General features: G+C 31.7%; 32 protein-coding genes, 1 long non-coding RNA gene, 4 other non-coding genes and 1 pseudogene across 61 annotated transcripts; 20 read left to right on the forward strand and 18 right to left on the reverse strand.

Moving 5' to 3' along the window:
* Positions 1-3,335: 3,335 nt before the first annotated feature.
* LOC116402892 lies at positions 3,336-4,429 on the forward strand (annotated as a pseudogene).
* Positions 4,430-7,974: 3,545 nt separating this feature from the next.
* LOC101203108 (ABC transporter G family member 26) lies at positions 7,975-12,159 on the forward strand. Its single transcript, XM_004149542.3, has 9 exons — positions 7,975-8,204; positions 9,035-9,330; positions 9,414-9,569; positions 9,657-9,840; positions 9,906-10,184; positions 10,269-10,550; positions 10,627-10,911; positions 11,016-11,123; positions 11,716-12,159. Exons 1-9 carry the CDS (start codon positions 7,995-7,997, stop codon positions 11,983-11,985), a joined length of 2,070 nt encoding a protein of 689 aa, XP_004149590.1. The 5' UTR covers positions 7,975-7,994; the 3' UTR covers positions 11,986-12,159.
* Positions 11,981-16,892, reverse strand: LOC101218170 (protein CWC15 homolog). Its single transcript, XM_004149519.3, has 8 exons — positions 16,712-16,892; positions 16,373-16,542; positions 13,320-13,423; positions 13,152-13,193; positions 12,979-13,066; positions 12,701-12,794; positions 12,403-12,506; positions 11,981-12,296 (listed from the first exon to the last, which is right to left on the reverse strand). Exons 2-8 carry the CDS (start codon positions 16,501-16,503, stop codon positions 12,173-12,175), a joined length of 687 nt encoding a protein of 228 aa, XP_004149567.1. The 5' UTR covers positions 16,504-16,542; positions 16,712-16,892; the 3' UTR covers positions 11,981-12,172.
* Positions 16,893-18,329: 1,437 nt separating this feature from the next.
* On the reverse strand, positions 18,330-18,431 carry LOC116402970. The gene has a single exon (XR_004215702.1). It is a non-coding gene; the product is annotated as a small nucleolar RNA snoR99 (small nucleolar RNA).
* An 89-nt stretch (positions 18,432-18,520) lies between these two features.
* On the reverse strand, positions 18,521-25,559 carry LOC101218407 (uncharacterized WD repeat-containing protein C2A9.03). The gene is made up of 10 exons (XM_004149520.3): positions 25,410-25,559; positions 24,502-24,666; positions 24,141-24,308; positions 23,953-24,039; positions 22,608-22,742; positions 22,408-22,518; positions 20,005-20,096; positions 19,814-19,919; positions 19,293-19,379; positions 18,521-19,211 (listed from the first exon to the last, which is right to left on the reverse strand). The coding sequence occupies exons 2-10, from the start codon at positions 24,637-24,639 to the stop codon at positions 18,798-18,800; spliced, it is 1,338 nt and encodes a 445-aa protein (XP_004149568.1). The 5' UTR covers positions 24,640-24,666; positions 25,410-25,559; the 3' UTR covers positions 18,521-18,797.
* Positions 25,560-33,595: 8,036 nt separating this feature from the next.
* Positions 33,596-34,414, reverse strand: LOC101218641 (photosystem I reaction center subunit V, chloroplastic). Its single transcript, XM_004149521.3, has one exon. It carries the CDS (start codon positions 34,326-34,328, stop codon positions 33,852-33,854), a length of 477 nt encoding a protein of 158 aa, XP_004149569.1. The 5' UTR covers positions 34,329-34,414; the 3' UTR covers positions 33,596-33,851.
* Positions 34,415-38,429: 4,015 nt separating this feature from the next.
* On the forward strand, positions 38,430-47,333 carry LOC101218880 (actin-related protein 8). 3 transcript variants are annotated; one of them, XM_031883174.1, is made up of 12 exons: positions 38,430-38,911; positions 39,051-39,136; positions 39,587-39,657; positions 39,790-39,857; positions 40,099-40,160; positions 40,911-41,008; positions 42,056-42,137; positions 43,142-43,284; positions 43,657-43,805; positions 44,861-44,994; positions 45,532-45,646; positions 46,835-47,333. In XM_031883174.1, exons 1-12 carry the CDS (start codon positions 38,601-38,603, stop codon positions 46,836-46,838), a joined length of 1,323 nt encoding a protein of 440 aa, XP_031739034.1. In that variant the 5' UTR covers positions 38,430-38,600; the 3' UTR covers positions 46,839-47,333. The 3 variants fall into 3 exon arrangements, with proteins under 3 accessions (XP_031739034.1, XP_004149570.1, XP_031739035.1); XM_004149522.3 differs by having other exon boundaries at positions 38,431-38,911; positions 45,528-45,646; XM_031883175.1 differs by having other exon boundaries at positions 38,642-38,784; positions 45,528-45,646.
* A 2,438-nt stretch (positions 47,334-49,771) lies between these two features.
* Positions 49,772-52,097, forward strand: LOC101219117 (probable calcium-binding protein CML21). Its single transcript, XM_004149523.3, has 5 exons — positions 49,772-50,129; positions 50,609-50,827; positions 51,004-51,206; positions 51,292-51,466; positions 51,563-52,097. The coding sequence occupies exons 2-5, from the start codon at positions 50,632-50,634 to the stop codon at positions 51,676-51,678; spliced, it is 690 nt and encodes a 229-aa protein (XP_004149571.1). The 5' UTR covers positions 49,772-50,129; positions 50,609-50,631; the 3' UTR covers positions 51,679-52,097.
* Positions 52,098-55,417: 3,320 nt separating this feature from the next.
* On the forward strand, positions 55,418-58,782 carry LOC101219355 (THO complex subunit 3). The gene is made up of 11 exons (XM_004149524.3): positions 55,418-55,591; positions 55,689-55,784; positions 56,302-56,431; positions 56,515-56,606; positions 56,752-56,820; positions 57,274-57,331; positions 57,431-57,530; positions 57,724-57,810; positions 57,952-58,030; positions 58,160-58,292; positions 58,379-58,782. Exons 1-11 carry the CDS (start codon positions 55,526-55,528, stop codon positions 58,411-58,413), a joined length of 945 nt encoding a protein of 314 aa, XP_004149572.1. The 5' UTR covers positions 55,418-55,525; the 3' UTR covers positions 58,414-58,782.
* A 495-nt stretch (positions 58,783-59,277) lies between these two features.
* On the reverse strand, positions 59,278-60,658 carry LOC101219596 (hypothetical protein). Of its 2 annotated transcripts, none has more exons than XM_011652190.2 (2): positions 59,904-60,658; positions 59,278-59,601 (listed from the first exon to the last, which is right to left on the reverse strand). In XM_011652190.2, the coding sequence occupies exon 1, from the start codon at positions 60,569-60,571 to the stop codon at positions 59,918-59,920; it is 654 nt and encodes a 217-aa protein (XP_011650492.1). In that variant the 5' UTR covers positions 60,572-60,658; the 3' UTR covers positions 59,278-59,601; positions 59,904-59,917. The 2 variants fall into 2 exon arrangements, with proteins under 2 accessions (XP_011650492.1, XP_004149573.1); XM_004149525.3 differs by having other exon boundaries at positions 59,278-59,598; positions 59,904-60,655.
* An 8,593-nt stretch (positions 60,659-69,251) lies between these two features.
* On the forward strand, positions 69,252-72,310 carry LOC101203347 (zinc finger CCCH domain-containing protein 18). Its single transcript, XM_011652191.2, has 8 exons — positions 69,252-69,393; positions 69,840-70,710; positions 70,801-70,968; positions 71,048-71,230; positions 71,315-71,400; positions 71,480-71,656; positions 71,866-72,013; positions 72,101-72,310. Exons 1-8 carry the CDS (start codon positions 69,387-69,389, stop codon positions 72,132-72,134), a joined length of 1,674 nt encoding a protein of 557 aa, XP_011650493.1. The 5' UTR covers positions 69,252-69,386; the 3' UTR covers positions 72,135-72,310.
* Positions 72,311-73,188: 878 nt separating this feature from the next.
* Positions 73,189-76,484, forward strand: LOC101220311. Of its 2 annotated transcripts, XR_004215501.1 has the most exons (5): positions 73,189-73,675; positions 73,786-73,835; positions 73,923-74,004; positions 74,625-74,823; positions 76,151-76,484. XR_004215501.1 is itself a non-coding variant. In XM_004149528.3 (4 exons), exons 1-4 carry the CDS (start codon positions 73,477-73,479, stop codon positions 74,669-74,671), a joined length of 378 nt encoding a protein of 125 aa, XP_004149576.1. In that variant the 5' UTR covers positions 73,189-73,476; the 3' UTR covers positions 74,672-75,243. The 2 variants fall into 2 exon arrangements, 1 of the variants encoding a protein (XP_004149576.1); XM_004149528.3 differs by lacking the exon at positions 76,151-76,484 and having other exon boundaries at positions 74,625-75,243.
* A 5,754-nt stretch (positions 76,485-82,238) lies between these two features.
* LOC101220072 (scarecrow-like transcription factor PAT1) lies at positions 82,239-85,427 on the forward strand. Of its 2 annotated transcripts, none has more exons than XM_011652192.2 (2): positions 82,239-82,395; positions 83,443-85,427. In XM_011652192.2, the coding sequence occupies exon 2, from the start codon at positions 83,609-83,611 to the stop codon at positions 85,244-85,246; it is 1,638 nt and encodes a 545-aa protein (XP_011650494.1). In that variant the 5' UTR covers positions 82,239-82,395; positions 83,443-83,608; the 3' UTR covers positions 85,247-85,427. The 2 variants fall into 2 exon arrangements, with proteins under 2 accessions (XP_011650494.1, XP_004149575.1); XM_004149527.3 differs by having other exon boundaries at positions 82,240-82,463.
* Positions 85,428-85,434: 7 nt separating this feature from the next.
* On the reverse strand, positions 85,435-92,909 carry WRKY17 (probable WRKY transcription factor 20-like). 2 transcript variants are annotated; one of them, XM_031881602.1, is made up of 6 exons: positions 92,375-92,909; positions 90,658-90,825; positions 87,196-87,745; positions 86,917-87,082; positions 86,652-86,810; positions 85,435-86,237 (listed from the first exon to the last, which is right to left on the reverse strand). In XM_031881602.1, the coding sequence occupies exons 1-6, from the start codon at positions 92,546-92,548 to the stop codon at positions 85,853-85,855; spliced, it is 1,602 nt and encodes a 533-aa protein (XP_031737462.1). In that variant the 5' UTR covers positions 92,549-92,909; the 3' UTR covers positions 85,435-85,852. The 2 variants fall into 2 exon arrangements, with proteins under 2 accessions (XP_031737462.1, NP_001275533.1); NM_001288604.1 differs by having other exon boundaries at positions 85,853-86,237; positions 92,396-92,548.
* A 14,986-nt stretch (positions 92,910-107,895) lies between these two features.
* Positions 107,896-110,608, forward strand: LOC101221172 (probable serine/threonine-protein kinase WNK11). Its single transcript, XM_004149532.3, has 3 exons — positions 107,896-108,049; positions 108,671-109,174; positions 109,902-110,608. The coding sequence occupies exons 1-3, from the start codon at positions 108,047-108,049 to the stop codon at positions 110,295-110,297; spliced, it is 903 nt and encodes a 300-aa protein (XP_004149580.1). The 5' UTR covers positions 107,896-108,046; the 3' UTR covers positions 110,298-110,608.
* A 4,312-nt stretch (positions 110,609-114,920) lies between these two features.
* On the forward strand, positions 114,921-118,107 carry LOC101220541 (heterogeneous nuclear ribonucleoprotein 1). Its single transcript, XM_004149529.3, has 3 exons — positions 114,921-115,894; positions 116,117-117,323; positions 117,577-118,107. Exons 1-3 carry the CDS (start codon positions 115,673-115,675, stop codon positions 117,588-117,590), a joined length of 1,443 nt encoding a protein of 480 aa, XP_004149577.1. The 5' UTR covers positions 114,921-115,672; the 3' UTR covers positions 117,591-118,107.
* A 2,416-nt stretch (positions 118,108-120,523) lies between these two features.
* On the reverse strand, positions 120,524-122,754 carry LOC101220782. Of its 2 annotated transcripts, none has more exons than XM_004149531.3 (2): positions 122,218-122,754; positions 120,524-121,953 (listed from the first exon to the last, which is right to left on the reverse strand). In XM_004149531.3, exon 2 carries the CDS (start codon positions 121,934-121,936, stop codon positions 120,749-120,751), a length of 1,188 nt encoding a protein of 395 aa, XP_004149579.1. In that variant the 5' UTR covers positions 121,937-121,953; positions 122,218-122,754; the 3' UTR covers positions 120,524-120,748. The 2 variants fall into 2 exon arrangements, with proteins under 2 accessions (XP_004149579.1, XP_004149578.1); XM_004149530.3 differs by having other exon boundaries at positions 122,313-122,753.
* Positions 122,755-126,204: 3,450 nt separating this feature from the next.
* Positions 126,205-128,961, forward strand: LOC101221408 (NAC domain-containing protein 96). Of its 2 annotated transcripts, none has more exons than XM_011652194.2 (5): positions 126,205-126,460; positions 126,563-126,828; positions 126,906-126,995; positions 127,079-127,501; positions 128,368-128,961. In XM_011652194.2, the coding sequence occupies exons 1-5, from the start codon at positions 126,220-126,222 to the stop codon at positions 128,761-128,763; spliced, it is 1,416 nt and encodes a 471-aa protein (XP_011650496.1). In that variant the 5' UTR covers positions 126,205-126,219; the 3' UTR covers positions 128,764-128,961. The 2 variants fall into 2 exon arrangements, with proteins under 2 accessions (XP_011650496.1, XP_004149581.2); XM_004149533.3 differs by having other exon boundaries at positions 127,079-127,495.
* A 2,073-nt stretch (positions 128,962-131,034) lies between these two features.
* Positions 131,035-137,304, forward strand: LOC101203593 (kinesin-like protein KIN-12F). Its single transcript, XM_004149544.3, has 15 exons — positions 131,035-131,408; positions 131,489-131,551; positions 131,655-131,789; positions 131,934-132,017; positions 132,142-132,267; positions 132,363-132,422; positions 132,524-132,577; positions 132,693-132,785; positions 132,886-132,981; positions 133,157-133,305; positions 133,458-133,604; positions 133,844-133,973; positions 134,063-135,073; positions 135,435-136,187; positions 136,775-137,304. Exons 1-15 carry the CDS (start codon positions 131,145-131,147, stop codon positions 137,027-137,029), a joined length of 3,420 nt encoding a protein of 1,139 aa, XP_004149592.1. The 5' UTR covers positions 131,035-131,144; the 3' UTR covers positions 137,030-137,304.
* A 558-nt stretch (positions 137,305-137,862) lies between these two features.
* On the forward strand, positions 137,863-142,563 carry LOC101203837 (chloroplastic import inner membrane translocase subunit TIM22-2). Its single transcript, XM_011652195.2, has 5 exons — positions 137,863-138,214; positions 141,202-141,266; positions 141,414-141,486; positions 141,566-141,619; positions 142,129-142,563. The coding sequence occupies exons 1-5, from the start codon at positions 138,031-138,033 to the stop codon at positions 142,368-142,370; spliced, it is 618 nt and encodes a 205-aa protein (XP_011650497.1). The 5' UTR covers positions 137,863-138,030; the 3' UTR covers positions 142,371-142,563.
* An 862-nt stretch (positions 142,564-143,425) lies between these two features.
* LOC101204082 (pirin-like protein) lies at positions 143,426-145,127 on the reverse strand. The gene is made up of 5 exons (XM_004149546.3): positions 144,844-145,127; positions 144,702-144,751; positions 144,532-144,599; positions 144,204-144,370; positions 143,426-144,113 (listed from the first exon to the last, which is right to left on the reverse strand). Exons 1-5 carry the CDS (start codon positions 144,966-144,968, stop codon positions 143,621-143,623), a joined length of 903 nt encoding a protein of 300 aa, XP_004149594.2. The 5' UTR covers positions 144,969-145,127; the 3' UTR covers positions 143,426-143,620.
* Positions 145,128-148,673: 3,546 nt separating this feature from the next.
* Positions 148,674-150,470, reverse strand: LOC101204320 (exopolygalacturonase). The gene is made up of 4 exons (XM_031882907.1): positions 150,426-150,470; positions 149,811-150,101; positions 149,036-149,554; positions 148,674-148,901 (listed from the first exon to the last, which is right to left on the reverse strand). Exons 1-4 carry the CDS (start codon positions 150,468-150,470, stop codon positions 148,674-148,676), a joined length of 1,083 nt encoding a protein of 360 aa, XP_031738767.1.
* A 3,626-nt stretch (positions 150,471-154,096) lies between these two features.
* LOC101204566 (exopolygalacturonase) lies at positions 154,097-155,963 on the reverse strand. Its single transcript, XM_004149548.1, has 4 exons — positions 155,949-155,963; positions 155,235-155,525; positions 154,433-154,951; positions 154,097-154,321 (listed from the first exon to the last, which is right to left on the reverse strand). Exons 1-4 carry the CDS (start codon positions 155,961-155,963, stop codon positions 154,097-154,099), a joined length of 1,050 nt encoding a protein of 349 aa, XP_004149596.1.
* Positions 155,964-158,542: 2,579 nt separating this feature from the next.
* TRNAS-GCU lies at positions 158,543-158,624 on the reverse strand. The gene has a single exon. It is a non-coding gene; the product is annotated as a tRNA-Ser (tRNA).
* Positions 158,625-160,392: 1,768 nt separating this feature from the next.
* On the reverse strand, positions 160,393-160,474 carry TRNAS-GCU. The gene has a single exon. It is a non-coding gene; the product is annotated as a tRNA-Ser (tRNA).
* A 3,882-nt stretch (positions 160,475-164,356) lies between these two features.
* On the reverse strand, positions 164,357-164,439 carry TRNAL-UAA. The gene has a single exon. It is a non-coding gene; the product is annotated as a tRNA-Leu (tRNA).
* A 2,257-nt stretch (positions 164,440-166,696) lies between these two features.
* On the forward strand, positions 166,697-172,591 carry LOC101221648 (fimbrin-1). Of its 2 annotated transcripts, none has more exons than XM_011652197.2 (15): positions 166,697-166,777; positions 167,406-167,525; positions 167,636-167,806; positions 168,012-168,250; positions 168,348-168,519; positions 168,608-168,646; positions 168,751-168,819; positions 168,906-169,022; positions 169,321-169,532; positions 169,939-170,094; positions 170,376-170,575; positions 171,158-171,315; positions 171,408-171,504; positions 171,623-171,714; positions 171,827-172,591. In XM_011652197.2, exons 2-15 carry the CDS (start codon positions 167,439-167,441, stop codon positions 172,079-172,081), a joined length of 2,064 nt encoding a protein of 687 aa, XP_011650499.1. In that variant the 5' UTR covers positions 166,697-166,777; positions 167,406-167,438; the 3' UTR covers positions 172,082-172,591. The 2 variants fall into 2 exon arrangements, with proteins under 2 accessions (XP_011650499.1, XP_004149582.1); XM_004149534.3 differs by having other exon boundaries at positions 166,777-167,103.
* A 2,246-nt stretch (positions 172,592-174,837) lies between these two features.
* Positions 174,838-178,297, reverse strand: LOC101221876 (serine/arginine-rich splicing factor RS40). Of its 3 annotated transcripts, none has more exons than XM_004149535.3 (6): positions 177,894-178,297; positions 177,595-177,705; positions 176,479-176,591; positions 176,072-176,349; positions 175,249-175,857; positions 174,838-175,158 (listed from the first exon to the last, which is right to left on the reverse strand). In XM_004149535.3, the coding sequence occupies exons 2-6, from the start codon at positions 177,698-177,700 to the stop codon at positions 175,134-175,136; spliced, it is 1,131 nt and encodes a 376-aa protein (XP_004149583.1). In that variant the 5' UTR covers positions 177,701-177,705; positions 177,894-178,297; the 3' UTR covers positions 174,838-175,133. The 3 variants fall into 3 exon arrangements, with proteins under 3 accessions (XP_004149583.1, XP_011650501.1, XP_011650500.1); XM_011652199.2 differs by lacking the exon at positions 177,894-178,297 and adding an exon at positions 176,790-177,126; XM_011652198.2 differs by lacking the exon at positions 177,894-178,297 and adding an exon at positions 176,790-177,143.
* Positions 178,298-181,200: 2,903 nt separating this feature from the next.
* Positions 181,201-186,298, reverse strand: LOC101222113 (serine/arginine-rich splicing factor RS40). Of its 3 annotated transcripts, none has more exons than XM_011652201.2 (6): positions 185,847-186,298; positions 183,850-183,960; positions 182,693-182,805; positions 182,319-182,578; positions 181,622-182,218; positions 181,201-181,517 (listed from the first exon to the last, which is right to left on the reverse strand). In XM_011652201.2, exons 2-6 carry the CDS (start codon positions 183,953-183,955, stop codon positions 181,493-181,495), a joined length of 1,101 nt encoding a protein of 366 aa, XP_011650503.1. In that variant the 5' UTR covers positions 183,956-183,960; positions 185,847-186,298; the 3' UTR covers positions 181,201-181,492. The 3 variants fall into 3 exon arrangements, with proteins under 3 accessions (XP_011650503.1, XP_011650502.1, XP_011650504.1); XM_011652200.2 differs by having other exon boundaries at positions 181,201-181,520; positions 185,847-186,297; XM_011652202.2 differs by lacking the exons at positions 183,850-183,960; positions 185,847-186,298 and adding an exon at positions 183,034-183,817 and having other exon boundaries at positions 181,201-181,520.
* Positions 186,299-190,964: 4,666 nt separating this feature from the next.
* Positions 190,965-198,154, forward strand: LOC101222429 (DNA topoisomerase 1 alpha). Of its 2 annotated transcripts, none has more exons than XM_011652204.2 (16): positions 190,965-191,220; positions 191,784-192,939; positions 193,108-193,302; positions 193,964-194,044; positions 194,786-194,845; positions 194,983-195,077; positions 195,231-195,387; positions 195,476-195,601; positions 195,705-195,785; positions 195,888-195,978; positions 196,071-196,204; positions 196,872-196,940; positions 197,020-197,109; positions 197,217-197,320; positions 197,405-197,573; positions 197,710-198,154. In XM_011652204.2, exons 2-16 carry the CDS (start codon positions 191,791-191,793, stop codon positions 197,776-197,778), a joined length of 2,670 nt encoding a protein of 889 aa, XP_011650506.1. In that variant the 5' UTR covers positions 190,965-191,220; positions 191,784-191,790; the 3' UTR covers positions 197,779-198,154. The 2 variants fall into 2 exon arrangements, with proteins under 2 accessions (XP_011650506.1, XP_004149585.1); XM_004149537.3 differs by having other exon boundaries at positions 190,987-191,220; positions 191,711-192,939.
* Positions 198,155-198,957: 803 nt separating this feature from the next.
* On the forward strand, positions 198,958-202,302 carry LOC101223140 (syntaxin-52). 3 transcript variants are annotated; one of them, XM_004149540.3, is made up of 6 exons: positions 198,958-199,147; positions 199,837-200,058; positions 200,865-201,070; positions 201,151-201,251; positions 201,349-201,393; positions 202,076-202,302. In XM_004149540.3, the coding sequence occupies exons 2-6, from the start codon at positions 199,841-199,843 to the stop codon at positions 202,205-202,207; spliced, it is 702 nt and encodes a 233-aa protein (XP_004149588.1). In that variant the 5' UTR covers positions 198,958-199,147; positions 199,837-199,840; the 3' UTR covers positions 202,208-202,302. The 3 variants fall into 3 exon arrangements, with proteins under 3 accessions (XP_004149588.1, XP_031737716.1, XP_031737717.1); XM_031881856.1 differs by lacking the exon at positions 198,958-199,147 and adding an exon at positions 199,155-199,356 and having other exon boundaries at positions 202,076-202,280; XM_031881857.1 differs by lacking the exon at positions 198,958-199,147 and adding an exon at positions 199,159-199,308 and having other exon boundaries at positions 202,076-202,280.
* An 851-nt stretch (positions 202,303-203,153) lies between these two features.
* Positions 203,154-208,102, forward strand: LOC101204807 (transcription initiation factor TFIID subunit 6). 2 transcript variants are annotated; one of them, XM_011652205.2, is made up of 13 exons: positions 203,154-203,297; positions 203,439-203,656; positions 203,944-204,030; positions 204,681-204,782; positions 204,866-204,974; positions 205,128-205,222; positions 205,293-205,430; positions 205,525-205,620; positions 205,811-205,935; positions 206,520-206,652; positions 206,847-206,960; positions 207,079-207,208; positions 207,507-208,102. In XM_011652205.2, exons 2-13 carry the CDS (start codon positions 203,531-203,533, stop codon positions 207,857-207,859), a joined length of 1,608 nt encoding a protein of 535 aa, XP_011650507.1. In that variant the 5' UTR covers positions 203,154-203,297; positions 203,439-203,530; the 3' UTR covers positions 207,860-208,102. The 2 variants fall into 2 exon arrangements, with proteins under 2 accessions (XP_011650507.1, XP_031737496.1); XM_031881636.1 differs by having other exon boundaries at positions 203,186-203,297; positions 203,514-203,656.
* Positions 208,103-208,605: 503 nt separating this feature from the next.
* On the reverse strand, positions 208,606-212,935 carry LOC101222908 (cell division protein FtsZ homolog 1, chloroplastic). The gene is made up of 6 exons (XM_004149539.3): positions 212,541-212,935; positions 212,187-212,286; positions 211,797-212,026; positions 211,191-211,358; positions 209,310-209,543; positions 208,606-209,162 (listed from the first exon to the last, which is right to left on the reverse strand). The coding sequence occupies exons 1-6, from the start codon at positions 212,796-212,798 to the stop codon at positions 208,887-208,889; spliced, it is 1,266 nt and encodes a 421-aa protein (XP_004149587.1). The 5' UTR covers positions 212,799-212,935; the 3' UTR covers positions 208,606-208,886.
* A 1,889-nt stretch (positions 212,936-214,824) lies between these two features.
* Positions 214,825-228,812, reverse strand: LOC101222668 (DNA mismatch repair protein MSH5). 4 transcript variants are annotated; one of them, XM_004149538.3, is made up of 35 exons: positions 228,759-228,794; positions 227,776-227,807; positions 227,238-227,332; positions 226,926-227,006; positions 226,780-226,852; positions 226,532-226,595; positions 225,822-225,976; positions 225,622-225,723; positions 225,529-225,556; positions 225,426-225,457; positions 225,275-225,332; positions 225,057-225,143; positions 224,865-224,921; positions 224,274-224,375; positions 224,144-224,188; positions 223,822-223,899; positions 223,500-223,550; positions 223,329-223,410; positions 222,890-222,963; positions 222,717-222,816; positions 222,371-222,467; positions 222,148-222,237; positions 221,996-222,060; positions 221,841-221,899; positions 221,011-221,087; positions 220,835-220,921; positions 220,538-220,599; positions 220,356-220,417; positions 218,402-218,455; positions 218,234-218,319; positions 217,738-217,769; positions 217,538-217,561; positions 217,206-217,321; positions 217,018-217,112; positions 214,825-215,433 (listed from the first exon to the last, which is right to left on the reverse strand). In XM_004149538.3, exons 1-34 carry the CDS (start codon positions 228,792-228,794, stop codon positions 217,032-217,034), a joined length of 2,424 nt encoding a protein of 807 aa, XP_004149586.1. In that variant the 3' UTR covers positions 214,825-215,433; positions 217,018-217,031. The 4 variants fall into 4 exon arrangements, 3 of the variants coding, with proteins under 3 accessions (XP_004149586.1, XP_031737823.1, XP_031737822.1); XM_031881963.1 differs by having other exon boundaries at positions 214,825-215,439; XM_031881962.1 differs by lacking the exon at positions 214,825-215,433 and having other exon boundaries at positions 216,896-217,112; positions 228,759-228,812.
* A 4,721-nt stretch (positions 228,813-233,533) lies between these two features.
* LOC101202869 (rab3 GTPase-activating protein catalytic subunit) lies at positions 233,534-239,536 on the forward strand. 5 transcript variants are annotated; one of them, XM_011652208.2, is made up of 14 exons: positions 233,534-233,770; positions 233,897-233,958; positions 234,438-234,638; positions 235,036-235,133; positions 235,351-235,561; positions 235,663-235,851; positions 236,088-236,429; positions 236,508-236,572; positions 236,656-236,704; positions 236,806-236,953; positions 237,285-237,369; positions 237,464-237,533; positions 238,335-238,475; positions 238,924-239,536. In XM_011652208.2, exons 1-14 carry the CDS (start codon positions 233,671-233,673, stop codon positions 239,233-239,235), a joined length of 2,073 nt encoding a protein of 690 aa, XP_011650510.1. In that variant the 5' UTR covers positions 233,534-233,670; the 3' UTR covers positions 239,236-239,536. The 5 variants fall into 5 exon arrangements, with proteins under 5 accessions (XP_011650510.1, XP_011650509.1, XP_031738769.1 ...); XM_011652207.2 differs by having other exon boundaries at positions 233,535-233,770; positions 233,882-233,958; XM_031882909.1 differs by having other exon boundaries at positions 233,536-233,770; positions 233,882-233,958; positions 235,351-235,544; positions 235,663-235,691.
* Positions 239,537-239,848: 312 nt separating this feature from the next.
* Positions 239,849-240,942, forward strand: LOC116402841. Its single transcript, XR_004215503.1, has 2 exons — positions 239,849-240,403; positions 240,470-240,942. It is a non-coding gene; the product is annotated as an uncharacterized LOC116402841 (long non-coding RNA).
* A 456-nt stretch (positions 240,943-241,398) lies between these two features.
* Positions 241,399-243,270, forward strand: LOC105435068 (glycine-rich protein 5). The gene has a single exon (XM_031882135.1). It carries the CDS (start codon positions 241,904-241,906, stop codon positions 242,315-242,317), a length of 414 nt encoding a protein of 137 aa, XP_031737995.1. The 5' UTR covers positions 241,399-241,903; the 3' UTR covers positions 242,318-243,270.
* A 13,510-nt stretch (positions 243,271-256,780) lies between these two features.
* LOC105434789 (glycine-rich cell wall structural protein-like) lies at positions 256,781-257,569 on the reverse strand. Its single transcript, XM_011652209.2, has one exon. It carries the CDS (start codon positions 257,488-257,490, stop codon positions 257,014-257,016), a length of 477 nt encoding a protein of 158 aa, XP_011650511.1. The 5' UTR covers positions 257,491-257,569; the 3' UTR covers positions 256,781-257,013.
* Positions 257,570-274,389: the final 16,820 nt, after the last annotated feature.

Consider the following 274,389-nt stretch of genomic DNA (forward strand, 5'->3'; position numbering starts at 1 on the left):
ATTGAAGAGATGAGATAGCTTTTAAATGTGTTGAAATAACTTTACATTTTTTTGGGTCTATAATACATAAATATATGAATTTTGAATACAAACAATGTCAATTATGTTATCTAGGAAAATTGTTGTGTTCACGATATCTTGTTGTTTGTATTGTTATGATTCATGGGAGAAAATTATTATTGAGGGTTGGAAAAAATATAATACTGAATCTTTTTCTTTTTTAAAAGTATGTAGATACCTTTTTACTATTTAGTAATTAATTAAGTGTCTTGCTTTTAGTTTATTTAATTAAAAATATAAAATTTAAATAGTATAATATATTGCTATCAAATTCTTCTCATGCATTTTTTTTCTCTTATTCTTTAGAATTTAGGAAGATTTTTTTTAATGTACAAAGTATCAATTCTCAAATTTATATTTTTTTTATAAAGAAATTGATTAGGATATAAATGGTTGTGATTTTAAAATTAAGTTGTTCGGAAATTGTTTCTATGGTTTTGAAGTAAATTAAAGTTTAAAAAAACTAGTTCTATTTCGTTTAATTTGAGTAGTTAGCATTTTTGATGTCATAAAAAAATTTATAAATTAAAATACAATTGATAAATTGGATTACAATAATTAACTTTCTTTTTCTACAACAATAATTGTGTGTTGATGAAAAGGGTCTAAGGAAATTTGTTGAACAATCAGAAATTTTTCTATGTATAGACATCAACCTAGGAATTGGAATTGGAATTGAAGAGACTAAAAAATGGTGGGTATGGATTTTTGTTTCTTTTATAAAACAACTCTCTTTATTTCTCTCTTATTTTTTATTTTATATACAAAGAATAATCTTTAGAATAAATACCTATCGATATATTAATATTTGAATGGAAAAAAAAGTTATCACTATAATTAAAAGTGGTTAATGGTTGTATTCATCTTCACTTTTAAGTTTCAAGATCTTAGTGTGTTGTATCATGTGAAATACAATACTGAAAAAATGAAACAAATTGTTGATATGCAAAAGGTTTAAAGTGAATCACCATATCTATAATTAGTTGTTTGACCCGAGTAATTATTACTTTGTTTTTAGTTTATTTAATTAAAAATATATACAAAATAACTCATTCTTCTCTCTTTGGCACCTATGATTTCTTTTGATTTTCTCTTTTCCTTCTCCTTTTTCTTTGAAACCAATCTTCTCTTCTATATATATATATTACCATTGGTGGTTTCTTTGATTTGTAACTCTAGATTATGGTAGTTTTTTTTATGGACCAAAAAGGACTCTAAGGAAATTTGTTAGAATTAAGATTGAATACATATTATTTCTCATCATATATATATATACACACATATATTCTCTCATTATTCTTCTTCTCTTTTATGATGTATACATGATTCTTTTGAGTTTCTCTTTTTCCTCCTTCATTCTTTAAAACCAATATTCTGTTATCAATATATAAAATTTCACATCCAGCTATATGGATTCCAATAATTCCTATCTTCTTTGTTGAACATATATCTACAATTATAGTTATTTTTATTAACAAAAAGAGTTCCATGGAAATGTGTTGAATTAGTTTCTATCTATGGGGATTGGGATTGGAATTGGGATTGGGATTGTAGTTGAGATTGAAGAGATGAGATGGTCCCTTTAGACATGTGTAATTAATGGTTTTATTTTTAATTTATTGAATTAATATTCTAACATTCAAATACTCAAACATCTTGCTATCTCATCCTCTCATGCAGTGTTTCTCTTTTCCTCTTTTATTCTCTATTTTCTCTTCCATTATGTTTTTCTTTTCTCTCGTTCTTTATAATTTATGATGATTTTTCTAAGGTATAAAACACAATTTAACTTCTTTTTTTCTTTTATATATTTTTATAAATTAATTAATTAGGAGATAAAGTGGTTGTGATTTGAAAATTAAGTTGTTAAAGAATTGTGTTTATGTTTTCAATTTAGAAGTTAGGATATTGATTTTATAAAGATATATACATATTTATTAAAATACAATAGACAAATTGGATTACAATAGTTAACTCCATTTCTCCTATTGTATGTATGAATTGAAAGAGAGACTTAAAAGGGTGGGTGGATTTTTTTGTTGAAAACAAATCTCTTTATTTCTCTCTTATTAAATGAATGAAGAAAATATGATTGGAGAAAAGTAAAATGTTTACACATGTAGATCATGTAGAATGCAATACTAAAAAGAGGAAACAAGTGGTTGATATGCAAAAGGTGTTTCTGTCAATTAATTAAAGTGAATCAGAGCTCACTGCATCTCTATAATTAGCTCACTGCATCTCTATAATTAGTTTTTGACATGTGTAATTAACTGTTTGTTTTTAGCTTGTTTAATTAGAAATATATACAAAAGTCAAAATAAGTTTCTCTTATATATATATATAATTTCATGGAAATATAAAATTGCAATTGAAAAGGTTGGATTAGATTTGCTATCTTCTTTGTAAAACATCGTCTACCACTGCTGCTTTCTTTGCTTTGTAACTCTTACTTCTCCTAGTTTTTTTTATTGATCAAAAACAGCTCTGTGGAAATTTGTTAGAATTAATTAGATTGAAAACATTTTCTTTGATCATACATATCCACATATGTTCTCTCACATTCTTCTTCTCTTTTATGTTCATTTACATCAGATTTCTTTTCACTTTCTCTTTTCCCTCCTTCATTCTTTAAAACCAATCTTTTCTAATCGACAATTTTAGGATTACAATTCCTATCTTCTTCTTTGTTGAATATCTTTACTTGGTTGGTTTCTTTCCCATGTAACTATCTAAATTGTAGGTTTTTTTTTGTTGACAAAAAGAGTTCCATGGAAATTAAATTTGTTGAATTAATTTCTATTTATAGACATTTTAGTTGAGATTGAAAAGATGAGATAGCTATAATTTTACTTTTCTTTTTTCTTTATGAAACAAATCATCTCTTAATTTTGAAAACAATCTAAAAAAATTGTTTCATTTACAATATCTTATTATGACTCATGAGAGAAGATTTTATGAAAGGACGTTGAAGAAAAGTAAAATGTTTACACATGTAAACCATGTAAAATATGGAATCTTTTTCTTTTTTAAAAGTGTGTGAAGATAGTGAACACTTAATTAAATATCTTAATTTAAAATTTAAAATTCAAATAGTCTAATATATTGATAAATTCTTCTCATCCATTTTTTTCTCTTTTCCTTTTTTCTCTCTCTAATTCTTTATAATTTAGGATGATTCTTTTAATGTACAGAGTATCAATTCTCAAATTTTTCTTTAATATTTTTTTATAAAGAAATTAATTAGGATATAAATTGGTTGTGATTTGAAAATTAAGTTGTTAAGAAATTGTGTTTGTGATTGTAAATTAAAGTTTAAACAAACTAGTTCTATTTCCTTTAATTTGAATAGTTAGCATTTTGATTTCATAATATATATAGACTGTGTGTTGATGAAAAGGGGCAATGAAATATGTTGAACAATCAGAAATTTTTGTATGTAGACATCAAGGAAGGAAATGAATATGGATATTTTTATGTATATGTTCTCTTGATGAATCTGAATTTGCAGTATTTGTGTCGTTATTCAGAACTGAACATGATGCTGACCCCAAACAACCCAAACTCCATCAACAACAATCCAAACACCAATCACCATCTCTCGGACGGAGGAACCTCCATTGGCAACTCCTCAGCTACCAGCCCCCTCTCGGTCGCCGCCACTGCCAACAATAATGAGCAAAACCAACAATGCTTGGTGCGAGAACAAGACCAATACATGCCGATGGCTAATGTGATACGAATCATGAAGCGGATTTTACCCTCCCATGCAAAAATATCTGACGACACCAAAGAGACCATCTAAGAATGTGTGTCGGAGTACATTAGCTTCATCACTAGCGAGGCGAACGAACGATGCCAACGGGAGCAACGCAAGACGGTGACTGCAGAGGATGTCCTTTGGGCTATGGGGAAGTTAGGTTTTGACAACTACATAGAACCGCTCACTGTTTTCCTTAACCGGTATCGTGAGTCAGAGAGTATTCGTACTGAACCAATGTTGAGGCGCAATGTGGATTATGGGCCACAAGTGGGGATGATATCACCGTACGGGCAGGCGTTTCAGATAGGACACGTTCCTGCAGGGATGTTCGATGCAATGGGTGGATACTATGGTGGAGGAGGGAGCTGTGGGCCGAGCACAGGGAACAACAGCCAGCTTTGATATGAGTTTGAAGTAGGGATGTACTAATTTGGAATGAAATGCTGCATATAATGAATAAATATGGTGAAAAGGTTCGAAAGTGGTCTGTGTAGTTGCATGTAAGATAGTCTTTGTCAATTTCCTTCACTCACTTTTTAATTTTTTGTAATTTCAAGGAACTCTCTTGTATGATGAGAACATGTAAATTTTATCTAGGAAAATGGAATGTCGTAACTTTCTTTTTCTTTCATTATTATATTATTATATATGTCTCTCTAATTAACTCAACCAACTTAGATAAACGATTAAGAATATGTATAACATGTATACAATTAATAAAAACAATTGTGAGAAAGCTACTTTTATTATTGTAATTTCTCTTTTCTTTTTTTTTTCTTTTTGTATAAAACCAATATTCACTTTATACAAAATTAATCATAGATATAAATTTTTTCTCTCAAATTTGGAACAGAGAGTAAATCAAACCAGAAAATAAATTGAAGCGAAAGACTGATATGATTTTGAAAACAAAAATTTATGTATTAATAGAGAAAGTGTGGTTGGCGAAAGACTGATATGATTTTGAAAACAAAAATTTATGTATTAATAGAGAAAGTGTGGTTGATATGCAAAAGAAGATTACTCTACACAAAAATGGAGTAGCTATGGAAGTACTATTTCTTTTCATTTTAGTAGTTAATATATTTCTCTTTCCTGTATAAAACGATCTTATTTATGATGATTTTATAAAGATATATAAGTTAAATTTCAATAGAAAAATTGGATTACAAATATTAGTATCTTGTTTTGTAATTCTTATTGTTTGTGTTGATGAAAAGGGCAAAGGAAATTTGTTGAATAATGAATAGAAATTATGTGTAGACATCAAGGGTGGCAATTGATCAAAATAGAAATTAAAAGATATGGGTATTGATTTTTTTTTCTTTTATAAAACAAATCTCTTTCTTTCTTCCCATTTCTCTCTTATTTTCTATCTTACACAAAACAAATAGACTTTAGAATAAATACATTATATATATAAATTTTGAATAGATCGAAAATAAAGTTTACTTATCTAATTAAAAGTGATGGTTGATCTTATTTTTTGTGTTGTCATGAGAAATGATAAGAGAATGGAAAGGAAGAAAAGTAGAACGTTTACACATGTTAGATCATATAAAATGCATATACTTAAAAAGAATTGTTGATATACAAAAGATGATCGAAAAATAAAATACATGTGGCCTCAACCATCTAGATATAACTATATAATTAGGAGATGACATGCATAATTAAGTATTTATTTTTAGTTTATTTGTAATTCTTATATATCCTCTCATTATTCTTCTCTCTTTTATGATCATATACATGATTTCCTTTGAGTTTCTTTTTTCCTCCTTCGTTCTTTAAAACCAATATTCTCTTAGGTAGGATATATAATTTCAAATCGAGATTACAATTCCTATTTTCTTTTATTTTGTAACGATCTAACTTATATTTTTTTTCTTTTTACAAAAAAAATTCTATGAAAATTTGTTGAAGTAATTTATATCTGTTGTAGTTGAGATTGAAGAGAGGAGATCCTTTAAAAGAAGGTATAATAATTTAATTTTCTTTTTCGTTTATGGAACAAATCTTCTCTATGAATAATACATAAAGATATGAATTTTGAATATAAATAATGTCATACAATGTCAATTATGTTATCTAGGGAAATTGTTGTGTCCACTGTATATTGTTGTTTGTGTTGTTATGACTCGTGAGAGAAGATTTCATGAATGGACATTATTGAGAATTGAAGAAAAAAGAAAGTGTTTACACATGTAAACCATGTAAAATACTGAGTCGTTTTCTATTTCGTACCATTTTGGTAGTTAGGATATTGATTTTATAAAGAGATATATATATATTAAATTACAATAATTAACTCTCTTTTTACTTTTGTAATTCTTATAATTTGTGTGTCGATGAAAAGGGCCGTGCAAATTTGTTTAACGATTGAGAAAATATTCAATGTATAGACATCAAGGTATAGAAATTGAAAGAGAGACTTAAATGGGTCGTTATGGATTTTTTTTGTCTTTCATAAAAAAATCTCTTATTTCTCTCTTATTTTTTATTTTATGAATAAAGAATAATATTTGAATAAATACCTTTCAATATTAACATTTAAATGGAAAGAAAATTACAATTATAATTAAGAGTGATAAGTGGTTATATTCAAAATCTTACCGTGTGTCTGTCACTTAAAAGTGAATTATTTGACATTTAGTCCAGAGTTTATTTAATTAAAAGTATATTCAAAATTCAAATAACATTACTTTTGATTTTCTCTTTTCCTTCCATGCATTCTTTAATTAAAACCAATCTTCTCTTATTTAGATAAATAGATAAATATACATTTTAAAACCATGGGTAGTTTTTATGCTTTGTAACTCTAAAATCTAATTAGAATTAAGATAGAAAATATTTCTATGTACGAACATTTATTGAAGTTAAGATTGAAGAGATTGAGATCCCTCAAAAGTTGTGGGTATTTCATTTTCTTTTATCTTTGGTAAAACAAATCTCTTTTTTCTCTCAATTATTGCTATTTATTTTCTTTTTCTTTTTCTTTTTATTTTTTGTAGAATAATTTTTTCTATACTTGGAATGAATACATAAAAATGTAAAATTTGAATACAAAACATGTCAATTATATTGATCTTTGGAGAGATTGTTATATATATATTCTCTATGCTTGAAAAGAGAACCTCAATTAATAGTGTGTTTGAGATACGTACAATCCGATCATCTCTTATGAGCAATTTTATGGAGATATTGAAAAACACATCTTCAGAATTTAATGCCTCAATGCCAATTAGCTGCTCAATGTGAAAATTTGTTTATAATGAGTTCCAATAGTGCTTTGATTGGGTGTACAAATTCAATATGGATGATGAAAGGTTTGGTCCAAATAGTTCTAAAGGTTATCCCAATACTTCGCCACCAAATTTAGGAGAGGGTTTTTGTTATTAATTATTGTATTCAACTTGGCCATACAAAGACATGGTTGTAGGAAATTGTTGCTTAACTCTGGTTAATCTTGAAAAGTCTCTTATAATTTCAGGTAGCAACTATAAGTTTCTTCTTTCTTCAGACTCAAAATGAGTCATTGATTATGTTACTTCATACCATATGACAATTGACGAGCAATACTAGTCTATTACCTAACATTTCTCCATCCATTTTTTTACCTTCATGTCACTATAGTCAATGATACCACTACTCCTATATTAGGATCCATAATACATTCAAAACAAAAAGCATGAGAACTCAAAAGAAGAAATTGTAAGAAGAAATAGCACAATATTAAAAAAACCAAATGATTACCAACCGAATCCCTAAAAACCAGAGACATAATTACCACAATTTTCAAAACCCAAAAAACGGAACATTCAATTGTTCATCATTTTGAAACATCTTCTTCAAGTTTTCATTTTCATTTTTTTTTTTTTTTTTTGAGTCATATCCTTGACATGTACTCTTTGAAAATGAACCTCATAAAGGTAGCAATTTAAGTGTGAAATTAAAACAAAACACTTTTAAAATAATTTGAAGACTAATAAGCATGGAAAGCCTGTGGTTCACCAAGCAACATCCTGTCCCAATTTGATATATGTTAGGAGAGTTTTGGGTTTGATACAGTTGAAAATTTTCTTCCCATTAATCATTTTGTTTCCAACTTATAATTTGAGATCACATTTATTCCAAAAAGCAAACTTAAATCACTCTCTCTCTAAATTACAATATGGAAATTAGGAGAGAGGATGAAGTTGAAGACATTTCATTATCTGCTTCAACAATGCCAAATACAGGCACCAATGCCTTAGGCCATAACATTATTGATTTCATTTCTCAACCTTCTTCTTCTATCAGAAATAACCACTCTGATCTTAACATTCAAATTCAGACATGTGATTCCAATATTAGAACTTCCCCACTTCCAATCTTTCTCAAGGTAAATCTTTCGTCACCATTATCTTAACGATCGAGTGAATAATGTCACCGTTACGATATTATATATGTAGTCTTCAAGTGTTTGTCTTTGTAGAACTGAGGTTTTTCTTGTTCTTGAGTTCAAATATAACAATGACAGAAATGAAGAATTTTCAATCTCAAAAAAGGGAAGGTTGTTATAATTACTATTGAATTAAACTTACTTTGTCAATACTAATAGTCTAAACAGACAAAATCTATGTTAAATCAATTTAGGTAAGAAAACAAATTATTGCAAAAGTAACTATGTAGATCAATTTTTTAAAAAATAATTGTAGTCTATAAATGAAAATGGGATGGAACGAAACAGATATGAAAGTTTTAAATTTTTTGTTTTTTTCTTTTCATTTTAGTGTTGGAATATCTTGAATATGCTATTTGACGTTTTTAGTAACTAAGTATAGGAGTCTTGTTGTGATCTAAATTATTTATGGTTTTGACTAGAAGGTTTAAAAAATGCAATACATAAAATCTTTAACCTTAGAAACGTCTATAATTTATAATATGAATTATTCTCTTTAATAATAAACTTCTCTCCACCTCTACTAGTGGACATAGCTAACACATTGTTGGTGAATCATATAAATCTCTACATTCATCCCTATTGTTCACCTTACAAGAGGTGATTTCATAACGCTAAAATTCATTATCTTTTTCATTGAATATATGTATATCATGTCATCTCATTTTAGCAACATTTCTTAACTCATTTGGTTGGTGGGAATGAATCTACAATTCCTTAAAAGGAACAATATTCCATTCATTGAAAGAATCATCCATTTTCACTTGTAGTTTGAGGATATTGAATACAAAGTGAGGAATAAGCAAGGATCTAGCAAGAACAACCCATTGAAGGCAGTTATATCAAAGGTTAGCTCACAAATCAAAATGGACCAACAAGAAAGCTACAAGAAGATATTAAAGGGCATAACAGGAAGGGTTGGGCCAGGGGAAATACTTGCTTTAATGGGTGCTTCAGGCAGTGGCAAAACAACACTATTGAAAGTGATAGGAGGAAGAGTACTTGAAAATGTCAAAGGAAATATTACTTACAATGACATTTCATATACTCCTGCTCTTAAAAGAAGGTTGCTTTCTCCTTTTTTCGAAACCAAACAAATGTCTTTCTCAACTATTTCACCTCTTAACCACTCTTTTGTAATGGTAACAGAATTGGTTTTGTGACTCAAGATGACGTGTTGTTCCCGCAATTGACAGTTGAAGAGACCTTACTTGTCTCAGCGTTTCTTCGGCTACCAAGCAATATGAACCGACAGCAAAAGCATGAGAGAGTTGATGTGATAGTGAAGGAGCTAGGACTTGAAAGGTGTGTGTGTGTGTTAAGGTAGCAAGTGATGATCTTTACCTTCAATTTTGCCTACATTAAATGACAATCTCTCTTTTTGAACTACAGATGTCGGAACACGAGGATCGGTGGTGGTTTTGGTAAAGGAATATCAGGAGGAGAAAGGAAAAGAACAAGTATAGGCTATGAAGTTCTTATTGATCCTTCACTTCTATTACTAGACGAACCAACTTCAGGTCTTGACTCGAACTCGGCGAATAGGCTTCTTATTGTTCTCAAAGGACTGGCCAAGGTACAATTAGGAATTGTCGAAGTACAACATATTTATATCTTGAGATTAAACTCGATCGTTCGCAGGCAGGACGGACAATAATCACAACCATACACCAGCCATCAAGCAGAATGTTTCACATGTTTGACAAACTTTTGCTGATAGCAGATGGCTATCCAATATACTATGGGAAAACTAAAGAATCAATGGAATACTTCTCATCTTTGAGATTTACCCCACAAATTTCCATGAACCCTGCAGAGTTCTTGCTTGATCTAGCAACAGGACAAGTCAGTGACATAAGTCTTCCCGAAGATCTACCCACATCCCGAGGCTCTCTCGACACAGACAAATCAATTATCAAGGTGGGGAATCTCTTGGCTACTATCATATTACTTTCAAAGCCTTCTTTTTTTTTCTGATCCATTTTTCTGAATGTGTGATTACAGTATCTCCAACTCAAGTACAAAACTCAATTGGAGGTTCAAGAAAGAACCAAGAATCAAGCTGAAAAGGCACCAGAACATCTACAGATAGCTGTACAAGTTGAGAAAGATTGGACAATAAGCTGGTGGGAGCAATTTAAAATTGTTTCAAAGAGAACATTCAAAGAAAGGAGTAAGGATTATTTTGACAAGCTAAGGCTACTTCAAGCAGTTGGGGTTGCATTGTTGTTAGGGCTTCTTTGGTGGAAATCCAAGATTGACACCGAACCTCAACTAAGAGACCAGGTATCTGTTTCAGTTTTTCTATATCAGTTAACTACCATTGAATCCAAAAGTTTAAACAAACAACTGTTGTTTGCAGATTGGTTTATTGTTCTACATTTGCATATTTTGGACATCATCATCACTCTTTGGAGCAGTATACGTGTTCCCATTTGAAAAGCTCTATTTGGTTAAAGAACAAAAGGCAGATATGTACCGACTAAGCGTGTACTATGTGAGCAGCACGTTGTGCGACATGGTTGCACATGTGCTCTATCCAACATTGTTCATGCTAATTCTGTACTTCATGGTTGATTTCAAGAGAACAGTTCCATGTTTCTTGCTAACATTGTTTGCAATATTATTGGTAGCAGTGACAAGCCAGGTGTTTGGATTCAAACTAATCAAAGACTGCCTTTCTTTTTATGAATGATTTGTGAAGAAAAAGGAGATCAAATTTGTTTAAATTTTTAAATTTTGTGTGATTAGGGGGCAGGAGAATTGTTTGGAGCTGCTGTTTTGAGTATTAAAAGAGCTGGGATGGTTGCCTCTTTGATACTTATGTTATTTCTTTTAACAGGAGGCTACTATGTACAGGTAATTAGTTCCATCTATTTTTATACCTACATTTTTTTAATTTTCTTTTCTAAATCTTAGGAACAACAAATTTAATAGAGAAAAAAGTGTTCATCTAGAAGTAATATCCTCTTTTTGCTAGAATCATTCTTTGTCTACATCCTATTTCAGTATAGAATTTTGATGATGATTTTGCGTTTCTAAAAAGCACTATATTAAAAAGGATAAACTGCAAAAGTTGCCCGATTCCCTCAAACATATATTATGGTAAAAACTATAACAAATGTATTACTTAAGAGTTCAATTTTTACTACTATTGTATGGTTGGTAGTTCAATTTTATGGCTCAACTTTTGTAAGTTTTAGGAATCTAACTTACAATTGAAAAATTAATGGCATAATGACAACTTCTTGAAGCTTTTTTTTTGCAATTTACTCTTTAAAAAACTTATTAAAGCATAGCAAAAAAATATCGACTCACGTAGATCGAACATGACATGTCAGAAATTTAAAAACCTATTAAGAACCTAATTATGGTTTAAAGGAAAAAAAAAAAAAAGGCCCCCACTGAATGATTTATATGAACCTTTTCTATTTTCTTCTTCCTATGGCAGCATATACCCAAGTTCATGCGGTGGATGAAATATATATCATTCATGTATTATGGGTTCAGACTACTTCTAAAAGTGCAATATTCAGGAGATCAGTTATATGAATGTCAAACAAAACAAGGCTGCAGAACTCTGCAGTCTTCTTCTTCCTTTGACACCGTCGACCTCAACAGCAGCTTACAAGAGGTCTGGATTCTCCTAGCCATGGTCCTTGCCTACAGAATATGTGCCTACTTCTGCTTGCACAAAAGAATCAGCCAATCTAATATTTGAACACAAAAACATCGTTACCATGTAAAATATGAGCTAAGACAGGTTCTTATGAAACCGTTTTAATATTCATTCGTCCAATCCCTTGTACTTCATCCAATTCAGAAGACAAACTAAAACATTCAAGTGATATTTAGTCTGTTCAATGCATTATCATACATATGTGTTCATCTTTGATAACCAAACCATGTTACTTCATGTACTTCTGCAAGAATTTTCTGTGGAAGTCATTCCTAATTGTATCATTTATAAAGCGCTTAGGAGTCTTTGATTCGCCACGAGCCTGATTCTTGAACACAACATCATCATCCCATCTGACCCAAAAGTTCAAAATAAGTTGAATCATCAGATAGAAGTTCACATATTATATACACGAAACAAACTAGTTATAGAAAATGGGAATAAATCAGGCTAACTAACCTTCTTTTGACGCTAAAAGAGGAGGGCTGCTCGTTAAGCAGTGGATTTCCTCGGAGTAATTCTGCTTCCTTGACTTTAAGCTCTTCCTCCCGCTCTTGTCTTTCCTATACATCATAACACACATATTTAAGCAACTGATGAAGTAAAATTCAAAATCAGAAAGATTCAAGGACTCATCATTCGAGTGATCCTAGTCACTCACTAATCACTCAACACATGGTGCATAATCTTGGAGAATAAAAAGGGTACTGCAAGCACAATTTCAGATCATAGCTATCTGGATCGACTAAAGGCTCACCTTCCGAAGCTTTTCCTCTGCTCTTTCTTTCTTTATTTGTTCCAGCTCAGCCAAAAGAGCTTCAGTATCATCCTCATCGTCGTCGTCATCATCACTACCAAAAAACATTATGTACTTCAATACTAAACCCCACAACAAAGTAGATTAACAGGTCTTTGACCAAGGATTTGAATTGTAAAAAGCCAGAGAAACTAAGACTTTCTCTAATAAGTATAAAGAGAAAAGGATAGAAAACAAGTATGATTAAAATTCACAAAACAGAAAGTCAGCTAAGAAACCTCTCATCATCACTTTTGACATCCACATCAGAATCGTCAGCATCTAAACTTCGTGGTATAATACGATCTTCAATATCTCTCTTTCCACCTAAAAGCATAAATAATAACTGGTTACAAACAATTTATGGACGTGTCAGTGAATGTAATAAGCAAAAAGGAGATGATATGTTCACCTTCTAACAGAAGTTGGCTTCCTTTTCTATGATCTCTATCATCTGCAAATTATGCAAGTGAAACATGATATACTCATTGCAAAAACATCATAAAACACAGCATGGAGAAGGCAATTTTGAACAAAACCATAACTGACATGAAAGCCAACAAAGAATGGATGTCTTTACCATATGACTTGTTTTTTGATGAAAAATGCCTCCTCTCACGATCTTCTAACTCATCCCTGAGATTCCTCCTCTGCAATTCGTCATGGGTATCTTGTCCTTCCTTTCTACATACATGATTAATGACAAGTGTTTAGAGATCTGAATCTTGGAAGAATATATCGAAGGAAACATAAAAGAAAGAAAATAGCCATTTGCCAACAACAAATAGAGTAGTGGATGCTCGTTTTGAGAGAAGAACAGGGCTGATATAGCACATCTGTGATTCTAGGTTAAAGTACTCAGTAACTATAATTGTAGAAACTTGTTGATGGCACTCTCTTCTCGTATGTAGAGACTCAGCTATTCATGATGTTTCTGGAGGGTTGACTGAATTCTTAAATAAAAATTATGGGTCCCCCAATTATAAACTAAGAAACCAGGGGCACTTTAGTTAGGATAGCGTGACACGTTGGCCAATGGAAACATACCGAATACAGTTAGTGCAATAAATGTGTTAAGATACCATATTTACAAAGTTAAGTAGGTCCAGCATTTCAATAGAAATGATATTAGGATAAGAAATAGGGATATTGTAGGTGCTAAGGACATGTTAGTAATTAGCTAGAGCTTTCTATGAAATTTGGTTATAAAATAGATAGAAGGGGAATGAAGAAGGGAAGAAACAGTTTAGTTTGGGTAGCGTGGCACGTGTCCATGTGTTGGTGACACATATCGAACACTAGTTAGTGCAATTAATGTGTTGGACACCATATTACAAAGAGAAAGTAGGTCTGACATTTTTATAAAAACAATATTAGGTTAAGAAACAGGGATATTAATAGGTAGTAAAGGTATGTTAGTGATTTGCTAGAGTTTTTTCTATGAAATTTGGTTATAAATGGATAGAAGAGGAATGAGGAAGGGAAGCTATACGTTGGTTAGTGATTCAGGGCTTGGGAGAGATATCAAGAAAGGGAGAGTCCAAGTACCTTAAACACTTTAATTTGTATTTCTAATTTTGTTTATATTTCAATATATTTGGGTTCTATAGTTAGACTTAGACATGCATCCAACACTAGTTAAGTATACTAAATAGACACAAGTTTAACAAAAGTAATAAATTTTGAGACAGCAAAATGATTTTTAAGCATATTGATCACTTTGAGTGCTTCACCAACTTGTTGAATATAGAATAGGGTGATTGGTTACAATTTCTAGATGACATTCAAGGTTTCATTTTTTCATTGGAAAAAAAGTTTCTTATCAATTATTAGTAGGTGGAGAATACAAGACGTGGCCATTGGCCAACTACAGCTTTTTTTTCCTTGGCCAACTTTCATTGAAATATTGTTCTTTTATAAAAAAACCAAGCTTCCATTAAGAATGATAAAAAGGACAACGACATACAAAAAACCAAGTCCAAAAAACAAACCCTATGCCCAATTACAGAAGAGGTACAATCGAAAAGAATAAGGCCAAGCTAATAATTACAAAAAGTCCTGTGAACGCTCCCATAAAGAGAAATAAAACCTCAACTCCTAAAGCTCCTCCCGCAACTTCCTTACCCCATAAAAAATTCTAGAGAAATTAAGCCAAATGTTGCACAAATGGCAAAAAAGAAATATCGTTGAAGAACTCTTCCTTTTTCATGGAAAAGATGATTCAAGAGCACCTCCTCAAATATTGAACAACATCCACTATTACACACCAATGCGGCTCCAAAGGTCTTAAAGAGACAATTTCACAGAGAACTAATAAAATCACTGACACATCTATTTTTCTCTTTATTGGTGTAACCGGCTACACCCTCCAAAAGATCACAAATTAAATTTCTTAGTTGCAAATTGGAAACATCTTTTGTATTCCTACTCCCTTTGAAAGGCCCTTTTAGTATTCCTTTCGGATACTTCATTCAAAGTTGTAGGAACAGTCCAATTCTTTTGAAGTCTGATCGATATAGAAAGAAAGCACAGCCCATGACTTTTCATGAGTTGGCCTCCCTAGGGCCTAGCCTCCACCTAAAGGTGTGTGGTGAATGAAACATTTTTCTCTTTGTTGGTGTAAAAAGCTACACACTCTAAAAGATCACAACTTAAATTTCTTAGTTGCAAAATGGAAACATCTTTTGTATTCCTACTCTCTATGAAAGGTCCTTTTTGCATTCCATTTGGATATTTCATTCATCGATAAATATATTTTTTATCCAAAAAAAAAAGTGGTAGGAACAGTTCAATTCTTTTAGAGCCAGATCAATACAAAAAGAAAATGCAGAGCATGACTTTTCATGAGCTAACCTTCCTAACCCACAAGATGTGTGACTAGGAAAATTAATTAGATATTAAATGATCATTATTCTTGTGAATAAAAAAAAACGATGATGAACTGCAGTGAATGCCCAATTAATTAAAATCATTCTAAGTTCCACACACCCTAAATACACACAGTAATCAAAGGTAAGGAGCTAAGGACTTGGTATGTTCAAGACATTGTCCAAAGTTTTGAGTTCAAGCAAGAAGTGGAAGGGTTAATGTATTAAAAACTTTGTTTTTCTGAGTGAGCAAAGTTTCTCGAGAATTAGTGGGTATGGACCATTTACATAATGTAAGAAGTTGAGCCGTTTATACCAGATTATCAAAACCAAGTTCACCTAAGCTAAGATCAAGGAGAGCTGAATGAAGATTTTGTCCAACAGATCGCATCCACATTGAAAACCAACTCAGTTATTAGAAAGAAGATTCCAGCCTACCCGTAATCCAGTTCAGTTTTTAGAATTCCAGTTAAGAACTCCACACCCACTAGAAAACCCAACGCACATCACAGACAACCCCCCACCACCACCACAATGAATTCCTGTGTGGACGTGCGATTATTATCCCTCAGAAGTCACAAAGCACAGAGGATTATAAACAACTAAGAAACAGAAAATTATAAACAAGTAAGAAACAGAGAACTCGGTATAAAGAACTCAACCAAAGAAGAAGTCAATGAAAAAACATGACCATCAAGCTATAATAAATACCCCCTCTGCCCCCATCTTCCCAATACAGGTAACAACATCTCTTAAATACACGCACCTGGGTTTCAAGGTCGTATGAGAAGCGATATCTCTGGACGAATATTTCTGCGATGGGCCGAAAATTCGAGTACCACCTTGTTCATTTCCACCTTTAGCCGGTGCCCATGTGGGTCGAGCTGCAGTAGTCATCTCTAAATTGTTTCCTCGTCGCCTCGACCCTTCAAAATGCTAAGAAAACGGAAGAAAGTACTTGAGATTCAACATATTCGTAAGATAAAGAAAGGAAGTAGAGGAAACCCTAGGTCGATAAACTTGATTGGAATCGAATTGAGCGAAGAGAAAACGAATCTCGATGCTTGAATTACAGAAAATAGAAGAGGAATGGTAAGAGAATTACCTCAGAAGTTTAATTTCAAAGTGATTGATGATCTGTGTGCGGATTTGGAAGGCCGAACGAAGAGAAAAATGGTGGGTGGGTGAGGAAGATTGTTCTATGACTATCTTACAAAACGGGTCACTCTCTCCAAAAAATTCCAAATGCCCGATGGCGGTTCCTCGGCGGCGAACCGGCGGTCTATTTACAGAATTTTCGATTATTGTTTATTAAAAAAATTCAAAATTAAAGAAAATTTATTCAAAACGGTAAAACAAACTAAATTATTTAAAATATATACATAGCAAAGTTTTCAATTTTACTCCTAATAGATATCGATAGACAATTGCCCCAAATTAGAAGGTAGAAAGAGTTTAACTAATTGAACCTTAGCTCAACTAGTAGATGAGTCTACTATTAATCACCATGTCTCTCTTTGAATCCTCCCACTCTCGAAGTTGTGCTAGAAAAAGAACTTAACTAACTAGTATTTTATACTTGCTCATAACCCTCCCATTTGTTGAAAATATTTCACCCTCTTTGTACTAAAAAGAAAAAAGTTCAAAAGGTTTTCTCTTTTTTAAAAAATATATTTTTTGTTTCTCGAATTTGAGTTAAGTTTTTATTTGACTTCTTATCTTTAAAATGCTATATACTACGTCTTTAAATTTTGAATTCAATTTGATTCTTAGATTTTAAATCGTTAAATTAATTCAAATCTCAAAGATAAAATTGTAGCATTTTGAAACTTATGAACTAAATTGAAACTAATCTCAAAACTTAATAAAAAATACTATGAACCAATGTATCTAATTATTGTTATTAGCTTAAAAACTACTCTAGAAGTTACATTTATTGCAATATTACTTTGAACATTTTGTAAATGTATAGAACCCTTAAGAAGTAAAAATATATTGTACACTTAAATGAGAATTAGGATGAGAATGTGACCTAAAACAATGCATTGTTGTTGGAATTTGTGATGAAAGAGTAACCTAAATTGGCGTTTGAATTGTTATTTTTGTTCCAAATCATTGTCACATCATTTCAGATCATAGTTTGTAATAATTTTTTAGACCTTTGATAATTTTGAAAAAAAAAAATTTGCAACTATGAAACAAATGAGGTATTTTTTTAAAAGAAATGCCAAATGTCTTGTAATTTATTGTTTAAAAGGAAAGCTACCTTTGAACTCGTCCCATCAATTTTCACCTTATTTTTATCAAATTAGACCCTATCATCTATTCAAGTTTTGACAGAAAAGGAGTATTAAAATCCCTATAACTCACTGATTTCAATAATATCAAAGTTTCTACAAATTTAAAGTTCAATCGTGCATAAACTAGGAATTGAAGAATTTTGCCAAGTTTTGAATGTCATTTTCTTTGAAATCTTATCAATTTTGCGTTACAAAGAAAATGACATTCAAAATCACAAAAACATAAATGGCCCAAAATGTTGGTTTCAGTATAAATTTACATCTACGCCTATAACGATGGTTAGTGCCAAACTTTTCTTGAGTCAACACACTATTCCATAAAATTACCGACTGAACAGTAATCTCCAAGAAATGAAACTTTTTTTGTTTGTACCATTGACAAAGAAACAAGTTAGTCCACACCAAGGTAAATTTAGCTCAAAAAGATCTTCCATTCAACAATGATCGGCAACACATGAAAGACGAAGCTGACAAAGTGAAAAGGATGGATATCTATGTGTGAAACTTTGTTCATCCTTGAAGCACTATTGACATGTCATTTGATTCGAACCCACGTTGATGCAGTCATTGTACCAAAAGAAGATGAAAAAGAGAGAAAAATGTGAACAAAGTGATTTGCAAAGAGGTGACACCCTGGCCATCTATTCATCATCATCTCCCACAAAGCCTTTCTTTACACGCCCTTCAGCATTTACTCAAATTGTCTCTTCAAACCAAAGTGTCATCAAATCATAATAATACACAAGACTATTGTTTCCACAACACACTAAATATACACTTACAAATTACAAGAACATATCCACTACATGTTGCTATGTTAATAATTAAAACAATGTTCATTTTCACCACCCATCTTATTCCCAAGTTTGTTTCTTTTTTATACTTCCAAACTTAATACAACGAATCTAGGTAACTGTAATTTCTGCGTCTGTGGTACTCAAGAAGGCTACCATATGTTCGATCCCATACTCCAATGAAAAGTGATTCTGTGTCTGGACTAAATGATACACCGGAGATTTCTCCGAAAAAGTCAATTTCTTGCTCTTTCTCATACCCACTTTTAACGTCAAACACATGCACAAAGTCTGCAGGTTCTGCCATTGCCATGTACCGACCATCAGAGGAATAGCGGATGGACCGAATGGCTCCAAGGTTGCCTTTCAGAGCAGCAACTGACTTTGATAAATTTCTTACATCCCAAATCCTACAAGTTTTGTCCTGGTTCCCAGTGGCAAAGGTAATGCCATCGGAATGCCATGCTGATGCAAATGAAAAATCCAAGTGTCCACTTAGAGATGCAACTGTCTGCAAGGAGCATGTACTTTAATAAGTCAGAAGATGATTTACCAAAACAACGATCCTGTAGACGATATTACGGAGTACTACCTTTCCAGTTTGTGAGTCCACCAATAAGCCTTCAGGATTGTCACCAACAATCACAAGAAGTTTACCATCTGGATTCAAAGCGGCATGCTGAAATATTTATTCAACAAAGCACCAATATGACCCATTAGATCTGGATATGAGCCTCAAGTGTGTGATAATATACAAGTTAAAATGAACATTTCAACACCCCAAGGTCTGGAACATGACCTTGAACATGCTTCCTATGTAAAATTTGAATATCTACACACTTAACGTACACGAATAATGTAAATAGCCATCAAGATGGGCCATGCAAGCATTGACAACCAAAAGTTGCAACACATTGTCTTTCTACTCACTAAACTTTTCGTAACTTTCAATACCAACGAAAATAACAAAAGTTATTGAAATAATTGAGAATAAAATATCACGTGGAAAAGTAAAAATAGGTAAGCATTGATCAACTAATTGAAAACAGGAGAACACAAGGGTGTTCCGTTTAGTTGTTTATAAAACGGAGAAGTAGAATTCAGAGGACTTACATTAACCGGCCAAGGAAAACAAAAGTGCTTAGAAAGCTGAAATTTCTCCATATCAAAATCTCGGACTCCAGAATCATTATTCGAAGCAGTGAAATGAATTGCACCACTGAAAATTTTGGAATACGTTCAATAATGTTTGTAGAAGGAAAAACGTATGAAACCAGCTTATCCAAGAGAGCATGAAAATATACCTAGCGCTAGTGTATATCTCAACAGCATTAGTTATAGCATTATCATCATAAGTTGTTCTGAAACAAAAACTAACGCCTGGGCGGTCTAGATGCTGCAATAAAGCAAGATAGAAACAAACATTAACCATAATAATAATAATTATAATCACAAAACTCAACGAAAAACTTTTCATCAACTGAGAGTTCTTTCTTTATAGTTATATTAGGAAGACATATGAAGGTTGGAAGCCCTCCTCTCTATCAAGGTGATGAAGAAAACAGTTCAGTTTTAACCATGATAAAGTGTATCCCCTTATAGATTTACTATAGTATTCTTTCAAAATAATTGTGAGATTGTTAGCAAAAATATCATTTTTTATGAGAAACAAAATTCCTTGATGATGAAATTTACAAAATAAGGGCAAGAGCCCAAACGAAAAACAGTTACAAAAGATGTCTCCAATTGGTCAAAAGGGTGGAGTGACTATAATAGCTATAAAGAAAAACTCTCAGAAGATATTCCCTATCCTTAAAGCTATATTCATTCCAAGTGGTCTATAAGAAAGCCTGGAAAGGGTGCATCCAAATAATTGAAAACAGATGTCCATTGAGGGTTAATATAAGGAGGCTGTTAATCCCATTAGAAAGGGTGGTGGACCAGCTAAAGGAAAAAGTTTACTCCTTCCAAAATCTGTCTGCAAAATGGGTAGTGATGAACATATGGCTCTTTTGCTCCAAAAGGAAAAAAAAATGATGTATGTGAATCCCAAAACCAGCTTACAGGCCAGAACTAACCTCATGGGACAATTTTAGTTTTTCTTTGCGATAAAATCTGTCAGTATAACTTCTTGAAGGGGGTGCAAAGCTGAAGTAATTGAAGTTTATTTAGTGGCTGAACTTGAGAACATTTTAGTTGTCCAAACTCATATTCAAGCTCAAAATTAATAAAGGGTTCAACGAATGGCACCAATGGCATCTTATCTAAGTCGGTTACATGAGTGTCTGTTGAGTATGAAGCTGTCGCTCAGGGCATACTCATGGCCATGAGCAATTATTTGTCATTTGGGAACCCATTGTTCAGAATACTGGAGAAAAAACATCACTTATTAAGGATGGGAGGTCACCGATTATTCAGCTAGAGTAATGTGAGATCCCTATCAAATACCTTTTTAAGCTCCTCTTTTCAATTATATGCAGATTGAATCATGGGTGACTTTTGATTGAAGGGAATCATCAAGCAGAATCCAAGGATTTGCATTTGATTAAATGGGATTCAAGACCAGTTGTGTATTGAACCCTTTGCTCAAAATGGTTATGGCATGGCATTCCTCTTTAGAGTAAAATTTTGTGGCATAGGATCACCATGGAAAAGTTGAGGGCTTGACTCAAGGTGGGTCTAGTGCTGGGGCTACAAACACAAGCAGTACCCTTCTAACACTACCTCCTCTAGTAATCATTCCTTCTCTCAATCTGCCAACCAGTGTCTCAATATGTTAAGTTTTCAATTGGGCTGGCTTGGTTGCTTATTATTGATAATATTTCTGGGAGAATGGATCGTAAGTCAAAGGTTTCCCTCCCTCTATCAATTTTTTCTTCACCTTTATTTCCAATCTTCATCGAATTTTTCTCCTACAAACCATTGTTCTCCCCCTTCAAGGATTTTGTTTCTCACTATTTTAGTTTGATCACTTGCTTGAGGTCTCCTCTTCAAACTCTTCATTATTGGCACTTTTTTTTCACCCTTTAGGTATAGAATGCCTATGATAGAACAAATGGACTGAAACTAACTACACAAAACCAAGATCAAAATGAATCAGAAACTTGGGTAAGCTATGAGTCAGTCAGATGCAGCTTTCAAATGTCACAAGATATCTTCTTCTTTTAATCTTTCTAATTTTATTAATTGTATAAGAAACCAAACTTTCTAATGTGTTTCAAGAATTTTTTTTTTTTCCTTTTCAGCAAGTAAGAAAAACCAAGTGAAAATTTCCTTTTTCTCTTTCCCTCTTGTGTAATTCTCCCCCTCAAAAGCCTTCTTGCTCCGTTAGCTCCTGTCTTAGTGGCAAGTGCAGGGAAACATTATTGATTGCATCCAGAGGACTTCCATTTCCTCCTCTATGATAAAGGGCTTGCAATATGTGCTTTGTGTAAATGTGCTGTGGTGCCTTCATTCATTTTAATTGACAAGGTGCTAAAACCATTTTATGATATACTTGGATAGAAAGGATCAACAAGATTCTTCAGGTTTTTGACAACTTTGTATGCCCAACCTTTCTCATCAACGTAGATGGGGGATGTTACTCATCAATCCCCTTCACAAGGCTAGGAAGATGCCCATATCCCACCCACCTTTTTGAACCTTTTGATATTGATAGCAATGAAAAAAATTGTCCTTGTCAAAAATAAAATAAATGAACAACTTACCTTGCAAATAAGCTCTCCCTGAAATCCCCCAGCAACAAGTAGCTTATCTTTCACTGCAAGTGTACTGACTTGTGTCTGTGTAAATCCCTCTAATAAGCTACCTGGGTGCTTCTGTATTACATCACTCATTTGTTTAGACTTTAGAAACACAAGTGAATAATAATAATATGGAAAGCTAACCATGCAGTCAATACACTAACCTCTGTAGGTGCCACATGTCCCGCAACATTGAGTACGTCAGACTTCGTGTACGATAATGATGACCAATGAATTACAGAAAAATTTGATAAAAGGTATGCATCATGTTTTGATGTCGACCATACTAAGTTCCTCAACTATTATCAAACAATAAAAGGTTTGATTCAGCCATTGTGCATCAGATGCAAATAAACAATACAATGCATGACATAAGAATGTAGAAGATTATGCCATGGCATATGCCAATGAATTATTCCAAGCTAAAATGATAGAGGAGATCATGCTAAATTCTCCTTTTCAGGATAAGGAGAGAGTTTTGTAGCTTGTTATTTTGCTATTAGAAATAGTAGGATTTCTAAAGGGTGGAGCAATCTCTAAAGGAAACGTGGGAGATGGTTTTGACAAGTTTCTATAGTCTGTCAGTCAGATTTTTTAATTATCAACTTGCTTGTATTCTTTAGAATTTGAGTCATTTCCGTCATTGAATATACCTTTTGTTAGGTTTGTTTTTTCTTAATGCCCTAGTACATTCTATCATTTCATACAATCCAACCTCGATTTCTTGTATATGTGCTTCCAAGTAATCAATGTATTAAACGTTCCAAACATAAATGTCGATCATCAATCTTGGTGTCAATGGATACTATGCAAAGTAAAAACAAAAGGGAAGTGATTTCCACTTCTACGAGAGGCTTCTTTTGGGGATAAGAAATATTTCATTGATGAATGAAATAATCCCAAAGAGAACAATATGAAAAAACACCAAAAATAGAAGCCCAAACGAGAAGGAAAAATCCCTTTTCTTAATACCCCTATTCTCCTTTCATCCGGAGCAGCCGTAACTTGGCTCATCATGCTATACTCACGGGGAAGGAAAAGCGAGCTGTTTACGCTTTAGTAGCTACCGTTTCACTGGCTCTAGTATTCACAGCTTTACCTTCTCCTCGCAAGGTGGTCAAATAGAACTAATAGATGATGATTGAGATCGGACAAATTCTATCTCCATATAGCTGGAAAATCTCATTAATCACATTTTTTTATTAGAACTAAAAAAGATTAAAAGCAGACAAGATGAAACGAAGATGTACAACCAAATGTGATGGATAAAAACAAAAGTAGTCACTTCTATGAGAGGCTATAGTCACAAATAAAAACTCTAATGAAAAATAATAAAAACATATATGATCTCATGGTACAAACAGAAGAACAATTAAAAAAGTTACTAAAAGGTCTTCCAATTGACACAAAGAAAGGACAAGTTTGAAATATTGAAAAGAGCACAAGATATACACCAACAAAGACTAACAAGAATCAGGTCAATTTCATAGAGGACTCAATTAAGCATACCTGAAAGTGAAGAATGGTGGATTTCACAGATCTTGAATTTCGGCAAAATTCATAGTATGAGCATGCTTTATCAGTAACCTTGCAATCCTATTGACATGATATTGGAAAATTCATAAATAAAACATTGGAATTACCAATGACAACTTGGAGAGTGAGAGGGGGGAGCGTAGGTTTGAGGGATTGATTACCTTCTCTGACCCTTCTCCTGAATTAGGGATATTTTCATAGTTCTTGTACTGCTCAAGCCTAGTTTTCCTGTACTTTTCTCTAGTAATGCTAAGTCTCTCCCAAGGAATCCCTTGAATGTCTATTCCTCTTCTTGCTTGAGCTGCAGTGGTATCGACTATTCTACTACTCTGTAAATAATGTCATTCAGAATTCAAATATTCAATAAAACCCAACATTAAGACTCAGTACAATAAAAAACGGCAACGTAACTTCAACATAACATATATAAAACATATAACACATAAAACAAAAGGTTGTAGATCATTTTTTTTTTTTGGTATGAGTAAATCTAATCCAATAGCTAATCAATATATCACAAACCGAGTTGAATTCATCAGCATCAGAATCTGAGCCTTCGTCTTCTCTATCATGACACTCATCATCCATATCATCGTCAATGTCTTCCATTTCGTACTCATCAGCCATGTAATCAGTATCATCCTCGTGATAATGGGACATATTAGGTACAAAAGTTCACACACGTATCTACAAAAGTTCAAGAAATTAATGCAACATCAATTGAAAATGGTACCAAAACATAATCTATCTATGAGATTTGTGGATAATTGTGGGGTGCGGAGAACAAGAACAACATCAAGTGATAGCCCCTAGAATGATGACCCATATCTCAGTGGCTAATACATGGTTGACAAGGAAACTAGTCCGGGATTTGGCTATGTAAATCCTATCCCAAGACACACAAAAAGAAATTACAACCCATAAAAAAATGTCCACAAAGCCTTAGGAAGTTGAGATCGAATAGGGTGGGTGAGAGAAGGATAATGCGCTGCCTAGGAATTCCCTTCATTGGGGCCTTAGAGGTTAGGTTGATCGTGCTAACCCAACCCCAAACAAGAAAAATCGTTTAAAATGCCAAAATTGTGCCTGCCCATATGCATTTGAGGGAATTTGAAGGCAAGTTTGGGGAGAAGGGATTGGATAAGCAACATTGAAGAGGCGTCATTCAGTATTTACCTAAAAAATGAGACAAATGATGGGACCTAAAGAAGGGGTTTGACCGGGAGAGTGACAAGAAAAGCGATACGTGAACGAACATAGAGGATAAAATGAAAGAAAGGTAGTTCAGATTCAGCAAACAAAAAGAAAGTATCCTTAATATGAAAAACAAGAGAAAACCCTAGGGGGATAGAAATGATGAAAGGAATTCAATGAAGAGGAATTGAGATGAATGAAATAAGAAAATCGAAGAGGAATAGAAGGAGAATTACCTCAGAAGTGGCGTTGCTAATTGATTGACGATCTGTTTGGAGAAATTGAAGAAGGAAAGAAAGAAAGAAAGAAAGAAAGAAAGAAAAAATGGTCGTGGGGGGTGAGGCTGTTTTGTTGTAAGACGATCTTACGAATCGGGTCCATAGACTCTAAATCCAAATGCCCAAAGTCGGCTCTATGGGCGGCGGACCGGCGGTCAATTTTAGTATTTTTATCAAACTTTTTCTTTTTTCTTTTTCTTTTTTCAAGGGAAGAAATATATTTCTACTTTTATTTAATATCAATTTCGTACAAATATTAACGTCCTAATTTTATGGATTATAAAGTTCATATCTTAAATATTTGTATAAATGTCGTTGTGAGATTATAAATTTGAAAGGAAAAAAATGTTTTAGATAGTAAAAGAAACAAAACCCACTCCATTCGTCCAAATTTGAGATTTTGATCGAAATTTTTGTAATTACGTTCATCAATTTTTACTAAATTTAAAATAATTATGGAATGAATTTTAAATTTTAATAAGGATGATAGATGTTAAAAATTAATTCATTAATTATGGTTGTTTTAAATTAATTAATAAATATTAAAAAAAATTCACGAAATTTTTGCATATTTAAGTGTAAGTATTCGTGATTTTATTAAAAAACTTAGTGATTTTAGAATAATATTTAAAAAATAATTTTAAAAATAGGAAAAGTTTACAAACTATTTATACTATAAAAAAAAAACTCGTTAACCTTTGATTTTTGTATGAAAGGTAATTTTCTTGTTCTATGTTTTACAATTTCTCTTTTTTAAAAAAAAAAATAATGACAAAAACGATGTAAAATTTGTTTTTTTCATTAATTACCTTTAATTTATGACAAGAACCAAAATGTGAATATTGAACATGTGTATCCTAAAAAAGAGCACGATAAATGTTAGTATTTAGTTTTGTCACATCACAAAGTATGATCTCAATGTGAATATGTTTGAGATAATTGGTTCATATATAATCGCTCATGCATATGTAATATTAATAGACAATTTGTCAAGATCAAAATTTGTGTAATCGTAATGAGATTTTATTGATGGATCAATTGTATTGAACATCAATCACAATATAATTATATTTATAAAAATTACCATAAACGTTTCAAATTAATTAAATACTTTTAGAATAGGAATCTTTCAAAACTTAGAACAAAAATCAAAACTTAGTGGTGACCTAAAATAACGTGTAGATCTAAATTTTCTTTCTAGATCATCGTCGTTGTTTGTATATAAAATTTTCTTCAAAATTCTAAAGAATGTTTAGTCCGAAAGATATCTCTAAAAATTTTTCACAAAGTTTAGAAATATTAATATTGCAATTTTTTAAAGCATAAAAGTATTTGTCTATTTAGGGCAGGTTGTTGAGAGTTTTATGACTTTTTCTCTCCTTTACAAAGAAAGATGCATATAGTTAACTAATGGTTAGAAATGGTACATTAAAATTTCACCACAAGTTCATAACTTACAACAACATGCATCTTTAGAAAGAAAAATCAAAATAATTAGAGGTTGTTAATCATCTTAATTCAAGACCAAAAACTTGTTTTTTCTTCACCAAGTTGGTTTCAAAAATATGAACAAAAATACCTTTCTCTCATTTGGTATGAAGGCAGTTTTAATTTATAGTCTCCTCCATAGAAATCAAGGTATTTGCTTTTGTAGTTTTAATGTAATTGATTTGTGTTTTACTTCGTCAGGAGATACTGATTGTTGACCATGCATTTATAGTGTCGAAAGATTAACTTCTAATCACATTACCGACGATTTTTCGTGTATTTTCTTGTAGTTAATCTTATTGCTTTAAAAGTTTCAATGTATTCAAATGTTCTTTTAAGGAGAGGTTAACCAACCATTTATAGTGTTCTTATGGGATTTGCTTTTTATTTAATACGTTTGTATCGGTTTGTTTAAAGATGCATCCCTTTAATATTTTATTTTGAAGTATAAGTCCAAGTCTGAAACTTTTGGTTCTCGGGACATACATGTGTTTCTTTAATCTTTGAAGGTTGAAAATTAATAAATTTTATAAATGTTACTTTATAAGTCTAAAAAAATCTCCAAAAATTTTGATTTTTTTTTTCTTCTAAATTTCTACCAATTTACCAAGCATTATACTACTTTCCAAATACATCTTCAACAAAATTTGTGAAACCTAAAATTAAAAGAATATTAATTTACAAGAGATGGTACAAAATAAAAATAAAAATGGGCACAGGTCAGCTAACCTAAAATGTGTATTATCCAATTCAAAGTCAAAACTTAGATTCCTACTTAACATATTTGGAAAAAAAGAGGTACAAATATTCATACACTCAAACACTCATTTACTCTACCTTTTTCTCACAATTTCTAATTTTTTCTCCAAAACAAAAAAAAAAAGGTTAAATTATAGATTTGATTCTCGAATGTCATAAAAATTTAAATTTTAGATTTTATAGTTTTAAAAAGTTAGATTTTAGTTTTATAGTTTAATAAAGTCTCATAGTTGAATAAGAAATTTTGAGACCAATCAGAAATTGTCACATCATTTAAAAAATTAATGATGAAAAATAGAAATAGTTGAATTTGGGATTAATTAAAAAAAGTAGTATGCCTTTCAAATTAAAATTGAAGACATAAATTGGTCAATTCTAATGATGTTACAAGTTTTTATTATGACCATTGGATCAAGTTCATTATTTTGGTCAAATTAAATATTATTTACTTTGGCTAAAGTTTAATTAGGCAAAAAAAAGAAAAAACTTAATTTAGCCAAAATGCTAAATATGACTCAAATTTATATGGCTTAGCCCATGGTTTTGGTCTATGGACCAACCAGGCAGCCCATAAAGCTCACCGGAAAACTCTATAGATAGAGGAGTTCTAGAAGACTTCATAACTCCTGAAGTTGACCACCCTCGAAGATTGAAATTTATTTAAAGATACAAGCTTTCTTCTAAGACTTCAACTTCAAAAACATCACATGCTTCGCTTCCTCAAATCAAGCGTAGATATTCAATCAACTTCGAGAACATCACGTGCTCCGCTTCCTCAAATCAAGCATAGGCGTTCAATCAACTTTGAGAACATCGCGTGCTCTATTTCCTCAAAATCAAGTGCATGCGTTCATTCAACTTCAAGTATATCCTAAAGCATTGTACATGGTTGATCTGAAAGTAATTGACAATAATTATGCCTCTTCTAAAGATGTCGACAATTCAACTAAAACTAAGCAAAGGACTTTCGTCTTTGATCGTATCAGACCTTCAACTACTCGATTTTCAACCTTTCAAAGAATGAGTATGACCACGAAAGAAGAAGAAAACCAATGTCCAACCTCTGCTTACACTCAAACTTCAACTTTCAAAAAGCTAAGTATCTCCACATCGAAGAAAAATTGATCTTCAACATTTGCTTTTGATCGTCTAAAGATGAGAGGTAATCAACATGAAAGAGATATGAAAACATTAAATGCAAAATTATTTCATGAAGAAAACAATAACAATAAAATTCACAGTCATGTCCCATCACGCATGAAGAGGAAATTGTCTATTGACATAAATACATAAGATTCCTTGACAGCGAAGACAATACTTATTATATTTGCCAATTCTAAAAACGAAGGAGATAAACAAATCCTTGATGAAAATATGAGTTATCGAACTTGCATGCTTAATGATTCTTGTACAGATGAATGTGAATGGAAATATTGCCATTTGTATAATCAGTTATTCTTTTTGAAGTTGATGGGGGAAGCCTCAGATGTTGCGGGATGTTTCAACACGAGAGTTAGACATCTTCTTCATCTTCACGTCGCTGGAGGAATTGAGTTGAGAGATACATGATGCGATTGGTTCATTGCTTGAAAATTGATCAAACCACGTTGATACAAGAAGGTCGAATGTTGATTGAATATGTTACAATGGATGTTATTGCTATCATAAAGATTCTCAATAAATATGATAAGGTACATAGCTCTGTAAATGGAAAGAACTTTAAGTTGAAAATGTGAGTTGAACATATGGAGCTGTTGCAATCCCCTTGGCTTATAGAATTCTGTGCTTTTTGTTTGAATTTTAAAGTATATGAGGATGGAGATTATTCTTCAAAATTCTCCACTCACTTTTCCTTCAATATCGATGCAACACCAACAATGACATTGATGCTTCAAGATTCTATAAAGTTGGAATATGATTTTACTTATCCTATATGCTTGAAAACATTATTTGATCCATATACTTCGGGCTGTGGACATCTCTTTTGCAAATCATGTGTTTTTTTAGTTGCTTCAGTGATGATTTATGATGAACCAAAGGCTTCCAATCGGGAATCTAAATGCCCAATTTATAGAGAGACTCAAGTATATTCTAAAGCATTGCACACGGTTGATCTGGATATGCTATTAAAAAAAGGTGTAAAGATTACTCGAAGGAGAGACTAGTGGTAGAACGAGCTAGAGTGCTTAAACAAACCAAAGATTTCTGGGATTCATAGACTAGATGTATGGTTGGGTATTAAAAATTTACACCACAAAAAATTCATCTTATAATCACTCTTCATTTTTTAACATAACAGCTTCTAATTTTGTTGTCATTTGGAGAAGTTGGTGGCAACAATTTGGCTTTTAGGAATAACGTTTGGATGTTGCCTTTTTTATGCAAACAAAAGAAAAAACAGACGTGCAAATACACATGACTTCTTAAAAGAAAAAAATCAGTTGAGCTACATTATGACTTGATCCTATATATATAAAAGGTACGTGAGCATCTTAAAGGAAACTCTAAGTCAAGTCTAGTAAAAAAAAAAAACTTAAACTACGTTATGATTTTATACTTTTCTTCGAGAGATGTTCATCTCTACTAATGAATCACATAACAAATTGGAGGCAAATCCCTAAATTCAAGATGTTCATCCTTAGTAATAAGGTGATGCAATACATTGAGTATGTACACTACTTTGTGCAAGACTACATACAAGTTGAGTGCAAACAAAAAAAAATGCGCTTCAAAATCAAGCTCAAAGGCTTCATCGACTCTTCCTCATATTCAAACTCAAAGGCATCATCAACTCTTCCTCATATTCAAGCTCGAAGGCTTCATCGAAGTTTTCTCATATTTAAGTTCAAAAGCTTTGTCTTCTTCAAGCTAGCGAAAAAAAATTGAACTACGTTATGACTTGATCCCTATAAATGTACGTAGGCAACTTAAAATAAATCTTATGTTTAGTCACACATAAAATAAGAGAGCAGTGTTATGACCATGTAAAGCATCGCACTAGCAATTGATGACGTTCATTATCATTAAAGAATATCAACTTAAAGTTGAAGATGTCTTGCTGGAAATAGTATAACAAATCAAAGAGGTGTTGCACTAGAAGGAAGATCCTGCAAAGTTAGATATTCATAAAGGGCATCACTCCTATGAAGTTCAACACTCCATCTTCAAGATTAGAAGTTCCTCAAAATCAAATTATGAGACTTTATTAATGTTTCTCGAAGTTCAAGTTCAAACCAGTTTAGAAGTTCCTTAAATTGACTTGGTTGATGTTTCTTGAAATTCAAGTTCAAACAAGTTTAAAAGTTTCACAGAATCAATTTATAAGGCTTTGTTGATGTTTCTTGAAATAAATAAAAAAAGGTTCAAACAAGTTTCAAAGTTCAAACGATAGCAAAAAAAAAAAAAAAACGAAAAATAAATTTTTTTAAAAAAAGCTCACCCTTTGAAAATATGACTAGAAGTAGAACAAAGAAACTCGATCGTTTATACTAGGAGGTGAATCTAACGATAAATGTCCTATCGTCTCTTAGTAGAAGAAGTTGGACCGCTGACCGCCAAGCAGAACGAAGATATCCGATCGTTCCTACTAAGAGGTGCATCTAAGGGCAAATGCTTGATCGTCCCCTTATAGAAGTTGGATTGTTGACGATGAAGTAGAACAAAGATGTTAGATCATTTCTACTAGGAGGTGGATCTAACGGCAAATGTCTGATAGTTTCCTAGTAGAAGTTAGATCGCTGACGGCAAAGCAAAACAAAGTTGTCTGATCGTGTCTACTAGGAGGTGGATCTGATTGCAAATGTCCGATTATACCCTAATAGAAGTTCAATCGTTGACGGCCAAACAAAACAAAGATGTTTGATCATTCCTTCTTGAAGGTATATTTTATGGCAAATGCTCGATTGTTCCCTAGTAGAAGTTGGATCGTTGATGACCTGCACTTGATTTAAGGAAGCGGAGCATGTGATGTTCTCAAAGTTGATTGAACATCTACGCTTGATTTGAGGAAGAAGAGCACCTGATGTTCTTGAATTTAAAGTGTTGAAAGAAAACTTGTATCTTCAAAGGAACTTCAATTTTTTAGGGTGGTCGACTTCAAGAATTAGAAAGTCTTCTAGCTCTAGAGAGAGTTCACTCTAGATCTTCTCGAGTAAAAAATTTTCAACTCTTGCAAATAGAGTTCTCTAATGGGCTTTATGTGCTTGAGCATGGTTAGTCCATGAATCATAGTAAGATTTTGATGGAGTTCTCTCAAAATTTTGAAACACAAGTCAAAGTTCAACTCAATATAAATACAACATCAACTAAAGTTTGGTTCAATTCCACGAATCAAACTTCTCCGAAAATCTTGTGCGAACACTCATAAATAGTTTAGATCGTTTGATAAAAATTTATAACTAATGCAGTTATGTTTTGATTTCATAACTAATGCAGTTATGTTCTGTGAGTGAATTTGAAATTATTAAAATTGTTTCGAAATGCACCCTAGAATTAATTTATTGTTTAATTTTAACTTTTAACTGTGTTTAATTTAACTTTTTAAATGTTTAATTTTGAAAATAAATCATTTTATAAAATTTAAATTGTTTGGTAAACTCTCAAGATAGCTTTGTGACCACTCTCAAAATTTATTATAAATAGTTTTTAACAAATGAAATTAACCAAAAAAAAATGTTTCTTTTACTAATCAATCTACATAAACCCATTATATCATTAAAATAAAATTAAAAAAAAACAAGTTTTATATTGATCTTGAAAATTTAAAAAAAACTATAAAATCATTTCTATACACAGTGGTAGCGGTGGCGTAGAGATTATTTATAAAAGTATTATCAAACTATAAAGATTAAACTCTAACTTTCCAACCAAATTTACAATTTTAACAAGTTAATGTATTTGGTTGTTGAGTAATTATAATGAGTAATAATTTTAAAAATAATTATTAAGTGTATAACAACAGTAAATATAATTTAGTTTATCGACAACGAACTTCTATTGTAAGAGTTTGATAAACTAATATTTGCGATTATGCTATAAAATTTATAAGTACAGCAAAACAAATTTAAATATTTACAAATTATCGTAAAATTTCTTCATATCAATTATAGAAATCGATAGACTTTTATTACTAATTATCAATGTCAGTGGTGAAAGATATTAATATCTATCAAATATTTGTTATTTATATAATTTGAAAATCTTATAAATTGTAAATATTTTTAATATTTACAATTTTTCATTTGTTTATTAATATTAATATATATATTAATATTATTATATTTCAAAGTCTCTTATTTTCTATTTATAGATAAATGGAGGGAAGATCGGAGGGGAAAACGGAAAGTTAAAAAATGGGAGCATTGCCGGAATACGACATGGAAGAGCTAAAGAAAACTCCAAATTTATTGCTCTCACCGGAGCTCTGCCATGATTCGTGGTGGCTCCCTCGGCTCCAACCTCTCTGATTTGGCTCGCAACTCCGGTGACGCTGTCGGTGACTCAGTTTGAGATTTCAATTCAATAATTTTACTAGAAACCTCCTCTCTCTTTCTTTCTTGCAAACTTACAGGGAAAATTAAAGCTTACAATGAATTCTATTGCTGTGTTCGTTTTATAAAACCATGTAATAGTTATTAACTTTATTTTGAATTTACTCTGTTTGGTACTTCATCAAAACTTTGTCCAAAGTAATTTAAGTAGTATGTGTTACTTCGAAAAATTATACGAATTGTTGTAAAGATGTAAGGGACTTTGTCTTCAACTTCCTACTCGTTGATAATGGTTATAGATAATATATAAGTGTGTAGGTCATCCCTCCACATTCCTCTTATTTTTCTTCAATCCGCTCATCAACTTGACCATTGAAGCAAATTTTGAAAAGGTATTGGCAAATTATGTTCACAAAATCATGTAATTAATTAATACATCCATAAAAATGTAACAATTCTACACTCATATTGTGAGTTCATCATCCAAAACAACAAAGTTACATTTGCAATAATAATCAGTAGACAACATAACTCACAAACCCCATCTTCCCATTTTCCCAATATCATTCCACAAAAACCCCATTAGAGAAAGATACAAAAGCAAAGTTTTTCAAAAGCAATAAATGGTGGATTTAGCTATACAAAGCCACAGTAATAACAACAGCTAGAAGAACTTAGGATCATATCCATTGCTAGAAGTAGCCAAGATATAATAAGCAACAATATGACCAATTGAACCCCAAGCAAGAACATCAACAATATTAAACCCAACAGGATCATTAGATTTCAAGAGGCTAACATATTCTTTAGCCCTAACATCACCAGCCTCAAAATGAGTTAGCCCATTTTGCTCTGGCACTTGCTTGCCCACATTCTCCCTTTGGAAATTGAAGAACACAAACCTCCCTAAGAACAAGGACAGCCCTGTGCTTAGGCTTATCACTAGAGATGGATTGAGTTCCGCCTTCACCGTCATCGATCTCCGGCTCTTTGTGGCGACAACCGACCGGCTGGATTTCACGCTGGGGAGCGCACGGAGGCCTTGGAACGATATGGTGGTGGGGTTGGGCTGCTGCCTCGTGGCGGTAGCCGAGAAGGTCGGGGCGGCGAAGACAGCGGAGGAGGAGGCGGCGGCGGCCATTGATGGTGTGGTGATATTGTTGTGTGTGAGAGATATGGAGTGGATAATTGAGGGAGGCTATGTGAGGATCATATAATTTAGTTGAGAAAAGCGATATAGATTGTGAGGATGAGAATCGGAGGAAGGGAGATTTTGGGAGTTGAGTTGGATGAATTTGATTGGCTATTTCTGGATTAGGGATTCTTCCATCCAAATTCTTTTTACCATTTCTTTCCTTTTAATGGATAATAATTTGGGTGTAATATATATAATTTGATATTAATAACGTGACAACATGGTTCAAAATATCTTAGTTTTAATTATTGTAACTATATAGATTGGATGGATTCAAATTCCGAGAAACTAAACTCACTTTAATCTAACAAATTTAATTATTAATATAAATAAAATTTATAATTTTTTATTTACAAAGTATATGTACATATTCCATTTATATGTATGTAAAACTGATATTTTAGTATTGATATTAATATCTACTTTTTAAATCTTTGTTCATGAGTTTTGAGAGAATTGAAATATTATTTTGGATTCTTTTCCATGTTATTTTATTAAATTTTAAATTTAGTTCCTATAGGTTTGGCTAAATCTAGCAATTTTGTTAAAATTGATTTAATAGTAGCCATGGTTTTCATGGCACATGGAGAATACTAAGATCTGCTAATAAATACTATATATATTTTTTAAAAAAAAAAAACACCAATTTTAAGATTTATTAAAAGTATCCAAAACTGCTTAACTTAGAAAAATAAAATATTTGAAAATAAAATGATCAAAATCAAATAAAACACAAAATAAAAAGACCAAAAATGATATTTACAAAGGTTGCTAACATCCGAATATATATATTTCTTTTCAGGGAAATTATTATGTAATAGTTTCAATATTTTGAAAAAAAATTAAAAAATTAATGGACTTAATAAAGAATTTACAAATTTATTGGACTTAATAATTCATCCATGACTTTTGATGAGAACTCTTTTCCTAAACAAAAAAAGTTTAATACTCTAATATTCCTATCAAATAGAGACAGATTTTTTTTTTAAAAAAAAACTTAATATATGTTCTTTTAAATTGAGTAGGTTAACTGAGAGCAAATGTACATATGCTTTTTTTTATAAATAAAATAACGTAATTTGAGCCGTGGTAGTTCTAAAATAACTGTTGTGTTCACTCGTTTAATAGTTATACTATCACAATTTGATGTTGTAATCGATGCTTCAATACATCACCTACTCAATTTCTCACTAGTTCATTTATATATAGAATTAATGTTTAATAAAAATTTGGACGGTTTTAAACTCGACTATTTTGAGGACCTCCATGGGTTTGAAAGAAGTGCTTCATTCGTCCTTCTTTGACTTTCAAGTCCTTCACGGGTAACGTTGAGGCCTTCCATGAGTTCTCTAAATTTTGTGATTCTTAGGTCTTCCATGGTACTACTAAAACCTCTATGATGCCACTTACAAGGATCCTCCATGTGACTCTCGGTTTTGTTAAATTCTACAAGTCCTGAAAAGTTCTCAATGGTCTTTAAGCTCTTATATGGATCTTTTGAGCTACTTATAGGCTCATTTTGTAGGTCTTTTAAGTCTCCTCTAAGTTATTCCTGGGTCTAAGCTACCACTAGCTTCCCTCATAGCATGGGTAGCCACGATTTTATTTTATTTTAAACAAAACGGGACCAAATTAAATATGTTGGTTTTCAATACCTTTAAATTGACCCAAATTGAATCGTCTCGATTTTTTATTTTAAACTAAACAACCCTAATTGGGTTTGTTCAATCAAAACATTCTTTTAGTTGCTTGCTGTATCCTAACCTCAAGAGTTCCTCAACATCATAAACACATCTCAAACAAATCATAAAAATATAAACTTTTCACTCAATCAATTTTGAAATTTAAAGCTTGAGACTGGTTTTGGAGTTGGAAAAGTTCAAAAAAATTAAATATGTGTTTTCTTCCTATCTTTTAATGATTTGCATGTTTCTTAAATACAATGGTTGAATTCTGAGCCAAATTTCAAAAACGAAAACAACTTTTTGAAAGCTACATTCTTCAGTTTTCAAAATTTGACTTGGATTTTCTAAACCATGTGTAGAATATAAATAACAAATGAAGAAAACAAGAGGTAAAATAGTTGTCTATAAACTTAATTTTAAAAAAGAAATCAAATCAAGTCTAAAAAGAATTATATAAATTTGAACTTATTTTTAAGGTGTTGCTTTGTTGTGGCGCATGTGGAGTTGTAGTGGTGGAACACAATTGCATTGCCTTCTATTATTGATTTGATTTTATAAAATAAATTATCAAAATAAAATAATTAATAGACTAACATAATAAATTAAAGTGAGCTTAATTCAACCGTAATTTACATGAACTTATTTGGTTTTGTATTATAAAATGATCAATATAATAAACGTTTTTCCAAAGTTCATCCTCTTTTATTGGTACTTTTTGGATGTAGGATATGAACAATTTTATTTTATATCCAGTAAATAATAATTATTAAGTAATGGACATCTTGTAAAATGTCTTTAAAATTATATATATGTGTACGTATGTATGTGTATTAAAGCTTGAAGCATTGGTATGAACTTGACTTCACATTTCAAATTTTTTCCTACTCATTACATTCAAGTCTTCTCTTGAATTACAAAGTATTAACTCATATTTTTCTACTCATTAGTATGGTTATAAATTTGTTTGAATAAATTATTTAAATATTCTCTCTCTTTTTTTATTTCGATACTCTCATTTTTTTTTCCTATTTTTCTAACTTTTACCTTATTCAAATACTCCTAACTTCTTCTTGCACCCTTTCATCTTCAACCAAATTTTGTATTGCTCATCCACATTTTGGTGAAAAAAGACTATCAATCACTAACCATTTTTTATAGTCACTTTCTAGTACACATTTTTTAATTACTAGTTCCTTTCTTCCATGATAAATTCTCACATGTTTGCTCAACATCCAACGTATTTATGTATTTGCTTAATTGCTTATAAAGATTTGAACATATCTATCACTTTCATTTCATAATGATTTAACGTCACTTTCAAAATTTAAACACATACTAGAACAATAAAATTTAGTTTATTCTCCCATCTTAAATTTTACATTTGTGCACAATACCTTCAAATTATGGCACAAACATTTCAACCAAACTATAGTTTTTAGACTCCCTAACTTCATCTCAAATGTATAGAAAGTTAATATTTTTTTGACAAATTGTCCCCATAGTGTACGAGTAACGTGAAGAACATTCTTCCATATAAAAATAAAATTACCCAAAAGAACTATGCATATGTACGATCAACATTCAAATGAACAAAATTACAATTTAACTAAAAAATGCATTTTTACATATGGTGAAGAAAAAGGTGATCATAAAAAAAAAACAATGATTATGTAAAAGAAATAAATTGTATCAATTTAACACTTAAAATTTGAAAGTTATATCAATTTAAAATTTAAACTTATTTACCGTTTTATTTGTGTGAGATTAATTAATGTGCGTAAAACTAACTCAAACATAGACTAATATAAAAAATAAACATACAAGCAATATAAATTTCTAACTTGGTCTAATATCAATGTAACATATTACACATTGTCATGAGGTGATCCGAGGATGATTTTGTATAAAATCTTGAATCGAAAATTGAACTAGTAGATTTTTTCAAAGAGAAATTGACAATTGACGTTAGCGAATCGATTTTGGTCGATTCGATTCGAGTAACAAAATAGTCGATTTTTGGTTAATTTTCTAAAACGTTTTAATTAAACCGACCGCCAATCGTACTTTTATTAAGATCCATTATGAGATGTCGATTTCAATTATTCTAATCAACTTTTTTAGGTGTTGATGTACAGCCCTTTGCCATATTTGGGTTCTCTCTCAAATGATTGAGAAAAAAAGAATATAATATATAATAATCTCCAAATGCCATATGCTTATTAACAAAGACTAAAAAAATCACAAATAAATTAATATTTCTATGATGAGACAAATTTGATGGTTTCACTGGTTGACATGTGGCAACTGAGGAGTCCATCCACGTCAGTCCTTTGCATATCCCAACTTTCTTGAAAAGTCTTCCATGGCCGATTGAACATCCAATTCCAATTCCTTCTCCACTGATACTCAAAGTTCCCGTTTCCCATTTTTCTGTTTGTTTCTAATGGGAACTGATTTTCCATGGAATTCACAATCACAATTTCAATAATTTAGCTATGTAATCCCTCTTCTTCCCCTTCCTTTCACTTTCCCAATGGCTATGTTGCTCAGAAAAGTTTGGGGATCCGTCTCTACTCGGTCTCGATTGCACTTGGAAAACTCGTCTACTGGGTTTGAAGAGTCGTCGTTGGGTGACTTTGATCGGATTCCTGTGGAAATACTGATGCAAATACTTCAATTAGCTGGCCCTAAGACCACAGCTAAAATGGGCATGCTTTGTAAGTCTTGGAGATCTCTTGTTTCTTCTGATAATACTCTTTGGATTTTTTTTCTTCAAAATCAATTGGAGCCTTGGGATTCTGTTTTATTTGGAGAAACTAAGTTGGCTTCTGGATACCCTCTTGAGTAAGTTTGAAAATTGTTTCTCTAATTGTGCCCATTTCTCTTATTTCACTCCACATTCTATATCAATTTCATTACGAGTATACTTCTGCTTTTGTTGTGAAGTTATTATAAGGTGTCGTTATGCATTTTTTTGTTGCAGAACATTTTCTGGTCAGATGATGCCATTGTCATTTATGAAAGTATATAACAAACGGGCTGAAGTACCGGGCTCTGTTATCATTGATGGTCAGCTTTTAGTGTAACCTTCTGAGTTTATTTTAACTTATCTTCTCTGACAATTGAACTTGTATTTTGTTGTTCAGAATGAACTTTATCAGCTTTTTTTTTTACTTTGAAGGGAGAGAATTTAATTTCTTACTACTTGTATATTTGAATTCAATGAAATTATTTGGTTTTTTTCCTCGCTGTTTGCTCTCCCTACTTGTATATCTGAGTTCAAATTGTCCCTGTGATAGGTTTATTTATATATGATATATGGTTAATTTACTGGCCAAACCTTCTTTGTATTTCTTTAATTGATAAAGTCATGTTTTTAATCCAGAAGTTTAATGGTACAACAAGTTAGTAATATTTTAACGTGTAAAGCTTTCATCTTCTTGATGACATCTTCAAATTTTAAAGTTGTAGGAGTGGATGTTAAAGCATTCTTACCATCTCTTGTTTGTTATTGAAAAGGTGGTTCTGGTTATTGCAAATTTGGTTGGAGCAAATACGATGGTCCGTCCGGGCGTTCTGCAACATTTTTGGTGAGTGCTTTATATCAAGTCCCCCTTCCTGTTTATATCAATTCCCCCTTCCTGTTCATATCAGCGGCTAAATAGCTTTGATTTCTGGCCTTTTATTACGTCCAGTAATTGAACTTCTTGTTTTGTCTGCAGGAATTTGGGAACATCGAATCTCCTATGTATTCTAGACTTCGGCATTTTTTTGCTACTATTTATAGCAGGCCTGTTCTTTTCTTCTTTTCTATAGCTGATATTTTACACTCCCCTCTCCCCCTCTTTGCTCCAGTAAAAGGAAAAAACAAAAAAAAAAAAAAAAAAGAAAAGAAAAGAAAAGAAAAGATAAGATAACCAAAGGAAACCACATGCATGATGAACTTATTTCTTGAGTGGATATAAAGATGAATTACTAATCTTCTTATAAGTTGTAGTTTGTACTGACATGTCCATTGCATCTAATTTCAGGATGCGGGTTAAAACATCTTTCTATCCAGTGGTAGTGTCATTACCAATTTGCCATTATGATGGTCGGCTTCTTATTCTTACTTTTCCACTGTTGTGATGCGTGTTCACATATTAGTCCATGCTTTGCTGTTTTATCCATTTGCATTCCTGTAATATATAAAAGTCTGGACAGTAGAGGAACTTGTTTTTGAACAATAATGCTTCTGTACTTTTAGTTAACCTCTAAACTAATATTAAATTAGTAATATTTCAATATAATGCTCTCATACATTAGTTGTTATAAAAGTAAATAAAAACAATAATATTTGAAATGTTGAATGGTATATCAATCCAATTTCTTTAAAAATAACAAAAAATAGAATAAAATAGAATACGTAGTGTTAAGATTATTAAAGACGCTGAACTTAGCAAAAATATAGTATAGTGAATATTAACTTTTCGACAATAATTTTCAGAACAACTTATGAAATCATCAATTTTATGTAATAAATGTTTTTCTTAACAATGTTCCTCACAATACGTTAAATTTCAATATTCCTGTCTATTTTGTCATCAATCTTTTGGACTTCTCTCTCTCTCTCTCTATATATATATAGTTATAAACTATGAATTATTGTTACAATGTCTTTTATAAAATGTAATAGTTTTCAACTTCTAAAACTTCAATCCCAATTTGTTAACTTGGTTATAATAATTAATAAGAAAGCAAAAAATGATTTATTTTTTTATTCATGACATGAACTTTATACCTTTAATATTTAGCCATTATGTGTATTATGAGTAAATATATTTGGATTCCTTTTCTCCTTCAGATACTGAATCTGCCAAAGCATCGAGACAGCAACTCAAAGAAGCCATCTATTCTGTGTTATTTGACATGAATGTCCCTTCTGTTTGTGCCATTAATCAGGTTTTATGCTTAAGAAATATCTTTTTCTTTTTTCCTTCTTCTCCTCCTCCTATCTGGCTCTCCTTCTCTTTCAGTGACTGTTATGAGTACAAGACCATGTATAAAAACCTTGTTATCAATTTGCACGAAGTTTTCTCTGTTCTTCTCTCCACTCCATTCCTTAGATGGTTGCTTAAGTTTGAAGGAAAGGAAGGAAATTGGTTCTGTTGGAGGGTTTGGAGTCTTCATAGAAAGGGGAGGGTTCTGTGGTTTAGAGCTAGATGTTCCTATTCCCCTATCTCTTTCAACCCAGAGGGTGTTTGGAGTGCAATTAGGAATGTTATTGGATATCAAGGGTATGCTAATTATTATCTGAGTTTGCTAGGGAGAGTTTGTTATAAATAGATGGGTCAGAAAGGATGGCGGTAGAGATTTGTGTAGAGTGGTAAAAAAAGGGAGGGTCCAAGTACCTCATATTATTTAGTTTATCTTGTAGTTCTATCTTCTATATGTCAATATTATTCTAGACCTATCTGGGTTCTATTCTATCAGAGTATACAGTAATGAGTAACCTTGTAGGAGCACTCGATCATCTCTCACACTAGATTATGTCACATATACATTCTATAAGGTTAATAATGTGTAGGATTAGTTGATCACCTGAGAGTTTGAGAGTTCGATAGCAACACAAAGGCTCTTGGGAAATCCGGTCAATCTAATTGAATAGGAGTTAGTTTTGCTGGAACTAATGGGTCCGTATTGTGAGTGAAAGACAAAATAGTATTTTGGTACAGTGAGGTCAGAGAATATTTAGAAGGATATGAAAATATAGATGGTAGTCTGGTCTATGAATAGATTTTGGCCTAGAACTTTAACAAGGAAAAAGGAGATTCAACACCTCTTGAAGGGGTCCTGGAGAGCCAGCATTGTTTTGAATCTTTTGATATTATCACTGAAGCTTCGTAATCTCACAAAAAAATGATAATATAAAATGTAGAACTACTGAATTGGGAACTTTCGTACATTTTTGTCTTAGATAATTACATGCATCTGTTTTTCCATGTGTAGGCAACACTAGCCTTGTATGCTGCAAGAAAAACTTCGGGAATTGTTGTCAATGTTGGGTTCCAGGTGACTTCAATTGTCCCAAGTAAGCTAACATAACTTTTTATGGTCTCTAATTCAACTTTAAGCTAATGTGTATTAATCAAGTGTTCTGAAGAAAGAGAAATAAATCTTAATGGCTCATTATGCACCTTGTATTTCTACTTTTAGTAAGATATGACGTCTCCTATAATAAACTGAGGAGAACATCAAATATCCATCTGTTTACTGGTCCATGCTCATCAATGGCTACTTGCTAGTTTACTTAACACCCAATTGGTCAATAGCTGCTTTGCACAATCCATCTGGTGTTACTTTTTGTGTCGTTCAGCCTTTTGTTGGCCTGCCATAGAGATAAGAATGAAATGTTTGAGGAGTTCCTTTTCCATCCACCTTTTAGGGAGAAAGGTTGTTTCTTGTGGTTTCTCGGAATATATGTTGTTCTGGGATCTTTAGGGTGAGATGAACAATTGTGTTTAAAGGCTTGGAAAGGGTCGAAAGTGATGTCCTTGTTAGATTTTTTGTTTCTTTTTATGCTTTGGTTGCGATTTTTTTTTTGCAATTATTCCATGAGCATTCTTTACAGCACTCAGAGCCCTTTCTTTACTAGTGTTTCTCTTTTTTTGGGCTGGTTTTTTTGTTGTCCGTGTATCATTTAATTTTTTTCATTGTTTCTTATAAAAAAATCATGTGAGGAGAGGAATCAGGTTATTTATAGACTCAGTGCAAGAGACTTGAGGCTTACGGATTATGGCTGTTCTGATAAATTCTTCATATATCCAGTTGATTATCTTATGTTGTTTGTCTTTTGTTTTTAACCTCTTCGTGAGGGGGTGGGGGATTGAGGTACCTTCTGTCACCTCTATGCGCACTATTTTACGTTTGCTTTCAAGTTTCAATTAACAAATAAGATGCTAACTGACAGAGTTAAAAAACTAATGGAAACTAGTTTTAGGAATTGTTGTTATATGGGAAATTATGTAACCAATCCACCTGCTCCATAGAACGAAAATTTCACGTTTTCTTATTCTTTTGACCACATTTTATCAGTTCTACATGGTAAAGTAATGCGGAAAGTGGGGGTTGAAGTTGTGGGGCTGGGAGCTTTAAAGCTTACAGGGTACCTCCGAGAGCTGATGCAACAGAATAATATACATTTTGAGTCAATGTACACTGTTCGTACATTGAAAGAGGTACGTTGGAAGCTTTCATTGTTAAGATTCATGTCATAAGCAAGTTTGTTTAGTATATAATCTAGTTTCATGCCCATTTTCATACCAATTTTGTCTGCCTAAATTATCAAACATTGCAAATCATATTATGGTTCTTGAACACTGTTCGTACATTGAAAGAGGTACATTAAAATTTTCATGTCATAAAGGAAATTGGTTAAAATAACATTATGGTTCTTGAACTGTCATATACAGCTCATTTTAGCCTCAAATTTTCATGCCAATTTTGTCTGCCTAAACTTTTAAATATTTTGTGTTTGTCTCTCAAGTTTCAATTGTTTTAATTCCCTTTAACTTGGGATGGTGTCTAATATCTGTAAATTCTCAACTCAGAATCTATGTTATGTTGCCGAAGACTACGAAGCTGAATTGACCAAAGATACTCAAGCATCCTATGAAGCTGCTGGAGAAGGTTGGTTTACCCTTTCCAAAGAGCGATTTCAAACCGGAGAGATCTTATTTCAACCACGTATGGGGGGAGTGTAAGTCTGACCCATCCTGTTAGAAAATGTTCTATGTTAAATAATAGTGTTTTTTCTTATAAATTGCCATTATTTAGGTCTGATTTTGAGCATGCTAGAAGAAAATCATCCACTTAATTGACTAGAAAGTTCCTGGTGGAAAACCAAACTCATCCAAAGATTGATTTTGTTCCATTGGAAACTGAAATATATTCTGTGGCAAATCTCTAAAAGAATTCTTTACTTGAATTGAAAGTCGAGGATGGTTTGGAGCGTTGGTATGGGATGTCAATATGACATGGACATGGTACCATGTCATATTGTTTAAGAAGAAAGCTAAATTACAAAAAGTACACCTGAACTCTTCCCTTGGTTTAAAAAAAAGTACAGGTTGCAATATTACCTCATGAGAAGTATATGTCAATTACCGTTGAATGAGGTTCACTTCGGCATTGTAATATCAAAGTTAATCTTTCACGAATACTTCAAAACCACCCATTGGAGTAGAAATTCACTAGAATGTTGGACAAAAATTGGAACTTGGAACAGCATGGCAGTGACCTGGATGGAAAATTGGGATATAGACTCGACCACCATTCTTGGTCATCGTCATATCTATTCCCAATTCTAACAACTGTCCAAAATAGTATTGCAGCTTTTGAAAGAATGGAGATGCTTTTTAAACAAATGGGAAAGGTTTATGAGTATTTTCTATAACTTTGCTTAATAATAATGGCATGGATAATTAGATGAACACATTTAACAAGTCATACTACTCACTTTAAGGTCTCAATATCCAATTCTTAGTTAATTTGAATTAACAAGAAGTTGTATATTTTCAAAGAACCAATAAATAAAACTGGTTTGTCATGCATCACTTTCAGCATATAACTTAAACCAACCATCATGGTTTGATTAGTCTTAATAACTAACTAAGAGATCAGGAGTTCAATTCATCGTAGTCATTTACCTAGGAATTAATTTCCTACGAGTTTTCTTGACACCCAAATGTTGTAGGATCATGCGGATTGTCCCATGAGATTAGTCGCTACTAATATGTTCACATTTGTGGACAGGCGAGCAATGGGGCTGCACGAAGCTGTTGCACTTTGCATGGACCATTGCCATGCTGCTGAACTGTCATATGATGATTCTTGGTTCAAGACTGTGGTTTTGTCAGGTGGCAGTGCTTGTCTTCCAGGACTTGCAGGTTTTCCTTTTCAACTTTCCTCTTCTTTACACCTTTAAGGCTTATTTTCTGATACATTTTATGGTTAAATTACCAGTTTAGCTTCCATGATGTGTGCTTGCCTACAATTAATTATTTTTATTTTTTTAGTATTATTTTTAATTTGGTCTTAGATTTGGTTAAATCTCTAAAAATGTTTGTGCCCTATATATGAACATAGTTTAATCACATTTTCTTTGGACTTGAGCAATGAGGTAGCATTTTGTTTAAGGTAACATATATTTTATTGTTTGTTTGGCAATAACTTTTGAACAAAGTGGTTTTTAAACAAGACCAATTTTTCGAGAAGAACCTTGGGAAAAAACAACAACTTTAATAATTTGAAGTGTGTTTAGTATGCTTCTTTAGAGAATTTGGATCGATTTAAAATCTATTTTTGAAGAAACACTCAAGGCATAGATTATCAAAATTGATAATGAGACTAAAATGGTAACCATATCTGAATTAAAAAATGAACTAACAGTCCTAAATGTCCTCCAACTATTGTGGTTCAGAAAGGTTGCAGAAGGAACTTTATGGGCTTCTTCCTTCACCATTGTCCAACGGAATCAGAGTCATTCCTCCACCATATGGTACAGACACAGCTTGGTTTGGGGCAAGGCTTATTAGCAATGTAAGTTTACTGAATCTTCTTTTTCCAGTCCAAGGAACCTTTTGGGTTGTTTCTGTTCAAAACTTGTTTTTTCTGTGTTTTTCAAATGTTAATAATATTGCACACTTCAAATCTCACTATTCACACATTTATAAAAAAAGTTCAATCATTATTCAAGTAGGATATTCATTAAACCACAAGATGAAAAAAAAAACTGGAGAAAACAACCTCTAATATCAGAAAACTGTTTCAAAGCACTTCTAAACAACATCTTCCTCTCTAACTTTAACCTTACGGCTAACATGCTTCATGGACTAACACATTAGGAATTTATGTCACTAAAATTTAATCGATTTAGGCCTCTGTTAAAATTCTGTTTTATAATAGTTAATGCATTGTTTTCAAACATGTATAGTATTTCATTAAATGCAGGGTTAGTATTGTATTAGAGAGAAGTATAGAATCAAGTAGATAGTAGTGACTTTTCATTAATATGAGTACTTTTCATTTTCTTGTTTTCTTCAACTTATTTTAGAAAGAATTGTGTGATAATATTTCGTGCAACTTTGGTAGGATTTTGAGAGAAGAATAGTTTTACTTAGGCGATGCTGATTTCAAATGAAATAGAGTAAAAATATTTATAAAATCATCACTCACGGAATAACAAAAATTGATTCACTGAAGATTATGGTTTAAATTGACATTGTTATTGGTTGGGATTTAATAGATACAACTCTCAAAGTTTATGGGGATATAATGGATTTTTTCCCCCAATATCTTAGAACTTTTTGCTGCCTCTAATCATCATGTTAAAACTATATTTTTCCTTTTCATAAAAAAAAAAGATTTATTTATATATATATACATTGCTCGGCTATGAAAAGACTAGAAATAAACAAAGTAGCTATGGAAAGTGAAGCTTTGCCTTTATTCATATATTGTGTATATATAGTCTTAACTTTTCTTTGTGACTATTAACTGGAGATAAAAGTTCAAATTTTGATTGAAAAATAATCAGAAATATTGACGAGATTGAATGAACTTAAATGAAATTCCATATCTAAAGTTATAAGTGGTTCAGTTATTTGCTCATTTGTATATTTTTTAATCTTTGACACCGATAAGATTTAACAGCAAATAATTGGCACAAAATGCTTGAAAAGAACCCCATTCTTTATATGTTTTTGAACTGTTTGTGTTGGTTCACAGCTAAGTACCTTCCCTAATCATTGGTGTATTACAAAGAAGCAATTCCGACAAAAGTCAAAACTCAACCTCATTTGGTGATCACCCTTTGTCTCGGGTTGTTTGTTCTATATTGAAAGTTGATGCCATCATTCAAGTCTTGTGTAGCGCTTGACGTATCGGTAAAATAAAAATGATAAACAGCCTATATACTCTCCTTGTAGTAAAATAGGTCCTTGAACAAAAGTGATCTGATTAAAATGTATTGATGGTAATAAATTAAATACGTAGTGTAATAAAATTTTGCTTTTATTTGTTTTAGCCTTTTAGGTTAGTATATTAAGTTTACACCAAAGTACATATCATATAGACATTCTTTACCAACTGTATTATTCATTGTCTGTTATCCTCTCTCATATATTGTAATAGTAAAACCACATTGTATAAGAAAAATATACAAATTTAGTGGGTTTGATACTTGTGATATATAGAAATCTCTTGATATGTACATTACTTATTATAATTTTGAATGCCTATGGAAATGTCTTTTTAACTCTTTTTCCCAGTTATAAGTTGTACAAAGATAGTCTTTTGCAGTTGGGGTGACCGACAACAACTGATTGAACCAACTCCGGTCATTCAGTTTCATGGCTCTGGAGATCGGTGGTCGGATTGTGATAAAAACTGACCATTGATCTGGTGAGCTCAGAAAGGGATCAAAGTTTGCAGGCATCCTTAAATTTACATCTATTACTCATTCTGCCATCCTTTTTTCAAACTATATGTTGCTGATTTGACCTTCCAGAATTGTAGGTTGGTTCAAGCTTTTTGGTCTCTACTCACCCAATTATGGCTTGGCTGGTATTGTTTTTTTCTTTGTTTTTGGTTTCTTGTTTCGTTTATGTTTCTTACCTAAGAAAAGATCTATATTTGACCATTATTTCCTTTTTCTTTTCTTCATTCGTAAATGTTTGATAATTTGACTGGTTTCTCGTTTCATTTATATGAAAATAAGTTTTTAATAGTAAATATAATTGCTACGTTTATGTTTAGACATCTAGTATATATTTGAAGTAAAATAGGATATGGTTTTGGAAAAGACTAGAAATAGAAACAAAATTCAAGAAAACTTGATCTTGCTCCTGTTTCTGAAAGAAAACAAAAACAAGATACTAAGAACGTCATGAAACCTTGGAAGAACTCACAATATGTGAAAAGTAATATATTGTACATTGATAATCATATAAGTTGAAGTCAAGTTTATGTTGTATATGCTATATTATTTTCAAATTTTATCGTATGCGATAAATAATTGGGATTGAAGTTATCATTATGGTAATTAAATACTTTAAATCCTAAAGATTGATAATTTATTCTTATTTATAGTTATAAGTAAACTCATAGTATAGTAAGTTTGCTGCTTGACTTAGAATTCAGATTTGATGTGGCTAAAAACATCTTATAATTTTCTATTCCTTTCTGATGATGATATCTAATAAGGTTAGATAAATAATGATAATAATAAAAAATATATATTTTTTAAGTTTTACACATCAACTGTCACTTCATGTTTAACCCTTTCTCTATACAAAGAGCCATTATATGAAGAGTCTGTTCTTATTAATAACAAAAAGGTATCGTTTTGGAACAATAAACAATTTGAAAGTTTTATGGTCAAAGCATCATTGAAATTAATTCAAAATTAAATTATTTTTACATTTCTTGACGTTTGAGAATCTCACATAGAACAAGAGGTTTAATCAAAGGATGAATTGAAAGAGACTGTATCGAATGAGTATATATCGGAGATTGAGATCCTAATTGTCGATTAGGATTGATAAAGCTCATATTATCTGATAAGTGTCATCAACTAGTGAACTTGAGATTTTGAAACTCCAATTTTCAAATATGAAATACATACCAATTATCAATGAACATGTTAATTTAGAAATAGTCTCAAAGTAGACAAATTCAACGAAGAAGATGGGAAAAGAAAGTGTCAAACACCAAGGAAGAATTAAACAAGAACAACGCACAGTGGAAATGGATCACCAAAGTGTCGAAGAACTTGAAGCAAGTGGTAAAGAAGAAGGGATCCTTGAAGGATTCTTTTTGGAATGTGGTTTTTTTAGTGATTGGTCCTTTGTTTCAATATGAATTTGAATGAGCTTGATCGAAATATCTTTTTGAGTTTATGGTTGATGTTGCATGTCAAACAATTTTGGATTTTTTTGTCTCGAATTTATCTCTGTATAGGAGGTTGGTTTGATCAAAATATTAAACAAGCTTTTTTCATTACATGTTTGTTTCACATTTTTTTAAAAAAACTCAAGGAGGTTTTTTTTAAGGGGAGAATGTTGTAAGAAGAATAGATGAGTTAATTCTCATTTGAACATTTTAAATAAAAATGGGTTAAAATAAAAGCATTAATGTGTTTGTGTTTAACCGCTCTTTCTCATAAGGGTTTCAAATATAAGTATCTTTTATTAATGTCAAATTCCAATGAAAGGCAACTATAAAATACTATGAACTAATAATTTAATATAATGGTCGTTATAGTTAATTGAAGTTGTGACAAGAGATAGCCAACGACAATAGTGAATGGAGCTGGCCATCAATGATGTAAGTGTTGGAAAAAATATTAACAAATGGTGGTGATTGAATCAGTGATAATCGTTAAAGGTTGATCGTCACAATTAATGGTTAAAAGTTTATTATCCATTAAAGACTAAAGAAAAAACTTTATTTGAAGAGTTTCTCCTAAAACAATTTACTTGGTCAACTAATTTGTTCCAAAAGAAAAAAATCCAACATTTATCAAAATAACTTTTCATCCACAAAATGAATTAAAGGGTTTCAAAGGTAAAGGAGACATGTTGTCCACTCCCCGATGTGGACAAATCACAATGAAGATGATGAGATTCAGAGAATAATATATTAGAAAGAGAAGAGTCAATGGAAAAAGCCTTTTTGGACTGTTTTATGTATTATTAATCTTTCCTATCTTCTAGGGAGATTGTCGAACTTAGAGCCGATACACAAACGTGGTGGGTTGTCCACAAAGATCGGTTCAAGAATCCAATGAAGCATCAGCAAAGAATCACCATTATTCTCCATTTTTATCTTCATCTCATCAACAACTAATCTCTACCAAACTTTTCCCTTTTCTCTTCTTTCATCTACGACAAAACCCCACCAAAAGAATCTCCCAAAACACCCTCTAATTTCTCCTCTTTTTTTTTTTCTTCTTTTGTTGACCTTCTCTGATTCCTGAAGAAGAACCCATTTTGGAATCAAGCTTTGCCTTAATCTCTAACAGGTTAAACCTTCTTCCTTCCTTCCTTTCTTTTAATTTTTTTTTTTTTTTTTTTGTTTCATTGATTATGGTTTCAGTTATTGGTTCTCTTAGGATTTTGATTTCTGGTTCTGTTCTTCAAGTGTTGAAATGAATATGGGCATGTTTGGTGGTTTTGTTATCTTCCTTTTGTTTGTTGGTTCATGTGTTTATAGACCCTTTTCTTGGATTTTATCTTAATATTGAACCCTTTTGTGTTTTCTCAAGATTTTGAACCAGTTTACATCTTTTTGTGTTAACCCTTTTCTTCTCTTTAATTGATAACTTGCAAGCATTCATCCATGATAAATATGAAGCTAAGATATAATGTTTCAAAATTTTAAAAGCTGAGTACTAAAGTATAATATAATAGACCTTTTTCTTTATTGAATGATTCTTTTAACACTTGGTTTTTTATGGTGTTGAGTAGACTGTTTGATTGTTTGTTTTATGTCTATGAACAGAGACATTGTTGAATTAGTTGGCAATGGGGAGTGTGGTGGGGAAGTTGGAATCTCCTAGGGAATGTGTACCAGAAACAAAACTTGAAGCCAAAATGGTTGAGACAATGAAACAAAGAGCAACGAAAGGAAGCATCATTAGGTCATTTGATTGCATAATCTTGAAATTCCCCAAAATCGATGATAGCCTTAGAAACTGCAAAACTATTTTCCAACAGTTTGGTGAGTAACTTTGTTTGGTTCTGTTCTTTAGAATGCCTATTTAACTATATGGTTACTTAATGCCACAGTTTAAAACTTCAAGTTTCCAAGTCTTGAATTTACAATTACTCTACTAGTACCCCACAATATAGTGATGATCTTGATGGTGATACTTAGAAGTTATGGCTTCTTTGTAGATGAGGATTTGAATGGGATAATTGATCGTCGGGAGCTTAAAAAATGCTTTGACGGGCTGGAGATTTTGCTTACAGAGGAGGAAATCGATGATCTCTTTGATGCTTGTGATATTAGTACAGCTATGGGAATGAAGTTCAATGAATTCATTGTACTTCTCTGCCTTGTCTATCTTCTCAAGGATGATCCCAATGCTGTATTTTCTGTATCCGAATGTTTTGTTTTCAAGCTGCTTGTTTCTTCATTCTTTTTCTCTATGCTTTTCCTTTTGTATTCCCTGACTTCAACAGAAATCCCAATTCGGAATGCCAAAATTGGAGCAGACATTTGAATCATTGGTTGATGCATTCGTGTTCTTGGACAAGAATAAGGATGGATACGTAAGCAAGAGCGAGATGGTATCTGCAATAAACGAAACCACGTCGGGAGAACGTTCTTCAGGGCGGATAGCAATGAGGAGATTCGGTAATACTCATTGACCCTTTGCTCTTTCCATTTGAATCTGATTGCTGCACCAATGAATTAACGGTTGGACTTGTTTCACTCATTTGATCTTGGCAGAGGAGATGGACTGGGACAAAAATGGAATGGTAAACTTCAAAGAATTTCTCTTCGCATTCACCCGTTGGGTTGGAATCGACGAGAATGAGGACGGAGAGGAGGAAGAGGAAGAATGAAAGATGAAAATCATTTCATCTTGCATACGAAACTTCTTTTCCCAATTCCTCGTTTGATGATGGAGAAACTGTCGTGCACAGTAGTGAAAGAAAGGATGGTGTTTCATCTGCACTCTGTTGGCCTTTCTCACACAAAAAGTGAACTAGAAGATAACAATGGTTTCAAGGCATTAGTAGTAAATAATTGTGTGAACTTGTGAAGAGTAGAAGTCATATAATTTGAAATGCTATTGTTGAAGCCAAGCCTGAGCCTTTTTTTTCAAGTGGGGATTGTTTTTGTTTATTATTATTCTCCATGGCAGCTTCACTGATTTTCACTGGATGGGTTGGAAAGTAGTTGTATTTTCTTTGGACCTCTCTGACTTGCTCGCAATATTATGGACTCCTTTTCTTCTTATTCAAAGGGAAACTTCACTTCATCGCCTGAGTTGATTGATCTTTCCTCTTTTGTTTGTTTGTTTGTTTCCTTGCATCTTTTGTTTTTTTCTTTTTCATTTTGCCCCATTTGGCTGAAGATTTTAAGAGGGAGAAGCAGTGTGAAAGAAGGAACAAAAGATAAATGGAGGAACCAAAGTACTCGAACCAAACCGAAGAGTGAACCGATTTGATTCTCTCAATCTTCCAAAGGAAAATCAAACTGACTTGTATTTATGTTCCCATAACCCTCCTAGGCTTGAACAATACATGAGTTGAAGACTTGGTAGCTGAGCCCATATGCAAACTAGTTAGATTTAATACTTATAACTTCACTCTATTTAATGGTTAAGGAACTAAATTTATTTGAATTTGTCAACGTTTCTTTTTCTATAACGGAATTAAGTTTGTTCTCGATTGTTAAAATGTAGTTATCTTGACAATATTTAGTGTGGAAATTCACGTATAAAATGATAAGATATAAAGTTGAAAGATCAAAAGTAAAAGAGGACATATACTATGTTAGCAAAAGTCATAGTAAAGTCTTAATCAATCAAATAGCTATCAACGTTACAGTTTAGGGACTAAAGTGTGATTATTATTTTTAAGAAAAATCCTCCTTAAACTTTGATTATTATTTTTAAGAAAAATTTATTCGTATTAACGTGAAATTACCAAAATGAAACTTTGCATACATGAATTGGTATCTTGCTCTCATTCTACACATCCTCTAAACCTCCTCTTTTTCTTATTCTTCTCTCTCCCTCGATTTCTTCTCTCATGCTCCACTTTTCGAGCAACATTTTGGTGACGAACGGTGATATCTCTACAACATTTCAATGGTCGCGAGATAAATGGAAAAGAGAAAATAGAAAACGATGGACTTGAATGGAGAAAGGAAAATCGATAAAAAAAAAAAGTAAGTTAAGGGTAATTTTGTAACTTTCGAGAATACTTTAAAGCTTATAAAAATGTTCATGAACTTTATAGTTTGGGTCAAAAATATCTCTAAATTTTCAAAAGTTTAAAAAATACCATTAAACTTTTTTAAAAAAGTTTAAGAAATACTTATTTTTGCATGGAAACCGTTTAAAGTTTGTTTTAAAAAATACATAACTATTGAAAATTTTTATAAATACCTTTGAGCTTAAAAAGTTCAAAAACGCTCTCATTGATCCAAATTTTAAATCAATTTTTTCACCCACAAAAGATATCTAATAATAATAGTTATTAAAAAAACTTCAGAAGAAAAGAAAATAGAAGAATGAAAAAATGTGTATTTGAAAAAATATTATTGTGATTAAATTTAATGCATATTTGGAATGACTCAGAAGAGATGTTTTTCAAAAAATCATTTTTATTAACTTTTCAAGGTTTACTGTGGTTGCAAAAGTTGGTGGTCGGAAGTTCGTCGATAGAGTTAACAGAACTGACACCTAGTGATCGACCGATAATGGTTACTAGGGGTGGTGTTTGGAGTTGGTCGATGAATTTTCTAGATTGAATTAGAAAAAAATGTAATCCATGTGCTTGAAATAGTGTTTACTATCCAACCCCATGAGAAATAATGTAGGAAGTCTTGGTGAAGATGGTCATTGATCAACGATGAAGATAGTCGATAGTCACCAATTTTAAGACAATTGGTTGGTCGTCGACCATCATGACAATTAGTCATCAAGAGTCATGACTATCGATCGTTGACCATCACTACGATTGTTTGTTAATAGGCATGGCATTTATAATTAACAATAACGATTGGTTTCATTGATCAAGATGTTCATCTCACGACAGTAACGATTAAGACGATTCGAAACCAATGATTAAGATGATATGAAGTCGACAGTTAAGACAATTAGTTGTTGTGACCGTCGATCAATCATGATCGGTTATCTTGGATGATCGTGTGGAGTTGACTAACATTTGTTGTCAACGATCACTAAGACCATCAATAAGTTGTTAAAGTGATTTTTTTTCTAAAACATATGACATTCAATTAAAAAAAAGGGAAATTGCAATTGATAACAATTTCAGCAATAATAATTAAGGATATAGCAAAAATTTTTAAAAATTACAAATATAGCAAAATTATGACTGATAGACTTGTATCGCTGATAGACTTCGTATGGTCTATCAGTGATAGACTAATATTTTCAACATGACCTATCAGTGATAAACTTATATCATTGATAGAATTTGACAAATTTTGCTATATTTGTAAATTTTTTAAAATGTTGCTATATACTTAATTATTTTGAATCTAATTGCTAAATTTGCAACTATCCCTAAAAAAAATCCAAACCCATGAGTTTGGAATCTTAATTCTAAATGTCCAAACATGAGTTTCAATGACAAAACCCTCTAATTCCAAAACCAGGGGCCAAACACCCCACGACGATAATCAAATAGATTTGATAGTTTGAGTTTTTTTATTTGACTAATTATTGTTTTAGTCTGTTTTAAGGAAACAATTTAAATTTGTAGTTTTTTTGTTTTAACCCATTTACATAGTCACTTATTTTTGTAATTTAACAATTAAAATACCAATATTGATGGATAAATCAAATCCATTTCAATGAACATTTCTAAAAAAAAGTTATAAACCACAAAAAAAAGTCAAAAATAAATATAAATGAGTAAATAAATATTTTGTTATTTCATATAGGTAAACATGTTTATTATATTATTTATATTAGTGTCATTTTGATGTTTTATATTATTTATATTTGTGGATTTTTGTAGGATATTTATAATTGGTGGCAATTTTAGAAATAATAATTAAGTATATATAGCAACATTTTAAAAAAATTATAAATATAGCAAAATAGACTTTTAGGGTGCGTTTGGGAGAGATAATGAGTTATAGGGGAATGAATATGAATGATGATGTTATGATAATATGTGTTTGGGGAAAGATTATTGTTTTAGTATCATGATAATATGCGTTTTGGGAAAGAGTTATGATTGTAATGTTAATATAACATGTGTTTTGGAAAAGGGTTATGAGTGTAGTATTATGATAAGATGAAGTATAAATTTTTAAATTTACTTAACCCTAATTCCCAATTTTGCAAACATTTGGTTCAGGTTTGAGCCAAAACCCTTTTCCTCATACCCTAAATCCCCACTCCAAACACACTTATGGTCTATAAGTAATATTTGCTATTATTGGTGATAGAGTTGAACAAATTTTACTTAATTATTTTGAATTTAATTGTTATATTTGTAACTATAATATAATGAAAATATGGATCCATCCGGTCTCGTAAAAATGTGAAAAATATCATTAGTTGGAGGTAAGTTTAATTTTAGTTTTTGTTTGGTAGAAAAGGATTTGATGTATTGAACAAATTTTTTCACTCAAAAATCCATTTTAGTATTCGCATGGAAAGTCCCTCTAATCACAGGATTTGAAATCGTTCCATTGCAGCAGGACATGGAGGAATCAGCCCAAGCTTTCAAGAATCTTCACAGCAGAGAGTATCAAGGTCACAAGAAGAAGGTTTTGTTTTTTCCTCTTATCATATTCCTTCTTTCATGCTGTTTTCTAAGCCGATTTTATTCACCCTTTTAATATTTTTGATTCGTCTTTTCTTCAGGTACATTCTGTGGCATGGAATTGCACGGGCATGAAGCTTGCTTCCGGTTCTGTTGATCAAACTGCTCGAGTTTGGCATATTGAGCCTCACGGACATGTATGCTTTCTCTTCTTTGATTTTCCCGTGAAATCGTCCTCAAATTTCTCGATTAGGGTTTTGTTTATTTTTTATTTTTCTTTTTTGGGGTGCTGTAAATGGTCGAATTTGAGCTTAAATCTTCTTTTAATACTTGTCTCTTCATCCCACCGATTTGATAAATGTATATGTGGGGATTTACTATAGTTGAATAGCATACATAAGTGAAGTTATGAAACAAAAGGGTTAGGGAAAGCTTCAACTTTTGAGTTTCCTACTTCCACTTTTTACATATTGTTCCATAAGCTCTTGCTCTTGTGTTTTCCTTTCTTTTATGTTCTGGAAAATGGGAGTACGATTTACAGAGTTCTTTAGTTGTGTATATATGTGTTAGTGTGTTACGCTTGATTCCTCCTGAGACCTGTTTTGAATGGTTGCTATGGTTTTACCACAGTATTTAGTGTTAGCATTGTTTGTTTGTCTTTACTTACAACCCTGAACAAATCATTTCAATCATGTCAGACGATGTTTGCTTCAGGGTAAGGTTAAGGATGTTGAGTTGAAAGGGCACACTGATAGTGTAGATCAGCTTTGCTGGGACCCTAAACATTCTGATCTTATAGCAACTGCATCTGGAGACAAGACTGTTCGACTATGGGATGCTCGCAGTAAGGGTTTGAAACTGAGATTTTAAAAGTAACCGATCCAACTGTATTTTAAGATATGGTTCATTTTTTGTTTTGCTCTATAGATGGGAAATGCTCACAGCAAGCTGAGCTCAGTGGGGAAAATATCAACATCACCTACAAACCTGATGGGACACACATCGCTGTTGGAAATAGGGTATGTTCTAGGGTAAATTTTGTGCATTGTAAAGCCAATTTTTATTTGTTATTGGTTGAATGTACATCTCAAGAAGTTTATAAATTGTATCCCTTGGAGATGTTGACCATTTCAGTACTCACTGTTTTCTCACATCATTTTGCAGGATGATGAACTTACAATTCTGGATGTTAGGAAGTTTAAACCAGTTCACAAGCGCAAGTTCAACTATGAGGTAATGTTTATCTAAGATAAACTACGGTAACCTTGACCATTAGCCATTTATGGAAGCATAAGAGAGGATGATTGTGTTAAATGTTGAGAAATTTGATACAGGACATTAAAGATGACTGCTTTGACATGTTGATGTTGGTCTTACTTTAAAAATTAGGAAGTCCAATTTTAGTAGAGGCCGTCTTTACTCTGTTCTTGAAAGCTCTTGACAGGCCCCTCATTATTAATGTATATAGGAGGAAACATGTGAAGGAGATGGGCTAAATGTATCTTGTAAATAGGGTGATGTAATAGTAATATGGGCCCTTTAGCGGGTTGATTTTGTAACTGGCGCGGGCATTAATTTATAGTATTAAGTCTTTTGTGAACAGAAAGGGCATGATTAGACTGTGATAATCTTTTGTTTTACTTTGATTATCTACATTGACAGGAGTTTTTCATTATCTTTTTCCAGGTGAATGAAATTGCATGGAACATGACTGGGGAGATGTTTTTCCTGACAACTGGAAATGGTAACGATATGCGTTAGTGACATTTCTTTAAATGCAATAACTGAGGACATATTGTTGAACTCTGTCAAATAAAATTTCATGTCAATTTCTTGTGCTCAGGTACTGTTGAAGTACTAGCATACCCATCGCTTCGACCAATCGAAACTCTTATGGCTCATACAGCGGGTTGTTACTGCATTGCGATTGACCCTGTTGGAGGGTGAGTTTGAAAGTTGATTTAAATTGAGTGAAGCTTCTTAACTATGTACAACTCTTCCATGGAATATGCACTCATGATTTCTATTATTTAAAAACTCGTGGTTTCAAACTTTCAATTGCTTGCTTCATTTATTGTGAAAACTTCTTCTGCAATTAGTGATCGGGAAAGATAAATGACTTGTTACAATCAATAGGTATTTTGCAGTTGGAAGTGCTGATTCATTAGTTAGCTTATGGGATATATCGCAGATGCTTTGTGTGCGAACATTTACAAAACTTGAGTAAGTTTTTGTTTGATTTATACGACGATTTTGTTTTCTTCTTTCCTCTTTTCTAGATTTGCAACACTGCATTACGCAGTGACTTGACTTGTTTATATACTGAAGGATAATACTTTCTTGTCACTTATTTAACTTCCTTAGATGGCCTGTTAGAACAATAAGTTTCAACCACACAGGAGAATACATTGCTTCTGCCAGTGAGGATTTGTTCATTGATATAGTAAGCATTCATTCTAGTCTCTCTCCTTTACTTTAATGTCTGATCATGTTACAGTCTCCCCTCTGTTTTTGCTGAAGAGGATTCGTGCCAAAACTGGTTAATGGATGGTGTTTTTTCTTTTGCTTACAGTCAAATGTTCAAACGGGACGAACGGTTCATCAGATTCCTTGTCGGGCTGCAATGAACAGTGTGGAGTGGAATCCTAAACATAACTTACTTGCATATGCTGGGGATGACAAGAACAAGTATCAGGCTGATGAAGGCAAGTTGTCTGTGCATTGGTGTTTCCTCCTTATCTTAATAATTTGAAGTCACTTCACAAGAAGTGTTATCATTTTCTTGTTGCAGGTATTTTTAGGATCTTTGGGTTTGAAAGTCCATGAGAAATGGATCAACCATGGAGAAATTTCCAATTCTGTGATACTTTATTATGTTCCTTCATTTCTGGCAAAATGTATTGAATTTCAGTTAGTGGCTGTTACCATAATAACTTAGTCAAATTTTCCCTTGAAACAACAATCTGTGGTTGTATTACCTCTTGAAAAGTTCACCATGATAAAATCTTAACTTGAAACAACCATTCCTACACACCTGATGCGTAGAAGTTCCATCTTTTTAACTCGAGTTTTTTAGTATTTGGGGAGATTTTAGTTTCAAAAGCTGTTTGTAATAATGCTTTTAAGTTCTTAAATTTTTAATTCTTTTAGAAAGTTGTTCAAATATGCTCTAAAAACTGAGCAGGTTTCTTTCAACAGAGTATTATTTATATTAAACTTTGAAGTTCTTCAATTCTATTTTTCCAGCATGCCCTTTAAGTTTAGAATCTAAATCTCATACTCAGTTGTTTTTCTGTTTCGTAACAATATCTTTGTCATTTGATTTAATAGCATTTCATTTATGAGGATTTAATTCGATAGATATAGAGGCTTGTATGACTTTTGAATTGAGTGGCATTGTTCAACACTGAGAGACCATTAAATACTATGCTAATTAAGTGAAGTCATTTCTAGCGACAGAATGAGATGCTTTTCCTAAATGATGCATCATTCATTTCTAGTGCCAACAATAAGGGATAAGGGGTGGAAGATTCAAACTCGTAGAACTATGCTTCGGTTGGGACCTAAATTATCTACTTAAACATTTTGTTAGTCATATCTACTTTTTCTTGTGCTATACATCTCTATACATGTTGTCAAGGAAGTAAATACAATACAACTACTAATCTGAAGGTAAAAAAAAAAAAAAGATAATGATAATGAATTGGATGTATATATCAATAATAAATAATAAATAGCCAAAAAGTTACATATGGCCAATTTCAAAATTGACAAGTCATTAATTAGGCTTAGAAAGCCAAAACAAAAAGTTGTCACACAAGCAGTGTTGCCTTAATTAACACTGATTTTTAGTTCACTTCAAAAGCCAACACTTTCCTCACTATCCTTCTCTTCATAATTTGTAAAGATTCTACAAAAATGGAGCCTCCCTTGCTTCCCTCTAATGATATTTTTTATGTCGGACCCATCTTGCTTCATCCTCCATTGCATATTTAATTCTTCAAGCACCTGCTGCTTTATTTACATCAAAACCCAAATTGTTAGAAACCAAAATATCAACCCATTTTGACATTTGTCATAGTGAGAAAAAAATCCAAGAAGAATTATTCAACTAAGCTGCCACCAACAAACCTAAAAAAAATAAGAGCAAATTGTAACATCTTACACCCCTTGGAACTTTCAATGATAAAAGTTGACTCAATTGATGTTAAAACTTCGAACATATAATATTTGTAGAAATTGGCAACTCCTACCATACTTTCGTGTTGTTTATTGCAATTTACCGAAAAAAGAATCACATTATAAGGAGGTTTTACCTGACGAATGGCAATTAAAAGCCGCAAAGAATGAACTTGGAAGTAACAAAAATAATGGCAGAAAAGCCAAGAAGAGAAATGGTAATGAAATTCCTTGAAAACCAAGTGAGAGGCCCCCATTTAATCTCCACACTAGAACTCTTCATTCTATTCCCAATTTGTGGTTCTTTAGACAAATTAAAGCAAGATCCTTTCATTCTAAGTTCTTGAACACATCTTGTAAGTGCTCTGTTTTCAGTCTTCTCCTTCTGTAACTGCCCTCTTGCTTTCCAATACATCCACAATTTCAGCTGCACCACGATCACGAACACCCCAGACGTCGCCCCTATCACCACTGCCGGAACCCACCATTTCTTACACACAATGGGATCAGAGGAAGTGTACAAGAGAGTGAGAGAGAGGGCATGGAAGAGGAAGAAGAAGCAACATAGTTGAAAGATTTGTTGCTTTAATGACTCCATTTTTGTCTCTCGACGTCCGATTCTGAGACCGAAGAGATGCTCATCTCTTTGCCAAAGCTTTAAGAGTAATAAATGGCCGGAGCTTTCAGAAATTTGTCGCAATGGGTGGTGTTGAATTACAGAGATCATGAGGTTTTGAGTGTGGTTTTCTTGTTCTACTGGGATTTCAACTATGTGGGCAGCAGTGGAATCTTTGGTTTCGGCCATTGGAGATTTGAACTTCGATGATTTTGAGTTTGGAATTGGAATTTTGTTGAGTTTTGAAGATACTTAAAGGGTTGTTTGTTGAATAACGCCTGATGCGAGTGATGAATGTGATTTTCCAACGGATATATTTCTTTTTCCACTCCAACGGTCGAATTGTTGGACTTTTTTTCTTAATATTATATTTATTAATTCCGTTGAAAGGAAACGGTATTTTCTTTTGGGCCTTCAATATTTCTCGGCCCATTGTGGCCCATCTCACACACACATGTTTGAGATAGGTCCGTCGGTTTAAATTATTATAAAATGCTCAAAATGGTCATTTCGATATAGAGCATATTTTTTATTCTTTAAAATTAATTTTTGTAATTAAATGTCTAAATTTTAATATTAAATTAATTTTGAGTAGCTAAAACTGTGTTTCCTTATTTTCAAATATGATTTTGATGATTTGAAAATGAAATTGATTTAGAGAAAGAATCGTTTCATAATGTTTGTGTTTAAATCACAAGATTAGAATTGACCCATTTTTCCTTTAACCTAATTAGAACAATTACAAATATAGAGAATTTTTTAAACACAAATTTAAAATTTAAGTAATATAATTAAACATATATAAATGTAAAATGCATTGACATGTAAATTAAGTAATATTTATTAAAAAAATATAATTGATATTTATAGAATTGTCCAGCTAATTTTTTAAATAAATAAAAAATTTGAAATATCATATATATATACATACACACGTATGGAAAAAAACACAAATATTTAACTTCATACACAAATGTTTAAAGATGAAAAAAGTATTTATAATTTCTAATTAAAAAATCAAATAATTATATCAAACAAGATTTAGAGTTCGACTCAAATGAATCAAAATATAACAAAATGATATCGATACATATGAATATCTGCCTACTAAAAATTTTGCATCGTTAAACGAGAGAAGAAACTCAAAATAAAAATGGATAGTTTGAATAAGCCAACAAAATCTTAGAAAAAAAGTAACGCTGATTTGTGCATGCATGAGAGTGTTTATTTGTTGCATATGCTCTTCTTCCTATCACAATAATAATAATAATAATAATAATAAATTATTATTATTATTATTATTATTATTATTATTATTATTATTATTATTATTATTATTATTATTGGTGTCACATCAATTATCAAAAGATTTATAAGAAAATAAAGAAGTATATATATATATATAGTTATATATATTATCCATTGGGTATATTGAAAAGCCAATAGTTACTCTCCACGTCAACATTAATATATTTTCTTTGTACAAAATCTAATCCCTAAGCCAAACTCTACTCCCACATTATTGCATAAATAATCCAATGTTCACATCATTCAATATTTGCTTTTGATTTTATTTGATTTCCACAACATTTCTTTTAGGTTTGGATTGAAGATTCAACTTCTAAATAACACTTACAACTATCCTTTTTTGTTTTGTTATATACTTTGTTTTCTCAAAACATAAAAAATAAAGAAAGACTAAATTGATCATAATGTAAGTATATATTTGTTGTTATGAATGTTAATATAAGCATGATTAGATTAGTCAAAATACACTTATATTTTTTAGAATATTGAAAGTTGAACATGTCCTCTTGCATTAAAAAAGAAATGATTATTATGATTGGAATATATTTGTGTATATAGAGCGTATTGTTTGGATTGACTTTTTAAAGGGTCATTTGACGCGAGATATAAACATCATATTGGAAATGTACTCTTTTAAAAACTCAAATTTAATTGTAGTAAATACTATTTCAAAACCTCCTATTTGCTACCATTTTTACTATTTGACCTTCATTGTTTTTTATATTAATTAATTATTTTTTTCAAACTAAAATAATCTATACTACACATTTAAAAAGTGTTTATATAAGTATAAAAAAAGCTATTTATTAATATTTAGAAGATCAATCTAAACATAACCCTAATTACCTAATTAAATTGCATATATATATATAACATTTGATGTGGTAGTGAAGTTTGTAATATAATTTTGGCTTTAAAAATCTTGGACATTTTTATCAACAAAGTTTGAAACTTTGTTTTTAAAAGTATCATCGTGAAGGTTGAAAAAGATAGGGTTGACATATAACTAAGATATAAAAATTAAAATATGATAAACGCAGCATCATTTACAATATACAAATGTATACTCTTCTGGGTAGATTTAAAGTTATGTTTCGAATAGACAACTTGAATCAATCCAAATGATCCTAAACCGTTTTTAAGTGTTTACAAGTAAAAGAAAGAGTATATTTATAAATTCTTAGAAAGTCAATACAAAAGATTGGAGTATATCCAAATTTGTAGTTAAAAGTGAGTGTAAATACGAGAAAGAAAAAGAAAAGGGTAGAAATGAGATTAATAATAGAGTAAAATTAGCACATTGATTTCACATGCAAATTATATTGGTTGAGGTTGAAGGTTTAGTATTGAGTGTTTGGGTACAATGTGTCAATGTGCTTCATTATTAGTAACATTATTAGAAAATGAAAAGTACTGCAAAACCCCATCACTTTGACCTATACCAATTATATATCTCCATTTCCATATATCAATTTCATTTTCACATTTAACTAACCTAACATTATTGGTCCACATGTAATAGTAATTTATGAAAAGGTATGGTCACTCTCTTCATCGTTATCAAGCTCAACTCATTTTTCCACTCAAGAAAATTTTAATTTATACTCGTAAAGTTTGGAGTTTAGATCAATTAAACTTTAAATTAATAATTTAAAGGAAAAAATGAGTTGATATATACAATTAACACTCTGCTCACTTGCTTTGATTTGCTTGTTTAATAAATAAGGATCACACATCGCATAAATTTCTTGAAGCCCGAGCCAAAAGATTCCTTTATAATTCTACCTATTCTAGATAATTCTGGATATTTCTCTTATTATTATCGAAAAGAATTCTCTCGAATTCCTTATCCTAAAAATCTAAGATATTTCTAGATTTCTTCAGTCGTTTACATAATTCTAGAATTTTAATCTACTCATTTAATATCTCTAGAAGATTCTAATTAGTGTTGCTATATATACTTTAACATAAGATTAGGTAGATTACATAATATTTGAAAAAAAAATTAGTAGAGTAATCAACTGAAGATGTAACAAAAAGACTCAAAATAATCAATAAGTTAAAGAAAAAGTTAAATTTTAAACTAAATCTATCTTTGTGTTCACAATCGTTGAAGATGGACAAAAAAAAACTAAATCAACAAGTTTCTATTTCTAACAATTCCCGCAACCTGTAGTTAGTTTCAATTTTGATTTTACATGCCTTCAAAACTTTTAATAATTTTTTTTTATATTTAAAATATATTTTTTACCAAATGACTGTTCTTGTCATTCAAGTAAGGTAAACGACGTTTTTCAAATCTAAAATAGAGTACGTAAGTGGTTTTAAATAGCAAAAGGTGGAAAACTTTTCAAGTACAGTAAAATAATGACATCTATTAGTTGAAAGACCACTGCATTTTTCTACGTTAATAAATAAATTGACTCATTTTACTATATTTGAAAACTATATTTAAAAATAAGAACTTGTTTTTGCACAACTTAGAGAAAAAAAAAAAGATGAATTGAAATGACGAGTGCAAGTGGACATGAAAAGGGTAGACATAACACCAAAATTGTATACCAAAAGTTGAGTTGGATTTTGAAAATGACCCAACAACCAAAGAGTATATTTGTCGTTAGCACCTAACAACCTTTTTATAATTTTCAACTTCACAATTAAGGTTTATAACGTTAATAGTGAATCGATTTGTCATCATGATCGTTAACAACGAAGGTTTAGAATTTAATTACCACCTTTATTTTAGATAAAGATATCAAAACTAATATTAATTTTCAAACGTGCACACACTTCTTCGAATGTCAACGTTACAAAATGAAGACAATTATGGTAAATCTATGAACCATTTCAAAATGAAATTTTATTTAAAAGTTTCAACTTCTTTTACTCGTTAAATGGAAATTTTATAGGAATGTTTGAAACACTAAATTGATAAATATAGTCAACTATCATTATATCATGTGGGTTATAATAATTGATATGTTGTAATAGTTTGTGTCATGAGTGCGTTTGTTAACTATTTTAATCTAAGTAAAAAATATAATAGTTAACATTATAACAAAATGGGAGTGAAAATATTATAACATTATAACATTATAATAGTTAAAAATATTATTTTAATATTATATTTTGTTGGTGTCTATGTTTTGGAGAAAACCAAAGAAGAAAAGCGAAAAGAAAGAAAAAGTAAAGAAGAAGGAAGAAAAATACTAAAAGAAGAAAGAAAGAAGAAATAAAAACGAAGGCAAAATGAAAGAAGAAAAAAGGGAAAAAGTTTGAAAAAAAAACAATTTAATGTGAGGATGAGATTAGTAAAAGGCGGAAACTTATTTACTTTTAAACTTGAGGCTGTTTTTGATTTGGGTCACTATCTCTGAATTCTATAGGCAAATCCGTCTACATGAAGTTGAAACCTAAACATAATCTCAAGTTGTTTTAAATGTAATTGGGTTAATAAAGTTTAGTTAAAAGAAAATTAGCTAAATTGCTTGGACAATAATCCAAAACATAAATTAAATGTGAAAACTCAACCAAAATTATTGCAAAATCATAAAATTACAAATATAAATATATATACATTTATAAGTTATAACTGTTCGCACGAGATTTTTGGAGAAATTTGATTTGCGATATTGAACTTGAGTTGATGTTGTATTTTTGTTGATTTTATGCGGTGTGGTTCGATCTTTTTTATCATCTTATTCTCTCTCAATTGAGTGCATACGCTTGATTTGAAAAAGCGGAACACGTGATATTCTTGAAGTTGGAGTCCTGAAATAAAGTTTTTATCTTCAAATAAGCTTCAATCTTCGAGGGAAGTTGGAGTCTTGAAAGAAAGCTTGTATCTTCAAAGTAACTTCAATATTCGAGGATAGTCCATGACTTTAGGAGTTAGGAGGGAGTCTTCTAGCTTTTGGAAGAATTATCTAAACCTTCTAGAGTAAAAAATTTTCAACTTAGAGTTCTCTGGTGGACTTTATCGGTTTAAGTCTAGTTGGTTCATGGATCAAATCCATGGACTCAACCACATGAATTTTGGTCATATTTACTGCTCAATTAAGTTTATTTTTTTGACTCAATTGAACTTAGTCCAAGTAAATAATATTTAATTGAAGCAAAATAATTAATTTGATCCAACTGTTACGATGAAAACATATGACATTATCACGTATCAATTTTTTAATTAGTTTCAAATTCAATTATTTGCACTTTTCACCGTTAATTTAATAAATGATGTCACAATTTATGATTGGTCTCAAAATTTTCTATTCAACAAATGCCCATTTTTGAGATTTTTTTCTCAGTTCAACATATCAAATTAATCAAACCATGAAGTAAGTATATAATTTTGATTTAAATTTGAAATAAGGGTTGTAATATGGTCAAACCTTAATTAATTTGAGAAAAGTTCAAAGTTTTATCAACAATTTAATTTAATTTAAGGATAAAAATTTTAATTAGACTTTTTAAAATAAACTTTGGAACATAACCAAAAATTTAATTTGAAATAAGGATAAGATTATGGCTTCAATTTAAATTTGAGATAAAAATTGAGGTCATGTATCCAAGTTAATTTGACTTCAATTTTGAACCCAAAATTTAATTTTAAAATTGAGAATAATTTTTTTTTTGAAAATTTTGAAATATTTAAATATTTTAAATAGCTCAAATCAACAAAATTTTGAGATTTATCCAAAAAAAAAAATGAAATAATTTAAAATAAGATAAGCTAAATGGATTATCTTTTCTTTATTTTAAAAAAAACATTCATGTTCCTATATGCATTGGATTTGTTTTTTTAAAAAAAATAATTAAATATCATTCATAATCCTTTTAGGAATTGAATTTGTTGGCCTTATAAATAGATCCACACATTCACAATTTATTTCTCATCGAGCAACATAAATATATGAAAAACTTTTTTTTGTCTCTTTCTCTCTTCTTTTTTTTTTTTTTTTTTTGTTTTTGTTTTTTTACAGAAGCTAAAGGTAAGAACTTATTCATCTTTTTTTTTTCAATCGTTTGCAGGGATGACTTTACCGTCAGCGATTCAACTTCTACTAGAAGATGATTGAGCTTTTGCCGTCAGATCCATCTCTTTAGTAGGAGTGATCGAGCTTCTTTACCGTCAGCGATCCAACTTCTTCTATGGGACGATTGAGATTTTGTTGTCGATCCACTTCCCTAGTAGAAGCGATCAAACTTCTTCGTCGTCAGCGATCCAACTTCTACTAGGAGACGATCGGGCTTTTGCCATCAGATCCACCTCCCTAGTAAGAGCGATGAGAGAGGTTTCTGTTTATTGGTTGAACCATTAACATGTTGTTCATTAGAGGAGCATTGATATTTAAGGACCCAGAGGTAACCTAGGACTAACTTACTGTTATTAGTCTATATATGTGGACACAAAAATATATCTACAATGAGAAGAGTTCAACTGTGTGTCTTTAGTGGAGTGTACACACAGTTAACGAATATTGATTATTGCAGTTAATGAGTTTAGACAATTAATCTCATATTGTTGGTCAGATCTATTAGATCTCCTTCCTAGCTCGGAAAAGGTAATGAAATTTATTTATATTAGTTGTAATTTAAAATGTTTAAATTTACTTTGGGAATTAGTATAATGTAGGGTGATAGATTATTACAAACTTTATATATTTTAATCAAACTTTATTATATAAATTTAATTTAGGTTATTTAATTTAGCTATTAATTAATTGAGTAATTAATTAATAGGTTTACTTTATTTTATTTAATTAAAATAATTTAAAACTATAAAATATTTGAATGTATTCATTAAATATGATTTAAATGAAATATTAATTAAATTATTTATTAATTGATTTTAAATTTTTATTAATTTAATATTTTTTTAAATTAATAGAATTTTCTAATTCTCTCGTACTCTTTCGGAAAAGAAGTTATAAATATGCATAAGAAAAACAGTTTTTCTTGATCAATTAAGTCAATGTTTTGCTCTCTACAAAATAGTTTCTCTTTAAACTTTTTTCATCCCAATTGGTTAGATAAAATCATTTCATCTCAGAGAATAGGAAAATCTCCGACGAGTGGTATCCCAATTTAGAGTCTTAGTAGATTTAGAGGCGTCAAACTAAGTAAGTTTTTCTTTTTCTAATCTATAATTTGATTAGATAAAATCTTCTGATGTCCATAACTTTCATCCTTTAGTACTGCACTACTCATACGACACTTAGTGATAACTTCCTAAACTCCTAACTCACAACTATAAGAAAAATGAGGAAAAGATACATGATTTTTATATAAACATACTCAACATAATTGTAAAACCTATAACAAATTCATACACAAAGTTAGTTATGATTATGACACATGAAAATAAAAGAAACCTACGACTGGATGCAAACCGATAACAGTAGATCATCACGTTCTCTACTTGAAAATTGAAAAAACATTTTAAAAAAAATAAGATAAAAGCGTGATGAGTGATTATTTAATTTTAAAAAATACATGATAGACAATATGTATAAAGCAATGTTAGCAAAGCAACACAAATGCTTATAACCTTCCTAATAAGTAATATAACTATTTCGTCTCTCATATTCTAATTTCATAATTTCAACTTAGTTAACAAACAACTCTTCAAAAAAAAAAAAAAATTGTACTAAAAAAAGAGATTTAAAACAGAAATTCCTAATTTCAGTAAATAAAAATAAAAATCATAGAGGTCTCTGTTAAGATATTTTTGTTACTAAAAAATATATTTATTTTGACTTAAAAATTCCCTCCTATTAAGCCTTTTGAATAGGCCACTCTCTGACTAAACCCTTCCCTCTTTCTCTCTCAAACTTTCACTCTCCCATTTTACCCCTCACTAATATTATCACTAATCATAAAAATTAACCAAATTGAACCAATTAAAATTGTTAATTATTATAAGAAAATCCAAAAACCAAAAATTAATTTTCTTTGTAAAGGAGCAGACAACATGGGACCTCATAGGAACAAGTGGATTTTTGTCTCATAATAATGTTGGTCAAATGGATAAAATGTTTATAAACTATGTCTATTTTTTAATACATAATTAAATGAAATGAATTTTTTTCTTTAATTTGTGAATCACAACAAACAATCTGAGGGCTAACATTTCATCATCATAATAATAATAGCAATAAATTTGATAAAGACAAAAACCAAATAAGTTTGTTCTGTCAATTGGGAAAGTTTGCAACTTGCCGACATGAAGGATTTTCTTATGAATTTCTTCAATTCTTTTTTAACACTTTGGTTTTTCCGGAATTTTATTTTTTTATAAAAGCAATTTTTTGTTCAAAGGGTCTATTTGTAAATTCGATTTTTTTTTATATATGAAGAAAAATCTAATTTCAGTTAAGTTGAGTTCGATATTCAAGCAAAAATTATTGCCTCAATTCACTGAATTTGGAAAAATATGAGTGTAAATTTTAGGTATAAAAGGAAATGAAAGCACCATAAAGATTTCGAATTCAAATTAGTCAATTCCAAAGCATAAAAGAAACATAAAAAAAGATGTAAGTTGATTTTTATTTTCATTTTTTTTAAAAAAAAAAGTTTGTGGTGCTTTTTTTTTTTTTTTTTTAAATTTTCCATTTAATTAGTTAAATTATAATTAGTTTTGGTTTCTCTTTTTCTTCTTCTCAAGAACAACAAAGAAAAATGGTTCCTTTTGCCCATAATGCCTGGTCTGAAGCTTTCTTTCTCTGCTCTTACTTTCTTTATTCTTTTTGTTCATATAAATTTCCCAGATTTAGTACTTCTTTTTTTAGCATTGTTTTGGGGTTCAATTCGATTATTGTAAAGTTTTTTCAAATGGGGTTTTTAAAAGTTTGTTTCTTTGTTTGAATTCAAAGTTCCCTGCTCTTAATTTCTTTTGAAGTTCTTTTTTAGTTTTTAATTGAAAGCTTCCAGAAAAACTTAGGGAAACCATCGAAGAAGATTGGTTTTTCTCATTTTTTTTATTCAATTTGTTAGTCTTCTATTTCATTCCTTCCGAATTTTTACTTCCTTTTGTATTGTTTTTGTAACTCCATTTCCTCAATTTCTATATGTATATATATATTTATATTTATGGTTTCATTCTATCAATTTGTATAGATATTGAAATTTTCATTAATATGTTTGAATGTAGTGTATGAAAAGTTTATGGAGTTTTCGGCTCACACTAGGACTGTATTCCATCGAATCAATCAAATCGATCCCGACAATGTCATGAAAATCATTGGATTCTTACTTCTCCATGATAATGGGGATCAGGAGATGGCGAGGCTAGCACTAGCAAATGAGAGCCATATTGAAAAAGTTGTTATGCTAGCCAAGACTGAGCTGCATCAACTGCGATCGATGCCAGTCCCGGTATCACCATTAGCCATTAGAAACAGGCAGCCTTCAACTTCCCCTCCTGGTTGGGAGCAACAACAGCTTACTAACAAGCATACTCCTGATTACATATCATTAGGCTATCATGATTCTTCTATGTATGACTTACAAAATGCAGCTAACTTATTTTGCTTAGAGGACCATATGGAACAGTCGAACTCGGGTCTCTCTAGCTTTGATTGTAGCTATGCTGATAATATGCTCAATAGCTTTAGTACTAGGAACACCCGCCATTACTCGAATGTGCCGGATTTTCAGCCTAGGACATGTCACTACTACAACAAAGGATTTTGCAAGCATGGAAATAGCTGTAGGTATCTCCATAGCAACCTCGTGCCTGGGAGCCTTTCTCATCTGTATAATACCAATTCTAATGTCAATGATGATCATGTTTTCCGACCTGGTTCACTTGAGAGGTTGGAGTTTGAAATTGTTGAGCTTCTTAAATCAAGAAGAGGCAGTCCTATTTCAATTGCTTCATTGCCAATGATTTACTATGAAAAGTATGGAAAAGTTCTTCAAGCTGAAGGTTACCTAACTGAGAGCCAAAGGCATGGTAAGTCAGGTTTTAGCTTGACGAAGCTCCTCACTCGATTGAAAAACAGCATCCAAGTGATCGACAGGTTGGTTTAGGTTACAGTTTCAGTTCCGGTTTCGATTATGACTTTAAAGCTGGCTGTTAATACTTATTTTTGGTTTGTTTGACATATCAGGCCTCATGGACAGCATGCAGTCATTTTGGCAGAAGATGCTCCGAAATTCATGGACCATAGGAAGGATAGGAATGATCCCGGGCCGATTGTTAGCAGTGCCCGACAGATATATATGACATTTCCAGCTGACAGTACCTTCACAGAAGATGATGTTTCTGATTACTTCAGGCAAATGCTAATTGATTGTATTTGTTTCTTATTAATGTTTCAATTGCACATATCTTATTTTGATTGTGTGTGATCGTAGTGTCCACTATGGAATGGTTGAAGATGTAAGGATACCCTGCCAACAAAGAAGGATGTTCGGGTTTGTCACATTTCACAGTATGGAGACTGTGAAACTAATCTTGTCTGATGATAGTGAGCATTTGATTTGCGGGGCTCGGGTTCTCGTGAAACCTTATAGAGAAAAGTCCAAGCTGTTGGAAAGGTGTCACCTTATTTCCATTCCTCTGCCTATTTCTTCTCCCCTATTCCTTCTCCGTTGCCTTCAACTTCTTAAAATTTGATGTAGGAAATACCAAGAAAGAATTGAACAACAACACCAAGATTACTTTGCTTCACACTACAACAGCCTTGAATCCGAGCAGCTTCACTCAAGTAAGTGGAGGATCGAGATTTACTTGTCTATTGTCTAAGTTTATTCATCACATCCATTTATTACTCACAAATCATATAGTTGGTAGAGGCTATGATTTCCCCCCCACAATGCTGAGACTAAGGATGGAAGAGCAGCAGCAACAACAGCGTGAACTCGAGAGGAGCCTTTCTGAGATGACCTTAGTTCAGAAATCGGTCGTGAATCAGCCCTACTTTAGCTATCAGATGAACGAACTGAAAGTTCCAGTCCCAGAAGGTTGATGATGATGATGCATTTTCTTATAAAAAGATCATATCCTTATGTACCATAGGAATAATCAAATAAAGAATTTTCAAATCAAATAAATAATTTCCTACAGTCTATTGGAACAAAAAAGAAAAAAAAGAAAAAGGTACTTATTTTATTTTATATATATTCAAATAAGTTAATTCAAATTTGACTTTATTATAATTCATTTTTAGCAGCTACAGAAAGTTTTGAGCATTTGATGGATATTCTCAACGTTCTAAATAGTGGCTCTAACTCTAGCTCGAGCTCTACTGATGATAATAAGCAGCAACCCCACCCCCAAAACGTGACAGATTGGAATCACATGGAACTCAACCTCGAGAGGTAGAAACAAGAACATATATATTTTATGTGTTTGTGATGGTGAAATGGTTAATGAATTTGGGGATTTTCTTTTGTTTATGATGGCAGTGAAGGATATAACTTACCAGAAAGTCCGTTTTAAACTGGAACAGATAGAAAGTGATAGAGATACAGGCATACAACATATAGAAGGCTTACCAATTTGATGTCCCAGAGTATATAGAGTTTTAAACTCGTCATCCATCCAGCTTATAATAAAATATAATGCACAGATCTTACAATGTAAGGAGATTATAAAGGTTTCTTTGTTTGTTTGTTTTTTTTTTTTTGTTTTTTTTTTTTTTTTTGTTTTGGAGGAGGAGGAGGAGAAGGAGAGGGGGGTTTGGGTGGGTTAGAAAGATAGGACTTTTCTAGATTTAAGAAACCATATACATCAATCCTTTTGGAATGTTATCAGAATCTCCTTACCAAATAAAAGTCTTTGTATATTTTCTTTTTAATGTTTTGTCTCTTCGACTATTCATTTATTTTCCATTTCTTAATTTGTTGAAAAATGTTTAATTTCTGCAAAGTTCTCTCTAATCATCAATAAAAAAGCCAATAGAACAATAAAATAAAATTGACTAACCACTATGAAACATCTATAAAAGCAAGATGCAATATATATATATACCCACTCAAAGAGCCCCAAGTCCAAGCTATGCTCTTTCCTCTGCCTATTCCTCTGGATTGCCTTCATAAAGTTTTTCATTTTGATTTAGGAAAGAATTGAACAACCACAGCCTACAACAACAACCTCTCGAGTAAGTAGTTCGGATCGAGATTTACTTGTTTATTGTCAAGTTCATTATCTCACATCCATTTGTAACTTACAAATAATTATTCAGAGGCTATGACTGAAGAACAGCAGCAACAACAAATCCTTTCTTTTTACTTTTTAATATTTTTATAAATCTATATTAATAAATACATAAATATATCTTTCAGTGATCCTAACATATTTTATATATCTATAATATATTTGCAATTTTTTTTAAATATTGGTATAAGCACGTCTTTTTATTTTTGATTTATTTATTAAAACCTTGTGAATAACTAAATTGCAAAATGAGTAACTAAATTTTGAACTCTAAATCCATTTTGTATGAATTAAAAACCTTATATGGTTATGAGGTGCATGGACTAGGGGAATTAATTCATTTCAAATGACATCTACGGGAGAAGGTTCTCCATTTCTCAAGCATCGAGTTCTTCTGTACGGCGGCGATGGCTTCCACGTGAGTTCATTGTCTGACCTGATTTAACCAAATCCCCATTCAAATATTTCATTCTTGGGATATCTACATTTCAATAAAAACTAATCTATACCCACAAATCAAGTTTGTGGTTGTAGCGAACTGGCTTGAAAACCCATCCACTCGAATAATCACTTGCCTTCTCTATTTCCCTCATTCTCTCTTCCTTCATCCTTCTCCAACCCATTCATGGAAGCCTTAGTTTCTAACCCTCTTATTACCCATCCCACTCTTCCTCCTTCCACTACTTTTCCCCTCAAACCGCGCTCTAATTCCATCCATAATCGGAGACGAACACCCGCGTTTGCTGCCATTGACGGTGCTTCTTTGCTTCCAGCTGACTCCACTCAGGTTCAAATCACATGGCAAATTTTCGTTGGAGCGATTGGTAACAGCAATGTTTTTTTTTTTTTTTTTTATTATTATTATTATTTCTCTTGTTTCTTTTGATATGTTTTGTATCATCTATATTTGATCCGTTTTGATATTTGGTTGTAGCTGGAGTGACGCCCTTTGTGGTGGCCGGAATCGAATTCAGCAAGAGAATTGTGAGTTTTTTTTTTGGGACTTTTTCAAGTGATTTGTTGTTTCTTCTGTTTGTGTTTTCTTATCATTAGTGGAATTTAAAACTGTAGAGGGTGCAAAAGAGATGTAAAGAATGTGGTGGTTCGGGGCTTGTTCTTAGAGATGATGACTACTTTCGTTGCCCCGAATGTGGTAATAGTTCTTTTTTGTTGTAATTCTTCTTATTGTTAATCATTATGTTGAACTGAAAAAGTGTTGTTAATGAAATTTTGTGGAACAAAATCATAACAATTATGAAATTCATAGACAATATTCAAATGAGCAACTAAGTTTTTGTTTTTTTGTTTTTCCTTTTAAGTAAGTTAAAAGTACTTGATACTAATAATATGTTCATATTTTTTATATTATGTTACAATGGATATGTCAATTCACTTTGAATCTATGTTCATAGAGAAATGTCAACCATGGAAACTATACCTTGCTTATATTGAGGCTGCAAGATGCTGATTCCTTCCCCAAAATTTTAAAACATTTGTAAATATTTGGACGTTTTAATTTTAAACGGCCTATTTCTTCTTATGTTAAGTATAGTTTCATGGCTTGTAAGCTTGTTATTAATCAATCATTTTGGTAAAGCACTAAACTGAGAATTCTTAACCAATAATTATTAAATTAGAAACAAGCTCATATAAAAAACATATAGATATTTAGCCGTAATGTTCCAACAGTATAGTTAGAAAAAAGAAAAATTATTCCAGGTAGAATATGACTGTGAGCTCCTTCCTTGTTCTTGACATTTATCGGTTGGACAGGTGGTTTTTTGCCATGGCAGTCATGGAGGCGATTCTTTTGGGGATAAAGAAGACAGTTAACAAGATATGTCTGTTTTGAAGTTGTATATTTACACTCATATTTCAAAGAAAGTGATTCAGGATCTTCTTCGTTGATTTTCAAGCAACACGAGGAACAAAGGATCTGATCTTATCCGTTCATTAAGTGTATGCATTTGAGGTTAGAGCTAATTAAGTTCACCATGTTTGTTATCAGTTACATGCTCAATCAAATGTTTAAATGTTGCTAAATGATTGCTTACGAGATTAGATTCCAAGCGTCTAGTTCTTGTAATGTCATTTTCTCTCACATAGTTGATAACATGTATACAAGATTAAATATTTTTTAACCTATCAACCTTAGTTTTTAAGTTTGGTAGTGCTTTATTTATACAATAAAGCTAGGCAGCTTCCCCAGTTATGTAATTAGAAACTCAATTAATTTGGATTAAGTGGGATATTGTGAAACAAATTTTGTCGTCTCTGGCAGATTTCTATTAGAATCATGTCTGGATGAAATCAATCAACCAGACTGATTTTGTCGCATGTTTTCTTTTTAGAAAATGCCAGAAACTTTAGTAAAATTACTTGACTTAATGAATTCGGTTTTGCTATTTGATTAAGTGATTACACACATCCATTTTGGTGTTTATGCATTTGTATATAACTCATGGAGTCACAATTATAAAGTTTTAAGCAATTATATATCTTTGTTTTTGTGTTGGATTTTCTAAATCCTTTTCTTCTTATTGGATTTTGACCAAGCAATTAGTTGGATACTTGTATACATATTAGCTCCAGGTTCTGCCTTAAACTGAATTTTTGTCTTGGTATAGATGGAATTTTTCATGAATTATGATTCGGTATTCTAGGAGCACCAGATTGAAACCTAATCTCACAATTGGAACCAAAAGGGCCTCAACTTAGCCATTAGATAAGCCCAACTTAGGACCTGGTGAGAAAAATCTGCAAAAAGAGTTGATACTCTCTCGTCCCTCTCGAAGACATTGATTAAAATCGAATCAAATCTATTTTGGTTTAAACCTCAGTTTTCTCGGTTTAAAGGGGCTAAGGACCAGGTAGTTCAGTTCAGTCATCGGTTTACATCCCTAGTGTAACTCCTGTGAAACCATGGGCTTTGTCACCAAGCTTTAGCATTGTTATTTTGCCTCTGACTAGGTTGATGGGTATGCAACCAACAAGTCGCTACTTCCCTCTGGACTTAATTGACACACAACACAATATGTGAGGGATGTGATTATTTTAAATTTTACCTTCATCTGCACTAACCGGTGGTTTAACATGGTATTAGAGTAGGAGGGCTTACGTTTATATCTCTACCACGTCATTTTCTCTCCAACTAATATTGATTTCCACTTGTTGGATCTTCTACATGTTTAAAGCCCTCAAGTGAGGAAAAGTATTAGATATTTTATTTCACCCATCTATTTATTACTTTTTATCAATCGGTGATTTAATACCATAATAAAACTATCTTACACAAACAGGCATGAATATCCTAATGCTTAGGCTCACTATCAGATAGAGCTAAAACTATTGAATGCAATTGGTACAAAAGAAGGAGCACCCTTGTCTTGATTATGTTATTGCAAGCTGGAGCTAGGTTCTCAATATTAGTTGGGATCACTCATCAATCAGCATGATGCCTTTGATATGGAGAACTTAGAGTGAGCAATTTTTAAGAGCTACACATTATGTTCGGTCGTTAAATCGACACAGACATGCTAAACTCATGTTGTTTATACGCAGTTTTCAATACTTTGTCCGAGAACAAGTTGACATCATCTTCTTCCTAACAAGGTTTTCTTTACCTGCCTAAAACTATGGATTTTCTATATTCCCTTTCTTCTTTAGCTTCTGTGAACTTATCGGTTGAGATGATTTTCTTCCCTTGCAATAGAAGGAAAGACATGGACTTGAGGATTTTTTTAAACTCCATTTTCTACTAAAACTTCTTGCAATTTTAAGTACTCTAGAGAATGAAAAATGCTTGTCTGTCTTTAAAGGCAAACCCATTGAATAGTATAACTTGTTGCTTCGAGCGAGTCCTAACATGTATACGCCTAAATTTTCCTCTCATAACAATTAAAACTTCATACTAACTAGTAACGGTATCAATTTAAATTAATTCATGAAGCGAAGATAACTATAAACCATTTGTAAAAAATTCATCCTACCATTATGGTTTGGCTTAGTGGTAAAAAGGAAGATATAGTCTCAAATAACTAAAGATGTCATCCATAGTGACCACTTATCTAGGAATTAATTTTATACTAGTTTCTTTGACATCCAAATATTACAAAGTCATGCAGATTGTTTTGTGAGATTAGGTAAAGTGCGTAAACTAACCCAAAAGAAATTATTATTCTCACCAAAAAGGAAAAGAATTATTGCAATTTTCTTTTGTTGGTAATAAGTAAAAATTAAATCAATGTATGTAATTATAAAATTCATATGAAGTATTCAAAACCCAAGCTACAAAATTACTAGCAAATTACTAAATTAGTGACTCTCTACGTATGAAATTCCACCATGGACTTAAATTTAATAATTTAATTTACCCAAGAAATAGGAAAAAAGAATGATGTTTTGTCTACCAAACGACTAATTTTCCTCAGAATTATTTATCCATCTCATCACCCAAATTGTCTTATTCAATATCACAAAAGCTTGTAATGATTCACATTTGGCATTGACAATTGCTTTGTTCTTTGATTAAAAGTCTTTGGACAGTCTGATTCAAATTACCCTTTTGTTCTTTTATCCTGTGAGTTATTCTTTAATTGACAATGACAAGAGGTGAATGACTATTCATTGTCTAAATTAAATTATGCAGAAATTCTTGAGCCTTTGAGATAATATCAAAATTCACTTTCTTCCTCTTACTTACATTCCCAATTTAATATGTTTTTCTTTTTCCTAGGGAAATATTTGAAAATATTTTGGGAACTTGCCTTAAGCACTCAAATTGTGATTAAATATATGATTGATTATGTTAATTCCTAAACTTTTCGTTGGTTTATGATTGAGTCTAATAACTTCAAAACTTTAAAATATTTAGTTAGTTGGTCTTTTAAATTTTAATGGAATACCAAAATAAAAAATCTTAAATTCTTGAAATTCACATATTACTTTTCCATTTTGGTTTGAGCATCACACTATTGAAATATAATTTTTGTTTGTAGTATTGTGAAAGTACTATAATTTGTATGTTAAATTTGATTTTCTAAATATTAATGAGTTTTAGGTAACACCTCATTCTTAAAAATATGATAACATGACATACATCGATCGGATGGAGTATGAAAATAGACCGTACAAGAAATGTTGCCTACTTTTCTTTCAAATTTCACATTGAAACTTCTACAAACTTTCTTTTTCGTGGTTTTTATTGTTAAATTTAAATTTCGTTTAACAAAAAAAGTTAAATAAAAATCTAAATCAAGAAGATGAACAACTTAAAGCTACAAATCCATCCATGAAAATCAACAAGTTGTTATGACCGTGTTTGACAAAAATTTCAAAGAAATTTAAACGTGTACGATGTTTAGTATATATACGTAAGATGTTTTCTCAACTCAAACATTGAATAAAATTTAAACTCTTATATATAGTCCTAAAAAAAGAAATGTTGGTGTGAATTGCTTTGTGGACTAACAAATGCATTAACACTTTTGACTTTCACCAAATTTATACTCTTTCCTACCAATCATCAAATTCATTTTACATTCAACTAATCTTTTTTTTTTTTTGCTATGGAATATTAAATTACTTTAAATTTTGAATCAAGACCTTTGTTTTGTTACAAAAAAAATAAACCTTCATCTACAAATGCAATCAATTCTTAACAAACCATTTTTGAAATGCATATAAAATTTGATGACACAAAAAGATAAGAAATATAGTGACGATTAAATACGGTAAAATAATTCTATAATTAATAGACATGATCAAATATTTTGTAAATATTGAAGTTTTTGTTAATTATCATAATTCTTAATATATAAATTAAAAATACACACGTGCGTGGTCAACTGAATGAAAAAAATAAATTCTCATTTGTGAACCAAAATGTTTGTCATAAAGTGCTTTCTTTTTATGCAATAAATTTGTGTTGACATAAGGTATAAAATAGACCTAAAATTGAACAAAAAGATGAATTTATTTGGTTGTTTCAAAGTTTAAAAGAACAATAAAGAAATAATGTAAAAGTTAAAAAATGAAGAGCATATTAGACATTTTTAAAATATATATTTGATAAAGTTAGAAAGAAATTAATTGGAGTAAAGTTAGTTAATTGTGTATATATATATTTGATATGGAATCAAACAGGGATAAGGTTTTGGAGACCAACTAGTTTTGGCATTATTCAACTCTCTTTGAACAACATGAGAGAAGACTTTAATTTGAACATTGGAATAATGGGTGAGTTTCATATTCAATGCCCAATCTAATTTTGAGCATAGCTTTTCTATACATTGTTCTAATGCATCATTCCTTCCATTTTTTTATTTATTGAATTTTGATGTATTAGGTACAAATAATATATTATTTATTTATTAAATTTGGATGTATTAGGTACAAATTATATATTATTTATCTAAATTTAAAGTATAATTCGATAAAAGAATTTATAACATTTAGATTCAAAATATGAACCTCTAATAAAATTAGGAAGTACAAAATTATTTTATTCAATAAATTTGGTTATATTTTTAATATTTTAAAAATATCTTTATTATTATTTTTTATAATTATCATCCCGTTAATTAAAGTTGTCAAAGATAATTAATTGATAGTGTTTAATATTGTTAATGAAAACATAATTCTAAATTATAATTTCTAATTGTGGTGTATTTAATACTTTTGTTTGAATGGTGAAAAGTTTAACCTTCTCTCTTTTATTTGAATATAATATAAGAACAATATTACATTTTATATTTTATAAAATTTTGCATTTATAATGTTTGGTTTCGTAACCGTTTTTGTTTTTGTTCGTGGAAATGAAGCTTATAGTTACAAATACTACTCTTCTACGTTGTTATTTTTTTTCTTCTAATGGTTTAAAAAATCAAGTCAAATATTGAAAAAAAAACGGTAGGTTTTGAAAAGTTTTGATGGAGAGAAAGTAAATTTAATTTTAAAAATAAAAAACAAAATGATTAACAAACGAGACTTAAATAAATTAATTTATTTTAGTACAGAAAGCAATGATATGAGAATTATTTGAACATCTAACCTAAATGAATAAAAAGTATATATATGTCAATTTTCATTAGGCTAAACCCACTTTGACCAATTTGAAATAACTTAATGAATAAGGACACCAATTACTATCTCAAATGTCGATAATTCAATATCTTTCTATTTTCATATGCGTTGAACTTTAAAAACTAAAAAGAATATTATTATTATGTAACGAGAATTTAGTCAAAAATGTTTTTTAGTAGAATTATTATTGGGACGAAGGATCAAATTTTCCACTTCTACGATGAAAAGTCATGAGCATTACCAAAGAACTATACACACATACTTGTGACAATAGAGAATGATAATCACCTAAATTTGATACTTTTTTCTCTTATTTTGCAGTAAATGTATAAGAAAGAAAAGGATGAAAAAAATTATGTCAATTTGACACCAATTGATCAAATCACTCAAGATGAGGAATGAAGAAAGACTTGAATAGTTCCCCATTATAGCTTTTATTGAGCAAGAGAATGTGCTTAGACATTATAACAACAATGGGTGTGAGTGAAGGGGACCTACCCATAATTTTGTATCAAAGCGTGTTATTCAATTTGTCATCTCCAAGCAATCTAAGTAATCAACGATCATTAACAAGAGTTTAGCTCAACTAACATTGATGTATGTTGAGGACGAAAAGGTTCATGATTCCATTTGTACTAAAAAAGGTACTCCACAATTAGATGTCTCGTGAACATTCAACAATCTTTTCAAAATAGTCATAGTTTAAAAAATTTAAAGCTCACAGTGATGAGAGATCGCCTTTAAACTCTCGTGCTAGATGCACTCACGATAAGTTCGTTAGATAAATGATGAAAATCCGAGAGAAAATGTCAACTACTTGATCTAAAAAATATATATATCAAATGACTCTTTGTTGACTTTGAATTCGAGTGAAATTACCAAAATACACTTGTGTACACGCTAAAAAGTAATCTCTTGTTTTCGCTAAATAGAAATAAAAAAAAAAAGGACAATAGTGTAGTTTTACACGGTCATGAAATCAACAAAAGAGTATTTGACATTTAAAAAAAAAGTTGGATAATTTTACATTTCAAATCCCCTGAATGAAGGACAATAGTGTAATTTCACGCAGTTATGAAATCAACAAAAGAGTATTTGACATTTTTCTAAAAATTGGATCATTCTACATTTTGGACCGAACTCGTTGAATGTGTCGTCTATACAATTGACCCCACCCAAGATGATGGCAAATCATTCAAGATATGTCATGAAGGATTCCAAGTTCCCATTTGGCAATATTCCCAAAATACTTTGTTGAGAATTTCCATGTCTATACTTTTCTCTTTTGAATTATGGAAACGGAAGTGTACCTCTTTTTTAATAAAATGGAACAATAACATATGTGGTTCAATTGTGTCTCTATTTCCTTATAATCAATTACACCTTATACATATATACTTTATAAGGATGCTTAAATTTGAACCTAATAACTTATAATCAATCGGTGATGATTGCCAATTGAGGTTGCCACAATTGGTTGCAAACGTTGGTGGCAGAAAGTGGTAGAAGTTGATTGTGATGGTAGTGGTAAGATGTTGTCCCTAGAAGTAGTGGTCCGAGTGACAAATTAGTGAACCTACGTACAAAAAGAAAACACAACTCATACCAACTTCTAATCACTCGAAAAAAGTTCATTTAAAATACTAGAAGTATGGAAAATATAATCCTAAAAAAGAGTTGGAAAAAGAAAGAAAAAAAGATGGGTTGATAAAAACTTTAATTTGCTGTAAAGACAGACATAATAAAACGTGTGGACCAATTTCCCACAATGTCGACTTCAGATATCATTTATGATGTTTTACTTCAAAATTTATTATTACTATTTTTCCAAAAACATTTTTCTTATCTTTTTAGATTTTAATTGAACCAAGAAAAAAAAAAAAAAGATCCAATCTGTTTCTCACTTCTGTTTTACCTTGAAGTACAGTAGAAATAACCATTTTCAGATATAAATTTTTATCTTTTTTTTGGAATTTCCAAAAGGTGTTTTGATTACATTCCTAATATGAACAAGGAAAGTGTTCATGTTATTTAATCTATCTTTGAAATCATCTTGAGAGACAAAGGAAGTTGGTTTGCTTATACTATTAATTTACTAAAAGAAATGGAATGTTGCATCAAAAGAAGAAGAGAAAAACATTGGCTTTACTTTTAAAATGAATGGATGTGGCCATGTGGGTATGAATAGTGTACCAAAGTGGTGGCAAGAATGTTATAATGTGGAAGAATTAAGGGTTAATTGTGAAGGGGAAGGTGTTGAATGGTTTTCCTTAAAACACAAGATCTTTTGTCCTTATGGTTTTTAGGCAAATGGCCCAAAGCTATACTCTTTTGCAATAAATGGTTTCAATCATCCATCGCCATCGTTGATCGTTGATCGTTGATAATAATAATAATAAGTGTGAAGCTGTACCTCAATTTATGAATTCATTTACCTTTCTCTTCATTTTATGCCTTCTGGGTATTCTTTTTTCTTCTTAAATATCTACTTTTTACTCTTTTTTTTCTTTTCAAGTTGCTTCCTTTAAGGTTAGTGTTCTTTGCATTTGTGTATGGTTTTATTTACTTCATCCTTGATGCTAATTCTCTACTGTTTCTCTCGTTTCTTAGCTTGAATCTTAGTTCTGGGCTTGATTTCTTTTTTGTTTTTAATCTCAGTTTGCTGTTTTTGTCTCTTGATTGTTTAATTTTGAGCTGTTTCAATTTCAACCCCTCCTCTCTTTTTTCTTTTTTGTTGCTTTTGCTTGGGAATATGCGGATCTTGCCCTTGCTTTGAACTCCACAAGCTTTTTCTTTACTGTTTTTATGCCTTTTCATGTTCTTAGATGGTGAGGGCAAGATTTCCCCCCTTTTTCCTTGTATCTCTACTTCAATTAGAGTTTGTGTGTAAGATTTTGTTTATGTGACAGAGGGCAAAGGTATTTCTACTTCAATTAGAGTTTGCCTGTTCAGGATTCTGTGTATGAGAGAGATAGAGGGAAAGGGTATTGCGTGCTCTGTTGGTTATGTAGAGTTTTTTCTTGTTCGAATCTTCAGTTGAATTTAGTGAGGAAAAACTTTCATGTGTCCTGAGATTTGGCATTGGAACCTTGAAAGAGGGGTTTTGTTTGTAATGTTTGGTTATTTTTTGTTTTGTTTCTTAGAACAAAATATCTGTTGTTAGTTTTGTCTAGGATAGAGCTTATACTTTGGGAAGTGTATGATTCTATCTTGGTAATTCTCAAAGAGATGGAAAAGAGAGGACCATGGAATTCTATGAATAATTATCATGTTTGTGATGTAATTTAGGTTAAAGCTGTTTGAAATATTGGTTTTTGTTTATATTCATCCACAATCGAAGTTTGATTTGGGTATATGTAACTTGAAGTTTCGTAGGCGAATTAAGCTCAAACAAACATGTTCTTGAATCTTTCTGATTACAATATCTAGCTTAAGACTCTTTAATGCATCAAAATGTTGCGTGTAATTTCTTCTTCTATAATAGTTTACCTCTGATTTTGTTTGTTAGGTTACATCAGGCATCGTAGTCTGCATTTTCTCGGAATCTTGAAACCAAAACGGGTTATTTTGCTGACGGAAAGGGAGAGTCTGCAATAAGCTTCAGATCGTCTTTTTTCACAAAAGTGTCCTGTCGTTGCTCTTGGGTCAATCTTGTGCTAGAAATATAATTCCCAATGAAGGAACCTTCACGAAAGAAAGTTCCAAATCAATCTTATGGGTTCTGTGAACAACCACTGCAAGAACCCGGGTCCTGTTACTGGCCTCCTATCAACCATGGAGGTGGCCTGTATTCTGACGATGTATTAGATCAAAATCACTTACCCTCTGAGTCTTTCAAACAGTATTGCAACGTTGAGTCGTCCTCGGGAACTAGTAGTTACCCACATCAAAATTCGTCCTCTACTGCTAGCTTGACATCAATTGGAAGCCCTTCCTCACATCAAGAGTGCCATTCATACCCTATAGACCCGTATTATTCTCCCGACAATAACTGTGGCTCACCTATCAGTAGATCTTGTTTAACGGACGATGCTGCTGATGACTTAAGGCACAAGATCAGGGAATTGGAAACTGCAATGCTTGGACCTGATGCAGATGGGCTTGACGTCTATTCTATCACTGAACCAGTTCATCCTCTATTACCCATGCAAGATGCAGGGTGGAAAGATGTGACTGAGATAATCTCTAGAAGGGATTTGAAAGAGATGCTTTGTGCTTGTGCACGAGCAATAGATGAGAACGATATGATGACTGGAGAATGGTTGGTGTCAGAGTTACGTGGAATGGTCTCAGTTTCTGGTGAGCCGATTCAACGTTTAGGGGCTTACTTGTTAGAGGCACTTGTTGCAAGGACAGCATGTTCAGGTAGTTCTATCTACAAAGCCCTAAGATGTAAAGAGCCTATAGGTGCTGAACTGCTCTCATACATGCATGTTCTATATGAAATTTGCCCTTATTTCAAGTTTGGCTACCTTTCTGCAAATGGGGCAATTGCTGAAGCTATAAAAGGTGAAAATAGAGTTCACATAATTGATTTTCAGATAGCTCAGGGAAACCAATGGATCACGTTGTTGCAAGCTCTCGCCAATCGGCCTGGAGGGCCCCCAAAGGTTACTATTACAGGCATAGATGATTCCACTTCAGCTTTCGCTCGAGGAGGAGGGCTTGAGATTGTCAGAAAAAGGTTGTTGATTTTAGCGGAGTCATTAAAGATACCCTTTGAGTTCCATGGAATTGCAGGCTCTGCTTCTGAGATTCAACGTGAAGATCTAAAAGTTCAACCCGGTGAAGCAATTGCTGTGAGTTTTTCCTTGGTGCTGCACCATATGCCAGACGAAAATGTTGGCAGTCAGAATCACCGGGATCGAATTCTGCAGCTGGTCAAGAGCTTGTCCCCAAAAGTCGTGACGGTTGTCGAGCTCGAGTCAAACAACAATACAGCACCCTTTTTATCTCGTTTCCTCCAGACATTAAAGTATTATACTGCTGTTTTTGAATCCATAGATGTGACACTTCCAAGAGATCACAAGGAGCGAATCAGCGTGGAGCAACACTGTTTAGCTCGAGACATCGTAAATTTAGTAGCATGTGAGGGAACTGAAAGAGTCGAACGTCATGAACTTTTCAGGAAGTGGAGATCACGGTTGTTCATGGCTGGGTTTAAGCCACACCCTTTAAGCCCTTTTGTCAATGCTACTATTGAGGCTCTGCTAAAGAACTACTGTGATAAGTACACACTTGAAGAAAAGGATGGAGCTCTATATCTTGGGTGGTTGAACCAAAATTTGGTTACCTCTAGTGCTTGGATTTGACACCCATATAGTTTCTAGGTTTGGATTTGACACCCACGTAGTTGTAAAATGCATTTTTCCACTTCAAACTTGTGAAGATATGTTATTGATTAGGATCTCTTTTATTGATTTTTCTGGGAACTTATCGTTGTAGTTACTACATGCATACTATGAATGCTAAATAGGAAGAGGTCTATGCTAATTAATACTTATATTTCCAGTATTTGAATTACATTGTAAAAATACATCTTCTGTGTAACAAATAATACGAGGTGGTTCATATCATATTTGTACATGTATTGACTTAGAAGTTAGAAGAACTAAGGCAGTTAACCTCCGCATAAGCTCATAAACAACAAAGGGCAAACATTAAAGAACTCTAATATTCCACATATTCACTCTCGTCCTAAGCCATCCAAATGAAAAAGAAAGCAATATAGGGTTGATGAAAAATGATGGCAACTTGTCACACATGGCTTCACTGCTTTGAAACTTAAGGCCCTGTTAGTATCCTTCCAACGCTCTGTCGGATATGGATGAGAAGAATGATTTGCTCCTGGATAAGACGAATGATTTAGAGGAGCAATCTCCCTATTGCGGGTTTCATTCAAACTCTCTTGATCCATGCTAATTTATAACACTTCTATTGAGCACACCGAAATAGGTCGGTGCCGAGTTCTCTTGAACTACTTCAAAGTTGAAATTCCCACTTGGAGCTCGGTTTTCAACAAGTTGTGAATGCAATGCCTGCCTGTATTCATTTGATCTATTCTCACCACCTGTGCCAATGCCAACGCCGAGATCAAGGCTTATGGTGTCACTCTCCTCGAGTCTATACCTTGATGATGGAATTGTCGATGGGCCTGTGACATCATGGCTACTAGTTTTTGCAGTGGGAACATCGTGATTATGTTTCCCTTCATATGTAGTTATAACAGCTTTTGGGTCATGGGATGCTCTTTCAACATGTTTTCGAACAGGGCATCCAACATTTGTGCATTTGTAATAACTCCTGCATTATTGGGATTGTGAATGAATGAGTTATTAACAAAAGTATAATAATAGAGCTTCCCATAAACATGAAAGGAAGACACATCTTATCATTAATAGGTGAATGTTGATATAAGGACTCAGAGCAGACAACTTCAAGTTGGAAAGACACAACAGATAAGGATGGTACTGATCCCAATCGTACATGCCTTTTCGGAAAAAAAATGAAGGGAAACTGATTTATACAAAATAATTGTAGCTAAAATTTAAATACAAAAGAAAAATAATTGACCTAAGTACTAATGTATCATTTTCTTTCAAAGAATGTCGTTGAGCAATAAATATGGATGATGTTATGGCTTGAAGGTATATTACCATTAACAAGTGTGATAAATATTTAGCAACGCACCCAATCATCATTAGCAAAGAAACGTACCTCGGGTTGGGATTTCCTCTCACTACCTTCTGACCATATTTCCGCCAGCGATACCCATCATCCAGTATATCAACCTCACTTAGAGTTTGAACCACAACACGCGGTTCCCTGATTGGTTTAACCATTGGGCAGACATCAAAACCACCAAGTTCCATTTTCCTGATGAAATTAATCAAACAGAGCTCATAAACAGTATTACAAAACACTGTGCTGCTTCTTCTTTTGCAGAATACTCAAGAACATTTTAACTTGTAAACGAGTATACCTCCGTTTCAAGTATATGTCATCATCATCAACCTCATCGTGATTCTTGCATGGCAGAGTTGTTCCTGCACCTTCAGTGATCCTATCATTTGCAGGCATGGATGGATCTGTAGTTCCATTTGGCTCAATGGTATGCATTGTCTGAGCATACATGCTGCAAGACCTGTCTGAAATGGAATATAATAGATAAAACATCTGTGCTTAATTTAATACCCTGTAGGACTAAATTTGTGAAATACCAAAAATATGGAAACTAAAAATACTAAGTTTATTTCTCTACCATCTTGGCCAGGTAAAGATGAAGGCTTATCAGTCCCATCTTCTTGAACATTCATAGAAGCACTGGCAGAATATCGCCGGCTTGGCTGAGGCTTAGGATGATCATGGGTACCTTTATAGATAATATCAGTTATTTGCCCATCATGGGAGCGTTCAAAGAGCTTTTTCACTTCACAGTTAGGATGGGTACATTTATAATAGCTACGCGGAAATTCACTCCCTTTAACATGCTTCTGTCCATACTTCCGCCAGTTATATCCATCATCAGATAACCTATCTGAAACTACTGGAATACCACTGCCTTTTGGATCAGATTGTGGAGCCTGAACCCTGCTATTTGTGTTCAAACTATGGTTGATCTCATCTCCATTGGCTTCAGGAACACTAACCCCTGAGGCAACTGTATGTGTGTCCATCTGGGTTGATCGACTCAAATCATTTGACATGACACTGATCTCCATTTTAGTCATGGGTGGAGCAGTAAAAGGTTGAGGTTGACCTTGAACTTCAGAAAATTGTTCACCTTTCCTATGACTCAAATCTGCAGGAACCTTAAAGTAAATGAAAATCATTAGGAAAGGAGTACCTAAATTGGGACATCTTCACCCTATTCCTAAACTACAATTTCCGTCTTTAACAAGTACAGTCTTGAAACTAAGAACTTTCATGACATGACAACGCTTAAACTTTATCTTACGTTATAAAGGTTATGTAAACTTTCATGTGGTGCCATGTGAACATTTAGACTGGTCTAATCGGTGGTGAAATTCTGAATCTAAGTTGATGAATTTTCAAAGTATAAATAAAATGAAACAACAGAAGTACATGACAGAGATGATAAGAGTAGTAAAGTCCAAGAGAAACATCGGATTGGAGATTGGATGTAGTAGTCCAGAAAGGATTAAAAGGAGGAAAAAAAAAGAAACATAAATAGGAGAAGAAAAAAAATTCTATTTAAAGGTTACAAAATAATTATGCTTTTTTTTAAAACAAGATATGAAACATTTTGAGAAAATGAAAAGAGACTATTACAAACTTCAAAAGAAGTGAAAAGGCAAAACATCATAAGCAAGCAAAGAAAGCCAAACCAGCAATCAAAATAAAGCTAATACACAATTCAAAGAACTTAAGAGTTAAGAAGGAGAAATAAAAGCTTCCCAGCTGGACAGAGGTACAAAAAAAATTTTCTTAATATGGCTTTTTTTTCTAAATGTCCCTATATTCTTTCATTATTTTTCAGAAAGTTTGGATTAGCATCAAGACGAAAAGAAAACCCTTAAAATAGAACAATTTGATCCATATGGTCAGAAAACCATTGTGTGAAAGTAACATTGAGAACCAATCCTGATGCTTTAAGTTTGTGCTTATCCAATAAATCATGCAAAACATTTTCTTGAAGATGATATTATGAAATAAACAAGAACGGGGACCTCACAAATCAAACAGCTAATATTTACTCCAATATCTACAATTAAGATGGATTTCCTAATCATGTTGTTTGATGTTAAGATTCCTGTCCAAATCAAAGACCCATTATGAGCTCATATGAAAAAGTTTGCACGGAGAACCAGCTTTACATTTGTTTGTTTTAAACTCACAAGATAATCCACATGACCCTACAACATTTGGGTGTCAAGAAAATTCATTGAAAGTTAATTCCCAGGTAGGTGGTCACTGTGGATTGAACACATGACCTTTTAGTTAGTTATTGGGACTAAACCATCATGGATTGACCTAGTGGTAGTCTCAATAACCAACTTCAAGATCATGGGTTACTTGGTGGCGTGCATGTAAGCTGCTCCGAACACTCACGATATCAAAAAAAAAAAAAGTTAGTTATGGGACTATGTCTCCTTTTTTACCACTAGGTCAATCCATGATGGTTCAATCACCCTTGGTTTGCCTAATAACAATTAAGCCAAATATATCTAATGATCCCCAAGTTTTAAGCTCTAAATTTGGTCCTTAATTTTTAAAAATCTTATTTTACCCTATTGTATTAAGATTAGCACTTCTCAATCAAGTCCTTCCATAAAATACATTTTAAAATTAGTTAACAGATAGTTGATTTGTCATTTGATTAAATCATAGTAATGTTAACATATGAACGTATGGTCATGCAACTTAGCTATACCACTTAGAAAAGATGGATTTTAGGAATGGGTGAGTTGAGTTTCATTGTGTCAAGTACTATTTGATTGGTATGTTAATATCTAAACATGTTAATACGACAATAATTTAATAGTACATCAACCTTCTGGTAACAAAATTTGACAATGTTTAAAGGACCCAGTTTGACTATTTTTAATACATGAAATTGAGAATTTCAAGAGATTAACCATTGAAAAATACCTAGGGTTAAAATACCATTTCAGTCCTTGTATTTTGGGAGCCATTCTTTTTAGACCTTTTACTTTCAACTATCCAGATTTTCTATAAGTCATAAGATTAGTTTAAGTTACTTTGAAGCTAACTTTCATCAAATTTGAAGAAATAATAATAATAGAAAACTGTAATTCAAGAAAACACACAATGGTTATGAGATTAAGGGTGCAGTTGAGAGTGATTTTAACACGGCTAAAATCAGTTATGTCATTGTCAAAATCACTTTCCTCTAAAATAATTATGTTCGGCTAGAAAATAATTTTGATTTTTGAAAAATAAAAAATCACTAAAAATTGATATTTGAAGCATAACTAACCAAGTGATTTTTCTTTGGTGATTGACAACATTTTTCTCATATTAGTGAAATTTTGAAACACCCATATTGCCACAAATTTAAGAAAAAATTTCAAGTCCAAAATTATTAAAAATAAAATTTTAAATATAAAATACCTTTTTTTAGTAATTTGCTAATTTTAAAATCAATTCCCAGACAAACATAATAATTCAAAATCACTCTTAGATATTTGAAAGGAGAATTTTCAAAAAAGACAAATTTAACCAAATATTTACAACATATAACAAAAAATTTGGATTCTATCAATAATATACACTTATATGCTTCTATCAGCCAGTGATAGAAGTCTATTAGTGTCTATTATTGATAGAATCGAAAATTTTACTATATGTTGTAAATATTTTAGTTTATTTCACTATATTTAAAAATGTCTCGATGTGAAAAGCAGTTTAAAAGGTTTGAAACCAAACATAAATGGGATGATTTAAAGATCAATTTTACAAAACCAATTACCCCAACTATCACTCCCAAAAACACCCTAACTGATTATAATTCCAAATTTTATAGAGAACCAATATATATTGATGTGCTTTTGGAAAAGTTAACCATGAACTAGCATTAAAGACTAAATTTATGGTTTATTCAAACTACATAGACTAAATTAGGGCATTTGAAAATCCATGAGCTAAATTAAAACAAGTACCCGTATTTAGGGACCAAAATGGTATTTTAAACTAAGTTTAGCCTGATAATTAAAAGACTGAAAATTGTGTATAGAAGTACCATATTTGGTCCAACATATGGTTTGAACTCAAAGTAGTTGGATCTTCCTTCATCCGAGGCGTTAGTATTTGAGAAAGCCATGCTGGTCATTGGATAAATCGCTGAGCCAGAAGAGTCATGTGCCATTGGAAGCTTGGTAAAGGACCCAGTAGTCGGAGAAGGTTCTACCTGCACAAAGTTATTTTCAGATTGAATAATTTACCCAAGCAAGTTAATTAGAAAGCATAAATTACATTAATCATATCATTTATTAATAAAAGAAAGTTGCATGGGAAACTCAAAAGCTAATAAACATGCAGCAGCAGTGACAATTCCATAAAGGTTCTATGAAATGATACGCATAGAAGTCTTTCGATATAATTGAACCATCTAACATAAAAAAGGAAACTACAGAAAGTATGATATCTAACTTTTCTTAATCATATAACATTAAACAAATAAAGTTTTAGGGTGAAGGCAAGACATTCTTAGATCTCAATAGAGCAAATACAAAGCAACGTGGACTGCATAGAGATAACGGCATAAAATAGATCCATAAGCTCCAAGTGATCAAAGATAATTATCACTCAAGCTGTATATGTACATGCCCATCTGTACTCTTCACCATGTCTTTCTCTAATATGCACCATTGTGGCATAATGAACAAAAGCAACTCACAATCTCTTAGCAGATTCATTTACTTCTCATTCCTATATATGTAGACAAATAGGAAAAGTTTTTGGGTGGGTGTACATCCATCATGACAAGGGAAACAAAGATGAAGAAAAAGCTGAAGCACCACTGAAAAGGTAGATTCATTATGTGAAAAACCCACACTGACGCAAATGAAATTAGAAGGGTTGAGAATTAGAATGAAAACACAAGTATTCCCTCAAACTTACAATAGCATTATTCCCTAAAGCAATTCTACGGAATAACCCACACGGGCATAAAGGAGCCACCCAAATGCAGTGGACTGCTCTAAGAGCAGGAATCAGAATCAACAGGTCCCAGCGGCAACTCAAGCACCCAAATAAAATATCTAATGGTTATGAAATGATATTAAAAACATTAGCTCACAACTCCAACAGTTACAAACGCACCAACAAAAATAGCAAGAAGGAATTTTGGTTAGGACAACTAAACAACAATTGTGTCAAATCACATCAGTCAAGTCCTTTAAAATTCCCCTTAATTAAGCATATGCCATGAACCCAATGCTGAAATAAGAGCACTATGACGTCAAAGAACCCCCTAATTACCCTCTGTTCGATCAGAGGAAAAATCTGGGTTAGAACAAGAGCAACAGAAAAACGATATATTATCATTTATAAATCTGGAATTCCTTAACTGTCAGTCACCTCAAACAACAACACAAAATCAAAACAGTTCAAAAGAAGCTGAGAAACATAATAATAAATAATACATCATTTTTTATTTTAAAAAAAAAAAAAAGATAAAAGATAAACGGTCAAAGAAGAGAAAACCCGTTCAAAATTTTAGTTAATGAAGGAACATAATTTCAAGCATTTCTGAACTTTTCTTCAGCAACCCATCAAAGAAATGGAAGTCAAAAAGCAGCTCAAAGACTCATTTAACTAAGTCCGATCGAAACCCTCATCCCCAAATTCAAAAGGAACTTCAACTAGCACTTCCACTCCCACAATTAAAAGACCAAGAACAAAATCCAAGAAAGAAGAAAACAGAGAGAGAGAAAGAGGAAAAAAAAAAAAAGAACCTTCAAGTTGGTAAGAAGAACAGGAGAGTCGAGAAATGAAGTGGGACTGAGGCCAGGAGGGATGGTAATGCAAGGGGACCTGGAGATCGGAAGCTTGGCGGGAGACAAGAGCTTGTACTTAGCACCGGAGGAGGCATTAGATGGATCGGGGAGGTCGGAATCAGTGGGGTCCATGAAGAAAGAGAAAGAGAGAGAGAGAGAAAGAAGAAAGAGAGTCAGAGGAGGAGGAGGAGGAAGAAGGTGGAAATTGGGGAAGAGGGAAAGGGCAGAAAGGTCATTTCGAGAAGAAGGGAAGCTCCGGCAGGTGTGGGGTTTGAAAGGAAGTTAGGGTAAAGCTGTGTAATAGAGAGAGAGAAAACAGAGGAAAAACAGAGGAAAAGAGAAAGAAAGTGGAAGACTACGAAGAGACTTTCGTGACCTTTTTTTGTCTTTGGATCTAAGTCCGGATGGATGGATGGATGGATGGATGGATGGATGCATGCATGCATGCACCATTGCTTTTCTTTCTTTTAAATGTTTTCCTTTTCCCTCTCCCAATTTTCAATTTCTTCATTTCAATACATTTATTTTTTACCTTCATAAGTTTCATCTTTTCATAATACAATTGCATTTTTTTTAGTGATTCTTTTTCAATAAAATGTAAATAATTTGTTGTGCTTTATTATTATAAACAAAACTCTTTTAAAAAAATTAAAATATTTAAGTTAGTAAATAAATATTTATGTTTTTTAGATGAGCTAACATTTTATTTTTGTTTAAATAGTTGTTGTACTTTGGTCCTTTTAAAGTTTAAATTGATCTTTAGTGTTAGTGTACTCTAAAAGTTAGGGAATATGTGGTAGAATGATTTGGCCGTCATTTAAAATTTTAAATAAATCGAGTTTGGACATTTATCAAGTTCAAATAAAATATAAAGATTTGTTTGATTACGTTTAGATTTTATGTGCTTTGTTTTTCTTTTTTAAAATATATATATTTTATTATTATTCTTATTTTTTGTTTTCAAAACTTAAGAAACAGTTACTAAAAAAGAAAAAAAATAAAGAAACTATGAGAAATAGTGTTTTTGAGTTTTATGCTTATTTTATTTGATTATATTTCATCTATGTTTTAAAATCTCTCTTTGGGAGACGTGAAGGTCTATCGTTCAATTCTCAATTTTGATATTTTTTTTTTTCTTTCTTTAACTTGTTTTATGTTTTCTACCTTTATTAATTTGTCATATTTATATGTTTAGTATTTCTTAATTTATTTTTTCCTTTCTTTATTAATACTTTATATGTATGTTTAATATTTTATAATTCCTCTTTTTCTTCTTTTAATTTTTCATAATTACATGTTCAATTTAATTTGAATTTATAGCCAACATTTTCAAATTTTAGATATAGTTTTAAATTTTCTTTTCTATTTAGCTATGTTTTTATTTTATATTAATTAATTTTTATATTTATATGTTTATTTTAATTCTAAATTCTAAATTATTTAATATTTACATTCATATATTATTTAAGTTATCTTTAATATTTTACCATCGGAAATTTGCATAGTAATATAATTGAGTTTTTTAAATTAATTAGAGGAGAAATAATATTTCAAATCAAAATTTAAAAGTATATGATTAAGTTATTAATTTTGTAATGAAATTTATATGTATGATAATGTTAATATTTTATAATTGTTTTTCTATATATTTTAATTAATTCTATATTTTTTTTACGTAATTAAATTATATTTAAACTAAAAAATGTTAGAAAAAGTAACCCATAAAATGATTTTCAAACCATTTCTATTTCTTTTTCTTTCAGGAACAGGAAACGATAATAGTTATTAAATTTAGTCTCGTTTTTTATCTCAAAGAAGAAAAACAAGAATCAAGAGACAGGAAATGGAAACGTTATTAAACAACCTTAAATTACTTTATTTTTTTTTTCAAATTTTAATTGTACTCCAACTCACCCGACCCAACCTAATTCACTATCGCATGAAAAAATGCCACATCATAACTTCATTACAATACAAAAATCAAAATAAAATAAAACCTTTTCTTTAAATATATGGAACAAAATAAACTATTTTAAATCTTATTTATATTATATTTTATATCAATATGACTTTTTTTATTTTTTTTTATATATATTTCTTGATTTTCTTACAATGTAATAAAAATGTGGAAACCATAATAAATATTGAAAAATGAAAGAAAAAGACTCATAAACAATTAAATTATTTTAAAATTTAATTTTTTTAATAAATATAAAATATTTATCTTTATTTAATAGTTGCAAAATTTATCTATATTTCCAACCATTGAAATTTTGAAGGTTGATGTTGATTAAGTTATGATTTTCATTTTGGCATATGTAGTAATTTTTTGCTACATTTTTTTTAGTTTCATAGTAATTTATTATTATTAAAAAACTTATCAAAATAAAGTCTAAAAGAATGTTAGAATATTTAAAGATTCTCCAATTTTAAAAATCTCCCTCTCTAAATTTTGTAGATATACTAAAATCATTTTGATTTTCTTGCTTTTTTATCCAAAAGTTTTTCAAATTGATTTTTTTTTTAAATTTATAGTTTTTTAAACATTGTTTCAAGAGTGATTTGAAAATGTTAAAATTACTTTTATCAAATTGAAAACTATTCTAAAACAAATTTTTAAATATTCAAAATCAATCTTAATAAAATAAAAAAAAAATATATATTGAAAAGAACCTCTCGATAACGTATTTTAAAAAATTCAAAATCAACTCTAATAGAATATAAATTGATTGGTTTAAAAATGTTTCTTAAAAAGGTGGGTTTTTCTTGTATGTTAAAAGAATATTTTTCCAAAATTATCTTAAATTTAAACACAAATATTTGTGTTCCATATGTTTTGTTTTAGTTCAAAAATCATGAAATAAAACGTTGAACTCTAAGATTGATGTCTTATATATTAAAGATGTGTTTAGTTAAAATTGTGAAACGTTTATTTTTTAATTTGGAATAGAAAAAACCACTTTTAAAACTTGAACTATTTACTCCGCTAAAAAAACATTTACTATAAAAATTTGAGAAAAAAGCTAAGAAAGAAGATTTGTTTTAGTGTTTTTAATGGTTAATCAAAATGGCTCTAATTAATTTATACAATATATAAAATTATAAAAAAAAATAGGTCCGTTACTTTAGTTCCACCATCTATTGTCGTCCTTCGTCGGCCACCTCTACCAACCAACTTTAGTCATAATCATCCTCAACAAAGAAAACATCCAACAATTTTCTTTAGAACAACCACCTCTAGCAACCATCTTTGGTGATACTCTACTCCAACGACGACAAGCTCCAAAGATCAATTTCAATTGTGAACTTCAACAACGATTATCTCCAATGACTAACTCTGTCAATCAATCGTTTTGATTATCTCCAACAACAACCATTGCAAATAATCTACAATTATTATATATACCGCTAAAGAAAAATAAAACTCTACCAATAAAAGTGTTTTTAAATACTCGTTGAGAGCAACTCTTTAGACAATCCAATAGTTAATATATTCTTTTCGTTTGTTAATTTGAAAGCAAATATAACAGTAATTGTAAATTTACAAAAATTAGTAATTGCTAGGATAACACTTTTATTAAAAATGTGCCTCAACTATGTTTTTGAATCTCCAAACATTTTGAGAATTTTCCCTCTTTAGTTATTTAATTGTGTAATCCTCATGTTACACCTTCTGAGTTACGTATAAGTTAGAACCTTATACATTAAGTATATAATTTCTAGTTAAAGTATAATCAATTTGCTAGTAGGTTGAGTTCGTATATATCAATTTTGTTGGACACAAGCAACCTTTAAGTTCTAACTTACATTAGCTTTGCTTTTAGATGATGTTTGATGTTTAAATCTCCATTCCATATTATATTAATTGAAAGATTTAAAAAAACATATATTCAAAATGGTTTGTTTGCTTGTGTTGATAAGGACAAGTCTCTCACTCATAAAGTAATTGAGATATAATGATTGCCTATTATTATTATTTTGAAAAAATCAATGTCTATAATTAAAGGTAGGGTTGCTACAAATTTAAATCTAAAAAAGTGTATATAATGTAAAACCAAACAAAAGTATATGGTTAAATTATAAAAATTGCTCATAAACTTTCTACTAAATTTTTCTTTAAACTTTCAAAACAATTAAAAAAAATACTCTAATCAATTAGATTTAGAGTTTAAAAAATACCAAAAATCAATTAAAAATTTCATAAATATGCTTAAAACCTTAAATTAATAATAATAATAATAATAAAATATTCTATAAAATGCCTTTTAAAACATAGTAAAACAATAGCAAGTCAAATAATAAAATTGTATTGAATTCTTAACCAACGTTAAACATTTGAAATATAAATACTTTTAAAATTTTAAAAATAGAGTTAAAAAATATCATCGTTATTATAGATAATATTTTAAAAGGTCACGATCTTTTAAAACTTTTGTGACAAGTTTACCGTCAATTTTGTAACCACCTAATTTTGTCGGGTGATGATTAAAATAAATTTAATTGTTAGATTAATTTTTGTGCTAATTTTTAATTATATGATCAACAATCTTTTGCTTAAATAAAATGTTATTTAACTATTTTAAAGTTTTATGGCTACTTTAGTGAAAATAACTAAACCAATTGGTTAGAGTAATTAAGGTAGGTGGAAAAATATGAAATGTGACAACTTTTTAAAATTGGTTTTGGTTATCAAAAGTTTCATTTCATTTAGACGGGTAGGCCAAAGTTGACATTATTTCAAATTTAAAAAATTAGCAATTTAAGGAATTTTTATTCATTATTTTTTGCTATAAATAATCTCTTGTTCTTCATTCATGGTGGAGGATACTGTTCACACGAGATTTTTCAGATAAATGTATTTCGTGGAATTGAACTTTGTATATTGATTGTATAGTGAATACAATTTTTAGTATTTACTCATTTGATGTTTTCTCCGAATGCAAGTTAAAAACTTAGAGTTTATTGGTATTTGATCTTAAGAATGTAGTAGTTGCAAGTCAATTCGAGCTTCGATCTTTTTGAAATCAGATGTTGATCTCAAGGTTGATACGGACCTGCATGTCTTGAGTGCTTGAAAATTTTGAATATTCAATTCTTCAAATCTTCAATACTACAGAGTTTCAATTCTTCTTTCAACCAAAGATTCAAAAAATGAATGAGAATAACTATATTTAAAGAGAATTTTCATGGGCTTTTAGTTGAGCTTGGACCTATTTTCTTGTTGAGCTTGGGCTTGGGCCCACATTTTGCCAGTTGGATTTAGGCTTGAGTCCATTATATTTTCTTGGTCCAATTTTCATATATAAGGTTTGAATTGGGTTAGGTATGATAAAATGACTTTGCTAAAATTTAATTTGCCAATATAAAGAAAAAACCACACACATAAATTATAGAGATTTTTACAAAATTCTCATCCCATCTTCTCTAGTCTCCATATAACACTTCTTCTCTTACCAATCTATTCTTAAGAAAAATATAAAAAAAATCTACAACATCCATTTTGTTTTCTTTTCTAACAAACTCCTAAATTTTCATATTTTTCCAAAAAGCTTTCTACCATACCAAAAATCATATGACAGTTTTCTTTTAAATGGACATTGTGTACTTGGATTTTGAATCTATAACACATCGTATATCCATGTCACATTACACTTTGAATGATAATTTGTTCATCTTGCATCATCGAAAAATTTAGTATAGGCCCAAGGGGCTCGAGTCCCCCCTCAACATTATTGTCTTTGTGTAATATGTAAAAGAAAACTAATTAATGTTTAATATTTATAGGTAATTTAGTGGAAAACGGATGTGTAGTTTTTATTTTTTTCTCTTATAACTCGAAGGTCATGCTAATAAATTTTCTGAATCCGCTACTACCTTGCATATTGAAAAATTATGATATGAAAATTTATGTAAATGATGAGGTTATAAAAGAAAATCAACCCCACTGAAGCCAAATTTTTTGGGTTGGATTAACCCTGCATATTGAAGTGTCCATAATTTTCTTTCAATCCGACTTTTTCTATGATTTTATTTAAAAATTGATTACTTTTCCGGTAAAAAAGTTGGTAGCTACGTATTTACCAAATGAGTCATTCACAATTAATTTTAAATAGTAAAATAAATAAATAAATTATTTTTAATAGTGTGGCATTAATAATTGAAATTTTGAATAAATTTACAAATTTACTACTTACTCTTATCTATTTACAAAATTAAATAATAATACAAAAAAAGATATAAACCAAATGAGTGACAAAAGATATAGTCTCTCATTTAACTATCCCATCCAAAACCATCAATCTTTCACATCTCCCCCTCTTCCTAAACTTTTTCATTATTCTTCTTACTAACTTTACATTTCATCTAACAATTATTATCATCACCTATATACTCATAAGTTGAAGACTCTACCCTACAAAAATTATATCTCTACCAAAAACATTTACTTATAGTTGATGTTTGAAGGGTTATTGGGTTGGAGGATTTTGGAGTGGAAATGGGCTTCGGAATTTGAAGCCCATATTTTATTTGGTTGAAGAATTTGCTTCCAAAATATATACATTGGATGAGATGTCACATACAAAAAGTTAAAACCAAAAATAGAATAAATATTCATAAGCTTTTTTTTTTTTTTTTGACCTACTTTGTCTATCAAGGTTGAATGATGAATTTTTCAACCCACGTTTTTGGTTGATGCAATCCCTTTGTTCAAATATTTATTTTTAACGTTTAAAATTAAAAAATTTGAAATCTCTTAAAAGACTTATTTGAGATGATATTTTTTTTAATTTTCTTCCTTTTTCTTTACTCATTAAAAAAGCTGAAAAAAATTTATTAAAACACAATTATATTGTTGCAAATTTAAAAGAAAAAAAAGGAGTTTGATGAATTTAAATTCCAATTTATTTGGGATTTGGAGAGATTGCCCTGTAGGGTCTCTCCCATTTTCAACTTCTTTATTTATAGAGTTTTTCTTAAGGTTTGTGGAGCACTAATTTTTAGATCAATTAATTGACTTTGATTTGATTGGGGTGGCTTTTGAGTCATCTCATGTTCAACCTATTTTTGGGTTCAATTAAATTATACTACCAAATTATTTTATTCACTTTTTACGTGACATTATCAAAATTTACCAACTTTGATTTCAATCTCAATTTTGGACATTCCTAGGGAAAAAAATCAATTTTGGATGTGTATAAATTTTTTAATTTGTTCATTGTTTATAATTTTTGTCATTACAATTTGTGCACGAATTTGATTGAAAATTGGTAGAAGGGATTACTTTTGACCTTTGTTTATGAATTTTGATCAAAACTATTTCAATCTCTCTAAAAATTGAACGAGAGCAATTTTTGTTAGAGATTTGATTTGAGCAAAATTTTCGATGTTTATCTTCTTTAAAAAAAATGTAGGGATCAGACTAATTTCAAATTAGAGATTGAGTCGTCGGTTTGTAAATGGATTAAGGTGATAGAGGTAAAGATTTTGTAGGAAAAGAATATATTTAATTTTGTTTTAATAATTTGAAATAATAAAAATTAAATTTAAATAACAAACACAAAACTATTTAACATTCACTTAAGGTAATTAATTAGTTATATATTGGTTGAAGTTGACTTTGATTAGCTTTATAATTGGATAGAAATTGTTGAAAGAGTAATCACACACTTGCAATAAACAACAATATCATTTATTATTGTATAAGACCTCATCATGACAATATGAATGAAACCCCAAACACATTCATCACACCATTGATCTTAAGAAATTTTGATAAATTTTCAACCCAAATGTTGGCCAATACCAACAACAACGAAAAAAAAATTAAAAAAGAGATGGCTTAGAAAATAAAGAAAAAGAATCCGACCCTTAATCGAGTATAAGAGAATTATAGAGTAAAGAATAAGTGGAGCGTTCTTAGATGTGAATTTTCTAATCTCTAGCAAACTAAGAACCAAATATCATATTATCTTTATATATATATATATATTGCTTTTTTCTACGAGGCCAAATTTTACCAACTCTTTTAATTTTCAAACATTTTTTTCCGACTATCTTATTCTATAGACATTTTTCATTTTCAATCTATCTATATGAAACCATAATCCATATTGTATGCAAGGTAACATTCTCGAATATTTTGGATGGAGAAGAACACATGAGATGCAAAAGAAAAAAAAAAAAGAAGAGAGACCTACAAAATAGCATGCGGCTTGTCACATAAACACTTAAATACCTTTATTAGAGTTACGTTATGATGTATTTATTTGGAGCTTGATCTACGAGTTTCAAAACTAATGCTTTGTGGTCAAATTGGACTAACTCTCAAGCCACCTAAGCAACAGTTGTTGTGTGATCTTAACGTCAATACCACAAGTGCACGATGTCAAATTTCAATAGAGTGTAAATTAAGTTACTTGAGAATCATCCTCAGAATTATTGCGTTTATTCTAATTACTTAGCAACTTATTTTATCTGAATAACCTAATTAAAAAAAGTTTAGAAGTTTGATGGGTAAAAATGTGTATTATTTCTCAAGCTTATTTATACTTGTTTTGAGATGTTTTATTGTTGCTTTCACAAGCTTAATTGTATATGATATGTACATCTAGAGATTAGATACAATACCTAATCAAATTGATAGTGTAGTGTATACTAAGGCAGCCTATTTTAAGTTATAATTGTGAGCATTTTATAGCTATCAAACTTGCTCCATATTATTTTCCTTTCATGAGACCAAACTTCTTCTTGCCAACCTATCTCAATTTATCATTAATGTATTAGTAATCTCCTAAATGTGTTAGATGATCAAATTTCTTCCTTAGAAATTTATTTTTTAAAAACTTTTTAATTACATGAACTTACACTTTATTTGGTATATATCAATATTTCTTTTAGTTATTGATCTTTTAAATTAAGCATATATACACATCATCACTTTCATCATTATTCTATAATTTATCTTTTCGTTTTATTATGATCATATTTTCATTCTATATTTTTTTATAATTTTTTTTATTAAATGTTCTACCTTTCAAATTAGGGAATTTTACTGAGAGGTTTAGGTTTAATGTTTCGTGGATGAATGAAATATTTTAGGGGCATTTTTTAAAATAGCAAAATAAAATAAAATATTTACAAGTTGTAGCAAAATTGTGGATTCTATCACGGTAACATATTAATAACTATCAGAATTTGCTATAGGTTGTAAATATTTGGTAAAATCTACTATTTTTAAAAATTCCTCAATAATTTATTATCTTTAAATTTTTTTTCTAGATATTTAATTACTTTTTTGTTGGTTTTATTTTTGTTATTTATTTATTTTAGTGGATATTCATTTGACGTAGGATATTTCAAATTAAACAGTGGTATATTTTGATATGTTTTTTAAGAGAGTTTGACTTAATGGTATTGACATGATCTTTATTATAGACGTAAAAGATATTCAATCCTTCTCTCTTTTATTTTTTATTTTTACTTAAGAAAAGAGTTCACATGTGAATATACGTAGAAGAATTTATGAACCTCTAAAATTTTATTGAAATCATATGTCTTGATCAATTGAACTATATCCTAAAATGTCATTTGCAAATAGGAAGATGAAGAAAATTTTGTGTTAGGTTAAAGATATTTGTTGCTTTAAATTTGTGTTGATGTATATACATGACTTTATTGGGTGGTGATTAATTGTTATGCATGAATGAGTTATCACATGGTTCAACATGTGTAGTCCATTAATTAACCTAGTATGCTTGCAAGTTGAACAAAGCTATATATATAGTGTGCGTTGTGATAAAATAATTCACATGCATTCTTATGTATAGTATACATTGAACTGTGTTAAAAGCATATCCTAAAATCACGAGAGAAAATTAGACTTTGTGAGTTAAAAGTTAAACTAAATATCTTTACATATGACTATGTATATTAATTAATATGTTGAACTTTGTTTTAGAAGTTCTCTATACGATTAAACAAGTTTTACTTCTATGTCAAATGCATATACTGTAAACACCCATATAATAGAAAATTAATACTCTTTTAACTAACTTCTGCTTTACATTTTATTTACTCGAACTTATTAAAGAAAAGTTCGAACATCCTTTTATCGATGTGGAAATTGTTAACACTTTGATTAAAAAATACATTTATCGTTAGTATATAGACAGATATCGTTATACCTAACTCATTTCATAAATAGTTCGTAATGTTTAAAAAACGTGCATTTAATTTTCTTAACCTTGAAGTTATTTAGTGTTGACTAGAAAGAGCAAATTTGGAAAACAACTCATATACATACATTGTTTTTTATATATAGTACATATACTTTCATTTTTGTTTGTCTGATTTTTCCAATTATTTCACCAATTTTCTCAGCAATCGAATATAACCTAAAACTTTAAGTTAAAAGCATAAAGTTCCACGAAAAAATATTTGATAAAAATGGTAATGAGAGAAATTATAGAATGTGAGGGTTTTGATTCAGGGTTTATTCGGTTTTTAGAGTTTTGCATTTCTTTTTTGTGTATTTATATTAAAATTTAAATGATTATTAGCCTCAAATTAAATCATGTGATATAATTAAGACTTGTTGCTACGTGTTCGAGACGAACTAGAGCAACCGATGTTCTTAAAAATGGGTTAATTTTAAAATAATAATAATAATAATAAAGTTGTCACTAACTTTTTGTATGGTGTGATTGAACACCGAAATAAAGTAAATAATTTTTAAATAATATCATCAAAAATAGTTTGCAAAAAGTTGAGTTGAATTTGAGAGTCATTGTACGATAAAGTGTTAACACCTGTTCAGAAAAGATGGCAAAAAACTTATATATATCTTGAATTGACATCATTATTGAAATGAAAAAATAATTAAAGTGATTTTTTTTTAAAAAAAAAACACGTGATTCCCTCTCTTCAAGCTCTAAGAAATTAGATGTCCAAATTTTATATATTATATCGTAGGATTTTGTTTAACAAAACAAGAATGTTATTACAAAATATTATGAAATCATAAATTAAATTTTGAACGTTTCAGAAACAAAAAAAAAAAATAACATCTTTAAACAAAAACTTCTTACATGATTTTCGTGAAAGATTTTAAAACTTAAAAGAAATTTTCTGATTTTAAAACATAATGAAATTTTTAATTAGAAAGATTTATAAATTTTAATTAGAAATCAAAATAGACTTAATAGAAAAATTAGATAAATAAAAGAAAAATTGAAGAAAAAGAAAAGTATTTATATCTTATAGAAAAAAAAAATTGAAGAAAAAGAAAAGTATTTATATCTTATAGAAAAAAAAAATTGAGATTGGATTAAAGTTTAAAATTCTTCCAATTTTTAAACTTTCCCTAAATAAAAACAAGGATAAAAAACATCATAACAAATTAAACAAACATAAAATAACATATCAAGATTTTAATAAAAATATATTGGATATCAAAACTTTAGAAATTGACTCATTACCTCAACAAATCTATGAAATCAGACTCTCAATTTTTTTAGATTTTAAAGATTAAAAAAATTTGAAAGTCTTCAAATGATATATTAATTATTATTAGGGAAAATGTTAAGAAATAGAACATTTGACAAAAGTATTTACCCTTCGAACAAAAATGAAGTGCAATTAATTTTATCAAAATTTTCTATATTTTTTTTATAAAAACCTCTTTTTAATAATTAATCTAAAGAACATTAAAATATTTTTAAAAAAACTTAACGAAGAAATATCAAATTGAACCTCGAGTAGCATTTGATGCAACATATTATATAAACAACCAATATCATTCAAAGAAGCATAATGGACTAATGAACCTAACAAAAATACGCACATTAACAATAATAATTTAAAATGTTAACAAATTTAAACAACTATTATAAATACTAAATATGTTATTTATGAGTATTTTGGTTAGAGTAACACGTATTTGTTTTTTTTTTTTTATATATAAAAAGCGGGTTATTTTCTAAATAAAAAATTAATTAAATTAAAATAAAATTGAAATGATTTTAAATAAGGCAGACATAGATTTAAAATTGAAGGGCATAAAAAGGTTACTTTTGTAAGAAATCAATTACCATGAAAGAAAATGCTAAAAATAAAAGCTACCTAACATGAAAGTAATTTGGCCTAACACAATATGTTTAATAAAATGGTTTGATATGACTTAGACTATAATGTCAAACCAAAGAAAGATGTTTTAATTAAATTAACATTGAGAACAATTTCGTCACATCAAAACTATATAGTTTTATACAATTGGAAAAGGGACTTCCTTTTATTATTAATTAGGTTATAACGTTGTAGACATTAAGGAATACATTCATTCAAAATTAGAGGGTAGGCCAACACCCAAACAAGATTTGGCCAATTCATAAATTGAGTACATAAGGTCTACAACTAAAACACATTTTGGTTCACTCATATATAGGAAAAATCATGAACAAAAAGAGAAGTACATGAACCATATTATAGATGCACTATAGTTACACTATCAATATATATGTGTCTAAATTCTTGTTTCATTGTTATAAATAGGAAATAGAGACGTGAATAATACCATTTACTACTGAACTACACCAACATTTGAGTTACATCACACGTTGTTTGAACGTAAAAGTGTAAAGAAACTCAATTGATTTAGATTATCACAAGATCATAAATATAAAATCAAACTATTTTTAAATCAACCAACTATATCGTTTCATTTCCAAGAAAATAGATAGCAATTAATAATTTTAACCTATCATAACAAAAATATAGCACACCAATAGTAATGGGTAGCATTTCCTTGTTAACATAAAATTTAGAAAATTATATTTAAGTTTTTACAAATTTGGTCAATGATAATTTTTAATTAATTCCTGCATTTTACCTTTATTTAAAGAAGTATGGTATGGTCGATTATTAGTACCATTAATAGACTATAAAGGTCTGAAATATTAATATACTTCAATACGAGTTTACGATTAAACTAAACACTCAATAATAAAAAAATTTATATGATTGAATTAATGGATCAATGATAAAATAAATTATAGTTTTTAAACATATATAATTCTATTAACAATATAACTCTTTCAATAATAGAATTTTCTTTATTAACCATCTAATAATAATAAAAATCAAATTGTGATAGATCTATCGGGTGATTGACTTTTCAGGTTTATTTGTTTTACAAATATTTTTATGAAATTTCATACGGACATCATCCAAAAATATTAAAACCCTAGCCTGATATAATTTTTTCATACCTACAAACTTGTGAAATTTTTATATTTAGGGAACGAATAAAGCATAATTAATCAATAAATTAATATCACTTAATCACTACTATAATTTTAATAATAATTAAATATAAATATATTATTTAGATTTAAAAAAATTTCAACTAATACAAATATTTTATTTTATCTCATCTATTTAGCATAAGTAAAAGTTCGAACAATACATTAATTTCTATTTATTATTAAAAATAATTTAAATAATATATATATATATATATATATTTACTGATATTTCAATTGATTAAATAATTAAATTTAGTTATGATCATATTTCTTCCCTTTCATTGAATAATTATTTAGTTTTGATTTCAATATATAAATTGGTAAATCAAACACTTCACATTAATTATTTATTGGATAAAATTAAAATACAAATAATTTAAGGCGTGATGAATATAAATTTTGAATTATGTTTTATGTTTTTAGATTTACTGAGTTCAGCACATACTTTTGACAGACAATCTCGATTATGTTTTCAAAAATTATTATTGTATTCCATCTCCAAAATAGTGCAAATTTTGAAAACAATAATTTTATATTTACATTGTATTCAAAATTTGAATTTTACATTTTTGAGAAACAAAATTATATTAAATACATATAAAAACATTTAGAAATACACCCGTACATGTTATAATTTAAAACAAATTATATAATAATATAAAATCATAGTTATATGAGCTTTTAATTTAGGTTAAAATACAAATTTGGTCCCTATTGTTTTAAAAGATAAAATTTAGTATGTTTAGTTCTTTTGGTTTGATAAAACCTTAGAAAATAATCTCGCTCAAACTATTTATAAAGTTTGTCAAACCATAGGGAATATATACGATATTTTATCAAACTATACACTAAACTCTAACTTTTCCCAAACAATAGAGATTAAAATTGCATTTTTAAACAAAAAAAATTACATTCATAAATAAATTAATAATAGCCTATTGACAACTAAATATTAGTGAATAAGTAAGACTAGTTTTATAATTACTTTGGGTGATTTTACAGTACTAACTCAATATTGTATATGGTGGATTAAAATATTAAAATATTTCTGGAGTTTAAAATACACGTGAAAAACTTTATTTTAAAATAAAAAACATGAAAATATATTCCAATTTGGAAGATGTTGATATTTTTACATCTCCACGAGTTGAATATTGAGAGGAAGAGCAAAGGAATATACTAATCCTTTTCTTGAGGGGTAAGAAATTAGAAAATTCAAAATTGGCTAATGGAGGAAGCGCATTCTAGCACACCACATCACCAACTCCATTTCTCCACACAATGTTTCTAATAATATTAATATTAATCCATATGCTTCTATACTCATTCATTGACTTTGTATATATATTTTCTTGGAACCCAAATAACATTATTTGCCAGATCATCCACTTTGCTTTTTCTTCTTTTTTCTATTATTACAAAACAAAAATTATTCTTTTATTGAATTTTACATCAATAAATTTCAAACAATATAAAATTTTATTATATTTTATAAATATTTTGGTTTATTTTTATATTTTAAAAAAATATTAAAATTATTATTTCCACAAACAATGAATAAATAATGCTATCATTTCCACTAAGGAAAAGCAAAAAGCTATCGTTTTGTTGGCAGTTTGTTTCGTAGGCCCCACCTCCCAATGAACATATACTTAAATTTAAATCTAAAAATTCATTATTATATAATATCACATAATTTAGTCCTAAATTTATTAGTTGTATTTTATTTTAAAATACATTCCCTAATCCATCCATCTTCTAAGCTTAAAGTATTGCTTCATTATTAATCTACATTTTTATTCTTTTCAATATCTACTAATATATATATATATACCACCTCCTAAGTTTAATGCAATTCAAGAAAGAAACGAAATACCATTTCCATCCACTTTTTTTTCTTTTTTCTTTTTAGTAAATCTTAAATCATATTTTTTTACTTATTTTTTAAATAGATAATTAATTTGAAATAATCCATAACCAAAATAATTAATTACTCTTTCCCTTGGAAAAAAAAGATTAATTTAGCATAAAGTCAGTTACATAAATCATACATTAAAAAAATATTATTTTAATTTAAAAACTAAAAAATTGAATGAAAATAATATTTATTAAAAGAGAAAAATAGAAATAGAATCGTAAAAGGAAAAGAAAAGAGATTTATTTCTATATAAACCCACACCCACAAAACGTCTCATTAACACCACCAACCCTACTTTTATTCAACGAATATAAATAAATTGGAGCACTGCCAATTGCCAAAGCGCTCCAGCTCTCTCTTCAACCTTTTTTTTTTGTTCCCCCTTCAATTTCTTCATCCTCTTCCAAGTTTATGGTAATCAACTGCTTTCTTTTTCTTTTTATTCCAATATCATATTCTTCTGTTTCTTTAATTCTTCTATTTTACCCTCATAATCTCTGAGTTTTTATTGTTTACCTTAATTGTTTCGTGTCTTCCACACCAAATTTTGCTTTCTGGGTTTGAATTATGATCTGGGTTCTTTTTAGTTTCATCTTTTAAGCAATCTTTAGTCCAATTCAGAAACCAAATGAATATAGGATTAGTTCATTTTACTTGTTAATTACTCTTTTCTTGTCCACCAAGATTATTGTTAGTATTCTTTCATGATATTATAGATACAAAATTTCCCCAATTGCAAAAACCACCCTTTCAAGTATCGTGCTAGGAGTTGCAAATTGCAAATTACACCCTCAAACTAACTTATAGTAGAAACTGGACCAATTTTAACCACGTAGAGTTTGAGGATATAATTGCTATCTCCGAGTTTTTTTTTTTTTTTTGGTAATCTTCCCCAGAAATTTGATTGTTTACGTGGAATAATGTAACTTCTCTTATTCTATACTTAAATTAAATTTGAATTTAAGTTGATAGTACAACTATTATGTCAGTTGAGGTTGAGATATGTTCGTTTATGAGATGTTTTTGTTTGTTTAGATGCCTAGTGTAATGACAGAGTCATCAGATAAAGAGACAGAGGCATTTGTAGAGGTGGATCCAACGTGCCGATATGGGCGCTATCCCGAGCTTCTGGGAACAGGGGCGGTAAAGAAAGTGTACAGAGCATTTGATCAAGAAGAAGGAATAGAGGTAGCTTGGAACCAAGTGAAATTAAGGAGTTTTTCAAATGATCCATCCATGATAGATAGGTTGTATTCAGAGGTGAGACTGTTAAGAAGCTTAAAGAACAATAACATAATAGCCTTGTATGATGTTTGGCTTGACAAACTTCATGGAACCTTAAATTTCATTACTGAGGTTTGTACAAGTGGGAACCTTAGAGAGTACCGGAAGAAACATAGACAAGTCTCTTTGAAAGCTTTGAAGAAATGGTCCAAACAAATTCTCAAGGGTTTGCATTATTTGCATTCTAATGACCCTTGTGTAATTCATAGAGATCTCAATTGTAGCAACCTCTTTGTCAATGGCAATGTTGGTCAGGTAATTATACTCTCTAAGTCTTGCTTACACTCCTTTTAGAACTATGTTATTGTTATTATAAGTTTATATACACCAAATATTAGACGGTATTTGAAGTGCATGTTTAAGATGTTTGATTTTAGGAATCTAACTGAAATTGTCCATTAAAAAAAATACAAGGAGACATGATAGGGACAGGGAAGGACATGTTTATTAAAATATATATTCTACGAAAATCAAAATCAATGAGTTTATTCCTTTAGAGGATGTGTTTGGAGTGGTGAGTTGAATTTTAAAATCTTGATTAGTTAATATGTTGAAGTTAGGAAGCAAAGTTGTTTAGTTGAAGTTTGGAAGCCTATGTTTGGGGGTAGAGTTGTTTAGTAATTTAGAAAACATTAGAGGCGGAAAGAGATTAAAATTTAGAGTTTCTCGATAAATATAAAAAAGATAAAGAGAAGAATATCAAATTTTTTGATAAATGTGCAAACCTCAATAGTGAACGCAGTTTGAAGTTTGGTGAGTTGAGTTATTTAATATCAACTTATGAAGTCGGTGAGTCAAACACTTACATATATTTTTAAAATATTAGTTTGTGTGTATTTAGTACGAGAATTGGGCCTAAGGAACCAAACTGAGTTCAATAATATAACATTTGTAATGTCATCGAGTCCATGTATGGTGATGGTTTATGGATAAATAATAAGTTGGAGAGAGTTTCTTATAATTTGGCTTCTGGACATGGCAGGTAAAGATTGGTGACTTGGGTTTGGCAGCAACAGTAAGAAAGAATCACTCAGCTCATTCAGTGCTTGGAACACCAGAATTCATGGCACCTGAGTTATATGAAGAGCATTACACCGAGCTTGTGGATATATATTCATTTGGAATGTGTTTGCTTGAATTAGTGACTCTGGAAATTCCCTATAGTGAATGTGACAATGTTGCCAAAATCTACAAGAAAGTCTCCTCAGGCATCAAGCCTCAAGCCCTTGGCAAGGTCAAGGACCCTGAAGTCAAGGCTTTCATTGAGAATTGCCTTGCCGAATCCAAAGTCCGGCCTTCAGCCGCCGACCTCCTCCGCCACCCCTTTTTCAGAGAAATTGATGATGACGAAAACGAAGACGACAATAACGATCATTAGTGAATTGTGTTTAAATAAGAATTTAGTTAGATGTGGTTTATGTAATGTGTGATGAATGAAATTAGTAGTCAAGGTAGCTAGAATAGAATTTGGTTGTGTGCTTTTGTTGTTCATCTTCATTAAAGTTGTTTTCAATTGTTATTATTATGTGCTATCTTTTAATTATTTTTTTTAGAGAGATAGCATGTGGGTCTGAAGTGCTTTTCCCATAAATTTAGGTTTTATTTTATTTTATTTTATTTTATTCATGTTTAATTCTTGTACATAAACACATCGTTTTAATACCCACTTAAGTCTTTAGTTTAATTTTATGAGTGTCGTTCCATCTCTCTCTCTCTTCACAAGTTCAACTTTCTTTCGCTTTTCTAATGCTTATCAAAATGTTCATCAAAAGTGTATTTTGCACAAATAAAATTTAGCCAAAATGTATGAATAAAAAATGAAGTTGACAATTTAGGAAAAAATCAATTTTGACCCCCCATTCATTAAGGGTGAGAGAAAGGTTGGCTTAATCTGTCTGAGCTTATCATATAAAATTTATAATTACTGATCCAAACTATCTATATACAACTAAAGCAGTATAATTAAGTTAAAGTACATTGCAATAAGTTTTGCCACAAAGAAGCTCATATTTTGATAACTAGCTTCGACATGCAGCTCTGATCAACATTTCAATGTGTTTGTGCTAAGACACACTAAAAATAAAATGTTTACCTTGGAGTTCGACCTAATACACATCAATGTGGATGATAATAATTCCAACATTCATACACAAGTCTCTTTACACATTAGTTAGCAAGCCAATTATGTACTTGTTGACAAATTGAAGCTTGAACAAAATTAGAGAAGCTTGAAGATTGTAATTGTTGAATAAGAAATTTTGGAACCGATCACAAATTCTCATACGAAGATACAACTAATTAGAAATTGGCATGTGTCCCAAATTAAAATTGAATACGTATGTCCGTTGGATGAAGTTAATTATTTTGATCAAATTAAATATTATTTGTTGGGCTAAAGTTCAATTGAGCTAAAAAAATAAGCTCTAAGTTTGTCCAAATGCTAAATAGACCAAAATCCACGTGATTGAGCCCCTGAGTATGGCTCATGGATCAACCTGACTTAAGCCTATAAAGCCCACTAGAGAGAGGAGTTCTCTTCAATTATGGAGATTGAAAATTTTTAACTCCAAATCTAAAGAGAATTCTCACAAGATTTAGAAGACTCTCCAACTTCTGAAGTCGACCGCCCTTAAAGATTGAAACTTCTTCCAAGACTCTAACTTCAAGAACATCACATAGTGTAAGCATCCAATCAAGAGAGAATTAGATGATCAAATACTAGAGATCGAACCACATCATACAAATCAACATAAATACAACATCTCAACACAAGTTCAACTCCACGAATGAAATATCTCGAGAAATCTCGTGTGAACATTAATAAATACGAGCAAAAATGAAGATGATAAAATGTGGAATGATGAAGATAATTTTCTTATAATTATTTTATTAAAGAACTCATCACTCACTCTTGTTGGAAGATTTGATTGCACAATAAAAGTTTCTATTATCGTCATATCTCATGTTAGGCATAGCAGAATTAGTGAGAGAGATTATGAGAAAAGAATTCTAATCTATGGTACTTAGAAAAAAAGTTAAAAAGCTAAAGATGATAATAAGTTTGCCATGGAAAAACACCTTTTATATTGTGTAGCAATACAATAATAGTAATAATAAAAAGAGAGGCACAATTTGAAGAATTTAATATTCAAATTCAAAGGTGTATGAAAGTGAAACAAATGAACAACAAAGGAAGCAAAGTCAGATGCTCATACCATTAAAAGGAAAGGTGAAAGTCAAATGTTGGAAAAGTAAAAGTTTTAGAATAAAGGATTTTCCATATACAACACATGTCTCATATAATTTCAATCACATAATAAACCCATTTAGTTTTCAAGTTTTTAAAAATATGTTTACAAGATTTTATGATTATTTGTTTGATTTTTAAAAATAATTATATGATATTATTGTAATTTAAAATGTCTTTCAAAATAAATTTAGGGATTAAAAAGATACATTCAAATATATATTTTTTCTTAAATAATAATAAGAAGAAGAGGAAGGAATGGCCCTATGAATTTTGTAGAGGCAATGTTAAGCAATTGGCATAAAGTTGAGGATAAGCAATATTTAGAAAAGTGGATACATAAAATATACATTGTATTTGGCCCTACTATTTGATTCCATTTTTATAGTTTATCCCAATAACATTAGGAACAAATTAATTTACACCTTAAATTATATTATATTTAAAACATTATTGTATTAAAATTAAAAAGCTAAAGTTTATACAATTAATTTGATTTCAAAAGAAATAGAAAATATTGAAGCACAGCTAAGCAATACGAAAATTGGAATGTGGACACCATACATGGACACAAATAAAGCCCCTCTCTTTCTCTTTCTCTCTCTCCCTAATAATATGTAAATCAATTTTATGGTTCTAAATGATAGTATCAACTCTATGGTTCTAAGTGGTAATTGTTGGAAGTATCTTAATTTTATTTGATGTTCGAGTTGTTACTAAGTGTTATTTTATATTTAATTATCTTACTAACACCCAATAACAATTCAAAGGTAAAATAAAATTATGATAATTAAGATATGTATTCATATTTCTAAGTTAAAGTACTTATATACACTTATATGTGAAGGGTGGGTGAAGGAATAATAGTTAACTTTTATGAGGTAGGTATTAAATTGATTGTTTTGGTCAACTTTTTCTTCAAATGTTCATAACTTCAAGTTTAAGTTTTCGTGAAGTTACATGTGATGTAATTTCTTCGTAAGCTTGAGACTAATACACGATGGGTAGGTGATGAGGGGACACTTTGAGTTTTGATTCTATGGATTATGAAGTAACTTTTTTGTTTAATTTAAGTGGCTATTTGAATTGACTTTCTAAATGTTTATCAACGCCCTTTAATTTGTGCTTATAAACACTTAGAAAGTCAATCCAGACGGAATGTCATTAGAGATAGTTAATTCAGGTTTTATTTAAAGATTTTTTTTTTTTTTGTAATAAAGTAAAAAGTTATTTAGCTTTACTTTTTAATTGTAAAGCTTTAATGGTACTAACAACTTCTATTTATGAATAAAAGAAGTTTAGTTTTGATCCAAACTTACAACATAACATAGAATGATATGCATCTTGAAAATGCCAATTTTTTTAAAGAAAATTAATGTAACATTTTTTTTTACATCACATTTTAATTTGATTTTAATTATGATGTTTTATAAATAAAAAAAAATGGAAATTATGACCCTTCAATAGATAAAGTGACCCAGAACTTAGTGGGTTGGGCTTTATCTAACAAAAAAACCAATGGCTGGGCTTTTAGCCCATTGGGCCTTATTGTAGTATTGAAATTAATTAATCTTTTATATATAAATAAAAAAGTTGAAAATAAAATAAAATAAAAAAAGAAGGTCCACTCTACTAATTTATTTATTGGTATCTCATCTAGTGGAGTTGTTTCCCTAAAACAAACACATCAAACCCAAATATAAAAATTGATTGGGTAAAGTGATCAAATTAAATTACTTTTAGATGTGTTTTAAATACATTTTCCAGTATTTATTTCTAAAAACATGTAATTAAAAAGAAAAGAAAAACGAAACAGTTAGGCAACCACTAAAAATAGTTTTTAAGATCTATTTTAAACCGTTCTAGTCAAAATAGTTTAAAATAAAATGAGTTTTATTTTTAAGTTCATTCAATCGCGTTCTTAATCAAATTTGAAAAAAGGAAAAGTTTTGAGAATTACATTTTTCTTTTTTAGTATTTCAATATGACTAATTTTTTATTTATTTATTATGAATTAAGAAAATAGTGGTGTAACAATAATATTTAAATGTTTAAATTTATTTAAAAGTGTTTTTAGATTTACCTAAGTTTAATGCATGTGCGTTCGGTGGATAAAACATAGAAGGTTTAAAATTTAAATATTTAATTATATTAAAAATAACGACTATAGAATGAACAAACTTTAATATTTTGTGTTAAATTAAAATATTAATAATTATACAAAATTTTAACATAAATTGATAAAAAAGTTTATATTTTTTTGTAAGTATTACTTGAATTGAAATGTTGGTTTATAATGAGCGATGATAAAACGTAACGACTAAATGAGTTAAAGTTCCGTATTTGTTGGCATGATCATTCATTTTGAGACGTTTGATATTTGACTTTGAGAGTTATATGCTCAAATAAGGAAAAAAATCAACGAAATGGATTCTTAATTTTTTTTTTTTTAAAAAAGAAGAAAATTACAAAATAGTTGAGAGATGGGAATTTAAAATTTAGAAAAAAAGAAATTGAAATAATAATAATAATAAAAAAAAGAAAGAGCTCCAACGTGGAGATTCTGAAATATTAATAGAAATATTGATTAGAACAAATATATATGGTTTTGGTTGTCATGAAAATATAAAATGAATTTGGAAGGGAAAAAAAAAAAAGAAAAAAGAAAAAAAAAAAAAAGAGAAAAAAGAAAAAAAAAAAAAGAGAAAAAAATCATCATCCTCTGTCATGTCTCTTGCCTCCTCCAAATATTCTTACACCAGTGGATTTGTCAGTCTCTCTCCCCTTTCTCTTTCTCTTTCTCTCTCTCACCTTCAACGTTTCATCTAAGAAATTCCATTTCTTTTGATTTATTTAAGGGAAGTGGTAATACCAAAGAAAAGATAGAAAATAAAGAAAAGAAAATAAAGAATAGAGAGAGAGAAGAAGAAGGGGATGGGCACATCCTCTGTTTTTCTTACTACCTATTATTCCTCTTCCTCCTCCTCCTCCTCCACCTCCTCCTCCTTCTCCTTTTCTTAGATCTTACTTCTCAATCGCTCATTCCCCTTTTCATCTATCCTCAAATCCCATCTCCGATTCACTCTTTCTCTTTTTCTGGGCTTCTTCTTTTTATTTCTTTTTTCCCTCTTGTTTTCCTCTTTCCATGCTTCTCTAGGACCTTCTTTCCTCATTTCGTTCATTTCAAAGCATCGGATGTTTCAAGATTCAATCTGGGTCTTCTTTATTTTTGTTGTTTGAAGCGATTCCCACTTGGGTTTTGTCTCAATTTTCTGTTAAGAATCCACCCCTTTTTGTTGCTTGCTTAGCTGAATGAATCCCACATTTTCCTTTAAACTATATTGGATTGTTTTTGTGTTTCAGATTTTTTTATAAAAAAATTTTGGGATCGGGTTATATGGTCTGAAATTGAATGATTTTGTTTTTGAATTGGGCATTTAAATCGAAATTCATTGGATGATTGATTGATTGTTTGGTAATAGAAAACAATCCAAAACAAAAAAAAGATGGAATCAGATCTTGGTAAGCTCTTCATTGGTGGAATTTCGTGGGATACTGATGAAGAGCGTCTTAGGGAATATTTTGGCCACTATGGCGAAGTGGTCGAGGCTGTGATCATGAGGGATCGCACCACTGGTCGTGCTCGTGGCTTTGGTTTTGTTGTCTTTGCAGATCCTGGGGTAGCCGAGCGAGTCATTTTGGACAAACACGTTATCGATGGTCGAACTGTGAGAATTTCTTCCCTTTTCTTTTCTCTGATCATACATTTCAACATCTGATTTCTGTTCTTCGTAACTTTCCCAGATTGAGTCTGATTCTGCATATATTTCGATATGAATGATGTGTTCTGTGGATGGAATTTGTATGATTTGAGTACTGGAATTCTCTTCTGGATTATGCCAAATTGGAGTTGTTTTTCCTTGTTAAATGTAGTCGCTTTCAATTCTCAGGTTGAAGCTAAAAAGGCTGTTCCAAAGGATGATCAAAACATGTTGAATAGAAGTAGTGGTAGCATTCATGGTTCTCCTAGCTCGGGACGAACGAAAAAGATTTTCGTTGGAGGGTTAGCTTCGACGGTCACCGAGGCTGACTTTCAGAAGTATTTTGATCAGTTTGGAACAATCACTGATGTTGTTGTTATGTATGATCACAGCACCCAAAGGCCAAGGGGTTTTGGCTTCATTACTTATGACTCGGAGGAATGCGTCGACCGTGTGCTACATAAAACTTTCCATGAACTCAATGGAAAGATGGTTGAGGTTAAGAGAGCAATCCCGAAAGAGCTAACCCCAGGGCCCAACCGGAGCCCTCTTGTAGGATATAACTATGGTATGAGTAGGCCTAGTGGTTTTCTTAACAGCTATACACAAGGCTATAATATGAGTCCTTTGGGAGGTTATGGAGTCCGGCCAGATGGTAGGTTGAGTCCAATAATTAGCAGTCGAACCGGGGTTCCTCATTTTGGTACTGCTAATTATGGGGTGGGTGTGAATTTGGAGCAAGGAATGAGGCAAGGCTATGGCAGGACTTTGAACATTATGAATAGTCAAGCGCAAGAACAAATGTTGAATTCCTATTATAATGGCAATTCAAATAGGTACATTGCCCCAATTGGCTATAGTGGGGGCAATGGAAGAGGCGATTCTCCCTTAAGCTCGAGTACGTGGAATGTCTGGGGAAATGGAAGTATGAGCAATGCCATGAGCTCTTCTGGCCCCGGCGCTTTCTCTGGCTCTGGAACGGGGAACTTCAGAGTGGCATATGGAAATAATGATGATAATTGGAGTTCACCTGCTGTTGCTAATCATGTTGGGGCAAATGTTCCTGGCTATACTTTTGGAAACAATAATGGCTATGCAATTGGAGACAATAATGGCTTTGGGTTTAGAGGAGGCTATGGAAGAAATGGAGTAGTATCAAATGTGGCAGCACGAAAAGCATTTGTTGAAATGAACAATGGTTATGAGAGGTCATATAGAGACTTATATCGTGATGAAGCGGTGCACGATGATTCGACTTGGCAGTCTACCGCTCCTGAACTGGATGGTTCCGTGTCTTTTGGTTATGGTCTCGGCAATCTTGCTTCTGATGATCCAGCCAAAAGTTCTGAGAGTTTTCTTGCAAGTTATGATGTTTCAAGCAGACAATCAACTAGAGGTAAACACACTTTACTTTGTTTTATTTATAGTCTTCATTAAAAACACTCAATAACTTGCATACCATTTAGTTTTAGAATCTAAATACTCACATTCTCGGTAACACTAGTATGATAAGATTGAATTACAATGCTATAGGCTCTGTTACTTCTGAACTCGTGGTTGTTTAAGGACTATTTAACAAGAAATGCTGCCCTGAAAACTCTGAATATACATGAAATTTTGAACCATATGTACTTTGCTATTGCTAACAGGAATTGCTGCTTAGGAAGATTGTTTGTTGTTTGGATTTTCCAACATGATTGGAGTAGTTTGAATATAATGCAATGAATCAAACATACGAAGAAGAAGAAGAAGAAGAAGGGATTCAGATTCGTGATTTTTATACCGCTCGTTGAAGTTGATGAGCTAAAAAAGAAAAATGGAACACTGATCTCATAACTTTTGACTTGGTTCCTCGTTCAAAAGGTGATACATATCATATATATATAGATTTTGAAAGAAGAAAGGTGACAACCGAAACCGAGCATTGTAATTTTTTTTTGTCTTTTGCATTTGCGCTTTCTTTTCTTTTTTGTTTTTCCGTTAACAAGACATAGGCTTGTTTCTTGAGAATTTGATTGAGATGTAAAACCAGATTGGCAGCAGATAGAGATACTCCAGAAGAAGAGTGATATTTTCAATTATTTTTATCATGCATCCCATATCCAAAGTGAGGCATGGAAGTAGTATTAATATCATTTAAATGAGAAAAAACAACCGATGATTTATTTTTTTTCTTCTAATACTATATATCCTTTCATTTCTTTATTCTTCTTCATCTTCTGCTGGTGCTGCTGCTAGATTTGTTTATAAATTGAGATGAACAGTTAGAAAGTGGAGGCAAAGGGGTTTTGGGATTTGTGTTGTTTTGTTTTGTTTTGAGGAGGGAATTGAAATATGAGATGTTTGATCTAATTTGTATGGCCATTTGATTCTCATCCTTGTAGATTAGGATATGCTTTGCTTTTGGCTTTTGCATCTCTTAACTTTGGAGTCTTCTCTACCTCTAAAGCATCTCTAAGAATTTAATGCTTTGTGGTCCTTTCTCTCTCTCTCTTTCTCTATCCTCTGTTACAAAGAAGAAGAGAAAAAAAAAAAGATAACCAAAGATGCAAAATCTCTTACCCATTCCTTCACTCATCAAAAACATACAACACCAACTTATGGATAAAATCTTACCTTCTTCTTTCTTTCTTTCTTTTTTGGCCATTTTTGGAACCAAACCAGAGTCCTTCCCCCACATGTTTTTATTATTTCTTTTCCCCTTTATTCTATTTAGTAAGGCTAAGTTTGTTTTAGTTTTTGGTTTTGTTGGGTAGGGTGCTTTTAAAATCAAGCTAAACTTTTGAAATTTTAAAAATTAGCTTTTGAAAATTTGTTTTTGTTGTTAGAATTAGGCTACGATTTTGAATTTTGTACTATGCATGTCATTGTAAGAATACCACAAAAATTGGTTTAATTTTTTTATCCTCAAATTCTAAAGAAAAGTCTTGTGTTTGGTTATTGTTTTCCAATTTTGAGTTTAGATTCTTAACTTCTCTTCCAAATTTTGTTCATTTCAATTATTATGTGTTGGTTCTAAGTTTTGAGTAAGAAATTATTTTAGTCATTGACTGTCATTTTTTTTGGCTTATTTATAGAAAGTCTAAGTGGAAGTTGTTTTGTATTTATATATGCTAATTATTGGTAGAACTAAAATATGTTTTTAATTTAATATTTATAAACACAAACAAAATATAAGGAAGTAAATTTGAGTTTAGAATTTGTTCGAAGGTGTAATGAAAAGAGTTTAGGGTTTAATTCCCCAAATTCTTTCTTCCCTTCCCCAACACTTCATAGTTTATTCACTAATTCATTCATTAACTAAGGACTATGCTTTCTTTAATAATGTGTTACACTTTATAACTAATTAACATCCCTTATTCTTCTCTTACTCTCATCACAATCTATTACTTTCTACCATCTTATTATTAATGATATAATTCTTTCTTATAATTTCACTTTTTTAGTCCTTCATTTTTCGTAAAACTTACCATTTCTCTATTTTCTTTTCATTTTGTTTTTAGTTGCTATAATTTGAGTTCTTCCATTTAACTTTATTCTTAAACTTTGAATTTAGAGCTTTTGTATGTCTATTTATTAACTAATTTTAAACAACTTTTATTATTAATTTAGTTGCAATCATTTAAATTTCAATTCGTAATTATTTTTAAGTAATTGATAAACATTTCCGTGAAGGAATCGAAGTTGGAAAGTTTAAAATTTTAAATTCAAACCAAAACGAATAGTTATGTTTTGTGAAGGAAAAGTAGGGTGAGTGTAACATTTGAAAAGTTAGGGCCAAATAGAAATTAGAATAATATATATATAGGGATCGAAATTTTATTTTCTAAATTAAAATTTTCGTCATATTTTCAATTGATACTTGGAGATTCTACTTCACATGCATGAGGTACTAATAAAAATTTTCAATCCATCGTAACAAAATGAAACATTAGAAAAAAATGTTAAGCATAATATTATAAATAGAATATAATGGTTAAAATCTAAATTCTTTTTGCTATAATTTGTATTTTTAGAAAACGAAGAAAATGCACTACTTGACTCCGTTTTTAGTACATATAAAAAGAAAAATTAAAAACAAAACTATCACATGATAGTTTTTCAATAGACAATTGTTTGAACTGCATAGAAAACACTCGAGTAAACGTCCGAGTATTTCTAATACTCGAGAGGGAAAGGAAATTTAGTTCCTTTTACCTAATTAAGAGTTGAAAAGAAAAAGAGGAAGAGAAGAACATGTAGATCAATTATTTGAAAGAAAAAAGTAGAAAGAGATTAATCAGATGGTCCAAAGAGTATCATCTTCACATTAGAAATTCAAATATTACATTTTGTATCATATGATGATATGAAATGAACAAAGAGAGCTTTGTTTGCTTTTATGTTTCTTTGGTGGCCCCAACACCAACTTTGCCAAACTTTTTTCACCCCTAATGCCCCCATGTGCTTCTGCTCACACTCATTCCCAATTATATTATCATTAATTACATCATTACTTTCACCCTAATTAACTCTACTCATCATTCCTAACCTTTTCATTTCATTACATTTGGTTAATTTGCAAATTCTATCTCGAAACTCTCAAGCATTCATCTGTACACCAAATACTAACATTTGATACGAACACAACTAAGCAACTAAGCAACTAAGCAACTAAGTAACCAAGTGGGAAAGCTTGTTTGATAAAAGAAAACAAAAACATTTCAAAATGCATACAATGGGAATGAAAAACAAAAGAAACCATACTACAAAACCATAACCCTTTCAACTCATATTAGTCTTCTCATCCTAAGATCTAGTGTCCATGAACTCGTTGGGTGATCAGAAGAACGCCCTGCTCCCGTAAAACACACGCGGACCGCTGTTCTTGGGTGATTGTAAATTCGGGTCAGAGCTCGAAGTAGCTGGACTTGGAGAGCCACCATTGGTGTCAATATCCAATGGAAGCTTCATCTTTGCCAATGACTCGGTGAATTGTTGCATACTTTTCATGTACATCTCCACAATGTCTTGCTGTACTACCTTCTCCTCTGCCTCAATGCTCACAGAAACTAATGGCTTTCTAATTGTATCGCTACAACAATCATTAGCCTCACCATTTTTTTCTTCTTTCTCACTTGTGCCATTTCGTGCTGAAACTTCTTGAGTTTTACATTTCGAATCTACGGGAGCTTCCGATGGCGACTGCGGTGAAGAAACGGCACCCTTTTGCACTTCACTACGTGGAGAATCTTTCTTTGTATCTTCACTCGACTTATCTTTCGATATTGAAAAGCTTTCGACAGAAGAAATGACATGATGGTTCTCACCCTCAGAAACGGGCAAGCTCTCAGAAGATTCAGAATCCAGATTCGAGCATGGGATACCGAAATACTCCGACACCATTATCTGATCTTCATTTGCAATCTTCGGATCGGGGAATTCGATCATATCCAAATCACTTGGATGTGAGGACTTGGTTAAATCCGAATCCTCCACCCCTACAGTTGTTTCGATGGCGGGGATCACCATGACCTGCGGAGAAGCTCCATTATACGAAAGCGATAGCTGTACAAACCCGGCAGGAGAATGGAACAAATCAGTCGACGAAAGACTGAATTCTTTCTCCAACTTGTTATCAACAGCAACGACTTCCGTTAAAGGGATCAAAGCAAAACCAAGCAACTGATCTTCAAGATAATTCTTGACCCTGCTCAACATCCATATCTCACATTTAAGTGTTGTATCTATAGACCGAACGTCGAGACGAACCATGTCATTGAACACCGGATTCCTCCCACCACCATTGATGGTTTTAGTGGAAACAGAGTTCGTAGGATCTGTTGTAAATGAAAGCCTTGCATACACATCTTGCTTATGGTAAATACATATATTGTGAATATCTCTAGCTTGATGAACAAACACCTCAAGAACACCAACAACTTCATTTCTTTCCTTCTCATTTCCCACAACAACACATTCTTTCTTCTCTTCCTCTAAAACACCCAATTTCTCAACTGGGGTAGCCATTATTATAATTCAAAAACCTGCATCAAATTTCCAACAAACAACACAAAAAAACACTTCATATGAGATATATACCTCTTCATCAAAGTTCAACACACAAAAAAAAAAAAAAAAAAAGGCACAAATCGCAGAGGAACAAACAGAAAAATAACAACACCCAGAAGCAAAAAAACGAGTAAAACCCTCAAAAGTGAAGATAGATAGAGAAAATAGAGAAAACCCAGAAGCTAAAAGTGGAAAAGAAGCAAAACCCTAAAAACAAAACTGAAGAAGAATATACCAACCAAATAGAATTGTGAGTAGAATCCCAAGAGAAGGAAGAAACTTCGGTAAAAATAAAAGCAGAAGAAAAGAAGGGTTGTGTTTGTTTATATCTTGCCTTAAAGCACCAAAGTCAAGAATGATAATCCGGAAAATCTGGTGAGAACTCACAAAACTCGAAATCGGCTAGCTATATAGTGGAAATAATAATATAAATTGGAGGTATTTAAGATCCAGAGGAACTGGGGGATTTAAAAAAAACAAAGTTACACGCGTGGGGCTCAGATTTGACTAATGAGACCAAAAGAAAAGAAAATCCTTCCTTTATTTATTTATTCATTCCCCATCAACAATTGAAGAAGAAGAAGATGAAGAAGAAGAGAAGGGCAGTCTTTGATTGAAAGTGGTGAGTGAGTTGTGAACTGCAGAGTGTTTTTTATTACTGTTTTTTTGCTAAGTGCTCTACACAGCTTTTGAATCATCAACATCGCTGCCTATGTTTAATTATTGATCAAGAAAGGTGCAGCAACTTTCATTCTTTCTTTTTGCTGCTGTTTTGAACCAATACTTTCTACCCATTTTTTTCATATAGGTAGTTGTCTCAAATTATATAATCATCTAAAATCGAGTTTGTTTATTTATTTAATCTTTACCAATGGTTTAAAAAATCAATTGAAATATATATATATATATATAGATGATATGATATTTTAGGTTAGGCCAACAAATTAGGTCACAAAACAAAAATGATTGTTTAATTAGAAGTTAAGCAAGGTTTCTGAAATGTTGTATTTGGAATAATACCAAAAAAATCTTTAAGAAGATTGAATGATTCATAGTTGTTAAAAATATTTATGAGATACTTTATAGGATATCCATAACTTTGAGTGATGGACCGACCATATGGAGCATTTTGTGTGTAACAAATAAAATAGTGAAGAGAGTAAAAAGAATATGATAGGGCGAATTTGATGGCTTTTTGGGTTTCATTTCATGGCCTAAAACACACTTTCTTTTCTCACATTTTCAATTATTAATGCTCCCAACCCCTTTTTGTCAGAACCATAACCTTTTATCAATACCACTTTTTCCTTCAAATTCTAACATTTTTCCTCAATCCAAAATATATCATAATTTATATATCAACAAACTCTTTAAACTCCATTTTCTCCTAAGTAGATCTTTAAACTTTAATTTTTTTTCAATTACATATAGAGTATTGAGATTAAAATTCTTTACCTTCAAATAATACATATGTTAATTATCGTTGAACTAAGCTCACTTTCGCTTAAAAAATATCTCATACATTCTTGAACTTTCGATTTCCCTTCATTACGTCGACCTCACACTTTCAATTTTTTGTCTATAATAAATCAATTAGTTTTTAATTAATTTGTAGATAATAGATTAATTCACAAATAATGTATTAAAAGTTTATTGTCCAATCATATATACAATTTAAGTTTAATGGATTCATTTGGTTTCAAAAATGTCTCAAATGTCTATTAAATTTTATTAATATTAGAAAATTCTAAAAAAAATTAGTTCTTTTCATTTTAATTCTTTTTTTTCTTTCAAAATTTTAATAGTATTTTTAGTGAATCAACTAAAATATAACAAAATTTATCATCTATTTAATAACAATCTTTTAGTATCTATCATCGATAAAATATAAAACTTTGTTATATTTTCAATAATTTTGTCATTTACAATAATTTTTATCAATTTTACTTTAAACGAACTATATTGGTATTGCTATTAGTTACTATTTAGATTTTGTTTTGATGTCATCACCACACCTTGTTGTTCTTGATTTCCTCCGTATCAAACAAGTGAATAATTCTATTACACACGAGTTAGTTTTTCAAGTGTTCACAATTTTTCGATTTTCGACTCTTGTGGCTTGAAGATCACCTTCCACGGGTGGATTCAATTTTTCTTTCTTTATTAGTTGTCTCTTCATAATTTTTGTACTAAAAATATAGAACAAAAAATTTGTCATTACATGCTACTTCAAATATTAACGTAGGACGACAAGAGATATTAATTATTTTTGAAACAGAATATAGTACTAAAAATATATTTTGGAAAACCCATTTACCTCTTTTTCTAAATTCATGACTAAAAGATGTAATTTTCTTAATAAACAAACATAAAAGATAAAAGTGATTTATTTAGCTATTTTTTTTAAAAAAAATAAAGTGAAGAGAAAACATAAAGAGATATGATTATTGAGAGAAATAATGAATGGGTAATTTATCCTTTTCAGGTTCCAACAAAAATTTGTGACTTTTGCTTATTTTACTTTTCATCATTGCTTTTCAATGGCATGTAAGGATTTGTATTTTCCACTTCCTTTTTGGCATCTCAATTTAACTTCATGTGGGGTGACACTTTTTCTCTTATATCTACTCAATTTAACTAGATGATTTCTTTTTCAATTTGTTGTACATATATACGATTCATTCAAACATGTTAACACATTTTATTATTTGAAAAGTCATTTGAAAAGTAAATATTATTTAAATTGTCCTTAGGTGAAATGTCTAATTTCCTCGGTTTAATTGACATTCAATAGGGTTTGTTTTAGATTGATTAGAATCAATGCACGTCAAAGTAGATTTACAAGCCAACCTAACTTATTGCTTCTAACCAAATACTATCTAATTGTCACGAGTCAAAAGATTCAATACAAAGCCAAAGTTATATATTTTTCACCGTCCAAACATATATAACAAAACTTCATTTAAAGAACAAAATTAAACCAAAGACGTATAAAACAAGTTAAAGTACTTATCCTCTTTGATTTAAAGAGATAAAAGGAGAATCTAAGAAAACCCGTTAGTTAGAAAATGAGTACCTTATATAGCATTTCATCCACATGTCGGATGGTGAGGAGATATTTGGATTAAAAAGCAACATAAAAAGACTCGAAAAACTGGAAGAAAACCGAAGAGAAAATTAAGGTTGGATTTCGAGGTAGGTACTAAAAGTTGGTGGCATAAACATGTATATATAATTTTGTCATAGCATCGTGGCATGTCAAAAGTTTGGAGCAACACGATGCTTGGCCATTTATGCAAAAGGTAAAAGTGTGTTGCCTTTCAGCGCCAAGGCTTCATATTTTTGCTTCGCGTTGCCTCGGTTGACTTCATTTAATTTCGTAATGATTCAAATTAGCTATGAAATGACATAATCACCACATTACACCCACGAATTGCTCAAAACCTATAGTACAATCAAATAAGATAGTAAAAATGATGAAATGAGTTCAAATTAAGTGAAAATAGATAACATATTTCATATGTTATCAAATTTGAATCTAGAACTTCTTGTTTTCAACTACATATAGATGTCGGATTTGAGTGGCCTATCCATATCTATCAATGATATTTTTTTATAACCTTTGCACGTACCTGAAGGTAAAAAAATGTCCCTACAATTGTGAAAAAATAAAAGTAAATAAATAAACATTTTCTCACTCCACTTCACTCTTCTCCACTACCACCAACCCTTTTTAAATATCTCCCATCACCTACCAACACATTACTTTCTCTTTGCTTTTATTTTCATCCAAAGGTCATCAAGATTCTTTTTCCCCACATTGACTTAGATCCGTCCCAAGTCAATATCAATTATTGTGTGTGAGTATATATATGTATATTGAATTCCTCATTCTCCAATCCTCCATTTACTTTTACAATAACCATCCATCAATCTTCTAGGTTTAAAACTAAAATTATAACAATATCTTAAGATAGCTTAGTGAAAAAACTATCTTTTAATTCCCTTTAAGCTCAAGTTCAAGTCTCACTTTTTTAGCTTCTAGTCAGAAAATTAACTTAACTAATATGTATTATATTTTCTTGAACTTGATTCATATATTTGTAATTATTCATTTAGCTCACACCTACTTAATTGTTTTAATGTTTTAAGAATAATTTATAGCTTTTGTTCCTTGTAAAATTTAATTTAGAAAAAGACAAGACAAAGGACCCAAAGACTATTCCAAAAGATAGCAAATCATGAACCACCAGTACTATACAAGAACAGCCACCACCATTATTGACTCAACTTTGGTACCAAATTTGATGGGGAGCTTTACAATTCCTTCAAAACATGAACTGCCGATTGGTTTCCGATTTCGTCCCACGGAGGAGGAGCTGGTTACTCATTACCTGAACAACAAGATTCTCGGCCGTCAACATCTTGTTCAATGTATCCCTCAGATTGATCTCTTCAACTACGATCCTTGGAAGCTCCCTGGTATGTACTTTAATTCATTTTCACCATTTTACAAAACCCCCTGTTTTTCTTCTTCTTTAATAATCATCATCATTATCTTCCTCTTCTTCTTCTTCCATTCAGAGCGTTCCCTTCTCGACTCCGATAATTATGAGTGGTTTTTCTTCCGATCCCTCACCTCCAAAACTAAAAGGACTACCGTTTCTGGGTGCTGGAGATCCACCGGCGATGATAAACGCATCGTGGCTCGGGGAACCAACAAAGTCATCGCCACTCGAAAAATTTTAGTGTTCTATCAAGGCCAGGGTAAGGCTGCTGTAAAAACCAAATGGGTCCTTCATGAATATCACCTTTTTCAACAAGATACTACTGACATCTCATCATCCCAGGTTTTTTCTTTTTCTTTTTCTTTTGTCGATAACATCAGTTTAAGCTTTTGGGTTAAACTATATAGTGATTTTGTTAGATGCCGTTCGTCGTTTGTCGATTGAAAGAAAGTGCAGAAGAGTTTAGATCAGATGATCAACGAAAGAAAAGCAAAAAGAGACAAGTCCATGTAAGTAAGAGTAGTGGTATTGACTTTAGCTTGAGATTAATTTGGTAATAATTTAATTTAATGTTTAATATTTGTAAATTCAGTGGAATGGAGAGAATGATCAACCTGCTTTGGAAGATTTTCCAAATACACATCAACCAACACAGCCTTCAAATTATTTTGAAAATGAGGTTATGAACTCAGGATTTGATACAGATGATGCGAGCTCGAAGATGTTCTTCAAGACCACTCCATGGCCTTCAGAATCAGAACCAAGAGAACCAGGTTTATTGAACATTAGTCAACAAGTGAGTGACAGCAATTCTGAAGGAAATGAACAATTATCACAGCCTCAATCTTCAATGGCTAGTGAACCTAATTCCAATGATCAGCTTGGTTGGTTTCTTAATTATATGGTTGACAACGATGAAACTGATCAAATCAATGTTATCCTTAAGCGTCATAGCATGGAGGAATTCCAAAGCATGGCTCGTGAACTTGAAGCCGGTGATACGACCTCGGTAAAGGTTATTTTGTTTAGTACTTCAACTGTTTTTGTATCTGTCATCGTTAAATGTAGCCTAAGTTCCATCTCAAAACCAATACTAGTTTTGTTGTTTTGGCTTTAAGGCTCTAATACTATATGAGGTTTTGAGTGAGGTATCTTGATTTTCTCAACATGGGATTCTCAGCATGTTTCTTAAACATGCTGCCTCTTTTGTGGAATTCTCAACATGTCTGTTAAAGATGATGTCTCTTTTGAGATCACTTTGATGTCAAATTTTGGATAGAGGTAAGAGAAAAGATTTGCACACCGATGTGGTACTTGCTGCAGACGCTCTGATGCCTAAGTCAAAGAGTGTGGATGTTAGAGAAAGTTTGAGTGTCGAATTCAAGTTACCCCGTAATGATGTGTTTATAGAGAAATTAGTTGACCTATGGTGTTCTCTATAATTTTCGAGTTACCCTAGGATAATTAGATGACCAAGCAGTTGAGAGGGCATATTGTATTCATGTTTGCTAGGGTTGGCCACCACCTAGTGTCTTCCTTGGACTATATATTTGAGCTTATAGTGGTACTTTGGGTTGAGGCATGTTGGGCATTTGCCAAGGGTCTACTTCGATTTTTGGTCGTCACTTTCAGCTTGTATAAGGATTTTTGTAGCCTCTAAATATCATTTATATCCTTTAGTCGAAAATCACACCTAACAACCATCATTGATTGAATCTCAATTTATTTTTGCTCTTGAAACTGGATACTCGTTTGAGATATCTTGATACCATATTAGAAAAATTTATCTATCTCTAGGAGCAACCTACTTATCTTACAAAGCGTGTGAGCTACTTGATTTTTTATCCAATGTTCAGATTCTTAAAACAACCTATTTTTCAGGTCTCGTCTGAAGGTATGAGGACGACAATTCAAAAGTCATGTAGAAAACCCCTTATAGCAAGGCATTGTCAATACAAAGAGGAAAATGATGAGTCGCAAGACGATTCTTGTGGACAAACTTTAAAAGTTCAACGTCAACCGAAGTCCAACAACATTGTAGCCCATAGAGATGAACCAAAAAGAGACGAATCAAGGGAGGTATTTATTTTGCAGGGTGGAAATGTTGAGAAACATACATCAGTCATATATTCTAATGAGACTCCAACAAACTGTTTTTGGTATATCTTAACCACGAAAAGGATTCACCACAAATCGAATGATCAACCAATAGACTATGTTGCTAAAGTGCTTTTAGGATTCATAATATTAATAATGTTTGTTCTAACTAGTTTTTGAAACTCTTACAAATTTGGAGAGAATTAGTTATTTATTACCTAAATTTGAGGATTGATTGTGTAGAAAGTGAGAAAGGGGAAGACTTATATGGTGTGATTGTCGAATCCCAAGCTTTGAAGGATAATATACGGTATCGTTATATTTATCATATATATAAACTTTCTTACTTAGAGATCTATAATAAAATTGTTTTTAATATGTGGACGTAGCTATCATAATATTAGTAAAACACGTAAATATGCTTGTCAATTCTTTTATTATATGATTTGTACATTATATTCTTTATTTATCGATTTTATACCATAATAAAAGAATCTATGGGGAATGCCTTTTAAAGTCTTCTACTTTTTCATCCATTATGTTTTGTTGTTCTTAGATTTTTTAAGAATAAGTGTGATTAGTCTGTATAACAAATATTTTTCTTTTAGAGAAATAGAGAAAAAAAGATTAAGACTTGAGAGATTAATTTTCTATAGTTTTATAGAGTATCGTGATCATTCAAATAGGGAACCGTATCATTTCATTAAAAGTTGTGTCCATTAAAACGACAAAAGCATAAAATTGAAAAACATTGATGCAACCGTTTATTCTAATTATTGTTATTATTAAAAAAACATATCATGTAGATTTTGGTACTTAATAACGATGCAAACTAAATGAGACTTTAACAATTTTGACAATGTTTTTCTAAACTGAATCGTAAATCAAATATAAAAATTTATTCTAGGTTCATTAATTACTTAATTGTTGTCGATGCTCTTTGTATGTGTTTTCGAAAGAGCAAGACTTAAATAATTATTCATTTTTTTGGAACCAAGAGTCAAAATTTTGATATATTTAAATCTCATAAAAACTTCTTCTGAGGAATAGGTCAATCTGAGTCATTTCTCAAGAACAATAACTAAGGGTCCTAAAACTACGACTTGGATCCAGAACCCGTATGTTGATGCTCATGATTTTAATATCCATCTTAAATTTTATATCTAATAGGTCCCTAACCTTTAACATTTGTGTTTGACAATTTTATATCCAATATATCCTTAATATATTTAACGTTTTTTTTTCAATCTATAAACTTGTTTGACACAAAGTTGAAACTTTAGGTTCTCATATATTTCATTTCGAGTATTCTAAAGAACATCGTTCGGCACAAAATACAAAGTTGAATGACCTATTATCCTTTTAAATTTCAAGTATTTATTAGACATAAAATCGACACTTGTAAACTTATTTAGGAGTTTTAAAGTTTTTTATTGGACTAAAAAGACAAAAAGTTTAAAGTTTAAGAGCTAAAATTGTAGTTTAACATATTTTTAAAGGAAAAAAAGTTTGTAATACGAATGTTTTACTTCTATACTTTAATAATTTTTGTAATACATGTAGATTGATGATCTAATTAAGGGTTAAATTTGTTTATAAGCTATAAAAACTAAGTTGTTACATGCTAAAGTTCAATGACCGAAAAAACTCTTTTGACTCCACTTAAAAGTCATGTTTATGAAATCGCAAGGACATTAGCAATAACTTTATTTGCAAAATCTATTATAAGAGGAAGAAAACCACGTAACATTATTGACACAAACGAGAGAAAGAAGGTCCTCTAACAAGGTTTGATTATCTTTGATGAACTTTTGAGTGATAATTAGTTTTGATTAATCCTAAGGAAATAAGTTGAAAATATAATATAATAATTGAATGGGTTTAAAAGAGAAATGTTTAATAGGTAATAAAAACAAAACATATAAATTAAATTGAATAAGAATTTCTGGTGACAGCTTTGAAATTCCCTTTTAGTCCCAAAAAAAAGTTCAATCTAACGGCTACTTATTTGGACAATCTAAAATGTCTATTTTGTCCTCTCTTTCATCTATCAGGAGCGTTTCCCCCACACTTTTAAAACAAACAATACAAAATATCATTTTATAACCAATTGCATACAACTTTTTCAATTTTTTGTTTATGATATTTTAAAAAATATGAAAAATTGAGCATGTAATAAATTCGTTATACTTTATTTTTATATGGAGTCTAAATATTCTCTCTATATTTTTTTTTTATTTGAACAATAGGTAGAACATATTTTTTTATTTGAACAATAGGTAGAACTTTTAAATTGATATAATTTTGGAGTTTAGAATTTATTTTTGAAGGAAGAAAAGGGTGGCATGACCATGGGCAGTTTGGTAATTACACTCAACAATTCAAAATTTAATTTCGTTTAAAAAATTTTGTTTTTCAATTTCCTAACGGTCAGTTCATCCCATAGTTTTGCTTTCTTCTTCCTCTAAAACCCTCTGATTTCTCCCATTTCCAAATTCGAAAGTCTTTCTCTTTCTCTTTCTCTTTTGAAATCTTCCATTTTTCTTCCACAATCAGTAACAATGAAGTCGAATCCAACAGGATCGATGGAAACTGGTTTCTTGGGAAACCTTTCTTCTTCTTCCTTTCGAAATTTCCTTCCGCGATCCATCTCTTCTAAGAAAAGCCTCATTTCCTCCATTTCTAAGAAAACCCACAAATCTAACTCTGAAAATACACCTCCAGTTCACCCTAACATTCCCCTTAATGACCATCAAATACCCATTTCTAAGTCCCCCTTCGATTCCAATCTCGATCTCTCTGTATCGCAATCTCTTAGTTTGAAGGTATGCTTAAGTTTCTTTTGTGAATTTCACTTCTGTTGAAAGAACACTACTGATTTTTTGTGTTTATGATGAACTCTTAGGATGAAGTTCTTCAGTCGGACAATCAGTTTGAAGTTCCTAACCCGCCTGATCCACCCATCAAGGTATGATGAAGTTTACGTTATGTTCTATCTCTAGATCTACGATTTCTTCTTGTCTTTGGTATTTTCTTGTGAAGCTCCTAACCCCCCTCATCCACCCATCAAGGTTGTTGTGAGGATTAGACCTAATGATAGAGAGAATGAAGTGGAAAGGACGGTTAAAAGGATTTCTTCAGATGAATTGACGTTTGGGGACCGGAAATTTTCGTTTGATTCAGTTTTCGATTCAGATTCGAAACAGGTACTATGCTTGATAACTTCTCTTTATAATCCGAACAACCTTAGTTTGCTGTTTCATAAATTTTGAAATTCGGATTTATAGCAATAAGTCTGTTTAAAATGTTGAAGTAGTTTGATTCTAATTGCATTTTTTCGTGAATTTTAGGAAGATGTCTTTTCGAAGATTGGAATTCCGCTAGTCAAAGATGCATTGGCTGGTTATAATACTTCTATCATGTCATTTGGTCAGGTAATAGTTGATTCTTATGTTCCAACACAATTTCTCTTTCATTTACATAATGTGTCGATTGTCACAAGATGGAAAATTGGTCAGCTAATTCGAATTTTGGATTACTTGAATTGAATCTTTACAGACGGGAAGTGGTAAGACATTCACAATGTGGGGTCCCCCAAGTGCCATGGTTGAAGATCCTTCACCCCTTAGTAACCAAGGTCTTGCTCCTCGCATCTTCCAAATGCTGTTTTCAGAGATTCAAAAGGTGTGGATCCATTTCCTTTCAATCAATTCAATTAGATTCCACACCTCGGTTTTTGTTGTGTATGGCTGTCTAATATTGTGGTTAATCCAATTCAGGAACAAGAAAACTCTGAAGGAAAATTGATAAATTATCAGTGTCGTTGCTCTTTTGTAGAGGTATTGAATATTTCTTGACCTTTTATACTATTTTTTATAAAATCTATCTATCTGTAAGTATATGATCTCACATCCTTCTTTTGTTTTGATTCCCATTCCAGATTTTTAATGAACAAATTGGGGATTTGCTTGATCCTACACAAAGGAACCTTAAGGTTAGTTGGCAGCTCACCATTCTTGATGTCTGGCTGGTTGTCTTCAGCGTTCTTATGTCTTTGGTATTATATGCATCTTCTGTGCATTGTTAAATGTTTTGCAATATTTCACCAGATAAAGGATGATGCGAAGAATGGATTGTATGTGGAGAATGTTACAGAAGAATACGTGACAAGTTATGATGATGTGACTCAGATTCTTATCAAGGTTTGTGGTGGTATTTTGCTTTATTTCTATAGCTCTTCTTTTGTTTTCAACCATTGCAATTCATTTCATTTGCTTACCTTTCTCTATTTTACGAGTGCAGGGACTTTCGAGTAGAAAAGTTGGAGCAACCACTATAAATTCTAAGAGCTCTAGGTCCCATATTGTGTTTACTTTCATCATTGAGTCATGGTGCAAGGTGCTTAATCTAGAGTTTGACTTTAATTCAGAACTTGTTTGTTATAGAGAAAACATGTTATTTGTGTTTTAGTTGTTCTTCTGTTTTATCGGTCTCTATCAAAACTATGCGATTCAACTGGTTGAGACATTCAAATTTATATCAGCAATATATAATATAATGCCTTTGGATGCAGGAAACATCATCCAAGTGTTTTGGTAGTTCAAAGACGAGCAGAATCAGCCTTGTTGATCTTGCTGGATTAGATAGGAATGTAACCGATGCCACAGGCAGACAATCCACAAGAGAAGGAAAGAATTTAAAGAAGTCTATGTCACGGCTCGGGTATGAGAAACAATGATTGGTGGAATTTCTGAAATGTTAAAAGTTCATTCTAATTATATGTTTGCTTCAACTAAGATATCTGACAATGGGAGACGGATAATTTAGACAATTACAAGCGTGTAACTGTTGTTGCTTTCATTATGTTGATGCAGGCATTTGGTCGATTCATTATCTAAAGAAACTGAAAGACCATCAGAAGATCGTTTGTACAGAGGTTCCTGCTTGACCCATTTACTAAGAGAGTCATTGGGCGGAAATGCTAAGCTCACAGTTATTTGTGCTATCTCTCCAGATAACAAGTACACATCATTTACTGGTTTTTTCTTTTTTTACCATCAAAGCATCCCAAACTTTAGTAGTGTGTACATAAACTTCTTATTCTTGTGTATTTCACCATGATAGTAAAAAATTAAGGTGCTGAGCTTGTCTAGATGGATACATGATCAGTTCTTTTCCTTGTTGAGATAATTTTTGCTATTGTAATAGCAGATGTGTGTCCATACATATATTAAAGTTAGCTTTGTTTTTTTGGACGCAGCCATTCATGTGAGACATTAAGGACGTTAAGATTCGGCCAACGATTGAAATCCATAAAGAATCAGCCAATCATAAATGAAATAAAGGAAGATGACGTAAATGATCTGAGTGATCAAATTCGTCAACTAAAGGTAAGTTAGTTCATTCTTAGAAAATGACTGGTAAGTTTGAAATAGTTTGCTTCCTAATTCAAACCAAACTTTGTGTTGTCTGATTGCAGGAAGAACTTATAAGAGCAAATGCCAACTCAGGGAAGTCAGTTCGAAAGACTGGTTACTTTCAAGGGCCTAATGTAAGAGACAGCCTGAATCATTTAAGAGTTAGTATCAATCGCTCTCTGATTTTGCCATGCATTGATAACGACTCGGACGAAGAGGTTAATTGTAATGAGGAAGATGTGAGGGAGTTGCATCAGCAACTGGATAAGGCCCACAGCTTTTCTGAAGAGAACTCGGATAAAAGAGACTCACTTCACTTTTCTTCTGTAGGAGAAAGTTTTGCTTCATATTCAATGAGTGATGATGAAGTAAGTTATCCCCAAACAATGGAAGAAATAAACCCTGTAGAACATCATGAGGACAAGATTATTTTAACAGATAATCTTAGTAGTCGTGATTCCAAGGTTCCTGATCCAGTGAATAGAAGGAGCATCTCTGTCAGCTCATTCTATCACTTCTCTAATCTTGAAGATCCACCCTTGTCTGAGTCTCCAAAAATTGGAAATTCTCAAAGGAAAAGTTTGGCTGTTGCACCAAGTTTTGCAGACCATCATGGAAGTAAGATGTCGTCAGACAGCTTTAAGTTTAACAAAGATGTACTGAGGCAGTCACTGAGTCAGAGTAAAAGTATCAGATCCTCGTTGCGATCGAGCAATAATTTCGAGGATCCTACTGAGTCATTGGCAGCTAGTCTTCAAAGGGGTTTAAAGATAATTGATTATCACCAGCAAAGCTCAGCAATAAACAAATCTTCAGTATCCTTCTCCTTTGAACACCTGGCTCGAAAATCATGTCCAGAAGTCAACAAAGCTGTAGGGTCTCTTCAAACACTTGAAGAAGATAATGCTGTTGCCATATCTTCTCCCCATCAGCTTTGTGTATCTTGCAAAAGAAAAATTACCGAGAATGACACTAGTGAAATGCCGAGTAGCAACAACGAACTTGTAGCAGTTAACCAATCCAGGAATCTCAAAGCCATTGTCGGACTCAACCACGTAGACGATCTTGAAAAGGTATATACTTGGTCAACCCACCCAAATTTTACACACTCATGGTAGTTTTTAATATGATGGAGGTACAGCACGATACATTTATATATATACGGAATGGTGTAGATTTATCTAAATTAGATGTGTGAAACGTTACCATATTGATCAATATGTGTGGAATACTTTTAATCTCAACTTTAGTTAGTAATGATTTTTTGTACTTTCAAATCTGTAACAATTTAGTTTTTTAACTGAACATTTTTTAATAATTTAGTCTTTATTCTGCTATTATTGTCAATATTAATTGAAAATTCATATTCATTTACTTCTTTTACTTCCACGATTCACGTCTTCTGACATTTAATATTTGGGGAACACTCGGCAGGAGAGTGTACAAGAGAAATGTGAAATAAAAGCTCAGAACAATCAAAATTGCTTTACTGACGTGTCTGAGAAGGAAGAACTTCTTAAAGAAATTCAAAATCTAAGGAGTAAGCTGCAAACATTTGCTGATGTTTCGGCTAACAAGTCAACTGACAAGCTGAGATCCTCGCTACTGCTGTCACGCTCGATCCACCTCAGAAAAAGCTGTCTAGGAGGAGGAGGAGGTTCCCAAACTAACGAGGCGGAACTTGAAAAGGAAAGGGAGAGATGGACTGAAATGGAGAGTGAGTGGATTTCTTTAACTGATGAACTGAGAGTTGATTTGGAATCCATTCGACAGCGTGCGGAGAAGGTGGAGCAGGAACTGAACACAGAGAAGAAGTGCAATGAGGAGTTGGAGGATGCACTTCACAGATCTGTTCTTGGACATGCTAGATTTGTTGAGCATTATGCTGAATTGCAAGAGAAGTATAATGAGTTGGTTGGTAAGCACCGTGCCATCATGGGTGGAATAGCTGAGGTGAAAAGGGCTGCACAAAAAGCTGGTTCCAAAGGCAACGGTTCTCGGTTTTCGAAATCACTTGCTGCTGAGCTTTCAGCTCTGAGATTTGAGAGAGACAGAGAGAGAGAATTCTTGAAAAAGGAAAACAAAAGCCTTAAGCTCCAACTTAGAGACACTGCTGAAGCTGTTCATGCTGCTGGGGAACTTCTCGTAAGACTTAGAGAAGCAGAACATTCAGCATCAGTTGCAGAGGTAACCCATAAAATCCATTTGTTGTTTAATGAAAAACAATGTTATTTTAACATTTTCTGATTCTTGCAAAACTTAAAACCTGAAAAACGTAATAACCTTTTTACAAACATTTGGTTTTAGTTTTTGAAGAGTTCAGCCTTAAGTAATTTTTAAAAGTTTCTTTACTTTGTTATCCACTTTTCATGGATGTTTTCAAAAGTCAAGCAATATTTGGTATTAAGAATTCAAATATTTCCTTCAAAATAGTGAAACTCTAAGGTTTGTTTGCAAATTCATTTTAGTACTACTTCCTAGCCAACTTTCAAAAGCATAACATGTGTTTTCTTTAAAAAGTTGGTTTTGTTATTTTTCAAATCTTAGCTTGGTTTTCTATAAAACACTCCTAAAAACTAGAACAAAGCACAAAAATCAACTAGTGGAATGAGTACTAAAACAGAGAGAAATCGATCATAAATTTCGAAACAGAGAAGAATCGTTATCGAACAGACTTGTAGTTTTCAAAAACTTTTAGTCTTTTAGCAAGGAGTGGGCAGTTTAGAAAATCAGGGAAACCGTTTTTTACATGAGATTTTCTTTTTAAAACACAGGAGAGTTTTACATCAGTTCAACAAGAGAACGAGAAGTTGAAGAAGCAAATGGAGAAGCTCAAAAGAAAACATAAAATGGAGATGATTACAATGAAGCAATACCTTGCAGAGAGCAAACTGCCAGCTTCAGCTCTTGAACCACTGTATCATGACGATCACGACGATGTCGGAACCGACAAGAGAGCCTCATATGTGGACGATGATCAAGCCTGGAGATCAGAATTTGGAGCTATATATCAAGAGCAGCACTATTAAACTTCAAGATATCTAGTTTGAACCAAAATTTTACTAAGAAGAAAAATCTCAGGACATGAACTTTGATTTGTACAAAGGGGGGAGAGGGGCTGCTTCAATAGGACCCTACTTGGGTCACATGTGAGATTGATTGTATGACATTATTGGATTTAGAAGTAGAATGATGGGTATGGTTTTTCTCTTTTTCCATTGTATTGTATGAATGATTTTTTTAATTATTGTTAGTATCATTTATTCATAGTTTCCAATTATATCTGCACTATGAAGTTGTGTCATTTGCTTTTTAGGAAACCTTTTGAATTAATGGATGAATGGAAGAGTTTGGAACCATTGGTTGAAAAAAAAAAACTTCTGATAATCTTTCAACCAAATGAATTAATGAATCAATGGGATTATTCAATACTGGCACCAACTTTTTGACACAATAAGTCAATGTGAGCTCATATTTGTATGTCAAAAAAGAATAGCTCAAGCGATATACTAATGTGTTAGCAATTTAGCAATCAAAACATACTGATGTATTAAATGTATTTTTAAGAACATCACTCTCAAAGTTTCATTAATAATCCTAAAGTTGAAAAAAAATTAGGAACCATTACCATCTCGCAAAGAAAAAATAAATATATGAACACAAAAAAGTTTATAAAATAAAAGATGTAAATTATTAGTTGAGTTATTTACAAATATAACGTAGGTTGTCTACTTAATAATTATTGTGACTCCTAAGTTTGAAGGATAAAAGCACAAGAAAGTTTTAAAAATAGATGATAAATGGAAACGACGTCGTGCAGGAGCGTTTTAATATGAGTAGAAGTGTTAATGTTATATACTTATAAGCAAACGGTTAAGGGAGAGTGGTGTCAGAAACGAAGGCGATTGCTATCCGTTCAACAAAAACAAAGGAAAAATCTTTTGAGATTTTTGTATTCGGGAGATTGAGTTTGGAAAAAGGGTTTATTGTTAGCAGAGAGTGTAGAAGATAGAGAGAATCGACGACAGCCATGGCGGATTCTTCTAAGGACGTTTCACCTGATGCTGACAACCTCCTAACCAATTCCTCTGACAGCCCTAATTCTTCCGATGCCATTGTTCCTTCCCCTCCTTTCACTGGCCCTGCTCTTTGTCTTTTTAGGTTTGCCGGTGACTCCGTTGCCGGTGCCTTCATGGGCTCCATTTTCGGCTATGGTAATCTCTCTCTCTCTCTCTCTCAAGAATTTTGCATTTGCTTTTGGTTTTATATTCTGTTTTTCTAAATTGGGGTTTTGGTTTTTCACTGACCTCATTCCTATTATTGCCCATCCTTAATGTTTTCATCCTCTGTTTCGTGAAAGAACTCCACTTGCATGTGCCAGTTCTTTCTGTTGAATTTTGTTAGAATTCTTTTTTTGGTTGGAATTTGTTTTTCGTTTCATGGTATCAGTATAAAAATACAAGAGTTTGTAACTTTAGATAACTAGTACAGTTGAGTGAACTACTGTAACGAACTAACTACTCTTTCAGCTTAAGATGGGGAATGAAGATTGATAACACCTAACTGGCCCAACGGAAAGGATTTAGGAAGCATATTAGCAAGCTCAAACTGACTCCCCACAGGAATAGAGCAAGATACATGACTGAATGTCACTGAGTGGCATTAGAGAGAGCACAATTGGAATTCCAAGAAGTGTAGAATGCTAAACATTGAGCATTAAGATAAGTGCCAATCAACATCCAGAAACGATTTCAAGAACAGCCGTTAGATGTGTTATCATTGGACTAGCACTAACACAATGAAGAGGGGAAAATATATATCATATTTAGTGAAGACTACTCTTCTGTGGACAAAGAAAATCGACTGAAAGGAGAACATGAGACTGAGGGAGCTTGATGAACTATCGTTAAAACACCTAGTTTTAACTTTAAATGGGCTAATTTAATTGGCAAACCATGAAAAAATTTCTTAGCCATTGATTTGATTGTTAGATTTAGATTCCATAGGAAGGAAGAGGCCTATACATCTCAAACACGAGTGACATGGAGTTGTCCAAGTCTCACCGACAAAATTGATTGGCAAACATGATTAGGAGAACAATAAACATGTTTAGAATGGTTCTCTAAGATTGAAAAAAAAAAATTAGAATTCCTGATAGAACTTTTCTTAATCATGTTTGTTGCTCTTCATAATCATGTCTGCCAGTTAACTTTTTTTTTTTTGTTCTTTTATCTTTACTTTTTTCCATCAATTTTGTTAGCTAGACTTGGACAACTACAATTCACTCATGTTTGAGGAGGCATACATGCCTCTTTCTAAGAGATATAAGGGTCCGTTTGGATTCATTTAAGAAAAATGTGTTTTTTGAAATAACTTATTCTTATTTGAACTCTTTTGATAAAAAGTTGTTTAACACACAGATCAAAAACTATTTTGAGTGGTTGCCACACACTTCAATTTTTTTTCTAAAATTATTTAATTTTTAAAATTAAACACTTAAAATGTATTCCAAACACACCCTAACTCTAATCATCGTATTAATGTTTATGGAAAGATCATGGTTTGCCAATTAAATTACTCCATTTGGGGTTTAGGGTTCAGTAACACAGTTAAAAATAATCTGCTTAATTACTGAAGGAAGATAATAATAGTCAATAGATGATGTTGAATTGGAACTTGAGACTAGTGCGTTCCAGTATATTGAATAGGAAATATGAACAAGTTGGGGAACATTTGGAGAGCTCTTGTCCCTCCCAAGACACCGGAGTCACGTATTACAAAAAATGTACTAATGTTGTAAAGCCTTTTCCTAATACACTCACCCTCTTTCCTGAATCACACTACCATACATCAGCTATCTAACCCATTTCCTTAGGACCCTTACTTAACATTATGAAGTATGCATTACTAGACAGTAGGTCCACCCCTCACATTCCTCCAGGAATATATTTTGAGAACTGGGGGTCTGTCAGAAACATGCTCATCGAGTGAATATATTGAATATGAATGAGAATACTAAAAAGCTCATGTTCTGGCTCCTATTCAGGGCACTTCCCAATCACATGATTAGCATATTCCTTTGAACTATTCAGTAGATTAGATGAAGAAAAGTTATGTTTATGTTAATAAACTGATAGTTAACTGGAATCTTGAATCACAATGATCCAGTTGACGACCTTGGATTACATAATGTGTACAAATCAGTCTTGTTATGTGATTTATCAAAATTAGAAGGTTTCTGTTTCTTATTGCTCTGAAAGTTATAAAGAGAGGGAAGGGCTCTGAATTGATCATTTTATGAACAATTTTTATTTTCCTCTTTTATAAGATAGTGATGGATGAAATTACAAACAAGACTGTAAAATCCACGGTGATTACAAAAAGCCTTTCTAGTTGGTTATAACTTTTAAGGGAAAAGTATGAATAGGAAGCAAAAATATTCGAATCCTTGGATAAAAAAATAGCACAGTAAAGTCAAAGAAAGTATTAGTAGGCTTTTCTTTATCTATAAAGATTCCTTGGTTTATCTCCTTCCAATGAATCTGAAAGAAAGCTCGTTCACAAGTAATATAAAACCCCAGTGTTGTTTTAGCATTCGTTAAGGGGTGTCCTAACAAAGTTATGCCAAGAAGATCCTTCACATCATTAGGGGAAACCAGAGACTACCCAAAAGCAGCAATAATCATTCAAAGAACAATTTGTTGCTGCTTCTCTTGTATAACCTGCAAAAAAATCTCTCATTGGCAGCCTGGGTATCATTGAGTCTCATAAGAAATGTCATGATATTGATTTTATTTTCCGCTTTTCTAGTAGAGCCATATACTAGTGAGGAATAAGGCATACCCGACCTTTGGAACACATAATATGGAGTCACTGGGCTACACTAACAATCTAGTATAGCCATTATTTATACTTTCATTCCATTGGAACTCCTGTAAAAGAATTACATACTTCAGAACTTGTCATCTCTAAAGAACCGTCTTCTGCACTGATATTAATATCGCCTCTGAAGCAATGATAGGCTTTTTATATATTCTTAATCGTGGATCTGTAACACATTTGACTAAATTTAACGCCCCCCCCCCCCCCCCCCCCCCCCCCCCCCCTTCCCTTCCATTACTTTATTTTCCTGTTATATAATACAGTTTCTTTACTTTCAATATTGCAATGTGAAATTAAATTGAATGTATTTTGAATGTAGGTTCAGGATTGATTAAGAAGAATGGCTTTAAAGGATCATTTGCAGAGGCTGGATCTTGTGCGAAGGTATGATTTGTCTTGTATATTTTTATTGATCAAAAAAGATTGCTGGAGTTGTTCTTCTCACTGAATTAATTTAATTTACTGGTCCCTGATGCTTTTTAAAGTCCCATTTTGCTCACTATCTTTTGTTAATTTCAATTTTTGAATCAGACATTTGCAGTTTTGTCTGGGGTACACAGTTTGGTTGCTTGCATGTTAAAGACGCTGAGAGGAAAGGATGATGGTGCGTATTTTTCCTTTTGGAAGAATCTTTAATTATAGCCGTATCGAACCCCTTCTAATTAAGTTAACGAGTTTTGTAGTTATTAATCATGGAGTAGCTGGATGTTGCACCGGTTTGGCTCTAAGTTTTCCAGGTAGCAACCTTTACAATTTGCATCTCATTTCATTCTGTATTTTATCCTTTGTCTTCACTTGGTGAAAAAAGAAGAGACCTCATGTTTACTTGATTACATTTTCTGCGATATCTCTCATCTCTTTTTTTTCAAAAAAAAAAAACTTTCATTCCATTGGAAAACATAAAGAAAGAGATCATACCTTCTATGCTTCAGTTGCCATCACTATTAGCTCGTGCTGTTTGAAAATGATTAAAATAATTTTTGGCGGATTCAAAATCACTTCTAAACACGTCTTTAATCACTAAAAACTAATTGAATATTTAATTTTATGCATAGGAACACAGTTTTATACCATAAAATTTGATTTTAAACGATTAAAAATGTTAGGGTTTTCAAATTTTGAAAAGTGATTTTCAAAAGTTTTTAACCAGCCTTTCGATTAATTTATGGTAAATTTCATCTCATGATCACTTCTACTTTGAGCTTCTTTATTTGATTAGAGGCGTTTTTTTTTGTTTATTATGTAGGTGCTCCACAAGCTCTTCTTCAGAGTTGCATTACTTTTGGAGCATTTTCCTTTATACTAGAAAGCCTTAACAAGAGGCAACCAGCATTGGCTCATCCCATTTTCTCAAGAACGAGAAGCGAGATGGAGAGGAATCGTCCTCCGTTGGTTTTGCCACTTCAGTTTGCACTTCCAGTTGAACTAAAAGGTGCGTTTTCTTCATTCTGCAAGTCCTTGGAGAAGAGTAGAAGGTGCAGCTGGTAATAATGTCCACAATTCTTAACATCTTTTGCCCAACTTGATTACTGCAAATTTGTTGCCTAATGTTTGAAAAAAGAGTTCGTTGCAATTTGAGTTGGAAATGAATCTGTTTTTTTCTTCTTCTTTTTTGCTGGAATGTAATCGCGAACTTTTTGGATGGTTTATTTGGAGCAATGTTAGCTATTTAATTTGAAAATGGCTCTCTGTTTCTTACTCTATCTTTAACAATTTGAGGATAAAAATTCAATCTAATTTGAAAGATGGAGGAAATGATTTTAAATCTGTGAAGGTTCCAAACAAGAGTAAACGCTTCTTCAAAATAGTGTTTTTATTTTATTTTATGAATTCCTAAAACCACTTTGCATTTACGAACATTGTTTAACTTTTATTTACCTATAATATATAATATATATTAGCTATTAAGAAGTTTGTGTATTTTACTGTACTAAATGAAAATTTCTACACCAATTCTTTTGTAAAAATAAATTGATTGAATTTATTATAACCTTTGGAATGTGTAACACTTACTTTAAATTAATAACTGCTATAATTTAAACATGCATGAACTATCATAAATTAACTAATTTGGATACCCTATTTTTAATATGCTCATTAGCAAGAGTTTAAATAATTGATTAATCGTATCTATGTTTAAATTTAAATATCAATTATTAATCTGGTTGGTGTTTTTTTTTTCTCAACCTTTAAATGGTGTCTAACTTAAGTTAAAATGTGATGTTAATTAAAATACTGTCAATATTTTATCAATATTTTTGAAAAAATATAAAAATAAAATTCAAAAAATATTTAAATTAGTAAATAAACATTTTATATTTTAAACTAGTTAACACGTTTATTTTTTTATTTTATAAATTTTTTCACAATATAACAAAAATATCAATTCACCATTTATATGTGTTGACAAACTCAGAAAAATGCAAAAACATCATGCCAACGTGAAACGCATCGCATCACTTAGTTCAAACTCGCTTTTCACATATGACTTGAGAAATTGGGAAGAAGAACAAAATCAGGTAATTGATAGAAGAAACAAAGTATAATTAAATTCAAGGAAACTTTGAGCATTGTGTAATTAGTTAACAATACATTAATAATGATTTCATATGAATTTATAAATGACATACTCTAATTTACAAATTTAAAAGGATCAAACTTACAAAAATTCCCAATAAATAATTATGAATGTAAAATAATAAAGACAAGAGGAAGCAAATTAAATTAAGCAACTTTAGTTAAGAACTCTTCCAATGCCTTGCTCTCTCAAAGCCATTTGTACAATTCTCAAAATCCTCAACGGTTTGGTCAATCTCTTCTTGAGTGTTCATCACAAATGGCCCCAACTGCACAACACTCTCATTCAATGGCTCACCTCCAACCAATATGAACCTTAGAGTTTTGGTGGATGACTTGTTCCAAACCTCCAACCCATCCCCATTCCCTAACAAAAGAAGGTGATGTGGTGTAACCGTCGGCATCAATTTCATGCTTCCGAATACTCCGCCATCGCCTTCTAGCACGTACACGAACGCATTCCACCCCGTCGGGATTGGCTGCTCAATGCGGGATCCAGGGACGAGAGTGAAGTCCAAGTACATGGTTGGAGTTTTGGTGTAGATTGGGGATTTTACTCCCAAGGCTTCACCCGCTATCACTCTCACTTTTACTCCTTCTCTTGTAGCTTCCACTATGTTCTCGTTGTGTATTTCTTGATACCTCGGTTCAATCCTTTCATTCAAATTTTGTTTTTAAAGATTATTTCAGAAGATAAATTGATGTATAATTTTTTTGAAAATTGATAAAAGGACAGAGACTTACATTTTGTGTTTGGAGGAAAGATTGATCCAAAGTTGTAAGCCACGTTGGGTGCCAATGGAAGAAGGTATTTCAGAATGAACAATGCCTTTGCCAGCAGTCATCCATTGCAAGTCACCAACTTCAATTCTTCCTTTATGCCCTTCAAAATCTTCATGTATCATTGCTCCCTTTTCATCATTTTCAACATAAAACAAAACTCATTCATTATAGAAGTAAACATAAATAAATGATTTTCCATTTAATTTCTCTGTGCACAACCTACTCTAGATAAATAAACCTTGAAGATGTAAAGAGCTTGAAAATAATTTAGAAAAGGAAAAAAAGAAACCTGTAACATGTAAGTGACAGTTTCAAATCCTCTATGTGGATGATCAGGAAACCCACCAGGTGCACTCACTACAATAATAAGCAAAATATTTCGATTTAATTTCCATAACACAACATTAAATAACTAAAAACTTAAAAAATTGAAAGAGATTTGTAGAACTGGGGGTTTACCAGAAAACTCATCAAGAACAAGGAATGGATCAAAGTATTTAAGCTCAGACCTGAAAAATAAAAATCAAAATAAAAATAAAAATAAAAATAAATAAAAAAAGAAAGAAAAATGGGATTAAAAAGGAAAGAATAAAAGAATTACCTGCCGATGCTTCTTCTAACAACAGCTCCAAGGCCTTCATGTTGAGGTCTAGCAAGAAACTTCTTAACTACAAAACGAGGCTCTTTTATTATTGAACCTAAATGATTCCTGTGTAGAGCCATCATCAATTAAACTTTTCTTAATCTTTCTGTCTTGGGTGATTTCTAAGGTATTTATAGAGAGAGAAAAAATAGGAAAATTTTGAATTTGGGAGTTGAGAGTTGGGAGAGGTCAAAGGGAAAAGACTGAGAGGGAGATTGCTTGAGGAAGAGGGAAGAGAAGAAGAAAGAGAGAGAGAAAGAAAGAAAGAAAGAAAGTCCGTTTTTTTATTTATTTTGGGACCATAATTCATTAATGAATTCTGTTGTATGTATGTATGTCAGCATGACGTGGAAATGACGTCCTTCATCTATGACATTTGATTTTAAATCTTAGCCGTTGGATTGTGGGCGATCTGCCGTTTTTATGTTTCGTTAAGATATTTTACTTAGATTATTTAGTTTGGTTTATCCGATTATTTTAATTTGATGAATGTTAAGTAGTAAATTAGAATTTTTAAAATAATATTTACGGTAGCAAAAGATAGTTAGTATAGTGTTAGATAGTATTTACTGTGATAAATTAAAAATATAAATACTTGTGTATTTGATTTAAAGTACAATTTTTTTAATTATTTGATTATATCATAATTATCGGTTATTCTTTCTTTCAAACAAAGATTATTATTACTAAATTTTCTCTACTATATTTAAATTCAAATTTCCATCTCATAAATAAATTATTTTAAATTGATGTTAAGAGTATGCATATTAAATATAAGTATGAAAATGAAAGAAAATTGAGATAGGATGAAAAGTATGCAACATTATAAAAGATAGAAGAGATTAGTGGTTGAAGTCTCTAACTATTAAAATAATAACAATAATATAGAATCATTCTATGACCATTGCATGCATGTGTGTATTTAATTAAATGTGTTTGAGAGTCTTTATTTATTGCACTTTGGTTTATTTGAATGATAAGTTTTTTTTTTTCTTTTTATGTTACACTTTAAAATGATTGATATTTGTATTAAAAAAATTAGAAAATTGTATTTTGAGAATATGACACAGTATTTATAGCACATTGTTTTAGAATTTTACAATTATGGTAAAAATTTTACTTCTTCATCTTAAATTTGTTACTATTCATAAACTACCTTTCATTAACTTATTTCTCTTTTTCTTTTTAATGTCTACTCATTATTTATTCTCTCACTTTTGAAGGCTCTAATTATTTGTTTATTCTTATGCTAAAAAAATTATTTATTCTTTCTATATTAATCTTAATTTTAAAATATCAACAGTACAACAATTGCAATATGAAATATAATAGAATTGTTGTTGATCGGAGTAATTAACTTCATTTGTGATTTTTTTTACTTCATTCGATGTGTATTTTGAATTAAATCTGATTTCAAATAATTTTGTTTTATTTTGTTTTGTTTTTTTTTGTTTTGTTTTACTTTGTCTCAGTTTAGTATATTAGTGTTGTGATATACTTATATTATATGTATTAGTTGGTTAATATACTTACTATGTGATTTTCGTTTTTTTAAATTTTATGCAGTTCATTAAAGTATTATTAAGTATATGAATAATGTAACTCAGTATATCATTATCAAGTATATTAACAATATATTGTTAAAGCATATCAGTAAAGTGAATCAGTATCAAGTATATGAATCAAGTTTACAAGGATATATCAATATTATATCAAGTGTATAAGTAGAACTTCAAGCATATCAAATGCATTTAATCAATCAATTGTATAAGTGAAGAATACTAAATGTATTTGTAGTGTATCAAATATATATTAGTAATGTTTCAGGTGTGTATCAAAAGATATCGAGTGTATCAAAGAGTATCAAGTGTATCAATCAAATATATCGAGTGTATCAAAAAGTAACAGATGTATCAAATGGTGTATTAGGTGTATCAGACGTGTATAAAGTGTATCAGACGTATATTAGTAACGAGGGCATTAGTGACATTTTACCTTTGGATGTGTGGGCTGGACTTCGTTTTTGCCATTTTCGCAAATAATAAAATGTGTGTGCTATGAACTTAATTATTATAACTTATTTTGTCATTTTTACAAGTGTCCCTAAAAAATTATTGATGTTTGAAACCTAAGAGATATTCTTAAGCTAAATTAAAAATTAAAAAAAAAAAAAGAAAAGAAGAAGTGTCTTGATTTTTTAAAATATGGGTGAAAATATTAAAAACTAGAAACTTCACATATTAAAAAAAAAATTGATCAACTCAGATTTTAAATATTAAAAAAAATCAAATGGTTACCACACACCAGATTTGTTTTCAATTTTTGGCTTGATTTATTGAAAACGTTTATAGAGGAATGGATAATAAAACAAAAAAAACTTTGGAAAGAAAGATCCTTAATTATGTGCTTAATTTTTAAAAGATAAAATGCCAAAGATCAAGGTCCCATTTAGTAATGGTTGATACCAAATTTTGGTTAAGGAAAAATGCATCTAATGTTCACATCAAATTGTGAGAGTAAGTTTGGATTTAGGGTAAGGAGAATCTCTAAAACAAAAAAAAAAGTGTTTGATGTTTAAGTTGGTAAGAGAATTATTAAATAGAAAAGAAGTTGGAAGTATAAGTTACCATTTCCTATGGTTAAGTTAATAGATTCATATTCCTAATTCTATTTGGAATAGAAATTTCTTGTCCCTCGTATGGCTAGGATCTCAAACTATTTCATACTTGGCCTCAATTTTGGAATAGATCAAACAGTGCAATAGGAATTTTTGTTGGCATTCTTTTGGGCGCAGACTTTGCTTGGGTTAGAATGAAGCATGATCGACTCTTGTTAGGTCGAAAGCAAGCAAGAGGCTAGTGTTTGACTCGAGTTGGATCGGTCCATATTGCAATTGTTCCTTTTAATTGACTTGACCTAACCAAATTTAGGAAGAAGAATGATGTATTAGTATTGATATTGATATGAATTGAAAGATTGTTATAAAGAAAATAGAAATGAAATGAAATGGGAAAGTGAAAAGAAAGAATAAAAGGTAAAATGGTGAGGGCAATGAGAATTGAGGTTATAGATGACAGACTTTTGAGCCCTAGGCCCATTATGACATCAGTCATGTGGAAGGATGACGCAATACAACGACTAGTTTAATAATAACGATCACCTGACGACGTGTCGGCTTTCCCAGCAGTCCGACAGATTGGAAGTTTACGTCTCATTATTATTTATGTTTCCCTCAGGATGATGATGTTGAGATAATCAGAAATGATGATGTTTCTAACACTTTCCATTTCTTTTTCCTTTGCCAAATCATTTTAACCCCATCAATTCTTCAACAGACCATTTATGGCCTTATTCTCTTCTAAAAACAACATTTTACATTTTTTTTTTAAAAGGATTTATATTACTATTTTGCTGTAGTTTCATCAAAAAAGGATTTATTCTTTTGGCTCCACATCAGCTGCCACATTAAATGACCACTCACAGTTCCATACTTCCTGTTTTTATCTGTTATCCAATCATTCTTATAAACTGAACAATATGTTCAATCATCCTTACTTTCAAATGAACTCAACAAAATCTAAACTTACATCAGGTAATTGTTGGTTTAGTAATATAAGAACAAAATTAGGATAACTTCAATTCTCTCAATCGGTAAAGAAACATGTTCTTTTCTTTCATATGGATAAAAAAAGTACAATCATATTATAAATTATTACTGTGTGGAAGCTTACGTTGGGTGGAGGTAATTGAATTATTACTGCTATTCTGTTAAAGAGTAGTCCAAGTAACTAAAGGCAAGATGGAGGTAATTGATGGCCAAAAGCAGAACCTCTAACATTATGACAATTGGAAGTTGTCCTCCCACCACCATTAAAAGGAAGGTTAATGTCTTGTAACACTATGCCTTGACATGGAACAACTTCGCTGCATTCAAAATCTACTGCCACTTGTGTATTTGAACTCCCCCTTATGCCTTCGTATCTCACATCCTTAATCTGCACCATTGATTTACTCATCTGCCAACCACAAAAACCATAATCTTTTGCTTTAGAATCATATGTACATTCGTTGTAAATTATACCATCTTTATTATTTACTATATATATATATATATAACACTAATGCTCTTAAATTATCTTATATACTATACCATTTTTTGTGAACCGCAAGAGCCTGGACAATAATTTTGGTCGATGATGATAGGATTTTTGACATTGTTCATTTGGAGATTGAGAAATGTGACCTTGCTAACCATGCTGGAATACGAAGACGACCATGTTTTGATCCTCACACCGTTGGATGTGCCAATGAATGTGGAGTCTCTTACTGTGACTTCAAAGACATCTTCTTCGTTTGGGTACTTTCCAAGGCTACCAATGCTGATTCCATGTCCAGGACCACATTGAATGTTAGTTATGTTGATGAATTTGCTTCCAGGACCCAAGGAGATGCAATCATCTCCAGTACCGATTGTCGAATGCATGATGTTGATACCACTTGATGATGAAATGTGGATTCCATCTGTATTGGGACTGTTTGCTGGAGCTATCACTGTAACGTGATCAAACGTGACATCACGACATCCATGCATAGCGAAATGGAAGAGCTTGCTATTGTAGGATTTTATATTGGTAATTCTTGCATTGTTGATACCATTGAGTCTCATAGACTACATAGAATTAATAACAATATCAAAAAATTCATGTTAGATTGGAACGAATATGTGTTGGATGGTATTTTAAAGCACTTACAAGAAATGATCATATAAACATCTTCATTGACAACGTGACAAGTAAATTTTATGTCAAATTGACAAAAAAGAAACATTAAAATATAATAGAAACAAACAGATGAGGAAACAAGTTATTTTTACTTCAAACAGATATATATAGTACTGTGAGAAAGAAAGAAAAAGATGAACTTACGACAGGACGATTATGTGAGGTGGAAGGCCAAGCGGTAGAACCGCGACCGTCCAAGCTACCTAAACCATCAATAAAAAGGTTGTTGACTTGATCGATACTAAGCCAATAGTCACCAGTAGCGAAATGCTCGTCGAGGGGAGCCAATAGTTCACCATCGAGTTGTATACGAATGAAGCCATGGCATGGACCTTGGAGAAGCAGTGGCAAAACCAAGAACCTTCCTTTTGCTGGTATTAAAACAATGCCACCTCCGTTATTTGTACAAGCTTCACTCCATGCACTACTTAATGCCTATTTATTATACAAATCCATCGTTAACATCAATCATTCTAAATTTTTACTATATTTTATAAATATTTTGATTCCCTCTCATAAAAATTTGTAATTTTTTAAATAATAAACTGTTAAAAAACAAGCCCATGATTCTTAAAAACTAGAAATAAAACAATCAAAGAAGTTAGTTTTTATTGCCATTAATTCTATGAATTACTACAAGACATTGTAATAGATATAAACAGAGAACACTGTGAAAAAGGAATTAAATAATGATATTTGAATTGATAATTTGATTATAAAGTAGTGATGATTTTAAGTTGAAAATAAAATTTTGTGTACCTTACTATTATCCGTTATTGCATCAGGTTTGGCACCAAAATGCATAATATCGAACACTTTAGATTGAGCATTGCAATATTTAAAAATGCAAAGTAATAATATCATATTGGACATTACACATCTCATTGCTAGACAATTCAAACCCATTTTTTCACTTTTTTCTTCTTCTAAAAGATTGATGATTTTTGTTCTATTTATAACATAATTTTAATAACCAAAAATGGTATAAATCTCAAAAATGAGTTTTTTATTCTTTTATAGGTCAATTTATTTTGTTAGAAAATCTGTAAAATTATGATTTTATCAATGGATAAAACTATGGAATTGAGAGATTAATGAGAATGAACTACTAAAGGGAAAAATTAGTCTTACCCTCCTCAAATTTCTTTATCTATGATATCTCTTTGTTGAAAGTTAAGAATTTAGAATTGAACCCTAAACTTCATTACACATATTGAGTGGTTGAAAATCTAATTTATGAGTATTATTGAAGAGTTTGTTTAATTGTTATTAATTTTTTAAAAGAAAGTGTTGTTTTGACCGAAGTATCAACTTTAACCTTCTTGAATTAAATATTTGAGCCTTTAATCTTTTAATTTATATGTCTAAAAGTAATTGGGGCTATCTCAACTACGTACTCCATCCACCACTATGACTTTTATAGAAGAGTGAAATTTGTATATTCTACCACATTCATAGATGATGATATATTTGTTAGAAAGAGTTAAAAAGGGTATTATTAGTTATCAAAATCATGGTAGGAGATATGTTTTCTTTTTAATATTTCTACTTTTAGATCCTAGGAGATCTAGAGATGTTGTATCAGATAATATGTTATTTGAATTAGATTTGTTTCCTATTTGAATTATGTTATTAATATACTACGGTACCAAAGTATTATAATTATATTTTATTAAATATAAATACGTTCTTAGTTTAGATGTGTATCCCATTCACTACAAGAAATAAGATTTTTCCAGCATAGCAATACGTTCCTAACCAAAATCGAGGAAGGTTACTGCGACGTCGCATGGGCAGAAGATGGCGATGTGACCTTGTAGAAGGCTTCTTCCCCGACCCACGTTGCAACACGTTGCAGACGGCTTCCGCGACGTGGCCTTGCAGAAGGCTTTAAACATTTTTTTTAATTATTTATTTATTTATATATGAAAAAAAACCCACTAAATTCTTCCATTTATTATGTCCTTGTCCGATATGGTTGATGTTGCTGATAAATTAGTCTATTTTCAAGCGATTAATCGTTTTTGGAGAATGAAATTGGGCAGAAGAAGGGAGGGAGATGAGCGATTCAGAGAAGGAAAACATGGAGAAAGTAGAGGGAAGGAGAGAGGGAGAGTGGGGAATAGTGAAATAGGAGAAAGAGGGGGACGAGGACACTTCCGACGACGGCAATGACGACGACGAAGACGGACGAACGACAACATGGATCTCCTTCTCTCCCTCTCTCTCAGTCGATTTTCTCTTCCTTTCGTTTTGCAATCACTTCTGTGTTGAAAGGAAATAAATAGAGTGAACTTTCCTCGACGCCTTCGAAAACGTCGTAGAGAGATTAAATAATGAATTCATTATTTAAACATTCTCCGATGTGCACCTGCCACACATCATGGAAAGGTGATCATGTCACTTCAATATGCACACTTACAACTTTCACTTTTTTCGACGTCCAGTTCTTGTGCATCGCGGAAAGTGAAGATTTTAAATTTATTATTAAACTTTTGGCAATGTATGGTTCTTGTGCGTCGCGAAAAGTCAAGATATTAAATTTAAATTTGAACTTTCTACGACGTCTTATTCTTTTGCGTCGTCGAAAGTCAAGATATTAAATTTAATTTTTAATCTTTTCACGATGTCTGGTTCTTGTACGTCGTGAAAAGTGAATATATTAAATTTAATTTAAAATTTTTCACGACATCTGTTTATTGTGCGTCACGGAAAGTGAAGATATTAAATCTAATTTGAATTTTCCATAACATCAGGTTTTTGTACGTCACGAAATGTCTTTTCACCAACGCAACCAATGTTGTGTTGCCGAAAGGTGGTCAACATTGATGCATCTTTCGTCGACGTTGTTTCTAGAGTCAGAATTATTTCAATTTTTTGTAGTAATTAGAGAATTTAGTATTTTTCTTAATAATAAATCGCAAATTTGGGTTCAACAACTAAACTAGAATATAATTTCAATAGAGTTGATACATTTATAGCACGCCTCTTATCGTATAACAAAACCAAAAGATATGTTAATCAAAAGAGAGGAAGGTCAAATTTAGGTTCGACAACTAAACTAGAATATACTTTCAATAGAGTTGACACATTTATAGCTCGTCTCTCATCGTATAACAAAACCAAAAGATATGTTAATCAAAAGAGAGGAAGGTTAAATTTAGGTTCGACAACTAAACTAGAATATAATTTCAATGGAGTTGACACATTTATAGCACGTCTCTTATCGTATAACAAAACCAAAAGATATATTAATGAAAAGAGAGGAACGTATGTGGTGCAAGCAAGAGAGAAGCTTAAAGCAACGAATTACAATATTTGGGTGAGCATATTTGTTGTGTGCTTGTATGTTTATTCTACCTTGCTTGGAAGGATCAAGAATTACCTTGCTTGGAATAGTGTCGTATCGCTCAATAAAATTCACACACAATATCTATCTTCAAAGCGTTGTGACGCTCTAAAAACATCGTCAAGGAGCTGTGTACTTTACGTGAATCAGGAGGTTACTGCCTAATTATACAGTACCACACACAACGCCGGCCGTAAGGCGCTGCAAGGCAGAGGCCTCACTTAATTAGCTCCTGATGATGGAAATTGACTTAATTTTTTCATCCCATTAAAGTTCCCTTTTGCATCAACACGATTCTACCATTGGTTTGCTCATACACTACAAAATAGCTAAATATAAATGCAATATTATAGAACAATCTCTAATTAATTAAGTAGTGTTGGACAACAAATTTTCAGTGCTATTAGTTTATCAAATTTTTTATGGAAAACTCTTTTGAAATTTTTATAGTATTTTATAAAATGAATTTTTCTTTCTAATCATTTGTGTTTGTCAAAATGGTTTGAGTTTGACAACGGGTTTTATAGCATGATTGAAATCTATTGTCAGTATCCTAGGGTTTAATTATGGTACGAAGACTTAGGACCGGTGTAAAACAGTGACCATAGGTTCTAATTGTTCAATCGAAGAGTTATTCACCCTTCAAATTTCAATTCTAACTAAACTCTTGATTGGAAATAATCTGTTAAGTCAGCCTTATGAACGTTTGGAATGATCCTAGGAACAAAGTTAGCTTTACATAAATCAACCACCATCACTTTTGTGTACACATATATTTTTTTTTTTCCTTGAAGAAAGTTTTGTACATATTTCAACCACTTTAAATATTGTGTGTGCATATATATTTCATCATCCATTATATATAACACTATTTAATTAGGTGTGCAACAAAAAAATAAACCATATTTAAAACCACGTTTATATGTGTAAAATGGAAGCAAGCCAATCAAACAACAAACAATCAACAATCGCTTTGTGGGAACCAGTACTTCTTATTAAATTAGTTTTGAAAATTCCTGATCTTCTCCATTATTCATCCTCTCTGTAGTGAGGAAGAAAAGAAAAGAAGAACACAAAGTAATTAAAGGCAAGAGGGAGGTAATTGTTGACCAGATGCAGAACCCTTAACATTATGACAAATGGAAGTTGTCTTCCCACCACCATTGAAAGTAAGGTTAATGTCTTGTAACACTATGCCTTGACATGGAAGAACTTGGCTGCATTCAAAATCTACTGCCACTGGTGTATTTGAACTCCCCGTTATGCCTTGATATCTCACATCTTTAATCTGCACCATTGATTTATTCTGCCAACCACAAAAACCATAATCTTTTGCTTTAGAATTCATATGTATACATTCGTTGTAATTTGCTATATATATAACACTAATGCTCTTAAATTATCTTATACACTATACCATTTTATTTGGAGCGCAAGAGTCTGGACAATAACTTTGATCGATGATGATAGGGTTTTTGACATTGTTCATTTGGAGATTGAGAAATGTGACCTTGCTAACCATACTGGAATACGGAGACGACCATGATTTGATCCTCGCACCGTTGGATGTGCCAATGAATGTGGAGTCTCTTACTGTGACATCAAAGACGTCTTCTTCGTTTGGGTTCTTTCCAAGGCTACCAATGCTAATTCCATGACCAGGACCACAATGAACGTTACTTATGTTGATCATTTTGCTTCCAGGACCCAATGAGATGCAATCATCTCCAGTACCGATTGTCGAATGCATGATGTTTATACCACTTGACGTTGAAATGTGGATTCCATCTGTGTTGGGACTGTTTGCTGGAGCTACCACTGTAACGTTATCAAACGTCACATCACGAGATGCATGCACAGCAAAATGGAAGAATTTGCTGTCGAAGGAGCTTATGTTCTTGATACTTGCAGTATTGACATTATTGAATTTCATAGACTACATAGAATATCAAACCGTTATCTATTGCATTTAAAATAAATGTGAGAGATGATCGCATAATCTAGTTTAAAGTCAACAAAAACAAATACGGACTTCTTTCCAAATAAAGAAAACCAACTCTCAAAGTCTCAAACCCAAAACCAAAGTATTGAGAGCAATAATTCTCTAAAATTATAGAGTTGAATAGAAATTTGAGATAGAATGCTCTATAGAAACAAAAGTAAATGTAATATATTAGGCAAACTGTTAGTGAAAAATGCAACAGAAAGATGGAACTTACGATGGGACGGTTAAGAGAGTTGGAAGGCCAAGCAGAAGCACCACTGCCGGTCAAGCGACCCAAACCGTCGATGAACAAGTTGTTGACATTTTCGATACTAAGCCAATGGTCGCCGATGGCAAATTGCTTATCAGAGGAAGCCAACAGTTCGCCATCAAGCTGTATACGAATGACGCCATGGCATGGACCTTGAAGCAACAATGGCAGAACCAAGAACTTTCCTTGTGCTGGTATTAAAACAACCCCACCTCCATTATTTCCACAAGCTCCACTCCATGCACTGCTTAATGCCTATATTTATACAAACAAATCAACTAATACCATTGTGATAGAATTTATTTATAAATATTTTCGACAATTTTACTTTTTATAATAATTCTCCAAATATATAGAGACGTATGGGACCATATTTTGATTTATATTTATTTTGTATATTACAAGTCCAATATTAAGAAGGCTTTTGTGTAAGTTTGGTGAAAAAGAACAACTAATAATAGAGTAATAATACGTATTATGAATTAATTATACTTGCAAATAACTATTGAATGTATAGATTTGAAAACTGAGACCCATTTTGAAGAAAAAATAAAATTAGAAACCAACAAGAAACACATACATATATGTACACACAATTCTCCTTTTGTTTCTCAAAAACTTGAAAACAAGAACTACCTCTATATAACAATTCTTTATCATCATTAATTTGCAAATTACTACAAGATATGCCATTGATATAAATATTTAAGACTAGAAGATCAAAATCTTTTAAAAAATTTAAAGCATATTTAGTTTTATATTGAAAATAAAATTTTTTACCTTACTATTATCTGTTATTCCATCAGGTTTGGCACCAAATTGTATAATATTGAACACTTTAGATTGAGCATTACAGTATTTAAAAATAGAGAGAAATAATATTATAATAGACATTAAAGAATTCAAACCCATTTTTCCCACTTTTTTTTCTTTCTAAAAAAATTATATCGTTGGTTTTTGGTCTCATTGTTTTTCATATTTATAAGTTAATTTTAACAACCAAAAATGGAATAATTCTCAAAACTGAGTTGTTTTATTCTTTTATAGGTTTATACATTCATTTATTGATTTTTTTGGACAAAAGTAGGTTAATTTATTTGATTAGGAAATCTGCAAACTGATTTTATTTAAAACCATGACATTTTTACATCTATGAGAATTTACACTTTTTAAAAAGAAAATTTTAGTCTTACCTTCCTCAATTTTTTTTTTTCATTAGTTTATTTTTAACATAATTGCGGGATTAGAGATCAAACCGATGGAAATGGTAGTTTATTCAATGAAATATATCCACAATTTTTATTTGGTTTTACGACATATTCATGAAAGATTATATAAGTAGTACAAAATTTTCTTTTTATCATATTGTTACAACTTACACTTATCATGTTGCAACGTATGCATGCATGAAACGATAATGTAAGTTGTCCTTGAATCGATCTATGGTTAAAGACGGGTAGAAGAGTGTTGACATATTTAATTCTATTCTATAATATTCATAGATAATGGTGTATCTTTTAACAATATTTAAAATTGGTATATGTTTTTTTTATAGAAAAGAAAACATTAAATTTCATTCTAACTTAATTATTATTGTGTTGTTAGCTGTGAATTGGATTGTGTTTTATGTTTTTCTATATAAGATATCAAAGTTGGTTATAACTTAATTATAATAGTTAGTGTTTGGAATATGTCCATTATTTTAGTCGTTTAAGTTATTATAATTTTATTTTTTAGGTGTAAATTATTATTTTTATTTGGATAAAAGTTAGTTAATACGGTAACAAAGAAAAAAAAAAGAATTAGAGAGACAAGTAATGAACAACATAACAAATAGTAAATATTGTAGTAAATAAGGTCTTTGAATGAAGTATTGTAAAAAATCACAAATTTGACAAAATATTTACAAAATATAACAAAATTTTGGATTCTATCAATGATAGACATTGATAATAGACACTGTTATATTTCTATCAGTGACATTCATAGACAGTAATAGAAGATCCGTACATTCGTGTAGGTGACATGTGAATGAGGGTATCATATGCAATGAGTTTGCATAAGATCGAACCACGAAATATTAACTACTAAATGTAACTTCGTTTATAACTAGTTAGATTTCTATTATGTCATTATTTCAATAAGAGATTGTTCTTTGATTTGTACGAGTGAGAGTTGTCAAATTACCAACTCAATATACTTATTATTAGGACAAGTAGATAAGTGTTCCTTTAAATGATGTCTCTAAAACTTGATCAAGGGGCCATATCCTTTCTATGGCACGAGAGAGTTTTCTGTTTAATGGTTGGACCATAAACATGTTGTTCATTAGAGAAGCACTGGTATTTAAGGACTAAAAGTAACCTAGGGATAAAATAGTAATTTGACCCAGCGGGTGTTACAAATACTTGTGAAGGACTAACTTATTGTTATTGGTCTATATATGTGGACACATAAATGTATCTATAGTAAGAACAGTTCAACTATGAGTTTTTAGTAAAGTGTACACATAGTTAACAAATATTGATTAATGTGGTTAATGAGTTTAGCCAATTAATCTCATATCGTTGTACCTTCTAATCTGTAGGTCCATTAGGTCCCTTTCTTAGCTCGTAAAGGGTAATGAGATTTATTTATATTGGTTGTAATTTGAAATGTTCAAATTTACTTTAGAAATTAATATAATGCATGGTAATACATTATAATATAAAGTTTATATTTTAATTAAACTTTATTGTAAAATTAATTTTGGATATGATTCAAAATTAATTTATGAAAGATAAAATATTTGAATGAGTTGAAATATTAATTTAATATGAATTGGATTCATATCAAAATTATTAATTATGTGAGAAATTTATATTTGAATATGATTCATATTTGAATTATCTTAGATATAAGATATTTAATTTAACTCTAAATTAATTAATAATTTAGTTTAATTTGATTTAAATGGTGTCTAGCCTTTTATCCCTTCAAGTATATCATCAACATAACAACAATGAGAAACAAATATTCGATGATAGACATATATCAACAATAAACCACGATCTTTGTTAAGTTCATCGATGATAAATATTGGTAATTGACAAGTCTATCCAAGTATATACTAATAGACCCCATGTAGTGATATCTATTATTAAGTAGAGAAGATGTAAAATTGTACTAGAGATGATACGATAACTTTACGTGACCTAGAGGCCCACTATAAATAATGAGGACTAAAATGCAATTATAAACAATGGTAATTAAGGGATACATTTTTAAAATATCGTCGCCTGAGAGATTCGAACTCTCGCGGGGAAACCCCATGTACTTAGCAGGCACACGCCTTAACCACTCGGCCAAAGCGACTTGTTTAATATAAGAAAAAATGAACATACATGACACGTACATACAAATCTACATGTGTTCATTACACATATATATTATTCATAATAAAAACAATGATCTAAAGATGCAACTATAGACTAAATTTAAAGATAAAAAAAGAATTACTATACATTTTAAAACTATTGTCGACTGAAAGATTCAAGGAAAACCTATGTACTTAGCAGACACACGCTTTAACCTAGTTAAAGCGACATATTTAATACAAAAAATTATTTTAAATATTTAGCCTAATTAAGATTATTGAATTATTATAAAATTTGAAGGAAAATTATTGTATATGAAAAAAGTGTTGAAATATTTACAAGAACATCACTTGACTCGTCAAACTTAGATTCAAGAGATGAATGCATTAATACATTGGACATTCTGGTGTTTCACCTATGTTCTTTCCTTTTGTGCAATTATAATAAAGAGGGTAAAAGTCATTCCACTTTGGAAAAAGAAAAATATAACAATAAGATTTTCATGTACCTATGCGACGTCGTCAATAATTTTGGCTCACTTTGTATTTGATACAAATGCAATGATTCAACGCATTTGTGTAGGTGACATGTGAATGAGGGTATCCTATACAATGAGTTTAATCACTAGATGTAACTTCATTTATAACTCGTTAGATTTCTATTTTATCATTATTTCAATAAGAGATTGTCCTTTGATTTGTACGGGTGAGGGTGGTCAAATTACCAACTCAATATGCTTATCATTTTGGGGATAAAACCGAGTGGAGAGTTGAAAACATACTCACACAATATGGAATTCACTCATTCTCAACTTTAGGACAAGCAAATAAGTGTTTCCTTAAATGGTGTCTCCAAAACTTGATCAAATGGCTCTACCCTCTCTATGGCACGAGAGGGTTTTATGTTTAATGGTTGGACTATAAATAGGTTGTTCATTAGAGAAACATTAGTATTTAAGATCTAGAAATAACCTAGAGGTAAAACAGTAATTTGACTCAGCTAGTGTTACAAACACTTATGAATGACTAACTTATTGTTATTGGTCTATATCTGTGGACACAAATTCTACAGTGAGAAGAGTTCAGCTGTGAGTCTTTAGTGGAGCGTACACACAATTAACGAATATTGATTCATGTGGTTAATGTGTTTAACCAATTAATAGCATATCGTTGTACATTCTGATATGAGGTCCATTAAATCCATTTCTTAGCTCGTAAAGGGTAATGAGATTTATTTATATTGGTTGTAATTTGAAATGTTCAAATTTACTTTGGAAATTAATATAATATATGGTGATACATTCTAATATAAGTTTATATTTTAATTAAACTTTATTATAAAATAATTTTGGATATGATTCAAAAAAATATGAGAGAGAAAATATTTGAATATGATTCAAATTTAAATTAAGTTAAATGTAAGATATTTAATTTAACTATAAATTAATTTAAGAATTAATTAATAATTTAGTTTTATTTTATTTAATTAAATTAATTTAAAACTATAAGATATTTTAAAGATATTCATTGAATATATTTAAATAAAATAATAATTAAATATGATTTAAATAAAATATTAATTAAATATGATTTAAATAAAATGTTAATTAAATATTTCGTGCATGAGATATTCGAACCCTCTCGAAAATCCCTATGGCCACGCGACATGTTTAACAAAAATAATTTTGATTAAAAACCAATAGTCTAAGATGAAACTATAGACTAAATTTTAGAGATTAAAATTATTATTATAAATTTAAAAAGCTTCGTCGCCTGAGAGATTCGAACTCTCGCGGGAAAACCCCATGTACTTAGCAGGCACACGCCTTAACCACTCGGCCAAAGCGACATATTTAGTATTACGTTTTTCTAAAGATATTTAACCTAATTAAGACTATTGAATTATTATAAAATTTGAAGGAAAAGATTATTGTAAATGAAAAAAGTGTTGAAATATTTACAAGAACATTACTTTGCTCATCAAACTTAGATTCAAGATATAAGTGCATTAATACATTGGGCATCCTGGAGTTTCACCTATGTTCCTTCTTTTTGTGCAATTATAATAAATAGAGTAAAAGTCATTCCACTTTGAAAAAAGAAAAATATAAGAATAAGATTTTCATGTACCTATACGACGTCCTAACTTTTTAAGTTAAAAACTACTTTTCTTAATTCTTATTAAATATTATTTAATTTTCAAGAAATATAAAGTTTTTGTGTGCTTCTAACAAAGATAAACACTCCTCTCCCTATATATATTTAATATTATTTAAATTTTAAAAAAAGTAAGGTTTTTATGTACTTCTACAAGAGCCCTACCGAAGGTAAACACGGCTCTCCTTTAAAAGTGTGTATAATTGAAGTTGAAAACTTAATTTTGGAGAACGAAAATAAATAATACTTGAGCAAACAAGTATCAATAATACAGAAAATATGATGATTGAACATTTTTTATATATATAAAAACAAACAAATTAGATATGATTTCAAATTTTTTAGAAAAATGTAAAACTATTTTTTTAAAAAAATAATAAATAATTTGGACAGTTTGACTTGTGAGTGATCCTAAAAAAATATAATATCAGCGTAACACATAAAAAAAACACAAAATATGCCAAAAAGAAAATGGCGTGAGAGTTGGTATTTCTAAACTCCTAGAACGGAAGGGCCTTCAAACTTATTTTAATGTTATTTTAATAATAACAAAAGAATTCTTCTGAGCAAGGATTTTTCATGTACATGCAGAGAGGAGTCGAAATTCCTCAAAGGTCATCACCACTCCATCATCAATTCTAGTCCTATAAGGTTGCAGTCCGGGCAGAAGGTTCGTAAGTGTCTAGAATACATGATGACATATAAAAAAAATGTACTAATAACATAGTACAAATATTCCATATAATTCAAATAAAAAAAACAAATAATTAAGTTAACTAACAAATTCTAATAGAATAAGAATAAAAGATAAAAAATGTAACTGTTCGACTTTCTTATACATTTTTTGGTCCTCAGTGGAGTCACTAAGCTGCCACAACGTGATCACAATGCGGAGCAACCGACGTTCTCATAGTTTAACCTTAAAATAAATAAGTTTGGAGTTGTCACCAACCATATTTAGAAGGTAGATTGGTCACTCATTTTATAAATAAAAACGTATTGGAATATTAAATTCAGATTTAGGCAATTCAAATTGAGTTTTTGTGGTGGAATAAATGTTTTGTAGACTTCATTTTTTAAAAAATTCATTTAAAACTAAATAGTTATCGCACTAGATGGTTGCGACTCAATATAAAATTCATTATATTGAGAATTTATAATCCAAAATTTTGAATGAAAATTAGTAGATTATTTAAGAATTTGAGAAGCATTTAGAACACTTTTAAAAAGGAAAAATTGTTTTAAAGGGAAAATTATTGATAACATTAAAAAAAAAAAGTATATATAGCAAAAATTTACCTTATGTAATTACGATGGACTCATATGAATATTTATCTTCATCTTAGGTATATATCTGGGTTGGACGATCGGTTATCACACATAAAAGATAAAATTGTGCTATATTTGTAATTAAGTTCACTCATGTTGCAATATTTAAAAATATCCCTTTGAAAAATTATACTTCAAATAAAACAATCTTGATATTAACATATTTGAAAACAAAGAAGTACGATCACATGCATATATACACATATATATTTTCTAAAATTTAAACTTTTGATCTCTTGATCGATCACAATTGGATGATTTTAAAGGGGTGAGGAGAAAGACAAATGTGAATTTTTTGATATCTCTACATGCCCGTTGTTGTCATCCATCCAGTTGGACGGGTGTTGCAATATTGAATGGGTTAAGAGGTGAGGTGTTCTGATCGCCAACCATTGAAGTGTTTCATTGAGGCATTAGTTAATGCTCTTATGATCGTTGAGGTGTTACGAAACTTGTAACGCTCTAGGTCCAGAATTTAGAATTTGGATCCCCTGCAATCCCTACGATTTTGCAGCATCATTTTTGTCTTAAAAACTTATTAGAGTGAAAGTCGTCCCTACAAACCACCACGAGTCCTTTCTGCATGGTTTGTTCTCACTCACATGCATTCTAAGCAAATTCCCAGGAGGTCATCTAATATAGAATTGATTTCGAATATCAGAAAACACTTTTTCTTACAAAACTCTCTCAAAAACTTCTTCTCATTTTAGTTTTCAAGAAAAGTCATTCTGAGTGTTTGGTATTCAAATTAGTTTCGGTGCAGTTTCGATTGAGTACTTTGGTTGTTTTATCCTAGGGGCGATGTAGCAATACTAAGAATTGTTTACACTTCGAACAGAGCTGCCAAACGTCTTAAAGAGAGCATGTTCCACGCCTCAGCCTTTCATCTAACAATTTTATATTTTGTAGTTAAGCGTTCTGTCTAAACAACCACCAACCAAGCAATTTCTAGTCTAGGCGACCATCTTCCAGACATCATTCATCCAAGCGACTAATTCATCCGGCAACCAAGTTCCAATCATTTTATGATCTAGACGTGCAAAAACATAAATGCCTAATTGTTGCTTCACCACATTCTCCATCAAACGCATAAACTTTAATCATTAAGTTTGTCAATCTTTTTTTATGATTATCCTTTAGGTCTATGATCTTTTTGGATTATTTGTCTTTGGATTTGTTGATCTTCGATTGGATGGTTGGCCATAGGCTTGTTGATCAATTTGGATTTATCTTTAACTTGCTAATCAATTTGGATCAAAATCTTGCTTAACAATTAGTTTGGATTTATTATTGATCTTTGGATTGTTGGTTGATTTGGATCCACCACTAGTTTTGGTTGATCAGCTTGGATTAGCCTTTGATTTGTTGAATGGCTTGGATCAACCTCTAGCTTGTTGATTGGCTTAGAGTAACTTGTGAAATTTGCCTTGTGGTTCGAGAATATTGAACATTCAACTTATCAATCGATCGATTTGATCAATTTGTTGAAGTCTTTACTCATTTTTTATCTTTCAAGTCTATAAGCTTTTCTTTAGACTCTAACTCTTATAAACTTTAGGATTTTTTTTTAAAGTACAAGTTGGGCGTAAGGATTTGAATCTGAAATCTCTTAATTCTTAGTACATACATATGCTAATTGAGTTAAGCTCTTATTAGCTTATAAACCTTGTATCGACTAAAGACTCTAACTTTGTCTTCTTCTATGTGAATAACAATAATGACTCGATTTATGACTTCTAAATGTCCTAAATAAAGGGTGATCTTCTCTATTTATAGAATTTTAGAAAATCTAATATAGACTTGAATTTGGACTTGATTAACTTTGAACCCGATACCTCTAGTAAGTTTATTTTAAATTTGGCTCATTCCATTTTAGTAAGTCCCGAGCTAACCTAGCTTCTAAGCCAATGGACATGTGACATAAGTGGGTCATTTTTTATGTCAACCTTCATGTCTTTAATTTTAAATTGGTTTGCCTCAAATTTATCCCTCAATACTTTAAATTAATATTTTGATCCTTTGTAATTGTGTTATCTTAACTATTTAATATAAAATTTTAACTAAATTATTTAATTCAATCGCTAAAAATAATTGATTGATTATTTTGAATATTAATAATTAAATAATAAGGTTAATTAATGTTCAATACAAAAATAGTTCCAAGAATAATTATAAAAAAGACAGAAGACTGATATGATAATTATAATACCAAGAATCTAAAAAAATAAAGAAGCTTTTTTGAGAGTGCAGGCTGTGGGGTTCGAACCCACGCGCACTTATGTGCAGAAGATCTTAAGTCTTCCCCCTTAACCTCTCGGGCAAACCTGCTTTGTTTTCTCTTACCTTAATATTTTTTATTCCAATCTTCATATATCATTTACTCATTATTAATTTGAACCAATTGTATATTCAATATTAAACTCTTCCTTCAATCTAATCCCAAAACTTATTGTTATTTGCCTTATAGGTAGGTGTTGGGTCCTTTTCTTTTACAAGTTAGGGAGACCTCCACAACCCCTATGAAAAACCTCTTCTACGCTAGCTTTCGCCTAAGACGAGGCATCAGGGCATTAGTCAACAAGTTGGCCAAATGACTTAATTGTCTTAATTTCCTTTAAATCTCATTTGGATCTCCCATACCTTATCTAAACATTTCGTATTCCAATTTAATTATGTTTTGGAATGATTTTGAAAAGAGATAAATAAATAAATAAATAGAATCTAAACTTATTTTTAATAATTTAAAGTTTTAACTCGATGGTATGATGCGAATATACTAAATGGAATTTAAATTATTAATTGTATGTTTGGGACTTAAAATAGAATAGAAACCCATTAAGGCATTATTGGTTCTCTATAATTAGTTATGTAATAAAAAATTCATTTATTATTAAAATGAAAGAAAAAGGACATCCATAAATGGCACTCATGTCTTTGATTAATAATACTTAATTTATAGTAAAGAGTAGAGCAATTAATTAAAAGTTTTGAGAGTTGTGAAAGTCAAGAAAACAAACATTTTGATTAAAATAAAAATAGAGTTATCTAAGTTTTGGGAAGTGATAAACAAAATTAGAGAAACAATAATAATAAAATAAAAAGTTATTTTGTGAAATTGGGTACCCACTTTGCTTCCATTCCTTGAGAAGTCAAGTATTGGTAATGAAAGCAATTTATGGTCCACCAATTAGATTCAAAACAAATCTATTGGGTCCCTCATCCTTTTATATTATTATTATTATTATTATTATTATTCTTTTTTTCACCCAAAAGACATTCTTACCCTTTCAAAAGTTTTTGGTGAATATATTTTCTCATTCAATTTGTGAACTACTTTTTTAATTAAAATAAATTAGTAAAAAAAACACATTTATCATTTTATTGAATTAATAATTTATAGGAAACCTTTTCTTGTAGTCTCTGAATTTGAAAGAATATATCTCTTTGTAACTTTTTTAAATGGTCTCTTTTTAAAATTTTATCTTTTAAAAGTTACTATCAAATTCTTTTGTTTATTGTTGAGAGGTTTATTAGTTTTACATTTAAGAAGCAATGGATTTTATCTATTCCACTTTATATCTTGCAATAATGAATCCTATAATCAATTACATTTATATCACACCACAACTTCTAAATATCTTAGATTGAGAAAAATAAAAGAAGATGCCAAAGTTGAAAAATGAGATGTTATTGTATTTATTATAAGAGCAAAACAATATCTTAGTAGGTGCATTTTTAAATATTAAAATTTCATCCATGCATTTTCTTTTCATCTTGAAAATAATCATTTCAAGTTTTTCTTTTTCTACGATTGTTTTAAAATTGATAACAATTTCCACGGTAGAAAAGACACATTGAAAAATATGTTGTACAATTGAATTGATAGAAAAATACTAATAAATACTATTTGTATATATATATAAAAGAAAAACGAACATTGAAATAGATGGAGTAAATAATAATTTACTTAATCTTTTAAACATTATTGATTCTAAAAACGATTATGATGTTCTAATATCTAATTTGCTTGAACTCAAAATAATAATTATAATAAAGTTAAATTATAGAAAATATTTTTAGATTTTGCCTCTTGTTAAAAATTATTTCAATATTCGGTAAAAGTTTTAAAATCATAGTTAATCGTTTTAAATTCTTTTTGACACTTGATTGATTGATGTGACGATAACTTAATAGAAAAAAAATGGTTACCTTATGTTGAGTCAACATGACATCGTTTTCATACTTAATTTTTTTTGTTTGAACTTTGAAATAAATTTTATTTCAAAACAATAAACAAAGTTTAGGAATATCATGAGGGTTTGGTTTCTATAATAAGGTAATGATGCATTATATGTTAGATGTTGAAATTGGAATGTGTTATATATTTGCATTAAACAAAACGCAAACAACTTCCAAGATAAAAGGCATCGAATAAACATATTATCCCAAAAAAAGATCTTAATCACATGGGGAAAGAGAAAGAGAACAAAAAGGTGATGTCTTTGATTTGCATTTAGTTACCACATTTAATCAAAAATGATTTTGAGACTAATTTGGGTGAAATCGGTTATTATAGGGTTAGATAGCGAGATTTGAAGATGAAGACGAGGATGGTGACCCGTTTTTTCCATTGAAGAACAGAACAAACAGGTGTTACCCAAATTTGGTGAGTTGTAAAACAGAAAACAGCGAGTTTCCAAACATACCCATTTCTCTCTATTACCCATTTCACCAAATTTCATCTCTCAATATTTTTCAGTCGGCACTTTTTATTGCCCTTTCTCCTTTCTGGGGTCTCGCAAATCACTGACCCCATTTGTTTTCCTTCACACACTTTGCCTTCCCTATTGCTCTACCATCAAGAAAGATATTGATCCCTTTTCTTCTCTTCTGTTCTTGTTGAAAACTTTTTGTTTCAGAGTCAAAGAAATATTCTCACATCAAAAGTAACAGGAACCCACCATTTTCTTTGCGGATTTTGGTCTCCTGTTGGTATGAAACTCTGGGTTTGCTTTGTTTTTGTGTTTTGTTTCTGGGTTTGGATTGGTTTATGGTGTTTGCAGTGGATTGAAGTTGGTGATGTTACGAATGTGATTGTTTTGAGTTGTTGTTGGTTGTGGTTGTTCTGTTTTTATGATCTTTCGTTTGTGATTCTTCGAGGAATTTGTTGAGTTTTGAGTTTTCGTAATGGGTTTGGTTTCTTTTTGTGTTATTATTATTGGTGGATTGTTGATTATTGTCTTCTAACGTTTTCGTGTTTGTTTCCGATTTCAATTCGATGTTTTCTTTTGTAGGATTGATTGTCTCCACATTTAAGATCTGTGGAGATGTCTGGTTTTGAAGGCGTTTTAGTTTCTGACCAATGGCTTCAAAGTCAGTTCACTCAAGTGGAGCTTCGAAGCCTCAAATCTAGAGTAAGTATTTGGGGAATTGTCCTCTTTCAACGTTCTTGGCATTCGATTAATTGCCTTTGAAAATGTTCTATTGATGTTCAATTTGTGATGCAATGCACGTTTTGTTGTAGTTTATATCGGCCAAAAATCAGAATGGAAAAGTAACGACCGGAGATTTGCCACATATAATGATGAAATTGAAGGCATTTAAGGAAAGGCATAGTGAAGAGGAGATCAGGGGAATATTGAGCGAGTCAGATCCTCAGTTGAGTGATGAGATTGATTTTGAATCCTTTCTCAGGGCAAGTCTATTCTCTGTTTATATCCTCTTTCTTTTTCTTTTCTTTTTTCTGAAACATACATTTGAATGGTATTGCATGATTTGGGTTTATTATTTTTGTTGTTCTCGAGTTAGAATGGTGAATTTGCATTTGGTCCTGGTTGGATTCAGTAAGGAATTTGAGAATTTATTTAAATGCTAATATGTTTGATTATTGAAACGTGCAGGCATATTTAAATGTGCACGGTCGATCAGCTGAAAAAGTGGGTGGTGCAAATAACTCTTCATCATTTCTCAAGGCCAGCACAACCACCCTTCTTCATACAATCAGTGAATCAGAGAAATCACTCTATGTGGCTCACATAAATAGCTATCTTCGGGATGATCCGTTTTTAAAGAATTATCTCCCGATGGACCCATATTCAAATGATTTGTTTAATCTTGCTAAAGATGGAGTTCTTCTCTGGTATTTGTGTAGGGGTTGCTGTGCTCTGTTTTATAGAACCTTAAAAAGAATCTCCCTTCTCCTGCAGTGGCACTGACCTATTTCCATGACAATGCAGTAAACTTATTAACGTTGCTGTCCCTGGGACAATTGATGAACGAGCAATCAATACCAAAAGAGTTCTCAACCCCTGGGAGAGAAATGAAAACCATACCCTATGCCTCAATTCTGCCAAAGCAATTGGCTGCACAGTGGTTAATATCGGCACACAGGACTTGGTTGAAGGACGAGTATGTTATATACCCATCACCTTTATTGTTAACGTTGTAGTGTATTATGATTGCCACAAAAGCTTGACCAAAAGTTCATTTCTTGCAGCCACATCTGATCGTGGGATTGATTTCACAAATTATAAAGGTTTTTTCATTACATTTGGAAAATTGTACAAGCTTCTGGTTTCAGAAGTGATTTAAATGGCCCATGTCTTGTTTCATTGATTTGGCTTGTTGTGGAAACTTCAGATCCAACTATTGGCCGATCTTAACCTGAGGAAGACGCCTCAACTCTTGGAACTGGTTCAGGATAGTGGGGTAATGGGCATAGATTTGTCTTGTGACATTATGTTGAAATCTAATTATCAATTCTGTAGCATCACCCTTTACCATGTGCTTTCCAGGATATTGAGGAGCTTATTAATTTGCCTCCGGAGAAGATTCTGTTAAAATGGATGAATTTCCACCTTCAAAAAGCAGGATACAAGAAAACTGTTTCAAATTTCTCATCTGATCTTAAGGTATGGCTGTATTGCTCACATCACTAGTTTGATATGCATTCCTAATTGGTGGTAGTAGTTTTGTACTTTGTTTTATAAACACCAATAGCTTTTTACAACTTTTTAAGATGGAGATTTGAGAGCCGGAACTGAAATAATGGAATTATTCTCTGTTTCAGCATTTCTCATCCTAATTTGTTCCTTTATTTTTCTCCAATTCTTTTACAGTTCGATTTGATTTTTTATAGCATTTGGCATTGTAGTGATTGTAATATCTAGTGATTAGACTTCTGATTGGACTTCTGAGCACATCATGCAGGATGGAGAGGCTTATGCTTACCTGCTTAATGTTCTTGCTCCCGAGCACTGTAATCCATCCACGTTAGCCGCTAAGGATCCTAGTGAAAGGGCAAAACTTGTACTTGAACATGCAGAAAGAATGGAATGTAAAAGTTATTTGACTCCAAAAGATATTGTTGAGGGCTCATCCACTTTGAACCTTGCTTTTGTGGCACAAATATTTCACCAACGGTAATATCATAAGTCTTAGTAGGTTCTTTGTTGCTTTCGATATTTTTGTCTGCTCTGGATTTTATTCTAATTAATACATTCTCTTTGATCCTGACTTATATAGGTAATTAAAAAATTGAGGAAAATATGGTGAATACTGTTATCACGTCTTAATAAATGAAATGAAAGAAGAAAAAAAGAAAAAGAAAAATATAGCAGAGCATTTTTCATCATTGTTTCTTTTTTCTCTCTTGAAATTGGAGTTTCAGTTTTATCATTGATACAGTTCAGTTATGGGCTTTTTTGTATGCATCGATTTGTCTTTACTTTTAATTGGATTGTAGATAAAGTTTCAAGTTCAACACTCCCATTTCCCTGTCTATTTTATGCTAGTTTTATTGAAAGGTTTGTCCGTTTTGTCTTGCAGGAGTGGTTTTGCAGTAGATGGAAAAAAGGTAGCATATGCAGAGATGATGGCAGACGATGTACTAACTTCTAGAGAAGAAAGATGCTTCCGGCTCTGGATTAATAGTCTTGGCATTGTTTCTTATGTTAATAATGTATTCGAGGATGTCAGAAATGGGTAAGAATGCCATGGGGCAATACCCCAGTTTATACTTGTTTTTTATGATTATTTTTATCTTGTGGGAAGTATTAAACCACCAATTCATCCAAAAGCTTAAGCTTGTGGTTGAAGGCAAATTTAATTATATATCACCAACACAGGAAGTATTAGTATGATTTGAGAGAAAAGAGAAAAAACTTCACAAAATTCTGTTCGTTATTTGTTTGTGCTACTTTGCATATTATACCTCCTCCTTTCTATAGGTGCTCTCAATAATTTGATTTTGTAATCATGTGCAGATGGATACTGCTAGAAGTGCTTGACAAAGTTTCTCCAGGTTCAGTTAACTGGAAGCATGCATCAAAACCTCCCATCAAGATGCCCTTCAAAAAAGTTGAAAATTGCAATCAGGTTGTTCGGATAGGGAAGCAGTTGAAATTTTCATTGGTTAATGTGGCTGGAAATGACATCGTACAAGCAAACAAGAAGCTCATCCTTGGTAATCCTCTGTCATGCATTTGTCAGTGGGATTTCAAAATCTTTTCATACCTTCCTGGCTCAAACATCAATTGTGTAGCTCTAATCCTCCTATTGCCGACTGGTTTGAATGAATTTTTGCGAAAATACTTTTTGATCTATATCTAATATCCTTTTTACAATTCTTCATAAAGTTGGTTGGTTAAGTTGGAAGGTTATCCCCGTTCCTACAAACCGAAGTAGTTTGGAATTTACCATATTTAAATCCCAATTAGGCGGTATGATTTGACTTTAGACAGTTGACTCCAAAATGTGTTGGTTGAACCCACGTCTTTAATTGACATTACACAAGTTAACAGTTGGATGCTTTTGTAAGCATCCTTTTTTTCCTTCCTTGAAAATCTTCTTAAATTGACTTTTAATTTCAACTTCACTTTCTCCACTTGGATACGATTTTGATGTTATGTAACATAAAATATTGGTCTTCCAACCTATACTGTGAAGAGTTTTTTCAAACCTTCATTTTAGTGATTTTTCTTTTATTGTTTCTCAAGTGTCCATGGTATGATTATGATGCCTAATACTTTCTCGTCGTGCATTTCAGCTTTCTTATGGCAGTTAATGAGATTCAATATTCTCCAACTCTTAAAGAATCTAAGATCTTACTCTCAAGTAAAAGAGATGACAGATGGTGACATCCTGAGGTGGGCGAACTACAAAGTGAAGGGCACTGGAAGGTCTTCTCAAATTGATAGTTTTCGGGTACGAAGAAGCAAAAGCACGCTATATTTCCTGCTTCAATTTTATTTAGAAGTCAATAATGTTTGTAACTTGGAAATTGTTTTCAATTTCAGGATAAGAGATTGTCAAATGGAATATTCTTCTTTGAACTTCTAACTGCTGTAGAACCTAGAGTGGTGAATTGGAACCTTGTTACCAACGGTGAAAATGGTACATTTCATTGTCACTTGTTTAACTCTACTTGTGTTCTTGTATTTGAACTTCTCTTTTATCTCCTCAATTCCACTCTTGTTGTACTAATCCTTTACTCTTTAATCTGGAATAACAGATGATGAAAAGAGGCTAAATGCTACATACATTATAAGTGTTGCACGAAAGCTGGGTTGTTCGATATTTTTGTTACCTGAGGACATCATAGAGGTAAGATCCAACTTCGATCGGATTAGGTTATTTTATGTGTTGAGAGAGGATGTGAGCTGATCCGCCTGGCATGTCTCATGATTATGGCTATTTGTGTTTCATGTTGTGGCAGGTGAATCCAAAAATGATCCTCACATTAACTGCAAGCATTATGTACTGGAGCCTTCAACAGCCTGTTGATGAAATAGACATCTCTCCTTCTCCCGCCACAGCAAGTACTATCACAGATAGATCAACTACCTCGTCCATCAATGGTGAGGACGAGAGCTCCTCTCTCTGTGGCGAAGTTTTGAATTTAAGCTTAGACGATACTGCCTCTGATACCACAGTCTCCTCTGTGATTGAGAATGAAAGGGATCTCATATGACCAACAAGACACGGGCGATTCGATTATGGTGCTAGAATCTTTCTGGCAACAAAAATACATCAACTGGAAAATAAGAAAGCAAATTTTTATGCTGTTCCAAGTGTGGTTAATATATCTGCTCAGATAGAATCCACAACAAACGCAAGCTTCTGATAAAGAAACACTCCTGTGAAGAAAACAATAAAATGAAAAGAAGAAAAAGGTTAGAACACTAAATCAGCAAATTTTATGATCCTTCCAAAGGCAAGAGGTGGAAGGGTTGAAGATCAATAATGGGTTGAGTCCCAAATTTTTCTTGAACTTGTTTTTCTTCAATGTAGATAAAAGAAAAAGTTGGGTATTGGGAAAGTAATGTTGTTGATATATGACCAATTAGGTTAGTTTTATATTTTGTAATATTGGTAGTTTATACCCTGGTGTTAGTTTCATTTCATTGTGGTTGCCTCTTCAAATTTGAATCTTTATGGGAAGTCCATTCTTTACTATTGAAAATTAACTTGTGCTATTGGAGATATAGTCACTCACTAACAAAAGGTCATGGATTAATCCATGGGGCCAATTACTCATAAATTAATTTCCTTTGAGTTTCTTTGAAACACTCAAATAATATGATCCAGACTAGTGTAAATGTAAGTTGATCACTCTCAAATATGAAAGTACCACATGAGTTATGATTTTAAAGTTAGGGGGTGTTGTATATTGATTTGAAGTTAGAGGGTGTTGCATTTGATGGAAAGCATATTTTGATTTTTTAAGGTGCGGGGGGGGCGGGGGGAATCATTATGTGAAAACAAGAATGATCAAATTGTTAGGTTGCATGAGGACATAGGAGATTAAGTGAATGCCACTAGCCTAAGAAGCTACAGTAATAAATTCAGTATCTGTTAAGAATGTCAAAATGGTGACAGTTGCATCTATTACTAATAAAAATTGGACATTGTTAACAATGTTTTCTTCTTTAATAGAGAAAGAACGCTAAAAATTTCTCAAGAATAAAGTCTGAACGATGAAAAGGTAACTTTTATGCACCGAAAAAGGCATCCCACAAATGGTTTGAATAATTGTATAATAGCTTTCAAACATTAGAACTGTTCATAATGATTTAAGCAAAAAAATTGTTTTCTTTCCAAAATTGCATTTTCATTTAAATTTTTTTTTCTAAAAACTCCTTAACATAAAAACATACATGTGTTTGGCTATTTTTTTTTCAAAAATGTTTTTAGATAAAAAAAATTGTTTGATCTATTATGTACTAAAAGTGTTTTTATGATTTCAAATTATGGTAAAAGAATTTGTCTATGGAGATTTTGATAGAAGTTGGCTAACAATCATCGAGGATGATGGTTGGAGGTGGTCGACAATGGTCGCTGTAAAACGATAACCTTGTGCTGAAGGCATTGGTCATTAAAGGTTAGTCGACAACAATCATCGAAAAATTGTTGTTGGCAGTTCATCGATAATAAGCACCAATAAACAGTCTATGAAAGGTCATCAACAACAATCAATGAAAGTTAGCCGATACTGCTCACTAGAAAACGGTCAACGAAAGTTAGCCAGCAACAATTACTAGAAAACATTCAACGGAAGTTAGCCGACATTTGCTCATTGAAAAACAATTGATGAAAACTGGCCAACAACGATCATCAAAAAATGGTTGACGAAATTTGACCAACAATAGTCACTAAAAAACAGTCGAAAGCTTCACTGCGATAATTGTTGAAAAGCAGTCATCGAAGGTTGGTCAATAGCGGTTGCAGAAAAACAGTATACATAAGTTGACCACCATTAGTCAACAAAAAAAAGATGATCAAAAGTTCGTTGGTCAGTGGTTGGTGGTGTGCTAACGACAATCACTAGAAAATAATCCTTAAAATGTCGTGGAAATTTTTTTAACGGTTGTCATAAAGTAGTCATCAAAAGGTGGGGATAAAAGAATGTGAGTGGCAGTCATTGATAAATGATTGTCAAAAGTTGTCATGTGGTGGATATTGAAAAACATTCTTCAAATGTTGATAGACAATGGTTGTCGACAAGAAATTATCAAAGGTTGGCTAAAAACGATCATCGAGAAAATAGTAGGCAAAAGTTTACTGTTTGCGATCTACAAAAAACAATAACTAGAAAATTGTGAATGGAGGTTCACTGGCGATGGCCAATGGTGGTTGGTAATTGTAAAGCGATGATCACTCGAAGTTTAACTAACAACGATTGTCAGAAAAGCGGTTGTGGAAAAATTAGTAGACAAAATTTGTCCATGATCGTGTGAAAAATGGTGTTATCAACAACAGTCGATGCAAATGGTTATCAAACATTGGTCAATGAGTATAACTAAAGGTGATGGTAAGGATATTTCATACAAATTGGAGAAATTAATCATTAAACCCTCACAATTAAATTCATTTTATCAAAAACAAAACATGTTATTTTATAAATTTATTTTCTTAAAACACATTTTAGATGGTTGCCATACACAATCAAATTGTATTTTGGACTATAAAGTAGTTGCGGTTTTTGTATGGGAAGGAAAATCCCTAAAACAGGTTTGGACGATGTGAAACGTTAATATACACTTCTTATCTTGCCTTTCAGAATTCAGCCCATATATCGTTTGATGGAGGTGGTTCATGCCTAATTTTCATAAGAGAACCAACCACAAACAAACATACTAATAAGTTTTTTTAGTATTATTATAATTACTTTTTAAAGTACATACCAAGTTTCAAATGCCAAATATCTTCGATGGGGATATCAATAGCTTTTGTAAACATATCTTCCTTATATTTATGATGCAATATAATAGGGATATTTGGGGTCATTCCCCTTCATTGTTGGAGAGATTTTAGCTTTTCCAATTTTGATTGCCAACTTCAACCAAACAATACCTACTTAAGCATATGCATAGAATATAGCTAAGAAGCTGAAGCACAAATGTATTTGGAAATAACAAAACATTTGTCCTTAGAATACATGTTCGCCACTGACACTGATTATACAACTAAACAAACTCTTTGAAGCAGTTTGAAATCATCATTTCTCAATTCCTAGATCCTCGTCATTCCTCTGCTTGAGGTGAACGGCTGCAACACACCATACAACACAAACGAGATAAATTGTAATTGTAAGAAAAACCAATAGTAATAATAATAAAACGGATTCAATGTGCAAACCTGCCATATCCCCGACGCTTCGGGCTCTGGGTGCCACCATAATTGGGGCTCTCACCAGGTTCAGGTATCGTGGTCTGCTGCTGATCATGGCCATGATCATGACCATTGTCAGGGTTTGACGACCTCTCTCTATCACGAGGACTGTAGCTAGTACCACGTCCATCAGGACTCCCCTTCTCCCTCCCTCTCCCATAAGGACTAGGACTTCGGTTGGGGACTCGGTCATCATTTGGTCTTTCCCTCTGATGGGAAGGTCTATGGCTGGGAGTCCTAACATGGTCGCTTGATCTCTCTCTCTCCCTCCTATAAGGACTATGATTGGGACTACGACCTCGACCATAATCAGGAGAACCCCTCTCCCTCTCTCTCTGGTAAGGACTTGGACTACGACGGCTACCATAATCAGGACTAGCTCTTTGTCTCCTATATGGACTGCGGCTAATACCATTTCCGTAATCAGGGCTTCCTCGCTCTCTTCTATAGGGACTTGAGGATCGCCTTTTTCTATCGGGAGACCTATCACGATTCCTATCAGGACTATATCCATTTCTCTTATCATCATCATCTCTAACAGCATATTCCACTGAAATCACTCGATCCATCAATTTGCTGTAAACAATAATAATAGTTCAAGGCATAACAATAACTGATCAAGTACATAATGGCCTATAATAAACAAGAGCAAATAACAATGTACATTTTCCTTCAGATGGTCTCAGTGCGTCAGGGGCAAAGGGAGATTAATTAATCAACCTTCAATAAATGACCCTACTACACAGCATTAATTTTTTATTCAATTCAACAAAGAAAAGCTCACACTCACCTCATGTTTGTCAGCTCCAATGCTCTAGTGGCATCCTCCTGCAATTCATACTGGACAAATGCAAAATTTCTTCGAATCCTTACACTCAATATCTTACCATAAGGATCAAAGTGCCTCTCTAAATCCCTTGTCCTAGTATGATATGGGTCAAAGTTGATAACAAACAAAGTCTTTGAAGGTCTTGTATTAGTCGAGGATCTCCTCGAACCTCCTCCTCCTCCACCTCCACCACCACCACCACCTCCACCTGGACCTGGTCTTCTAATCCCACGTTCTTGCTACAAAGCAAAAGAATGATTGATCGAGGAACATTTTGAAGTTACAGTAACTACAATCAAATAAAATTTCCACAAAGGGATTGAAAGTTAAAAGTCCATTGGGAGTTACAGAATATCAAAGTATATTACTTTGGTCCACTCAACACGTAGTCTACGACCCTTTCGACCAAATTCTCGCCGATCAAGTGCACGAATGGCATCCTCAGCATCTCTCTCATCCTCCATATAAATAAAAGCAAAACCTGTAAACCAATCAAACAGAACAAAAAATATATAATTATGGTATCTGTGAGACACGAAATTAAGGAATTCCTCGAAATGAACTATTAATTTTCTCTCTAATAATATTCAACAAAACACAAAATCTTACCATAAGAAAGAAATATTCGCAACCTTCGTGAAATCTATAAACTAAGTTATCAGTGAATTAAGCAACAGACCTTGTGTATGAACTAAGTGATGTCAAGGAGCAATAATCCAAAACAGGATGTCTCATGGTAGGTCTACAAATAGAAAGTGCCTTCTCGAATATTCTGCAGCCTCAGCTGAGGTTGACAATGTTTCAACCTTGAAAAAATGTATGGATTGTAGGCATGCAAAAGTCATGAGGAATGGAAACTGGAAAGCAAAGTGTCGGAGGAAAATGTAAGATGGCGGTGCCATTTGAGGATCGCTATGAATCTTCTTGGAAACAAGACAAAGCTTGTCCTAGGCGGAACACTCAATTCTGAAGAGCCATCTTTATCCAAGAGGATTATGAAATATGCGAAGAAAATCCTGCACCAAAGAAAATTCTGGCCAAGGTGGTTTAGGATTTAAAAAACATCCTTTTTTTTTTCTCAAATAATTTTTTAGAACCCCCCATCAAAAATCCAACAAAATTCAGGTTCTACGGTTTTTTCATATGCTGGATGATGCAGAATCGTACTGCAAGGCACCAAATGCGATGAGAACAACCTCTACTTTGGGGGAATTACCAACAGTTGAATTGCCTTGCCAACGTTGTATCCAACAGTTTCTTGGTGGATCGTGAGTAACTTCGCCAGTTCAGTATATCGCATAGATTCAAAATTTGCAAGTGGCTCGTAACAACATGATACAAATTATACAAACTTTAAAATGAATTCACAAATCATAACACAAACGTCCTATGTTGTGTTTCTAATATATGTCTGATAAATTTCTCATCAAAAATAAAAAAGGAATCCAAACACACAAAAAAAAATGCTACAGATAGAAGCTCACCAGATTTCATATCTACTCTATCAACTTTTCCGTATCGACTAAACAGCCTTTCCAAATCAGGCTGGCGAGCATCATACTCGAAGTTTCCACAAAAAATCGGCTTCATACTACCTGAACAGAAATCGGAATAGAAAAATACAACAGTCAACACATCGCTCTCACAATACAAGGATAACAATAAAATAAACATTCAAATGCAACATCAGAGTTGAAGAAACCTAATTTCAATTCATGAACAAGAAAACTATTTCAAACTAATCTTAAGAGCAAAGAGTATATGGAAAGAACTATGCACTTACCGTTTCAAAGCAAATCGTGAAGTGTATGAGCAAGCTCCTTTCGGCTGTGAGTTTGAGGCTGCCGACGGAGATCGATTAACGCAGTGTGGATTGGCCGGAGAGGTAGCGAGAGGTACGGTATGCGGACTGCGGCTGTGGGGAAAATGGGATTTAGGGTTTTCCTTTTTTTTTAACCCTAATTTTCATATACGAAATAATTTCAAATGTTTCACTTTCTTTTTCCCTTTTTGAGGAAAAGAAAATACAAAACTAATCTGTAAAATAAAATGAGTTTATTTTGTTTTTTTAGTAACCACTGCTCTCATGACCCTTCCCTTTAAAACCATTCTTCTACTCCAAAGCAAACTAGCGTTTGTATTATCAAGTTTATGTTTGATGGGTTGTCCAAAAAGTCTATACTCGACCCCCTCACTTTAGTAGGGTTGAACTTTAGATGAACAAGTCAGGAATTTTTGTATCTGTAATGTAAATAGTTGATAATGTATAAAATTAATGTTTTTTTAGTAGTGGAATCCATAAACTCTTTAGTCAAATAAACAGTGAAATTCATAAATCACTGCTTTCAGACTTTTTAAGTCAAATACATTTGCAGAGAATTATTGTGTCTATTTGAAATAAAGTGAAGATTTAGAATTTAAAAATAAATTTTCTAATAAAATGGGATAGTTGCCTATCAAATTTAGTTTTTTCTAAAACAAATCATGGCTAACAAATGTAGACGCGAAATAAATTATATTTCATTTAACAAACATTTTCAAATTTAATTTTATCGTAATTTTAATTATCTCGTTTTACCAACTATATTTTATACATTGAAAAAATAAGTTCACTTTAACTGAAGTTGTTCGATTGTCTACCTTCACAAAAAAAACTATATTTTATATGTTATTTAATTCAATTTTATTTGTGGATGTTATTTTAATTCATTTTGAATGTTTTTTTAATTATTTTTATTTGATTATTTTGATTTGTCATTGGCTATGATTTAATTATAGTCTTCCATTCATATGATTCGATCAACAAAATAGCATTTCAAACTTGATATGTGATATCTATATCTATATTAAAAGTAAAAAGTGTTTGAAAAACACTTTAGCCTTTTGAATTTTTAATAAATTACAAATAGTTGTTACAATAGAAGGAAGTCAATACAAAATTGTGAGTAATGAAAAAGTAAAAGAAAAGGATTCAAATATATTTAATTTCTAACGGTCAATTAAATATCACATTGAAAACTGTCATAATTATATTTAAAAAAACAACCAAAAGTCTGTTAGCCTTCTCTCTCTCTTTCACTTGACAAATATAAATAATAAAGTAGACAACATTGAACACAACCAAAATAAAAGCATACACACAAGTTGAGGAGAGCTAGGATACGAGATTTGCTGTAAACGATTAAAGTGATTTACGACAAGTATACAATTGACATGACCTAGAGTTTGGGTTGCTACTCAAACATGTATATGTGATTTTATTGGTGGCCAAAAGTTTTTTTTGTTGTTGGATTAAGAAAATACGGTAAAGTAACAAAGAAAGATTCTCTAAGTGCTCGTGTTACGATAATGTCTAAGGGCTTGTTTGGACTGGATATCTTAGCTCACTCCTTGTTTGGGTTTCAAAGTTGCATAATAGAGAAATATCATTTATACCTTCCCAACTCCCATGTAACACACCTCAACCAACTCCATCGAAATCCACTTGTCTTCTTCATCCTGTTCGTTTTCTTCTCTAAATATGAGGCACCTTCAACATTTTTTCTTTTTGTCCTCTCCGAATCTACACTCTATACTATTTGGGAAGGGTAAGGATAATTGATTATGAGAATATATAACATGTGAAGTAAAATAGGGTAAGGATAATTGATTACGAGAATATATAACATGTGAAGTAAAATTAGATCAAATATATACGTTAGTATACAATGTGAGTGTTTTTATGTAATATTTTATTAATTTTATTGTATAAGAAGTTTAAATTTTAGTTTTTATGTTTAAACACTTTTTAATTTAAATGTTTGAGTTAAAGGGTACGTAACTCAATCGATATGCAATAATCAATATGTAACAAGTGATCGAGAGATTCGTAGTTTAAATCTCACACTATTGTACTATCTTCCAATGATAGATTGACTAATAAAAAGATATGTGGTATAATATTTAGTTTTAAGATTGACAAAAACTTTTAAATTTAGAAGGATAACTGAAAAGGAAGTTTCTTTTTTTTTTATCTATTTTTCTCAACTGAATATTATGTGTAGTAAATTTTTAGTCAATTTTAATATTCTCTAAAAGTTTTTTAAAAAAGCTCAATAGAAAACGCTTAAGACACAAAAGACTAAATGAAATTGTTAAAATGTGATGCAAACTAAATTGAAAAATAATCCAACGTTGGGGGCAAATAAAATCTATATATTTATCTTTAAAAAAATTATTCAAAGTAAATATAGATTATATTGTGAAATATCTAAAATTAAATAGTTTAAAAAATAATTGTATTAAATAATGTTTAAAAGTAAAAAGATCAAAAATTAAAAAATTACACGTGCATTGCACACTAGGACAAACAAAAACAAAATATCCGATGGATGAATGACCCTTAAGGGGTCTTAACGAAAGACGAGAACCTTCTTAAAATTGGATAAAAAGTGGCTTTATGTTGATGTCATTCACATTTGAAGGTACCAATTTGACCTCAAAATGTGTGCAAGGACCTTTTTTTAGCTTTTAAGACAAATTTATTCATCATAGTGCTCGAGTTTTAAAAGTAATTGTTTCTCGAAAAAATTGTCGTTCTTCTAAAACTAACACTTCTGTATAAATAATATGTGAATCTACCAAACATTCAGATTATAGATGATATGAAAAAAATACAAAATACAAAAAATCACAACTTCATATTTATTTTTCAACCAAATAGATCAATAAAAACTTGAATTAAAATTTTAACATAATTTTAAAAGTGATAAAAAGAAACAAGAAAGAAAAAGAGTACCATGTTTGTAAATTATTTTTGCAAATAATAATAATTATTATTATAATAACAAATGAAAAGATATTTGCTACATGGTTTAATTTTCCATGTTTAAAAAAATAATTGAGAAATATATAATTGCTTCAGTGAAACATAATTACATCTAAAACCAAACCATAGGATTGATTCTTTCAAAATTTAAGATATGTTATGAGAGTGATTAAAATAACTTTTATCATTTTTGAAATCATTCCACAAAAATGCTTTTCAATCATTTAAGACCAACTTTGATGGCATAAAAATACATTTAAAAATATCAAAAGCACTATCAGGATTTTAGAAGCATTGTTGATAATGATATAACCCAAAACAGTGCTTTTAAACTGCCAAAAGCAACAGTCACTCACTCTTAGCTAAGATCAGAGTGCTATGTATTTTGATTGTTAACTAAAATCTGGTAACACCATATCCATAGAATCGCTACAAACTGCAGAAGCACAAATGTAAAGAAATCACAAAACTTTATCCTTGCAAGTACATGTGTTTACCACTAATGCTGGTTATACAACTAAACATACTCTGAAGCAGATTGAGATCATCAACATCACTTCCCACCTTCTAGTTCATCATTCCTCTGCTTGTGGTGAACGGCTGCTGCAAAACCATAACACGAACACAGGCATAAGACAAAAAAATTCGAAAAATAATCAAGAATAGTAATACTAAAAACAATCAAATGAACTCGTAGTACAAACCTGTTATAACCCCGATGCTTTGGGCTCTGAGTGCCACTATAACTGGGGCACTCACCAGGTTCAGCTACTGTATTCTCCTGGTGATCATGACCATTGTCCGGGTTCAACCTTTCTCTATCACGAGGACTATAGCTTCTGCCACGTCCACCAATAGGACTCCCCCTCTCCCTCTCTCTCCTGTAAGGACTAGGACTTCGGTTGGGGATTCGGTCATCATTTGGTCTTTCCCTCTGATGGGGAGGACTGTGGCTGGGAGCCCTAATATGGTCACTTGATCTCTCTCTCTCCCTCCTATAAGGACTATGCTTGGGACTACGACCACGGCTATAATCGGGAGATCCTCTCTCCCTCTCTCTCTGATAAGGACTCGGACTACGGCGACTTCCATAATCAGGACTAGCCCTTTGCCTCCTATATGGACTGCGGCTAATACCATTGCCATAATCGGGGCTTCCTCGCTCCCTTCTATAAGGACTTGGGGATCGTCGTTTTCTATCAGGAGACCTATCACGATTCCTATCTGGACTATATCCATTTCTTTTCTCATCATCATCCCGAACAGCATATTCCACAGAAATCACTCGATCCATCAATTTGCTGTACACAATATAATAATAATAATAATTAAGGCACATAACAATAACAATATAGTGACCTTCTACTCACTTAAAATGTAATTCAATGAAGAAAAACGCACCTCATGTTTGTAACCTCCAATGCTCTAGTGGCATCCTCCTGCAGTTCATACTGGACAAATGCAAAATTCCTTCGAATCCTGACATTCAATATCTTACCATATGGATCGAAGTGCCTCTCCAAATCTCTTATCCTTGTATGATATGGATCAAAGTTAATGACAAATAAAGTTTTTGAAGGTCTTGTGTTAGTAGAGGATCTCCTCGAACCGCCTCCACTTCCACCTCCACCTCCACTAGGTCTTCTAATGCCACGCTCTTGCTACAGAAAAAATAATGATCAATCAAAATACAAACTACAGTTGAAGCTATGGTAAATAATAATCAATGAAAGGAAAGATTTTGTTGGAAAATGTGCCAAATCAATGTACGTTACTTTGGTCCACTCAACACGTAGTCTGCGGCCCTTTCGGCCAAATTCTCTCCGATCGAGTGCATGGATAGCATCCTCAGCCTCTCTCTCATCCTCCATGTAGATAAAAGCAAACCCTGGAAACCAATCAAACAACCAAAACTAAATAACTAACTGTGGATCTATGAGACACTAACAATGTTACAAGACTGAGAATTTTCCCACTGATGAACTCCTCAAAATGCAACATCACCTTTCTAGAACATATATTCAACAAACCACAAAAAGTTCTTACCATAAGAAAGAAATATTTGCAACCACCGTGAAATCTATAGACTAAGTTACCAGTGAATTTAGCAACAGACCTTGTATTGTGAACTAAGTGGTGTCAAGGAGCAATGAAAAACAGGATGTCTCATGGTAGGTCTACAAATAGAAAGTGCCTTCTCCATTATTCCGCAGCCTTGGAGCTAAGGTTGACAATGTTTCAACCTCGAAACAACGTATGAAATTGTAGGCAGGCAAAAGTCACGAGGAATGGAAAGCAAAGTGTCTGAGGAAAATGTAAGGTGGTAGTGCCATTGAGGATCATGGATCTTCTTGGAAACAAGAAGAGGAAGCCTGTCAGAGGTGGAAAACTCAATTCTGTAGACCAATCCTTATCCAAGGAGATTATGAATGTGCGAAGGAAATCCTGCACCAAAGAAAATTCTGGCCAAGGAGTTTTAGGATTTAAAATATACGCTCTTCTTTTCTCAAAACTTTTTTAGAATCCTCCACCGAAAACTCGACAAATGTTGCCTTCTCTGATTTCCATATGCTGGACGATGCCCATTCGTATTGCAAGGCACCATATGCAACAAGAACTGCTTTGGAGGAATTTCCAACCGCTGGGTTGTCTTACCGATAATGAATCCAACAGTTTCTTGGTGGATAGAGTTACTTTTTCAGTTCAGCATTTTTCATATATTAAATATTATCAGCGAATCTGCAAATTACAATTTCTGTTTTTCCTTTTGGCAATTTGTATGATCCGAGTGAAAAAGTTACACACTACTTCAAAACAAATTCAGGAAAAGAACACAAATGCCCTCTTCTGTGTTTCTAGTATACGTCTTATAAGTTTATTAGATAAAAAAAGGATTTAAAAATAAAGAAGCATTCTACGGCTAGAAGCTCACCAGATTTCATATCTACTCTATCAACTTTTCCATATCGACTAAAAAGTCTTTCCAGATCAGGCTGTCGAGCATCATACTCGAAGTTTCCACAAAAAATTGGCTTCATACTACCTGAAGAAAAATTGGAAAAACAATGCAACATTTAGCATATCTCTTGCACTATAAAACAGAAAAGCATACCAACATGGCATTAAGTTCATGAAACTTAATTTCACCACATCAACCCGACGACCATTTTATTTCAACAACAAGCAAACTTTTCACTGATATACGAAAATAAAAATGAATTTCTAGGATACAACCTACCTAGGAGGGAGAGTTATAAAAGAAACGTGAACTGCAAAAGGGAACCAGATATCAACTATTTGAAAATAATCCCGAGTGAAAAAAAAAATCATAATCATCATGCACTTGCCTTTTGCAAATAAGCCTGTGTCCAAATTTACAAAATAACATACAAGATATTGTACTTTTAAATATATCAGTACTTTTATATTATATTTATATAAAAAATAATACAGCATATATATCCTATTATTACTTCTGTAAAAATAAAAAATGAAGATATACAAAGGCATCATAGTTCCCGAAACCTAGTTTCACCACATCAACAAGAAAGTTATTTGAAATGAATTGTAAAAGTGAAGTACGTATTTAAGAATCAACAACAAGTATGCAGTACTTAAGCTTCAAATAAGTTGAGCAAGCCTGTGTCAAATTGTTTTTCCTAAAGAATTGCTTCTTAAAAAAATAATATTTATAGTACTGCAACACTTCTAAATGTGATACGTTATCGTTTGGTTTTTAAAATTATAAATAATTCTCTTCTGATCCTTATACTTGTGATCTCATTCCATTCAAGAAAAGACAACTGTGAATGTGTTTTCAACAATGATAGAGGGAAGGTTAATTAAGACTTAACATAATAAAATAAAAAATAAACAATAAACAATAAACAAACAGTGAGGACAAATTTCAAGTATTGTGAGTTGAGACTAAATTTGGATATCTGAATGTAAGTACAGTGTACAAAATCGTAATTAATCAATTAACATTGTTTTCCCATGTAATGTTTTTATTTGCTATTTAACTAATTCCCCAAAAAAATAATTAAAAAAAAAACAAACAAGCGAATAAAAGAACTTGCAGTTTGTGGTTAACAGAGTCCAAAACTGAAACCATCATAAAACGCTTTCAGGCATTGTTCATCTGAATAATAATAACTGTTTTAATATTTGAAGTAGATATCATAAGTGAGGAACCATGATTGACAAAGAGAGAAGGGGAAAAGGAAATAAATATATGACCTTTTGGTTCATATAAAAGGCTTTACAAGTTTGACCAGCTATATCCAACATTTGAGGTTCTAAGTTCCAAATTCTAACCACTTGCAACCACAACTTTTAGTGCTATAAAAATGCTTTCTGGAGCCTAGAGCAAAACACCAGGTATCATTCTTAGACAAGCTCATCTAGTCTCATTGATCATCACTACAGAGGTATCATCCTTTCCCTTTTTTTTATATATTTGTAACTATCGGACAAGCTTACAAGCACCTCAACTAATCTCACAGCAATGTGTCTAACAATCACAACATTTGAATTAAAAAAAAAACCCGTAAATAATAAATACCAAGTATGTGGTCTACCATAGATTTAACGCATCACCTATCTCTTCTAATTAGGTCATGTTTTCATTTTTCAGTAGGTCAATCATATGGTTACAGAGGTATCATTCTTGTAAATGGCCGACCATAATCATCCAATGGAACTCCATAATTTCAACTATCAACCTAACAGTTAACAGAAAAATATACAATTTGACATTAACATAAGCAACTGTGATAAAATGAAAAGAAAAAAAAATAAGAAAAGAAAAGTGTTCGTTCCCAAACATATCCAAACAAACAATTCACAACACAATTTGATGCGCAACCAGAAGCATACAAGAAAACTTAAGTCATAGAATCAAAAAGTCCTAAAATGAGAAACACTTACTATGTTCCTCCTTAATGTGCTTCAATTGCTAATTGTTCGAGTTCCTGAAACCGTCGCTGCCGACTTGGATCTTGCGAAATCGTAACCGAAGGAGAACTGAGACACTGAGTTACTTACCGCGAGTCTCGATCGTCGTCCGAATGACTTTCCACCGTAGATCGGACCCGTCGAGATGTGTGTGTAGCCAGATCCAGCGACCCGAGGTGAGGCCGTTGCAGATCCGAGTGTGGCGGAGATACGTTGTTGCGTAGGCGATCAAACGCTGGAGGTGGGTTGTATTGCAGATCTGAGGTGGGTTGCGCCGTCACCTGATCGTGACCCGAGAGAAGCCGCGTCGCCGTCGTAGTAGCCGCTGCCGGAGAGAAATGAGAATTGCAAGAGAAAGAGACAAGTGCGAACCGCTGGGTTGCTTGTAGTCTCTTTTTTCTTAATTCTTTTTTTTTTAATCCTTAATTTTAATTTATAAAAAGTATGATTTGTGATTATTTTATTTTTTCCTATTATTGTTTGTATTTTTAGTACACCCTATTATTTTAATTGCTTGGTCAAGATTTTGAAACAACATTAACCCTAATACGAACAAAATTTGAGTCTACAACACTCTCTAAATGTCAAATAAGATATATTAATGTGATTAAATTTTATTTATATATGCGATTTGTTAGATAATTATTTGTAATAATTTTTTAAAATTTTTTTAAAAAAATTTTATATAGATATGGAAATTAGGTAGTTGTCCATGACCTCTTTATATTGTTTCACCTTAATTAACCTTACTCTTAACAACTCTATAAACAAGCTAGTAGAGTTTATTTGTAAATAGACAACAATAAAAATATTACATATGTTTATTTGTAACAGTAGAATTGACCTAACGAGGGATTGTAAAGTTAATAGAAAAATGTTTGATCTAACTCTCGTTTGTTTTTATTCCTATGGACAACGAGAAATAAGTTTTTGACCCCTTCACAACACACATACTAAAAGTTGGACTGAAATGGTCTTCTTCATTTATTGAATTATGGGGCATTTGACATTTAACTTGACTTGAATGGGTGAATATTTGTTGGTGGTTTGTTTACATTAAATCATATTTTTCACTAGTAAATTCTCCGAAACATTGAAATAAAAAATGTTTAAAATATTAAAAAGTTATGGTAAATGATTAAATTGTCGAAATCATTTAAAAAATATAGCAAAAAATTATATTCTATCATTTAAACTTTTGAGTGAAAAATTAAAAATAATTTTACCACCAAATTTATGGATCTAATCGTTATTATTTAAAAAAAATTGGAGGAACTTTTAAAATAAAATACTCGGTTAAGAAAAAAATAATAATTTTCTCTTTTAAGTTTTAAGAACAGATTGTATTAATAAAATTCACGGGAGTTCATGAAAAAATAAAATAAGTCAAAATACTTTTAATAATTTAGTGAAAAAGAAAACAATACCGTTAAATAATGAATGTATGGAACTTAAAACAGTTAAATACAAAATTTCTTAGACCTCATTTTGTCCAACTTTATTTACATTTAATTCGCTTTTAGTAGATTAAAATGTTTAACACTTTTTGAGTTTTGTTGGTAGTGGGTTAAAGTAAGTAAACAAATTAGCTAAGCCAACTAAGGTAGTTGGAGAAATACTAAATGTGACAACTTTTTAAATTGGTTTTTGTTGTCAGGACTCTTTTAAGATGTAGGCCAAATATATTATTTGAAACTTAAAAAAAAAGTCTCACCATTTAAAATTTTTAAACCATTTGAATATATGATTTTGGCAATAAATAATCTCTCGTTCATGCACGATAAACAAAAAAAAAAATCAGACAAAAAAGCCCCATAAATTTTTACAGCCTTGACATCCTCTCTTCTTCTTCTAAACATCTATCTTCCATATAAACCCTAGGACTTCTCTTAACATTCATATCTTGATTCCAACATCCAATTTATTTTCTCTTCTTGCAAACCCTAAATATTCATTTTTCTTCCCAAAACTCCCTACAATGTCAATAATCTAACACAAATAAAATACTCTAACCTAGTTGGAGGTGTTTAGGAAGGCTTTGATCGTAGTAATCCACACTTCAAACAACAAGTGAGTTTAGTGTGTTGAATTTTAATATTTCTTTCTTTTATTTTTTTTTCATCTTCTTCTCATTATTTTGTTTATTTTCCTTTAAAGTTCTTTATCTTACTACTCTCGTTGTTTTATTTATCTTTCTTCAAGATTCCATTAAAAAATGGAGAGAGAAAACTAAGGGTGCATTTGGGGGAGAAAAAGTGTTATGAAGAAGATTATAATAATCCAAGTGTTATGATAATATGTGTTTGAGGTTATGGTTATTATCGACAGTGTTATGATAATATGTGTTTGGGGTTTAGGGTTATTATTGATAATGTTATGGTAATATGTGTTTGGGAGAAAAATTATTATTGTAATATTATGATAATATGCGTTTGAGAGAAGAGTTATAATTGTTTAAATTTTGGAGTAATGAGAGATAAAGTAAAACGTTGTTTTTTAAAAATCAAATAATATTTTCAATTGACGATTTGAAAATTAGCCACTATTTTCTAAATGACTCCCGAACTCAACTTTAGTTTTCATATACCATTTTTTTATGACTTTATCTAAAAATTGTTTACTTTATTTAAGTGTCCAATCCTACCGTAAAAAATATTGGTGGCGACTCATATATATTTTCTAAACTAATCATTTTGAAGACGTCGATTGTTCTACATTATCTCAGTCACACGGTAACAATTACATTATTATAATTTTAGGAGATATATAAAGCAAAAGAAAAGAGGGATATATAAAACAAAACAAAATAAAATACATGATATAAACATACTAATAACATCACGTTGTTTCGAGTGGACTGGAATTAAGGGCAAAATCATCAAAACAAATAAAAATAAATCACTACTCAAAGATAGTTTGGGCCGGAACTTGAAAATATGATGGTTTGGGTCAAAAGCCCAAACCAACCTATCAGGACACTCTAGCCCATTTAAGTTGAAAGATAACTTATCTTTGGGTTATCTTTTGATATTAAAAAAAACTCATATCCTAACTCTACCTAAACTAAGGTAAATTCTATATCAAATTTCATATAAAAATACATCCCTACCATTCTATTATTAGTTTTCATGTTTAACCGTAATTTAACATCAACACATGTCATAATAATTTAAAAAATAAATAATTTTTCAAATTTGAGTTTGCGTAAATTAAGAAGAAAGAAGGATCAAATTGCATAGAAATAACCATAGTTGATGTTAGGATTACTTCATTACTATTTTTAAAATTGTCTATGTATTATAATTTTTTTAAAAGAATTGAAGTCAATAGGTGAAGTATTTTTAATATCTGAGGAGAGTAATGAAATATGAAAATTTTAGTCTACTTTTTTGAAAAATCAAACATGGGTTAAAAACTAACAATAAATACATTTATTGTTTTTAAAAAGTAAAAAGATCAAAGGTATTATTCGGAAAATTTAGTAGATTTGGAATATTTTGGAAACAAAGTACATTCACATTTTCTATAACCTAGCAAAAGAAAAAAGAAATTAAATGCGCTATTAATTATAAATCATAAATCATAAATGTATGAAACCTGAAATGGTTAAATACAATACAATGTTATTTTATTTTTCAAAACCATTTTACCTTTAATTGTAATTATTCCGTTAGTAAGATCTTGTTTAATAACTATTTTGTTTTTTTTCTTATTTGTATTTTTTCGAGTACAATGGTTAAATTGTTAGCCAAATTTAACAAACAATAAAACAAGTTTTTTAGAGCTATTTTTATTGTCCCTTTTTATAAATATATTGTTTTTTTTAATCAAGTCTATTTTCTCTCAATTCTTCACAACGATTTTCGTTCTTAGAGGGAATTATTGAACTATTAGTTAAATTTTTAAAAAATCTTAAAAAGCTAATTGTTGAATAAGAAATTTTGGACAAATCACAAATTGTCACGTCATTTGTCAATGAAAAAATACAAATAACTAAATTTGAAACTAATTAAAAGTTGACATGGGTCCCAAATTGAGATCGGAGACATAAATTAGCCATTATCTCATATGTTTTCATTATCCATAATCATTTGATAAGTTAATTACTTTTGTTTAAATAAATATTATTTATTTGAACTAAAGTCCAATTAAGCAAAAAAAAAACAGAATTTAACCAAATGCTAAATATAACTCAAAATCTATGTGGTTGAGTCACGAGTCTAATCTAAGGACCAACCAAGCCTAAGCTCATGAAACCAACCAACCATATAACTTTTCTTTCATTGGAGGAGACATAAAACTTGTACTAAAAAAATATAGAAAAAATTATTCCAATAATCAGAACATCACGTGTCCTGCTTCCCAAATGAGATGATAAAATACTTGAGAACAAAATACGTCGCATCATGTGCTTGACATTTCCAAAATAGATGATCAAATTCTAAGAACAAAATATGTCGCATCAAATGAGCATAAACATAATTTCAACTTCACTAATTAATATTTTTTTGGAAATTTTGTGTGAACCTCTAATTTTTAAAAATTGTTAAAAATTTTGGCATGGATTTTTAAGCTATTAATGAAAATAGATAATAATAGAATAATTTCAAAACTATAGGTACGTGTTTATAAATTTTATGAAAAAAATACAAATACAAGCTCAATTATGAATAGACATCATTTCCACCTTCAAATTTCTTTGTTATCAACTTGTTTTTGTTTTATGAATTTTGGTTAAGAATTCAACTATTACACTTAAAAAAGACATAAATTAGAGTAAAAAATTCGAATAAAATAAAATAAAAAGATAAAAAATGAGATTGGTCGACAAACGGAATTCGAATCGGATCTATAATTACGAGATGAAACCTAGTTTCCAAAATTTAACTTGATTTGAAGGCAGAAGTATAATGTAATTTAAAAGAAAAAAAATGGTAAGAGATTTAAAAAACAGTATGTCTTAATTTCATGGAAGATAAAGCCCTAAAGAAAAAGAAAAAGGAAAACGAAATATATGATATATATAAAAAATAAATATAGAAAAGAAAAAGAAGAGTTATGGTTTTTGATTAAGAAGAAAGGAAAGATGAAATTGCATAAAAGAACCACAAATCTGTTGGGTGGAAGACCCCTCCTTTGCTTTCTTTTTTCGTTTTTATTTTTCTCTGTGCAAAAACAAATAAACCATCCCTCCTTCTCCTTTTCCGATTCACGACAAACATTTTTTAGGTTTCCTTCGACTTCTCTCTCGCACTACCCTCTCTCTCTCTCTCTCTTCAATTTCTTCCATTAACAACCCCACTGAACCTTTCTTCAAACCTCTAAACGGACACCCTTTTCACCTCAGGTACTCTCTCTTAACTCTTCTTCTTTAGCTTTAGATTTCCCCCAATCTCACTCTGCTTCAGCTCAATCAACCCTTTACTTCGCTTCCCTTTTCCTTTTCTTTTCTTGCATTCCTAACCTACCCATCTAATTTCGGGTCTTTCTGAACTGGTTTACTTGGTTGTTGTTGTTGTTGTTTTTTTTTTTAATTTTTTAAATTCAATTTTTGTACTATGTGATTCTTTGCTTTGCTTTGGATTAGCTTATTTTAATGTTCTAGGTTTAGCTTTGCCTTATTAGAGGCTTGTTTTGGGTGATTTAGTTTGAGTAATGAACACCCTTTTGTTGGATTTCTGTGGTTGAAGTGTTTACCCTTTTGCCCCTGTGTTTTTTTAAATTTTTTTATAATTATCATTCTTTGATGAATGGGGTGTTTACGAGGGAAGGAAGGTTTTTCTTTAGTGTAATTGTTATAGGTTTAAGTGTTTACGGAAAGGCTCTTATTGGTGCAGAAACTGAACTCCTCTGTGTTCTTCATCATCCAAGAGACTGATGTAAAATAATTTCTGGTTCTCTGTAACATAGCTGCGTAATGGCTGTTGAGACTTTTGGAAAAGCTCCAATGTTCGATGACGACGATGAGGACAACATGCCCATAGTTTTTAAAAGGACTAGTGCATCTAGGCAAAATCAGTTAGATTCGGAAATTAAGCATTCACAAGCTCAGAGGTTGAGTAAGTTACCAGGGAGGCAGGGTTCTGATTTATGTTCAACCAATGGGCAAAGCTCTAATAATCAAAAGAGGATGACTTCATTGCCAAAGACATCACCCATGAGATCCGAAATAGGAAGTCAGAAAGCATCCAGGTCTTCACCTATCCCGGAACCACTTACTAAATCACTAGGCACTAGTTTGAAAGCTTCACATTCTATGGATAGCCGACCAAAAAGTTTGGTAAACGCTGTGGTGAAAGAGGAGAATGTTTCTATAAATCCTAGTCAAGAGAATAGCGACTCTGAAGACGATAAACCATTGAGTATTAGATTAAAAGGGAACCCCAACCAGCCCAATAAAGGGCTTGTATCAACAGTACCAAAGAATAAAGTAAAAAAATCATTAGCAGATTCTGATGATGAGGTTCCTTTGTCATCAAAATTTCAAATGAAGCATGCTTCAGGGGTATTGGGTAGTAAACAACATGGTTTTGATGAGAAGAAACCATTGGTTCCAAAAGTTCATCAGAATGGTTCAACTTCAAGGGATAAGCTACAAAAGCCTGCTGTTCTTTCTAGCAAGAGACCTCTTCCTAATGAAGATTCCCATTCCCCTTCTCAATTTCCAACAAAAAAGCCAAAGCTTACAGATTCATCTTCGCCTTTGAATAGCAAGCTAGTATCATTGAAAGCAAAACAAGAAGTAGATGACGACGACGATGATATTCCTATTTCACAGAGAATGAAGAAGGTGTCTGCAACAGTGAATAAGTCATCAAGTTCTAAGCCAACAATATCAAAAGTTGTTTCTTCTTCAATCAAGAAAACATTCAAAAAATCCAAGAAGCCAGTCAAGAAATCTAAATATGTTAAGTCCACAAAGTTGCTGCCCAGTGCCGGCGATGGACAGAAAAAATGGACCACCTTGGTTCACAATGGTGTCATTTTCCCACCTCCATACCAGACACACGGGGTGAAGATGCTTTATAAAGGGAAGCCTGTTGATTTGACTCCGCCACAAGAGGAGGTACCCCTTTACCTGACGTGTTGCATGCACATCATGTTTCTTTCATCTTCTTTGTTATCATTATTATTACTACTACTATATTAGCATGTAACTTATGTCGTGTGCAGTTCATCTTTTTTTTGTATTGTGGTAAATAATTTGGTTGATATGAAAATTTGCTGTTGTCAGGTTGCAACCATGTTTGCTGTGATGAAGGATACAGATTATATGCTAAAACCAAAATTCAAAGAAAATTTCTGGAATGACTGGCGCAAATTACTTGGGAAAAACCATGTCATTCAAAATTTGGATGATTGTGATTTCACCCCTATATATGACTGGTATCAAATGGAAAAGGAGAAGAAGAAACAGATGACTACAGAAGTAAGTTCATAATGTTCCAATCTTCCTGGTTGTTTATATATATTTTTTATCTTTATAAGTTTAATGGAAACAATATTCCACATTTCAGCATCTCTCTTCAGTCTCACTTTACTTTTTCATTAGCAAATCCAAAGAAGTAAAGATGTCTTCAATGAAAAAGAATGACTGGTTTCATTTCTAAATGTTACTGACTTCTTTTCTGATGGTTTGTTCTTAGGTTTTTCAAAAATCCATAATTTGTTGTTTTGGTCCTATATTTTTTTAGAGCTTTTGCTTTAATTTCAACTTTTAGCTTTTCTTTTCATGACTTGGTTGTATAGATACAATGCGAAGGTGTATTTGAAGGTGCCTTTGTTCCATATTTCTTAATGTGATTCATTTTTGTTACAAGGAAATACGAACTATTTATCATTCAAGACGTTTTATTTTTGGTGCCTTTGCTCCACTAAATGTCTAACCATAATAGTTATTTCTATTTGATACTCTATTTCAACTTAATTTGTATTCTATTCTAAATATGGGTGAATTTAATGCACATTTTATGACTGTCCATCTTTAATTGATTAATCTTTAACTTTGTATGAAGCCAACTATGAGCCCCTTTTCAGGGCATTTAATTTCATTAGTTTTGTTTTCTCATTTCTGGAATTTGTTTGTCCAGGAGAAGAAGGCTGTGAAGGAGGAGAAACTGAAACAAGAGGAGAAGTACATGTGGGCTATTCTTGATGGGGTTAAGGAGAAGGTTATTTTCATTTACCTTGCTTGCTTTCTGGAAGAATCTAGTATCGAGGATATTCTTTATTTACTTTGACAACCTTCCCTCTTAACGATAGTACAGTGTAGTCAATGTTAGAGCACTCAGTGAATGAATGTTGCTCAATTAGGGATATAGTAGTAGACTCATTACATTTTTTGGTTATCACTAATCAGCAATTGGCCACAACTTAGGTCCTACAGTCTTTTTTTCTTTTTTATTAATTTCACATGCCGTTCATGAGTTGTAAGGAGTATTGAAATCAACCATTGAACCATTCAATTGTACAGTCTAGGGATTTTTTTTTTGATTTCAAATAGTTTGTTTTGAAGTGAGAGAAACTGTATAATGTTGTCTGCTGTTCTCAAAGCCAAACAAGAAAAATTCCACTTCTAGTGTCAATAAAGTTGTCATAGTTATCTAAATTCAAAAGCTTGGTGATGCACTACTTAGATGCAAGCAATAAGAGTATTTTCACTGTAAATACCAGCTTAGAGGACTGTTGACTTGTGGTAATACTTGATTAACTACGTTACTCATGTGTTATATACTTGTTTACACTTTGTTATGTCTGCTTCATTCTAAATTACTAAGTTCATGTCAGAGTTGCTATTGGTACCATGTACTTTGTAAGTTCATCTCCACAATCGATTTTATCTGCGATCTTATCCATTGAATTGTTCCACCGGGGCATTTACACATTTCTTTTTGTTCTTATATGGATCTCAGGTTGGAAACTTTAGAGTTGAGCCGCCTGGATTGTTCAGAGGCCGTGGAGAACATCCAAAGGTACCATATTTAGAATTTGAATTCAGAAGGTTACAAATTTACTGGCGTATTTGTTTTGGTATTTGGATGTTCATATTTTACCCTTATGTGGAGATTTGTTACTTCATTCAGTTTTTAAAGTTTGGTTGTCTTTACAGATGGGGAAATTGAAAAGGCGCATTTGCCCCAGTGACATCACAATTAATATTGGAAAAGGTGCTCCGATCCCTGAGTGTCCTATACCTGGTGAAAGGTTTGATTCTTCTTTACACCACCAGAAATAAGTTCAATTTAAAATATTGCAAAATAAGGGGCTTTGTGTTTCTAAAATCCACGAGATACATACCTAAACTGTTTCAGAATTTCTCAGTTGTTTCATTTTCATTAAATTCTGGTTTTTCAACAGGTGGAAGGAAGTGAGACATGACAATACGGTCACATGGTTGGCTTTCTGGAATGATCCAATAAATCAAAAAGAATTCAAGTATGTGTTTCTGGCTGCTAGTAGTTCGCTGAAAGGCCAGAGTGACAAAGAGAAATATGAGAAAGCAAGGATGCTCAAGGTATGCCAATCATTATAATTTTACAATTGTTTGTTGAAGTTGCAGTGTGGAATCATCACGTCTGTTGAACCATTACTGTTTTGTGTAGGACTACATAAAAAACATAAGGAATGCGTATACAAAGGATTTTACGAGCAAAGATCCTACACGGAGACAAATTGCAGTTGCTACTTATCTCATAGATAAATTGGCTCTCAGGGCTGGGAATGAGAAAGTAATGTCATCTAGCCTATTTATGTTTCCCATGGCTGCTTTATTTTATTCTTTTCAACAATTTTAATTTGGAAATCTTACAAAGTTGTTGATCATTATTGCAGGATGACGATGAAGCTGATACAGTTGGCTGCTGTACACTGAAAGTAGAGAATGTCAAAGCAGTGCCCCCAAATCTTTTGGAGGTAAATTTTAAGCTTATTGAAATAAAAGCTTGAGAGTTGAGACTTGAGAGATGTGCTGTTTTTAACGCCCACAAGAGATGACCAGTTGGTTCTTTATTTCAGTTCAACTTTCTCGGTAAAGATTCAATCAGGTATGAAAATACTGTTGAGGTCGAGCTCCCTGTTTTCAAAGCAATCACACAATTTCAAAGCGGTGCGCTTGTTTATCTGTTTGTTTTTCTTTATCCCTTCATTTCATTTGATGGCATTGCTGAGGCTGTAGAGTCGTGTTTTTACTTGCTTCAGGAAAAAGTGGGACCGATGATCTTTTTGACAAGCTGGATACGAGTAAATTGAATGCACATCTGAAGGATCTCATGCCTGGCCTCACTGCAAAAGTGTTTCGTACATATAATGCTTCTATCACACTTGATGATATGGTAAATATACTTGGAGCATCAGTTTTTCACCTATCCATAATTTGTTGTGGGGGACTCGTGAATTCAATGTTTGTTGTAATCTTCGAGGGTAAACAAAGCTATCCTTTTCAAAATAACTCTAGCAGGATGTTTGATTCTTAGGCATGGGTCTATTGGGTGCGGTTTCACAATCCCATTCTTTGTAATCCTAATATGAGATACTCTAATCTTATTCCCAGGCTTTCCTTCCTAGCAAATCAAAATTTTCTTATTCTCATAAACCAAACACTACTTCCTTCAGTCTTCACTTATCCATCTAGCCTCCAAACTCAGTTAATTGGGCGTGGGCCTTTTCGATTGGGACCCCCTTCTACACTGGATGTGTGGTTTTTTGTTTTTTTAATATTGTTTTTGTAATTCTCAATTATCTACACTCAAAACTCACATAATTGGGCGTGGACACAGATAAGTTAGTTTTATTCTTTTGGATTGGGACTTGCATGGATGAAGAAGAGCAGTTTAATGGTTGTCTTGCATGGAATTTTAACAGATGTACTTAGGTCTAGTTGATCTAGGTTAAGTTCATAGAAATTATTACGCTTGTTTCCCAAGGCATTCTGCTATTTTTGTGATATTCATTTTCTTTCCATCCATTTAATAAGATTATTTACGACATTTTCCATGATAGTTGAATAGAGGAACCAAAAATGGAGAGGTTTCAGAAAAGATCGTCACATACCAGCACGCAAACAAGGAGGTAAATTTGCTTCTCTTCAGGGTTTTACTAGTCTAATATCACGCCATTTGACATTGACCAATTTTTCTATGAACTACAGGTTGCAATTATTTGTAATCACCAGCGGACTGTTTCAAAATCACACGGGGCACAAATGACAAGATTGAATGAGAAAATCTCTGAGCTCAGGGTAATAACCATATTTTTCTCACGATCCACGTCCACCTTGGTTAAATGATGCTGCCAATTCACTTTGTGGTTCCAGTGCATTTAGTTTCTCCATCATTTGTTGTGCAGGACATTCTGAAAGAGCTGAAAATTGATTTAGATAGAGCAAAGAAAGGAAAGCCCCCTTTAAAAGGTTCTGATGGAAAGCAAAAGAGGAACTTGACCCCGGAAGCGTAAACTTCTTCATTGACTTAAAAAAGTTACATTAATATATTAATTTGTAGTGCTTAATTAACTTTTAGGAACTCATGTTACAGGTTAGAGAAGAAAATATCCCAAACGAATGCAAAGATCGAGAAGATAGAGCGGGATATGAAGACTAAAGAGGATTTGAAAACCGTGGCGTTAGGCACATCAAAGATTAACTACCTTGATCCTCGGATCACAGTCGCATGGTGTAAACGTCATGAAGTCCCAATTGAAAAGGTGAGTATAATTTTGTAACATTAATGATACACACGGCAAAACATTTTGAATCAAACTGTCTATATCTTGTTTTCTTATGGAGTTCAAGAATTTCCTTCTCATTTTTGTTCTTCACAATCACAACCTACTCCCACAGATATTCAACAAATCTCTTCTAGCAAAGTTTGCTTGGGCAATGGACGTCGATCCCGACTTCAGATTCTGATTGTTGTTTATATTCTCGGCGGTCTCAAACACCAAATCATCCTTCGCCTCGGCTCGACCCTGAAAGAAAATAAGGAAAAAAAGAATTGAAGAGATGGAGTAGGAAAAATTGAACTGTACTATTTTGCATTACATTCAATTTTTTCTTTTTAATCCTTTAGTTGAAGAGGAAAGTCCCATGATGTATGTTTATCTAATCTCTAATTATATTTGGGGTAAAAATGGCTCAATTCTGACACTCCCCCATCCCCTTCCCCCACAAAGCTGTGTTGTGAAAACATTTGATTATTCAAAGCTTTCAAACAGCCCTTATACTAATTGTTGAACATTTAACACACCTTTATAAATTTGATGATTATACCTTGCCTCTGTTCAAACTTACTGTTTTCTTTCTTTCTTTCTTTCTTTCTTTCTTGTTTTTTGGATTTCATTCACTCTCATGATTTGTATTAACTGATGAGTTAGTGGATAAAATATTTTGAATCAGTTTCAACTTTAGAATTTGAAGTGCACATTTGAAAATGTAGGGTTACTGTTCTAAAAGATAATGAGGTAAATATGTTATGAAATTTGTACATGTCATAATTCTCCAGATTTATAGTTTCTATTTCATTTGCAAAGTTTTGTTCTTTGAAATCATGCTCAATTTCTTTTACCAATTGTTCTAATGGCTCACCAATCATTGGTGCATCTAATGACAATTAACGGGCTAAACTAACAATTACTCCTAAAAATATAAAAAGACCCCATCTATGTCCAAATATTTATCCAAGTGTTAATAATAGAAACTCGTGGTAGACTTTTGCAAAAAAGAGAAACCCTATGCACACATGGATGAAGGTATAACTATCATGAATTTGTACTTTCAGGATTGTTAATCTCTCTCAATAACTAATTAATAGGCCGATAAAAGGTGAGTAGAATAATCAAATATATAAGAAGAAAAATATTTTCAATTTGGAATAATAAAAAGAACAAATTCCAATTTGCCCTTATTATAAAGATGTCAAAATGAAATTATATTTTAGAAACGTGTATTCCCTTTTCTTCCACGGTACACTATGGCCGTCCAAGTGGAGATAATATTAAATATATATATATATATATATATATATATATATATATTCTTAACTAAAAAGTGTATATATATATTTTTAATGAAATAACTAACCCATAATCGACGCAAGCCAACGAAACGGGATGACGCAAAAGGGGGAAAACGACGTAGTTTTAATGGAGTTTCCCCTGCCATTCCCGTTCCGTTTTACGAAGACGTCAACGAAGGGAGTTTGACTACCGCTCTCGCCGTGGTCAATACGACATTGATCAAAATTCAACTCAAATTAGACTTCAATTCCTCCTCCCACAAGGTAAATTCACTGTTCTTAGGATTTTTGCTTCCTTTCGCCTTCTATTCTACTTTGATTTTGGACTTCAATTTTCTGGAATTTGCCCGACATTGCATTGGATTGGGTTTCTCTGATCAGAATTGTAGATTATTTTGATTGATTTTTGTTCGGTTTTTCTTTTGGTAAGATGAATGAGAGAAGTAGAATTGTTCATCTGATTATGTCATATGGTTAGTTGTCATCATTTTCCGTTGTATTTTCTTCCCATTTTTATTTTTTAATATTTGTGGTCGATGGTTATTATAAATTGGCTATACTCATACTCATGTTGATATTATGAATTTTGAATATTTGATCATGTCATTTGGAAATTTTTAACTCACTCACCATTGGTTAGCTTAATGGTCAATAATGACTGATGTAACTTGTTAAGTAATAAAGAGCTTGATGAGATTGAGTTTAAATCAAGGCGTTCATCTGAAAAAATATCATAATGTGGACTAGGGTTTTAGGATTAGGTTAAGGACATGCAAACTCGCTTTGATTCTCTCTAATTTAAAGAAAAAATTTGTGAAAAAACATTTAGCTGCTTGTTTTTGGACAGATCATAGTTTATACCTTGAACATTGATTTTAGGAGTATTTGTTAGTCTAACTAATGGAGATGATAAGAGTTCATTTTACTGTTATTAATGTGTTTCTGCTTGTTAGGTTGATGATGGCACCTTCTGATTTATGGATAAAGGAATATAATGAAGCTTCTAAGCTTGGTGATGATATCAATGGCATGATTTCTGAAAGGAGTTCCTTTCCTGCAACTGGACCGGAATCCCAACGTCATGCTTCGGCCATTCGGAGGAAGATCACAATTTTGGGGACTAAAGTTGATGGCTTACAGTCCCTTTTGTTGAAACTTCCTGTAAAGCAGCCCCTGTATGTTGTATCTTAGATTGAATTTAGCGAAATTCTTATTTGCATAGTGCTATAATAATGTTATAGCGTGTTGGTTTGGCTTCTGTTTTTGTCATGCATATACTCCTTTGAATTAAACGTTGAGTATAATTATTCATATGAAGTCTAACCTTGGGATTTAGATGATTTTCCGTGTTCTAGAGGAATGAGTAGTTGAGAATGATATATACACAAATTAATTTCAGTGATAGTTTTTAGTTAGACTAGTTCATTATTAGACCAAGTACATTTTTGGTTTTGAGGTATGAGTTCAGTGTCTATCCCTGAGACATCAAAAGAAACATTGGTTTTGAGATTTGGAAGATGGAGCTATAAATGACGCAAAATAACATTATATCTTTGAGGGGAAATTTTTAAATGATGTGGTGGCTTTTATTTATATTTGTACTTTTTATTAGTTTTAGTTCACGTGCCTTTCTCTCTCTCTTCTCCTTCTCCATCTTCAGTGAATTTCCATTGCCAAACTCCCAGTTGCCTCCACAAGAAATACCATTGCTCTCCTTCCTCATCACTACTACATCATAGTATGAGAGTTACTAAGGGGAGGGGAGTAAGACGAGGGAGTTCTTTCCAGATTTGTCCTTTGACTTTGATTCATGCTTCAACAAAAACACGAAAACTATTTTTCGAACCTCAAGAGCGAAAGAAACACAAAGCCAAAATCTTTTGGGACCAAAATTGAATTTATTTTCTCTGAATTGTTATATAATTTTGAACCATAATTCTAATTCCTAAGTCCAAGTTTCGTCATTTCTTGTGGTATGCAGGTCTGAAAAGGAGATAAATCGACGTAAAGACATGCTTGTTCAGATGAGATCAAAAGTAAAGCAGATGGCCTCAACGTTGAACATGTCAAACTTTGCTAACCGAGACAGTTTACTTGGCCCAGAGATGAAATCGGCAGATGTAATGAGCAAGACAGCTGAACTAGACAATCAAGGACTTGTTGGTTTTCAAAGAAAAATCATGAAGGGTAAGTTTGTTGGACAACTCTAGTCTCACAATTTTTATATACTTCCCTTTTGGGTCGTCCCTGATATGATTTTGAAACAGAGCAAGATGAAGGTCTTGAAAAGCTGGAGGAGACTATTACAAGTACAAAACATATTGCATTAGCAGTCAATGAAGAACTCAGTCTTCACACTCGCCTAATTGTATGATTTCTTGTTTGCTTTATGCATTATGTAATACTTCATTCTGTGTCAGCTAGATTTGGTTTTACATGTCATCTAATTGTCCTTTTCTCTACAGGATGACTTGGATCAACATGTTGATGTTACAGACTCTCAATTAGCGGTAAAATCCTTATCTACTATTCTTTGTTGGCTATAGATCTCTTTAGGATGTAGAGGTAAATCCTCACTAGTCGAAGTTAAATGTAGTAATATTCATGTAAGTGATGCCTCTTTAACAACAATGACAAGAAAATTTGATTAATTGGTATGGGCATGCTACGTTGAACACGAAACTGACTGTTATAAAAGAATATTCAACTGAAGAAACCTGATGATCATTTGTGCCCGAGGATTTTGAGATAGTGTGAGATAAAAGGTAAACCAAACTACAAGATAAACCGGTATATAGACCCCTTCCCTTTCTTGAGATCTCCCTCAAGTCCTAAATCACTCACTGAAATGTTGTTTGCTTTCTTCCTTCTATTAACATTTGTTACATGTTGATCTCAAAGAAGCCAATATCTTGGAAGGATCTGTGCATTTCCATATTTCCATAATAACATGATATTATCTAACTTTATAAGCTCTCCTTACATGGTTTTACTTTAAGATGTTATCCCAAAGACTCAGTACCTACAGAGATTATTGTTCTTACTAGCTGTATATATACACATTTGTACACACACACATATCAAGGTTGTTCCAGACCTCTAGTGAACGCGAGACTATGTATGATTTCATAACAATCTTCACATCAAATCAAAGATAAACAAGCATTAAATTTATTCAAATTATCTGTGCAGAGGGTGCAGAAGAGGTTGGGTATAATGAACAAGCGAGCAAAGGGGAGCTGCTCTTGCTTTGGAATGCTTCTGTCTGTGGTTGGTATTGTGGTTCTTATCACTGTCATATGGCTGCTCGTCCAATACTTGTAAATGTTAAACAATCATATGGGTATATAAGATTTTTCACTTTATGATTAATATCAAATGCAGAACTGTCCAGTTATATTAGCTTGTATTATGCTTCATTTCTGTCTTGTGGAATGGGAATTCATTTAAACGAGGGAGAAAAAAAAACTTGAATGGTAGTTAAATCTTAAAAAAGGAATTCATATAGGTTAGTAGAGTTATTAAAATTCAATGAAAGCATGAAAAGTTTTTGTTCTACGTTTTTTTATAAATTTTTTTAAAAAGTAACTGTACGTAGATTTTGTTGTGTGTTATTCTGTTTTGGGCCAACCCTTTTCTTGGTCCATCTTGGTCTTTAGCTACCACCTTCAGCCTGCATTACAATGGTTATTCTTGACTTTGTTGTTCTTAACAAGTTTATTAAAGGAATGTTTAATCTTAATCAACTTTATTAGAAACGAGGACTCATAAGTCATAATTGGAAGAAAACTGGATTTTATTTTATTTTTAATTTTGAAAAAACAAGACATTTCTTTAATTAAATGTATAAACTCAACCGGACAATATGACCATCAATTTGAGTTTGAGGTTTGATTTTTTTGTCACTCATTAAAAAAAGAAATCTTGTAAGGCACAAACTCGAATTTTTTTTGTGAAATATTTAAAAGAAATGTCTTTTATAACATTTTGAAAAGTGATAGTTTTGGTCACTTTGTTTTTAAGAGAAAAAAATGGTAATTCAAAAAGTTCAAAGTATATTAAAATAAATGTTTTAAAAGTATTAAAACCAAAATGAATAAAAAGTTTAAATTACAGATGGCAATATAAAACAAAAATGAGTCAAAAGTTTAAATTAAAAATACAAATATGAAACAAAAACAAAACAAACTAAAAAAAAAATATAAAGCATACATTGTTTAAAATTTTAAATTACGAATTTGATTCATATAATTTTTAAAAAATAAAATTTAATTTTTATAATTGAACCAAAACTATTTATAGTAATGACTAATGATTTTCATGGCGTTCAACGGACCCAACCGGCCAGCCTCTGAACCGGAGAACGACCGGCCGGTGCTTTCCGCCATTGCTGCTAACCTTCTCCTCCTTTCAGGTGCGTTCAATCCCCTCATTGTTAAACCCTAAATTCGTAGAATTTACTCTCTCTATGAGCTTTCTGCAACTTCCTTTTTCTCGAGTTCATTGCTTCTTGTTCATGACCTAACAATTTGTAAGTCTTCTGTCGAATGCAAAGGTATATGCTACTTTAGTAGAATTTGTACCTATTAGGGAAATTGTACAAAACCAACACCAACACCTACACCTACAGATACATAGTTCGATAATATGAGCGTTATTCCGAAGGAATCGATTGAAATCGTTGCGCAGAGCATTGGGATTTCCAACCTTTCCCCTGAGGTTGCTCTTGCACTCACTCCCGATGTCGAGTACCGGGTCCGTGAAATCATGCAGGTATTCTCATTACAGATTGGGTCTTTCTTTTGAGGATTTAATGCTTTATTAGATTAGGAGCATATCAATTACATCGCTGCTGGAGATGTAATTACAGATAAGAGTGTTTTCTTCTTTTTCTTTTTTTCCTTTTGGTTATTTGATATTGTTCTTCACTGGAAGTTAGATGTATTGTATGTATGTATTACATTTAGGCTTCAAGCATATTGTTTAGAACTTATTCATTATTCTTGGAAGGGCTTTTAGTATTTGAAGGTTGTTTGATTTCTATTGTTATTAAAATGCAGGAGGCAGTTAAATGCATGCGTCATTCAAAGCGAACTGTTCTCTCTTCCAGTGATGTTGATAATGCACTTAAATTACGGAACTTAGAGGTGAGTTATGGCAGTGTAGGTAGCTGCGTTCTTCGCTCTTTTACCTTTTTGTTGTTGTAGTTAGCATCCGTTTGGAATTTGATTTAGGTATTTTCGATTTTCTTGTTATTATTTTCAATATTTTCCAATTTTTGTGTTTGATAGATCTAGGTATTTCGTTGTCCCTGTTTTCCTCACTAGTGATGTTGAGGAGTATTTCTAGTGCTGCTATTCGAATTCTCTTTTGAGTAATCGGTTCTTTTAATTTTTAATTTTCTTTCAACAAGGTTAGAAAGTAAATATTTGAAGTAGTTTCTCAGTTGTTGCATCAAACACTCAACTGCTTCTGTTTACCTAACTGTTTTCACCGCATGATCATTAGTTATTCATAAAAAATCCAACTTCAGTAGTTTCTCCACTTTCTGGTATTGTGATTGGTAGTGAATGTTTGACTATTATTTCTATTAATCAGTAAATTTGCTAGTGTTACTTGTTTGTTTCAATATCTAGTAAACTAATTATCCAGCCACATTTTCATTTAGTATTAGCATTGAGTCATGTATACTAACATTTTTTATTTGCTATGTATTGTATGTGTTATATCATGTTCTATGGGTTTTATGACCAACATCTAATAGACCCTATTTTTATCTATGAATATCTTGCCTTAGCCAATATATGGCTTTGCTGCATGCGATAGCTTGCGGTTCAAAAGAGCTGCTGGACACAAGGATCTCTTTTACATTGATGACAAGGATGTGGAGTTAAATAATGTAAGAGCTACACACATGTTAAATGCTCCTGTTTATTTGATATATAAGATCCTTTAACCACTCAAGTGTATGTTTTTTTGCAGGTTATTGAGTCACCTTTAGCAAAAGCAACGGTTGATACATCAGTTGCTACTCACTGGCTGGCAGTTGAAGGTGTTCAGCCTGCAGTTCCAGAGAGCTTGCTGACTGAAGGTGGTTTTTTCACTTGTCCAGTGCGATTTATTTTTTTGTTTGATCTATATGGATCAGGTCTAAGGTGCATTGGTATTCATTTGACCATTGAACATACTCTATTAAAACCAATTCTACAAAGTCATTTGGATTGTTCATCCATTTTTCTTGTAGAACCCCATGATGGAAAGAAATCCGACTTGAAGGAGGAAGAACTTCCTTATGACTCTAAAGCACCTACTAAGCATGTGATTTCAAGGGATCTTCAGGTGCAGTATCTTAGAATGAAATTATGTAATCTATATTGAGAAAAGAGTTTTATACCTTTTTCTTTTGCAGCTTTACTTTGAGAAAATAACGGGTCTTATCTTGAACAAGTCTGGGTCTATTCTCATTAGAGAAGCTTTAAGGTGCCTGGCAGTTGACTCAGGAATTCAGCCTTTGCTTCCATACTTCACTTGCTTCATTGCCGATGAGGTACCCTAAGATCTATTCCGTTTCATTCTCAACACTTTTTTTAAGAAATTGATCTATTTCCAGTCATGTTGATCTGATGGTTCCTACATCATAGGTTTCAAAAAATCTATGTAATTGTCAACTCTTGATTGCTTTGATGAGGATGGTCTGGTGCCTTCTTCGAAATCCACAGATTCATATGGCACCTTATGTGAGTATGGAAGAATGGTAAATTTATCTGCTTATCAATTGCACTAAACTTTGCTGATAGATCTATACGTTATCATAAAAATTTTAAAATTTCCTTCTTTATAGGCCTCCCATTGATTTGATTTGATGATGATAATATCCACTCAAACAGATAAATTTATTATGATGTTGTATATTGTTTTCTTCTCCAGTTACACCAATTGATGCCATCCATCATAACCTGCCTTGTTGCCAAACAATTAGGTAAAAGATTGTCTGACAATCATTGGGAGCTTAGAGACTTAGCAGCAAGCCTGGTTTCTTTGATATGCAAAAGGTGATCATCTTTCTTTTATTATACCATGGTAGTTTTTCTCTAACAAATATCATCGTCGTAAAGCAGGTTGAAAAACCTTGTAATCTTCCTCTTTTCAAATGTATGATTTAAACTGTGATTTAGAAATTAAACTTTGGGATGCCTTGTCTGCTAGAATAGGAAATCATATTGCTATTACACTGACATTCCCTCCTTGAAAAAAGGTTATGCATTCTTTTGATTTAGATCATTTTCTTGTTCCAATATATTTGGTATAAAGCTCATGCAAAAACCCACATAGAGATAATGTTGCGTTCCTTGCCTTCAAGATAGTGCGGGAAAAAACCATCAAGGGTTGGCCTAGTGGTAGAAAAAAAGAAGTTTCAATAACTAACTAAGAGGTCATGGGTTCAATCCATGGTAGCCATCTACCTACGAATTAATTTTCTACGAGTTTCCTTGACACCCAAAAGTTGTAAAGTCAAACAAGTTGCCCCTTAAAAAGAAAAGTTATAGTGCGGGAATGCTTAGACCTCGTCATTTTATTTTCTCTGTGTTTCTTTTTCTCCTTTTTTTTACTTATGATATTATTTTTTCACTTACAGATTTGGACATGTATATCACAATATTCAACCTCGTGTTACAAAGACTCTTCTCCATGTTTTCTTGGACCCCTCAAAATTATTGCCTCAGCATTATGGCGCAGTTCGGGGGTTAGCAGATCTTGGTCCTGATGTGGTAAATCCTTTATTTATCCTTATCATTTCAACTGAGTGAAAGATTGCCATCTTTTGCTTTTGTGGGTTTCAAACCCAAAATCTGGCACTTTTGTCTCTCTTTTTAAATTCGAAGACTCATTTGCCTCTTTTTCCATGTCTGACATGTTGGTTTCATCGAGGTGAAATTGATAGTCTATCTTGACTGATGAATAGGTTCGCCAGTTTATACTACCAAATCTTGAACCTTATATGCAATATCTAGAGATGGAGAAGCAAAAGAATGAAATGAGGAGGCATGAAGCTTGGCAAGTTCATAGGACGTTACTGGTTGGTTCATGTGTCATCTACCTTTCAATTGATGCTTAGCCTTGCTTGTATGGATTACTATTACAAGCCTTGAAGCGTGTATCTTTAAGTTTGGACTAACAAACCCTTGTTTTCCTAGGATGCAGCTGGTAAGTGTATGCATGGTTGGTTGAAGGTTTTTCCGCTCTCGCTCTCTCTATCTCCACCAATGCGTAGTACTTCGAAGATAAATGCAAATATCAATGGGAAAGTTGTGAAGACAATTTCAAGTATGATCTCTTCCCCTATCCCAACTCTAAGGATTATGATTTCTATGTGGAATCTAATGCAAAATCAAATGAATCAACCATACTACTACAATAAAGTGACAATCCTAACTTCCTAAATAAACAACATGGTCGATGTCAAGTTTGTTCTCGGGCTATTTGTAAAGGCCAAGTGTGGTTTCTGTGTACATTTTTTCTTTTGGAAATTGGGCTGCAAAGAGATTCCATGATGGAAGATAAAAGTTGTCATAAAACTTTATCAAAATTCCATCAACTTCTTACTCTACCATTTAACTTGTAGATAAACGCAAAGCCATTTTGGACGACTCAGTGCAGCAACCAGCACTAAAAAAGATGGCAACAGATAGCACATTGGGCGCAATACCAATGAACTCCATGATGGTCGATATGCAAGGAGCCACAACAGGGCTTCCAACACCACTTGGAGGTTCAAACATCAGTGTCGCTCGAAATTTCCCAAATGAAACGAGGCCAGGTAGGGAAGGTGAGCTAGGATTTAAAGGTTCTACTGCTCTTGCTATAGCATGGAAAGAGGATTTGGATGCTGGGCCATTGATAACTTCGCTTTTTCAACTTTTTGGGGAAGATCTGTTCTCTTTCATCCCAAAACCCGAGCTATCCTTCTTTTTGTGAACCATTTTGAAAATTCCTTATAAAATATGTTGTTTTTCATGTTTACATCAAGCAAACTAGATTGTGTAGGTACAGAATGTGATCATGTTGTAATTATAACACTATGAATTTTGAAAAGGTGGTTGAAACCTTTTGAAGAATTGTTCAATTCCTTAGAATGTTGCATGCTGTTTATTGTTTAGGGTTGGAGAGGTTTTGTATCTAATTCATACAAATCAAAGACGTTGTTCTGGATTCTAATCATTCGAATTTAAAACTTCTGTTAGCTCATTTCATGTTTGGAAGATAAGATACTTATAACCACGTCTACATAAAATTAAAAACAGTAGTTTTTAAGTAATAATAGTTTACCAAGAAATTTATGAACATGTCAGAAATTAGAGGGGGGATATTTGAGCATTTGAATCAAATTTGCTACTTCGTGTCTACAAACAATAGAAATAGAAAATGATTATTGAGTCCATGTTAGGAATACAAGAATTTGGTTGGTGAATTTTGAGACTTTTTAATTTCTTTTTTTAATGGTGGAGTAAAAAAATTTGAACTGAAGAAGGTGAAATCTTTGATGAACAATCGCATGGCAGATTTTCGTTGGAAAGATATGTTCATGGAAACAATTATAACAATGAAGTAAAATATGACTAAGATATATCAAAAGGGTGCTTGAATCATTACGGAGAGAGATTTCGTATGACAATTTATTTTAATAAGCAAGATAAGAAGTTGGTGTAATAAACCATAGAGTGTAATTTGCAATCATTCGATCTTTTTTTTGAACAAAAACATGAAAGACAATCATATTCACAATCAAAATCACGAACCTATTACTTGATTCAAGAGATGAAAAATTGCTGATTACAAATCAATGTAACTAGCACCAGTAGGAAGGAAGGTGATGCTTGTTAAGGCTGTTGTCGTTCAAGTCAAAACAACTAAACTAAACTTGCACGAACATAACATATACAAGACATTGATTCACGAGGCATTTCTAAGGCAGATGAAAATTCTGCAAGAATGGGAATGTTGGCTAAAAGAAGAGCCTTCGACCTCGATTAGGAACTGTCGGTGAAGCGGCAGACGATAAGTTAAGAGGAAGGGTTGAAGCCTTGCTACTTTTTTCTTGACCTCCTCCACTCACTTTATCAATAAGTTTTGATGCCCTGGGATCAGCCAACAATGTCTTTTGAAAGGATTGAGAGAACCCTGTTGCAATTATAGTTACATGGATTTCTCCACTGTACCTATCATCCACAACTGCTCCAAATATTATGTTTGCTGATGGATCTGCCAAACTTGTCACAACCTGCCAATTATTGATCCCCAAACAAAACATCAGTTTGTATTCAAATTTCTGAACAATTCAAGAAAACCGCACAGCCATAAGTCAGCAAGGTGGCTAGAATATCAAACAATCCACGCATTAAGTTAAAAGAGCTAAAAAGTTCATAACCTGAGACACTCTGTTCACTTCCTGTAAAGTTATGTCTTTTCCACCAGTGATATTATATACTACTCCTGTGGCTGACTGAATTGAGGATCCAATCAAAGGGGCCAAAGTTGCTTGCTCAGCTGCTTCTTCTGCACGGTTTTTGCTAGAGGAAACACCAACTCCAAGCATTGCAGTTCCTGAGTCTTTCATAACGGCTTTCACGTCAGCAAAATCCACATTGACCAGCCCTGGAATCTGGAAAATGAGGAAATGAATACTAAATAAATAATACACCACTAGCAATGACACAAATGCAAACTTTTTCCTCATTAAAGGTACTTATAATATTGACAAAAAATATATATATATATATATAAACAATAGAAAAGTTGGAAACAGTTGAGGCCCCAACAAAAACCTGCAATGCATGCAACACAGCCAGTGCCACACAACAAACACATTGGTACGTGGGCAAGCAATTCATCGACCAGTGTTTTGAAATGTCCATGAAAGTGTGTACTTGCAAAGGCATGCCACCTTTAGGCACACCTATCCCAAAAGGGATGAGGCGTAGGGCAATGTGCTTCGATGATTCAATTTTTGATATATATATAAATAGGCTGGAGGTCAGCTCCATCATCCTGTTAGTCTCCTTCCTTAGTATTGTGGGCCATAAAATGATCTCAGCTCACTCTCTTTCTACTTCCCCCTCTTTTTCTTAATCTTTAACTCTCCCAGAAACCCTCTCTCTAGCTTTCAATCTCTCTCTCTCACTTCAAGAAAATATTGTCAAAAGAACAACCTGAGAATGATCCTCTTCTTCAAATAAGTGGATTTCTCTCTTTCTCAACGTCAAGCAAAACAAACGAAGTTAATGGTGGATTGTATTACTGTATATCAAATTTATTACCCCCTATAGTTGCACAGGACAAGAACAGGCATCATAAGCTCTCATATCTGGTAGGCGGTTGTAGATTTGTTGGACAACCCTATTGTTCCGTCAAGCGTATCCATAGATTCAAAAGATAAACAATCTTTATTCTATCAGTCAAGTTCATCCATGGGTTAATAATATAACCCAATACTTCTATGTCAAAGACTCCAAACAACCTTATTTTTGTCAAGCTTGTCCTTCGGTGTATAAAATAACTCTATACTTCTGTCAAGATCCACAACAGCCACTCCACTTCAACATGAAGAAAAATATGTGAGCTTCAATGATAAAATCAGTGACCCCCCTAGTCCTCTAACAACAATCTCGCACATTAACACCCATGATTCCCCCCTACAGAAGATCCTCTGACCAGCTTGGAAAATTTTGTTAAAAAGGAGAAAACAACATCAAATGATTTCTCCATTCCCATGGACCATGGTAAAGACCAGTCCTTGATTTCCCTCAAACTCAAAGGTTTCTCTAGTCACCACCTTCTCCAAAACAAGTCGCAACTAATCAAATACTATCAGCGAAGGCGTCAGGGATAAACATTAGTAAAAGAAACTAACAATTTAACTCTCTAATTTACTTCCCCACTCATAAGAATCCAGTAAAGTGCAATTTGCCAAGTGCACACACAACTATTCTTTCTTCCAGTACTAGCATTTTTGTGCAATACTTTGAGCGAGAGTGAGAGAAATCAACGTTGTGACTGCACCATCACTTAACTTTGACGTTCAGCTATCATCTAATCCCATCTTCAAGGAAGCCATTCCTCTAGTTCCTTCTTTAAGCTTCCTCTAAAACCTCTAAATTTTGCAACACCATGACCCTTCTCTTCCAATTCATCAAACACGACAGTGAATGTTCATTTCAAATTGGTTTCTCTATTTTTCTTTTAACTCAAACCAAACATTCGTCTCACATACAAATGTGGAGGAAAGAAATAGATTACAAACACTTCTCACCGTAATTATATCAGAAATTCCTTGTACTCCTTGACGTAGGACATCATCAGCAAGAAGGAAAGCATCTTGAAGAGGTGTCTGTTCATCGGCAATGTCAAGCAACCGATCATTGGGAATCACTATAAGAGTGTCAACATTTTTCTGCAACTTTTCAATGGCCTCCAGTGCCTGAGAAGAAATAAACACTGAAATGTAAGAAAAGAATTATGGAGGTAAAATCTTTTATATCACTTGATGAGAATAGGCCTGCGCACCCCCAGGTTATCCAAAACCAAAAGAGAATGATATTTTAAATACAACCGTTGTTTCCATGAAAACATAATGTAAAATCGGTACCCAACTTACTCCGCAACTATACAACTAAAAGACCCCCAATAGGCAGAACACCAACCATTGACTTGTTGGATATTGCTAACAAACAGTGATCTTCAATGGAAATATCCAGTAATCCCCCACCCCCACCCCACCCAATGAAACACCACATCTCTAAGATAATCTAAACCCCAGGGAGGTAGGGAAGAGGTTGAGTCCATTTAATCTCAAAGGAACCAATCAATAAATAAATTGGTAATAACTATTCATCCTAGCAAAGGAGAAAAAACCTACCTGCAATGATCGTTTTCTTCCCTCAAAACTGAATGGAAAAGTAACAACACCAACAGTCAGATAACCGGCCTCCTTGGAAATCTGGGCAACAACAGGGGCTGCACCAGACCCAGTGCCTCCACCCATACCAGCCGTTATAAAGACAAGATCAGAGCCCTTGAGAGCACCAGCTATTGCTTCCTTTGATTCTTCTGCCGCTTGTTCCCCTAAAAGTGGATTCCCGCCAGTACCTGCATCTCTATCAAGAAACAAATCAATGAGAGTCAAACACATTCATCAATAGTCGTCAACTGAAAACTACTTAAGCCACAAAGGGTACATAGTCACACAAACTTCAGAACACATTCCCAAAAGGCCAAAAGAAGCAAAGAAAAAGGCCAAGTTCCTGACCTAGACCACGCGTCAGAAGCTCTCCAATTTGAAGTGGATTCTCAGCAGCAGACTGTAGTAGAGCTTGAGAATCCGTATTTATAGCATAGAAATCAACACCCTAACACCAAACTCAATAACCATAACCATCAGTCTCCATTAAAGCCAGGCAACAAATATTAATTGAATGGTGAAAAAATTCATAATAGTTCCAAGAATTTTTTATATAAACACTAAGAAACACATTCATCACCAGAAGACGTAAGAACCAACTGGCTAAAACCCATAACCGGCTTCATTTCAGAAATGCACAAATCTACACGAGCATGCTCGAACTTATAGCGAAAATTACACAATGCAGGAGAAAAAACTCACCTTCAAACCACTGCCAATCATGCGATTAACGGCATTGTTGCCGCCGCCACCAACTCCCACAACCTTAATCTTAGCGGACTCCATAGGGGAAAATGAGCAGCCCACAACAGCAAGATGGTGTCTCCGAGACGGGAATTTCCGCTTGGCAATAGAAGGGGAAGGAAAATTGGAGGGAAAGAAGGGTGTCTTGTGATGAAATTGAGGGTGAAGTGAAGAAGAAGAAGAAGACGAGATATTTGTGAGGTGAAAAGTTGCCATTATCGGAGAGCTTCGCAAAGGCTTTGGAGGTCAGTCCCCAAGAAATGGAAGATAGAGAGGAGGAAGGGGCAGCCGGGCAGGGGGGAAAGGGCAGAGGAAGGTCTTTTAGGGTTTTAGTAAAAAGTTTGATAATATTATCATCTTTCAAATGGCTAACGTCGTTCAACGGAACCACTTGTATTTATGAGAAATATTTCTCTTATTCGTTCAACGTCGTTCAAAATGAGTGTAGAATGCCAAACGTTATCAATTTCATTCTATTATATATATATATTTTTATTTTTGTTCTTTTACCCTTCCAATGATTCAAATTACAAATCTCTACCTTTCTCTTCAAATTTAAACTTAAAATTTTATTAACCAAAATATATTTTGTTATTTGCCGTTTCTGTCTATTCCATCTTAAAATACTTTTAAAGAGTGTTCTTTTTTTCCCTAAGGGTTAGAATAACATCCTCAAAACAATTGTTGGGGTTTTAATTTTACAATTTTTTTATGAAAATATTAATAAAATGTCTACATAGTTATTTTTTTAAAAATAAATTAAAATTTTAATATTAATAAATAAATTATATCTCCTCTCTAAAACTTAATCCTATATATCTAGTGCATATTTTGCCAATATACACTACCTTTTCCATAAAATTTTATTAATATTATAAATATTAGTAAGATAGATGTTCATCATCTATGCTAGCCATGTCTCACTTTCCCTACACTTTCCCTTTCATCCAACTTCTATGCCAAATATCTTAAAAACACTCCGTCTGGGTGGTTATATAATCCACCTTAACTTGTTAAATTGCTTATAAATAATGACAATTTGTGGATTTGTATGACACATTCAAGAAAAGTCTATGAAATTTGAAATTTTGAGTTTTTTTTTTTATTAATTTCTTTGTTTTATTTATATTTTATATTTTTTTATATCCGTGGTACAAATGATTGTACATTATTTTTACATATAAGTCAAGTATCCATAAGCATATTCAATAAAGTTACAGAAATCATTATAGAGATTGAAACAATTAGAATGAATATGATACAATCGTTTGAGTGAATATTTGTTGAAAGAATGATATCAAAATAATTCAATATTTCTATGCGTTTTTTTTCAAAAAAATCACAACCATAATTTGCTATTGTAATTGTACATGTATGTGATAATTATTTAAATATAATTAAACTCTTGAAGAACTTTCAAAGGTAATAGAGTATTTTTTGAAGGAAAATTGTCAAAAATAGAATATTTGACAAACTATTTACACTTCATAGAAAAATATGTGTAATTAATTTTGTCTTTTAGTGATTCGTTCTATTGAGTGTAAATAGTTTGTCAATTTTTCTATTTTTGAAAAAACACATTTTCTAAAACAATTCGAAATGAAAGATCTTAGAAAAACCAAATTTTGTGTTGGTTTACAAATTGAGCATTTAATAGATGAGATATTCGTTTATCAATCAGAATTTTGAAAATTTTTTGTATGGATAAAACACATCCATTTAACATTCAAATGCAAATTTGTTTGCTAGATGTGAAGAAAGATATATTTCGATATCGAGATGATAATGAAGAACTCTTTAGTCTAGAATTAACAAATATTAGTGCAATTGGTGCACTTATATATCAAGCTAATAATACAAGACTAGATATTGCATTTTTAGTAAATTTATTAGCTAGATACAATTTTCTAAAAAAAGACATTTGAATGAAATTAAACATATACTCTATTATCTCCAAGACACAATTGATATGAATTCGTTTAATTCAAATAAATCAAATTATGACTTAGTTTTACCTTGCAAATTCTAGATAGTTATCTGATTCACACAAAGGTAGATCTAAAAAAGTTATCCATTCATTTGCGAAGGAACCACTATATCACGATGATTAGTGAAACATATCATAACAACCATCTCCTCAAGTCGAGAATGTGTACCGCTAAGATTAATGACTTCGAACATTCATGAAACATGTGGCTTATCTTATAGTACAAATCTTCCAATGGTATACTATACGAAGACAACACAACATGTATAGCTCAAATTAATCAAAAGAGGTTATATTAAAAACGATAGAACAAAACATATTTCACTAGAGCTTTTCTACACTTATGATCTTGAAGAAAATGACAACATCACGATACAACAATTTTGGTCAAAGAATAACCTAACAAACTTATTTACAAAATCATTATCTACAACAATCGACTTATTTACAAAATCATTTAACAATCTTTGAAAAATTGGTGTACAACAATGAAATACGGCAACTCAAAAATCTCAAATTGATGTTTCCATCGAAGAAAGTAAATTGTATTTTTATAAGTATATGAAATATGTACTATTTTTCCTTCATTAGAATTTTCTTCATTGGTTTTTTTTCTAATAAGATTTTAGCGAGACATTTTATATATACGTAATGGACTTCTAAAGAAGTGTATTACAGTATTAGTAAAGTAGATGTCCATTATCAATTATACTTAATCTTCATATAGCCATGTGTGCTCTCCTTCTCATCCAACTCTTATGCCAAATGGTAAAGTAGATGTCCATTATCAATTATACTTAGTCTTCATACAGCCATGTGTGCTCTCCTTCTCACCCAACTCTTATGCCAAATGTCTCGAAGAAACTGAGACTATGTAATTCATTACCAAATTGTCTATAAATAGTAACATTTGGTAAATTTATAACACACAACAATCCATTAAATTCGAAGAAGGTAAATTTTTTTTGAAAATTTGAAGTTTTTATACATTATATTATATTTATTTTAATATTATATATTTTTCAATATTCATGTTTGTGCCTCGTTTTTACCACAACTAAATATTTCTCTCTAATAAATACACCTATAAATGTTTTTACCACAACTAAATATTTATCTCTAATAAATACATCTCTAACTTATTTATGAAAAAAAACTCTACTGCTACCATTTTCCCTATTTATCTTTCATTCATCTACTATAGCTCTTGCTATCAACTAAGTTTAAACCACTTACTGAAATTTATAATTGTTTTAAATAAAAAAACAGTTAAAAGTATTTTTAAATTTTGTAAAACACAATTATTGATGGATGTTGAAAGACAATAATGTCTATCTCAATAATAGATTGATAGTCTATTAGTATCTTTGATAATGATATTTTGCTATAGAGATCTAATCTAAATATCTATTTTTGTTATTTTTATTAAAAATGATAATATCGAAACAAATCTATATATTCTTTATTCTTGCTATTTAAATTTTACGTTTTATAAAGAGAGGAACAAAAAGCTGGAAAGTAAAAGGAAAGATGGTTCCCAAACATGTATTAATTAGTAACAAACTCATTTGAGGTGCTAAATTAAGTTATAAAATATGGAGGTAATAAGCGGGATGCTGAAATTAAGAAAAGCTTAAATCTAAGTTATAGAGTTAATAAAATTTCTAGATAATTGTGAAAGAGCTATAAGTAGAAAAAGAATGAAGTTCATGAACAAATGTGCAAACTTCACTTTTAGGAAAAATGTACATAGACAAAATCTAAAAATAAACACATTTTAAAAAATACTATAGAAAACACGTGTAGGAACTAGAAAGTGATCACAACAGATAAATATAGAAGTGAAAGTTAGACTTACAAGCATAATTTTCAACAATGAAAAACCAAATAATTACCAACAAAACCTAAATTTTTAATATTATATCCAATATGAATGTAAATTATAGAAAATATCAAATAGATAAGACCTATTAAACGTTAAAATGAAAAATTCAATAACTTTACGTATAAATTAAGAAGTTTAAGAACTAAATACCGTTTAAGGTTTAAATACCTATTAGACACAAAATAAGTTACAAGAATCAAGAGCTACTTAAATTGACCTTTTAATTAATTATAAACAACTTTTGTGTTCTTGTACACTTATTTAAACATTTAAAAAGTCAATTCAATTCAAGCGACCATTTGACATGATGTGATGTGAGTAAACCAATGTTAAAACAAATGCTTACAGATAACAAATATCGTTTTAAATCTTCCATGCACGTTCCTAGTCATAACACAGTGAGCATGCCAATATTTAGATAGGTGGAATCATTTTTAGATGTAATTGAAACTTTTTTCGGACTTCATAACTAACTAAATATATCATTGAGTATCAGTAGTTAAGGATTTAAATTTGCAATTTTATAACTAAGAAGATATATTGTAAAGATAAAAAAGCATTACCATGAGATGTTCGATTAAGAAAGAAATATGTCCTGAAAGAAACGGCCAAGATCACACTTGTTAACATCAAGTCTTAGCAACTTATCGACCGCATCCTGTGTTTAGTTCAAAGTTCAGGTTGTAAAGCTTCATAAATAGTGCAAACTACACAAATAACAACACAAGGAAAATTTCAAATCATAAAACACCTGGTATAGCTTATCTTGAGCGGATAAATTCTCATTGTGTAGCCGCTCAACGTGCTTATGATTCTCCATAGCATCCAAAACAAATGCTGCTCTCTTAATAACCTCATCAGGAACGCCTATACAAGAAATAGGGTTAGTTTGCAGCAAAAATGAGAGCAATGTAATTGCGAGACAATCAAATGACTCTACAAACTTTTTTGACAGGAAAATTTTATAGCAAACTGACGTCTTTCTTTGTGGATATTTGAATGAGTGTCCGAACGGGAAAATAAATCTAATTTCAATATGAAAAATGAAGAAATATGTAGAACTCATCTGTTTTTGAGATATACCAGCAAGCAATGCACAGTGCAGACCTGCGGAATATAAATTTAAAGTTGTGAAATTATTTAAGGAAGTGTATGTATGCATGAAGGTTACATACTATGGTGAAGACAGATTACGAATTATGATTATTTATGTTTGTATATGTAAGCAAGTGTCAAGTATATTTACATAAAGATGTAACTATGTATTTATATCATTTCCTTACCATAGCTGGGAAGTGCGTGTCCTGGGACCAAACTGCAATTTGCGAAGACAAAAATATAGTCAAGCATGAGAAATTTTGAGTGTATTAAGTCCCCTGTCTTAAGGCTAAAGCAGGGTTAAAATTGAGAATATGGCCCGTAAGACAACCATCCAGAGATAACGAATGATGCGACTCATCCAGAGATAATGTACTTTAGAGCAGTTAATTACCAAGGATTAGCAAAACATGTTGAATATGTCGTTAGATATTTAACTACCGAAACTCTATGAAAACCAACAAATAAAGGAAATTTGATCTTATTTTCAGCTTATAGTCTGTGCAAGTTGAGTTAAAGCAAAGTTTCCTGCTGCTTTTCTTGAAACATAAATACAATAGAATAAATGGTAAAATGTCTATCTTCTTTTCCAATTTCAAATTTAAAGAAACTAATAGAAAAATAGATTATCAAGAAGCTAGGATTATTAGCAACCTAACAAAAAAGAGTATCACATGTTACCGGTAAAGAAATACGATATCTTCATTTTCAGTGCAATCATTGTCGGGTCGTATCACAGTCATGTTGTAGAACTTGATTCTTTCGCACTAAAGTAAGTGAAATGGAAATTAGAAATTTCATGTCACAAGATCACAAATGTTCTAGAATAGAAGAACTCAAATGAATTACCATTGGCAGAAAACTCTCATTAATTAGCTCAGTTAGATGAGTGCACACCAGCACCTGGAAAAATGAGCATTCATTTTAAGGATACCCTAACCCTAATAATCTAACCCTACGTAATTTGCAAAATGGTGAACGCCTTTCATTATCCAGAAGCAGCTTTACAAAATCTAACACAAAATGTTTTATTTTTAAATCCGAAATTTTCATATAAATCCATGTTGATCCCTATAGTTGAGTTTTCATATCACATTTATCATCAATATTACGTGGCCATTACATGCATTTTGTATTTTGACATGTATATGACATCAAATTTTGGAAATGATATTACCTAAGATTTTTATTAAACGTCTGACAGAAACTAAAGGGTAAAAAAACAAAATTTTACCCTGCTAATTGTATCAATTAAGACCCCAAATTAATAATTATTTTATTTAAAACACAAAACTTTCATAAGTACATAAATCAATTTAGACTTTTCGTTAGCATTATATAATTGTTTTCACTTGAAATATAGCAATACTTCAAAATCACTCAAACAAATTTACTCTTCTCCCAATATCCTATGAAAGTAGCTAAAAAAAACACCACAGGTTTTTCTTGAATAAGTATGATTGTATGAGGACCTACGTCTACCTGTGGAGTTAGTAAGTTTTCTTTTTCACATTTTGGATAATGATAATAGGTATCAATGTTGGTTGCCATATTTACAAATATGTCACACAAATAAATAATTTGCAAATATGGAAAATTTCAAACAATGTGGATAGAAAAAAAAGGTAAATATTATTGATATTTTAAACTTAAAAGAAAATGAAAAACATAGGACATTGTCTAATAGTATGTGAAGTAAAATAATATAATTCTTAGTTATGTACCATATTTGTACCCTATTGATTCGATATAACAGCAACAAACATAATTATGAATGATCATGAAAACCATTGACAATAGCACTTATAATTGATAGACCTCAATCATTGATAGGTCTAATCGTCTACAGACTTCTGTCATTGATAGGTTTTGTGACAAATGATTAGGATTTGATAGAAGTTAAAATTGTGCTTTATTTGCAAATAGTTTTAGATTGTAGTAGCTATTGTTTTGCTTTAAATTGTCGTAATTGCTCTTTAATTGTTCAATTTAATGTTTGTCATTTTAAGTTTTCTTTTGAGTTATATAAGTTTGTACTTTTAATATTGTTTTTAATTAATTTACGAGTTATAAGTATTAAATTTGTTTCGCTCTTGTACCTACAAGAGGGTGAACTTCCATGTAAAGTTTGATAAGAAGTTGCCTCTTGTTAGTAACGACCCTCCAAATATCTTTACGATGATATGGTGTTGTCACTTTGGGCATAAAGCCTTGGCTTTGCTTTTGGTCTCAGCCCAAAAGCCTCATTACCAATGGAAATGGTTGTCTTCACTTAGATATCCACGATCCTCTCCTTATCTAGCCAACGTGAGACTTTGGTCACATTCCCAAAATTTTTCCCTCATATATTATTATGTTAATCCTACTTTTTAAGAGGTCTTATACACATGTAAAACGAGACCCTAATAGAGGGTCTAAATTGATTAAGCTATGAAAGTTTGAGGATTTAAGTGATACCATCCCAAGGTTTGGGGTATAAATTGAATTCTTTCTCATAATTATATTCAACTACTTTGAATTCTTATACAAGTTCATTAAAAGGTACTAAAACAAAACAAATAACAAAGTCACGATATTATATAAAACAAATTTGACTAAAGAAATACAAATTAAAGTCAAAATGAAAACTGAGGTGAACGATGAACTCAGGCTTAAGAATAATAAAGTAGTTTCTTAAAGCAGAGAATTTGAAAACAGATCCATTGGGTTATCGATATAGAACACGAAGAGCTGTTGGTGCTTTGAAAGAATTGAGATTTTAACTAAGCAATCATAACAATATGTTCTTAAGGAGGAGTCGAACCTTTGGAGAGTCATTAGAACTTGCAAAATGGGTGATCGTTCCACCTAGAAGACCAATGCCATCTTAAATGTACAGACAAAACAGTGAGTTTACTAACATCCTACGCATTTCAACTGTCAAACATAAATCATAAGCAACATATAAAAGGTACATTCAAGTTAGTGTAAATTGGTGAGCCTAACCTTCTGTAAGGGTACCTTTACCAAATTCATCTATCAGGCACAGAGATCGACATGTTGCCTGCCTAATTTTTTCACAATTACAGTAATTAAACTAGAAGGGTTAGTGTATTTTGTTGATAAAACAAATCAATGATAGAGAAGTATCAAATTTAACTGTTAAGGTCATGCCATTGCTCAGGCCCTCGAATCTAAGTTTCCACACTAGACACTTGCAACAATCAAGATTTGTTCTACAAATATATTGCAACCTCTGTTGCTTTTCTGGTTATGCAGTTAGAAACTATTTATCAAATGTACCTCAGCATCATCCCCACTTGAAGTAAGTCGATCATAAAAGTTGATTGTTCTGCAGTCATATGCTTGCTCCCCATAGCACAAAATATTCTGTGGAATCCCATTTTGCAATCATTGACAAGCAATAATTTAAATGCAGCAGTAGAATGAGGGAAGATATTATTCCATAGAAGGTGTACCTATCAGTCAAACCTACAGTCGCAGCTTCTGCTGGAACAAAGCTTCCTATATGAGACAAGAATACAATAAGAGCAACCTGGAAGGTGAGAGAGAACTCGGATTAAAACTAGCAAAATTGTTATTCCTCTTCAACTCATTAATGTACATAATAAAAGCGGCAAAGGTTTTGCTCAAGCCCTACCTATTACTTCTTAGCCACCTATTGCTCACCTAAACTATGCAGAAGCATAGCAAAGAATTAAAGAGATCCCCCTCTTAGTTTAAGATGTAAGGTGGAAGATTCGAACTTTGAGTACATGTCTTAACCAATTTAGGTATAGTTGGGTTTGTCAACAAGATGAAGTTGTGGCACATGAAACATATGATACATGGGACACAAATTTGGCAAGAACAGTTGATAAGCCACGTTTCATACCATTGCTTCTACAGGAACCTTAGACTGTCAAGCTAATTTCTTGTTTACATACTAGGCAATGGTGAATCACCAACTAGAAAACTCAGCTCTCCCAATCCCTGGTCTGCCAGACTTTAATCAATTGCCAAGCTCTCCACAGTTGAATATAACCTCTTCTAAAATATCATCTATAAGGAGTTGATCATCAACATCTTAGGACTCGCTAATCTTAGGAACGTACTCGGTTTTCTCAGGGGAATCACTACCACAAAATGACTTGAAAGGCATAGTTTTAACAGATGAACAATAGTAATTTGATCCAATGAATCCAACACATATTGAAGATATATAATGAATTTACCAAATATGCAATAACGTGGGGAGAGACAGGATGATAGCACACCATTCTAGAAAGGAAAAATGACATTTATTTACCTGTTTTACATAGATACTTTTACCAGAATAATTTGGGCCAGTAATGATATTAACTCTTCCTGAAAAGACGTGAACTAAATAATTATTAGAAACAGACTGTATTCTAGATTGACATTGAACATAGATATGTAATGCACCAACAATTTACAAATTACCATCATAAAAAATCTTCGTGTCATTTGGAATAAATGTATCTACTGCCATTTCCTGCAAAACATGCCTACAACGAATGTACTACTAATCTAAGTACTCACTTATCAGGGTTTGAGTGAATATTCAACATGGCTGCACATTCAAAGGTTCCAACCTTCCATTCTTAATATCAAGCATGCTATCTGCAGTTAAATCTGGCCTTACATAGTTGTTCTGACGAGCAATCAGTGCTAGAGATAAAAAGCTGTACAAAACCATCAAGAAGATTGATATATGCTCAAACATACAATGGGATTGCTAGCTATTCAGAGTCCTTCGAGAAAGGAGTAACATGTAGAGATGGCAATGCATAAGTGAAAAAGAGAACTTATTCTCACCAATCAAGTTCAGCCGCAAAATCTACAGCCTTATGCAGATGCAGAGAGAAAACAAGTATATGCGACACCAAGTCTCTAATAATTGCCCTCTCCATATCTTCAAGAAATCAATATACATCATTATACGCAAGGTCAAACATTTAAAGTGTTAATTAATGGACGGGACAGATGAAACTAAGATTGAAGGCATTTTTCTCTTTGTTCATTTCCATCTGTTACGTGCTAGTTTCGTAAATAAATTGGAATTTGGAGTTAAAAAGGGTTCTGCTGAAACATTCCAACCAATAGATTTTTTTAAAAATAATCTACTGCAAGAAAATAAAAAAATCCAATAGGAACTAAGTACCTAAAATTTTGTGATAAATGTCTCCAAGCAGATTATCCAATTCTCGTGTTTTTGGACTATGGTAAAAGAATCTTTTTATATCTCCATCCACATCAGAGAACTACATTTGTAAAACTATTAGAAATTTGAATGATGTAAGAATTATCAATCATAACAAAGAGTAAACAACTTACAGCAAATTCAAAGTCTTGTAGGATCTCTAATGTGCTTTCGTCAAGTTTCTCTTCAAATATGCATAATAAATAACCTGGAGGGGGGAAGGGGTTGGGCAGGAGGAGAGAGATAAAAATCCTGGCTGCCATTGCTGGAAAATGAAAACAGTAACACACAAGATGTGCATAACACTAATCATGCAAGAAAACGAGTATCTTTTCTTTTCTTTCCTTTTTTCTTTGCGAGTTTGCCTTTTTCACCGCATTAAAGAATGGTAATGATCATATCCTAGTCTCTAACAAGGTGCAATACATGGGGTGACAAGATACTGAAAATCATTGTATATCACTTTAATAGGCCATTTCATATGCTTAGTCTCAATTATCCAGCCAAAATGCCTACAAGTATGGATAGCTTAAAGGAACTTTTTCAAGGGAGTACTCTGGAAAGAATTCCGACCTATTTGATGAATGTAGACTATACAGGGGGCAATCGTGTATTTACACAACTGAGGGAATTGAGCAAGTTCCATTGAAGAAACCTGTCAGGAGTGGCGAAATTAATAGAAAATCTCATTCATACATTTTACTGGAGGTCTACTTTTTGAAGTTTAAAACACGCATAATGCACCTCCTCCAAAAATTCAGGCAGTTCCTCGTAGACTTCCCTCAGCTCATCCAACTATTAGTCATCCAAAAGAAGAATATGTAGTTTATATTCAATGTATACCAGAAATAAAAGTTAAATACCAAGTCAGATTTGAATTGTTCATTGCTATTTTTAAAGACAACAAATTAACTCTATCCATAATATACCCACATTTTAATAAACTAACCTTGGAAAGATGGCAGTAAGAGAATAATCAGTATCTTGTTGGACAGGATAAATATGCTCTAAGAATACAGTAATACTTGGGTGAGAAGAGCATTTAAACTGGTTAGCTATCTCTTACCTCTTCACAAAAACCCTCCTTCACAATTGTCTCATACGACTTCTCTTTGCTTCTACTAACATCCAAGACACCAATAACCTTCAAGATGAAAAGTAAAATATTTCACGAGGTTCATTGCAAAAGTGCTTAAATGGCGATCCAATGGGCAATAGAAAATTAAATCACAGTAATAAACATTTAAAAGGCACAATGAAGGGAAAGTGCCCCTTACTAGTTTCACCACAAAATTATAAGAAACCCATGATTTCTTTTTCCATAGTTGCAACATCAGCATATTAAATAGAAATATAAATAGAATTACAGGGAAGTAAGAAACAATGACCAGTTCATAAACATAAGCCAATTCTGTTGTAATGCATGTATTCGCCTGCAATAAACAAAGATTTAGTCAAAACTTATTAAAATGGCATTTTGATCAAGCAGAAGTGAGTAAAAGAAGATATTATGAGTACCTTCTCAACAATGTCCAAATTAAAGTACTTCATGTTTTCTTTAAGATTCTCTGACATGCCAACTTCAAATATCTTATTCACGTGCAAAAGAGAGCAAATACTCTGCAGTAGAGAAAATAAAAGAAAAAAGAACAAAATAAAAGTTAAAAATTTATCGCTAAGGAAAATATGTATCACAATATGGAGAGGTACCGATGGAAAATATAAGATACTAATACAAATGGAGAGAGAGAGTTGGCTGCCAAAGCACCCCGAATTTTCTCCTCATTAATATAAAATTTCATGATAACTAGAAATGTAGTTGATGTGATGAAGGGAATTCTAGTACAAAATTGACAAGGAAAAATGATCTTCCCAATCTTACATGTTCACTATTTGATTTGACTACACGATGTGACACACAAGTCACAAGGAGACCAATGGTGAACAAAAGTTGAGACATTGACAGAACAAAATGGTGCTACAATTCTCTCATAGCTTGGACATTGGCCACATGGCTCTTTGACCAACAGTTGGAGCACTTCCAGACGTGGATGATTACTAATTAGATGCACAACAGTCAAAAAGTCATAAAAAAGGAGGTTAACATACCTTCAAGAATGCAGTCCAATCACCAGAAGAATACGTTGAGCTTGGGGAATTGAATTTCTTCCATGTAAGAAAATTTGAAAAATAAACATATTAAGCCAATTAGAAGTGAAAAATAATGGTCCATGTTTGTGGGTAATGTCCTTGAAGAGCAGAGATAATAGAAATTATGAAAAATAGAAGAAGCCCTTATACCTTGAGTATATGGGGAATGTCCTTGACAATCTTTAGAGTTTCCCGTAAGGAATGCATCAATTCATCGGAAGAAATAAAGAATGATATCTTTATTGTGTTCATTGTTAAAGAACAAGCGCATATTCTTCTCTCTTTTTTCAGAATGTTACGACATAATACATATTGCTTATACATTTAATACAAGCTCAGTTCTATATGGTTAAATAATGGAAGGATACAGCATTAAGCCGCTTATTCAAATTTTCAAGATCCAGTAATGGCCTCAGGAACCAGTTTCTAAATAAAAACAGCCATTATCTAAGTTTTTGGTAAATTAGAAATATATGGAGGAAAGGGTGGGTCTGTAAGTTCCTAGCAGAAAATGCATACCTCAAGAGGCGTCTACCCATAGGTGTCACACACTGGAATGAAAAGATTGTATCAATAACTTATGTATATGTGCTTCAAATTATAAAATAAACATCATACAAACCTTATTCATCATGCCAAATACAGAGAACCTGCAATAAGAAATATTGGTTTAGTTTCCTTCAGAGCAACACTGATGTGTAAGTTCTCAAATCACCCTTCTTTTGCTCTTCCAATGCCCATATGGCTGGGATGTTTGTCAGTTTGAAATATTTGCAATGCTTCCAAAGCTGTTGCATCGAGTTTTAGAAAGTTGTTTCTGTTTAACATAAGGAGGGATTAACATAAAATTCTCTCATATGTTTCAAATTTCAAGTACAAGTAAACTGGCTAATAAGATGACAAATAAAAGCATACAGCGAAATTTCTATGACAGAATCAATCGTTATTGATGAAGTTCCAAGTTCTTTTTGTTCAAGCGTGTCCACGATTCTTTCACTTTCCAGTATGGCAAGAAGACCCCCACTAGCACGAACTTGAACTTCACTTTCCACGTCCATCATAGAACTCAACTAGAATTTCAGGATAGGAGAAAACATCCCCCACCAAAATAATTGTTCAATTCCAGATTAAAAAGTTAAATTGATACTGCAGTGGAACTAGAAAGCAAAATTTCAATGGAAGTAACATTAACAGAATACAAAATTTCTTATTGCAAATGATGCTAGCTAATGATTCAAACAACAAAAGAAAATAAATATTAAACAGATAAACATAGATCGTTTTGCAGTCTATGCACATGAAAAAGGCAAGAACATGGAAAAAGTAACTCTAAAAAATGAGCAAACTTGGATGGTTCATCTATTATTTATTTTAATAAATTCTGTGGTAATCCCCAATAAAATTCCTATAGTATCATATAATTTAATGTTTTCCCGTTCATTCAATAACCAATTAACCAAGTTAATATGTTCACAGAATCAAATGTTGAACCAGTTTGAAAACACGGAGTAGCATCACCAGCTCAGCAGGCTCTAGGTCTTCTTACAGTATATAACTGAACTTCTAGCCATAAATATAAGAGATGCAAAAGAAGTGAGAAAAATATGTATCAGTTATCAACTTACGTAACAAATCCTCTCCTTGATGTTTAATCCATCATCCATTCCTGTTACTCGTAGGTATACCAATCTGTGCAGCAAAAGATTGAGGGTAAACCAATAAATGAACTACTTTAGTAAGAGAGTCAAAGGGCAGGGATCAAAGTAGCCTGTTTATAAGTAAAAGTTTTTCCTCATCCTGAAGAATGAAGATTGCAACATTCAAATATTTTCCATAGTTAATGAAAATCAAACAATAGTTTTGTGCTTGATACCTGTGCCAGGCCTGTTCATAGCTGAAAATTGAACTCTTCACAAGCTTCACTGTAGGAGCCTCAGACATCCCGTCTGCATTGCTTAAAAGTTAAGCAATGACGAAAAGAATATATTCCAAAATTAAAATAAGGAAAAGTCAGCATACCGCTCCGTTGCAAAGCAGCCAAGAAAGACTCCTCACTTTTAGTGCTAGTATAGATCATTAGGGGCTTAGCTTGATATTTCACTGAATCAAGAAGAAAAAAAAAGAAGGGCCAAACATGATACACAAAGCTATATTAGAATTTGATAACTGCAGGCAGAAATTTGGAGAAAAGATATGTGAACCGTGGCAATGGGTGATGATGAAATGATAAATCTCATTAAAGTTCTCCTGCTATAATATCAGGCAACTTATCCAATTAAATTAAACCATATCAGAAAGCTTACATCCTTAGAAGGTGGCTTGTACTCATACCTAAATCAATGAGAGGATATTCAATGCTGCCATCTTCCCAAACTTCCAGCACATGAAGCTGGCGGATGCTAGAATCATAGTATGAAACTCCCACTCTGAGAAGAAAACTTGCTAAGCCATGCATGTCTTACAATTCAAAAATATTTAATGAATATTTACGTCCTCCTTTTACCAAGATAACCTTACATTTTGTCTCTTAGAACTTAGCAACAAAAATATTATGAAAAAACACGTTTTAGTTTTTCATTTGGTCAATGCCTACAGAAGATGTACACAGTACATTAGTTCCCAGTGTATGATAGAAAATCATTTTAGATATTTATTCAGCAATAGATAGTAACAGCGTGCATCTAATATACAGATAAAAGTCAATCACCTTTCACTCAAAGAGAAAAAAAAGTCAATCGGCTATTGGCATGCTTCTATATTTCAAATAAGTGTAAATTTCTTGCATAAAATTCCTCTTTATCTAACAAATGTCCAAGAAAATGGTAGGAACCCAAGAAGAAATGTGTAGTATGGTAAGAGAGATCCTCACTTTTGTCCATGTTTGACACAAGCCATGTATATCTGTCGTTCAAGGGATGGGATAAAAAGGGAAATAGAGTGAGGAAGGTGGTGAACTACTAAACCAGTGAAAAACATTTCTCAATTAAAACTGCCAACAAATTAATATGAAGCGAATTTGTAATTTCAACATAATAGAAGACAGGAAAACTCTCCAATTTCATTTCACATTATGCATCATCAATTCTCTTGTGCCTAACTTTACCCCATTCTAGATTTCGCTACACGCCAGCACAGACACTGATTCACTTAAAGGAACTCATGCAAAATATTAGAATTTGCTAAATTTGTTTGACTTCAAGCCTTGTAGTTCAAGATACAGTAAAGTGTGACGAAATAAAATATACTATTTATCCATTTAAACATTTGAATTGGGAAAGTTTTTATTAGTTAAGTTATCCGTTAATTATATCAATAACGTAAATTCACCGTAAACAGAGATTATGAAGAAATCTATCTCCTTATCATCTCTATTCCATAGCTTTTCCTGCTTTAGAAGATAAATGCCACGTGATTCGCTATACTTCTCTTCCGTCTTTTTTCCATTCCACATTTACTTAGTTTTCAAGCTGTATGAAATTAATAAATCTGATTTCGAAAACATCAACTGTTTCACGCTTCTCTCTGTTCCTTATTTTTCTCATCCAAACTGAATTATTAACAGAAATCAAATTCAAAGTAAAATTCAACAAAACAGAATAAGTAGTCCAGTCCAAAATCCTTCAAATGAATTAGTCCAATCACAGTTTCCTTTCCGTCCATTTCTCACCAAGCCGCGATGAATTGTAAGAAGAAGAAATGCAGAAAAGATTAAAATCGAATTCATAACTTTTCTCGTTTCATACAGTCACAATACAAAGAACAGTCATGCAGTGGATTGATGTTGTTTATACGAAAAGAAAACTGTGAAAGAAAGATAAATCCAGAGAGAAGAGGAGGATGAAAGCGATCAACCTGAGGCACCGCTTCCGTTTCATCCACTTCCTCCATTTGTCCCGAATAGAGCGCGTAAACTCAAAAGCGTATTCTCAGATGACGAGCCCGCGAAACTGAATTTATATGTTCTGTGACATTGTCACGGGTCGGGTCGGGTCGTATGAATGTGGAGCAAACAAATTTTCATTGCTTTACACATGTATCCTAAAATTATATAGGATAACTATTTTAAATTATAAAATGGTTGCAAATATTAACCATTTATAACCAAATTTTTATATATATAATATTTTATTATATTAATCTTTTTGTTCTCACTTTTATTATTTTATTTTGATTTATCTTTTATTATTGTTGTTTATTCTTGCTATACTTAGGAGGAAGTTTTTTCCAATAAAAACAACTCAATTATTCTTTAACAACCTAGTTTGACGATATTTTTTGAATCAATCATTAACTTGTTAATCTGATTCTTAACATGCAACATTTAGAATCCGTTATTGACTTGTTAATCTTTTCGAGGAAAAAAGTTAATTAATTGAACTCTTAAAGTCTTACACACTTGCGCCTTAACGATTTCATATCCTAAAACAATTATAGAAAAGGTTGCATGGATGTACACTTTAAGATCTTATAGATTATAGGTTCATCCCGTTGAAGATTTCCTAAAAGAGAAATGGTCAAATTGATTTCATGGATGATATAGAAAGTTTATCATTGAAATTTTATAAATTAAATAGGTTGACCAAATCAAGAGTTATGGATAGTAATTAAATGCTAAATCAAAACATATTGATCCATTTGTAGATGGAAGGACCATTGAATTCAAATGAAAATGAATGGTCACAAGTGAGAGTTATAAATTTTTAATCATAAAAATCGCTCCAAAATCCAAACCTATAGGATGATAATGTTTGGTGTAAATCATCATTCCTTGTAGAATCCACGTAGAATCGACCTATTTTATAAGTCTTATTATTATTACTACTTTTATCAAACCTATTTACAAAGTCTTCTTAACAATTTAATTTTAATTTTTTAAAACTAAGGGCATACATTCATCAACTTAGGAAAGAAATTTTTTTTAAACATTTATTTTCATTAAAAAATTATTTATAATTAAAAACTTTCGGGTTGATATCTCTCATTTATTACAAGTTTTTATTTGGTTTTGTTTTATAATAAATTAATGTAAATGACAAAATATAGTTGGTCATTGCCAATGTTGGTGGAGGTGTCATCAGAGTTGGCTAAGGTTGGTGGACATATAACTATTGGTGGGTGGACGTGGACGTTGGTGGTGATCAATGGTGGTGGTGACTGGAGTTTGCTAGTAAAGAGCGATGATAGCCATGAAATATAGTGAAAGTGAGGTAGAATATGACCTTTAGAGAGTTTTGGTAATTTTAAGAATTAAACAAACTAGGAAAAGTTTTACAGCTCTTCGTGTTAGTTCTAAGGAATTTAATATTTTATTATTTGAGTGTTTAGACAGAAAAATTGAGTAAAGGAGACTATCGGGACATTCGTGATTCAGGTCAAACCAAACCAACCAATAGTAACCAAAAGACGTAAAGATAAAAATGTAGAAGCATCATGCCTAACCCCCCAAAGACAACGTATTCGTGCTTCACAACACCTCTACTAGCGACCCAACTAAAAATTTTGTATAGAGAGCATTATATATACTAGAGTTGGCAACAAAATCAGCGACATAGCGATTTCATCTTTTGTCTCCACAGGGGTATTTACCCATATCGTTGCCTCTTTGTTCCCGCCATATGAAGATGGGAAAATGGATTCCCCATCGAAGGAAATGAGTCCTCATTCATCTAATTGTATTTGTTAATTAATGCACTATCTATTGCTCACTAAATTTAAATTTGAAGTTTCAATTAGAAAAGAAAACAAAATTAAGTTTGTGGATAAATGAGAATTTATTTTGTTATATGTAATATTAAAATATTAAAAATTTGTTAACCTTAATTTTGAAAATTTCAAAATTACACTCGTAGTTTAAAATAATTAAAATTTTAAATGTTTATTGCAGATTAAAAATTAGAAAAACAGTTTTAAATGATAAAATTGATGAAAATTTAATGTTAATGATAGACAGTGATAGACATTTATCGATATCTATCAATGATAGATGATAATAGTCCACAAATGTTTATTAACATCTATCCACCTGTGATATTTTACAATATTTATAAATATTTTAGTTTATTTTGCGATATTCAACCACAAACATAACAACTATTTAGATTTATGTGTAATTATAATTAAATTTTGAATCTGAATTTAAAGTGAATAAAAAATTAATATGAATATTTTAATTGAAAAAATAGAAAGTTAAATAAATTAGGAAAAAAAAGGGAAAAAAGATTGAGAGTAAAAAAACTAAGTAAACATAGATAGGGACGAGTTGCCCCGATGTGGCTCTATCCTTAGTCTTTACAAGGTTAGATGTTTGCATGATGGTCGTGAGCGACCTAACGCCTTTTGGGTGCTAGGACACTACACATTGGTAGAGGGTGAAAGTGTCTTTCTCTTAGCGTCGTGGTACCATACAACTTTAATAAAGAGAAATTTGTTTTTAGGTCATAATAGAGGAAAGATGGAGGAAAATGTAACTTCTGACTCGAATTTCATTTATCATCCTATCTTATAGTTGTTTTTTTTTTTTTAAATTTTAGGTTGTAACTTATGGAATGGAATGAATGTTTCCCTCCATATTTTGTCTATAAATTGTGGATTTAAGTGAATTTTCTAGTTCTTTAAAACAAAGACCTAACCCAATTTCTTGAGAAATCTTCATCAATAGAGTAAATGTATATATGATAGATTTATGTTCTTTGAACCCTTGATTTTCATTTAGATGTATGTTTTGTGTGGATTGACACTCCCTTCACGAAAATGCATCTCTGCTCATCGATTAAGCCATGCATGGTTGCTTCCTCTGTAATTAATTAAATCATGTATTTTAAGAATGTTGGTTATCCAATGTACTTAGAAGACATGTTTTATTAGGTTTGAAGCTAACTTGAACAATTAATTATGCTAATAATTAATTAAACACACTATGTAGCTCTTAATCATCTTGACTGTGTTCTTAGTCTTAAATAAACACATTCGATTTGAATATGGCTAAAGCATGTACTCCAATCAAAATCTATAATTTAGTTGATAGTTAGAGTGTTGGAATAATCATAAAAAGGAAAGTCATAAACGAGAGACACAATTCTAAAATTTTGGCTGTACTAAGGAGGTTTCATTGAAAAACGTAATCAAAGGTGAATTTTTAATCTATATAGGATATTTTGAGCAAAAAGTGAAATAATAAACTCTAAGAAGTCATGCATGAATTTTACAGAGTTGTAAATTTATCGAACCCACCATGTATGAGTTAAAAGTGTAAAATTATTGTATATAGTAGGGAGACTCACAATCTTTCTCGATCAAACAAGGAGATGTTCATCTAACTCCTACTTTTAAACTTCTTGAGTTTAAGAAACTGAACAGAGTGAATTATACATTAAAGCCTTTTCTGGCACCCAAATCAAGCCACAATTAAAGAATTTTAGAGGTCGAAGAATAGAAGGAGACTAAGATGGAAGAAGAGAGAGAGAGAAATTATAAGAAACATAAGAAAGATAAATTAAATTGAAGGAGAGAGAGAAAATTGATAAGGAGGTAATAAGGTGAAGATAAACGATAGATTTGAAATTGGGTTGAGTGGAAAACTTTGAACTCTTATTTAACCTAGATTATTAATGTAACTTTTTCAAAGTTTAGGATAATTTTCACTATTTCAATTCCTTTGTCCTTAGATAAATTTTCCTTCGTCGTGTTAGAATAAATTTTAACCAGAATGATGGTAAGAATAGAGAATATTGAAAAATTAAGTGTAATAATTTTCTCCAAGGATAAACTTACTAAATAATTTGAGAAAATTTAGGGACACATTTTAACAAAAATTCATTACATTTCTTGTCCATTTTATTTGTTCTCTATTGTATTATTAATTTTTTTATTTGGTATTTTTCTTTACGTTGATCCCAAATTTTGGTAAAAAAAAAAATGGATGACTTCTATGACATACGAGAAAAAAAGTAAGAGAATTACATGCTAATATTTAAATTACAAAAATAGATGTGTAGTCCATCTAGCAAACAATATTCAAACACAACCCTCCAAATTTAATAAAAAGAAAATATTTTAAATGACTATTATGAAAATATTTATAACAAAAGTATCATTATCTATATGTGTTAGATTACAATAGACTACGTCACCAAATTTAATAAAAAATATTATTTTAAATGACAAAACTTTTGAAAAAGCAAAATATCACAATCTATATGAGATAGATCACACGCTCCACTACACTAACCTAATTTGATAAATACATGTAGTAGTCTATTGTGATATATGACGGTAAAATAAGTTAATTTGGAAATCTTAAAAAAAAGTGATAATTTAAATGGATTTAAGTTATTTGTAAGATTTAAGGTTAGATTCATCATTATCACTCGGCCAGAAAAGAAAATCTGAAATTTGAATTCTTAAAACCAAATGAAGAAATAAAATTAAAATTGAGAAATAAGAAAGATATAAATTTCATTTATAGGGTTATTAGTTCCATGATGAGAAAGAACCAATCATAGTAAGAAGAAAATAAAAACCCAACTACACAACAATTTTAGAAAAATTTAAAAATTAATAAATAAGATTTTTTTAATTAAAATAATTAATTTCGAAGTGACATCCAGAGCATATACAATCCAAGAAGAGTTTGGTTATTTTGGTTTCTTCCTCCATAGTTTCATCAAATTCCATTTTTTTTTTCATTTCGGACAGATGCCTTCATCTCCATTTCACTTCTATCTTTGATTTCCATTTTTGAGTTTTTTTTTTGCTTTATCTGATTATGGAGGCGCCCTCCTTTGTTTCTAAAGCGAGGACTGCCTTTCATTCCGCAGCTGCTAAAGCGGAGCGAGTTTTCTTCGACTTTAAATCCGATCCATCAGGTTTGCACAATCTCATCCATTCTCTAAATTTGCTCCCTTTTTTTTAGATTCTTCGTTTCCTTTTTTTTTTTTTCCTACCCCCTATGATTTTCGGTCTCTGAATCGCTGAAGATTTTGATAAACAAGTGCATAAGGATCTGGTGAAACCACCCATCGACCAGACTTCTAAGAACCAAGATGAAATAAGGGTATGATTCTGTTTTTCCTTTTTCTATGTTGACCCAGTTCCTTTTTATTGACTTATGTGCTTTTAATGCTCTTTGTTTTGATGTTCGTTGAATTTCATTATTGAAGCTGCTCATTCTTCAACGTTGTCATCAATTTTGCAGAATTCTAGCAATTGTGTTGTAGTTTTTTTTCGGTTTTTTCGACATTTCTTTTGAAGAAAGTAAGTTAGAGAGGAAATATGTTTTCAACGTTCTTTTATTTGAAATGGGGTCAACTTCATGAGCTTAAGTGGATATCAGGTTGACCGGCTGTTTTACATTTTGTTGTACCTTATCACCATTCATACTTTCTTGTCATGTCTTTTATGGAATGTTGAAATGTCTATTTATATTGTTTTCAAAAAAAGTTTCAGTGTTTATATGTCATCGGTAGAAGACAATTTCTGAAGCGAATGTTGTAAAATAATTGCGTTGTTTTTATGCAATGTGGGATGTTTTAGAGTCACAGTGAACCAAAGCACTCGAGGTGGAGACCGTCAAACATAGGGACAAAACAGGACTGGCAAGATAAGTTCAAAAACATTCGACTAGGAAAGAAAGCTGCTGAGGATACTGAAAAAGTTGAAAATCCAACCATGGCTGTACCATTTTATGATGAGAATCTGTACCTACTGAACATGAAAAATGATATTGAAGCAAAGGTATTAAATATTCATAACTATATAGTGTTTTCTGATGTATTTTGTCTTAACTTTTTATAATCTCTACTAAGTTACCTAGCATGTTGCGTAAGTGGATCCAACTTCCAATTATTGATATCACACGTAATTAATTCTTTTACTAGAGATAAAGGGTTTTACATACATTAGTAATTTGGAAAGAAGTAACCTTAATGCCTAAGCCTACCGATTAGGTAAGCTTGAAGAAAATCCCATAACATTTGTAAGTCCACAGGTATCTTCGACCGTTGTAGTCAATACATACAATGCCCTCAGAGGTGATGAGTCTGGAATTAATCATAATCTTTATAATATAATTTAGAACCGTCTTGTTAAATAATTTTTTTCTCTTATACTAACTTGTCTCATATTTATTTAGAATGCAGAAATAATTCCATCAGTTGAAAGTTTATGGACTACTGACAAAGATAGTATTCCTCCCCTTTCAGTTATTAAACAGTTGGCCACAGCTGTTGAGTGAGTTTCTTTTCTTTCACATTTTTGATATTTTGCTTGAATTCTTTTATTTTTTCTTAGATTATTTGGTGGACCTTGCATTCTCACAATTATTTTCTAGGATAAAGAACGCCCTGGTACTTGGTTCTTGATTGTTGACTGTGCTCTCCTCTAACTATTTGACAAGCTTGCATCGCAAGTTGTTTCTGATACCTCAATATTCATACTCTTGACCTAGGGCTGGAAAGAAATCCAAGTCAATGAAGAGTTTGCTTGCTTCATCAGGAGATTCTTCACCTGCAAGGGAGAAGTCTGGGTTGAGTCTGTCTTCTGTTAGGGCATTAATGCTTCGTGAAAGGGAGGAAAAGAGTTCAACTGAATTTCGCCATGATGAGAGAATTCAATCTTTGATTTGTTCACTCTTTGATGCAGGTACATGCACATTCCAGGTGATTCATGATGGATTTACTTCAGGAAAAATCATATATTCTAGTAATTTCTTGCATATTTTGCCACATGGATCTTTCACTTCCATTGTAATATCTTCAAGATATGCGCAGAGGGAGTTTTTCTAAGAAGGTACTTTGACACTGCTTCAGAGGGCACATTTGTGACATCCCTTCCTAAAGATATTCATGGTGCTCCTCCAGATAGCCTTCTTGTTAAGATTTCTGAAGTTATAGGAAGCTTTAGAACTCTACGGAAAATGGCACTTTTTTGGTGCAGAATTGTTGATGAAGTGAGTTCACAATGTAGAACTTGACTTTGCTATCTAAGTAATGGTTACAAATCATGAAAATAATCTTTTTGTACTCGAAGCTTATTGTTCAAAATTTTGTAGATACCTTTGACTTTACGTTCATAGAGTTTTCATGTTTAATTTGAATTTGCATGTGTTTTCTTATATCCGAGGACACTCGACCCTTTTTATGTCTGTAACTAATGAAGTTTATTTGGAATCGTTTTGTTATGCAGATGAGAAGATTCTGGTCAGAAGAACAATATCTACCTGGCATTCCAATAGATGAAATTCCAGATCTAAATTCATGTCTTCTATATCAGCGATTGCAGGTTATAAATTGTTGTGTCTCCCGCAAAAGACGCCATGAGATAGCAACTGACTCGATAGATGCTGCGCTACGGGAAGCGAGTTCAAATGCTGAATCAAAAACATCTGAAGTAACTATTCCTGGAAACACTCTTTTGTATGCGAGACTCAATAATGGGGAACTTGCACTTCGACTAGGTGCTGATTGCCCATTTGGTAACCATAAAATGTTGGAAACTGGAGAAGCAGTTTACTCTCCTGTTACACAGGTTAGGCTAATGGTACTGGATCATTTCTTCAGTGTTAAAGAATGCAAAGGTTTAATCATACCTATTTTTGGTGGACAGGAAGGACCTCTGCTAACAGAAGACGTCATTAAAGAAACGGAGGAGTTTGTTCTTCGAACTGGAAGGTATATTATTGCACCATGTTTTAGTCTTACCAGTATATCATTCAGTATTTCTGCTTGACGACTGCAAAACCTCCAATGTTCAGTGTGGGTGCTGGATGTTCTCAGCTTCTTTCAGACATGCAAGCTTTCAAGGTCTCTTTTACTGTCAATATTCGTTGTCCACCATATTGATTAACCATGTACTTAAGTTGTTCTGTGTTAGTAGACTAACTTTGCAGTTACTATTAATATAGGCTGCCAATCCTGGCTGTATCTTGGAAGATTTTGTAAGATGGCATTCCCCTCCTGATTGGACAGAACCTGAACCAAGTAATGATAGTATAGATTCTCCTGTTGGTAGTGATTCGAGAGGTCAACTTAGTAGTCGAATGCAAAAAGAAGGTATCGACCTCTATCTGATGCTCACCACCAATTAATTTTGTCACATTATGGCTGATATTTATCATAAATTGGAATTTGAATATTGGACTAAATTTGAAGAATTGCCCTGCTATTTAATTTATTATTATTATATTATTGTTATTTTCAAAATTAGAGCAATGAAGCTATTAATTTTTTTTTAGCTTGCTTTGGCTATAGTTGTATGAATTAGGAATTTTCTTTGGGGGGATGAATGCAAGTGGGTCTGTGGTTCCTAGGTAAAATAGCCTTGTTATTCAGACTTGGAAGTTATGCCATGGACGCTCAGTTATATGAGTTCTGTTCATACCAGGTAATTTGTGGCTTGAACTATGGGAAACATCGAAACCAGTGCCTGCTGTTAAACAAACACCACTCTTTGATGAGGATTTGGTTGTGTAAGTTGAAGGAATTAAAAACTGGTTGCTGTTTATTAGAGATACTTGACAGATTTAGATCTTGAATCAGTGGCGACAAACTCTTGTATTGCAGGGAAGGTATTCTGAATGATTTGGAGGACTTGCCACCTTCTGAACTGTTTCAGCCGCTGTTCATTTCTTTAGTAAGTTGATAATTACCACACTTCTTCCTCTTGTCTTAAACTACTTACTAGTTACTGGGAAATGTGCATTATTTTATCTGTCATCTTGAAAAGTAACAATTCTAGGGAGATTGGGTCTCAAGAATGAAGCTCATCTTCCTGCAAAGTAATAAATCAGCTTCATCACTACTTTTATGTGGTTAAGGACAAACTGTGGCTTGTCCCTGGTCATGTAGAGTCATGTTTGCTTTTGAAGTGTTAGAAATTGATTCGATCGGTACCTCAGAGTTGGAATAGAAGTTGTACTGAAAATATGAAGCAAAAAAAAATTCGGTAAAATATCTCATGGAGTTAATAGCTTCAATAACTTGGACACCTCCCTCCTTACTCTTGAGGGAGCTCTAACCAAACAACCATACAATTATTTTTCTTTCACTCTCTCGTACTTTTTTTTTTATAAAACCTCTCCTCTAGCTAACTAAATAAAAAAAGAAAAAAGAAAATTCGTAACTCAGTAGTTGCGAGCAGCTACAAAAAATTCGCTCAAACTCAATCATATCATGATCTGATGCTTTGTAAACTCTTGAGCAATCAATGTTTATTTGCATAGTTTATTTATTTATTTTCACCTTTAGCATGCGATTATTCTGTGTTCCCTTGTAGTCCATTTTTAAAGATTGGTTTCTCATTGCAAAACAATCTCTCAATGAGAAAGACCCTTTATGTCTTGTGAAGATGACGAATGTTCCAAATTAATCATTGATCAAGTCACTTTGATACCACGAGTTTCTTTGCTAACATAATCTTTTGTTCTATGTGCAGCTTGGTTTAGGATTCATAGTGGCCGAGGCCAAGTTGGCTAATAATAATAATTTGTCAAAACTGTTCTATGACTGCAAGGGCTATGTTGTAGCAACTTGTCAAAACAGCTCTTGGAGCAACAAAGTTGATGATCTTTGTCAGGTTCGCTCTAATGAGACAATTTATATTTCTGCGAACTTATTTTGGTAACAGAACAACTACTCGTTTCTTACAATGTTGCAATAATGGAATGGATGTGCTTTTCTTGCATTTAACATTCATGTACCTGTTTATGTAATATAGTCCTATTTTCATCTGGTTTAAAACTACTGCTTTCATGCACATCGTATAGACCACAAATCATTTTGGGGTTGCGCCGTTGTATGACGTATTTATTTGCCCATGAATTAAGATGTGTAGATTTCATATCCAACCAAATCTGACTTGATAACAAGAGAGTGCTGATTATCACCCTTGGTGGGGATTGAGGCAGCTAATAGATTTAACAGCAATTTTGAAACTCTTGTTGTCTATTGATCAATTAGTGTCAAATCACGACACGGTCGAAGCTGATATGTAACTATTTGATCCATTTAATTGTGAGGAACAGGTCTATGAAACAGTGGAGACTATGATGGTGAATCCAGAGGAAATTCTGAAGGCTATAAAGCAGCCAGAAGAATCTAACATGACAGCCAGTGAGCTGAAACGTCGTTTTAAGAAGCTGAGTCTGAACTTTGTAGGCAAGGATGGACAGTCAAGAAAATCTTCTCCAAGAAATGCAAATTCGGACGAAAGTCCCTCCTCAACGCAACCTTTCTCGTCATTCTTTGATAGCAAATCATCTTTATTTGCAAAGAAGCCTCCTAAGCCAGAAACTCCATCTGCCACTCCTGTTGAAAATGGTTGGACATTTGTTTAGACAGACAGTTGAAAACTCTTCTGCCTGCCACTAAAGTTTGTGGTTTTGATTTTATTTTTCTTTTTCTTTTTTCTGATATCTTGGGATGGAATTGTAAATTTTACTGAAATTGCATTTAAATAGCGATGGGGTCCTTGTGTAGTATAAACAAGTCTTCTTCTTTGCTTGCAAGATGAAAGGTGTTTTTTTTCTTTCTCCATGTAAATATATAGCATGGGAATACATGGGTTTTTGCTTATTTGATTCTAATTTGCTGATTAAACTTGACTGAATAAAGAGATTACTCATTTGTTGAAGAGTACAACTCCCTATTTTTTCTTCCATTTTTTATAGTTAAATTACATAATTAGTTTGCTATTCTATTAGTATACTATTATACTTAGATTACTCCACTTTTGTTTCTGACTTATTATATCTTATATCTAGTTTTTGCTGTTATTTCATAAACAATTAATAGAATTGAAGGTTCAAGTTCTATTAGAACAAATCATATTCTGTCTTTTGCACCAAATCCATGGCTGAATTGTCTATGAACTGAAAGGAGTATGCAAGGGATGAATTTTAGCATAATTGACCTCGACTGAGGCCAACCAAGAGGGAAACTGCGGTTGTGGTTCTCTACTCCTACTTTCAATGGATCTAAATTTTCAGTGGATCTTTTTAGATGATGGATCATCCAACATGAAAGGGTGTAGTGAAAGAACTTTTACTAGCGTCTCTTGATGGAAAATGGTACAAGTATGCATTCAACTCTAATTTTCGAGCCTCAAATAATGAAATAATGAGGCAGAATATGAGGCATTCGTTGCAGGAATAACGGTTGCTATAAAAAAAAAAGAGGGTATTTTTCAGTGTTTTAGTCTTGCACGACTCCCAATGAATCGGGTTACAAATGGCAATAGAATATCGAGCTAGAAAACAAAGAATGATAGCATATTTATTGAAGGTTAAGAAAATGCTTGCTTCATTTCCAAAACCCTAGGTTAAACAAATTCCAAGATCCCAAAGGTTCAATATGCCTTACTTTGGCACGATTTGCAGCAACATATGAAACAAATATTAAGCAATAGTACCAATGGAGATTCTGTTCTAGCCAAGAGATAAATTCGAAGAAGTTATAGAAATGAAACCAAGATTGAGGAGGGGATGTGATAGCTCCCAAAATAAGGTATGATCTTAATACCCCTATTCTACTCGTTTATGATGATTAATATGTTTATGTATATATTTGTAGGATCTTGAGAAAATCATTCATTTCGGAATTTTGTGGGCTGTATGGAGTTAATTTGAAGCAATTAGGATCTATACCAAACATTCAAACTTTAGAGATGACGAAGACGCGACACTTAATACAGAAAAACATCAGATAATAGTATAAAACGCCATTGGCTCCATGCACAGAGCTGGCTAAACAACCATAGGGCGACAATGCTGCCTCAAATTTTATATATAGATCCCTTCATTTAAGGTTTGCAGAAAACAGGAGGAGGAGATTGTTGTAGCCAATTTTTATAAGGAGCCCTAGGTTTGGTATGTGCCAAAACTAGTGAGATTGTAATCAATTTCTTTCTTTTGCATTGTAATGAAGATTAGGGCATCAAGCTTCCAGCTTCAATGACAAGCTAGGACCTCCAAACGTTGATTTTGATGTTTGTTGTGCATTTATTTACGATTTAATTAAATTTCGATGAATGTTTATGGTTTTTTTCCTTCTGATTTTCATTGTTTTATACTGTTGTGTTTAGTTCGTGTATATATGCTGGAATTTATGTTCCATTAATGTGACAGATTGATCATCTCAAGCATAAGCTACATATATATGCTAGAATTTGTAATGAAAATTGTATTTGGTAGCAAAAATGATTAACACATATACTTGCAATTTTATCTTTCAGTTTTTGACAATTCAAAATATAGCAAAACTATTAAATTCTATTATTTTTGTTGTAGTTTTTTTTTTTTTGGGAAATTGTCACAAACAAAAAAAATTAACAAAAGATTTATTTAGCTTAAAGAGATTCTATTCTTATGCTACATATGATTCGACCCAATCTTGAAGTTGTTTTAATTTGATCAATTGAAGATTTCAACAACCTTCAATCCGTTGGGGGACTGTTGAGATGGATGCTAAGACTAATTAGGGAACCACCCTGTTGTCAAATACTTGAAAGAGGAGTTACTCTTAGAAAGATTAGCAGGAGTCAAATGATTGGAGAGTAAATTAAGAAAGGTGAGAATCCTGTTACATATGGAGGGAATACAAGCTTTACAAAGTGAAATTAATGAGAAAACACATAAACTTGTATAAATATAAATTAAATGATCAGTGAATTCAAAATTATCTCATCATATAAAACTCTAGAGCTTCTACGGATGAGTATGTGGAGGGAGTTGACATTATATACTTTGAACAATGATACCTAAGAACAAGTCCAAGGTGGGGGCATGCATGGCGATGGTGACACTCTTCTTTTTATTTCCTTTGCCAATTGCATGCATTAACTCTCTCCCCCCAACCAATTTTTCAGATAAGATATGAAATTCAAAGCCATCTTCAACTATAGTCTCTATTTCTTTCTCTCTCTATATAAGCTCACTTTCATTGATTCTACTTCTCATCCCCATTCAAAGAATTATAAATTTCATAATAGCACAACGTAATCTAGTAATGGCTTGCAAGCTTTTCTTTCTAATGCTCCTTGGCGTCTTCTTTTGCGCCACTGGAGCTCGAAAGCTTGCCCATGATCCTTTAAAAGATGAGAAGTTTTTCCACGGTGGTGGATTAGGTGGTGGAGGCGGTGGCGGGCTTGGTGGAGGTGGAGGTGCAGGAGGTGGTTTTGGTGGAGGATCTGGATTTGGTGGGGGGTCTGGATTTGGTGGGGGTGCTGGTGGTGGGTATGGTGGTGGTGGAGGGTTAGGAGGTGGATCCGGTGGAGGGTTTGGTTCAGGTGGTGGATTTGGTGGAGGTTATGGTAGTGGAGGGGGTGGAGGGTTTGGTGGCGGCAGTGGTGGGGGTGGTGGACTTGGTGGAGGATACGGTGGAGGTGTTGGGAGTGGTGGTGGGTTTGGAGAATTTCCTTGAGAAAAATTAAACAAAGCACGTTTGCATACTATAAACATATATGACGACTACTATATATTTGTATAATGTGTTTCTTTAAACCAATGCTAGAGTGGAAAAATCGAACCTTCAACTTTAAAGTTGTAGTACCAACTTATGTTAGTTGAACTATGTTCATATTAGCTCTACAATGTGTGACTGTGTATGTTTGCGTACATGTATGATGATGAGAGTTTAACGAGGAGCAAGTGTATCTCAACTCTCTTTGTAAGTTTGTTTTCCTACCAGCAGTATACAAAGTATTTTAAAGACAATCAAATCTACTATATATATATATATTCCATACTTGGTTGCAAGAAGCTTTTAATAATGCTATCTCGAGCATTTCATTTGATAATTATTTTGTTTTTATTGGTAAGACAAATTTTTTTCTTATACTTGTAGTCATTGTCTCCTCCTCCTCTTGCTTTTGCTTTTCCCCCTCTTCCTTTGTTGAAAATACAGATCAAATCCTACATTTTGATTAAATAAGAGAATGATCATGAGTTTATAAGAAGGGACAACTATCTCTAATGATATTAGATATTTTTGGATGAAATCAAAAGCAAAGCCAATGAATATGTGTATAGCTAAAGTTGACAATATCATACCACAATAGAGATATTTGGAGATTTGATGTCCTTAACAAATTGGTATTGTCAGAGTAGATCTTGATGTAACCGTGTAAATTTTAGGTGTTGAACAAGATGTAGTCACAACCTCCGTCTGTGATTGAGCCTTTAGATTGATAGCGAGCTCAAGAGTAATTCAGATTGGATGACTAATCCATGGTTGCGGAGTGGTTGAGTTTTTTGTGCACTCAAGTCCAATTTGAAGCTGAAACTCTTGGTGCATTAATAGTACTTCTAAAAATGTGTTACTATTGATTGTTTTATGACTTTTTATTAGATGATATATCATTAAATTTACCTTTATATCTACAAGATTAAGCTTGTAGGTCAATCGACTCTTTAACATTCTTCAATATACCATCAAGAGCTATACCAACATCTATTATCCATCATTTGTAGTGTAAATTTATCATTGTCAACAAATGATTAAAAAAATTGACATTTTTTTGGCCTAAACCTTTATATTCATGTATACATACATAATGACACCAATTTCTAAATATCAAACAGAATGCTTGTAATGATTGACAATTATTGTTCTTTTTAACCTGCAGTGTTATTACACATATGTTTCCAAAATAAATTACTCCAATTTTGATGCAAAATATGTACAACATGAATAAGTCTTTTCATACGATGAAAGAGTTCTTAGCATTTTTACAAAGAAAATAAATACAACCAAACTAATAACAAAACTTACTACAATATATAATGCTTTCAACACTTTTTTTTAGTCCTTCAATCAACATCCTCAATCAATCTATATACATCTAAAATATATGTCATTTGTTGATTGTTTTATGACCAATCAACAATTATTTACATTTGTTACCTATCATATAGTAATATTTTCTATCGTAATTCATTATGTGACTTAAATGTTGATTTTTAAAATTATTTTATTTTAATTTTTTCAATTAAACGAGAGTTTTGTTTGTATTATTTAAAAATGTATGATTTATATTTCGAAAATCTTTACAACACATACCAATATTTTAGATTCTATATCAATTATAGATATAATAAAAAATTGAATTTACGTGACTTTATATATATGTCATTAATTATCGGTTTTCGTGACTCTTTTTTTAGTTCTCTAATTCACCCACCAAGGTAAGTCTATAGATGACTGTTGAACAAAGTGTCACAATTAAACATTTCAAGATATTGGTCTTCAATTAACATTGTTTATTTAAGGATAATTTACATCTTAGGTAGTATTGGTTTTTTTTTTTTAACAAAATTTTATTGTCAATCTATATAAGAAATGTTGACTTTTTTTTGTCATTAAATATTTAACTTGACAAAAAAAAAAAAAAAAAGTCACCAATGTGACAATTGTGACATACTTATATAGTGTCAATAAATTCCTTATGTATTATCAATGCATAATCTAATTACGTAAATTGACAATAATATATAGTCATTAGACTTTGTTTGATGACTTAATGGTAATGTCATGCAACCAAAACTCATAACATTTATTATAGGTAAAGAACCTAGTTTTATTGATGGATACAATCCATGTTTTGATACATATTATTTAATGGTTCAATTTTTGCACCAAACCAAATATATTAATGAACTTTCATATAACAATATAGTTGTCAACGTTTATATATACAATGAAATTGTAGCATGCATGACATAAATAATACTTTAAATCTATATAATAAATTAACCCAAGATCATTCATACCAAATTGTCAAGGATCCTAAAATGACGGTTGTTTTAATGGCTATAAAATGATTATTGTCTTCCTCAGCCAAATCCCTAAGTACCCTTAATGGAATCTTTCTCTTGATGGGATACAAGAAAGACTGAGTGCTTATTGTTTTGGTATATTGAGGATCATAGCGCTAAATCTCTTTATATACTAGTTCAATTATGATCTCCATTAAATAATCCTAATCAATCTGGGAATAGACTTCTACCAATTTAATTTGGACCTTAATTAAATAGATCACATAATAGACCTAATTTAATAAAATAACCAAATGTGATAAATTATTAATTTACATACATAACCCACACTTTAATCATGTATTATTTAAATACGTCTAACAATCTCCCACTTGGACTATGTTTGTATTCTTGATATAATTACATCACATAAACCTTAAGCATGCATAAACATGTTATTTTACTAATAGAATTCCTCTTTAGTTCAATCTGGTTCATCTCCTGCATCAACATGGAACCAAGGCGTCTTTTTTGTCACTTTCCTTGTAATTAAACCTTCCTTGATCACCAATTCCAATACATTCAATAACATAAATCAAGTATGGATGGATAACATGAAAACTACATGCAAAGCAATTTAGATAATGCCTGTTTCCAACTGATCCAAATTCTTTATTGAGATCATTCTTAAAAAACTTTATGCTAAACTACATGCATGAAAACAAGTTTAGATAATAAAACATAAACCGTCAACTTTATTCTATATAGAAAACAAACAAATTAAGGTCAAAGAACATCCTTGATAACAAACTCCTACTAAACCATGGAATCGAAAAATTGACTAACACCAATATGTGCAACATGTTCATGGAAAACTTTAGTGGTGTAGCTTTAGACAATGGATCTATCATCATCAAGTTTGTTCTTTACGCGTGTTCTATCAAAATTTGAGACCATGTTGAATTCTTTCTTTCACAATTAGAAGCTTTATTTAGAAATTTCTACATGCTTTGACTTTGACTTTGTATTGCTTTTGTTGTTATTGGAATACATTATTGGTGAATTTTGTCACAAAATAATTTTATTGGTCTTTGTCAACTACTATTTGCAGCCTAGTGACAAAATTTAGCAACCATATTCCATGACTAGATGCCTCATAACATGCTATAAACTTCACATGTACGATAGAAGAAGCCATAATTAAGTGTTTGTTAAACACTTTTCCAAAATATAACTCATTCAACCAACATGAAGTTATAGCCTGAAGTGGGTCACAAAGTGTATTGACATCCAACATAATTAGAATTGATCTCCGAGAGCATATAATCTTTTGTTATTTGTAAATAGCCTATAACCCATTTGGCTGCTCTCTAATGATCCATCCCTGAGTTGCTCAAATATCTACCTAACACTTTAACTATGAATACAATATTTGTTTAGAGATGTGGCCTAAACGCTTGTGCCACAACATAATAAAATTCTCATTTAATTTGCGTTTATACTACATGATTTAGACAACAAGACCTTGTTAGATGAAACATAAGAATCAAACATGTATAAGTTATCAATTAAAGAACCGGTATCAATAAGCTTGGAGTTTTGAAAGAGACTAACTTTATTATTTCCAAAAGAACAAGAAAAACCAAATTTGTCCAAACTGAAAATAGAAACTAAGTTTCGTCTAAATGACAATAGAATAAAAGTTTCATTCAAATAAAAAAACAACCAATTTTTAAAAGTAATCTAAAATTGCCAATAGCTTCAATTGCAACTGATTTGCCATTGCCCACATAGATGAATCTTTCAGCATCATTTGGCGGTCGACTCCACAAGAAATCATGCATGGATATACTTATGTGAGTAGTAGCACAAGAATCTACCCATCAAGCAGCTGTAGGCATTGAAGCTAAATTAACTTCAGAACCAACCAAAGTAAGAAGTTTACCCCTCTTTATATTTCCATTGCTCTTATTCCTTATGAAAGTTAAACTAGTGAAAAGACTACTTTGTTTTTTTTTTTTCTTTTTAGCAAAATATTTTTCAATTTCGGCAAGGATTTTTTTGGCATTTTCAATTTTAGCTGTGATAGAATCCTGAAAAGAATCTGGAATGGAGTGCCTAATAATCATCAGACTCATACGATCTGACCATTTTCACTTCTCAATATTAGTCATATTCAACTGTTCCTTAGTAGAAGTAGATTTATCTGTCCTTAATGCAAGGTCTAGATTCATACACCGGAGAAGTATCTCTAGGTTTTCCTTCCAAATCTTGAAATTGGATCCATTTAACTTAGGGATTGAATTTAGATTTCCAAATATTTGAGTAAGACCAACTAAACAAAGAACAAACAAATAAATGATATACTCATAATTGATAGGTGTCATAAAATAAAATATGACAAAATAATTTCACATATATGGTGGACCCCTTTTACAATATACTTAACATAACATTGATGTCCAAACTTTGGGTAGAGACAAATTGTAAAAGGTACTCTCAACGTAGTAATCAAAGTACTGATAAACGCTGTAAAAAGATTAGCCTTTCTTTGGACTGACTATTTTTCACATGAACAATCCTTAACGACATGATTAATCAAATCTTGAATCTAGATCAATTAAACTTAAAAACCATAATATGATTAATCAAATCTTGAATCTAAAACAATTAGACTTAAAACCATAATATAATTAACAAAATCTTGAATCAAGAATAATTAAACTTAAAACCACGATATAATTGACCAAATCTTAAATCAAGAAACATTAAACATTGAAACCACGATATGATTAATCAAATCTGAATCAAGAAACCTTAAACTTTGAAACCACGATATGATTGATTAATCAAATCTTCATTAGAATTTGAAACTACAATATGATTAATCAAATCTTGAATCAAGAAACCAATACAAAACAAACATATTCCAACAATTCAACATGAAATTCATGCTCTGATACCACTTGTTGGCATAAATACTTTAAATCTATATCATAGATTAACCCAAGATCATTCATGCTAAATTGTTAAGAATAAGTTACATACCTAATTCCATCGATGATATTATAAAAAATGACAGTCGTTTGTGGATATAAAATGATTATTGTCTTCCTCAACCAAAACCTTGAATGCCCTTAGTGAGATCTTTCTCTTGATGGGATACAAGAAATAACGAGTGCTTATTGTTTTGGTATATTGGAGACCATAGCCCTAGTAAGTCTCTTTATATACTAGTTCAATTAGGATCCCCACTAAATCTTAATTAATCTAGGAATAAACTTCTACCCATTTAATCCATTCTACCCAATTGGGCCTTAATTAAATAGATGACATAATATGCCTAATTTAATAAAAGAACCCAATGTGATAAATTATTAATTTATATACATATCCCACACTTTAATTATACGTATTATTTAAATACGTCTAACAACATGTTCAATTAAAAATCTTGTAATTAAAATAAAATTGCTTGTTCCATTACTAATCGTTGTGAAAAAGTTTGAATATTGTATGAACTGAATACACTAGCAAACTGATTATAACTCAACTAGAAATAAGTACACTTAAACCAAATAATATAATCATGCATAGATATGAAAACAAGACTTAGATATGAAAACAATCAAATACTTGAAAGAACATCAAAACCTTTTGCGTACTAAAATCGTAGTTGAAACATGCTTCTAAATAAGCACTATCTTGAAGACAATCATTCACTTTGCAACGGGCTTGCAAGCAAACTACATTGATCATCTCAGTAAGATACAACAACTAACTCCGATAAAAATGTTGCCTTGAACTATCCTTATCTAACAGAACTCTTGGGATGCTAATTTCTCTCATCTTAGCACACATAAACAAAATTAGAAAGAAAGAGTGCGGGGAGAACTCCTCAATTTTGGAATAGATATCATAAATTAACGAACATGTTATGTTGCTATTTATGTTCAACTCTCCGAAATCCCAAATAAAATCAAATAAATATAAAAGTTGAAACATTGATCAAGTTTAACTCAATTTAGTTGTTATTTGACTAAAATCAAACATAACTCATTCAAATCGAAGAATTACAAATTTAACTTTCATTCATGTTAAATTTGTATCTGAACCAACATCTTAATTTGATGATTTCAATATAATATGAAGTTTCTAACAAATCAATTTAATAATTTACACAATTCAATTATTATTATTATTATTTTTTTATGTTTCAAAATGCACCAAAGTTTCACTTTCTTTCACTCTAATTATCTAACACTAACAAACTAAACATATACAAATAAGTTGCATTCTTTGACCTTTCAAGCTTCATCTAACTTTCAGAATTGTAAAACTTAAAAGAAACAAAAGATTCATTTTAGATGCACATTATTTTTATAACTACCAAAGTTGATAACAATGTTATGCTTCATTCATAATATTCGAACTTACCCACTATGCTACTAAAAGGATTCCAAATTAAATTATCCATTATATTCAATGTGACCTTTGCTAAAAAAAAAACCTAAAAATTAAGGGAAACTTTTCCTCTTCAAACAACTTAAAAATATCTAAGTGTAACTTTTTTTACTATCAAACCCAACCCAAGAAACATTCGAAAGTATATAGATGACATTTTTAGTATAAGAACAACTTAAGAAACAGGCCTAAAAGTGTTCAAGTTTCCTAAAACTTAAAGCTTAAAAGCCTAGAAGTACACAAATATTCAAAAGAAAACTTGTTGACTCCCAAACCAACCAAAAGTAGTTTATCCAGCCCTTTAAGAGTATAAAAGTTGACAAATATTTCAACAATCTTTTACAAAGTGTTCGACTATATATAAGTAAAAGCGGTGCAACAAGTGTCATGGATCCAAGAACTTACAAAACTTAATAAAACAATAATTGGCCTACACCCGCCCCGTTGAAAACTTCTAAAATATTTCAAAAACCTTTTAAAAGGATCTAAGTGTATACTTATAAAATTTAAAACCAATAGGAGTGAATTAACTACCATAATTGTAGGATAGCCACTAGAGATTTACAATAAAAATAGGTAAAGAAAATGAAAGAATATATTACTTATCAAATCATAAATGCAAGAAATTGTAGAAAGGCTACCAAGAAAAACATACCAATAAAATAAAGTCAAAGTTCAAATTTGCCCCCAATGAAATGTTGGGGACATATATGTACATATCATAAGAAATCAAAAAAGGCTTGTTGATATTTCCCCAAATAAATGCATATCCATACAACCAACTTCTACTTTGTCAAAGAAAGGGTTTAAATACATTGACATAGTCAGCAAGTTTATATTTTGTTATCATTCAAATTTATTATTATTCAGTCATTTAAATTAATATAAGAATTTGAAAATGGTTCAGATTCTATCAATAACATATACTTGTTATAGTTAATAGAAGCCTATCAATCTATTAATATTTATCTGTGTCTATCATCGATAAAATTTGAAATTTAACTATATTTTGTAAATATTTAAATTCAAATACGTTGTTTTATTACGTTCATATCACACATTTTGGTGTATATATATATATGTATATACATTAACCAAGCATAGAATTAAACTTTGGTCTTCTTTCATAAATATATATAAAACTGAGATGTGACAATACTTGGGCCCAAATTAAACAACTTAACTTTTGGATGTGTATCAAAATTGGTTGGAGTCTCCCCATCTATATATTCAAGTTCGATAACTTATTTGTCAAACTTCGTCCTAGTTAATTATACTTTTAAATTTTGAGTTATATCAATTAAATTTCTTAATGGTATTAGCTTATAATCACGATATGTTTATAAATGTATTAGTTTGTACCCTTCATTACGTTTTGCTTTGATAATTAAACATCATGCGAGACAAGCTTTTGTAATATAACTTTAGTTTTCTTTTATCAATTAAACTCCTATATAAACTCTTCTAAATAAATCAGTTCGAATTCTTAAAAAGATTTTATTTGAAAATTGTTTACAGTCTACACGGTATAAGCATAGATGTGAATCAATTTTGAAAAGGTAATATTAATAAGGAGTAAATTGATTCATTCATGATAACAAATGACTACGAGTTTAGTAGAACTATTATAAGGTTTCATAGGATGTTTATCAATTGATATATATGTAGGAGGGGTGTACAATTGACACCAAAGTTAAAAGTTATTTGAATTGCTACAATGATTAGTTAAAAGTTTTGATTTTTTTAATACACCATATATGTGAAGATGTGGATGAACCTTCAAAGTTTGAAAGCCTTTAACTCTAAGAAGGTCATGTCAATTACCATTGTGTTAAACTCACGCTGGTGGTTGATTAATGTCTAAACTTTGGGGTATAAATTGAAAATTTTTATTTTTCTTTTTTTTTTCTTATAACATTTTGATCCACTTTTTTTTTGTAGTTTAGTTTTATCCATATAAAAGGGAGAGCTTTGAAATGAACAAGTCCATTTGGAATATTCAAATGTACCCCATAAAAGTTTTGATTTTGAGGGAGAACACTAGTATTAGAAAAAACTTCCCATTTCTACGTTTATTACTAAATAATATGAGTCTTTAGTAGAGTGTACTCACAATTAACGAATATTAATTAATGTGGTTAATAAGTTTAGCCAATTAATCTCATATCGTTGTAGCTCCTGATCTGTAGATCCATTATGTCTCATTCTTAGCTTGAAAAGGGTAATGAAATTTATCTATATTCGTTATAATTTGAAATGTTCAAATTTATTTTAGAATTTAGTATAATGTGTGATGATACATTATAATATAAAATTTATCAAACTTTATTATATAAATTTAATTTTGGATATGATTCAATATTAATCTGTGAGGTATAAAATATTTGAATAAGTTCAAATATTAATTTAATATGAATTGGATTCGTATTAAAAATTTTAGTTAGGAGAAATTTATATATGAATAATTCAAATTTAACTTCTCCTATATATAATATATTTAATTTAGTTATTAATTAATTGTTTAGTTTGATATTATTAAATTAAATTAAATTAATATAAAACTATAAGATATTGAAGAGATATTTATTAAATCAGATTTAAATGAAATATTAATTTAACTAATTGATTAATGATTAATTAATGAGTTTAAAAATTTATATTAATTTAATAGTTTTTAAATTAATAGAATCTCATAATTCTCACCTACTCCACGAATAAAAGAGAGTTATAAATATGTAAAGAAAACAATTTTTTTTCAATCATATTAATCAAGAAAAAAAAACCAATGTTTTTGCTCCCTCCAAAAAGAAAATAGTTTTTCTCTCAACATTTTTTCCATCCCAATTGGTTCTCACAAACCAATCTTATTCCAGAGGATAGAAAGATATCTTTTGGGTGGTGTCTCAATTTGGGGTTTTAGTAGATTCAGAGACATCAAACTACGTAAGTTTTTCTTTATTAAAACATGCTTAATAAGAAAAATAGTTTCCTAATTATTTTTGCCAATATATTGGTATTTTGGGATTCTCAAATTAATTTGAGGAATAGTCTGAAAAATCTTCTGCTGTCATGAACTTTTATCTCCTTAGATCTGATCGTAAGGATGTTCAATCAATCGTAGTTGTGCGTAATCAATAGATGTGCTAAACTGTCGATTTAGTACAAGCTATATTTCTATTATTTTAGTACTTCAGTTGTCTTTTTAAATTTATCTTGAATGTATGCATTCATGAACAAATTTAATGGACAAATATGCATTCACACAACAAAATATGCAAATTGTCATTCCATGTCTTTAATTTTGTCATTGTACATATTTCACTTACTAATTTGTTGACGTCATTTCAATTGTCAATATGATAAGTTTGTCATGTGCACCGAAGCATGTATGGACAAAGGAGGAGGAGGAAACACTCGTGGAGTGTTTGGTGGAGTAGTTGGTGTCTACTGATGGATGGAAGTCAGACAATGACATGTTCAGATCGGGCTACCTGGCACAACTTGTTCAGATGGTGGCGGTGAAGTTTTCGAGCTACAATGTCCTATCTACTACTGTTATTGACTGTCGTATAAAGACGTTGAAGCGATCATTCTAGGCAATAACATAAATGAAGGGCTCTTTTTGCAGTGGGTTCGACTGGAATGATGATGCAAAGTGCATAATTGCTGAAAAGGAATTGTTCGACAGTTGTATCAGGGTATGTGAAAATTATAACTCTACATTGTTCTTTATTTTTAGTAAAAGGGAAATCACTCTCATATTTTTTTTTTTCTTGCGCAGACCATCCTGCAGCTAAGGGCCTTCTCAACAAGCCTTTCCCATATCACGACAAACTGTCTTATGTCTTCGAGAAAGATAAGGCAACGAGAGGGCGTGCCGAGACATTTGCCGACGTCGGGTTGAACATGCCTAGTGGGTACGAGGAATTTGTACATGTAGATCTAAATGATATGAAAATTATTTTATGTCCAAATCATTGGTTTAACATGTCACCCGAAGACATCACATGACCTTGCGGCTCAAAGAGGAAGAGAGGAGGTAAGAATTTGGAAACTGTTGATGTCATTAAGGTTGCTATGGATTGTCAAAATTACCAGTTGAGGGTCATTGCTGAGTGGCTGCAGTTGACATTGGAGGATGAAACCAATACCCACAAGGACGTCGTTTGAGTGTTGCATGCCAACTTTGAGCTGAGTCGATTTGACGGGGCACACTGCACTCGGATACTGATGCACAATTTAGCCGACATGAAAGTTTTCCTTGAAGTGTCGGACAACGCGCGAGAAACTTGACTATTTCACAGTGCTCCTCCAAGATGACGTCTGATTGTTTGTGTAATTCTACCGCCTATCATTATGGTTTTTTTATGCTTCAAACTGTTCACTTTACTTGACTTCTATTTTGTATTTCTCTTCCACATCATGTTTTCAGTTTCAATCATTTATGTTTGTATTAATGAAATTATGTTTGACGTCGTTTTTTTCATTGTAATTGTTTTTTGCACTTTTTTCTTTGCTTTACGAGGTGCATGCCAAAAGAAATTGGGATTTTAATGAAATGTAACGTCTGCTCGAATAATGTTGAATTTGGATGCTATCGTTAGAGAAATTAAGTCAATTTATTTTAGGCAACGTAGGACGATTTGGTAAATAAAAATTATGTACTTTCTGTATTGGACTTATAATATGAACATGATAAAATTAAAAAAAAAAAAAAAACGTTCACAACACTATCCAAATAAACCTTCTCCAGGCACATCTTATCATAACACTATCATAACCCTACCCACACAACACTTTCCTCCAAACACGTCTTATCATAACACTACCCACGTATTACCATCCAAAATATGGATCAAAGAGATGATAGCAACATCAACTCATACATCTTAAAAAATTTGTGGAAGTCTGGAATTCCCAAGAAATGTAAGTTTTTCTTATGGATAATCTTGCATAAGTGTATCAATACTGCTGAAAAGCTCCAAAGAAGACTTCCAAATTGTTGCCTGAATCCAAATTGGTGTTATCTTTGTAAAAATCATTCTGAAGATATTGATCACATCTTCATCGATTGTGCTGTCACTAAGGAGATTTGGGACAAGATCAAATATACGACCAACTGGCATAACCACTTCACTAACATATCTTCCTTATGCCAAAACATCTGCACCACAAATAAAAATAAGTAGAAAAGGCATCAACATTTTTAACTTGGTTTTTGTTGCGCTATGACTCATTTGGCTGGAGAGAAATAACAGGATCTTTTCGAACAAGAATAGAACTACATGGGAGATTTGGAAAAATGTCAAAAATCTTATAGGCTTATGGACTAGGAGATCCAATCTCTATAAAAATTATAGCGCTAGCATAATTGCTCTAAATTTAAATGCTTTTGTATAACTTTATATTGGATTTTTCTGTAGCCTAACTTTCATGCTTTCTGTTTTGATCTCTTTATTATAATGAAGTACAAATGATGAGGGTGCTCAGAGAATGTCCACCTAGTAGAGATGTTCAGGTGCACCTATGACCCATCGTATTTTTTTCAAAAAAAATAATTAAATAAATAAAGTTTGTTCATTAGCACACACAAGTCATATAGTCGTTTAATACAAATGGCCAACAACGCAATAATATTAGTACGGATGCACTTCTTGAACCCTAAACATAAAACATCATGCATATTTTCATTCCTTCAATCTAGTTCAGAATATTGTACACAACTTTTTAGCACACAAATATGTAGACCGCATTTAGGGTACAGAACTACATCTCTAATATGAATTAATTTTACAAAGAAACTCACAAACTTAACCATTACAACTTGAAAATGAAACTTGGAATGAAGCACATAGCTTGATATTAGTTGAATTGGTTTTCCTTAGAAGTTGCCGAAATTGTTGCACAACACTTAAGCAGCCAAAACACGAGCCGAATATAATTGACCAGATAACCCCAAACCTGTTGGTGGTGATTGAAGCTAGCACTGGACGACAACAAAAAAATTGGGATTTGAGAGATATAGTTGACGAAGAAGAGAAGAAAAGGTCGGATAGAAGAGGAGAGGAACAGCGAAGGCAACAACCAGTGCTTGCGTCGACGTTGGAGGGAGTGGTGACCGTAATCATGGAGTGGTTTTCGAGCGAAGGGTTTTGGGTTGGGATATTTTATAAAATACTCCATTTTCTGATTAAAAGAAAGGATAGATTAATGCAACTTTAGGTAGACGATGTGATTTAAAAAATGTCGTGGTTTAGTGACTTAGTGACGCTTAACAGGTGTGAAGAAAAAGCATGAATCAAAGAGTAGTAGTGGATATCATTTACATTAATGACACATTGTTTTTGCTATCCCACTTTTCCTATTCTATTGTGTCTTTCATGCCCCAAATTGTAGTAATGCATAAACAAAAGTTAATACTAACTTATACAATTGTTACAAAATGTTAATAAATATCACACTTTTATTATATTAAGAAAACCTTAATCATGTCTATTCGTATGTCTTATTTCAAGGATATTGGTATTTTAACCGTAAATAGAAGATTGGAAAAGAAAAGGAGAATTGTTACAAAATAATCCTCTTCAGTAAAGGTATGATTTTTTTTTTTGCAAATGTATTGTAATAAATGATGGGTGGGTTGTCATAGAAACCTACAGGTGACAGTTGAACTAAGTTCATGTTGGCAATAAATGTATCTTTGGTAACCATTTGATTTACCGTTTCCGTTTTTAAAAATTAAATATATTATTTTCATTTTTTTTCTTCCTATTGTTTGTATTAATATCAAGTAGAAAGAGTTAAATTCTTGACCAAATTTCAAAATTAAAAACAAAAAATATTTTTAATAAGTATTTTATTTTTTTGGAGTTTTCAAAATTTTACTTGTTTTTCAAAACATGGATAAAATGTAGATATTACATTAAGAGGCAGTTGGTCCTCAGACTATGAAGAAGTGAAGTGAACTATTCCATGTTTGTCACAGGTTATCATAATTCTAAAATTAGAATTAGGTCTATTATACTTTTTTTCTTATTTTTCTAAAATTAGAATTAGGTCTATTATACTTTTTTTCTTATTTTTCATTTGTCACTATTTTTCACTGTCCATTTCACTATCCATCACCCTCCCATCTCTTCTATGTCACTATTCTTCACTCCTATTTTTACTATTTTTAGCTTCCTCAAACATAGATTATATAATAATCCAGACTATAATAATTTACTATTATAACTCACATATTATAATAACTCATCTCACATTTCAAACACTCCCTAAAAGATTGGAAGGTGAATATATATATATATATATATATTGATTTATGTTTATATTTATAGGACTTAATCAACTTTCAAAAAAAAAAAAAAAAAAACAAAAGTTGAGATGGTTATAATATAAACCCTTTATTTTGTGATCATGTATTTATTTATGGAAGGAATGAAATTAATTATTATATTCGGAAAGGATATTCATGGGAAGTTGTAGGGTTTGGTAAAGAGAGAATAGGAATGTTAAAACTCCATTTGAGTTAATTATAAAGAATTAGTTTGGGCTCAAATAATTGGCCATCCAATGAGAATGTGTGAACACTTATCCATGAATATAGTACGTATCTCACATTTTTTTTCTCTCTCTCCATTAATGAACTCATACTTGAGAATTGAGATTGAGACTTTTTCCTTTTCAAAAATAATCTTATTTTCTTTTTAATTTCTCGAAAATTACAATTAGAAACATAAGACATTGTGAGCCAAAAGAAAGAGTTCTGCCACATATGAAACCTTCTAATTTCAAAGTTAAACAACAAACACCAAACCACACTACGCATGCAAAAACTATATGGATAGGATTTCTCAAAGGCACCTTTTCCTTTCATAGTAAAAAACGTTATTATATCCTTCAAGGGAATCCACCTCCTGCACCGGCACCACCACCGAACCCTCCTCCTGCTCCACCCCCAAGTCCACCTCCACCTCCCCCACCAAACCCTCCTCCACCGCCAGCACCACCACCACCACCAAGTCCTCCACCAGAGCCTCCTCCGAACCCTGCTCCACCTCCAAAACCACTCCCTCCGCCTAGTCCACCACCACCTCCGCCACCAAACCCTCCTCCACCACCACCACCAGCTCCACCACCAACACCGCCACCAAATCCAGATCCTCCACCAAAACCACCTCCCGAACCACCACCTAACCCTCCGCCTCCACCTCCACCGAATCCCCCACCACCTCCTCCACCCAATCCGCCACCTCCAAATCTGGGACGACGGAAGAACTTCTCATCTTGAAAAGAGGCAGTACTCAACTTTCGAGCCCCAGAAGTGGAGAAGAGAAAAGCACCAAGAAACACAAGAAAGACAATCTTGGAAGCCATATTATTGTAGTAAACAATTATTGGTTTTGGATATTGGATGAGAAGGAAAGGAAGTTGTTTATATAGGGAGAAAAGTGGAGGGCTAACAGTTGAGGAAGTGCTTTAAATTACATCACTTTCTCATCCATAAACCATATCTTCCATATTGTGAATTTAATGAGTACGCAAACTGAAGGCCATTTTTTCAACAAGCAGTCCATTCATCTCCAGCTTTGACTTTTTCATCAATAATATATAGAAATAATTGTTAGAAATAGTCAGCCCATCATTCACACACACTTATCTTATGATATCAACTTTCTCGTGAAATTGACAAAAAGTTCTTTTCTTTTTCGGTAAAAAAGTGCTTTTTTTTTCTTCCTTTCCTTCGTTTGTCCTAATTGCATTTTGATTTCAATTATTGTTAGGGTTTGCCAATTACAAAGTTACATTTTAGTTATTTATTTGTTCATTTGTAGTACACAACAAACGACAACATCATCTTAGGTAAAATCTCCGATCTATAGGAATGGAATTGCATGTCAATATATATGAGCCAAACTCACTTTACAGTAAGGTTTTAGTCATAAAAACAAATTTGATGGTAACCACTAGCATTTGAATATGTAAAAAATTAAATATTAAGTTAAAGTTCGAATAATTAAAGAAATTTAGTGATTACAAATATAACTATTCAATTATATTCTTTCTGAAATCACTCCAAAAAATGCCTACTTATCATATAAACTTAGTTTCTGTTATTTAAAAACAATTTAAATACATTCTACTCACAGCACACAATACCCTTAGCCTCTCTCTCTTGAATTTTTTTGTTTTTCCATTGTCCCATAAACGTCTTAAAACCACAACTAAATTCTTCTTTTAATTTACCCACATTCTCTTTCAACATTCACCCTTTGTTTTTACTCTCCAACAAAACTATATGTATCTTTTTTCTCTTGTCGTTCAAGTAAGTTGTAATTTATTTCTTATTAGTTTTGCTTCCTTATATCTTAGCAGGTTTCAATATAAATTAATATGTGGTTGATTTCCATATAATATGTATTCTTTCTCTAATAATTATCTTAAACATTTTTAAATTTTTTTAATTGTATACACATATTATTTAAAATTTAATTGTATATAGATGTACATATTATTTAAACCGAAAAGCTAACGTAATCCAGATGGAAGGAAATAAGGTGTGGAAAGAGTACGTAGTATATAAGGGTCTGTTTGGTAACGTTCTCGTTTTCTGTTTCTTGTTTCTGCTTTCATTTTTTTTTAAGAAACGGAAGTGTTTAGTAACGTTCTCTGTTTCTCGTTCTAAAAAAATAGAAACGTTTATCATTTTATAATGAATTATTGGGAACAAAAAAAAATAGTTTCTTCCATTCTCGTTTGTCGATTATTTCTATTGGTTTCTTTTTCCTTTTTCTCAATTATTTCTATTGGTTTTCTTTTCTATATTTTCCTTTTCCATTTTCCTCTCGTGATTTTCTTTTTCTTCTCCTATTTTCATCTTCTTCCCCAAATAACCACTCTCTCCACGTGTGGTTTCCTTTTTCTTCCTCTTATCTCCATCGTCTTTCCCAAATAACCATCCTCTTCCTCTCATTGTTTTCACTGTACTCTTCCTCTTCCTCTTCCTCTCATTGTTTTCACTGTACTCTTCCTCTTCGTCTCTCATCATCTACTTCTACACGGCGCCTTCCTCTTCGCTGGATATGAGTTTTCCTCTTCCTCTTTGTGTGAATTGTGTTTTCGTCGTGAGTTTTCGCTAAATTTGTAGGTTTTTGTCAGATTTGTGTTTTAGCCGGGAATTTTTGTCTTCCTCTTTTATGTGGGTTTTGGTCCTCCTCTCCGTCATGAGTTTTTGTCTTCCTCTCATTAGCTTTGTCCTTCAGATCCCAATCTTTATCTCGTTCACCATAAGATTACAAGAAGCTCATCCAATCTAGGTTTGATAACTTTATTTTTTTTTATGTATAATGGATGACACATATTTTTGTTTGATGTTTAATTGAATTAAAAGTGAATAAAATAAAAAATAAATCTAGAAAAAATCAAGAAACAAGAAACAATTATCAGACACATTTTATGTTTCAATTTCTTTTTTCAAGAAACAAGAAATAAAAACAGTTATCAAACACATTTCTGTTTTTTAATCTAAAAAAACAAGGAACAAAAAACGAGGAAGGGCCTAAAAATTTCATTCCTCTTCCCTTTCTTTCTTTGTTTTCGGGATAAGTATAGTCCAAGTCGGCCTGTAGAGGTATGAAATTAATTATTATATTAAAAAAGTATATTATAAAGACTTAGCTTCAATGAGAATGTGAATATTGATCCATTAATGAACTCATGTGTGAGAATTGAGATTGAGAGTTACTTTTAATTTTTTAAAAATATTTTATCTTCTTGGAAATTACAATTAGGCATATAAGAAATTGTGAGCTAAAAGAGAGAGCTCTTTCACATATGAACCTAATTCTAATTTTAATACAACAAACACCAAACACATTATTGCACATGCAAAAACTATAATATACGAAAAACTATAATATGAGATGGGGTTTCTTAAAGACACTTTTTTTTTTCTCTGCTCTAATTTGATAGTAAAAGCATTAGATCCTTCAAGGGAATCCACCTCCTGCACCGGCCCCACCACCGAATCCTCCGCCTGCTCCACCACCAAGTCCACCTCCACCTCCCCCACCAAACCCTCCTCCACCGCCAGCACCACCACCACCACCAAGTCCTCCACCAGAGCCTCCTCCGAACCCTGCTCCACCTCCAAAACCACTCCCTCGCCTAGTCCACCACCACCTCCGCCACCAAACCTCCTCCACCACCACCACACAGCTCCACCACCAACACCGCCACCAAATCCAGATCCTCCACCAAAACCACCTCCCGAACCACCACCTAACCCTCCGCCTCCACCTCCACCGAATCCCCCACCACCTCCTCCACCCAATCCGCCACCTCCAAATCTGGGACGACGGAAGAACTTCTCATCTTGAAAAGAGGCAGTACTCAACTTTCGAGCCCAGAAGTGGAGAAGAGAAAAGCACCAAGAAACACAAGAAAGACAATCTTGGAAGCCATATTATTGTAGTAAACAATTATTGGTTTTGGATATTGGATGAGAAGGAAAGGAAGTTGTTTATATAGGGAGAAAAATGGAGGGCTAACAGTTGAGAAAGTGCTTTAAATTACATCACTTTCTCATCCATAAACCATATCTTCCATATTGTGAATTTAATGACTATGCAAATTGAAGGCCGTTTTTCAACAAGCAGTCCATTCATCTCCAGCTTTGACTTTTTCATCTACATATAGAAATTGCTTTTAGAAATAGTCAGCCCATCATTCACACGACACTTCTTATTATATATGTTAGCACAATTATTGACATTCTTAAAAGAGTTAGTTTTAAAACAATACAGGAGTCACCATCAATCCTGTTTATTACGTGATTGAACACCAAAATAAAGTAAACAATTTATAAACTCTTTATTATGTGATTGAACACCAAAACAAAGTAAACAATTTATAAATAAAATCATAAAAAAAAAAGGTTCATGAAAACTAACTAAAATTGAGTTCGAAAGTTATTTGTATATGAAAAATGTGTTAGCACCTCACAACACTATTTGTTTAGTAAATGGTGACCAAATTTCAAATTTTAAATTAAAAGTATTGTTTACTTTATTTTAAAATTTATGTTTTATTTTATCCTTTATTATACCGATGCAATGATCTCATAAAATAAGTGAAGGACATACCATCAATTGGGCTATATTGAAAAAAACATTCTTACCTCAAAAAAGGAAAAAAAAAAGTAAGAAATTAATATATTGTCTCAAAATAATTTTTTTTTTTGTGATCAAATCTTGGACTCCCAAAGATGTGATCTTTCACTTTAAAAATTCTAGGAAATTGAACTCCAAAATTTTTAGATTCGGTTGCAACACTTTGTTTAAGAAAAACAGTATAAGTTATTAAAAGAAAGATGATTAAAGAAACCTTATGAAATTGTAGATTAAATTTTGAATGTTTGTAACACATGAAAAATTATAGATTTAAAAGAAAAAGTTTCTAAATGTTTATTTACATGAAAGAGTTGTGTGAAAGATTTTAAAACTTGCAGAATTCTAGATCAAAGGGATTTTAAAACATTGAAATTATTAACTAGAAAGAGTTGAAAGTTTTAAATAAGAAATTAAATGGGTGATCGATTTCGAATTTTCAAACAATCGATTTTCTTACCTCAACAATTTTAGAAAATTAGATTTCCAAATTTTATAAATTTGGTTGTTGGAATGATTTTTTAAAAAAATTAATTGAAAATATTAAAAAAATTAAACCACCGTTAGCAAAAATATATTAAATATATCATAAAATAAACACAAAACATTTAAATAAACACATTTATCATGATAACAATGTAAAATAAACCATAATCCATAAGTAAAATAAACCATATAATCTATAAGTAAAATAAAATATAAAACAAAATTACTCGAAAAAGAATGTAAGAACAAATAATCCGTAAAAAGGATAACAAGATATGAAACAATAAAAAAAAAGAAGATATAAGGAAGAAAAATGAAGAAATAAGATAATAAAAAAATAATTATATGAGAAAAATATGGAGAAAAAAATATGATAACAAATAGCAAATAAAAATGGAAAGATATTAAAGAAAACAATAATGAACGCTGTGTTGAGTAAAAAAAAATAAATGAAAAATACTATTTTAAGAATAAATTAGGAAACGAACAAATAGTAATAATAAAAAAATATAAACAACAAAATGGGTAATAAATATGTATAATAAAAGAAATTATATATAAAAAAGATGACAAGGTTAAAAAATAATGCTTTTTAAAAAGAAATGTCATAACACAAAAATAGTGAAGATATTGGAAACTACTAGTGAAGAGATGAAAAGTATTGTAAGAAATAGGTGATTTGACGGGGCAGAAAAGAAGGGAGGTTGTGTACGTCCTTTGCTTAAAAAATCTGAACAAACCACCGCTTCCTGAATAACCTAAATCTAAGTCGGGAGAAGAGATTTTTTATAGAAAATAATGTTAATCATTCACTCTCATCTCCCTCTTCCATTCCAATTTTTCCCTCGACCACTTGCTCTGTACCCACCATTTCCATGGAAATGGTTGATTTCCGTACCCTTCTCTCTCACATTTTCTTGTCTTCTCTTCTTCTCTCTTCATGTTCAACCATACACTTCCCCAGATAATTATTTTCTTAACTGTGGATCACAGACCACTGTTTTTAGTGCTGGCCGAACTTTCATCGGCGCGAATGCCACCAATACTATCAGTTTCAGATTCACCCCCCAGAACTTCGGCCAAGTCGTCGATCATTCCACCGAGTCTCCAACTCTGTACGATTCCAATAGAATTTTCAAGGACTCATCGTTTTACGAATTCGAAGTCGACCAAGATGTTGTCCATATTGTACGTCTTCATTTCTCCCCTTTCAATTTCTCCACTGATTTATCCACATCCCTTTTCAACGTTTCTGCGGTTTCTCCTTCTACGAAACATTAACTCCATTAATATCCCTAACAATTCTTCCTCCATTGAGGAATTCTTCTTGAGCTTAAACTTAGGGAAAAATTGTTGGATCTATTTTTCACCAAATTCTTCATTGATTGCTTGCGTAAATGCATTGAAGTGTTCCCCACCCCACTGAGAACTTCATTCCAAACAAAGCTAAAGTGATTACCCTCGCCAGAGCAAAAGATGAGTCCAAGATTTTTCCATCTCTAGTTTTACATACAATTTACAGAATCAATGTAGGAGGTCTTGAAATTCCCCTCAACAAAAACAGGACAGCACTTATCTATTGAATGCGAGCTCTGCAAAGAACAACATTCCTCATCAAACAAAACTCAATACTTGAAGGAAGATGACCATTAACTTGTAAACCAAACTGCCAAATAATTGAAAATAAATTCCAGTTTCATGTGCCAAAAATGCTCTTCACATACAAAATTTGGGAAGTGTACCTTCCCTTTTTTTTTTTTGTTTTTTGTCACGTGTAACGGACTAAATCACCTATTTTTTTTTAATAGTTTTATAGTTTTTTTTTTCTTTCTGCTATTTCTGTAATAGGTTTATAAACTATCCTATCTTTTACCTTTCTTTTAAAGAAACATTATTTTTAATTTCTTCATAACAAGATAATAATGAAATAAACCTAAAGAAAAGGAAAATAGGATATGAAGAAAACAATAACTAAAAAACGAAATATAATAAATGTTGAAAACCAAAATACTAAACTCTCTTCTTGATGAACTGTGGATCATATTGGAACCTTAGATTGTGGTGTTGGACTTTTGGTATTGTAGAGAGTTGTTTTTTTAGAAAGATGAAGGTTTAGAGGTTTGTTAGAAGATAAAACAAAATGGATGTTGTAGTTTTTTTGTTTTTTTAAAGAAGAGATGAAGAATAAGAAAAGTAGTAGCTATGGAAGTTGGAGGTTTGAATGAAGAAGACGATACGTGAAAGCTTGTAAAAATGATCTCTCCTATTTTTTTGTATGACTTTTTTTAATTTTTTTTTATATTCTATGGATGAAGAAGAATGAATTATTTATAGCAAAAAAAAGCTTCTTCAAATAGTCAAAAATTCAAAATGGGTATTTTTTTTTTCATTTGAAAATAAGGTTGTCAAGAAAAATAGCCATGTATGAGTTTTACTTTGAAAAAATAGCAAAAATAATTTTAAATGGTTAGAATAGCAAAACATAAAAATTAGACAAATAAATAAATGAAACAATTTCTCAAATGTCCCTATCCAATATGAAAAATACAATTGTTTACCTAAACCCCAAATACACTATAATTGAAATAATATATGCTACATAAAAAATTCCCAAAAAATGTAAATATTAGAAAAGTTGTCACTAATGGAAAAAACTTCACCTGTTCATCTTTCTATTCCTCTTCTTCTTATTGGCAATTTCACATGATTTTGATTCAATTTTAAAAAATAAGGAACAAAACCATGGTTCAATCAGCTTCGACAAGAAATCATGAAATCCGACGAAATTTCTTTGGGTCAAAATCTCTCAAACTTTCTCATATTGAACAATGCAATGATGATATTCGACAAGAATCACCCACTTCTTCTTCAATTCATCAAATAATTCGCCTCAACATTTGACAGAAACAAATGGGGACACAATTGGACTTCTTCTTCATTTCTTCTCTTATTGTGTTTGTCTCTTGTCGGCTGCCCCTTCTCTCAATCTCCTTCTTTTCTTTTATCTAATAAAACCTAAAAAAAGAAGATTCAAATAACTACAAAAATGTCATTGAGGCATAATTAAATTCTAAAATTTAAATTCAAATTGTTATTAAAAATATATATTAAAATTTATTTAATAAATTGTTAATAAATGGTTTAAAATATAACAAATTTGAAAATCTTATATATATATTTGTCATTGCTTGAGAGGTTGTTACAATCTTGTCTAGCAACAAAATAACAAATTTAGTACCAAATTTGAATGTTTTCAATTATGATCTTAACTGAATCATTATATGAAAATTTTAATTTCAATTTATTATTATGTTAAATGAACAATTTTATGGAAGGATTGTTAAATGCATAATTATAGAGGGAGAAATACAATCTTAATATGAAGTTGTTATTATATCAAATGACATTGATATAATATAGAGAAATAATTGTTACATGTATAATTATAGGAGGATACAATGTTAATATGAAGTTATTATATCAAATGCAAAATTTTAGGGAATGATACAATTCTAAATTCAAATTTTGGAGATCTTCTAACTAAACTTTTAAAATAAAATGATAAAATAAATATTTATTATTATATATATAATCTGAAAACTATAAAGGATAAATATGAAAAATTGTGTATTTATATATATAATAAAATGTTACCAAATGAGATCAGTCTCGAAAATAAATATTTATTTAATATTTTTATAAAACTGGATGATATATAAATACATTGTATTCGTAATTCTGTGTTATATTTCATTATTTTACTCCGCACAAATACACTACATCTAAGAAAAGTGAGTTTCAGTTTATGAAGAGGTAAAATCGGTGAAAAAATTGTAAAAAAATATCTACTTTAGGTAGTTTTGCTAAAAATTAAAATATTTTTGGGATTTGCTATTTTCCAAGTTGTTATCTATTATTTTGCCATTATGACAGTTATCTCTTGAAAATAATACTAACATTAACATTGATCTCAAAATGGCATGGATAGGCCAAAACCAATTTAAAAAAGAGGCATTTTCAAAAATAAAAAAAATTAATTAAACTATTTACAAGGTTAACAAAAATTTGGATTTTATGACTCATAATCTTATATCACTATAGCATATCAATATTTATCAGTGATAGAGTTGTAAATATTTTGTAAAACTTACTATTTTTAAAAATTCTCCAAGAAGCGTTTTTAAATATAGCAAAATAAATTAAAAATACTTAGAAAGGTGTGCCCTCTTTCTATTCATCTTCTTCATTCCTCTTCTTCTTCAATCTACGGCCACCACCATCTCTTTTCTTCCTTCTATGATTAACTTTACCGTTGTCTTCCATCTACAACGAACGTCAAGCAATTTCGTCCAGTTGTCGTGTCACCGTTAGCCCGAGTCACTTCGGTTCTGTCATGCCACGTTGTTTAGATCTGAATCGGTTGATTTTTTGTTGCATCGATCTGTCGTCGTTTGTGGACTGCAGCCGCCATGACCATCTCATCTCCTTCCTCCATTTCGATTGACACCAATCCGACTACGCCCACGCCATCGTATCTCTATTTTTTGCACCGTGGAGCATTGTCGATCGGTCTGTCTTTGTCTGCATCTGCTCCCTGTTTGCGAGGCGCAAACCGAGCCTCATGTTTAGTTCACGCACAGCTTCTCCAATGCATATCAGATCACGTCGTCATGGTCTTCCTTCGACGTTCGCAAAGTGTCCTTGTCTCTACCTTGTTGAGGGTAGTTATGGTAAGGATGAAATTGGTGGGTTTTAAGGTTATGCGTTGTAAATACATTGAGGTGTGTTGTTGGTTTAATTGGTTGAATTGATGTTTATTCTTGAAGGCAATATTGGTGAATTGGTGTTAGGATCCTTGAGTTTCGCAGTAAGCTTCGTTGGAGTTCGATTCTCCACTTTTTGGGTAAGTTGTGGAATTTACTTATAGGGTGAATTGAATGAATGAAATTGTTTGTGGAAGTGATTGATTTATGTTCAATTATGTTTAAATCGGTTCGTTGCACTTTAGTTTGATAAAGAAGCTTAAGTAAAGTTAAGGTAAGGGATTTCTATTACTGGATGTAAACTGAATGTGTTGATGGATTATACTGAATTGAGAATGTGGAATTGATTGAATTGAGAATGTTGAACTAAATGAATTTGAGGAAAGTTGATTGTTATGTTAAAGTATAGGTAGTGTAATGTTGACTGAACTAACTGAACTGAGGTGGGTGATGCTTATATATAAGTTTATTTGTTCAAGGAACCGTTATGCTAATGATTGATTTATGTACTGGTATGAGTAAATTGACTGTATATGTGTTGGACTGAAATGATTATATGATGATGGTAGCTTGGATTGCATTTGGATTTGACTGTTTAAGATGTTAAATTGGACTAAGATGGGTTGACTGATATGTAAATTTAAATATGATGACTGATGTTTAGTATGGTTGGCTAAACTCTGATGTGCACTAGTGTTTGTTTTGACTAATGATGTGTAGTAAATGAGAAATGTCAATAGTTTTCATTGTGATTTGATGTGATTGTTATAAATTGTTAAAATGATTGAGAAAAAATTGTTAGCTTTATCTATGAGGTAGTATGCCTTGTGTCACAATCGCAACCTTTCAAACACGAGATAAGCTAATGTGCGACACTTTTTCGATCCTATCAACAAGTCAGTCGATCGAAAGCTGAAAAATTGCAGACAAACTCAACGTACGATTCAACCTCTACCCACGTTTTTGGAAAAATATTTTAGAAAACGTGAGAGAGAAATAAATTCATTGAAACCGTTGTTAAAACAAGCTTTGAAAACTGTCAATTGCAATAAGAAAGCATAGATTGCAAAGAGTATGACAAGGCTTGGGCGGAGATTCAATAGGTATGCCTCCCCTATAGTACATTTTGAACATTTTTAGCTCAGGTAGGCTTGCAAATGAAAATTCCGAAATGTCACACCCAAGCTTTATGACTTAAAATGAAAGGCAACTACCTAAACTATGTACAAGACATAAAGACAAGATAAATTGAGGGTGCTCGGAGTATACGACCATAGGTAAAGACACCCTGGACAAGTATGTCTGTTACACCTTGTAGGTGTCCCATGCGATCACCACTTGTTGTGCATCCTTCCGAAGTACTAGACTGATAGGTGTATCCTTCGAGAGCACTAGACTGATAGGTGCATCCTACGAGATCACAAGATTGTTATGATGCAGGGTACCTCCCAATAGAAAGTTAATAATTTTTACCCCTAGCGGGACCAGTTGTGGATATCTTACTTGGTATATTTATACTCACCCTTTCATGTTTAACTTTTCCGACAAGGGTAATACGAGAGACAGACTGACGAGGGATATGAATGATGTGTGACTGCCATATGCGGACCTAATTTTTCTTAAATTTTGCTTCTGCTTATGGTTTTAATTTTTTTTTTGTGATTGAATTGAGTTTATGGATAGTATTTTGTAAACAATACTTTTAGAAACTTTATTTGTTTGAAATAGGGCTCGAACAACGTTTTTCTTGATCGTTATGATTTCAAATAAATTTTACCATATTTTGTGTGAACCAAAGTATTTTGTCTAAAATAATGACTTCGACATAAATAGAAAAGTTGGGTCTTTACAAATACTGGAACACTTACAACCATGGTTCAAGCAACAAATAATATTTTCAGAGGTGAAGGATTACCGGTTGGTTGTTTATGCTTGTACAGAAAATCATATTATATGTATTATGATGATATTTACACTAGTTTTGATTAAGGGCTGTAGTTCCATACTTGTAAATTGTTCAAACTTGATTGAAAATGCATGAATATTACAAAGTGTATTATAGTGTATATATATTAAAGTGTTGATCATTTGTTTCTATATAGTTGTTATGTATTTTAACATTATTGTCGTTCAAATGGTTCGTGTAGTGGTGGAGCAACAAGGAGAACAAGGAAAAACGGTAGTAATTAATTTGCAACATGAAATAAATGTCATAATATATGAATTCATTACACTCCATAATTGTCGTCAATATTAAAACAATGACATTTTTTTATAAGAAAAACTATCACGATTGCCCTATATTTGACAGAAAAAAAATGTCGTCAATAGCAAAACAATGACATTTAATTTCTAAAAAAACTGTCACAATTGACATACCCTTGACGTCTAAAAAATATCATAATAAATGAATTTACGACATTTTTAAACTATCGTTCATAAGCAAATGATGACAGTTATTTGTTGTCATAATATAAATTATGACAGTTATTTGTTGTCATAAAATAGTAATTAACGACATTTATTTTCTATCATGAAAAAACTTATTGCGACAGTTTTCGAAAACTGTGACTTTCCATGACTCCTGCTTCTATGACTGTATATAATTGCCACAGATTTTATTCGCGACAGAAAATAACTGTCGTCGTAGATAACTTTTCTTGTAATGGTTAATTATTCATTTGAATCACAATTTTGGTAATTCATTTTCAAATCTTTGGATATAATTATTTCATTCTTTTTTTTTTTTCATTCATGTTCACAGGCCACAACAAAAAGCTAAGGATGAAAAAGAAATCAAATTATGTTTTTCTATATATTCTCTTATAATTTTTTTTCTTTTGTTGTCTACTTTTTTTTTTATATAGAAGTATGTTTGTGTACCTACATTTTAGTACACAAAAGAAGTTGGGGAAACTTGAACCACCAACTTCATGATTGACATGTATATATGTCTATTCTCTTTATGTTTAAATCATGTAATATTGAGAATCTTTTTTTGATGGAACCATGTGAATCTTGTTCATATTTTTTTATTAATGAAATGGTGGAGTGATTTTGGTGGATGTTATTAGGTAAATCATTAATTAGTACTTAAACAGTTTAATTAATGTGTCCCTACAAAGCGCATAGAATGGATGTGGAGATTTCTAAATGAAGTTGAGAAAAAGAATAATTCTAGCAAAATATGAGCAATCTTTCTTGGAGGACATTCCTACAAAGGGCAAATACAATAGTCTAAAAGCCCCATGGAGGTCTATCATCAAGGGCATAGAATGGTTTCTACCTCAGATTAAATGGAAGATAAATAATGTGGAAGCCATTTCTTTTTTGGCGTGGATACTGACATGAACACAACCTCCTCTACATTCGAAAACCAAGTTTGTATGCGCTTACAACAAATAAATGGAATTTAAACAAAGACTTGTGGAACGAAGATACTATGGAATGAGATTTTTACCCTCGAAGACCTCTGAGAAGTATGAAAATACAGAGTTGGGAGGATCTGAAAAGCATAATACATCCTCTCACCCATACACAAAGCAGAGATACTCCCAAGTGGAGTCTAAATACAAATGTGTGTTTCTCCATCGCTTCAATCAAAATGGCCTTGACAGACAGAATACAAGGGGAACAAAACAATTTGGGATACGAAACATTCCAACACCTGTGGAAAACTACCATTCCAAAAAAGTGCAAATTCTTCATATGGTCACTTCTTCACGAGTGTATAAACACGGCTGAAGTTTTACAGAAAAGACTCCCCAATTGGATATTGTACCCATCCTAGTGTGTTCACTGCAAGACAAGTGAAGAAAACAAAAACCACATTTTCTGCAGCTGTCCTTACAGCAAAGACATTTGGGAAAAGGTTGGAACTCTTCTAAATCATCAGTACAACTTTGATAACACTGCTCTCCTATGCACATACATTTGCAGAAATAGACCCAAGTCGAAAAAACAGATTAGCCACTTAAACATGACGGTCGTCACCCTCTGGTCTGTATGGTTAGAAAGAAACAAGAGAATTTTTAATGGGAAAGAAAAATCTCTACCGGCTTTATGGGAAGATATACAAGCCCTCACTAGATTATGGACTAGTCGCTCAAACTACTCTACTAGTAGCGTTACTCTAAACCTCAATGTATTTTAATGCTTTTTCATCGGGGCTTCGAGGTTTTGGGTCTCATTGGCTACTCTCTAGCCTTTTTTGTATTTCTGCTTTCATTACTGACTTTGCATATTATTAATGAAGCGGGAATGATGAGGGTGCTAAGGAGGTGTCCACTTAGTGGAGATGTCTCGTTGCATCTGCTGACCCATTGTATATTTTTCAAAAATGTTTTCCCTTTTATCCATTTATAATTTCATAATTTCAATATTTTTGTATTTTAAAAAATATTCATAATAATTATTTATTTTATATTTTATAATTATTAGTGCCTTGAAAAATTATAATTACAACGCATAGGAAAGGGTGTGGACCAAAAGTGGTTTCTTCCGCATTTGTAATTTTTTTATTACAAGAAAGACAGATTGCTGGTAGGTGCATCTAGGACATTTCAACTAGGTTAACATGATATTCTTAATACTTTCATACGAAACTTTTTTGTTTAATTTTTTTTATAATTAAACAGCACACATAAACACAAATACAGAAACAAGCACAAGTCACACATAACACATACAAAAACAAATACCTAAAATTATATAGCATATAGATAGGATTTAAAAGAAACTTAATTTCTCCTTGGTAGTAAAAACATTATTCTTCAAGGGGGAAGGCACCTTTTGCACAGAACACAGCACCATCGAACCACCTCTCTACTTACCACCACCACTAGGTCCATTCTCAGAACCACCGCTTACCCCAATGCCTACATTGATCGGTGGGGTTCCTACATATAACACAGGTGGGCTTCCTACACCTACACCTAGAGAAACGCTTGAATTAAAACCTATTCCAATGAACTGTCCAGCTAACCCTCTTGCTCGACCACTTAACTCTCCATCAACCAAGCCATGGTCCTCAAACTTCTCATCTTGGGTGGAAGAGGCAATACTCAGCTTGCGAGCCTCAAAAGTGGAGCAGACGAGGGCACCAAGAAGCACAAGAAAAACAATTTTGGAAGTCATATTTTTGTAAAAGGGCACACAATATTAGTTTTGGATATTGGATGTGAGGATGAAAGCTGAAGAATATATGTTTATATAGGGAGAAAAATGGGAGGCTTTGTGGGTTTAATGCCACTTGTGTGGAAAATTCTCATTAAGTCCCAAGTCATTATGGAAAATTGAGAGAGGAGATTTATAATGACACACAGGTGAGAGAAAAGAAAACCAATGCCATTGGTTTTGTAATTTTCAACCTTTTTTTTAAGACTTCAATTCAAATTTTAACATGGTGAGAGTCTTCCTTGATTTGGATGCTAATTTTTTCTTTTTCAAGTTTGCTTACAATTAAACTAAAATGTTTAGATGGTTTTCACCTCGAGTGTGGTCTTTTTAATCTATTCTCTTCTACTAACGTTGATAGAATAGCCTGAAATCAATAATTTATTTGAACAAAAGTTGCAACTATAGCAATTTCATTTGTATTGTAATTCGCGATAGAAGCTATCATATGGATAACAATATCAGAAATAATATCAATTGATAGCTACATCACTGATAGAAGATATCAGTGATAGAAAATGATACCACGTTTCTTAAGGTGAAAGCTATTGTTGATAGCATCTATTAGTGATAGCAACGTATAACAGCTATGATTTTCAAATTGAAAGCTATCTTTGATAGCACGCATTCATCATTAGTAGCAATTATCAGAGGTAGATGCTATCAACGGTAACATTTAATTTGAGAAATTCGGCAAGGAAAGCCCAAAATGTGGTTGGACGTGGGTACTTTAGTCTTTTACTATTTTTTGTGCTAAATATATGCAATTATTTTATCCTTGTGTTATATAGGGTTTTTTGCCATTCGTGCTATATTTGCAATTATCGATGGCACTCATAATTAATTATCGCAGTATATCATATATTGTTGTTGCTTGAAACTAAGCTCCTATATAAAACTCTTTATCCACATCATCACTTTGTAAGCCTCTTCTGTTGTAATATACTATGCTTCAATTGTAAGGGCAACACACTTCTACAACCTTGACTATCAAGATACTGTACCACCTACAAATGTCATTAACTAATAGGAATTAAATTTTTTTGGTCTAAATCTATAGCTGCCATATATGTGAATCAATGTACTAGAAAAAGTATTGGCCCTAAACCCTAAATATGAGCTTCAAACTAAAAGTACCTCTTAAATATCGTAGGATGCATTTGACTATTCTATCAATGTTGTTTTCTTGAATTGCACATTAAATGACTAGCAACACGAACAACTTGACAATATCGAGTCTAGTACATACTAATGATATACATTAAGCTCCCAACTGCTGCAACATATGAGATCTTGCTCATATCTTTCTTCTCTTTTCAAGAGATAAAAACCCATTTACAGTACTAGAACTAATTTAACAAAGCGATTAAACTCAAATTTAATTGGGATGCAGAAAAACCAATGTATTGAAAAAAATTACATAAACTAAATTACTGTAACATAAAAGCTAAGTATGCTTTTTAAAATATGGAAATAAGGAGACCTCCTCCCATCCTCTGAGTAATTGGAGATAAGTGTTTAATTTTCAACTATAGCTAAGTATACTAAATGCCAAAATTTGAGGTTTCACTTGGAAACCTCCTCCCATCCTCTGAGTAATTGGAGATTTTATTTGTGGGAACCAAAAGAATTTTTGGGAAAGAGGCATCTTACGATTTTATGTACCCCTTCCCATTTCTTCCTGCTGAAGAAGAGGAAATAACAATATTCCATGTTCCCTCAAATAACTCCCTTACAGTTTAGATTGATGATTTTAGTACGTATTCCTATAGGTAGATCATAATCCAAGTCTTTGATTTTTTTTTTTTTTAACAACAACCCTAAGTCAAGAAGAATCAGCTCGGTGCACTAAGATGTCTCTCAACTAGGTTGACACTTCTCTAACATCTTCGTCATGTGAAAATTGTTGGCTTTTGTTTGGCAAAATATTAAAAGTGCAATTGTCTAACACAAAAAAGGTTTAGAAAAATCATCAATTTGTCCTACATTGAAAGAGTTTAGGAAAGTAATGAGTTTTTCATACATAAAAAAGGTTAAGGAAAGTGATAAGCTATAAAAGGAGTCAATGCTTTTGGTTTTCAATTGTGTCCGTTAGAAACACTTTTAAGTGTTTTAATATGTGTGATTTAATTCTCTTTTAAAGAATCTTATAAGGTGGAAAAAAGAGGCATAAAGCTGCAAAGTATTGTTTTTTTTTTATTATTATTGTATTGGACTTTATTTTTAGTTTTTGTAGTTAATTCAGTTCATTTTTAATAGAATTTATTTACTTATTTCGTAGTTGACTTTGTTCATTTTTTAATAGAATTTATTACTTTAATTATGTTTAGAGTTTTGGCAACACATGGAACTCAGTTTTTAATAGAATTTATTACTTTACTTATGTTTAGAGTTTTGGCATACATGGACGGATTTATCAAGGGACCAAAAGACACGTGTCTTCTATTTTAATATTAATTTTGAAGTGTTAAATTACAATATATATTAAATAATGTTATATTATTATTAAATTTTGTCTCGGGTACAGTGGCTGTGTCTCCTTTATAACCCAACTGGCTTTTAGGTTTGAATCTTGTCTACTACATCTTTTTATTTTTATAAATATAACTTCTCTCCTCTATAGAAGGTTGTGTCAATTATCATAGAGCTAAGAGTTATGAAATTTACGAGACCAGAAATAAACA

The sequence above is a fragment of the Cucumis sativus genome, chromosome 3 (genome assembly GCF_000004075.3).
Source record: "Cucumis sativus cultivar 9930 chromosome 3, Cucumber_9930_V3, whole genome shotgun sequence".
Lineage (NCBI taxonomy): Eukaryota > Viridiplantae > Streptophyta > Magnoliopsida > Cucurbitales > Cucurbitaceae > Cucumis > Cucumis sativus.

Coding starts and splice junctions, on each gene's coding strand:
- LOC101222429 (XM_011652204.2), top strand. CDS start 191,791: ATGGCTGTTGAGACTTTTGGAAAAGCTCCAATGTTCGATGACGACGAT. Junction 192,940..193,107: donor TGACTCCGCCACAAGAGGAG/GTACCCCTTTAC, acceptor TGCTGTTGTCAG/GTTGCAACCATGTTTGCTGT. Junction 195,388..195,475: donor AGAAAGCAAGGATGCTCAAG/GTATGCCAATCA, acceptor TGTTTTGTGTAG/GACTACATAAAAAACATAAG.
- LOC101221648 (XM_011652197.2), top strand. CDS start 167,439: ATGTCTGGTTTTGAAGGCGTTTTAGTTTCTGACCAATGGCTTCAAAGT. Junction 168,251..168,347: donor AAAGATGGAGTTCTTCTCTG/GTATTTGTGTAG, acceptor ATGACAATGCAG/TAAACTTATTAACGTTGCTG. Junction 170,576..171,157: donor AAACAAGAAGCTCATCCTTG/GTAATCCTCTGT, acceptor CGTGCATTTCAG/CTTTCTTATGGCAGTTAATG.
- LOC105434789 (XM_011652209.2), bottom strand. CDS start 257,490: ATGGCTTCCAAGATTGTCTTTCTTGTGTTTCTTGGTGCTTTTCTCTTC.
- LOC101202869 (XM_011652207.2), top strand. CDS start 233,671: ATGGAGGCGCCCTCCTTTGTTTCTAAAGCGAGGACTGCCTTTCATTCC. Junction 235,134..235,350: donor CAGTTGGCCACAGCTGTTGA/GTGAGTTTCTTT, acceptor CTCTTGACCTAG/GGCTGGAAAGAAATCCAAGT. Junction 237,534..238,334: donor AGCCGCTGTTCATTTCTTTA/GTAAGTTGATAA, acceptor TTCTATGTGCAG/CTTGGTTTAGGATTCATAGT.
- LOC101218880 (XM_004149522.3), top strand. CDS start 38,601: ATGGCTATGTTGCTCAGAAAAGTTTGGGGATCCGTCTCTACTCGGTCT. Junction 38,912..39,050: donor GCTTCTGGATACCCTCTTGA/GTAAGTTTGAAA, acceptor TTTTTGTTGCAG/AACATTTTCTGGTCAGATGA. Junction 43,285..43,656: donor CTGTTCGTACATTGAAAGAG/GTACGTTGGAAG, acceptor TTCTCAACTCAG/AATCTATGTTATGTTGCCGA.
- LOC101220541 (XM_004149529.3), top strand. CDS start 115,673: ATGGAATCAGATCTTGGTAAGCTCTTCATTGGTGGAATTTCGTGGGAT. Junction 115,895..116,116: donor ACGTTATCGATGGTCGAACT/GTGAGAATTTCT, acceptor TTCAATTCTCAG/GTTGAAGCTAAAAAGGCTGT.
- LOC101218407 (XM_004149520.3), bottom strand. CDS start 24,639: ATGTCCCATTATCACGAGGATGATACTGATTACATGGCTGATGAGTAC. Junction 22,519..22,607: donor GACATGTGGCACCTACAGAG/GTTAGTGTATTG, acceptor GATGTAATACAG/AAGCACCCAGGTAGCTTATT. Junction 19,212..19,292: donor TGGACTCACAAACTGGAAAG/GTAGTACTCCGT, acceptor TGCTCCTTGCAG/ACAGTTGCATCTCTAAGTGG.
- LOC101204082 (XM_004149546.3), bottom strand. CDS start 144,968: ATGATGGCTCTACACAGGAATCATTTAGGTTCAATAATAAAAGAGCCT. Junction 144,752..144,843: donor GTTAGAAGAAGCATCGGCAG/GTAATTCTTTTA, acceptor TTTATTTTTCAG/GTCTGAGCTTAAATACTTTG. Junction 144,600..144,701: donor TGTTCTTGATGAGTTTTCTG/GTAAACCCCCAG, acceptor TTATTATTGTAG/TGAGTGCACCTGGTGGGTTT.
- LOC101219117 (XM_004149523.3), top strand. CDS start 50,632: ATGGGGAGTGTGGTGGGGAAGTTGGAATCTCCTAGGGAATGTGTACCA. Junction 50,828..51,003: donor AACTATTTTCCAACAGTTTG/GTGAGTAACTTT, acceptor GCTTCTTTGTAG/ATGAGGATTTGAATGGGATA. Junction 51,467..51,562: donor GATAGCAATGAGGAGATTCG/GTAATACTCATT, acceptor TGATCTTGGCAG/AGGAGATGGACTGGGACAAA.
- LOC101218170 (XM_004149519.3), bottom strand. CDS start 16,503: ATGACTACTGCAGCTCGACCCACATGGGCACCGGCTAAAGGTGGAAAT. Junction 13,424..16,372: donor CATACGACCTTGAAACCCAG/GTGCGTGTATTT, acceptor TCATGTATGTAG/AAAGGAAGGACAAGATACCC. Junction 12,507..12,700: donor CAGAGGAAAAGCTTCGGAAG/GTGAGCCTTTAG, acceptor TATGATGTATAG/GAAAGACAAGAGCGGGAGGA.
- LOC101203108 (XM_004149542.3), top strand. CDS start 7,995: ATGGAAATTAGGAGAGAGGATGAAGTTGAAGACATTTCATTATCTGCT. Junction 8,205..9,034: donor CACTTCCAATCTTTCTCAAG/GTAAATCTTTCG, acceptor TTTCACTTGTAG/TTTGAGGATATTGAATACAA. Junction 10,551..10,626: donor AACCTCAACTAAGAGACCAG/GTATCTGTTTCA, acceptor TGTTGTTTGCAG/ATTGGTTTATTGTTCTACAT.
- LOC105435068 (XM_031882135.1), top strand. CDS start 241,904: ATGGCTTGCAAGCTTTTCTTTCTAATGCTCCTTGGCGTCTTCTTTTGC.
- LOC101204320 (XM_031882907.1), bottom strand. CDS start 150,470: ATGCATTTTGGTGCCAAACCTGATGCAATAACGGATAATAGTAAG. Junction 149,555..149,810: donor CCTCACATAATCGTCCTGTC/GTAAGTTCATCT, acceptor AATTCTATGTAG/TCTATGAGACTCAATGGTAT. Junction 148,902..149,035: donor CTTGCGGTTCACAAAAAATG/GTATAGTATATA, acceptor TGTGGTTGGCAG/ATGAGTAAATCAATGGTGCA.
- LOC101220782 (XM_004149531.3), bottom strand. CDS start 121,936: ATGGCTACCCCAGTTGAGAAATTGGGTGTTTTAGAGGAAGAGAAGAAA.
- LOC101203347 (XM_011652191.2), top strand. Junction 70,711..70,800: donor AGCATCCAAGTGATCGACAG/GTTGGTTTAGGT, acceptor TTGACATATCAG/GCCTCATGGACAGCATGCAG. Junction 71,657..71,865: donor GAAAGTTCCAGTCCCAGAAG/GTTGATGATGAT, acceptor CATTTTTAGCAG/CTACAGAAAGTTTTGAGCAT.
- LOC101219355 (XM_004149524.3), top strand. CDS start 55,526: ATGGAGGAATCAGCCCAAGCTTTCAAGAATCTTCACAGCAGAGAGTAT. Junction 56,821..57,273: donor AGCGCAAGTTCAACTATGAG/GTAATGTTTATC, acceptor ATCTTTTTCCAG/GTGAATGAAATTGCATGGAA. Junction 58,293..58,378: donor CAAGTATCAGGCTGATGAAG/GCAAGTTGTCTG, acceptor TTCTTGTTGCAG/GTATTTTTAGGATCTTTGGG.
- LOC101221876 (XM_004149535.3), bottom strand. CDS start 177,700: ATGAAGCCGATTTTTTGTGGAAACTTCGAGTATGATGCTCGCCAGCCT. Junction 176,592..177,594: donor TAGAGTAGATATGAAATCTG/GTGAGCTTCTAT, acceptor ATTGGTTTACAG/GTTTTGCTTTTATTTATATG. Junction 175,159..175,248: donor AAGCGTCGGGGATATGGCAG/GTTTGCACATTG, acceptor GGTGTGTTGCAG/CCGTTCACCTCAAGCAGAGG.
- LOC101220311 (XM_004149528.3), top strand. CDS start 73,477: ATGGAAGCCTTAGTTTCTAACCCTCTTATTACCCATCCCACTCTTCCT. Junction 73,676..73,785: donor AATTTTCGTTGGAGCGATTG/GTAACAGCAATG, acceptor ATTTGGTTGTAG/CTGGAGTGACGCCCTTTGTG. Junction 73,836..73,922: donor TCGAATTCAGCAAGAGAATT/GTGAGTTTTTTT, acceptor TTAAAACTGTAG/AGGGTGCAAAAGAGATGTAA.
- LOC101220072 (XM_011652192.2), top strand. CDS start 83,609: ATGAAGGAACCTTCACGAAAGAAAGTTCCAAATCAATCTTATGGGTTC.
- LOC101221408 (XM_011652194.2), top strand. CDS start 126,220: ATGAACCACCAGTACTATACAAGAACAGCCACCACCATTATTGACTCA. Junction 126,461..126,562: donor CGATCCTTGGAAGCTCCCTG/GTATGTACTTTA, acceptor TCTTCCATTCAG/AGCGTTCCCTTCTCGACTCC. Junction 126,996..127,078: donor GCAAAAAGAGACAAGTCCAT/GTAAGTAAGAGT, acceptor TTGTAAATTCAG/TGGAATGGAGAGAATGATCA.
- LOC101222908 (XM_004149539.3), bottom strand. CDS start 212,798: ATGGCAACTTTTCACCTCACAAATATCTCGTCTTCTTCTTCTTCTTCA. Junction 212,027..212,186: donor GCTTCTGACGCGTGGTCTAG/GTCAGGAACTTG, acceptor ATAGAGATGCAG/GTACTGGCGGGAATCCACTT. Junction 209,163..209,309: donor AAGTGAACAGAGTGTCTCAG/GTTATGAACTTT, acceptor AATAATTGGCAG/GTTGTGACAAGTTTGGCAGA.
- LOC101204807 (XM_011652205.2), top strand. CDS start 203,531: ATGAGCGTTATTCCGAAGGAATCGATTGAAATCGTTGCGCAGAGCATT. Junction 204,031..204,680: donor TTAAATTACGGAACTTAGAG/GTGAGTTATGGC, acceptor ATCTTGCCTTAG/CCAATATATGGCTTTGCTGC. Junction 206,653..206,846: donor CAGATCTTGGTCCTGATGTG/GTAAATCCTTTA, acceptor ACTGATGAATAG/GTTCGCCAGTTTATACTACC.
- LOC101219596 (XM_011652190.2), bottom strand. CDS start 60,571: ATGGCCGAAACCAAAGATTCCACTGCTGCCCACATAGTTGAAATCCCA.
- WRKY17 (XM_031881602.1), bottom strand. CDS start 92,548: ATGGACCCCACTGATTCCGACCTCCCCGATCCATCTAATGCCTCCTCC. Junction 87,746..90,657: donor CATATGTTGGACCAAATATG/GTACTTCTATAC, acceptor ATTTACTTTAAG/GTTCCTGCAGATTTGAGTCA. Junction 86,238..86,651: donor AGAGGAAATCCCAACCCGAG/GTACGTTTCTTT, acceptor CCAATAATGCAG/GAGTTATTACAAATGCACAA.
- LOC101222668 (XM_004149538.3), bottom strand. CDS start 228,794: ATGGAGGAAGTGGATGAAACGGAAGCGGTGCCTCAG. Junction 225,144..225,274: donor TGAATAAGCGGCTTAATGCT/GTATCCTTCCAT, acceptor AACACAATAAAG/ATATCATTCTTTATTTCTTC. Junction 220,600..220,834: donor CAAGTGGGGATGATGCTGAG/GTACATTTGATA, acceptor TGAAAAAATTAG/GCAGGCAACATGTCGATCTC.
- LOC101203837 (XM_011652195.2), top strand. CDS start 138,031: ATGGCGGATTCTTCTAAGGACGTTTCACCTGATGCTGACAACCTCCTA. Junction 138,215..141,201: donor GGGCTCCATTTTCGGCTATG/GTAATCTCTCTC, acceptor TTTTGAATGTAG/GTTCAGGATTGATTAAGAAG. Junction 141,620..142,128: donor TTTGGCTCTAAGTTTTCCAG/GTAGCAACCTTT, acceptor TTTATTATGTAG/GTGCTCCACAAGCTCTTCTT.
- LOC101222113 (XM_011652200.2), bottom strand. CDS start 183,955: ATGAAGCCAATTTTTTGTGGAAACTTCGAGTATGATGCTCGACAGCCT. Junction 182,806..183,849: donor TAGAGTAGATATGAAATCTG/GTGAGCTTCTAG, acceptor ATTGGTTTCCAG/GGTTTGCTTTTATCTACATG. Junction 182,579..182,692: donor TACGTGTTGAGTGGACCAAA/GTAACGTACATT, acceptor TTTTTTCTGTAG/CAAGAGCGTGGCATTAGAAG.
- LOC101221172 (XM_004149532.3), top strand. Junction 109,175..109,901: donor TCAATGGCAATGTTGGTCAG/GTAATTATACTC, acceptor TGGACATGGCAG/GTAAAGATTGGTGACTTGGG.
- LOC101204566 (XM_004149548.1), bottom strand. Junction 154,952..155,234: donor ACTCTCTTAACCGTCCCATC/GTAAGTTCCATC, acceptor TATTCTATGTAG/TCTATGAAATTCAATAATGT. Junction 154,322..154,432: donor CTTGCGCTCCAAATAAAATG/GTATAGTGTATA, acceptor TGTGGTTGGCAG/AATAAATCAATGGTGCAGAT.
- LOC101218641 (XM_004149521.3), bottom strand. CDS start 34,328: ATGGCCGCCGCCGCCTCCTCCTCCGCTGTCTTCGCCGCCCCGACCTTC.
- LOC101203593 (XM_004149544.3), top strand. CDS start 131,145: ATGAAGTCGAATCCAACAGGATCGATGGAAACTGGTTTCTTGGGAAAC. Junction 131,552..131,654: donor CGCCTGATCCACCCATCAAG/GTATGATGAAGT, acceptor CCACCCATCAAG/GTTGTTGTGAGGATTAGACC. Junction 132,018..132,141: donor CTATCATGTCATTTGGTCAG/GTAATAGTTGAT, acceptor GAATCTTTACAG/ACGGGAAGTGGTAAGACATT.
- LOC101223140 (XM_004149540.3), top strand. CDS start 199,841: ATGATGGCACCTTCTGATTTATGGATAAAGGAATATAATGAAGCTTCT. Junction 201,071..201,150: donor TCAAAGAAAAATCATGAAGG/GTAAGTTTGTTG, acceptor ATTTTGAAACAG/AGCAAGATGAAGGTCTTGAA. Junction 201,394..202,075: donor TTACAGACTCTCAATTAGCG/GTAAAATCCTTA, acceptor TTATCTGTGCAG/AGGGTGCAGAAGAGGTTGGG.